Raw genomic sequence first — 288,358 nt, forward strand, 5'->3', positions numbered from 1 at the left:
GTCTTACCCCTCCATGTAGTTTTACCAGCAGCAGGATGACGCCCACCCAGGACCTTTCTCCCTGTGATCAAAGACTCTGGACCGCGAGCCAGTTGGTAAAAAAGAGGGGATGTGGCTAATTTAGAGTCTCATCAGATCCTTGTTATGCTGTGCCTTAGTAGGTACAACCCAGAGAGCTTCCTCCTTCCTCCTCAGAGAAGAGTGTTTGGCTAATGATGGAGGTTGTAGACGGGGAGACACTGAGAATTGCAGAGGGCTCTCGCTTCTTTGTCCAGAGCTCCTTTGCTAACCCAAAGCACATATGCTTAAATCCCCTGTCTACACAGGACACAGGGCTGCAGCCCGACTCAGTGCCTTAGTTGACCCCCCTCCCCTGGGTTGGAGGCTGGTTCTCTGCACTTTCCAGCGTCCCTGAAGCTGCGCAGTGTTTGCAAACTCCTCCCCACATCCTGACCTCATTCCCCGTTTCGCTGGCTGGCTTACCCCTTGTGTACCTGGGTGGATTCACCCCCACCTCCACCTCAGCAAGGCAAGTGTTAACAAGTTGCTGCCTGGCCCTCGGTGCAGATGCTGAACTGTGAGAGCTCAGGGCTCAGGGTCCGCCCCAAGGAGCCACCGGCACCATCTGGCTAGTAACAAGAGTTACTAAATCTTGTACAAATCTTCTACAAATCCAGTGTGCTCTCAGTCCCAGGGTCTACACTGGGCGCTGGGCAGGGGGCCTGGACTCCTCATGGGCACCTCTGAGAGCAAGCGAATGATATCCCCACTTTATAGGAGAGAGCACTGAGGCGCTGGAAGGTTAAGTGACTGGCCCACGGTCACACAGCCAGTTGCAACTCTCCCAGTCTGACTCCAGAGCAGGAGCTTCTCAGCCACTCTGGAGCTGGTGTTGCCGGTGAGAAAGGAGGCCCCAATTCATGGGCCCATGCTATCTGTTGCTGGATCCAAAAGGGGTACTTAAGGGTAGACAGATGCCTGGGGTGACATCCTCTCCAGTGATAATAATTAATGTCTTCAAGGCTAGCAGCAGTAATAATAATACTTACCTCATGGGGTTATTATGAAACTAGATTAGATAATGCAGGCAAAGCGCTTAGTATGAAGCCTGGTCCTTGGTGAGTGATCACTGTCAACTCTGATGTGAAGATGGGAAGGGGACTCGCAGCGCTTTGCAAAGGCTGCCACAGAACAAGTCAGACAGAATGTCCCATGCAGGCCCCGCATGAACTCAGAGGGTCAGCGGGATATGCTGACTCAGTCACCCCTGTCTGTGCTGACTGCTCTGGGCTGTCCCACGCACTGCCTTCCTTCTCAGGGGCAGGGGGCAGCAGCACTGGGAGGGAGGCGCTGGGCCGGGGGGCTTGCTGGGGGGGGTGGTGGAGCGCCTCTGCTTTGCTTCCCACCTACCATCTGCACGTCTCCGTTTCCCGGAGTATAAATGGGGAGGAGGACGGACACCTACCTCACAGGTCGGGGAGGATACGATGAGCAGACGTGTGTGGGCGCCTACCATGCAGACTGTTTTCCAAAGAGGGCACGGCAGTATTTCGGGTCCTTTATACTCTTCTAGAACCTTGTCATTTTCACATCAAGAGATGAAATCTATCCCCCAGGAACCCCACTTGACCCCAGGTAGGCCTTTGACAATAGGTGTGGGGGAAGGGAGGCTGCTTGGCTTTGGAGGCCAGGCCATGAAAGGACATCCACCTTCTGCCTGGCACTCTCTCTGTAAACATGTATTGTCAACACCAGGAGCCACCATGTGGCAGGTCCAGCTACCTGGCTGTACGCTAGAGAGACTGCCACAAAGAGATGGAATGCTCTGGGACTCCCCACTACTCCAGCCCCCAGGCTTTGCGTCACCCCTGTGTGGCCGAGCCGAGGTGAACTACCCCCACCGCACCTTGCCCAAATTGCAGTTATAAACAAGATAAAGGCCTCTGTACTGGCTGTTCCCTCTGCTCTCCAGGTTCAGCCCTGTTCCCCTTCTCACTCATCCAAGTTCAATTCAAAAGTTACCTGCTTTTCTATTTCCTCCCTCCGTTCAACCAACAGAACAATCCCTACAGCCTGTGGGTCTGCGCTCTGTATCGTGGATCTTCTGTTCTTTTCATCAAGCTTGGGGTGGGGGGAGGGTCAAGCACAGAATTTTATTCATCTTTGTACCCTTCATCTAACACAGCAAGAGGAGGCTGAACTAGCGTGTGTGTCTATGTTGCGTGAAGTGTTACTTGGTGGGGACTATTTATGTAGAAGTTATTTGTGATGCTGTGCACATTCTCAGATACCCTGAATCCTGAAGAACCAGCTGCTCCGTGTGGACTGGTCAGACTGTGGCAGGTGGTGTCTCTCCAACCTACATCTCAAAAACAGAAGGGACCCGCATCTGTCATCAGCTGTTACCCCTGGGGAAGGTCCCCTTGTCTGTTATCATCTGCCACCTTGCTGCCATGAACTTTATCATCTCAGTCCCATGGTAAGGTCAAAGGGTTTCAAAGGCTGTCAAAGAAAGAGTCTCCAAGCATTTTGCTGTGATCTCACAATACTGACTCTAACCCTCCTGGCACTACCACTGGGGAAAATCCCAACTCCCAGTTCTGAACAAAGGCTTTGTAGAAGCTATTGGCCCTTTAGACATACAAGTAAGAACATGAAGCTCTTCTGAGCTGACGTCCTGGCTGAACCAGACCAAGCCCATCATTTCTCAGCTTTACTGATCCACAAGAAGGGTAGGGTGCAGGGTGGGGTGAAAGGCCCAACACCCACATGGCATCAGCACAGAGGGCCTGCTCTGCCCAAAAAAGCCAGAGCTGCTGCCTCTGCTGACCTTTCACCATGACCTTGAGAAAGTACCCAAGTTCTGTTTACATTTCACCCAGCTGTGTAAAGAGGAATCATGACAGCCATCCCTAGCCATTTCTGCAGTGTTAGTAGCAAAAAGACATATTTAGGCTCTTTTGAAGAAGGGGATTCTGCACACAGGCCTCGGGAAGTGGCTGAGTAGACACTTCACATTTATTGGCCGTCCACTGAATGTCATGGCTACTCTACAGAAGACAGATGTGGAACATGGTCTTGTCTGCTTGCTAACAGAAGCCTTAATGCGGCAGGCTTTCACCTTCTCCTCCAGAACAAACAATCTGGTGGTCTTGACTGAGAGGAGACCTGAGAATTGGCCAGCTCTGCAGTCATGGCTCGTTGCTTTGTTCATTACTGATGAACATCAGCTGTACACGGCGGGCAGCTGTAATCTGTGCCGAGCCCAAGTGTGTTAATTCTACAGACAGGCGCAGTGATGTGACGGAGGGAAGAATCAGAAAAGCTATTTTTTTTTTTATCAAGGTATATGTAAAATATTGACACTAAATTTATTTTTGAAAATGTAAGCCTTAAAGAAAGATGGAGACTTTACCTCTTTCATGTTTACATGGATGGAGCTGGAACATATTGATGCATTTTTGAAAAGGTACAGGTATGGTTGCTGTCTCCAACTAATTACCTTCCAGGGGTTTAAAAATTCTTTTTTTTTTTTTTTAAATCATAGCTGTGTACATTAATGCAATTATGGGGTATAATGTGCTGGTTTATCTACAATTTGAAATACTTTCATCAAACTGGTTAACATAGCCTTCACTGCATTTTCTTAGTTATTGTGTTAAGACATTTATATTCTATACTTAGTAGATTTAACACAGAGGTCCTCAAACTTTTTAAACAGGGGCTAGTTCACTGTCCCTCAGACCGTTGGAGGGCCAGACTATAGTTTAAAAAAAAAAACTATGAACAAATTCTTATGCACACTGCACATACAATCACACGGCCTCATGTGGCCCGCAGGCCGTAGTTTGAGAACCCGATTTAACACGTATCCTTGTAAAATGCACCACAGGTGTGGTTCCAATGATTACTCTCCCTCCACCCATCCTCTTCCCTCCCTTCACCTCCCCCTCCTCTTTCCCCTTCATCATGGGCTGTAGTTGGAAGTGTGGGTGCTTATTCATAGTAGGGCTGAGTACACTGGATATTTTTCTTCCATTCTTGAGATACTTTACTAAGAAGAATATGTTCCAGCTCCATCCATGTAAACATGAAAGAGGTAAAGTCTCCATCTTTCTTTAAGGCTGCATAATATTCCATGGTGTACATATACCAAAATTTATTAATCCATTCATGGATCGATGAGCACTTGGGCTTCTTCCATGACTTAGCAATTATGAATTGGGCTGCAATAAACATTCTGGTGCAAATATCTTTGTTATAAAGTGACTTTTGGTCTTCTGGATATATACCTAGTAGAGGAATTGCAGGATTGAATGGCAGGTCTATTTTTAGATCCCTAAGTGATCTCCAAACTTCTTTCCAAAAGGAACGTATTAGTTTGCGTTCCCACCAGCAGTGCAGAAGTGTTCCCTTTGCTCCACATCCACGCCAACATCTATGGTTTGGGGATTTTGTGAAGTGAGCTAATCTTACTAGAGTTAGATGATATCTCAAAGTGGTTTTGATTTGCATTTCTCTGATGATTAAGGATAATGAGCATTTTTTCATGTGTCTGTAGGCTGTGCACCTGTCTTTTTCAGAGAAGTTTCTATTCAAGTCCCTTGCGCACCCTGAGATGCAAGGTGGAAAAGATGTTCTTTTCTTGCTAATGCGTTTGAATTCTCTGTGGATTCTGGTTAAGCCTTTGTCAGAGACATAACCTGCAAATATATTCTCCCATTCTGAGGGCTGTCTGTTTGCTTTTCTTACGGTGTTCTTGGCTGTGCAGCTTTTTAGTTTGATCAGGTCCCAGTAATGTATTTTTGGTGTTGCTTCAAAGGCTCAGGGGGTCCTCCTCATAAAGTATTCTCCCAGGCCGATTTCTTTCCTTTCTTTTCTTTTCTTTGTTCTTTCTTTCTTTATTTCTCTCTCTCTTTTTTCCTTCTTTCTTTCTTTCCTTCCTTTCTTCCTTCCTTCCATGCCCCCCTCTCTCTTTCCTTTCTTTCTTTTTTTTGTTTTGCAGTTTTGTGGCTGGGGCTGGGTTTGAACCTGCCACCTCTTGCATATGGGGCCGGTGCCTTACTTCTTGAGCCACAGGTGCCACCCCCAGGCCAATTTCTTCAAGTGTTTTCCCTGTGTTTTCTTCTAGTATTTTTATAGTTTCATGTCTTAAGTTTAAATTTTTTATCCAGTGAGAGTCTATCTTGTTAATGGTGAAAGGTGTGGGTCCAGTTTCAATCTTCTACAGGTTGCCAGCCAGTTCACCCAGCACCATTTGTTAAATAGGGAATCTTTTCCCCACTGAATGTTTTTGATTGGCTTATCAAAGATCGAATGATGGTAAGTAGCTGGGTTCATTTCTTGGTTCTCTATTCTGTTCCATACACCTCTCTGTTTTTGTGCCAGTATCATGCTATTTTGATCACTATTGATTTATAGTATAGTCTGAGGTCTGGTAGCATGATTCCTCCTGATTTGTTTTTATTTCTGAGTAATGTCTTGGCTAATTGAAGTTTTTTTTCTGATTCCATATAAAATGAAGTATTTTTGTGTGTGTGTGGTCTTTAAAGTCTGATAGGGTTTGCATTAAAATTGTGTGTGTGTGGTCTTTAAAGTATGATAGGGTTTGCATTAAAATTGTACATTGCTTTGGGTAGTATGGACATTTTAACAATGTTGATTCTTCCCAGCCATGAGCATGGTATGTTTTTCCATTTGTTGACGTTTTCAGCTATTTCTTTTCTCAGAGTTTCATAGTTCTCTTCATAGAGATCTTTCACATCCTTTGTTAGGTACATTCCCAAATATTTCATCTTCTTTGGCACTACTGTGAAAGGAAGAGAGTCCTTGACTATTTTTGCAGCTTGATTATTGTTGGTATATATAAAGGGTATAGATTTGTGAGTATTGGTTTTGTAACCTGAGACACTGCTGTGTTCCTTGATCTACTTCTAAGAATTTTGTAGTTGAGTCCCTTGGGTTTTCCAGATGTGCAATCATACCATCTGCAAAGAGTGAAAGTTTAATCTCCTCTGTTCTTATTTGGATACACTTGATTGCCTTTTCTTGTCTGATTGCGATGGCTAAAACTTCCATTACAATGTTAAAAAGCAGTGGCAACAATGGGCAACCTTGTCTGGTTCCTGATCTGAGTGGAAATGATTTCAATTTAACTCCATTCAATACGATATTGGCTGTGGGTTTGCTGGAGATGGGTTCTATCAGTTTAAGAAAAGTCCGTTCTATGCCTATTTTCTTAAGTATTATGATCATAAAAGGATGCTGGATATTATCAAAAGCTTTTTCTGCATTGATTGAGAGAATCATATGGTCTTTGTTTTTTGTTTATGTGATGTATTATGTTTATAGATTTATGTATATTGAACCATCCTTGAGACCCTGGGATAAAACCCGCTTGGTCATGGTGTATTTGTTTGATGTGTTGCTGGATTATGTTTGCTAGGATCTTATTGAATACTTTTGCATCTATATTCATTAAAGATATTAGTCTATAATTTTGTTTTCTTTTTGGGTCTTTTCCTGTTTAGGGATCAGGGTGATACTTGCTTCATAGAATGTGTTGGGAAGTATTCCTTCTTTTTCTATGCTTTGGAAAAGGTTATGTGATATAGGTACTAGTTCCTCTTTAAAGGTTTGGTAGAATTCTGATTTTGAAGCCTTCTGGTCCCAGACTCTTCTTTTGTGGGAGATTTGGTATAGTTGATGCTATTTCAGTGCTTGATATAGGCCTGTTCAACATTTCTAATTCTTTCTGGGTAAGTCTAGGAAGGTGGTGTGCTTCCAAGTATTGGTCAATTTCTTTCAGCTTTTTGTATTTCTGAGAATAGAGTTTTTTGTAGTATTCATTAAGAATTTTTTGATTTCTGAGGTATCTGTTGTCATTTCACCTTTGTCGGGGATTTTAATTTTCTATTTCTGGTTAGGCTAGCCAAGGGTTTATCGATTTTGTTAAACTTTTAAAAAAGAACAACTTTTTGATTCATTGACCTTTTGAATAAGTCTTCTGTTTTCCATTTCATTTACTTCAGCTCTAATTTTGGCTATTTCTTTTCTTCTGCTGGGTTTGGGGTTGGAGTGCTCTTCCCTTTCCAGTTGCTTGAGATGTCCCATTAAGTTGTTGACTTCCTCTCTTTCTGTTCTCTTAAGGAAGGCTTGCAGTGCTATAAATTTCCCTCTTAGGACTGCCTTTGCATTATACCAGAGGTTCTGATAATTTGTGTCTTCGTTATCATTCTGTTCCAAAAACTTGGTAATTTTCTTCTTAATCTCATCTTTGACACAGCTATCTTTCAGCATAAGGTTATTTTGTTTCCATGTCTTTGAATGAGTATGCAGATTCCTGTTATTGGTGAGTTCAACTTTTATTTCCTTGAGAAAATACAAGGAATAATTTCAAGTCTTTTAAATTTGCTGAGGTTAGCCTTGTGACCTAAGATGTGATAAATGTTGGAGGATGTTCCATGGGCTGTTAGGACGAAATGTTCTGTAGATGTCTATTATATTCAATTGTTGTATGGTGAAGTTTAAGTCCAAAATTTCTTTGCTTAGTTTCTTCTTGGAGGATCTATCCAATACTGCCAAAGGGGTGTTAAAATCTCTGACTATTATGGTGATGAAGATATTAAATTGCTCATGTCTTGGTTATAAATTGAGGAGCATTTTGGTTGGTGCATAAATGTTAATTGATATCTCATCATGTTCAGTGTTTCCCTTAACAAATATGAAGTGACCATCTTTGTCTTTCCTTACTTTTGTTGGTTTAAAGCCTCATGTATCTGCAAATAAAATTGCAAACCCTGCTTTTTTCTGTTTTCCATTTGCCTGGATTATAGATGTCCATTCCTTCACCCTGAGTCTACATTTATCCATTAAGATGAGATTCATGTATGCAGCAGATATCTGGCCTGAGTTTTTGTATCCAGTCAGCCAACCTATGCCTCTTTAAAGGACAATTTAAGCAATTCACATTAATTGAGACTATTGATAAGCCTGGTGGGTATTTTGAGTGGCAAGTTTTTCAAAAGACCAGTGGATGTTTTTAATCTTTTTGCCACTGTGGAAGCTGGGTTTTGATTAATAATTTCTGAGTGAGTTTACTTTGGTGGTAGAGCATTGCGGTGGTCATTATGGAGGATGGGTCTGAGAATATGCTGAAGAGCTGGTTTAGTTATGGCAAATTTCTTCAACATGTGAATGTCATTAAAGTATTTACTTCTGCATCATAAATGAAACTAAGTTTAGCTGGATACAGAATTCTGGGCTGAAAGTTGTTTTGTTTTAGGAGATTGAAGGTTGATGACCATCCTCTTCTGGCATGAAAAGTTTCAGCAGAAAGATCTGCAGTCATTCTAATATTCTTCCCCTTGTTAGGGTATAATTTTCTTACATCTGTCTGCTTGCAGGATTTTCTCTTTCATATTAACTTTGGTGAAGTTAATTACAATGTGTCTAGGGGATGTTTTATTTGGATTGAATCGTGCTGGGGTTCTGAAACTGTCTGCTATCTGAATTTCAGTATCTCTTGCCATGTTTGGAAAGTTTTCCTCTAAAATCTCTTGGAGTAGAGCATCTGTACCTTTCAGATCATTCTCATCACCTTCAGGAATTCCAATAAGGTGAATGTTTGCTTTTTTGGAGTGGTCCCACAACTCTCTCAGAGAATGATCTGTCTTTGCTCTCCATTTCTCTTCATCTTTGAGAGTTTGGGAGCATTCAAAAGCTTTGTCTTCAATGTCCGAGATCCTTTCTTCTGCTGGCTCCATCCTACCCTGTTTCCCCCAAAATAAGACATCCTCTGAAAATACGACCTACGTACAGGAAAGATAAGATGTCCCCTGAAAATAAGACCTAGTGCATCTTTGGGAGCACACCTTCTTATTTTTGGGGAAACAGGGCATTACTAAGGGATTCTACTGGATTTCTCAGGTCTTTGAGGGACACAACTTCCTGCCTCAATTTGTCAAAATCTTTGGTGATTTTATCTTTGAATTTAGTGAATTCTTGAGACAACTTTTGAATTGCTCCTTGAACTTCTAATTCCAGTTTTACTTCAATTCTGTTAATCTTATTTGCTATCCAAATTCTGAACTCAATTTCTGACATCTAAGCCATTTGTTTATGAATGGGATCTTCTGTTGTGTCTCCTTTGTCATATCCTGGAGGAGTTGATCTACTCTGGTTATTCAAGTTGCCTGAGTTTTTCCACTGATTCCACCCCATGGTTATTTTTTACCCTTTGTTTAGAGAGGCTGGTAAGGTAAAATTAAATTGAGGGCTCCTGGAGATGTAATTAACCAGCCCTTTACCAGAGTGCTGGGACTGGTGACTGCGGCTTTTCCCCTATCTCTTTACCAGGGTCCCATTCAGTACTACAGCCTGAGACTCTGGGGACCCACTTGGTATGATGGGGCTAGGTGGGTCTGTCTTGCTAGACTAGTCTAGCTAGACTCTGACCAATCCTGGTGGATCAGTGACTTTGGGTTGAAATCTCAGCTGTGGAGGAATACAAGCAATTAAGACACCCTGCCCCCCAATGGTAATAACTGGGAGAGGAGAATCAGACCCTCCTTCTACAACACAACCAGGGTATAACCTTGGAGAGTCCCTGGGTGATCTGCCCAGATCAAGAGTTCCAAACCAACTGTCCCAGTCAGCACAAACACAGATCAAGTGGGAGAGTTCAAAAGGTCTCCAGCAACTGGATGGCAGGGGTTTACTGGCAGCTCAAGTGTGACTTGCTCTGGTGATCCATGGAGTCATTATGGGCTGCCCAGCAAAATAATTATTCCAGGGGAGCTGGTGCCTCTTTTCCCACTTTGCAACACTGTCACCCCCAGTCACTGGTTACCCCGCAGGGCTGCAGCCCAGTTCTCTCTAATACTCAAGTATACTAGGGATTTGCACCTAAGTCAAGGAGGAGACAAAGCCTCCCTGACTGGGCTGTCTCACTGTGTGACCTGCAGGTGGGAGGAGTTCAGGTCTGATTTCCCTGGTGATCACTGGAAACTGGGGAGTGTTCCACCTGTATCTGCACCCAGCTGGGGGTTACCATGGAGTGTGGTTCTCTCCCTCAGGAGACCATGCCTCTGCCTTGGCCACACTTCACCTCTGGAACCCCTGTAAGTCAGGTCAGGTTCCCTCTCTTTTCCACAGAATTGGGGAGGTATCTCTCCCAAATTTGACCTCAGAGGGAGGAGCTATGGAGCCACCACCACTGTCAGGGGTGGTGTTGCCACTGTCGGGGGTGGTGCCACTGGTCTGGGGTACTGCTGTGCACAGGTTGCAGGAGCTGGGTGGGAAGCCAGATGGTGGAGCCATGGCCAGTGGGTTGGTGGGAGCCAGGCAGGAGTCACCTGTTGCAGGCCACAGGAGCCAGGCAGGAGTCACTGCCCTGGCCCGCTGGTTGCAGGAGCCCGGTGGGGAGCCCAGCTGCCCACCACGGGCTAATGAGCTGAGGAGCTGATGGGCCACAGTCCCCGGTGTTTGGTAGCATGGGTCCTGAGCTATGCTCTTTCCAACATGGGGCAAATCTCTCTCCCCTTTCCCCACCTCTATTAAAGTTATAGTTTCAGCATAACTGCCCCCAGCTCATGAGGTGCCCCGCCCTAGCAAAAATCTGCTAAATGCTCCAGATTTTGCAGGGGTAGTCTTCCAGACCACCAGGAGGGGGAGAGGGGTGGATTGGGAGTTCAGGAAGGTAGGGAGAATATTAGATCAACTTTTGGCTCAGGCAAGAGACTGCCTAGGCTTGCAGCAGTATCTCTCCGTGGAGGGAGTCCTCGGTGTTCTCTCCCCTTTGCTGAAACAAAAGGTCTTCTGTTCTCTACTTGCTTCAAGCTGCTCTTCTGAGGGGGAGGGGAGGGAAAGGATTCCTGTCCTCTTTGGGATGGGTTTTGTACCTGAAATTTGTTCTTTGGAGTCCCAGCTTGCCTCGCAAGGGTGATGCGAACCTATTGATCCTCTCTCTCAGCTCAGCTCCCAATCTTCCGCTTTATTGGGTTGGTTCTGCCCATTACTTCTCCCTCTGGATGGGAGCTCTGCTAAAAGCTGGCTTCAGTCGGCCATCTTGCCTCTTCCTCCTCCCCAGGGGTTAATTAAATGAGAGAAGGGCAGGGGATACCACTGGCTCCTTCCTGGAGGTCCTCTCCGTGGCTCTTCTGGAGGCTGGGACAGGACAGCAGACCGTCCCTGCTGATGGCAGTGAGCTCTCAGAGGTATCAGAAGAAGGAGAAAAATTGCCAGTGCTCTCTAGACATGCCCTAGTACTGACACTGCCACGTGCAAGCTCTGGTGGGGCCAGATGTGTATGCTGTCTCTCAGGCAGGCTGTCCTTACTGCTGCCTCTCAGGCAGGCTGTCCTTACTGCTGCCCCAGGCCTGGGACTGCTGCATGTGTACATGTTAACTGCTGAGGGTGGCTGGCTGGGTTTAATAGATCCATCGAAGGGCCCTGGATTACATTTCCCAATAAGGATGAACACGTAGCAAATTGGTTTCTGTATTTGTCTTGTGATGTCAATCAAACTTGAACATGGAGGCTACGTGATAGAGTGAGACAGTCTGTAACAGTCAAGGCTCAAATGCTACCCTGACATTTACTTGGGTAAGTGTGCACCTCAGTGATCTGCCTAACATCTCCAAATCTCTATCCCTGCTGTTGAGATGCCATGGTTGCCATACAATGCTTGGCACATGGTAGGGGATCAGTTCACTTCCCTGCACCTCCCCTCCCTCCAGGGTGGGATCAGCACAGCCATTGGGACCATGCCCCCCAACCCCAGGACCAGAAGCCTGGTGGGCAAGTAATTAATTTTCAGTAGTGATCTGATGACTGAATTATGAACTGGGCTTTTTAAATAGGCTATTCCTAAAGCAAAATATTTGTAAAAACTTTGATATACACCCTTAAAAACAAAAAGTTCTAGAAACAAGGGAAGGATGGATGTCACCAGACCACCGAGCACAGTTAGACAGGACTATGGCTGACTTGCATCATACTGGGAAAGTATATTCTTTTCTACGCCAAAGGGTAAGAGATTGGACGGAAAAGCAGCCCTCCAGTTACAGAGTTGACAGAGGTTTTTCTGGTAGAAGCAGGGCACGCCAGGCCAGACCGGGCTGGGCCGTCAGCTGGGGCCAGGGTGCTGTTAGTGCTTGGACGGGCAAATGGAAACATGATGCCTTAAAAGAACTTGGGGCCAGCATTTGGCTAGGCCTGACTTCTATTTTACAAGTTTGGCCTCTTAGTAGAGAAACAAAATGTTTCCCAGCTTCCCTGTACCCTTAGCTCTCCCTTCAGGGCCAGGGACATGCCGTGGGGAGCCAGGTGGCAGCAGAGAAGCACAGCGAACTCAGTAAGCTCCCCTCCCCCACACCGAAAAACACTGTATAGCAACCATCAGATCCGTCTATATACGCCATCAGGGAAATCTGCCTAGGATCTATTATTGAATGAAAAATGTATGACTAGCATGACCTTATTTATTTATTTTTTTTGGTTTTTGGCTGGGGCTAGGTTTGAACCCGCCACCTCCGGCATATGGGACCAGTGCCCTACTCCTTGAGCCACAGGCGCCACCCAGCATGACCTTATTTTAAATTCATATCCATTCATGCAAATCGACGTATCTATTTAGTGGCATGTATCTGTACAGAAGTCTAGAAGGAAATCTTCAGTCTGTTAACAATGGCTACAAACAGGGATTTAGAGGAGGGAGTAGCTTCTATTTTGTGTGTACTTGTGTATCATTTGGTCATTTTAAAAACAAATGTACTGGGGTGGCATCTGTGGCTCAAAGAAGTAGAGCGCCGGCCCCATAGGCTGGAGGTGGCAGGTTCAAACCCAGCCCCGGCCAGAAACTGCAAAAAAAAAACAAACCCCAAAACAAAAACAAATGTACTTTACCTGCATAATGATTTTTAAATACCACATTGCTTTAGGGTCCTCTTTCAATTACCCTGACCATGGCCACTGAACATATGGAATAAGCAGCCTGGGATGATTCACTGTCAGTTCTACTTTTAATGAGCATCTACTCTGGGTACCAGCCAGGGCTCCTACTCCTGATGACAGGCGAGCTGACACTGGTGGACACAATTCACTGCAACAGAAGGCAGCCTGGCGCCAGGGATGGCGTGGATGCTGTGAGGTACAGCACTGTCATTTGTGGAGGGCCTACTGTGTGCTGAGGACGTTACCACTGTCACTGAACCCTTAAGGTTGCCTCGTTCAGTGAACAGACACTCGAGCACCTATGGTGTGTTTGGAACCACGCTAGGTACCTACTTCACCTCAGTGAAGAAACAGACATGGCACCTGCTCCCTGTCACCTTACAAATGAGAAGTTTAGAGAAGTTGGACAACTTTCTCCAGGTGACTCGGCTAGTTAATGGAAGAGGAGCAATTAATTTCAACCCTGGTGACCTGAAATGCCTTCCTGAAGGGTCATTTGAGCCTCACCTTGAAGAATGAGAAATTTAAATGCAGAGGCAGGAGGGCATCCCAGGCCCAGAAATGGAAATGCACAAAGCAGGTTCTGGGCACAGTGAGGTTCCAGAGCAACTTAAGGGCAGGGATGGAAGGGGAAGTGGAGCCCGACCAGCCCAGGGAGGAGGCTGGGGTCAGACGTGGACAGGCAAGTGTGTCAGAGCTTTATCCTGAAGGCCACAGTGGCTGATAATTAGTTGTCATTTCCCTGAGGGAGTGGTGTCTTCAGGAGCCTGAGGGAAGAACAGTACGGTTGGTTAGAGACTCCGGTGCCAGCTGGCCTACACTCAGACCCCAGCTCTGCCCTGCACAAGCTCTAAGACTTTGGGCAAGAGACTCAACTTCTCTGTCTCTTAGTTTTTTCATCAGTACAAGGGGCTATAATAACATTGCTGGTCTCTGACAGTGATTATAAGAATTCCACATCCACTATCAGGAATTGAATTAAAACAATAAAAGAATTCCGTGTCCTGATACAGGAACAGTTCACATAAGTGTTGAGGGCTTAATGATAGTAAATAAACATCCTTATTATTCTTGTTTCTCTGGTGCTGGTGTCAAGGATAGAGTGGGATGAGACGGCAGGCAGGAGGCTATGGTAGTTGTCCAAGTGAAAGATGAGGTCTTGAGCTTTCATTCATTCATTCTTGAATGAAAGTATGCAAGCCACATGGCAGGGAGACATGGATGGGCACGGTGACTGGGTAGCCAAGTCACCTTGAGCCCCTGGCAGAGGTGACTGGATGGAACAGAGCAGAACCATGGCATGGCAGGGAGGGTAAGTGACTGGGAAACCCCCGTATAGATGCCCACTGGGTACCATCATGGATTTCATCTAATTGAGAAAAAGCCATTTCCATTTACACTCTGCATCTCTGGACCAAATGAGTTCTGTGGTCTTGTGAGGTGCCTGAGGAAAAGCAAGAGCAGGACCCCAGCTGCAGAGCAGAACTGAGACAGCTTTGCCCTCGGGCCAGTTCTCCCCTGTGCTGCCTCCCAGGGCGCCCTGTGTTAATGAACAAAGCACAGCAGGTATAAACTACATCTCCCAAATAGACCAGAGCATTCCAGCCTTCTGCTGGAAATATTACATTTCCAAAAAGAGCCTCAATAGTCTTTTTTCCTAATGAGTCATTTGTCTACTCATTAGAACAATTAAAACAAAAACAAGCAAACAAATCATTTTAAAGAAAACACCTAAAGCCAAAGGCTACTTACTGTGCACAGAGAGAAAAGCGACTTCAAAAGTGGGCTACAGAACCCAGGTGTGCACCCTGCTTCTGGGTAAGAATGTGTGACAAGACCTTCCTCTGGGATCTTAAGATGAAACACTATTGCAAAGCCAACTCAGTAAATGCTCCGTCCTGCCTCCCACAAACATTCAGAAGGGCAAAGCCAATCAGGACCTAAAGTAAGGCATTATTAGATTCTATCAATAGAACTATAATTCATGCTATTATGCTCCAAATTACTCAGTAATGTACTCTGTGATCCTTGTATTACCAGTATACACCTTACGAGTCTCTAGGAACTTGTGGATTCTCCCTTTGATAGAACTCCACACACATCAGACAGGGAGGGCCTCCTCTGGGCTCCCATAATAAGCTCCAGGTTCAGTTAAGAAAAACATATATATCCATATATGAGATTACATGTTGGGATATAGATATCATATATATATATATGTACATATATAATGATTCTATGTTGGGAGACATATATAGAGAAGCACTCTGAGGATAACAGACCCACCAACAGAGGACAGAGCTCTGGTCCCTGGATTCAGCCCTGGGACATCTGCCCAGCAGGAACAGGGGCAGATAAAGAGACATGCTGTCATCCTTGGTGAAAAGGTGGCAGAGGTAAAGTCTCCATCTTTCTTTAAAGCTGTGTAATATTCCATGGTGCACATTTACCTCTTTCATGTTTACATGGATGGAGCTGGAACATATTCTTCTTAGTAAAGTATCTCAAGAATGGGAAAAAAAGTATCCAACGTACTCAGCCCTACTATGAAACTAATTTATGGCTTTCACATGAAAGCTATAACCCAGTTATAACCTAAGAATATGGGGAAGTGGGAGAGGGAGGGGAGGGAGGGGGGAGGTTGGGCTGAGGGAGGGTGATTGGTGGGTTTACACCTGTGGTGCATCTTACAAGGGTACATGTGAAACTTAGTGAATGCAGAATATGATTGTCTTAACACAATAACTAAGAAAATGCCAGGAAGGCTATGTTAACCAGTGTGATGAAAATGTGTTGAACTGTTTATAAAACCAGTGTATGGTGCTCCATGATTGCATTAATGTACACAGCTATGATCTAATACTAATAAAAAAAAAAGGTGACAGAAACAATAAAATACAATGACATTCATTAATGACAGAAACTCCTTCCACTTTGACCATGTAGTCCTTTTTTAAAGAAAGCGATTTCTGGGCGGTGCTTGTGGCTCAAGGAGTAGGGTGCCGGCCCCATATACCAGAGCTGGCGGGTTCAAACCCAGCCCCGGCCAAAAACTGAAAAAAAAAAAAAAAGAAAGAAAGAAAGCGATTTCCCAGCTCCGGATTTGTTTCTCCTTGCCACCTACCTCCAATGGCGATAAGCCTGAGCAATCTTGTCTCCTGTGGTTCTCAAGGCCCCAGCCCAGGACTGAGGATGGAGACCAGCGTTCCCTCAGGACACAAAGATGTATACCGCTTGGAATGACCACAGAACTGCTGGGATTGAATTCTCTCCTGCGGTGTATGAGGGGCCAGGAGAAAAGCCAGCCCTCGGGGATGCCTCACACGAGCCGCGGTTGCTGGCTCAGTCCAGAGAGATGGTAGAGGCAGACGGGCATCTCGGCAGCACGCTCATCCCAGCCCTGACTACAAATGGGGCTTCCATTGTAACCTCAAGAGGTGGAGGCTGTGGAGCTGCAAAGGTTCACGCGCAGGCAGACAGGGCTCCCTGCAGAGGACGCCTGTGGGTACAGCACAGACCAGAAGCCGGGCAGACGGGGCCCGCGCTCGCCTCCCTCCCTGTGGCCACCCCTTTCACCTGCAACCACAGGCTCTGGGTCCAAGGCCCCAGCCCGCTATCTTTTGCAGGTTAACACAGGTAACTTGCCGACAGTTGTTCCTTGGACTTTGAAGTGGGACTGCTGACTAGGTTGTGAGGACTGAAGGAGGTAAGGGATGTCAATTCCAGCAGTGATGACTGGGGGCCTAGAGATGCAGCCTCCACTCTTGGTTCAGGAAGCTCTTCCCACGCTAGGGTTAGGGTGGGCGAGGAGCACTTCTGCTGGAAAAGGGATGGACAGAGGGCACCGTGCCCTTCTCAACAGTGAGCCCAGGTCACAGGCCCCACAGGAGGGGCATCGCTTGGGGACTTGGATTTATTCTGTTCTCCTTTATCACTCAGGCTCCTGCTCTGAATTTTCCAATTTACCATGTGACTCCCTTTTATGACAGCCCTCTTTTTTCTCCTGTGACCCCAAGACACTAACAAAGCAGCTCGTATCCCCTGTCCGTCCATCCCAGGGCGCAGAGGCATGTCTGACTCAGGGTCCAGGCCGCTCAGGCAAATTCCAGAGACAAGTTCAGTTTACAGTCTGAATGGAAGAGCCCTCAAAAGGGGACCCTCATCTGTGATTCAAGTGGACCCCGCTTTCCCAGGCCCACAGTGCCCCTGCGTTTCCTCCTCCCCTGCTTGTCTGGAGAAGCTGGGTGTGGGGGCTGCAGGCTGCAGCACTCTGGACGACTCGTCTCCTCCCGAGTCCAGGGGCGCGTGCTGGTGTGAGTGCGACGCCGAGGGGGGAGCCAGAGGCCTCTGGAAGCAGAACTTCATGCGAAGCTGCCTCAGTCATGAAGTCAAAGGGAATGAAATATTTCCTGAGTACCTGATATGTAATTTCTTCAGGGGAGAAAAGAGCAAGCGGAAGGGAAAGAGGACCGTTTTACCATTTTATCCATTTATTATATACAATATTAAGGCACAAGTTTAAGCAGCAAAGAATAGGAAAATCTTTGGCTGACCAACAGCATCCCTATCTGCTGCGGGGGACACGCCGTGTTCTTGAATTCCCCCACTCTGTACACAGACCCATCTGGCTGTACAGCTCTGTACACCACCCCTCAGTACAGCCGGCAACACGGAGACGCCAAAATGTTACACCCAGGTCCCGGAGTCGGCTTGGAAGGACACAGCACACTGCACACTGCCACCAAGCACAGTGACCAGCACAGACACAGAGCAGGCGAGGGGGCAGTGCCAAGCAGCTGGACAGAGTAGCTGTTGAGTTTCGGCTGAAATCAGAGGCCCACGCTTGCCCTCATTTCACAGAGTTGTACACCGATTCTGTAAGTGCCTCACTGAGGAGGCAGCTCCCTGTCCCTCCTCAAAAGGGGAAAACACCTTGATTCAAACAGAACCACGCTGTGGATGCATTTGCTTACTTTCTGTTTTGTAATAAATACTTACAGATGTCTATGTGTGAACAGAATCCTAGGCAGAATCACATGTAAACACAACACTGGGCGTCGAAGCTTCAGGAGCTACTAGAAGAAAATGCGGTATACGCACATCATTATACAGAGACCAGGGTCGCAGTTCTGTGAAGATGCCAAGTTTCATGGCAAAGAAACACCTCAGTCACAGCATGACGTGACAACGACACGCACCGCAAGAGAACAGTTTCACAGAATTCCCAGCAGATGCTCACATGGATGAATGTGCACCTATGTCTGTAGTGTACGCAGGGGTGTGCGTGCACACGAGGCATGGCCAGAGAGGAGAGCTTTGAAAACAAAGCCACTAGGAGTCACATGCACAAACGAACGAGTGGTCACTGGCAGAGGTTCTGAATCCAAAGACTCGTTCCCAGAAACCTCTTAGGAATTTGTTTTTTAGGAACACAAAATGATGGAACTTACCTTAATTGCCATCTTTATTCTTCAAACTGTGCTATAAAAGGACTTAAGATTATTTCCAGAACTTAAATCCATCCTCAACGGATGAAAAAAAGAAGAATCAACGGAACGTGCGGGGCCTGAAGGCCATTCTAACAAAGGAGTTCCCAAAATATTTTTCCTTGGGCAGCCCTTCTGTCAATCAATATATAATGTCCCAAAGGGATACACTGAAGGAAGGTGAAGTGGGATGAAACACGGGGATCTTCTGGATATTAAGAAAAGAAATCCCACACATGACCCTCTAAGTCACACCTCACATATGTGCACTTACACATACACACGACTTTATATACCATTAATTTATGAAATGGGAAAAAGGTATTCTAACTAAAAGAAAGAGAAAAAAATAGCTCATTCATTCCAGAAGAAAGTCACTTACTGAAATGCTAAGCTGTGGGTGCTCCCAGCTGACCGGTTTCTGCTAACTTCTTAATTACTCTGGCCATCTCCCATGGAGCCACACTTCAGAAGCAAACCCATTAAGCAATGCTCATGCTGAATGAAGACATTTTAAATATAATACTTAAATAACAAAGAAAAAAGAAAAGAAAACCAACATTTTATAAAGCACTTACCATGGCAGCCTCAGGTTTTGGGATGTGGAGATGCTATTGGTGAGCTGGCTACTGGCTACTTAAAGCCTTTCCCATTTAAGAACATTTATTGGATCCTGCTTACTAGGAACAAGGTAGACCTTTCCTTCAGAAGGTGCAAAATCATTCTGAGAATACCTAGAAACACTTTCCACTTGCCCCAGTGTGGACATGGTGTAAGACTTTGGCTTCAGAAAACACTTCTCTTTGCTCAGCAGTTTCCATCTGCTTCTAAACCTTTTTACCCCCAAATGTCTTCTTCATTTGCCTCTGGGCCCCTAGCCTCCCTTGAGTCTGTGCTCTCGGACTAAGAGGCTGCAAGAGAGGGAGGATTTCCCATTCTATCAGCACTTGGCATGAAGGTGGATGCAAACCCAGGTGAACAGGCAGGAGTGATGGCTGCTTAAGAGAGTTGAGATGGCAGAGGTGTAAGGAACATTCTGAACACCTCGTCCCTGAGCAAGAGAACTAGTGAATTTTCTGTTCCAAGTTCAGAATTTATTTGGTGCAACTATCTCAGTATCTACTGCAAGCCTGGTGGAGTCAAGCCCCTACATGAGTTCCCAAGAGCAACCCACGCGGGACTGAAGCAAGAAGGGCCCCATCACTCCCTGGCCCCCCAGCCGAAGCCCGGGGAGGGCTGTGCCTGCATGTGTGGTTAGAATATGCTCAACTCCACACTGTCACTGGCTGCCAGCCTCTGGGAAGCAGAAAACAACATTCATTGAAATAAGAAAAATGCTGCGTAGAAATCTTTAAAAAAAAAAAAAAAGAAGAAAAATGTGAAGGAAGTGTTACACACACACTCTGAGATTTTTGCAAAGTAATGTGTTTTTCCCGACAGCTTAGTTATATAGACCTGCAGACAGTAGTAGCTCTTCTGTACAGAACCATCTATTTAGTGAAACTCTAGCATCAGACTAGATTCCCATTTCTACAATTCCATGTACCAGCCAGGCGGCACACAGACGCTGGCAGACGACATGCTCAGGGATTCTCCAGCATCCCTTCACGCAGGACTAAAGCCTTTACCTTTCACCCTGAGACAAGACCCTCAAGTGCTACAATCAGAATCTACTGGGAAGGTCTGAAGAGGTCTAGGCCACCGGACAATTCAGAGGCATTCTTTAGGTATATTTTGCAGTAGGACACCACAATTTCCCTCTGGGCCGGTGTTTCTAGGCAATTCTATGAGTTCTGGGATTAGTCTATTTTCCAGGCCCTGAGAGGTGTGACAGCTCTGTGCGTGTGTGCACACTTCATAGAGGGCATCAGAGAGGGCCAGGACATGGTACCTCACGTCAGGGGCCCCTCTTCCAAGCCCTCGTATTAACTCCTAGTTCCTCCTGGGTGTGAAACTTCAGGAAGGGATTCAACCCCCCTTACCCCAGCTTCATCAGTGAAATCAGGGTAATACACTTGTCCCACCCCGCGACCCAAGAGGACTAATGAAACGGTATTTACCACAGGGCTTGTATACAGTTGGCACTAGGAAATATAGCTAGCATTAGTTTTCTGAAAGTCAAGTGTGATAAGGTATTGTGAATGGCCCAGAACTCAGAGCGGGCAGTCAGTATATGCCTGCCTTCCTCCTGTATACAAGCTGGGCTTCAGGGAAGCTCTGGTCATTACCAGAGGGCCCTGGCGTGGCAGGAAATCTCCTGTAAGAGAAGACTTTAAAACTATATATCTCTTTCTCAATGAAGGGTCTTGGTAGGTTAGGAGAAAAGAAATTGACAAAAGGCCAGAGCACAATTTAACTGCAGTCCTGAAAAATGTCCATTTGTATTGTGACAATTACAACATACGGCAGCTCAGAGGGGCCGAGAAGAATAAGCAAGCATGCGCCTGAGAGTGCCCAGCAGGCATCTGGGGCACGAGGAGCAGGCCTCAGGAGAAACTGGCTTGGGCTCTTGTTCTTACCCACGTCTGGGGAGACAGGCCCAGTTTGGGATGGCCCAGATGTTGTGGTGGGGGTGGCAGACTTGACTTACATTTCTGTCTCTCAACACTTTCTCTTTAGGTTCATTCCCAACATAAACTGGGTTGAAAATGTCCTTGGTTGCCATCGCTTGAGCCTTGTCCCCACAGTAAGTGATGGGGAGGAGAGGGTGGAATGGACCCCCTCTGCCCTCTCCCCTTCCACATCCACTCTCAGCCCTCCTCACTGGCGAGACCTCCTGTGCCCTCTTCCCACACTCCAGGGCATGGGGCAAACCCAGAGCTCAGCCTGTTGCAGCTGCCTCTGTTTCTGTCTGAGCGGCTTGTACTCTGACATGGGACATGAGACAGAGGCAGCGGCGCAGAGCACAGAGCCTGAGACGGTCGGTCCTGCTCGCTCTGCCAGCGCAGACGGCTCAGAGGCCCGCCTGGCTCCAGCCATCAGTTTCGTCCTCCTTCCTCCAGCCTTCTTCAACTGCCCACTTTTGTCCTTCCTCTACCACTTCAACCTGGGGAGGCTGCAAGTTTGCCCAGGTTCCACTCCAAAGACCAGTCCCAAAATAAGCTACGCAGGCAAAGACCCCCCCAGGGGCGCTGTCCTCAGCATCTCACTAGGAGGACTGGAGATCAAGTCTTAGACCCAGGGCTTCTTTTTCCTTCTTCTAAGAAAGCAAGAGCAAAGGAAAAAGAGATCTAGCTGAGCTGGTGGGAGAAACATCGGGGCCTGGAGGAGCGTCGATCTGCCCATCTCATCGGCTTTTCTCTTCTGACCTAGCACTGCCTAGAAGTGTAAAGGAAGCCAACGCCTTGTATGTGAAATGTCACAGCACAGGCACAGAGGCGCACTCCCTGACTCGCTCCCAGCTATTCTCCAGGGCGCTTCTGCCTCGCCTTGTACAAGTTGCTTCAAAACTGAAATCTTGAAAAACCCAACTATTGTATTTATACTGGCCCGTCAGGTTACAAAGCAAATTCACGACCAGACATACATTGGTGTCACTTGAGTCTGCTCACCAATGGTAGAATAAAGAATCTCCCCCACCTTGGAGAAAACAGAGGAGGGAGAGCAGCTGATGTGCTGGTGAGCTGCAAATACAAGAATGTGGTACACGGGTGCTGGGCAAGTGCTGGATGCCATAAGGCAACTGTTCTGTAAACTGTCATGTTCCTGGAGTGCTGTCCTGAAAATCTTCCTAAACAGAGCAACGGGCTGGAAACATCAAGCTCCTTGATAGAGAGCTGATGTGAGACAGAAAAAAGCCAGTGCCATGATCTTAATGCAAGATGGCACAGTGACCCATGGAATCTTCTGCCTCCTCAAAGCCTGCTGGGTTCACAGTCAGAATAAGATGAACAGCTGTGGCCTGACCACGCAAAGGCAGAAGTAGCCAGGAAGCCAGAGGGCGCTTTGTTCTACTGGGCGCTATTCAACACAGCAAGAACGCTGACCGCTCAGACATCGCCTTAATACATCCCACACCTGAGGAATACTGCCATGCCTATAAAAAGAAATAAATAGAAGGAAAAAAAGAAAATTTAAGCACATAAACGAGAACAGAGATAAACTCAGAAATTAGGGAGGATTAGGACAAAGATCCTAACACCTCCATCCTGTTTAGAAAGTAATGCAGAATCCAGAAAAGCCGAGAAGCCCCATAATCTCCTGAAAACCAAAACAGCAAATTAGGTGAAAACCACCTTTCAAATTTCCCATTGCCAATGGACGTTTCTTCTTGCTGCCACACACACACCCCTACACGACACCCCACGGATGGCGCAGGTTATATTGCATTATGCCAAGATGGGCTCTAAAGATTTCTAGGAGGTTCTTCTTAAAGCAAACATGCTAAGAGGTAAAGAGAAGGGGGTATTCCAAGAAGGTCCCTGTTGGATTTATCTGTTTATAACCAGAGCATGGGGGTACACAGAACCTCCCCCAAAGGATACACTTTCTGTACAATGAAAAATTCCATTTGCTATTTCTTCTTAACTTTGTTTCCAAACCTACATGCGCGTCTTATTTCTTCTCCCTTCCACCTCATGTAAGAAAAATCCAGAGAGTTCCCTTCTGTCTTCAGTCACGTAGGTCTCTGTAAAAAGTGTTCTCACTAATCTGAAATCTTTATCATTTCAAACCGTTCCTGATTTCTCGTCCACAACCTTCTTGATCTTTCTTTCCCGGTCTCTGCCACTTTGCTCTTTCATCAATGTTCTGCTGTGGAATTCCCCAGGGACAGCAGGTTAGATGAGAACTTCCATCATCTCTCCGTCAGGGAACTCAGGCTTGGGCAGCAAGCTGCTGACGCGGCCTCTGTGGTCAGGTGACTTTCCATGGCCGGGAGAGTTCTCTGCCAGATAAAGAGGAAACATGAGCATCCTGCTGTTTAGGAGGGTCACGGGCTTTACAAGCTCTCAGATGGGCCTATTTCAAATCCACCATGCTCACACCCCAGCATATGTACAGACAGCCAGACATTCCAGCCCCAGTGGGAGAACACTGAATGACTGGTATAGGATTCAGACACAGATAAAAACCAGGATGGCAATGGAAGGGGATTAAGTGGGTGAAGGTGACACTGGGACTTTGTGTGGGAACCCCTCATACCCATTTTCCCTCCACTCGAAAGTATCAAGTGCATGCTCCAAGCTGAGTACTTTTTACATGTTCTCTGCCCTACTTGGAAAAGCATATCCTAAGAATTACACCCCCCCAAATGATGAAATTGTATTTACTTGTCTATTTTGAAGAGTGAAAATAAAGAATCTCCCCCATCTTGGAAAAACAGTTAATCTATGCTCTAAATAGCCACCACCTCCTCTGAAGAATTCCTGTAGAGGGCTCTCTCCATGACTACGACCAGCCCAAGGCCAAGTCTATCTGTGCCCCAGACACTTCTGAACTCATGGCAAAGCTCCTATCTCTCAGGCTGCCTTCTCTTAAATACTTTAAACAACTCATTAGCCCTGGCCTGAGTGTTGCTCCATACGAGTTAACTGACCCTGCAGTTAAATCTACTTTCTATTTCAGTCCTCCATTGAGGCTCGAGTCCTTGGCAAGTCAGTGCCTTGAAGGCAGCAGCTATGAACTGGACGCCTGTGACATCCCTGGGGCCCCATCCCAGCTCCCAGACACGTGGGAGGGCACTAATGCCCTGGCATCCCTCAGAGGGTCCGGGTTAGTTATAAAGCATGCGTTACTAAGGTGGACTCAAGCTACGAACTCATTTTGAATAGTAATAAACGAGGGGTGTCTACAATGCTCACTCCCATAATAGCACAGCCCACACACAGCTGAAGTGCATTTGTACAGCCGTACTCTTTAAAATAAACTCGTTAAGGCGAGAGCTGACTGCTGCTCGTGCTCCTTCTTCAGCTCAACCAAAGACCCCCTCTCCCGGGCAGGCAGATCCATGGTTTTCAGGGGTGTAGAGGAGAAGGAATCACGCACCCAGTTTCTCTGCGGTCCCCTTGGCTGCTGGGTGTTTCAGGACAGGGCTGTTGGAAGGGGTCGTGCTCAGCCGGCCTCGGGTGGGCAGAGAGGCCACGCTGGGCCAGAAGAGCTCAGCGCCCTTGTCTGTCTGTGTGCTGCCGTCCTTGCTGCCTGTCTTGGCGTGGGCACTGCTGGCCGCTGTGGTGGAGGCTGCGGGGGACAGTGCTGAGCCGGGTGGTGGGGGCAGCACGGGTGCAGAGGCGTGGTCGTGGTGCTCCTTCCCCAGCAGCAGCCCTGAGGGCAGAGGACAGCTTTTCAGTGACCATTTTTTCTTTTTTAAAAAAACTAGTCTCGGAGACCACGTCCTTCTGGACTGAGGATTGCTTCATTCATTCATTCATTGACTCATTCCCTGAGCATTTAATAAGCACTTATTCTGTGCCTGATAAAAATGACACTCACTGAGAGAATAAAAAAATGAAAGACTTAGTCCTCTTCCTAAAAAACTGCAGTTTGGTTTTTCTTGGGGGGAGGGCAGGGTAGACAGGTTGTCAAGTAAACTGGTTATAATATAATAGACAATTGGATAACATTATTCACAGGTTGGTAGGAAAGAACAGAGAAGTGCCTAATAACTAGAGCAGAAGGGGGATCCCTGCAAGGCTCCCTAGAAACTACGCTTGTTGTCCTTGACATGGCCCAGGAGGGCTGTCCTGCAGCAGTGGTTGTGTGCTTAAGCAATGAAAGTAATTTTATAGTTGGGGGTCACCACAACATGAGGAACTGTATTAAATGGTCACGGTATTAGGAAGGTTGCGAACAACTGAAAGACAATCCACAGGCCTCCCTGTCCTGGACACGGTCCCATTCACCTGCGTCTCTTAGGAACCGCTCACCACCCCACCCACTCTTGGTAGCGAATGGACAGTCCTCCGCAGGCTCAAAGACAAACGCGCTTCCTGGCTGGAGCGCCCACTCAGCTGTACATATTAGCCCCTAAGGAAGTCTCTGCAGTGGAGACCCACAGCCCACAGGAGGCAGGATGCCAGCTGGCCTTGCGGGAAAGGCAGCTTAGCCCTCTCCCTCCCCTCATCCCCAAGAGGAGCAAGTCTGGGGTGCTGGCTACGGAAAAGGGCAGCATGTGTGCAAGTGTCCATTTTCTGCCAAGCCTTCCTGCAGAGCTGGACGGGAAGGTGCCTTTTTATTTCTAAGTACAGCACACATTCAGGGAAGGACTTGTTCACTGATGGTGTTAGCTATCACCATATCATGCATCCCCTCCAGGGCCCATTTATAACCCAGGGCAATTCGGCTCGTGTGGAGCAGCGCTTGTCAAAATGCAATGTGCGTATCAGTTACTCAGCTGTATTTTCCAAAGGCAGACTCGATTCAGTAGGCTGAGCCTGAGATCCTGCCTTTCCAACAAGCTCCCAGGTGAGGTGGTGCTGCTGGTCCAGCAACCACACTATGGTAGCAAAGGAATTTGCAGAGGTGCTTCACTATCATCTTACTTTGTACTTCCCAACATTCCCAGGAGGTAGGTCTTACCCTCTGTTATACAGGGGAGGAGAGAGAGTGTAGAGAAACTAACATCCCACAGCTGAGAAGTAGCACAAACAGGATTCAGACCCTGTCATGTCTGACTCGGAGTCCAGTCTCTGTTCTTTCCCCCTCATCAAGCTCTGCAGTCTGACAGGATGTCCCTGGAGGAGTTGGGGGACAGGCTGAATAACCCACTAGCCACCCCCCTCTCCTGGGAGCCCGTGGGCAGTCAGGAAGGTGTACCCGGTTACCTCCACATCCTTCCAGAGCCCACCAGGCAGACAGTGAGCACACAAACACACGCCTCCACCTGAGCCCTCCCTGTTCTTGTGACACGTGGTCATCAAGACAGTGTAAGGAGAAATACCGGCATAGAGAACTTGGCAACACTTCCCTGAGAGCACGGCCCTCAGGCTCCCAGGCCTGGTTCAGACATGCCAGATACTGGGGGATATGGACACAGACTCCGGAGAGTCACCTGCCAGCTAGATGTTACATCCCAGAGAGGTTGCCATCAGATCTGGCAAACTCCATGACCCTTACCCAGCCTGCCTGAGCTTTGCTCTCTAACTGCACTGGGAGATAAAGTCCTAGGACAGTCTTTGATGGTCTCAGCTGCTGTCCCACGCATGTCCTTCTTGAAGTACATTTCCTTTGTGCACAGGGGCTGCTGAAGCCACCAGCAGAGCGACTTCAAACGTCTGGCTGGGAGCCTCTGATCCCCTCGGCTCTGCTGGGTTCATATGGAAGCTCTTATCTCCTCTGGCACACAGCAGCCAGGCTCCCCTCTGAGGTCCAGAGCAGGAAAAGTGGCTCTTGGCCCCACAGAGAAACAAAAACACACGCTGACCCGGGGAAAGGCATCAAAGAAGGCCCAGACCCCTGGCACTGCCAGAGTACAGGGGAAGGGCGCAGAGGATGTGTGTGGGGTTGCTGCCTGCTTCCTCTCCAGCTCGGCCAGACCATCCAGGCAACAAACCAGACCTGCCCCCTCCCCAGGAAACCCACTCCTGGCTAAGACCACATTCGAAGAATGCTCTTAAGTCCTGCCTGTGCACCACCAGGACAGCAAACCCACCACCAACACCCCTTCTGCTGGAAAACACTTCTTCTAGCGGGCTCTCCCTTTATCTTATTTTGCCCCCCATGGCCCCATGGGGTAAAGCAGGCAGACATGGTCCCTCATTTCTAGACAAGGAAGCAGAGGTGGAGCTCATGTAACTAACAGGCCTGTGGCAGAGCCCAGTTCAGAGGTCTGGCGTCTCTAGGTTTGTTCATGAGACCATTCTGTGTTACAAGGGGCACCTCAAAGTTCAACAATAGATGCTGATTCTGAGGAGTCACCCCAGGGCTCACCGTGCCTGTGGTGGTATAGCCATCAGAATCTACAGTGTTTCTGCAGATCTAGGCTAATCCCCACCCCAAAGTGGGACTGACATCCCCCCACTTCACAGGTGAATGAACCGAGAGGAGAAGATGCTCAGTGACGCCGCTATGTCCCAGGCATGAGCGGCAGGGACGGGTGTGGCCTGGCTCCTCAGACCCCGGTCCCACGTGTGGGGCTCACCAATGCTCCCCTTCCATGTCTTCTCCTCCTTCCTCTCCTCGGCCAGCTGGCTGCTGGTGAGAGAGGTCTGGCGCGAGTGCGTCCCCGTGGCCGCGGTGATGGACGGGACGGAGCGGGCAGGCCGCAGGCTTGAGGCGTCGGCCTTCCCGGCATCCTTCCGGGCTCGCTGCTGAAGGACTTTGATCATGGCATCCTTCTCTATGATTTTGGCGTGTAGATTTTTAATACTGTAAAACCACACCAAAGCAAACATTTAATAAAAAGGCGTTTGGTTAGACAAACTTCAAACATTTTTCTCAGGCTGACCCCGGACTTTGATTGCTAAAGTCAGGAGGTTCAAGTGCTGCAAAGTCTTCAAACAATTATCATCTCTAAATTGCCTAAGATAGCCCTTCTGTAGTAGGTCACGGGCGGGGGGAAAGTGGGGTGTGTGCCTTCCTGGGCACCCCTGGAGACTCTGGACTCCAGGGAGGCAGTCAGAATGACTGTGGCTGTCTGGACTTCCTGGACCAAGGTGGGCTCAGAGATCCGCTGAGGTGGTCTAGTACTGGGGGGAGGGTGAGAGGGAATCATGTGGAAACAGGGTGATTTCAACGAAAGTCAATTTCTCTATTGTCTAAGAAAGATGAGCAGGTTCTCTGGAAGAAAATCCTGCTCCATCCCATCCCACCATGGCCAAAAATGAGAACCAGCCAACACCTCAGTCCTTTTCACAACTCTGAAAGTAACTCACTGAGCCCGTCCATGGTTCAGTTATACACTGTTTCCACATCTGCCAAACAAGAGGCTCAGGTCTCCCGGGACTCCACAGGCCCTCAGGGGTCAAGGGAGGCAGGCTAGTTGTACCATGTCAAAAAGCCAAAGGCATGTTCACTAAACAAGTTATTTCTGGCTAAAACATATAAACCTGGTTTAAAAACTCTGGAAGCTTTAGAATCTGATCTATTTCTCCTTTCTGGCTCATAACATCTGGAAGGTTGTAGGTACGGACAGCCAGGAATCACGTGGGCATCTAAATTCCTCTGTCACAGACTCAGCCTCCACCTTAAAACCTGCATCTGACATGCAATTTCCCACAGAGACCTCGGCACCTGTCCTACTGCGGAGTGGAACCACTTGCTGAGGTTTGAGACTTTCTCTTTTCTTCAGGGCAGAGTGTGGGGGAGGAGATTTTTGGGTGACCTCAAGTTCACAGCCATTTAGAGCAGGACAGTGACATGGTCCTCTCCAGACAGGTTGGAGTGTGAATGCAGTTGTGGGCTGGCAGGACCCTCAGGGGCTGGGGGCAGGTGGCCGCACGTGGCTGTCCCTTACGTGTACTCCATGTCCTGGCACCGTCTGTTGGCCTGTGCCACCTCCTCCTCCTCCTGCCAGATGTGGGCCTCCAGCGAGCTTTCCCCGTAGCTGCCATTCCGAGAGTGGGTGATGATCGTGGTGTCCCTGGCAACACAGGACACACACTGGACTGTGGGAACCTTCCTGTTTGATTTCATCACACACAGACTCGTAACAGGAAGGACGGTGCTCCTGCTGGAACGGACCTGCCCTGCACCTCCTTGGGGCTCCTGAACGCCCGCTCCCTGCCTCCCACTCAGTTATTGAGCTCGTCTGTGTGGACACAGAGCATGGTGCAAATGCTCCTGGAGAGGCTACCAGGCTACAGATACCCCCTCCACAGATGCCACATTTCTACCCCTAGATCCTGGCCAGTTCTCTTCCTAATCTTAACAGAGTTAAGATAGTATCTGAAGAAGACGAAATAAAATCTGAAAATCTAAATCCCCTGCCCCTCCTGCCGACAACCCTGTGTCTTAAGCTCTGGGGCCCATCGTGCGTGTAAGTCGGGCGCTCTAGATCTGATCTACCGACACACGGGTGCTGATACTATGAATGTGTGCGTCGGTGTCTCCGTGCTCGCGCTTGTGCTTTTCATACTTATCCTGTCTTGCTTTTCTAATCAGAGTTAAAGTTTTACTTCTATTTGTCAGCCCTAAAGCACCTATTCCAGTATCTTATAGTGCAGTGGGGGGTTGGAGCTGACATCCAGCCATACTGCTGGAAATTCTTCCCTATGTCAGTAATGAACCCGAGAGCCTGTAAACAGCTTATGAAGTATCCCCTCTCTGTCCCAACAGGCCTCCTTGTACTCAGTAAGAAATAACCCTTCCCAAGGCCACGTGGAATTGCTATAGAACTGGTGGCACCCTTGGCTCATTCTCCCCTTGCTTAGGTCATGTCCTACCATCCTCTAAATGGTATAACTATAACTCTTATTTTTTAAGTAGTCCAGTTTTCTCATTGCCCCTTTGAGATCTGAGAATCCTATCTGACCCTAAATTTTGTACCTCAGCTAAGACCCAGCAACCAAAGGTCAAGAGGAAATGACCTTGCTCATTCGGACAACAATATATCTTAACAGGATATTTGTGAGTTACTTTTGTGAATTACAGCACATTCTGAACTAATTTTTAGAGGAAGAATAAAGCTGTGCACCTATAAAAAGAAAGCAAAAAAGAGGTAAAAACTTTCACAACAGCATCTTAATGGTCACACACTATTCCACTGAATGGATGTGCTTTAAGTTGGATTTCTTTTTGTTGGACTCTGGGCTGTTTTAAGTGTATTAGTATTTTCAACAACTTCCAGACAAACATCCTCGAACATAAGTCTTCAGGCACCTATATAATGATTTCCTTAAGGTAAATGTCTAGAAGTAGAATTGTGGAACCAAAGGGAAGGTACGTATTGCGAATGCCCTCCAGAAATGCTGCCCCATCTTGCTCTCTGACTAGCCCATTTAGAAATCATCATTTTTCGCTGACCTTACTCCCCGGATGAGCCTCTGAATCTCCCTAGACAGCTTGTTTGTTTTGGTTTGATTCCTTTTTCAACTATGGCTTTGTGAACAGCAGGGCCCGCCAGTCTCACCTCTCGGCAGCAGCGGTGGCCGCGGCGTTCATGGCGAAGTGGCGAATGGTGCTTTCCTCCAGATATTTCTGCTCCCACTTGGTCATGTCGGCCTCCAGGGCCAGGATCCGCTCCTCCTTCTCCCTCACCAGCTCCATGAGGGCTGGGGCGTTGTACTCTGGCATGCTGGCTGCCTGGCCATTTCCGTGTTTCTAGGGAAGCAGGAACACTACTTAGTAGCATTTTGATGCTCAGAACCACACCCACCCTGTCGCCCGGCTCCCCCCATCCTGAGCCGTTCACACACCACTCTCATGCCCTTGCTCCCTCCCTGCAATGTGGGCAGCCCAAACTCCAAATTCCTCTATCACATTTAATTCTCACGGAGCTCTGAGAAACAGACACTTTCGCAGATGAGAAACTAAGTTCCTGAGAGACCAGGACCCTAAATTAAGGGGTCGATGTCCGCCAGCTCGTCAGCAGTAGGGGCAGGGTCCAAACCTGGTTCTGCTGCACTCCACGGCTCAAGGTGTTGGGATGACAAGTGGCTTGGCCAGTGTCTTGCCGTGAGTTTACAATAAAAGCAAGAATGGGAATTAAGTCTCGGTTCCTGATCTGGGATACTCTCCAGAATTCAGGGACTTTTGATTCCAGTTCTTTCCCCTGATGCTGGTGGGGGGAGGGTGTGTGTGTGAAATTTGGAGGCAAAAAAAGTGGGACATGCCCTAACTTGTATGTCCCTAGCTGGGAGGCTGGGAAAGGAGGTAATAACATACACCCCACTCTGGCCTGAGAAGGAAAATCAAATTTAATAATGCCTAAGAAAGCAGAAGACCTCTAATGCAAGATAAACTCATTTTTTCACACTGTTTATCAGTAACAGAAAAACAAACAAACTGCAGTTGTTAGCTGGACTGCTCACAAACTGAGGCTATTCCACACTTTAGATTTTTCCCTTTAACTCAGGAACCCTACTTCCTCTAAAAGCTCAGTGATAGAGCATGGTGGGGTTTTGACGAGGTGCTGACTGCAGACCAGCAGCAGAGACGGGTCACGCTGGGGCGTCAGGGCTGGGGGCCTGGCTCCTTCACACCTGGTGAAGGGATGTGAAGGAAGGGATGACTTTGTCCCAGCTATTCTTTGCTCCCTAGACACACATCCCCACGTTTTCCAGTGATTGCAAATTTAAAATGCAAAGCAGTGCACCCCCAAATGCAAAGCTGGGGGGTGCAAGATGACAGGTATGTCAACACTATACCCAGAACCACCTAATGCCCTAGATTAAGACAAGGATTGAGGAACTACCCAGAATGACAGCTGGGCATTTGAGCTACACCCGTGGAATCTAATCCTACCAGAGAGAAGAGAACAGCGGACCTATGGACTTTCATACATTTTTTAAGGGTACAAATATAAATTATTTTAGAAAGTGGCAGCTTGCCAGTGGCCAACATTTAAGCAAGAATAGTGTCGAGCACATCCCTGTCCTCACCTGACCTATTCAGGAAGCCAGTGACCCCATCTGGCCAGGCACCCAGACTCAAGCAGGAGGACAAATGAACCTGTCTACTGAGATGAGAAGTGCCCCTATTTTTAGAAACTTTCTAAGAAAAAGCTCCCATGGCATCACTAAGCTGCCATCTATGCTTGTCAGTTTCTATCTAAATTCCTTCTGTTACCATCTCAGCTGGCTCATTTTTACAGAATTCTCTTGACCTCAAATGAGATCATGACAATTCTTCACAGCTCCCCTCCCAATTCAGGTCATTAAGCATTATTTAAACAAATGCATGAACGGCGGTGTTCAAGGGTACAGAGGCAGCATGATCTAAAGGGTAAGTGTGCTAGCCAGACAAAACAGATGGGGGGGGGTGGGCAAGTGGGCCAGCTTCTGCCACCCCTCAGCTAGCGGGTCACCCAGTATTTACCAAGCGTGAACCCTGTGCCAAGCCTGCAGTAGTGAGCAACGCAGATGACATGTCTGCCCCCAGTGTGTTCACCTGGGAGAAATGCCCTAATTAGCTACATTGCTAGCCCTAAAACTTCCCTGTACCTCCTTTTTCTTTTCAAAAACATTGCTCAAGAACCTTCTCTCTTCTATGTTATAGGACTACTGTGGAAATAAGACATAAAAATTCCTTTGAGCTCTTTGTAAAGATGAACTTGTGAGCTCTTAAAAGTGTCAATTCCCCTCCCTCTTTATTCTTATTTCTTTCACTTCTCTCCCAGTTTCTAACGATGCTGAAGTTCTATTTCACCTCCCAGGGTGGAGGACAGATTATTTGTAATAACAGGAATTATTCACCAAGAGCTTCTCTTTTCTGCTAACTTCTATTGTTCTGACCTATCTTTCTCTTTCTGCAGCCCCCCTCTTTAATCAGCACACTTCTTTCAACACTCTTTTTCCAGATGGTCTGGAATAGTTGGGGTAAGGGAAAAATTTGGAAGTGGGTACCAAGAATGCCCTAAGCCAGCAGTTCTCAACCTGTGGGTCCGGACCCCTTTGTAACAATGAAAATACATCCTGCGCATCAGATATATACATGACAATTCATAACAGTAGCAAAATTACAGTTATGAAGTAGTAATGAAGATAATTTTATGGTTGGGGGTCACCACAACATGAGGAACTGTATTAAAGGGTCGTGGCATTAGGAGGCACTTAGGAAGGTTGAGAACCACTGCCCTAAGCCTTCCAATGACTCTGTGGGTAATGACAAGAATCAGAACAGCAGTGAGAGCTATTCTGTCTTTTTTTTTTTTGTAGAGACAGAGTCTCACTTTATGGCCCTCGGTAGAGTGCCGTGACATCACACAGCTCACAGCAACCTCCAACTCCTGGGCTTAAGCGATTCTCTTGCCTCAGCCTCCCGAGTAGCTGGGACTACAGGCGCCCGCCACAACGCCCGGCTATTTTTTGGTTGCAGTTCAGCCGGGGCCGGGTTTGAACCCGCCACCCTCGGTCTATGGGGCCGGCGCCTTACTGACAGCCACAGGCGCCGCCGAGCTATTCTGTCTTAATCTCTTGCTAAGTGTAAGGCATCCAATAAGCTCTTTGTATAGACTTTCTTGGTTGCAGTTACAAGTATGAAGCCAGTGTCTGCCTCACTTTACAGGTAAGAAGTAGAAGTTCAGAAAGCTTACTCACCTGCGGCTGCTTTTCTAGCAGGAGGCGGCAGGAGTCAGCCTGGAAGGTCTAACCCCAGAGCCCGTGCTCTAAATTAAGCACGACTCCACGCCACTCTGCTCATCCCAGTGTTCCCATCCTTGTGGAAAGGTCCACAGCACCTCACCTAGGGACTCTATGTTGTTAGAGGGGGCTAAATGTAGAAACTCAGCTGTGTCCTGCCCTCAGTCCGTGGGCAGAGCCTTTGTGTGGGGTGTTTCAACAAGTTGTCCAAGGTACTCTTTCAAAAGTCTCTTCAGAATAATACCCTATGGAAATGACGGGGCAAAGTGTTTGGTCTTATGTTTTGTTGAGGGTAGAGACAATCAGGGGCTTTGTGGTAGTGTGACCTCAGTGTACTTTCTAAAGGGGTCAGAGAAATGCTTCTTTGACACCGGGGCACGGTGTGTGGAAGCCTTTCCCAAGGCTGCCCACGTCTGTGCCAAGAAGGGACAAGCAGACACATGAGCTGCTGGAGGGTGATTGAGAAGGAGGAATCAGAGAGGACCTGGACACCCTTCCCCGAGTGGCCAAGTCCCTCAGATGACTCTGTGTTCTAGAGTGAACTCCGGGCCATCCTTGGTGAGGCAGGCAGAGCTGCCTTCCATACCAGCCCAAGGGCTCCAGACGTGAATCTGACCAGACTTTATCTTTTACAATATCTGTCACATGGAGGTAGTGAAAAACTCAAGATTTGGGGGTGGTGGTGCATTTTTTGGTAATAATGTGCTTTCCTTTTCTGTTTATAAGATCATATATGCTCATTGGTATAATTTGAAAATAAGCAAGTATTAAAGAAAAAAATTACAGGTTGAGGGTCCCATATACAAAAACTGAAATCCGAACATGTCTTCAGCATTTCGGATGAGGGATACTCAACCTGTACTTATTTATTTTTTTTTTTTGTACTTATCTTTTTAATGAGTACGTACAGCAACAGGAAAATGCCTGCATGTACTTCATATAGCAGGAGATGGATTAATATTCTCATTTTTCTCATGTTGAAAAAACCTCAAAGTGCAATACTGTTTTTAAGGAGCGGCTAAGCAGCACGGTTCTGTTTAACTCTAGAGACTGCTTCCGTCTCTTCAGTCTCACGTGAGCCATACACAGCAGGGTCTGCCATCAGCTTCCAAAGACAAATCCAAAATGCGAGCAGAGTAATTTCTCCAGAGAGCCCCAGTTCTGCAATTTCTGTCCTCCACTGGTGCACAGACATGTCAGCAGCCTTCATGCACAGCAAGATGTTGCTTTTGCCAGTCTAAGGAAACAATGCGGTGAGCGTGCACGGGCTCAATGTGCGTACAGTGAACTGGCCTCTATGGCAATTAAAACATTTTCCAAATAATTCTCAATTCACGTTTCTTCTTCTTGATATGCTGCAACATGGGTGATGGAGCTGAGTCTGGTTGCACAGCTCTCAGAACAGGTGAGGAAAGAAGTAGTAAGCTACCTGCAGGCTGCGGGGGGCTATTAACTGGAAAAGCATGTTCTTTTTGCTCTAAGAATTGAGACGTGTCCATCTGATCAGCCAAAGACTCGTTAAGCGTCTACCATTTACCAGCACTGTCCCTGGATCCAGGAAGCCCTGCCCACAAGCTGGGAAAGCTAAGCTCTCACGAACTGAGTGACAGAGAACAGCTGAAGGGTGTAACTCCAGTGCTAGTTTACGAGGCACAGGTTGTAACTAGGTGGTATCAGAAGTCCAGAGACAGCCTCACCCTTCCTTATGATCTATCAACTAAGCCCAGATAGTTGGCGGCTGGGGGTGGATTTCTTGGTTTTCTGGGCTATTGCACTAGTACCTCCTTCCCCAGCCAAGCACACACACCCACAGGGAGCTACACGGGCCTGCCCTGCACGAGGGCTGAGCTGGCCTCTGTGCATGCCTTCAAGTGTTTTCAAGTGTTTCATCCATAACCACTATGCCCCATCCAGTAGAAAATTCCTGGGAGCCCTGCCTAGCATTTCCCTGGTATCCTAATTTAGAGCACACCTTTCATCAGCTGCAGAAAGGGATCTGCCCATCACGCTGGCTGATGACAGACAGGCTGTCTGGAGCCAGAAGCCTTTGGCCAGTCTTCCCCCTGCTTGCTGTGGCACACACACTCCTGGGATAGGTGCTTTACTCCACACTTACAGCTAAGTTACATTCTCAGCAGAGAAAGAAAGGCAGAGAGATGGGAGCGCAGGACCAATATTATTCCCCAGGGAGGGTCCTGAACTCCTTCCTCTCCTTCACCTCTGAAAACCCACTGATCGTCATGCCCTGCTAGTTTCAACCCCTTATACTCCATGGGTTCCCAGGGTCACAGCACTGAGAGTCTCAGTCCGGTCTCTTACTTCAACCTCCACCCACCCACAGTGCTCTGACACCACCAAAGGATTCTTTCCCATCCCTGGCACTGTACTTCTCTCTAGCTGAAAAGCCTCCGAGCTGCTGTGCTCTGTGGACTACAGGAGAAAGCCTCATCTCTCAGCTTTATCAAAGGCCCTCCACAAACTGGCCTTTGCCCCCTCACTGGCCTCTTCCTTGGCATCCTCCGTCTGGCTGCACCCCACCATCCTGGGCTTGCCGTGCTGTCACACAGCCATCCTCCTCTGACGTCCTTGCTCCTGGCTATACAAGAAACACATCTTTCAAAATCCAGCTCAAATGGCCTCCTCTGTTGAGTGCCTAAAGCCACACTCCCCTATCTACAGCCCCAAGTCAGCAACTGCTTTCTGTCTGCGAGACATCCGTCACTCCACAGCAAGTGGATGGCCCAACTCCTGCACTGGTCACTGTGGGGTTAACTGAGGACAGGAGTCCCTGTTTCCCTCTACATCCTCTGCAGACCACAGTGCCCAGCCCATGTCTGCTGAATGACCGCGTCTGATCCCCTGCCACCTGTGCCCAGACCGCACCTGCTGGGCTCTCAGGGCGTCCAGCTCCCTCTCCAGCCAGGTCCGCAGCCGGCGCTCCATCTGCTCCCGCTTCTCACATGCAGACTGCAGCTGGGTCAGCGCCTGCTGCAGCTTCTCCACCTTCTCCACGTAGGCTTGCTTCTCTCGTAGCTGAGTTGGTAAGAGCAGAAAACAGCACGGACTGTACACCCGTCATTCTCAAAGCTGACGTGGAGGTGAGGCTTGGATTACCTGGCAATCCCATTTAAACTATGGGTGCATGTACCTTCCACCCCGCCACCCCCTACTTCGCAGGTGTGCTGGGATGAAAAGATTTGTATAGAGGCCATCAGTTAGGGCAGTGTCTGTGGCTCAACGGAGCAGGGGACAGGCCCCATATACTGGAGGTGGCGGGTTCAAACCCGGCCCCAGCTAGAAAAAAAAAAAACTGCAGAGGCCATCAGTTACACCTGAAATGGCTTGGATGTTTGGAATTGAAGACTCCACTATGCACCAGCTTTTGTTGAGCTGTACAGCTTTGAGCTCAATGCTTGGTTATAGCTTAACAATTACTGCATTTGTAGGCATTGGAAATGAGCTTAACAGAAAGTTTTTAATATCATAAAGAAATTCTTATTCTACAATGTTAAATGAAAAATCCAGAAGCAAAATGTATATACAATATTATCACAATTTCTGACTGCCTCCTATCTACCTTTTTATTCATGAATAAAAGACCGGAAGGATAAAGCCTTAACCATGTTTATCTGTATGACAAAATAGCGATTTCTTGTACTCTTTATTCTTTTCTGTATATTTCACATTTTCTATAATAAATATAAATTACTCTTATAATAAAGTACGTGTGAATGTATTATATCATGCATGCAGCCCCATTTATGTATGTTTGAATAAATACAAACACTTATTATTGTAAACATTTCTGATGTAACTTTCTCCTTAAAACCTCAGTCCTTTATAGATGAGGAGCTGACAGCCCTGAGGAGACAGGAAGGGCATAATGAATACTCAAACAACACAAAAACTGCGGCTGAAACGATTTATGTAAAGGTCCTATCAGGTGTGGACTTAGAATCATGAACAGCTTCAAACTCTTACCCTCAGACTCTGTTTTCTTCCAATTAAGAGCTTGGCCCATGTTCATAAATCCTGGGCACATTTCTAACTGTCTGGGAACTGCCTGGTGCCAAAAATCAGGCTGAGGTATTTACTTGATCTGGTCCTGGGTGAGAAGACACCAGATGCTGTCTCCTGTCATTCTGCACCTGGTGTGCAGACGCCTTCCAGGTGATTCCATCTTGAGTTCACCCTGACTGTGCTGGCAAGTTGGAACACGCCCGGGATTCAGGAGCTTGCTGCTGAGAGCAGCTTCTGGCTTAGCAGGTGGCGCTACTGTGGGTTGTGCCTATTTCCCGTCCTGCCTGAAGCCACCGGATAAAACACATGCTTCTGACCTCTCAAGAAGGAGGCAGTAATTTTTCAGACTTTTTAATAACTACCCTCAGAATTGAATTTCATCTGCCCCTTAGATTGCTCAATTCAATTTAACAGACTTGAGGACCTACTAAGTGCAGGTTTCTGTGCTACTTAGAAATGTCATCTGACCAAATATTTTGTCATACACTATTCATATACCACTTCCTACGTCCTCCACAGCATCTGGTTTTCTGAGTGTGTAGCTACCAGAACAAAGTGCCACAAAATCTGTCCGTTTTTCCCCCTGCTGGGAAGAGAGAACAGTGTGCCCCTGCTGCCTGGAACAGTGCTCAGCAGCTGGCAGGCATTCAAGACTTCGTAAAGTGAATGAATGAATATTATCCGTAGGTAACTGCAAGATCCTTAAAGGCCTGAATCTGTCTCCTTTACCTTTTATCAACCTTAAACCTAGCAAGGTGCACAGCATGATGAGGGAGACTGATAAGGGGACTTACACCTCGCACCAGCCAACACTTCCAGAGCACTACCCTGACAAGCATTGTGCTTTGTGCAAAGAATCTCATTTAATCCTCCCCGTAACAGTTAGAGGTAAAGCCCTGTAGTATCTTCGTTTAGGAAATGAAAAAAACTTTCAAGGTTAGGTGACTTGCTCAAGGTCACACAGGTGATAGGTCAGGCAGCCAGGATTCTCTTCGCTTACAGCAGTTGGGCTTTACAGACCACTCCTAACCACCGTGGTGACTTATGGCCTGCACTGAGTATCTGAACTGAATCAAGATCACTCAAAAGAAATTTCAATAAGAACAAGGACTGATACCGGAAGCCAGACCCTCAAGGCATTTTGGAGAAGCTACATTCAGCCAACCAAAGACTTCATATAAATGTAATGGCAAGAAAAGACCCCAAGATAGTGATTATAAAGAACCTATCTTCAAGGAGCTCACACAACTCTTATGATAATGGAAATATTAAAACTAAGATTTTTTTTAAAATGCTATTTCCCTTAGCCTCACACACGGAGATGGAAGCTGGAGAGTGGTCTCTGTGATGACAGCAAAGGAGCCCAGCCTCCCTTCCCCAGGACAGACCTCCTGGCTTTAGGGGCTGAGGTCACTTCTGCAGTGAACATTGTCACATTTAATGAATTCCCTCAGGTGACAAGGAAGGTGCTGTGGGCTGCTGCAGCATCCTCAAGCTGGCATCAACACTGCAATTCCTACACAGGACAGGTGGGGCTCAAAAGCCTTCTAATGGCCAAGATCTTTATTTACTGAACAACATTCCTCTTCAGCGGCTCTATCCCTGCAGCTGACGTCTGCTGAGACGTCTGAGTTACACGGCACCAGGACATGTTTTCTGAAGGGATGATGGTCAGCCTAAAAACAGCACTGCCTTCTGTGTGCTGATCACCAAACGAAGCCCGTTAGCTGGAGCACCTCAGTTAAGCTTCTTCAGCCCCCACAACTCATGGGCACCTGCTGCCACCAAGGAAGCTGGAGGAGCCGGGCAGAGGGCGCCTGTCCGCCTCTCCTCCTTGTCTCCCCGACACTCACAGTCTCCACCTCCTGGCCTGGTCCTCAGAATGGTCATTCTAACTCCTCGGTCAGGCCTACTGGGAAAGTCTACCCACAAATCTCAAGGTAAAGGGCTGATTTCATCAGAAACTACTAAACCCATACTGCTTGAGGGGAAATCTAAACTTCCTGGATTGAAAGGGTCGCTGCACAGCTATGACGACTTCTGGAAATTACAGACCGATCAGCTGAACATCACCTCCACCCTCCCCCCATCAGAAGACTTTTTGCCTTTTTCTATGCATTTGAGAATTCAAAGCCACAGCACTTAAACTATTTTTTAAAGATGGTCAGTCCCTTTGCTCTGCAGGCACCCGTGGTCTCTAGTCCTTCCCTGCATTTCCAGCCCTGGCCATCTGCCACCCAGTGAGCTGCAGGCGGGGCTTCAGAGAGAGGCCCAACCTCTCTGCTGATGGTGTTCACGTGTGCCCTTCCTGCTTTGCCTGGCCCTGGGACAGATAAACTCTGTTTTTATTCGTTTTTATTTGGGAGATTTCCCACATCCCTCCCCTGTTTCAACTCCCTGGAATTAGCTCTGAATAAAGCAGCGGGGTTAGGAAAAGCGTGTGGAGACTGTCTGGGGTCTGCACCCCCGCCCCGCCCTGCTCCAGTCCCCACTGTCAGGCCTCACCTCCTCTTCCAGCTTGATGACCCTGGCCTGGGCGTTGCTCAGAGCCTGGTCCAGGATCTCGATGTGTCTCCGATGATCCTCACTTGCGGTCCGCACTGCTGCTAACTCCATTTCTAACTTCTCCTTTTCCTTCAAAAATTCTTTGTCTAGAAGGGAGACAAGAACAAAACTACCTCTATCCAAAAGTGCTCACTCTCTGGGCTCACTGCCAGTCTACATCTGGCAAGGATTAAAAATAAAAAGCATGCAAATAGTAAAGAACTGAATTTCTGCTTTCTCTCCCACTTAACAATGGGGGTGGGTACAGTAAGGATTTTCTTAAAAACCCACTGTTGACTGTAGATACACTTCAGAGATGAGGAGTGACAAAGAACTGGTGACCCCATGTTCTCAACACCTCACTTCTCTACAACACTGACTTTCAAGCTTTCAATTCATCTTGTATCTATATTTCTTATTATGCTCACAACTTCCCCTGCTTCCACCTTCCAAATCTGTGATATTAATATCACTACTAATATTCCCACTCATAGGAAATAAACCAAGGTCCAGAGAGGTACGCTCTGTGCCTGGGGCCAGACAGCAGGGCTTCCACCTTGCCATCGACCTAAGCACAAAAGTTCTTCTTTTTGTTTGAGGGCAGCCAAGTACACGATGATTTTAATAAGAAACAATAAAATGATAGATTGAGCTCAAGAACAAAGCCACAACCACAAATGTCTTGTGTTTTGCAAATTGATAATGACCACATTGTTCTATTGCCATGTCACGACGACAGCTATTTAGGTAGAATTCTGAATGAACACATTCCCTCCAACACACACAGGCACACACAATCTCCGCATTTGCTATTTCCTAGATAGGCTGTATCATATTGAGGCTAAGATCACTTGAGCATCCCAAAGACCTAGATTCAAATTCTGCTTTCACCACTTTCCAGAGATGAGACCTGAAGCAAGGTAGGTAACCTCTCTGAAGCTCAGCTCCCTCATCTGTCAAATGGACATGGCATTGTCTACATGCAATATTGTTCTGATGACTCTTGCTAGTGGAGCTGATGCATGTAAAGTATAAAAGGACCCGAGCATTCAGGACTTAATGTTTTAGTCATTAGTGATGCCCTGGGCCTACAACAGTGCCTAGTTCAGAAACAGTGTCGAATGAAAGAATGAGTCTCTACCGCATGCCAAGTTCAATGCCAACTGAACAATACACCCCAGCTCTTGTTAGCTGTTAGGTATTCAGAATTCTTGTGATCACCTAACAGCCTTTGTTATATACCTGTTCGTCTGACCTGTGAACCAACTGCTCACCCAGAAGCCACTGCTTCATCAGGTGGCAGGTACTGACCATGGACACCCCTGCTCCTGCCTCTGCCCGTCTACTTGAATCACACAGTGCACACCACAGGCCAAGGATGCGGCTACTGGACGAGGGCTGCGTTAGTTCTGGAATGTTATGCAGATCTCTTGTCCTGAGTTTGATGACTTTAGGTTTCAGGCAATAGCCACATTATTTAGTATCCCTCACACTGGCTCAATAGCCCATGTCCACTGATAGGAAGGAGCGCTATCACTCATGAAGTTTTAAAAACAACATTCTTGACAATAGAAACAACAAGATTTGCTCATGTTTTTCAGATAAGTGCTGTGTTCCAGGAATGGTTACTTATATTAGTTCATTTATTCTAAGTTTACTATATGAGGTGGGTGCCATTATTATTCCTACTTTCCAGTTGAGAAAATGACACTAAGAAAGGGTTAGCGTCAGAAGTGACGCTCACCAGTGGCAGGGACAGATGTAGGAGACCAGATGATTCCAGGGAAGGAGAAGCCAGAGTGAAGCTTTGAATGCTCTGTAATTATAAGAAACACCTGTGATATAGCATCTCGCTAACACCATGGTGATAAGGGCATTGGGAAGGGACCCGGCTCTCCTTAACACGAGAGCACAAGTGTCAGGGCTTGACAGTCTCCACTAAACAGCCACAGGTGTGGTTAGTCCAGATCCGTTCATTCTCTCACGGACTCGCTCACTCTGACTCTTTTGCTCCTCCTGCTGGGAGGGCATCTGCTTGACGCCCTTCTATGAAGACTGCTAAGATTCACTTTCCTACTAAGAGTGTTTCTCTCTCACTCTCTCCTGCTAAGATGAATTGCCCCCTGGCACCTAAGGGGAGTTGATCATGAGTGAGGTAGCACAGCAGCCCGTGTCCAGACAGCTAGATAGGCCGGGGCTGGTGACCTGGCATCACGGGCCCTACAGCAAAGTTGCTTTTTTTCTTCTCTGGTGCCTGTTTACAAACATGGCCTGTGCTGCCTCTCCTGTGCAGTCATGGAGAGAGAGGAACCCAGCATGACGGAAGAGCCCCATCACCACTAGCTCATTACTGCACAGATCTAATGTGTCACTGGTCATGTCACACTTCTCAAAACACAGCAATCACATTCACATGTGTATCCATCTACAATTCTGAGTTAATGAAGCATCTACTCCATGGAGGCATCACAGAGTGGGTACTGGTCAAAAGTACAGTTCTAGACTCACACTGGCTGGGTTCACACCCAGCTCTACCACTGCAGTTCTGTGACTCTAGAAGCAAACTTCTTTGTGCTTTTGTTTTTTTGCCCTTAAAGTATCACAATACCACCTACTTCAAAAGGCATATAGTAAGTACTTAATTAATGTCGACTATGCTAATACTGTAGTTACTACCGTTGTTCCAGGGAGTACGATAAATTCTGGGGATAGAAGATGAGTGGGACGTAGCCTTCTGCACTTCCCCTGGTGGGAAGTCACGAGCACCGTCTACGTGACATGATGCTCTCTCAGAAGCTTGCTGGGGTACGCTGGGAACAAAGGGGGGAGATCTAATTCAGGCTAGGGGGCAGGCAAGAGGAGTGTCATGGCAGGGAGCCCATGATCCACTCCCCGACTCCCTGGAGACATGCAGACTCAGGGCAGCAGAATCATCTCCAAAAGTCATCCTTTGGGACATACAAAGGGCGTTCTCTGGATGAAAACACCTCACGGAAAGGTCCTGTAGTTTTTTATTAGCTAAGCCCCTCAGAGTGGATCTCAAGAAAGACAAGTCTCACACTGAATTTTTGGTTGGGCTCCAACATATATACTGAGAATTCCTAGAACAGGCAAGTTGACACAGGGAATTCTTGCCCAGAACGGTCTGTTTACTCAGTGGATATGAATTACCCTGGACCGTGTGGAGCGGGCAGTTGTTTAGCCCGATGGCTCTGATCCCATTTACACAGAAGGACGTCTGCTCACACATTGTTTGCTCTTGAAACCACAGCGATAGCGCAGGCTTTGCAGCCAGGCTGACCTGGTTTGATTCTGGCACCTTCATTCACATAGCAGGTCACCTTGGACATGAGACTTCACTTCTCTCAGATTCCATCTCCTCAAACCAAACTATCAAGATTGGTTTCTCAGGACCGTTGCTGAGGATGAGAACGACTGTTGGTAACATGCCTACCACGTGCTCTGGTACTTGATAGATACTTGATAAATGACAACAAAAGCTAACAGATATTCCTGGAGACTTAACATGTCCCAGCTGCTGTGCCAAGAAGTCTACAACAAAATCTCACTTAACACTCACATCAGCTCCACTTGACAAGTAAGAAAACAGAAGCAAAGCGAGCTATGACACTTGCATAAGTCAAATGGGAGCCCCACTTGTGCCTCCACCATGTGTCACCTCCCCTCGCTTAGAGAAAGAGCAGAAATGTATAGAAACCAGAGCTGGGCCCAATAATTCAAAGACGCTCCCTTTCCATCTTAACCCATCTCCTTTGCCAGTTCTGGGGAAGGCTCAAAGTGCACAGCCTGTTGCAACAGTTTCTGTGATTACTATCTGAGCACTAAGCTTAACTGCTGCCTGAACCAGAGGATGGTGGGCCCTGGAGACTTCTGTTATTGATTCTGAGGGTGGGTAAGTGCATGGGGTCAGCCAGTGGAAGCATTAAGGCACTAAGGGCTGTGTCCCACTTATGGCTGGAGCTCAAGACGACAGCAAACCTATATCACAGCCTTTCTTAGGTGGGAATTAATTTCTAGGGTTTTGATGAGGTTTCCCGTAAGTCCCAATTAACTGGGGAGACAGAGGAGTCCAAGTGCTGCCACTTGACCAAGAGGTGACGAGGCCACTGGGTGCTCAGTAGGTGAAAGATGAGTGGTCCCCCAAATTCCACGTGTGGAGACTCCCCACGTAACAGTAATAAAAGGTGGGGCCCTTAGATTAGACCATGAGGGCTCTGCCCTCATGAATGAATGAATGCTATTATCAAAGGAGAAGGTTAGTTATGGGGATGGGCTCTTGATAAAAGAACGCATTCCTTCTAAATCTCTGTCTCACGAGTTCACATCCACCTTCTGCCCTGCCACCAGGCAATAACGCAGCACAAGGCCCTGGCTAAACGCTGGTGTCATACTCTCGGACTTCCCAGCCTCCAGAGCCGTGAACCAAACTTCTATTTTTTTTTTTTTTTAACTCATAGCTCATCTTCCACAAACTTCTATAGCTCATAAATGACCTCTTTTGTGGTATTCTTCTCTTTCAGCTAGAACCAAGGTTTGACCCTAAACAGACTAGATTTGGGGGTTCGATCTATCCTGGGGGTATGTATGTATGTGTGTGTATGTGCATGTGGGTGCAGCATGAGGACATAAAAAATACATCAAGCTAAGTTTGTTCACACTCCAAATTCCAAATGCTCCTATAATGATGCCCAGCTAGCCCATTTAGGCACCTGCTTCTGGGGAGTCAGGTGTCCTCCTGGCACTTTTCAAGGAAGGGTCTTGTTGCCTTGGATGTGGGAAGAGGGGTTAGTGGCAACAAAGTTAAAGGAAGAGGAGGCAGGCACAATCCAACAAACCTTCAATGAAGGACTGACTTGAGGAGTACAGTCTTTGGAACTCTGAATAAAATGCGGTTAACAGACGTTACCAGAGAAAAGGTCAAAGAAAAGGAGAGGCTGGGTGGAGAGAAGGAGGGGAGACATGAGCAACAGTCCCCAGGCCCTCTGTGCACCTCGCCTGAGCCCCGTGCCCAGCACTGGATGTTCACTGGGAGGTGTGCAAGAGGTAGGTGCTTCCAAACCTGGAATTCTCCATAAAGTAGACAACTTCCATGGTATCTGTCCAGCCAAAGGCCCATTTCCACGATCTCCTCCTACAACCATCCATCCACAGGGCAGGTTCCACCAAGTAGTTGCATCTGCATTTAACAACCTTCCCATCCACCTCTCCTCACCATGCCTATTAGAGAGCTGGTGAGACCTGAAGGACCACTGGGCTGAAGCTAGTCCAGTCAGAGTAATGACAAGATCACTAGGGCACTCTCTCTTCTTTCTCTACACTTCTACTCCCTTTCTTCAGTTTAGGATAATGCTGACCAGCATTCCAATAGTGTCAATTCTGGTGACAATGAACTTCTCCAGAGTGCTGCTGAAATGCTGAAATGAACTCCTCTTTTTTTTTGAGACAGGGTCTCACTATGTCGCCCTTGGTAGAGCGCTGTGGTGTCAAAGTTCACAGCAACCTCAAACTCTTGGGCTTAAGCGATTCTCTTGCCTCAGCCTCCCGAGTAGCTGGGACTACAGGTGCCCACCCCAACACCTGTCTGTTTTTGTTGTTGTTATTGTAGTTGTCATTGTTTAGCAGGCCTCGGCTGGGTTCCAACCTGCCAGCCCCAGTGTATGTGGCCAGCACCAAGCCACTGAGCTACAGGCACCGAGCCTCAAAATGAACTCCTCCTATGGAAAGATGTCCAAATAACTGCCTGCCACACTGTCTTTCCCTAATATTTCCCCTCTTGGTTCTTATTTCTCAAAGATCCCTAAGCCTCAAGTTCCCCGGTATTGTATCTTACAAGATTTAACAGACACTGGGGAGAATTCTAGTCTCAGGGATACTAAAGTCCTTGTTGGCACCAAAAGTAATTTCTTAATTTCTTTGCTCTGAGGCTGTGGGAATGGAAAGACAACGGGAAGTGTTTCACTTACTTCTTCACCCACAGAACCATTTAGGTTCACTCTGCTTCCAAGATATTCCACACTAGGGGGCCCCTTCTTAACATCTGCCCACACATCCTTACCCCAGTTTAACAGTCAAACTGATGAACCCTGAAAGAGGCCACAAAAATACAATCCAAAGAGCACTGTTACATCACACAAGAGTGATTTATTCACATGAGGCTCATCTGATGCAAGACAACGCGGAGATGATCTAGTTTTTAAAGGTACACACTAATTCACAAATGGAAACGTGGTTCAGTACAGTGAAAAGATATAGCATTGCACTGTTCACCCAGCACTATACGCCACAGCCAGGATTGGGAATCAATGGATGAACGGCTGAATCAACTGCTGGTCATACACACAGTGGCATATTCTATAGCCACAAAAAAGAATGAAATCTGGCCATTTGTAGCAACATGGATGGAACTGGAGAACATTATGTTAACAGAAAAACAAATCTCACATGTTCTCATTCATACATGGGAGCTAAATATTAAAACAATTGACCTCAGGGAAACAGTGGATGATTGTTACAGAGGCTGGGACCGTTGTAGTCGGGGAGGAGAAGAGCAAGGGTTAATGGGAGAAAAATACAATTAGATAGTTACAACAACCACTGACAGCACAACAAAGTGACTACATTAAAAATAAGTTAAAGTATATATTAAAATGACTAAGAATGGAACTGGAATGGCCCTAACACACAAAAATGGTAATAGACATCTGAGATGATGGGTACCCCAATTCCTCTAAAATACAATTACAATGCAATTATAATGATTAATTCACATCATATGTCTGCATCAAAACATCCTATACACTCTATAAAAATACACAACCATTATGTACCCATAACCATTTTTAAAAAAGTAATAATATAATGCTGACCTTAATGCCCGCTAATTTGGTTTTCTGTTGACTTTTTACAATTTGCTGACAAGGTTTCTTGGGTAAGGAAAGAAATTTCCTTGTTACTCAGGGAAGGGCCTTCCGCTCTGTGCTGTCCCTGTGAAACAGTGCAGATTGCCACGGTTCCTTCAGGTGACCGGAGGCATAGGTGGTGCGTGGGCATTTAACTAGGTCTCTTAACAAACACAGGCTATTTTACATGGCTGAGAGAGTGCAGTGTTTTCAAATGACTTCTGTAATAAGGAAAATTAAGAACAGTAGTTCAAACCAAACTCCCAGAGCCCTGGGAAAGAGAGGAGGAAGGAGGAGGGGAGGAAAGGGATCCTGGGGCAAGTGGGAAGGAGGGGAGCTCTGAAGACCGGCCTGTCTCAGCCGGAAATCTCTTCAGCCGTTGTGTGTTTCACATATAGGGCTCCCAAGGAAACTTCCTTTTCGAACAAGAGTGCTGAGTTTGAAAGCCACTGGTTCAGTCATCACATCAAAAATTTACAGATTCCTGGAAATTCCTGGAAATGGCTGTTACTAAAATGTGGGGAAAAAATCTTTTGCAGAGATGGATCACTAAGGGGAAATGAGGTCAAGTGTGAAGTGCAACAGACTTACTGAAATGTTGTTCCTCAAGTTTAAAATAAAAATAAAAATTCCTCTAAAATACTAATTGATTTTCAAGGCTCATCCTAAAGGCTGCAGGCTTCCCTCCCCCCTGCCCTAAGCCCACCTTTTCTTCTGGGAGTGGAGGTGGTGAGTAACTAGCTCTCCAACCAGTCCTGACGTATCAGCCTTGTACTCCAGGTCCAGCGTCTGACGTGTGTCTGTCCCTCCTACTGGGCTCTCTTCCCAGGGAACTGAGTGTTCTTCCCAGTGTATCTAAACCCTTTAATCCTCGCAGGATTTTAAGGGTCTCAGATGACTGAAGTGTTTGATATGTGAAGAGATAGGACAAGTTTAGGCAATAGCTTATTGAATAAGAGGATCCTATCAATACATGATCAAATTCAGCCTCACTCTTTAAATACTTATCACTGTAAAATAATAAAGTCCAACCACAAAAATCTTCTACTGGTTCAATGTGGGAAAACAACACATTTTAGTCTTAACATGACCTATTCTATTTTTGTTACATAACTTAGCTATTGCTTTTTGTGAAACTCAAGTTTCACGAACAGTTTGAAGCATCAAAATATAAAAGATATTAGATGTTATTTGTTAAAACATTTATTTGAAAAGCTGTGAAAGTTCTCTTAAATATAATTTTCTCTAAACTAGTCATCGTAAAGATTGTATTCCCCTCTAGGAATTGTGCTTATTCATTTAGGCATAATTCACAGGTCTTTTTTACCCGCCTAAATTTATTACGTACATTGTTCGCAAACTTGATTGACTGCACAGACACCCATTCATCCAGTTCAGCTTTCAGATGTACTGTTCAACCTTCCACTTTATTTTGTTTTACTTGACATAAAAATGGAACTGCTACTTTTATATCACTGCCGATAGCGAAATGACAAACTAATAATGCCACATAAATACAAGATATACGGAAGATGGCTGACTGGTAGCAACCCTCGTCAGAGGCTTCTGAGCAGAGGAAGAAGAACTGGATGGAATCAGACTCTACGAAGACAGAGATGGGGAGATCAGCCAAGAAAGAAGTTCGGCAAGCTATAACTCCAAGGAAGAGCATTCAAGAAAACAAATTACAGGAGACGAGGCAAGATGGCGGCCGAGTAACAACTTTCTTGCAACTGGGCACCGCCTGGACCCCTGTAAGAGCTGCTATGAGATTGCGATTGGCGCCTGCCTGGACCTCAGTAAGAGCTGCACCAAGACCCCTGACCCACACCCGCCAGGCCTCCACACGCACTAACCAGGAACTGTGGGAGCTGCGCAACCCTCCGACCTCCCTCCTTCCACACCAGCCCACTCATCTAGCCAGGGACTCTGGTAGCCACCCTCCAGAGCCCTCACTGCCTCTGCACAGAGCCCTTCATGGCAAGAGACTGCTGGAGCCTTGGGCTCTCTGTGCCAAAGTCACTGGGCGCCAGGCACTCCCAGAACAGTGCTCACCACCCCCCACCCTGTTGCTGGATCTGGGTGTGTCACACTCCAGAGCTGCTCCCACAACCAGAACTCCCCGCTGGTGCAGCCGCAGAGGAATTACACAGGGTCACTCCCTACAAAGATCTAGCAACAATACAGTGATCCCACTGGGGTCTAATCTTGGAGACACACTCCCACAACTCTGAGGATGGCCAGAGGCAATGGTGAAAAACAATCATGAGGCGAAATCAACACAAAAACTCTGGCAATATGAATAATCAGAGTAGATCAACTCCCCCAAGGATCAATGGGGCAGACACAGCACAAGATCCCATGCACAAATAGCTGAGATGTCAGAAATCGAATTCAGAATCTGGATAGCAAATAAGATCGAATTAGAATTCCAAGCAGTAACCCAAAAGATATCTCAAGAATTCAACAAATTCAAAGACCAAATGATCAAAGATTTTGACACACTGAGACAAGAAGTTGCAGCCCTCAAAGATCTGAGAAACACAGTAGAATCCCTCAGTAACAAAATGGAGCAAGCAGAAGAAAGGATTTCTGACATTGAAGACAAAGCTTTCGAACGCTCCCAAACCCTCAAAGAGGAAGAGAAATGGAGGGCAAAAACAGATCACTCTCTCAGAGAGCTCTGGATAATTTGAAGAAAACTAATATTCATCTTATAGAGATCCCCGAAAGCAATGAAGTGGCTTCACAAGGCACAGAGTCTCTTCTCCATGAGATTATGAAGGAGAACTTTCCAGACATGCCAAGAGATTATGAAATTGAGATAGCAGACAGTTTCAGAACTCCAGCATGACTCAACCCAAATAAGACATCCCCCAGACACATCGTAATCAATTTCACTAAAATTAATATGAAGGAGAAAATTCCGAAGGCAGCCAGATGAAAAAAAACCATCACCACAAGGTGAAGAATATTAGAATAACTGCAGATCTCTCTGCTGAAAACTTTCAAGCTAGAAGAGGATGGTCACTGACTTTGAATCTCCTAAAACAAAATAACTTTCAACCTAGGATCCTGTACCCAGCTAAACTGAGTTTCATTTATGATGAAGAAATTAAATACTTTAATGACATTCACATGTTGAAGAAATTTGCCACAACTAAACGAGCTCTCCAGGATATTCTCAGACCTATCCTCCATAAAGACCAGTGTAATCCTCCACCACAAAAGTAAAACCACCCACAAAATTTTGATTAAATTCCAACTTCCACAGTCGAAAAAGGATTAAAAATGTCCACTGGACTCTCAAAAGGCTTATCAATATTCTCAATTAATGTGAATGATTTAAATTGTCCTCTAAAGAGGCACAGGTTGGCTGACTGGATACAAAAACTCAAGCCAGATATCTGCTGCATACAAGACTTACATTAAAAGACAAATACAGACTCAAGGTGAAGGAATGGTCATCTATACTTCAGGCAAATGGAAAGCAGAAAAAAGCAAGCGTTGCAATCCTATTCACAGACGCAGTAGGCTTTAAACCAACCAAAATAAGGAAGGATAAGGATGGACACTTCACATCTGTTAAAGGTAATACTCAATATGATGAGATTTCAATTATTAATATTTATTCACCCAACCAGAATGCACCTCAATTTATAAGAGAAACTCTAATAGACGTGAACAGCTTGATTTCCTCCAGTTCCATAGTAGTTGGAGATTTTAACACCTCTTTAGCACTGCTGGATAGATCCTCCAAAAAGAAGCTAAGCAAACAAATTTTAGATTTAAACTTAACCATTCAGCATCTGGACTTAACAGACATCTACAGAACATTTCATCCCAAAAAAACTGAATACACATTCTTCTCATCAGCCCACGGAACATACTCCAAAATCGACCACATCATAGGCCACAAATCTATCCTCAGCAAATTTAAAAAAAAATAGAAATTATTCCTTGCATCTTCTCAGACCACCATGGAATAAAAGTTGAACTCAAAACAACAGGAATCTGCATACCCATACAAAAACATGGAAGCTAAACAACCTAATGCTGAAGGACAGATGGGTTATAGACGAGATTGAGAAGGAAATCACAAAATTTTTGGAACAAAACAACAATCAAGACACCAATTACCAGAATCTCTGGGGGTACCGCAAAGGCAGTCCTAAGAGGGAAATTTATAGCACTGCAAGCCTTCCTCAAGAAAACGGAAAGAGAGAAAGTTAATAACTTAATGGGACATCTCAAGCAACTGGAGAAGGAAGAACATTCCAGCCCCAAACCCAGCAGAAGAAAAGAAATAACTAAAATCAGAGCAGAATTAAATGAAATTGAAAACAAAAGAACTATACAACAGATCAATAAATCCAAAAGTTGGTTTTTTGAAAAGATCAATAAAATAGATAAACCTTTGGCCAACCTAACCAGGAAAAAAAGGGTAAAATCTCTAATTTCATCAATCAGAAATGGTAAAGATGAAATCACAACAGACCCCTCAGAAATTCAAAAAATCCTTAACGAATACCACAAGAAACTCTACTCTCAGAAATATGAAAATCTGAAAGAAATTGACCAGTATCTGGAAGTACTCCACCTACCAAGACTCAGCCAGAACAAAGTGGAAATGTTGAACAGGCCTATATCAAGTTCTGAAATAGCATCAACTATACAAAATCTCCCTAAAAAGAAAAGACCAGGACCAGATGGCTTTACATCAGAATTCTACCAAACCTTTAAAGAAGAACTAGTACCTATATTACTAATCCTCTTCCAAAATATAGAAAAAGAAGGAAGATTACCCAACACATTCTACGAAGCAAACATCACCTTGATCCCCAAACCAGGGAAATTCCCAACAAGAAAAGAAAATCATAGACCAGTATCACTAATGAATATTGATGCTAAAATACTCAATAAGATCCTAACAAACAGAACCCAACAACACATCAAAAAAAATTATACACCATGACCAAGTGTGATTTATCCCAGGGTCTCAAGGCTGGTTCAATATACGTAAGTCTATAAATGTAATTCAGCACATAAACAAACTAAAAAATAAAGACCATATGATTCTCTCAATTGACACAGAAAAAGCTTTTTATAATATCCAGCATCCCTTCATGATCAGAACACTTAAGAAAATCAGTATAGAAGGGACATTTCTTAAACTGATAAGAGGTCATCTACAGCAAACCCACAGCCAATATCGTATTGAATGGAGTTAAATTGAAATCATTTCCACTCAGATCAGGAACCAGACAAGGCTGCCCATTGTCTCCATTGCTCTTTTAACATTGTAATGGAAGTTTTAGCCACTGCAATTAGGGAAGAAAAGGTGATCAAGGGTGTCCACATAGGGTCAGAAGAGATCAAACTTTCACTCTTCGCAGATGATATGATCGTATATCTGGAAAACACTAGGGACTCTACTACAAAACTTTTAGAAGACATAAAAGTAGGGGGCCACACCTACGTGCATCTTAGAATGGGTACAGGCGAAACTTACTAAAGGCAGAATACAAATGTCTACATACAATAACTAAGAAAATGCCATGAAAGCTACGTTGAACCGTTTGATGAGAATATTTCAGATTGTATATGAAACCAGCACAGTGTACCCCTTGATTGCACTAATGTACATAGCTATGATTTAACAATAAAAATAAATAAATAAATAAAAATACAAGATACACGGGGCATTTGGTTTTGACTATACACATATTTCTGAATCAATTATCCGCCAAACCTGAAGACTTAACCTTTCTACAACCACCACAGAAGTCTTTTTTTGCCTTCTCTCTTTTTTTAATATGAAAAGATAAACAACAGACACATCTAATTTCAGGTACGACAGAGTTAAGACTCTACCATTCAATTTGGTTCCTCCTAAAGAAAAGAACCATACAATTATGTATTATGTCTTATACATAATATAAGACAAACAGCAGCGTTGTGTTGTAATAAAATGTGCAGACAGATTCTGGCGGGGAGCGCCAGTTTACTCGGAGGAGAGAAAGAGCCATCCTAGCTCTATATAGTAAGTTTTAGGTCTTTACTGTGATGATTATTACATTTCATCAAACTGTACACATAAAAGTGTAAGTTTTATTATATATAAATAATATCTTAATTAAAACAAATACAGGTATATATTATGTGTCTCTCTATATTTTCATAAGGTATACACATATCATTTAGTAATTAAAGCATAAAAGGAAGCAGGAAAGAAGAGCAGAGAGAGGGAAGGAGAGAGGGGCTGGGGCCTCAGTGTGTGACACAGCTTGTACCCTCAATGAATCCCCAATTAAAAAAAAAAGAATAATTAAAGCATGAATTAAAACATTATTATGTGTATATAAAACACTTTTTTAAACGGCCCCTTTCAATGGGAGATATGGCTTAACATCAAAGCCTACACCAAAGATAGAAGTTTATACTAAATAAATAGTTATATCTGGGGGAAGAACTAGCTTATGCCAGGACTCATCGGGGAGGAGAAACGTGTTGCCTGCAATTCTGTTTTCCCCTTTCCTTTAACCTCTGGAGCCCTTCCCACTGTCATTTTTGTAACATGCTTTGAACAGATCCTTTTTTCCCCTCTTCTTTCTACCAAACCACAGACTTCGTAAGCAAAAAGACAATTAGTAACAGATGCAAGCTTATTTTTAGTGGTCTAAGACTAAATTTTCTGGATTTAAACACTTCATCCCCTCAAAGTTCTCTGATACCATTAAGATGCAGCTGTAGGCTCTCACTGTAATTTGTGAACTAAAAATAGTCTTAAAAACCAATTGTAAGAAACCATACCACATACTTATTAATTGTATTCTGCTTATTTTTTTTTTTATCTTCCAGAGACTAAAACGTTTGATTTCACGGATATTTTGAGAAAACTTTTTGCTTTATTTTAGACTGTAAGCTATATTCTGATCTCCATAAAATAAATGTGGGTGGTTGGTATGTGAAGAGGGTATACTGGATTATTAAACAAGAACTTTTATTATAACTGGCTCTAGTTCAAAGATAGGTGTAGAAGTCAGAAACAGAGAATGTTAATTCCTGTCATAGGAACTCATTTGAGAGGATCTGGATACGTTAATATGAACCCACAGTACTGGGCTAAATAATCTATAACCAAATAAGACTTCTAGTATAAGAATTATGTTCGTTTAACAACCAAGATTCTTCTCACGATAACAATGTGAGATCTCCAGCTGACCCCAGAGCAGACAGCCCCAACTCGAGCCACGGTTTGGCCAGGGAAGACACGGCCACTCTTGGCCTTCTCTGTGAAACGTGGAAGCTGCACTGACAAGCTCTGAGCCACTGGGAGTCCACCCACAACCTCTCACATTCCGGCACCTGCTCCTCTGGTCCACAGCAGGTGGCTTCCACATGGCAGTTTCACGTGAGTTTGGGCTCCAGGATCTATATGACATGAGTTTGAAACTTGTTTGCTCCACTACCCCATCCTATAACTTGACCATGGACCAGTGACTTTACCTCTTCTGTCTCAGTTTCTTCATCTGTAAAATAAGGGCAATGCCGACCTCAAGGGTGTTTGGAGGATGTAGAGACAAAGTCCCTGCAAAGCCAGCAGAGTGCTTAGCTCACAGTATTGGCAGCCGGTCCATCGTTAAATGACCACACCTGGACTGGCCTGAACAAGGCTGAAGGACAGAAACCTGGGGACACACTTTTAACCAGCTACAGCCTCGGAAGATGCGGTCACTCATAGCAGCCCTCAGAGGCTGGTTCAGAGAACATGTACACGCTGGTAATCAGACTTACATATAACCCTTAAGGTGCTCTCCAAGCCTGACATCCTGACATGCAGCTCCATCTGACAGCAGATGCTTAGTGGGAAGAACCAGCGGCACCACAAGGAAAGGCAGGCCTAAGAATGCGCCCTCCAGGCCATCAGCCACCACGGCTACCCACGTGGCTGGGCTGCCCAGCCCCACCTCCATCCTCAGCTAATTCTGAATCCTCGCTGAGTAATAAGGTTTGTGACTGCATTTCTATGTGTCTAAAATGACAATAATCATGCTCACTTGACATGGGATTAAGAAAGAAAATAACAATTATATCCTAATTTATAAACTAAAGCAATTCACAAAGTAAGATCTAGGGAATACTTTTTAAGTTCTTTATTTTCTATCCTCTTTCAAATTTTTCCTCTTTTGTTGTGGTTTCTTCTTTTTCTTTGTCTTCCATGACTACTGCCTGGAACTGAGGTCAGCAAAGTATGACCTATAGGCCAAATCCAGCCCACAGCCTGTTCTTGTAAATAAGGTTTTACTGGAACATAGCCATGCCCATTTTTTACGGATTATCTATGGTGGCTTGTGGACTACAGCGACAGCATTGAGTAAAGGAGGTCCTCAAAGCCTGAAATATTTACTATCTGGCCCTTAAAAGAGTTTGCTGACCTGTGGCCTAGAACATAGCTAGTTCATAGTAGGTAGCCTGTAACTGTTTGAATAAAGGATAATGATCTTTATTTCATTCGATGTCCAGCAAATATTTATTAAATGCCTCTATTTGCTAGGTACTATGCCAGATTCTGGAAATACACTGAGTTGGGACTACAATGACAGACAGAGCCTCTCCCCTTACTCTGTGTACAGTTTAGTGGGAGAAGATAGAAAATGATTATCCAAACTGTGATTATTTACAACTGTGATAAGCATTTACGAAAGAAAAAGCACATGATGCTTTATTTAAAGGATTGTTTGTGTAAAATTCGGATAATTTGTATTCCATCAAAAGATCATACACACTTAAGGATCCAGAAGGCTACATGTGGCCCCACACTGCCTGTTCCCCAAGCCCATCTCAGGAAGGCTTCCCTGAGCAACGACCATTGAAGTTGAGGCCTGAACATGGATAATTCTAAAATGTTGGGGGAAGTGAGGGTTCCCTGATGCCATATGAAATCCAAATGGATTTCAGTATGATTTTTAGTTTGCTTAATCCATTCATTTATCTAGCTATGTAGCACAAGGAACATGGACTGTAAAAAAGTTTAATGTGCTTGATTTTTCAGCCTTATAGCAGGAAAGCCAAGCAAATAAATAATTTTAAAAGCAACAATGTGAAAATCATAACCCAGGTTCAGTTGTTAGAGACCAGATATCAGCACATGACCAAGAGACAGTTCTTCAGTCAGCTCCATCTTCATGCATGGCAAATCGGAGCCTAATTTGAGCCTAAATTGAGTAACATTAATTTTCACACTTGGGGAGAAGATGTGATTGAACATAAACAGATGCCCTGCAGACAGTGTGTGCTTCTGGTTGTCATGTAGGTTTGGAGTTTCTCAGCATTGCCTGTCAAGATTGATCAAGTGAGCGTAAGCACTCACATGCTCTGCTTTCCAAATTCAGCCAGGCTCAGCAAACCACACAGGCATTCTTTGGGAACAGAGCCTATTCCCCTACCCTCCAAGCTGGTCAGTCCTCCCAGAGAAGGCGAGTGCTGAAATACAGGCAAGACGGTGGGGAGAAGTGTCCTGTCACTAGTTATCTCTCAGAGCTCTGGTTCAAGCGGGAGGTTTATTCCTTTATTTCTTTAAAGGATATGGAGGTGTGGGCAGATTAAGCATCAGACTTCAGGTCACTGAGCATCTTAGTGAGACATCAGGAATTAGAGGATGTTGCAGCTGACCCAGGACTGTTTACTGGAGCCTGTGCCTACTAAAACTATGACTTTCAGAATCGTGTAAAAATCCTATTAAATGTGAAGGTTACCTTTAAGAAGAATCAATTGAGAGCAAGACGATTTGTTTGATCAAAATGATGTCACCCTGGCCGGCTTCTTGAGTAACGTCTTCCCCTTTGCTCCTAGCCCTGATCTGTGGTATCCATCATGGTCTGTGGACTGGTCCATGTGAGCATCTGGACAGCAGCTACAGAAACCTTTATATACCACAGCCAATTCTCATCTCCAACGTACCACAGCAGAATCAACAAGAAGGAGCCAAGCAAACTACAGTAACTAATTAATGTCAACTTTCTTGAGAAATATTACTATTCCTAATAACAAAAGATTCTTTTTATCTGGATATTCTTCTACTTGAGAAAAAGGAAGAAGAGGACAAGAAAGGCAAAAAAATAAATTCAGGTTATATTTAAATTGCTTCAATTCTGATAGTAGCTCATTTAATAATTTCACCTAATAATGCCTTGATAACTTGGGGTATCTCAAAACATGAGATAGACACTAGACACTAGATTAACAAGAACATTTTAGTTGGGTATGGTGCCTCACACCTATAATTCTAGCACCCTAGGAGGCCAAGGCAGGTGGATTGCTTGAGTTCAGGAGTTTGAGACCAGCCTGAGCAAGAGCAAGACCTTATCTCTACTAAAAATAGAAAAACTAGCCAAGCATTGTGGCGGGCGCCTGTACTCCCAGTTACGTGGGAGGCTGAGGCAAGAGAATCACTTGAGCTCAAGAGTTTGAGGTTGCTGTGACGCCAGGGCACTCTACCCAGGGAAGAAAGTGAGACTCTGTCTCAAAGAAAAAAGAGAACATCTTGATACCAATGCCAAGTAAGGATAATTCCAAGCTCATTGTTCCTAGGATTTTCTACTTTTATTCATTCTCTTGATAAAAATTTATCGGGTGCCAAGGTCATAAAGATGTAAGGGCTTTTTTTGTGGGGGGGGATGGGGATGAACACCAGGAAAGAATGCCTATGATCCTCCCACCTCCAGGGGAGAGAGTCATGCAAACAATCGACCATATACAACTGCATGGTAAATGCGGGAAGGAGCCTGGTCAGGAGCAGCTGCGGGTGCTGCGAGGCCACAGGGGAAGGGTAAACCAGTGTATCCGCGATGACAGCGTGACAGCATCTAGCCTTCCTTCCTAATGACGCCTGACAGAAACCCACAACATTTGATATAATGAAACCCAATGATTCAGAATAATTTCCTTGTGCTCTAAGTGGGTCAACAGAATAAATGTTTATGTCATTATAATTTCCACTCTGTAGGTCACACAAGACCTTATAGAAATACAAAAACTGGACGAATTTTTCTTTTAGGAAATTATTTTGGTCTCCTTCATGTTTTGTAAGGGACAGAAAACTGAAGTATCTAAAGTAAGATTCCAGGGTAAAATGATGATTACAAGATACACGGAAAATGGCAAACTATTGCTATTTTAAAACAGTGTGCTCCCACATTTTTTTTTCTGTTAATTCTTAACCCTATAAGAATTTTGAGGGACCATCAAATCCATGTAGCTCTTACTACACAGTTCTTACTCATACCCATTACTCATCAATATGTTGTTTTGAACAAATCACTAAATACCCCAGAAACCTTTTTTTCTTAGACAGGCACACCATCTAACAGCCAGAATCCAACTTACATGAACTGAGACTGACCAGGTAGGCTGAGCCTGGAGTGCCCAGAAAATCCCAAACACAGGATGAGTTCTCGCCTCTCCTCTTCACGTGACCTGGTTTCATCCTGGACTAAGGCAGACGTGCCAGAGCTAATCAGGGCCCACTCGAGCCAGGAGCAAGGCCAGGTTCTGACACGTCTACTGAAAACTTCCAATGAGATGAAATTTCATCTATACCACTCTAGTCCCCTCATATCCAACTTTTTATTTTTGGCTTTCTGGCCTAAAGCTGATGTGAATTCTGCAGACTTAACAATTTTTAGAAAGAAATCGTTTTTAAAAGTTTCACTGATGGAGAAGTCGCAGCAAAGAATGATCAGAGACCCCCCCCAAGGCGCTCTCTGCCTTCAGCAGACAGTAACCTACCCTGGGTGTGTGTGTGCCAGATAAACAAATGAATGGGAAAAACAGCAACCTCAGTTAAGGGACAAAGAAGCCTCATTTTCTCACAGCCAGACCCACTAGAGGCCCCGTTTTTCAGGAGTAATTTGGATTTGACATCATATCCTACAATTCTTCCAAAGAGAATGTCATAAAACCATCAGGTGATGGGGCAAAACAAATTCCTCAAGGTCACCAAAACCCTAAGCAGTCAATTCTCCAAGAATTTTAACATACACAATACTCATGACTGTTTAATGTCCACTTCAATTTTCAGAACCAAATGCTAACTGCCTAGCCAGGCCATCAAGGCCTTCATCAGACTCCAACTTAAGAGCACAAGTTCACTACCCCAAGCAGAAGGGAAACATAAAAATGTAGCCAGAAAAGACCTCCTCCATCCCCTAACTGGGACATCTTTCAAGACGCACCTACCTGTTACACTGCTGAGTTGTCTCAGATGTGCACTCCACCTAGCAAGAAGGGTGAGTGCCATTCTCTACCTTCCTCTTCTCCTGGCCTTCGTGTTGGGTGAGTGCTGTTGTCCACCTTCCCCTGACCATGGTGAGTGCTAATCTCTACCTTCCCCTTCCCCTGACCATGCTGAGTGCTGTTCTCCACCTTCCCCTTCCCCTGACCATGGTGAGTGCTGTTCCCCACCTTCCCCTTCCCCTGACCATGGTGAGTGCTGTTCTCCACCTTCCCCTTCCCCTGACCATGGTGAGTGCTGTTCTCCACCTTCCCTTCCCCTGACCATGGTGAGTGCTGTTCCCCACCTTCCCCTTCCCCTGACCATGGTGAGTGCTGTTCTCCACCTTCCCCTTCCCCTGACCATGGTGAATGCTGTTCTCCACCTTCCCCTTCCCCTGACCATGCTGAGTGCTGTTCTCCACCGTCCCCTTCCCCTGACCATGGTGAGTGCTGTTCCCCACCGTCCCCTTCCCCTGACCATGGTGAGTGCTGTTCTCCACCTTCCCCTTCCCCTGACCATGGTGAGGGCTGTTCTCCACCTTCCCCTTCCCCTGACCATGGTGAGTGCTGTTCCCCACCTTCCCCTTCCCCAGACCATGGTGAGTGCTGTTCCCCACCTTCCCCTTCCCCTGACCATGCTGAGTGCTGTTCCCCACCTTCCCCTTCCCCTGACCATGGTGAGTGCTGTTCCCCACCTTCCCCTTCCCCTGACCATGCTGAGTGCTGTTCTCCACCTTCCCCTTCCCCTGACCATGGTGAGTGCTGTTCCCCACCTTCCCCTTCCCCTGACCATGCTGAGTGCTGTTCCCCACCTTCCCCTTCCCCTGACCATGCTGAGTGCTGTTCTCCACCTTCCCCTTCCCCTGACCATGGTGAGTGCTGTTCTCCACCTTCCCCTTCCCCTGACCATGGTGAGTGCTGTTCTCCACCTTCCCCTTCCCCTGACCATGGTGAGTGCTGTTCTCCACCTTCCCCTTCCCCTGACCATGGTGAGTGCTGTTCTCCACCTTCCCCTTCCCCTGACCATGCTGAGTGCTGTTCTCCACCTTCCCCTTCCCCTGACCATGGTGAGTGCTGTTCTCCAACTTCCCCTTCCCCTGACCATGGTGAGTGCTGTTCTCCACCTTCCCCTTCCCCTGACCATGGTGAGTGCTGTTCTCCACCTTCCCCTTCCCCTGACCATGGTGAGTGCTGTTCTCCACCTTCCCCTTCCCCTGACCATGGTGAGTGCTGTTCTCCACCTTCCCCTTCCCCTGACCATGGTGAGTGCTGTTCTCCACCTTCCCCTTCCCCTGACCATGGTGAGTGCTGTTCTCCACCTTCCCCTTCCCCTGACCATGGTGAGTGCTGTTCTCCACCTTCCCCTTCCCCTGACCATGGTGAGTGCTGTTCCCCACCTTCCCCTTCCCCTGACCATGGTGAGTGCTGTTCCCCACCTTCCCCTTCCCCTGACCATGCTGAGTGCTGTTCTCCACCTTCCCCTTCCCCTGACCATGGTGAGGGCTGTTCTCCACCTTCCCCTTCCCCTGACCATGGTGAGTGCTGTTCTCCACCTTCCCCTTCCCCTCACCATGCTGAGTGCTGTTCTCCACCTTCCCCTTCCCCTGACCATGGTGAGTGCTGTTCCCCACCTTCCCCTGACCATGGTGAGTGCTGTTCCCCACCTTCCCCTTCCCCTTCCCCTGACCATGGTGAGTGCTGTTCCCCACCTTCCCCTTCCCCTGACCATGGTGAGTGCTGTTCTCCACCTTCCCCTTCCCCTGACCATGGTGAGTGCTGTTCCCCACCTTCCCCTGACCATGGTGAGTGCTGTTCTCCACCTTCCCCTTCCCCTGACCATGGTGAGTGCTGTTCCCCACCTTCCCCTTCCCCTGACCATGGTGAGTGCTGTTCCCCACCTTCCCCTGACCATGGTGAGTGCTGTTCCCCACCTTCCCCTTCCCCTGACCATGGTGAGTGCTGTTCCCCACCTTCCCCTTCCCCTGACCATGGTGAGTGCTGTTCTCCACCTTCCCCTGACCATGGTGAGTGCTGTTCCCCACCTTCCCCTTCCCCTGACCATGGTGAGTGCTGTTCTCCACCTTCCCCTGACCATGGTGAGTGCTGTTCCCCACCTTCCCCTTCCCCTGACCATGGTGAGTGCTGTTCTCCACCTTCCCCTTCCCCTGACCATGGTGAGTGCTGTTCCCCACCTTCCCCTGACCATGGTGAGTGCTGTTCCACACCTTCCCCTGACCATGGTGAGTGCTGTTCCCCACCTTCCCCTGACCATGGTGAGTGCTGTTCTCCACCTTCCCCTTCCCCAGACCATGGTGAGTGCTGTTCCCCACCTTCCCCTGACCATGGTGAGTGCTGTTCTCCACCTTCCCCTTCCCCAGACCATGGTGAGTGCTGTTCCCCACCTTCCCCTTCCCCAGACCATGGTGAGTGCTGTTCCCCACCTTCCCCTGACCATGGTGAGTGCTGTTCTCCACCTTCCCCTGACCATGGTGAGTGCTGTTCCCCACCTTCCCCTTCCCCTGACCATGGTGAGTGCTGTTCCCCACCTTCCCCTGACCATGGTGAGTGCTGTTCTCCACCTTCCCCTTCCCCTGACCATGGTGAGTGCTGTTCCCCACCTTCCCCTTCCCCAGACCATGGTGAGTGCTGTTCCCCACCTTCCCCTGACCATGGTGAGTGCTGTTCTCCACCTTCCCCTTCCCCAGACCATGGTGAGTGCTGTTCCCCACCTTCCCCTTCCCCTGACCATGGTGAGTGCTGTTCCCCACCTTCCCCTTCCCCAGACCATGGTGAGTGCTGTTCTCCACCTTCCCCTTCCCCAGACCATGGTGAGTGCTGTTCCCCACCTTCCCCTTCCCCTGACCATGGTGAGTGCTGTTCTCCACCTTCCCCTGACCATGGTGAGTGCTGTTCCCCACCTTCCCCTTCCCCTGACCATGGTGAGTGCTGTTCCCCACCTTCCCCTTCCCCAGACCATGGTGAGTGCTGTTCCCCACCTTCCCCTTCCCCTGACCATGGTGAGTGCTGTTCTCCACCTTCCCCTTCCCCAGACCATGGTGAGTGCTGTTCTCCACCTTCCCCTTCCCCTGACCATGGTGAGTGCTGTTCCCCACCTTCCCCTTCCCCTGACCATGGTGAGTGCTGTTCTCGACCTTCCCCTTCCCCTGACCATGGTGAGTGCTGTTCCCCACCTTCCCCTTCCCCTGACCATGGTGAGTGCTGTTCTCCACCTTCCCCTGACCATGGTGAGTGCTGTTCCCCACCTTCCCCTTCCCCTGACCATGGTGAGTGCTGTTCTCCACCTTCCCCTGACCATGGTGAGTGCTGTTCCCCACCTTCCCCTGACCATGGTGAGTGCTGTTCTCCACCTTCCCCTTCCCCTTCCCCTGACCATGGTGAGTGCTGTTCCCCACCTTCCCCTTCCCCTTCCCCTGACCATGGTGAGTGCTGTTCTCCACCTTCCCCTTCCCCTTCCCCTGACCATGGTGAGTGCTGTTCCCCACCTTCCCCTGACCATGGTGAGTGCTGTTCTCCACCTTCCCCTTCCCCTGACCATGGTGAGTGCTGTTCCCCACCTTCCCCTTCCCCTGACCATGGTGAGTGCTGTTCCCCACCTTCCCCTGACCATGGTGAGTGCTGTTCCCCACCTTCCCCTGACCATGGTGAGTGCTGTTCCCCACCTTCCCCTTCCCCTGACCATGGTGAGTGCTGTTCCCCACCTTCCCCTTCCCCTGACCATGGTGAGTGCTGTTCTCCACCTTCCCCTTCCCCTGACCATGGTGAGTGCTGTTCTCCACCTTCCCCTTCCCCTGACCATGGTGAGTGCTGTTCCCCACCTTCCCCTTCCCCTGACCATGGTGAGTGCTGTTCCCCACCTTCCCCTTCCCCTGACCATGGTGAGTGCTGTTCCCCACCTTCCCCTGACCATGGTGAGTGCTGTTCCCCACCTTCCCCTTCCCCTGACCATGGTGAGTGCTGTTCTCCACCTTCCCCTTCCCCTGACCATGGTGAGTGCTGTTCCCCACCTTCCCCTTCCCCTGACCATGGTGAGTGCTGTTCTCCACCTTCCCCTTCCCCTGACCATGGTGAGTGCTGTTCCCCACCTTCCCCTTCCCCTGACCATGGTGAGTGCTGTTCTCCACCTTCCCCTTCCCCTGACCATGGTGAGTGCTGTTCCCCACCTTCCCCTTCCCCTGACCATGGTGAGTGCTGTTCCCCACCTTCCCCTGACCATGGTGAGTGCTGTTCTCCACCTTCCCCTTCCCCTTCCCCTGACCATGGTGAGTGCTGTTCCCCACCTTCCCCTTCCCCTGACCATGGTGAGTGCTGTTCCCCACCTTCCCCTGACCATGGTGAGTGCTGTTCCCCACCTTCCCCTTCCCCTGACCATGGTGAGTGCTGTTCCCCACCTTCCCCTTCCCCTGACCATGGTGAGTGCTGTTCCCCACCTTCCCCTGACCATGGTGAGTGCTGTTCTCCACCTTCCCCTTCCCCTTCCCCTGACCATGGTGAGTGCTGTTCCCCACCTTCCCCTGACCATGGTGAGGGCTGTTCCCCACCTTCCCCTTCCCCTGACCATGGTGAGTGCTGTTCCCCACCTTCCCCTGACCATGGTGAGTGCTGTTCTCCACCTTCCCCTTCCCCTTCCCCTGACCATGGTGAGTGCTGTTCCCCACCTTCCCCTGACCATGGTGAGGGCTGTTCCCCACCTTCCCCTTCCCCTGACCATGGTGAGTGCTGTTCCCCACCTTCCCCTGACCATGGTGAGTGCTGTTCTCCACCTTCCCCTTCCCCTTCCCCTGACCATGGTGAGTGCTGTTCCCCACCTTCCCCTTCCCCTGACCATGGTGAGTGCTGTTCCCCACCTTCCCCTTCCCCTGACCATGGTGAGTGCTGTTCCCCACCTTCCCCTGACCATGGTGAGTGCTGTTCCCCACCTTCCCCTGACCATGGTGAGTGCTGTTCTCCACCTTCCCCTTCCCCTTCCCCTGACCATGGTGAGTGCTGTTCCCCACCTTCCCCTTCCCCTTCCCCTGACCATGGTGAGTGCTGTTCCCCACCTTCCCCTTCCCCTGACCATGGTGAGGGCTGTTCCCCACCTTCCCCTTCCCCTGACCATGGTGAGTGCTGTTCCCCACCTTCCCCTGACCATGGTGAGTGCTGTTCTCCACCTTCCCCTTCCCCTTCCCCTGACCATGGTGAGTGCTGTTCCCCACCTTCCCCTGACCATGGTGAGGGCTGTTCTCCACCTTCCCCTTCCCCTGACCATGGTGAGTGCTGTTCCCCACCTTCCCCTGACCATGGTGAGTGCTGTTCTCCACCTTCCCCTTCCCCTTCCCCTGACCATGGTGAGTGCTGTTCCCCACCTTCCCCTGACCATGGTGAGGGCTGTTCTCCACCTTCCCCTTCCCCTGACCATGGTGAGTGCTGTTCCCCACCTTCCCCTGACCATGGTGAGTGCTGTTCCCCACCTTCCCCTGACCATGGTGAGTGCTGTTCTCCACCTTCCCCTTCCCCTTCCCCTGACCATGGTGAGTGCTGTTCCCCACCTTCCCCTGACCATGGTGAGGGCTGTTCTCCACCTTCCCCTTCCCCTGACCATGGTGAGTGCTGTTCCCCACCTTCCCCTGACCATGGTGAGTGCTGTTCCCCACCTTCCCCTTCCCCTGACCATGGTGAGTGCTGTTCCCCACCTTCCCCTTCCCCTGACCATGGTGAGTGCTGTTCCCCACCTTCCCCTTCCCCTGACCATGGTGAGTGCTGTTCCCCACCTTCCCCTTCCCCTGACCATGGTGAGTGCTGTTCCCCACCTTCCCCTTCCCCTGACCATGGTGAGTGCTGTTCCCCACCTTCCCCTTCCCCTGACCATGGTGAGTGCTGTTCCCCACCTTCCCCTTCCCCTGACCATGGTGAGTGCTGTTCCCCACCTTCCCCTTCCCCTGACCATGGTGAGTGCTGTTCCCCACCTTCCCCTGACCATGGTGAGTGCTGTTCCCCACCTTCCCCTGACCATGGTGAGTGCTGTTCCCCACCTTCCCCTTCCCCTGACCATGGTGAGTGCTGTTCCCCACCGTCCCCTGACCATGGTGAGTGCTGTTCCCCACCTTCCCCTGACCATGGTGAGTGCTGTTCCCCACCGTCCCCTGACCATGGTGAGTGCTGTTCCCCACCTTCCCCTGACCATGGTGAGTGCTGTTCCCCACCGTCCCCTGACCATGGTGAGTGCTGTTCCCCACCTTCCCCTGACCATGGTGAGTGCTGTTCTCCACCTTCCCCTTCCCCTGACCATGGTGAGTGCTGTTCTCCACCTTCCCCTTCCCCTGACCATGGTGAGTGCTGTTCCCCACCTTCCCCTGACCATGGTGAGTGCTGTTCCCCACCTTCCCCTGACCATGGTGAGTGCTGTTCCCCACCGTCCCCTGACCATGGTGAGTGCTGTTCCCCACCTTCCCCTGACCATGGTGAGTGCTGTTCCCCACCTTCCCCTGACCATGGTGAGTGCTGTTCTCCACCTTCCCCTTCCCCTGACCATGGTGAGTGCTGTTCTCCACCTTCCCCTTCCCCTGACCATGGTGAGTGCTGTTCCCCACCTTCCCCTGACCATGGTGAGTGCTGTTCCCCACCGTCCCCTGACCATGGTGAGTGCTGTTCCCCACCTTCCCCTTCCCCTGACCATGGTGAGTGCTGTTCCCCACCTTCCCCTTCCCCTGACCATGGTCAGTGCTGTTCTCCACCTTCCCCTTCCCCTGACCATGGTGAGTGCTGTTCCCCACCTTCCCCTGACCATGGTGAGTGCTGTTCTCCACCTTCCCCTTCCCCTGACCATGGTGAGTGCTGTTCCCCACCTTCCCCTGACCATGGTGAGTGCTGTTCTCCACCTTCCCCTTCCCCTGACCATGGTGAGTGCTGTTCTCCACCTTCCCCTTCCCCTGACCATGGTGAGTGCTGTTCTCCACCTTCCCCTGACCATGGTGAGTGCTGTTCCCCACCTTCCCCTGACCATGGTGAGTGCTGTTCCCCACCTTCCCCTTCCCCTGACCATGGTGAGTGCTGTTCTCCACCTTCCCCTTCCCCTTCCCCTGACCATGGTGAGTGCTGTTCTCCACCTTCCCCTTCCCCTGACCATGGTGAGTGCTGTTCCCCACCTTCCCCTGACCATGGTGAGTGCTGTTCTCCACCTTCCCCTTCCCCTGACCATGGTGAGTGCTGTTCCCCACCTTCCCCTTCCCCTGACCATGGTGAGTGCTGTTCTCCACCTTCCCCTTCCCCTGACCATGGTGAGTGCTGTTCTCCACCTTCCCCTGACCATGGTGAGTGCTGTTCCCCACCGTCCCCTGACCATGGTGAGTGCTGTTCCCCACCTTCCCCTTCCCCTGACCATGGTGAGTGCTGTTCTCCACCTTCCCCTTCCCCTGACCATGGTGAGTGCTGTTCTCCACCTTCCCCTTCCCCTGACCATGGTGAGTGCTGTTCCCCACCTTCCCCTTCCCCTGACCATGGTGAGTGCTGTTCTCCACCTTCCCCTTCCCCTTCCCCTGACCATGGTGAGTGCTGTTCTCCACCTTCCCCTTCCCCTGACCATGGTGAGTGCTGTTCCCCACCTTCCCCTGACCATGGTGAGTGCTGTTCCCCACCTTCCCCTGACCATGGTGAGTGCTGTTCCCCACCGTCCCCTGACCATGGTCAGTGCTGTTCTCCACCTTCCCCTTCCCCTGACCATGGTGAGTGCTGTTCTCCACCTTCCCCTTCCCCTTCCCCTGACCATGGTGAGTGCTGTTCCCCACCTTCCCCTTCCCCTGACCATGGTGAGTGCTGTTCTCCACCTTCCCCTTCCCCTGACCATGGTGAGTGCTGTTCCCCACCTTCCCCTTCTCCTGACCATGGTGAGTGCTGTTCTCCACCTTCCCCTTCCCCTGACCATGGTGAGTGCTGTTCCCCACCTTCCCCTTCCCCTGACCATGGTGAGTGCTGTTCCCCACCTTCCCCTTCCCCTGACCATGGTGAGTGCTGTTCTCCACCTTCCCCTTCCCCTGACCATGGTGAGTGCTGTTCTCCACCTTCCCCTTCCCCTGACCATGGTGAGTGCTGTTCCCCACCTTCCCCTTCCCCTGACCATGGTGAGTGCTGTTGTCCACCTTCCCCTTCCCCTGACCATGGTGAGTGCTGTTCTCCACCTTCCCCTTCCCCTGACCATGGTGAGTGCTGTTCTCCACCTTCCCCTTCCCCTGACCATGCTGAGTGCTGTTCTCCACCTTCCCCTTCCCCTGACCATGGTGAGTGCTGTTCTCCACCTTCCCCTTCCCCTGACCATGGTGAGTGCTGTTCTCCACCTTCCCCTTCCCCTGACCATGGTGAGTGCTGTTCCCCACCTTCCCCTTCCCCTGACCATGGTGAGTGCTGTTGTCCACCTTCCCCTTCCCCTGACCATGGTGAGTGCTGTTCTCCACCTTCCACCTTCCCCAGACCATGGTGAGTGCTGTTCTCCACCTTCCCCTTCCCCTGACCATGGTGAGTGCTGTTCCCCACCTTCCCCTTCCCCTGACCATGGTGAGTGCTGTTGTCCACCTTCCCCTTCCCCTGACCATGGTGAGTGCTGTTGTCCACCTTCCCCTTCCCCTGACCATGGTGAGTGCTGTTGTCCACCTTCCCCTTCCCCTGACCATGGTGAGTGCTGTTCTCCACCTTCCACCTTCCCCAGACCATGGTGAGTGCTGTTCTCCACCTTCCCCTTCCCCTGACCATGGTGAGTGCTGTTCCCCACCTTCCCCTTCCCCTGACCATGGTGAGTGCTGTTGTCCACCTTCCCCTTCCCCTGACCATGGTGAGTGCTGTTGTCCACCTTCCCCTTCCCCTGACCATGGTGAGTGCTGTTCTCCACCTTCCCCTTCTCCTGACCATGGTGAGTGCTGTTCTCCACCTTCCCCTTCCCCTGACCATGGTGAGTGCTGTTCTCCACCTTCCCCTTCCCCTGACCATGGTGAATGCTATTCTCTACCTTCTCCTTCCCCGACCTTCACTTTGCCAAGGTGGCTGGCAGGAGCCTCACAGCCTCCCTTAGCTCACTGGTATGTACCATCCAGAGAAGGCGCTACTATTTGCTGTGCTGTCTTGCCTTTCTCTTAACCAAGTGTTAGAATCCCCATAGACTCCTTTGAAAAGGATGGCTCCTTTTGGATGAGTAATTCATAATTATGATCACTAGCAGTTGAAATTTATTCTAATAATAGGGTTTCTGAATGAATATGTGATAATGGAATGCATTAATAACTATGAAGAGAGGCAGTAATTCCTGCCTGTCATCTGGATGCACGTGCTGAAGCGAAAGCCTGACAGAGAGAGACACCTGTCTGTTCTGTGGGAATCTCTGTGCTGGTGCTGCACCTGCTCCCTGAGCTATGGCCCCCAACGTGAGACGACACAGCACGCTCAAACTGAAACTTGCACAGTCCCGACCTGCTCCTCCTGCATTTTACCAGCAAAGGGTGACCATCCATCTAGCAGCTGTAACCACATCACTTTCTCTCACTGCCATTATTCAACTGGTCACCAAGTCCTAATAATTCATCCTCGCTACCGTCTTAGGGCAGGACGTCTACACCTCCTGCCCAGATACTGTAGTAAAATACCTGCTAACTAGTCTCCTCACCTCCAGGTTAGTGTCTTGTGAATTTCTCTTCACTCTGCCTCCTAAGCTAACTTCTAAAATATAAGCCTTGTAAACAATGAAATCATTCTCATAAAATATTGGTGACTAGCATTAATCTTGAGAACAAAAAGGGTTTCTAAGCAAGACATAAAACCTAGAAGGCATAAATACGATTACTTAAAAAAAAATCTTCTGTAAGATAAAAGACACATAATCAAAGACTAAAAACTGGAGAAATATCAGCAACACATACGGTGTGGGGCATAGAAATTTACTCAATATTCAAAGAATTCTTACAAATCACTAAGAAAAATGTCAATCTATAAATCTGAAATAACATCTTGATTCCGTCCCTTGGCTGCAGCAGGAGAGAAAAAATTAATGAAAATAATTACTAATATAAAGCTGTGAGGAAGGTGCAAGGTGTCCTGTAAAGATTAGGTGTGGGAAAACTGATTAGATATCACTATTACCAAACCTTCTCCAAATGCCCTGCCTAGCTTCAATGACATTAACACAACGATACTGAGATACCGTTAAGCAGCTGAAAAAAGCCTCTGGCCTGTCTTGTTTATGCCTTTGGAACACAGTGGAGCATGTTTGCAAAGAACAAATCATTCCCTGTAAAGCTAGGAGGGCCTTTTGCCTGATTATTGATGTTTCAGCTTTGGGCCAGAAGGTTAAAGTCTTCAGGAACATTTCTGAGCTCACACAACACTAAACCCTCTCATTCCATCAGCACCAGCCTCAGCTGGGAGGCCGGAATTAATGCGCTTCAGGTGAAACTGACTGGCCTTTCCATTTTACCCTGAACTAAATGATCAAATTACATCCCCTGACAAGAAGGCCGAGTATCAGCGCAGTGTACACACTGGCCTTGCTGACACAGCTGCTGAGGACACTCACTCCACCTGGGCATGTGGTCATCCGAAGGAATGTGTCATGACTCTATATGCAAAGAGTCTGAATGACTCCTCTGTCAGATGAAAGCTCAGAGGAGATGGCAAGTCTACTGTGCCCATAAGAAGAGATCTATTTTGTTAGAAAAGCAAGTAACTCAAAGTCCTGATACAGCTTTTTATGTGAATCTCAACAAATGCCAATCATAAGACTATAAAGGCATCTGAGACAAAAACGTTATAGATAGTATTAACGTCTGTTTGCCAAAAGGAGAATTTAAAAATTGAAGCTGGCGCGAAACCACAATGCAATTATGAGTGCCTTGAAAAGAAATGCAGGGGAACTAAACCTAACCAAACAGCACTGGAAACTAGAATATTAACCAGTCCTGTGCCAGTCCCTGAGACGCAGGGCTGTGCAGAGACCCACATGCTACGCACCACCATCCTAGGACAGACGGCTAGTGCATTTCATTACTTTTTGTTATTTTGACCTGTCTCTACTTTGTGAGCACTATTCATAATGTTTTTGAGAGTTTATGCTACAGACATGAATTCAATTTTCTAGACTGCTTATAAAAAGATTTTTTTGGGGGGGATTGGGTTTTCAAATTTCTATTTTGTGGAATGAATTTGTAGTAGAAATTCAAGTCTTCACCAGTGGTCTCTCAAAACCACAAACGATATCCAATGTACACAGCCCTACTATGAAACTAATTTGGGACTCTCACATGAAAGCTATAACCCAACTACAACTTAACAATAGGGGGAAGTGGGAAAGGGGGGGGTGGGTGGAGGGAGGGGAATCGGTGGGATCACACCTGTGGTGCATATTACAGGGGTATTTGCGAAACTTGGTAAATGTAGAATATAAATGTTTTGGCACAGTAACTGAGATAACGCCGGAAAGGCTATGTTAACCACTGGGATAAAAATGTGTCAAATGGTTTATGAAGTGAGTGTATGATGCCCCATAATCATATCATTGTATACACTTATGATTTAATAAAAAAATTAAAAAAAAAAAAAAAATAAAAAAAATAAAAAGTCAAAAAAAAAAAAAAAAAAAAAAACCACAAACGACTCTATCATTTGCCTCCAGTACAAAGGAATAAAACATCCTCTAGTAAGTTAAGGCTTCCAAAGCCACTGTTATTATTGCTGGCTGAAATGGACTTGGTGGTTTCTGGAAATGAGCATCACCCAGGGAGATACAGCATGCAACCGTTTAGATGGCTTACACACTGCCAAGAGGCAGCCAGTCTAGAATTCCACAACCTGTACAGCACAAAACCTGCCCAGAGAGAACCAAATCCTACCTTGAGGCCCCCCTTCCTTTCCTGGAGAAACAAGGAAGGTTGTCTGCTTTAGCTGTGCAGAAGCTTTTAGCCCATTTGTTTATTTTTGTTGTTGCAATTGCCGAGGGAATGTTCATAAAATCTTTCCCCAGGCTGACATGCTCAACAGTTTTTCCAGGATTTTTATAATTTCATGTCTTAAATTTAAATCTTTTATCCACAGTGTCAATTTTTGTTAAGTGGTGAGAGGTGTGGGTCCAGTTTTAGTCTTTTACATGTGGTTATCCAGTTCTCCCAGCACCATTTGTTGAATAGGGATTCTTTTCCCCAGTGTATGATTTTGTATGGCTGTTTGGTTTGGTTTGATTAAAAAGGTGGTGACTGTTTGAAGGAGTGAGCGGCAGGAAATGGTGTAATGCTGCAACTCCTTGGAAGATGTTATAGAGAGAAACAGGGAGAAACTGTAGGTCAGAAGAACAGAGTCAATATTATTTAAACAATATATATCAACTGCAGGTTGTCTCTGGCAGACCAGGAGAGCCTCCTCGGAGGCCAATAGGCTGTAAGCCAGTGGTTCTCAACCTTCCTAATACCATGGCCCTTTCATACAGTTCCTGTGGGCCACGACCCTCAGGTTGAGAACCACTGAAGCTAAATTAACAAATAAAAAGCAAACGGCACAGCACCTATTTAAAACTAATCCGATTCTTGCCCCAGGCCCGGGTTTTCAGACATACCCACTCTGGGATAAATAAGTGTGCAGACTCACTCTGGGGAGAATGATGCCCCTCGACAGCTTTGTCTTCATGCCCATCATAGGCCCTGCTGGACAGCTGCCTGTTGGCAGTCTCCAGTCGATCTACGAACAAAGAGGAAGAGATTAGGAAAAAAACGTATAAGGATTTAAGTCGCTATCCAACAAAAAATGGATTCAGCACCCAGGGGTCGGGATGAAGAGATGCTGAGGCAGAAGCCCAGAACCGAGCAGCTCGGGCACCGTTCTACACAGTTAAATAACCCAGCTAAACCAATATTGATTCGCCAGATCTGACACCCAGCACGAAAAGGTTTGTGGTAACAGGAAAAAGGAGATCTAGCTACTGGGACTGCCAGTACATTGAGTGTTTTGACATATGATGAAACTGAAAAATGGCCAGGCTAAAAGTGAAGTAAAATGTTACAGGCTCAATAATCACACACACTAGAGGTTGCCAAGCTACATACTCCGCAGAGTAGCAGCTGGCTCCTATCTTCCAGCAAGAATTTATGCCTACTCTCTTCACAACTGTGTTTTTACCCCCAAGAGGAACATTATGTCTAGCTCTGTCCTCTAGGTTACACCCAGCAAGTGCTGCCTTTCAAAGAGTGTTATGTTCAGCCTGACGTAGAAAGGGTTGTGCATCCAACATTGGTCTTTCCCAACAGTCAGGAGTTGCTGTTGAATACTTTTAAAGCAAGAATGAGCACATGAACTCCCTTCACAGACTCCTGTATACACGCTGTCACTTACAAAGCCGCAACCTGTGACCTACAGGACATAAAAGAGCAATTCTGCTCTTTGAGAGCCTCTCCCCTTCCCCAGATGGTTGGAATTCCCAAGATTAGATAACACAGGTAGAATAGCATCCTCAGCAAAGCAACCTGGCCCTGAAGTCATGCTGTTAGCTACAAGGAAATTTGGAGCAGAGGAAACATGAATAGAACTTGACATGCCTCGGAGGTCTCTGTTGAAATCGTGAAGTCTCCGAATCTCGCCTTCCAGTTTGTTTCTCATTGCTTTGTCCAGCGACTCGCGCTTGGTGGTGGACTTGACCAGACTCTCATAGGCTTCTGAAATTCTCTGAAGTTCTTTTTCAAACTAAAAGGAAGAACTGGCATTAAAGTGGAACTTTTGACATGCATACAGGTGTCTTAGTAAGACTGATTCACAGATGTTTCAAGTCCGCAAGCTGTATCTTCAATGCAACCTTTCTGCATCTCAAGTTTCATGTCTACCAAGTCACATAATCAACCAATTTCACTTCCTCATCTGCCCTCCATGGATGCATTAGGATCCAGAAAATGATAGGCTCATGAGTCCGCCAGACCATCGGACATCACCTTGCAAAAGTCCTTCTGTACCAATATATTAGAAAGGAGCGAATCTAAATGTAACTTAATTCTCTTATATGCCATTTATAGCTATTATGATTATTCTTGGTTAACATAAGAAAAATCTGAAAGTACAAAAAAACTAAAGGACTACAACTGGAACCCAAATCTCCAGAAGCTAACGTAATTTCCAGACAGCAAGTCCAGTGCTCTCTCTAGAGACCCGCTCTATCCCCAGAGGAACGTACAATCCACTCAAGGAAAAGCTTCATTATTCAGTGTTTTTACCCTTCTGTCTTTAAGTTATCTATATAAAGCATTAATAAATGTGTACCTAATTATAAACAAATGTATCACAGAAAATGTCCTTATCTGCAGGAATTGATATTTATGGAATTAAAACGATTATTTTTTTATTTCATTGAATCAAAAACTGTAAGTGGGAGAGCCTTTAATCTACAGCACACTCTAGCTGCTGTAACAGGAGTCTAACATTGCAGCGCGCCTTTGAAGCAGATGTCACAGATCCCACTGTACTGTCATGGAACACAAATCAGGAGAGAGAGTAAGACTGGGCCAGAGTGCCTACAAAAATGGACACTTGATGAGCTGCTCCTGGAAGTCAGAATCAGAAGCAGAGTTGAGGGGTTCAGAGCACCAGCACCTCACTAGGAACCAAGGGACCAGAACATTTCCAACATTCTCCACAGGAGAGTGATGTCACTAGGTGCCAGGCACCCTCCTTTGTGAATCCCAATTGCCCAGTCAGAAAATCCTTGACAAGATTCCTATAAAAGAACATCCTAAAAGATATTCATTGTTTACTTATGTGTCAGGTGCTCTTCTGGGTGCCAAGGAAACAGAAAGAGGGGTGGCAATTCCTGGCCTTCAGGAGCTGAGGGTCTAAGGCTGGCTCGCACCCAGACACTTACACACCATAATGTGGTAAGGGATATCATGGTGAAATGCAATGACAGCCTAGAGGTAAAGTAATTAATTTTGCAGGCGTGAGAAGAGTTTCTTTAAAAAGGAGTATAGAGAAAATACCATTTTAAAAGACTCTTGAAGGATGAACAGATATATGCCAGGCAGAAAAGGTCAACGCTTTGCAATTCTAGGCGGAAGGCAGAGCATGAGCCAAGACGCGAGGCCGTGAAGGTGAGTGTGTGCCTTTGACGGGACGGGGGTCCGGGCACCAGGGCAAGGCGGAAGTGGCAGGATCCAGAGTCAAGGACTTGACTCCACGGGCAGGCTTATGCGGGGTGGACAGTTCTGGGCAGGGGACACTCATAAGCAGAAGGGCAGCATGATCTTATCAGAGGTTTTAGAGATAAAACTAAAGGAGGAGGTTGGGAGGTAGGGATGTGGAGAGAAGGCGGCAGGCTGAGAATCCAGCCTAGAAGCTGATGTGAACAGCTCAGCAACAGATGACAAGGATATGAACTGCAACCGAAAGGACAAATCCCACAGACACTGAAGAGGGACCGAGAAGCCACAGCAACACTGACACTCAACAGCTTGCAGACGGGTGATGAGACTTAACCAAGATAAATGATTGTAAGAGAAACAGGTTTGGCCAAGTCTGACTTTGGAGATACCAAGTTTCAGGAGCCTGCAACACGTACTGGTAAAGACTTCTACTTAGCAGGGGAGACGCAGGTCTGAGAGTCAGGAAAGAAGCCACAGCGTCATCAGCACACAGAAAACAAGTCCACCTGGGGACGTCAGCAGAGGACAGGAGAGCCGGGGACGGAGGCATTCACTCATACCAAGGGGTGGTGGGGCACAAGAACCAAGGAGGAAACTGAACCCAGTGGAGCCACGGGGGCCGCGGAGCTCCTATGGAAGAGAGACACACTGTGGGCAGCAGCCCAGAGGTGATACTGCTGCCAGGGGTTAGGGTTAGGCTGGAGGAGGCGGTGGGAGGTGGGGCTGGAGAATGTTGGGTTTTCTGCTTAGCGGCAGCCACCCAGGCCACGCCAAGAACCCCACAAATTATGTTCCTTTGTTTTAATTTTATTTTCAAAGGAGACATCTCCAAAACCCACCACCACTTCTGTGGTAATTTTATCTACAAAAGGTAGCTTTTGTTCCCAGACAGGTAGGCATGCCACAGTCCCCTTCAAGATCCCAGGGCATCATCTAGTCAATACGGAAGCTGAATTACCACAGACCCTGGAGGTGTCCACCATGACAGTGGTGCCCGTCCGTAAGCCCAGGACCACTAGGGATCCTTCCTTAACTACACCGCCCACAGGAACCTTCCCTAGATCTGATTTTATGCTATTCTTTCTTTCTTTTCTTCTTTTTTTTTTAGAGACAAGAGTCTCACTTTATCACCCTCGGTAGAGTGGCGTGGCGTCACAGCTCACGGCAACCTCCAGCTCTTAGGCTTAGGTGATTCTCTTGCCTCAGCCTCCGAGTAGGTGGGACTACAGGCGCCTGCCACAACGTCCAGCTATTATTTTGTTGCAGTTTGGCCAGGGCTGGGTTCAAACGTGGTACCCTCAGTATATGGGGCCGGCACCCTACTCACTGAGCCACAGGCGCCGCCCCCTGATTTTATACTATTCTTATCTGTTTTATTTACCTCACTGGAATTATGATATGCACATTCCTTCCGCATTTGATTTGACTGTTAATTCCTTAAGGGCAAAAATAGCTCTTAACACCCTACAACTGTGCCCTAATTAATTAATCTTTAAATGTGTAACTCTTAAGCAGATGTGGACACTGACAAACTCCACCTGATCCTTACACTCTGCACACTGTAAAAGGCAACTTTAGGATCCCTGTCACAGCCTAGTTCACTTTCTCAAAGGTAGAACAATCTAGAATTGGCCCATGGCTATGTGCCCAGAAGGTAGGCCAGGGTTTTTGTTTAGAACAAGGTATTTCCTGTGAGACTGACAGCTGTAATGGTAAAGAAAGGTAAATGTGGCTGGGATGTGGGTTGTCCAAATCTCACGCTGAAATTTGATACTCAGGGGGGAGGCCAGAGGGGCAACCCCTTCCTGAATAGCCCAAGGGAGTTCTAGCTCTCTGGAGAGTGTAACAGGTTGGTTCAGAAGGAATGGATCAACTGCCCTGAGTGGGGTACTGTAAAGCAGGACACAGCCCCTGGGCTTCCTTCCTCACAGGCGTCCACTTCCCCCTCAACTCCCTGCCATGTTGAGACATGGAACAAAGACGGGCACTTGCTGGCCTCACGCTCTGGGGCCTCCCAGCCTGAAGAAACATGAGCTGTATGGACACCCTGTCCATACAAATCACTGGGTCTCAGACGTTTTGTTACAGCAACACAAAGTGGACAGTGTTAGGCAGGTCAAAGCCAGGACTAAATGTAGGGAGTGAAAGAGAAGCAGATTTTGATTCAACATAAGAAAAAAATCTCCTAAGTACATTTTCCAGGAGTATAGCACATCCTATAGTGAGCTTCTCTTCTCTGGAAGCATTCAAGTAAAAAAGAAACAACCTCCTTTCAGAGACATAAAGCAAGGATTCCTAAGGGATGGAAAGTTGGATTCGGCTTATTTAAAATTTTTAAGTTTAAAGCTCTTTCATCTCTGACTGCACACACCTTCAGAATGAGAACTACACCTTCTTCATAGCCTCTACGCGCAGCACACTGTACATACTCTCTGACATGTGTTAGAGATGAAGAGAAGGCTGGCTAGGCTGGCTTTGATAGGAATATCTTCGGCGCCAGTTCAGACTGTGAGTGTGGTGCAGAAAGGGAATACCGGGTTTGGTTCACAACTCCCGTTCTCCCTTCCAGCCCAGGGTCAGGAAGCTTTCCCTGCATCTCTCCCTGTGATCACAGAGGTGCACTCAGCACCTGGAAACAGAACTACGCCAGCAGAGCAAAACAGCCCCTGCTGCTTCCATTGGCAATGTTGACAGACAGCCGTGGAGCAGAGAAGGCCCTGAGGAATCTCAGCCTTTCCAAACAACAGATACGGCTTTTTTTTCTTGAACACCTTCAAATGCACAGCTCAGGACCAAAAAAGGCCTGCTGTCTAAGCCACAGACTGCCCAGTGAAAGCCACTGTTGTTTTACTCGCAAAGAGGGTCTTCACTAAAGCAAAGCCTGGGGTAACCACCAGGCTTGGCCTTTTCCCTCAAAATGTCCCTCTATTCCATGATGGCTTCTGAGGCCAACCCACTCAACAGCCCACTGTCTGGTCCTGGTGGAAGTTCCATCCACTAATTAAGTGTCAGGGAAACTGGGAGGAAAAAGAAGCAAAATGAGTAACCAAAAGGAAAGACTGAAAAACAACAGCTCTTTCTGGGGGTCCTGGACCATCATTCCAACGTTAACAGTGATAATCACTAGACTGTAATTCCCATCTAGGCTGGGACTTGGCAGTCTCTGAATTTAATTGTTCTTTTCTGCTGTGTTCCTGGCACAGTATGTGTAGGCTAAGCTCTGCAATTAAAAATTCATCTATTTTTGGTTCTGCCCTTACAGTGAATCTCTGCAAGGCCAAAGTGCTCTCGGTGTTCTGAGGACGCCGGATGGGACGATACTGTGGGCACAGTGTGGTCACACCCGACACTGTAGCATGGTAGGCCCACCCAAAGCAAGGATCGAACCCATGCCAGGGAACTGGCAACCACTGTCTCTGAGAAGCAAGGTTGTCACCTCGTCTAACCACCCTCTGCCCAGATCTAAAGTCCAATAGCTGCTGAGAACACCGAGCAGACAGGTCAGTGGTTAGGGAAGATCTGGAACCAGGAAGATCCTGGGAATGCCAGGCAGAAAATATCACACCACAAAGTCCATGCAATTCTTCTGTCTCTTGGTCCTAGTTGTTGGTGATTATGGCAAGTATCCATCAAAGGTTGAGATTTTAAATCGACAAATCTAGTTTGACATATATCACAGATCAGGGAAACGTAATACAGCAAGTCCTCATGTAATATCGTGGATAGTCTTTGAAACTTCAAGTGAAACAACATACAACTGGTCTTCTTCCAATGTCATTTTGTCATAACATTGATTTAAAAAATTGGTTTTGTTACAAGAATAACAATAGGTTTCCAAGAACCTGCTGATGACGTTAAGTAAGGATCTACTGTATTTGCAGAACCAATTTTGAGATTCAAGGGAGTGAAAAAGTTCTGGATTCCAGTAGGAAAACAGCTTTTGATTTGTTTCCTTTTCCAGAAACCATGACAATCTTTTTGGCCACAAATTTTAAGAATCAACTTCTGTACAGGGAGATCAAGTCACTGGGAGAGTAAGTCATTTGGCTTTTCAAAATGAAAATTTGCATCAAATCAAGAAAGAAAATGTATATCATAGGCCAATAAAAATATATATAAATAAAGAAATCAATGAAGAGTAACAAGAAGACCTCCCGATTTCTGCACTGTCCATGTAACTCTCCACCAGTGCCCACGGAAAAACACCTGGCACCACGCTCTGTCCTCAGGTGGATCTGCACAGCCCTGGGACATGTCTGCCCTAGAGCCTCACTGGAGAGAAGAAAGAAACACTTGTTTCCCACAAAGCGCTGAGTTGACTCTTCCCAATTTTTAGACTGTACCAAGGAAGCTGCCCCCGGGAGCGTCGGGAGCAAGCTTGGGCCTGTGAGCACATCACGGGCCTAAGGCCTGGAGACAGCACACCCACTTCCCAACTTGTAAGGGGGCGAGCAGGGCTGGAAGTGGGATGCAATCCTCAGGCAGGCCCTGTTTGCTTCTGGCTCTCCTTTTTCTCTCCAATAAAGGTAGCCAAGAAGTACCTAAGCCAAGTCTGCTCTTGACCCCAGGGGGCTCCAGACCCTTTCAATGGCAGATGCACGAAGAAGCTGGGGCAGATGTCTGTGAACATTCACACCCTCAGATCCACTGCTCTCTGCTTTTTACTGTCAGCCCTTGGAAGTGAGAGGGGCCAACTATTCTGAAACCCCAACTAGCACAAAGACCATCCACACCTACGAAATCAATACTAATCAATACTAAATAATGAACTCTAAGTAGGCCTGCCAGGGGCGCTACTTGCCATTATGGAGCCAGAACAACAATGCTCTTATAGCCGGGTAGGGGTCATATTCCTACTTTTTCTCTTTACAAAAACCACTTATTCCAAGAATAGAGGCAGGCATTTCAACACTTATAAGATCCCTACGACCACACGTGGCTCCTTGCCCCCATAAAGGAAACTTGAGCACACTATGGCTCTCCTGCCCTCTTCCAACCTACCTGCAGCACATCAGATGCTGACTCATGGGTCATCACGAGACCATTGGCTGGCAACAGTTTACTCCTCCTGAGTGTTCTCCTAGTCACTTTGGCTCTTAGCATAAATCTATAAGAATGCAGATGGCATACATTCCAGCATTCTCATGATCACCACACGGGCTGGAATTACACCTCCCGGTAAGTCACAAGTGTGCAGAGAACACATAATCACTTGTCCTCTTGACCCTCCATTGTGAGGCAACACTGCCTTCTGCAGCAACACACCTGTTTGAGAGTCTCAGATTTAAAGGAAAAATCGATAGCTGTCAATTAATTCCTCTGTGCTAACTCTCAATGCTCCGTCTTCCCCAAGGGAAATCCTACTCAGCCTCTGCGTCTCTGATCACAGCCCACTCCACGGCACCTCCTCGGCTCTTCACCCCCCACTGCAGGTGCTGGCTCATGCAACTCCAAGGCAGGCACTGGGTCGTGTTTGTTTCTGTCTCCCTAAGGCAGGGGTCCTCAGACTGTGGCCCGCGGGCCACATGAGGTGGTGTGATTATATTTGTTCCCATTTTGTTTTTTTACTTCAAAATATGTGCAGTGTGCATAGGAATTTGTTCATAGTTTTTTTTTTTTTAAACTATAGTCCGCCCCCCAACAGTCTGAGGGATGGTGAACTGGCCCCCCGTTTAAAAAGTTTGAGGACCCCTGCCCTAAAGCCTTGCACAGAGCCAACAGCCCAATGTTGGCAAGTAAGCCAACATGCAAATCACCCTCTGTGCCCAGGAAAATTCTGCTCCTTCCAGGGGACCGTCTCAGGCCCACTCCCCCATCCTGTGAGGTCACGCACCTTGTGGAGCTTGTCAGCATTGTCGTAATAACCCTGAAGCTCCTGGTGAAGCGCCCGGTTCTCCTCGGTTAGTATCTCCACCATTTGCTGGGCTCGCTCCACAATCGCAAAGGCATCCGGCCCAAGCTGCTGGCTGGGGGAGGCGGCTGGTGGGGGCTGCGTGGCCGCCAGTGTCATCGGGAGTGGGAGCGGCAAGGAGACAGAGTGCAGTGGCCCGCTGATGGAGGAGGTCTGGGAGGACACTGGGCTGTGCGGCTGCACCGTTGCTGGGAACGGAAGCTGGCATGGGCGGCTGCAAGGCGACAGAAGACCGGCAATCAGGCCCAGGGGAAGTGGTGGGCACAGCAAGGAAGCCCCAACAAGACTGGCACTGCCAATGGCTTTCGCGGCCAGCAGGCACTTCCCAGAGCGCAGTGTTCACTGTGCCCCCTGATTCAGCACCACTGTGGCTACAGTGAACAAGACAGATCGGGACCCTGCTCTGAGGTAACCTTTCAGGGGAGAGAAACAGGTGAGCCCTACGACAATGAACAAACAAAGCCAAGTTTCAAAAAGTAAGGAGTACTCTCCAAAGAATAAAGCAGAGTGAGGGGAAGGGGGGTGACGGGGTGGCTACTTCCTGCCCAGAGGTCAGGGGAGTCTCTGAGAAACCGAGGTTTAAGCTGGTGTCTGAAAGGCAGACGAGAAGGAGCCAGTGGTTTGGACAGAGGTTGGGGAAAGGCGTAATCCAGGGGAGGGAGGCAGCTGGCACACAGGGCCCACGGTGGGAATCAGCACTGGCCTGGGCAAGCTGGTATAAAGCACAGCCTGCACACAGCAGCCGTGAGGAGACTAGAGGGAGGGGATGCGTGAGGCCTGGACAGGAGGGTCCAGGTGTGGCTTAGGGGAGAGCAGACCAGGGCTCACAGGACAGCAGAAGAGAAACACTTGAGGATTTGGGATTTGTTCTGCATGTATCATGGAAGGGGAGGCAGGAAACAAGGAAAATAACAAAATTACTCCTAGATTTGGGGTTCTGCACAAATGGAGATGGGCACCACTTTACTCTTTGATGAAACAGAAAGTCTTAGGGGAGGAACTGACTTGTGCTTTGTTTTGCTGAGGTCAGGGAGCTCTAAGATCACAGGTCTCATTTTATTTGTGTTAAAAAGAAGACACAGAAATGTTCCTTGATGGCTCAAATTCCTGTTTTAGCTCTTTTCTCTGAAACCATGATTTTCCACCCCCAGGCCTCACTCCAAAGATTCCCTCCTCACTGTTCTGTTAACTTGTGTCCTAAGAATCACTGTATTTTCTGTCAACCTAAGTCAAGAGCTCCTAACAATAATGTTTATTGGTACAAAGAGCAAACACAGCCTTGGTGCTAGTTTTCCAACCACAGATGTCTCTCTTCTTCAGGGGCCTGGGAAACTAGTTTTCCTGATGGCCTCTTCAACCTTTAGGTCTCAGCCGAGGACCTGGAAGTTAGACGCTCAGAATTAGCTCCAACCCAGAATCCTCAACATTCTGTATCAATGGGCTGAGCCCTCTGGAGAGCCACCTACTTCTAATTAGTAACAGTTACATGTGTCACCTCCTTAACTTGTGGCTACTCATAGCCAGATCTCTCAGAGTTAGCCCTGTTTTTCTGGGTAGATTGCCTAGCCTTATGTTTTTAAGCATATCTGCTAAAATGTCTTTGAAGCTTGTCAGCCTCTTTATCTCTCATTTTGTAAGCATTTCTTCCAATCAGAATTCCTCTGAATGCCAATTCCTAGAAGCTAAATGTCAAACTCTACAAAAAAAATTGACAAGGGTCACCCCAGCCCTTCCTACATGGATATTCAGACCTTCATGAAGATGACCCTGTCAGACTAAGTCTAGCAGTTCCTAACAGAGTGAGTAATCTCACTCAGACTAAGCCCAGGACGAACACCAAGGCACTCCTGGGCTCAGGAGATACTTCCCACCAGGACTTCCTTAGGCCTTCAATCCAGGAGCTCCTTCCCTTTTATGTTAAAATAACTGGGATCTAAGTTCCCCAGGCCAGGTGAAAAACCGTGGAGCTCAACCCAATTCTTTATTCTGTGAGTTTTACCTTCCAATCATCCTAGATTTCAGAAAGGAGCCCCGTCAGTGGGGAGACACCGTCCCTCCTCCTTTTCTCCACACACCTTCTGCGTAACTCCCTAGCCATCTCTTCACACACAGAACATTTCTGCATTTTGATGAATCCGTGCCCCTTGCCCACTGAGGAGTGTGTGAACATTCGTGTCAACCTGTGTGCACAGGCAGTCCAACTCCACCACGAGAGTGAAATTCAGTGTCCAGCTTCCACCCCAAGTCATGGGAACCCCGGTCAGGTATGGATCCCCAACATCACAGGCTTGTCACTGCATCAGTACTTCCCACCAGCTGGCTAAGTCCTACAACACATTGTTCATGAAGGTTACCTTGGCAAGAGCCAAAACAACACAAATTACCCCATGCCTTCCAAAGGCAGACGCCCATTCCCACCTCTTGCGCATTCCCTTCCCACTTCACCCAATACAGGACACAGGCAGGCACAGATGAGCCTGCAGCTTTCCCTCCCCAAGGGCAGTTTCATGCTGGGGCTTCCTTCTTCTAACCTTTATTTAATTCTGGGATTTGTAAGTCACTTATGATCAATGATGGGCTTATCTTCTAGGTCATCTTTTCTGTAATATTACAAGAAAAACAGGACGCAGAGATCAGGTGACAGGGCTTTTCTGATGCCAGCCTAAGTCATCATTGATGGTGGCTCGTTACCTGAGTGAGACTGCAGGAAAAGTACGTTTGCCCTGAAGGACAAAAAAGGAAGGGCTTCTCAAAGTGGGAAGTCTGGAGCACTGGCCTCACGGACAACTCCGTCACACGTTCTTACTAATAAGCACCACGTTACGATGGATGATGTGCAGGAAGCACAGCAAACTTCTCAGCCCCACCACTCAGTCCGCTAGGGCGGGGAGGCTCAGAGATCTATACAAACAGATCGCTTAGTCTGAACAAGGGGGAAAGAGTTCCGGGAGAGAGCAGGGCAATTTCATTTAAAATCATACCAGAGCTATGCAACAGCCTAGCCCCAGCTTGCAAAGATAACGTACTGATGGGCCTCCCTTAGTAATGGGGGCACCAAGGAAAGGGAAGAAGAGGAGATGGGAGACGAGATTTATTAAGAAACTTATGAATAAATTCCATGCTACGATTGTCTCAATTGTCTGTGAGTCTACTTCCTCTACCAGGTCATGAAATCATACAGCAAGAAAGCATTCCATGTCTCACGATGCCACTTACACAGTTGTTACAAGATCTGAGGAGTCTGTATAAAGTACAAAGTACTTACATAGCAAGCACTGGGCAAATACTAGCTGTTACCATCATTAATATGATTACCATCATCGGATCCTACAGTCCCTCACATGGAGCCGAGTACTGTGCATTCAAAACAAGTCTGGAAAGTTTTTTCTGAGACGGCTAGCTAACATCTACTGGGCACTTCTCACACTCCAGCCACTACGGCGTCTGCTGCTGTGTGCATCATCTCATTTCGACCTTTAAAAAACAGGTGTCATGGTCAATCCATCTAGACAAGAAAAACAAGGCACAAAATAGTAACTTACAAAATACAGGCTGAGAGCAGTGATTCTCAACCTGTGTGCTACAGCACCTTGGTGTGCTGTGAGAGGATCTCAGGTGTGCCATGACAATTTTTTAATTTTAATAATTTTAAATAATAATTTTTAATAAATTTATTTATTTTAACATAACTGGGATTATTATTTAAATTATTTTCGAAAATAAATAAAATGTTCTAAAGAAGTTCAAAGTACAGTAGGTATATTCTCTTTTTTACTTTTTCTTTTTTTTTTTGATCAACATAATTGAAGTGTGCTGTGGAAGTTTCTATAGGTTCAAGTGTGCTGTAAGATTTTTAAAAGGTTAAAAAACACTGGCCTAGATAAAGACTAAAGGAACATAGAAGAAATTTGAGCCCAGACATTCCAATTCCAGAGTCCTTAGAGCTCAGTACTCCCCCACTGTGGTGAGAGCGGGAGGGGAGGCAGCGGCCTCTGGTCCTGTGCTCCTGGGCTTCTATTGGCTCAGTCTGAGCCACCATCATAGCCATGACCCACCCGGGGAACACAAAAACACCAGAACTTTCTGTATGTTCGAGCAGCCTCAGGGTAAGCAGGAGGGCCAGAAACCTGCCTCTGAGTTATTTTTCTTGCACTAAAACTTACGTCGACATTAACTTTTCGTAGGGTAATGTCTACAGGGAACACTCAAGTTACATTTTCCCAAGGGACTGTGCTCTCTGCCAGGCACTTTCATTACCTTGCTTAATCCTCACAAAAAACAGAGGCAGGCACTACTATCCCTATTTTCATGAGGAAAGGCAAGTTCCCAAGGTCAAATAACAGGTCCTATTCCTTTGAGAAAGGAAACACATGAGCCCTGGAATACACAGGAAGTGACCTTTTTCCACCTGCCACCAAACTGACCAGTAATTTAAACACATCTGTGCACAGCTGAAAGACCCTCTTCTCCATGAAAACCAGGAATTACAGGATTTAAAGAGCCACGTTGAAGAGACAAATAGCCCAGTGGGCTGGCCCCCCACTGTCAGTGACTGGGTCACCGTGTGCACAGCCCAGCTCCTAGCAGTGGAGCCTGCTTCTTTTCTCTTATAACCACCTGAATCGCCCTCCTGAGAACCTACCACCACTGGCTTTATGTCACGTTACTTGTTCTTCTGTCTTTGTATTTAAAGATAATATTACTTAATATTTCATACGTGTCTTTTTTCCCTAATGCAAGTTTTCTAAAGATAGAAAATTGTGATTTACACTAAGCTGGCACCCAATAAATTTTTATCCATCGATTTAGTACCTAAGCTCAAGAGTAAATTAAAACCGTATTTGCTTAGTGGATTTTCAAAGAATGGATCAACTTTCAACATTGTATTAAGGAAGTGATCTCTGATGTTTAGATTTGTTTTGCAAACACAGGCAGACTCTCAAACCATGAAGTTGCCAATATAGCTCCAAGCCACTGCCCTTCTCGTCATGTGATTTGGGGTCACATGGTGCAGCTCAAACTTGAGTCACCATTATCCGTATTGGAGAAACAAGGTCGTTAGTGGTAAGCAATCAACAGTCCATGTGCTCCTTGGCATACAGCAAGCCTTCATAAATAAATTTACTTAAATTTATGTTTTTACATTATGCCAGTGAATAAATGTGCCTTTAGCACTTTAGGTGGCGCCTGTAGCTCAGTGGGTAGGGCGCCGGCCACATACACCAAGCCTGGTGGGTTCGAACCCAGCCTGGGCCAGCTAAAACAACGGCAACTGCAATAAGAAAAATAGCCGGGTGCTGTGGCAGGCACCTGCAGTCCCATCTACTTGGGAGGCTGAGGCAAGAGAACCGCTTAAGCTCAACAGTTTGAGGTTACTGTGAGCTGTGATGCCACGGGACTCTACCTTGGGTGACAGCTTGACACTGTGTCTCAAAAAAAAATAAAAAAAATAAATAAATACTACTTTACACCCACTGTGTCATTTAATGCTCACAAGCTTGGACATTCACTGTTCTCATTCCACATATGGTATTATCCTATTTTACAAATAAGCAAATTAGGACTCAGAGGACACACATAACCAATGACAGATCTCAGATCTCACAGTCTATAAAAGTAAAGCAAAAAATTTTACAAAATATTCTCTACCTGTAAGCCACCTCTTTGTAAAATTTTGTAATGAATATTTTGTTAATAAAAATACATTTAGCAACAATTTCCCATTTTCCCCATGTATGGCAACTTTATCGGTGACTTTTGGGATATCTGCAGTTTTTAAATTGATTACCTATTGAAATGGTAATATTTTGGATATAATGGCCTAACTATGTTTTTAAAATGTATTAAAATGAATTAACTGAAATGTGCTTTAAAGTTGATTTCTATAGTTTCATGTCTTAAGTTTAAATCTTTCATCCAGCGAGAGTCTATCTTAGTTAATGGTGAAAGGCGTGGGTCCAGTTTCAATCTTCTACAGGTTGCCAGCCAGTTCACCCAGCACCATTTGTTAAATAGGGAATCTTTTCCCCACTGAATGTTTTTAATTGGCTTGTCAAAGATCAAATAATGGTAAGTAGCTGGATTCATCTCTTGGTTCTCTATTCTGTTCCAGACATCTACTTCTCTGTTTTTGTGCCAGTACCATGCTGTTTTGATCACTATCGATTTATAGTAGTCTCAGGTCTGGTAGCGTGATTCCTCCTGCTGTGTTTTTATTGCTGAGTAATGTTTTGGCTATTCGAGGTTTTTTTCTGATTCCATATAAAATGAAGTATTATTTTTTCAAGATCTTTAAAATATGACAATGGAGCTTTAATAGGAATTGCATTAAAATTATATATTGCTTTGGGTAGTATAGACATTTTAACAATGTTGATTCTTCCCAGCCATGAGCATGGTATGTTTTTCCATTTGTTAACATCTTCAGCTATTTCTTTTCTTAAAGTTTCATAGTTCTCTTTGTAGAGATCTTTGATGTCCTTTGTTAGGTATACTCCCAAATATTTCATTCTTTTTGGCACTACTGTGAAAGGAATAGAGTCCTTGACTGTTTTTTCGGCTTGGTTATTGTTGGTATATATAAAGGCTACAGATTCATGGGTGTTGATTTTGTAGCCTGAGACATTGCTGTATTCCATGATCACTTCTAAAAGTTTTGTAGTAGAATCCCTAGTGTTTTCCAGATATATGATCATATCATCTGGGAAGAGTGAATGAAAGGTTGATCTCTTCTGACTCTATGTGGATACCCCTGATCGCCTTTTCTTCCCTAATTACAATGGCTAAAACTTCCATTACAATGTTAAAGAGCAATGGAGACAATGGGCAACCTTGCCTGGCTCCTGATCTAAGTGGAAATGATTTCAATTTAACTCCATTCAATATGATATTGGGGAGTGGCGCCTGTGGCTCAAAGGGATAGGGCGCTGGTCCCATATGCTGGAGGTGGTGGGTTCAAACCCAGCTCTGGCCAAAAACTAAAAAAAAAAAAAAAAAGTTCAATATGATATTGGCTGTGGGTTTGCTGTAGATGGCCTCTATTAATAGTTTAAAAAATGTCCCTTCTATACCAATTTTCTTAAGTGTTCTGATCATGAAGGGATGCTGGATATTATCAAAAGCTTTTTCTGCATCAATTGAAAGAATCACATGGTCCTTATTTTTTAGTTTGTTTATTATGTGCTGAATTACATTATTTATAGATTTACATATACTGAACCAGCCTTGAGACCCTAGGATAAATCCCACTTGGTCACGGTGTGTAATTTTTTTGATGTGTTGTTGGATTCTGTTTGGTAGGATCTTATTGAGTATTTTAGCATCAATATTCATTAGTGATATTGGTCTGTAATTTTCTTTTCTTGTTGGGTCTTTCCCTGGTTTGGGTATCAAGGTGATGTTTGCTTCGTAGAATGTGTTGGGTACTATTCCTTCTTTTTTTATATTTTGGAAGAGGTTTAGTAATATAGGTACTAGTTCTTCTTTAAAGGTTTGGTAGAATTCTGACGTAAAGCCATCTGGTCCTGGGCTTGAAGAAAGTGCAGGGAAAACTCTTGAAGGAATCAGCCTGAATATTTTATGAGAAGGACTCTCCAGGCAATTGAAGCAGTATCAAAAATACACTACTGGGACCAGATCAAACTAAAAAGCTTTTGCACAGCCAAGAACATAGTAAGTAAAGCAAGCAGACAGCCCTCAGAGTGGGAGAAAATATTTGCAGCTTATACCTCCAATAAAGGTCTAATAACCAGAATCCACAGAGAACTCAAACATATTAGCAAGAAAAGAACACGTGATCCCATCTCAGGGTGGGCAAGGGACTTGAAGAGAAACTTCTCTAAAGACAGACGCACGATCTACAGACACATGAAAAAAAGCTCATCATCCTTAATCATCAGAGAAATGCAAATCAAAAGTACTTTGAGATATCACCTAACCCCAGTTAAGAGTAGCCCACATAACAAAATCCCAAAACCAGAGATGTTGGCATGGATGTGGAGAAAAGGGCACACTTCTACACTGCTGGTGGGAATGCACACTAATACGTTCCTTCTGGAAGGATGTTTGGAGAATACTTAGAGACCTAAAAATAGACCTGCCATTCGATCCTATAATTCCTTTACTAGGTTTATACCCAGAAGATCAAAAGTCACAATGTAACAAAGACATCTGTACCAGAATGTTTATTGCAGCCCAATTCATAATTGCTAAGTCATGGAAGAAACCCAAGTGCCCATCGACCCACGAATGGACTAGCAAATTGTGGTACATGTATACCATGGAATATTATGCAGCCTTAAAGAAAGATGGAGACTTTACCTCTTTCATGTTTACATGGATGGAGCTGGAACATATTCTTCTTAGCAAAGTATCTCAGGAATGGAAGAAAAAGTATCCAATGTACTCAGCCCTACTATGAAGCTAAATTATAGTTTTTACATGAAGGCTATAACCCAATTATAGCACAAGACTATGAGGAAAGGGCCAAGGAAGGGGGAGGTTAGGGTGGGTGAGGGTAATGGGTGGGGCCACACCTATGTTGCATCTTAGAATGGGTACAGGCGAAACTTACTAAAGGCAGAATACAAATGTCTACATACAATAACTAAGAAAATGCCATGAAGGCTACGTTGAACAGTTTTATGAGAATATTTCAGATTGTATATGAAACCAGCACATTGTACCCCTTGATTGCACTAATGTACACAGTTATGATTTAACAATAAAAAAATTTAAAAAAAAAGTTGATTTCATCTGTTTCTTTTAACTTTTTAAAATGTGGCAACTAGAAAATTTTAAATTAAGACATGTGGCTCGTATCATATTTCTGTCAGACAGTGCTGCACCAGATCACAGCACACAAGAACTCAAACCCCCTTGAAGGTTCTTTCCCCAAACCCATGGAACTTCCCATCTGGGCCCCTTTGGTCTCTCATCTGGACCCCTTTGGTCATATAGGTAAGCACAAGTCTCATAAGTGTTCAAATTAAGACTCAACTCTTGAGTAAACTAAGATCAAAATCATTGCTAGTCAAGGTTGATGTAGATCAGTGATTTTTAATCAGTGATAACAAGAGAGGATCTTAGGTGTGCTGCGAAAATTTTTAAAGATCATTAATTAAATGATTTCCAAAAGAAGGTCAAAGCACAGTAAGTATATTCCTTTTTTTACTCTTTATTTTTGATCAACATAATTTAAGTGAGCAGTGGAAGTTTAACTATAGGTTCAAGTGTGCAGGGAGATAAAAAAGGTTGAAAAACACTGACGTAGATAGTTCTCCTTTTAAGAAGTCACTCAGTTAATGCACTACCCCTGGGATTGTGTGAGGGTTCCTGAGAAAGTAACCTGAACTTGACCCTGGCTTCTTGAAATTCCCATACTGCAGAATATGTTCCAGCTCCAGGTCTTTGACTTGGCTCAACCAGCCATAATTCAGCCTAAAAACTATAAAAATTCCTGAGTTCCAATGCTGGCATTTAAAACACATGTTTAGCTAGTAGCATTTAAAGTTCTGTGACCTCATTTTTGTTAAGTGCAATGCATAGTTTTTAATCTAACAATGCTGGGTTTGGCTTACCTTTTGGTTGCACAAAGCAACTCATTTTACAACTGTACAAACTGCAAATCATAATTTCCCATTTTGGGAACATACACTTACTCCTCAAGTTCTCCTCCCTCGTCCAGCTGTTTCCAAGTCAACGTAAGATGGGACCACCAGTGCGCCCTTCTTGTATTACAGCACATTCCAAACACAGAGCCCACCGGGAGTAAGCCTGCTATTTAGCACGTTTCTTCAAGCTTGTTCACGCTTTAAACTGCACTCTAGCTGCACTGTGGGGCTGATGCGGCTGCCTTCAGGGAAGGTGTCAGCTTTCGTCTGCCAAATGTGTTCCTGGGCAATCAATCCCTCCTCCCTGCAGGTCAGCCAGCCCATTCCCAATGTTGGGATCTTGGACTCCGTCCTAAATAAAACAAAATCAACCAGGAGCTTTTCTGAAAAAAAAAATGTATAGGGCATTTTTTGGGGGGAAAAAAGGTAATTTGGGAAATAGGTCACACCACAGTTTCCCTCAATTAACACAGGACTTCCTGCCCTGATTAGAGGAAGGTCGTCCCGATGACAAGCCTGTGACAAGAAATGAGAAGTCTGCTCTTGGAGAGGAATCCCCATCACCTTATAAGAAAGACGTTTTTATCAGCCTAGGACCGAAGGGCTGGGCCAACCACTACCACCTACTACCATCTATCTATAGATATAAAAATATATCTCTACCCCCAGATCAGTATTTTTTGATAAAAACATATCTATACCCCAAAATCAAATTAATATATTTATACATGAACAAAATATTAACCAACAGTTGCCACTCTTCTCTCTGCTTTTAACAAGCTAGTAAGTAAATCAAACCCCTGTGCTGAACAGTTGAGACCAGCCGAGACAACAGGCCACGAAGGGAATGCCCAGGCTGAGACTCAGACACTGGTCCTCCCTCTTCTTCTGTTCCTAAGCTGATACTGCCCAAAACATGCTAACTGGATTTAAATGTGTATTTATCGTCTTCTGTAACTAAAACATCCTGCTAAAAATGTCTAAAAAAACACACACACCCTCCCCCCCGCCCCTCAGTCCTCACTTCCAGATGAAAGCAAAGCAAAAGACTGACTAAAGCCCACACCCCAGAGCTGTCAGCAAGGTTGAGTTTTGCTTCTACGGTCTTCCCGAGTATCCAGAGAAAAGGGTGCAGCCAGAGGGCTTTCCTCCTGGAGTCTGGAATATTTAATTAAAATCCCAGTCCTCCTGAGAAAAACTGGAGTGAGCAGAATACAGGCTGGACATCACAGGTGATACAATCTATTCATGTGACCAGAAATTCACCAGGTAAGTGACACCAAGTAAAACTTACATCTGTCTTCACTGCAGTGTACGGTGACAGCGGCTGAGTGTGTACCCTCATGGCAGGGGCAGTACTCCAGGTTTGCACCCTGGGTATTGCCACTTCCGAGCTGCTGGTGGAGACCAAGTTACTTTAACATTTGTCTAAGCCTGGGTTTTTGTCATATGTAAAAATAGGGATATTTGTATTACCTCCCACTTAGAATGACTGTAAATCCACACAAAGTGCCTGGCCCCCAGCAAGCACTTGGTGAAGGTTCAGACCCCCTGCCACTACCCCCATACCCACTGCTCCCCTGGTACCTGCGAAGGGTAGAACAGAGTTCTGAGAAAATGGAAAATCAGAGCAAGTGTTGGGGAAACCAGGTTAGTTTACATTTAATCCATTAAAATATATCAATCATGCAAACAAAAGACATGAGAGCCATTTTCAAGATCAAATAAATCTAACTAGCAAAACATACTTCCCCACCCCCCTGGTGGTGGCGCCTGTGGCTCAGTGGGTAGGGCGCCGGCCCCATATACAGAGGGTGGCGGGTTCAAACTCGGCTCCGGCCAAACTGCAACAAAAAAAGCCGGGCGTTGTGGCAGGCGCCTGTGGTCCCAGCTACTCAGGAGGCTGAGGCAGGAGAATCACCTAAGCCCAGGAGTTGGAGGTTGCTGTGAGTTGTGACGCCATAGCACTCTACCGAGGGTGACAAAGTGAGACACTATCTATAAAAAAACCCCCACAAAACTCCCCCTGCAAAAAACTAGGCTAGCTAGTAACTGCAAACTAAAATAGGAAGTTAATACTATTTTCCTATTAAATAAGCAAAGTTTTTGTAATTATAGTGACTAACATGGGTCAAAGTGCAGTAAAACAGGCACTGTACTATTTTTACATTGCTATCCGGCATTAGAAGCCATTCAGTGCTCACTGTACTTTACTTAATAGTTCTTTCTAAATATGGAGTCCTAAAGTAAACCAAAACATGGAAAATTTGATATGCGTGATAGTGTTCATCGCTATATTATTTATAGAGAAACCAGTATAATTTATATACTTTCTAAATATTATATAGCAATAAAAATGTTGGTTATGAAAATAACGAAGGTGACTCGGCGCCCGTGGCTCAGTGTTTAGGACACGGGCCACATACCCTGAGGCAGGAAGGTTTGAACCCGGCCCAGGCCCGCTACACAACGACAACTGCAACAAAAAAATAGCCAGGTGTTGTGGCAGGCACCTGTTGTCCCAGCTACTTAGGAGGTTGAAGCAAGAAAATCACTTAAGCCTAAGAGTTTGAGGTTGCTGTGTGCTATCAAACCACAGCACTCTACCCAGGGCAACATAGTAAAACTCTGTCTTAAATAAATAAATAAATAGGAAAAAAAATAACAAAGGAGAAGTGTGGAAAAAACTTGTGATTCAATGCTATCTAAAAAAAAAAAAGCTAAGATGCTAAACTGAATATATGATTGTAATGTGAAAAGTTAATTCGTACAGGGTAAATGTTAGTGATTATATTAGGAAAGGATATGCTAAGTAAATTTTTTAGCATCTCTAGTTTCCCAACTTTTGAAATATGGACAGATTTCTTTGGAAAACAAAAATGCATCTTGACTAATTTACTACAAATTGCTTTGATAAAAATCTGATCATCCACCAGCATTGAACATTATTCCTTCATTCCCATTAGTAGTGCAAACTGCGTAAGTCACTACTTCTAGACGTGCTCTGTTACCTCAAAGTGAAGCAGAATTAATATCCAAATGCTTGCTTTGGGGAGGTAGGGAAATTCTCCATAGTAACAATCTGTCTAATTCCTATATCTTGTCCTTATTCCTTTCCATTTCCCCTTTACAGCTGAGGAAAAAGTAAAATAGAGAAGAGGAAACCAGAGCCTCCATCCCTAGCCAGCACATGTCCCCTGCCGGCCCCTGGACAGCCATAGGAACCTGTGCACAACAGGGCCAAGGGGGTACAAGAAAACCCCGCCTTGGCTAGGGCCTCTCCAAGGGGTCCTATGAAAGGAGCCTTAAGCGCTTTACAAGCCCCTGCTGGACATCTCCTTCCATACACATCAGTGCCAGTGTGAGAAGTTGTACGCTACGTGAGTCAGGAATGATGGCAAGAAATCCCAATTCTTATTCTTCTCCTACGTTCTAACATTTGTCTTTTTGGACCCTTCTGTCTCTAGGCAAAAAGGAGGAAAGACCCAGCCATTACTCAATCACTGAACATTCATTACATACTAAGCCCACGTGTGCAGCACCAGCCAGGAAGCGGACTCTGATCTCTATCAGAAATCTCACCTTCGGCTCGGCGCCTATAGCACCTATAGTGGTTACGGTGCCAGCCACATACACAGAGGGTGGCAGGTTCAAATCTGGTCCAGGCCAGCTAAAACAACGATGACAACTGCAAAAAAAAGTCGCCAAGTGTTGTGGCAGGCGCCCGCAGTCCCAGCTACTTGGGAGGCTGAGGCAAGAGAATTGCTTAAGCCCAACAGTTGGAGGTTGCTGTGAGCTGTGATGCCATGCCACTCTATCAAGGGCGACATAGTGAGACTCTGTCTCAAAAAAAAAAAAAAAAGAAAAAAGAAAAGAAACCTCTCCTTCAAGCTGGAGTCTATGTGGTGGTATGTCTGTACCCACAGCCTGCAGCTTTCTAAATCATGACTATAAATGACAAACAGATAACCTTTTACACACAGGAGAATATATCTGTGAAATTAAAAGCAGCCCTGCTTGTCTCCTGGGTCACAGGTAAGTTGAACATCACATATTGTTGAATTTCAGGTCCAATCCTTGGACTTCAGGCTCCGTACATGAGTCTGAAGTAGGGCCAGTGTAGCCGCAATGTTGTTTCCCAGTTAGCCAAGGGCTGCACCACTAGAGCCATTCTAGCTAGCCATGGCCAGGCTCAGAAAGGGGCCTTGGCACTGGAGCCCAGCCTTAACAGCCTGTCTGTTACATCTCCTGAGACATTTGCTATGTCTTGTCAACCTGGCTGCCAAGCCTGGCTCAAATCCCTCACACATTCCTCATTCTTTCTAACATTGTAACTTTGAGACAAATGACACTTTCCACAAATAACTGGGGAGACCTCTAAAAAGTACTCCCTTCCTAAGCTGACCCCTTTCCCCACCCTCTACATGTATTACACCTATTGCCAAGTGACAAAAGGCAAACAGATCCACTGTATGCACTGTTGCTTCACAAAAGCAAAAAAGAGGACAGAGAGTTCATCCGGGGATAGTTTCCACTACCAAGCTCTAGAGGCCAAGTTAAGAAAAAACTGCAAAATAACATAAACCAAACTCCAGTGCAGTTCTGGAATAACATCATGGGTCATTACAAAGAGCTACAGTAAATGGCTGTGATGCCCATACCAGAGACTTGATGGTTTCTGAGCTGAAACCTCTCCTTTGACGTTAGGAACTATCTCAGTAGAAGAAGAGTCTGCCTGGCCTCCCAGTGGAGTCAGATTATGGTTGGGAAGAATGAGCTCTGCTCCCTGGCCGAGGTCTCACAGTAGGTTATGCCGCTTCAGAGCTGGCATTCCCAGCCCGGCGTGGGGAAGTGTGGCAGCTGCTGGGCAGTCAGGACCCATCAGCCAGCTCTCCCTCTGCCAAGGCCCCGTCACGCCCTCTGCAGATGTACAGCCAAGGTATGTCCTGCACACAACCTCTGGAGTGGCATGGGGAAGCCCTAGCTCATTCAGTAAAGCCCTTCGTGAAAAGGACGTAGCCAAACAGCAGGCAGTAGCCACCTGTCTTCTCGCTCCTGCTCCCTGCTCTTCCCACACAGGGCAGCAAAACACCGGTGGCTCCAAAGGTGATCTTCAGTCCCAGCTTCTCTCCTGAGAGCTTCGTTTTTAAGGGCATTGTTTCTAGGTGCCCCTCCTCAACTTCCATATCTAACCAATCCCTAAGTCCTGTCAATCCCCTTTGCCTGCCTCTCTGACCACGTCACGCACCTCGACTCTCACTGCCCATGTTTCACTGCTCGTCTGGACTACTGGGAGTGCCCCTGCGAGTCTTCATGGTCTCCAACTCGCTTCTCTCGAGTTCATCCTGCACTGCACTAAAGTCAGCCATTAGACATCAACGTTCAGTCCCTCCTCAAATGCTGCCTTTCCAAACACAACTTCTGCCACTTCCCAGCATAGCCTGGCACACCAGTGCCCCATGTCACTGCATCATTCCAGAAAAGCCTTTGTGGCCACACTGTCTAAGCAACAGTACATCTTGCTACTTCATCTCTACCCACAACTCTTACTTACCCTTTAAAAGGTCTTGAACTCAAACATCATCTCCTCTGGGAAGCTTTGCCCAGTCCCTCCAGCTGTGAGTCATGCCCTCCGGTCTGTTTCCCCATCACTCCGCACACTTCCACCCTTCCTCCCACCGCAAGGTCCCAAGGGCAGGAATTGCATCTTTATCTCTGCAGAGTGGAGTGTGCGCTCAGTAAGTGCTGCTGGATCCATCACTCGGCATGCACTTGAACACATCTGAAGGCCGTACAGGGAGTTAAGGAACGGGAAGGAAATTTTCTGATGGCCAGATACTTGCCTGGCCCCTTGCTGCCTCCGAGTTGTGTACTATGAAAATTTATTGTCTCCAGGCTTTAGCTACTCCTGTGCTGAATGGGGGCTGGGACCATGTGATTTCTGCAGTCCTAGCGTCCAGACTGTTTTTTCCTTTAAAATCTACAATGAAAAAGACTATAAAACCCCTTGGTAATAATATGTTCCAGGAGTTTGGATGCTCTCCACAAAGCCAGAGGAAAATTGCTACTTTGCCAGACCACTAGGCAGGGCTCCCACGGACAGCTAACAGCTAGGCTCCTCCCTCTCTCACGAATCCCCAACTGCCCTCTGTTACATCTGGGGGAAAATCCCGGGTTGTCCTCCACTCTGTTTCATCCCTGAATATTTTGGCTTCAAAAAGTGGCTTATTAAACATCACACACAAATCCATAGCCCTACTATGAAACTAATTTATGGCTTTCATGTGAAAGCTATAACCCAGTTATAACCTAAGAATACAGGGAAGGGGAAAGAGAGGGGAGGGGGGAGGATGGGCAGAGGGAGGGTGATTGGTGGGATCACACCTCTGGTGCATCTTACAAGGGTACACGTGAAACTTACTAAATGTAGAATATAAATGTCTTAACACAATAACTAAGAAAATGCCAGGAAGGCTATGTTAACCAGTGTGATGAAAATATGTCAAATGGTATACAAAACCAGTGTATGGTGCCCCATGATCACATTAATGTACACAGCTATGATTAAATTAAAAAATACATATATCACACACGTGAAAAAAAAGCAGCAGCATGACAAAAACCTAAAATGCCCTGAGAATAGTAAGTGCTAATAACATAACTGCTGCATTTTGAAAAGCCGAGTTGACCCTCTAGGCCTGATGCTAATCACCTTGTCACCCCGTACTCGGGGGGCGGCTGGTACCGCAGGACAGCCACTTCTGTTCTCGCAGGCTGAGGAGCAGGGTAAGGCTTGACCATCTCGTGCAGCATCCCCGAGTGCTGGTCACTGTAGAAAAGTCCGTGTTCCTGGGTCTTGCTGACCGGGGACATCATTTGCTTGGTCTTGAAGGGGTACTCGGGTGGAGGACCTCGAGGGTCCAGCACTTTACCTGCAGGCTGGGCCGGGGAGGGTCCCCCTCCTGCTTTGAAGCCCTTCCCATTCCCGGAGCCAGGGAGGTGTTGCTTGGCACCGTTCCTCTCCAGTGACAGCTGCATGATCCTCTCACTGAGCGAGCGGACGTGGCCCTGCTTCAGTTCTTTCAGCGCCTCGTCCTTGTGTGCCTGTCCGCTGTTGGCCCGATTCACTGTGGGCCTCCCCTCAGTGCGGGACTTCTGACTGGTCCCCCCAGCCAGGTAGTAGCCGTGGCCCACTGCCCCCGGCTGCTGCTGCTGCTGCCCCCTGAAGAACTGTGACTGGGCTTTGGCCTCCTCGTAAGTGGGCAGTTCCTCATTGTTCTGTGGAGGCTGCGTGGCCCGGACCTGTTTCTCCATCACCGTGTTGTCCACCTGGTGTTCCTGACCCTGCGGTTCCTGGCGTGCCGACTGGTAGACCATTTGTGGGTCTTCTTGAGTGAGGTTTTCCGTGGAAGAAAAGCTGTTTGTAGGGTGGGCTGGTCCTGCGCTCCCTGTGGCCTGGTGCTGAATGGCCAGCAAGTTCATGTTCTCAGTCGGGGTGCCATAGCGCAGTTGTTCCTGGATCAGCCGCTGCAATACTGTTCCAGCTGCCGCATCCTCGGAACCTCTCATTTCCACCTCTGAGAGCCTTGGGAAGTTTGGGGAGTGGAAGTTACGAAGAGGATCCTCAGCTAAAAGGCAAACACAGGGTAAGAGCTATTAGGCTGTTCCCCTGGAGATACATGTCTGACTATTCAAAGACTCCAAACACACCATCTCCTCGACTGACCAGGTGACATCTCCTGGAGAAGAATGACTCCCCACTCCTCCTGTCCCTTCTCCTGCATCTTCCCAAACCTTCCTCCAGCCTTCAACCCCTGCCTCTCCTTTACTCACTCCATTGGTCCCTTCGCTTTATCACATAAACATACCCAAGTCTTTCCCGTCTTAAAAAAAATACAGGTGAAAACCCAAATCCCCAAATCTAGTGAAAAGAAACCATCTTTTCCTGGCCATCCCACACAGCTCTAGTTCCCAGCCTGTATCTCTCCTTCCCCTTTCTTCCAGTTGTCTTCAGTAAGCACCCTATATCCGCTGTCTCTGCTTCCCAAAAGCTCTACTCACTGCCCTCCCCACTGCTCTGATCCAGGGAGATCAGAGTATGTAACAGCTCTCACGTTACATACCCAACCTTTCTGAAGCAACTGATGTGGCTGCGCACCCTCTTCTTGAGCTGCTGTCCTGCTGGGGCCTCCAGGTCACCCTTCCCTTCCTCCTAGTTAGGGCTCCTGCCTCTCTGTACGCTCCTTCTCTGACTCCCTTCTCTGCACCTGCCCCTTAAATCCTGGTGTTTCCACAGCTCTTTCCCGAGTGCTCTTCCACCCTCATGCAGCAGAATTTCCCTGTACCACCAACCCACCCATTGTCTTCAACTACTGCCTCACAGCCCCGAGTCCTTCTAACTTACCGTACATCTCTGCCCACCCCCCAGTGCTTCCCTACCTGTCCCAACACTAGTATCCCCCACCTCGTCCACTTTCTTTCAAGCCACAGACTTGGGAATTTTTCAAAGTTCCTTCTTCTTCCTTATCCTTAACATCCAGTCAGTCACTGCTTGTCAATTCTACCTTCCCAACATCTCTGCCAACCCACACCTTATTCCTGTGCCAATCTCCAAGTTCCTCGTTAATAATCATAATACGACAACCATAAGAACTCCCTAAAATGTGTACACAGATGAGCCAGGTAAATACATATGCTCTCCAGGTGTTATTTCATTTATTCCACACATAATCCTAAGAGGCAGATATTAGTTCCCCCAGTTTACAGATGGGAGAGAAGATCAGAGAAGGAAAATCACAGAAGTCACAGAGGAAGAAGATGCAGAGCCAGGGCCTAACACCGAATCTCTTCTCACTGCACAGTGTCACACGCCCTCGGCAGCCTCATCCCCAGACCATTCCAGTAGCCTGCTCATCTGTTTCCCTGACTCTGGTCCATTCCAACTTCCAAACACCCCCGTCAGACCCCGATCTATGTTCCACACTACCTTGCAAGATTGTTCCAAGAGGACAATCTAATCCTGTTGTGTCGCTCTTTTGCACAAAATTCCCCAGTGATCAATCACAGGATGACACTGACATTCCATCAGGTGGTACAGAGGTACTGCCTGCCTGTCTGGCAGCTTCCATGCCACCCCACTGGAGTTTAAGCTCCAGCAATACTGCATAAGCAGTACGTGAGAAATGCTCTCTCTCTCCAGCCTTTAAGCCTTTGCTGTGTTCTTCCCTCTGCCTAGAAAGATGCATCTCATCACGTCTCTGGGGACATTCTTACAGAAGAGCTTCAGTGATAGATCCAGAGCTGCCTCCTGAGTAAGGCGTCTCCTGCGCAGCCCAGCGGGCTTGAGTCCACCTTCTCCTACATCCCCACTCCATTTGTCTGCTGGAGCAACCAGCACAGTAGATGGCAATTATTTATTTACACAAGACTGGAAACTTCTTAACAGTAAAGATCATGTCTTCTCATCTGGGCCTCTCTAGCACACGGCCCAAGGCCTGCAAGCAACAGGGGCTCAGACATTTAAAAGTAAAAGAACGGCTACATGAGCTTCATGAAATGTAACACTTAGCCCATTCTACATTAGTAGTAAGTACTGAACTAAATTAAGGCTATTTCACAACTGCATTGTGAAAGTAGAAATTCTACCATTCACCATTTACTCTCTCTGAGCCTCAGTGTCCCACCTGTAAATTCAGGGAGCTGGACTAGATCATATCTAGGCAGCCTTCAGGTGGAAAGTTCCTTGCAGTGATGGCGCTGTGGTTTTATATACACACAGGAGCATATCATTTTCCAAAAAAATCTTTCTTCCCCAAGTACATCTTTTTTCCCTATAAATGGTATCCTCATCACATGAGTCATCCGGATAAAAATTTCATATTCACTTTTGACCTTTTCTCTCCTTCACGTGAAACTCCACATTTAATCAACTGCCAACGTAGGTTTTCTGAGTCCACAGTGAAATGAGAAAAATGAAGGTGATACGGTCTGCTTATAAGGTATACACATGTACGTACATTAACACATCTGCGTTGTGTGTACACAGACACGTGTTATTCATTAGAAGGTCTACAACCTTTTTTTTTAGGCAAGGTCTGTCAAGGATTACGTACCTCTTACTATTTTGGTATTAAAATATGAAAAAGGTTATAACAGCAGATGACGTTTTCAGTTCCTTGCAATAGCAAAAAACTGTAACTGTGTTGGTTCCCTAATTTTCATTAAGAAATTTCACATTTATGACAGTTAAAAATTGGATGCAAGCCCTCGTTCCCACATGAACACATGCACCATCCGGTCCATTCTCCGTGGTCGCTGTTTTCCTTGCTAGCTGCTTACATGTTCCCAATTGCCTCCCAGTATCTCCCGCCTCTGGCCTCTTCCACTTTCCATCTATACTGGACTGATTCTCTGCCTTCCTCTGTTCCCTTCAGCTTCAGGGGCACAGTGTCCTCTGTTATATCCATGTGCTGTCTACCCAGGCCTAGAACCTGCCCTGATACACAGAAGACATTCCAGACTCAATTGTTGAGAAAATTAAAATATTTGACAGACTGGTTCCTGAAAGTCAACTTTGATCATACCCATCTCCCTGTCACTCCGACCTCCCAAAATCTCGCCTCTGTGGCTTCTCTGTACCTCTGTTGAAAAATGAAGAGACTTTATCGCCACCTCATAGGAATGCATGCAAAATAAATCCACACGTAGCCTTTAACTTCAGAGAACACACACTACAGCTGAGATATAAACCCAAGCTTCACCAATAGGGAGCTGTAAACAGTGAAAACAGATCACTAACAGTCCACACAAGATCAACTGCCAAATAGCTGTAATAAACAATGAACCACAGGAGGATGGAGAGACCAATGTGGGTCAGACTATAGACTGGTCCACTCCTTCCTTCTACAAATATTTATTGTAAATAAATATTTACAATTATTTCAGGCACTGGGTTAGGTACAGGGGTTAACAGAATAAAGAAGACACAGTCTTTACCCTCAGAGTAACTGATCTGAAAGGCTTAAAAGAACAAGTGCATTCAAGTAAGAATTAATATTTTAAAATAATACTTGAATAAAAATTCAAATAAAAATATATTTGCAAAGGAAAATGATTTTTTTGGATGAATAATAAAGAAATGGGTCTCAACAAGGATGAAAACTATTGAATTCCTTTTTCACTGAAGAGAAAAATGAGTTATAAGTACATTTGGCAAGAACCATAACAGCCTTCCCTAAAGTGATTTTTAAAGATAACCTCATAGTTTTACCAGTCTCAAAAGCTCTCAAGAATATATAGGAAGTTTTGACAAAGGAGACAGTTCCTTCCCTACTTAACTTTTGCATTATTTCTTCTGAACCCCTGAATTCTTTGCCAAAAGAGATAAAAATAAAAGCAGAGAAGGAAAAAGGAAATGAAAGAATCTGAAAAAGGGTAGGAAAAAGAATTTAGGAATTAGGGAAAAATAGGGGGAAAATAGCTTACTTCTGAAGTTTGTCCACATTTAGGTGCAATTCTCTGAAAGTCACATATTAGAGTGAAACAGTCTATTATAACCATAGCAAAAAATAAAATTAGGCACCTACCAACAAAGAAACAACCAATAATCCAATGTGCTGATTTTTAAAACAACATCAGAGAATAAAGAGAAATTTGAATTACGTAAAAGAGCTAAAAACAGAGAAGTATAAGATCATTTGCTTTTCCAACACAAGTCAAGTGACTTACCAACTTGGTCCCTGACGTAGGTACTACTTGTCTCCACTGTCAAAGCAGATGCCTCATGCCTCCCAGGGTAGAGCTGGAAGTCTGGGGGAAAGTAGCTGGGGTCTTCTAGAGTCTGGCCGGGACCACTGGGGCTGTAACAAACAGGAGGACCTGCGGGAAAGAAAGCTGCGTGAACAGGACGCCCTGAAGCCCTCCCTCTTCCCTGTGTGATTCACAAGAGCCGTACTCTACTCTCACATTTCAACTCTCAGTGTGAGCGCCGTCTTTTTGATTCATAAAATTCCTAAGTTACTACTCAGAATTATCACACGTCCAGCCACCCACCAAAGTGACCCCTGAGGGCAACAGAACAAGCTTCAAGACATGCCCAGAGGAGGCAGCAAATGCTTTCCCACAACTCAGCCCTGGCAGCAGAGACACCACTAACAAAAGTCAAACCCTTTAGCTTGGCGCCTGCAGGGCAGTGGCTAGGGAGCTGGCCACAGACACCAGAGCTGGAGGGTTCGAACCCAGCCCAGGCCGGCTGGGAAAACACACACACACACACAAAATGACAACTACAATTAAAAAAAAAAAAAATAGCCAGGTGTTGTAGCAGGCGCCTGTAGTCCCAGCCACTTGGGAGGCTGAGGCAAGAAAATTGCTTAAGCCTAAGAGTTTGAGGTTGCTGTGCACTGTGATGTCACAGTACTTTACAGCGGGCAACAAAGTGAGACTCTGTCTAAAAAAAAAAAAAGTCAAGCCCTGTGTGGGACTGAATGCATCACAAATCAGGAACAGTCAGATGTGGTTAGAAAGGAGGGAGCGGGGAGGCCGGAGAAGGGAAACTAAAGAGGGAAGAGCAGCTGTCTCTAAAACATACAAGAGATGGAGGGAGGATCCTTTGGCCAGACCATGTGTTAGCAAGAGAATGTCCCAGCCCAGAGAGAGTGCTCTGCCCCCTCAAGGGCTGCAGAGTCTCGTGCTGCAGCGTGGAGCTGGGGCCGTGGGTCCTGGTCCTCTGCCAAGCACTGGCTTTTCAGCTCCAGTTCCTCTGCTCCACACACAAACTGGAGTGTGCTTCCTGTTCCAATTAAATGTGACCCCGTACTTGGTCCTTCAGTCACTAAACATGAGATACCACTACAGTGACACCGACATTGCACAGACAGCGTCCGTGGGATACTCAGCGGGATGGCCGGGCTGTTCTCCCTCTCTGTTCTCATGGGCACCACCTTTAAGGGTCTTGTCGGCAAAGGTAACTTAGTTTACTCTGGGAAAGAATCATACAATTTTTCTTTTTATTAAAATCCTTGCTCCAAAGATAAGTGCATTAGAAAAAAAAAATAGTATTTTTTCAGCAATCTCTTCAAACTGGTAATTTTAAGAGTTTCTTTCTATCCATATCCCACAAAGCCAAAGCTAGCAGTAAAGTGGCTAATTAATTAGACCATCAGGCCATAAGACGGGCATGTACCTCAGAACGTGAAATAGTATTTGTATGTGTGCTCACGTGTGTCATAGGCAAGTTTGGACCAGAGAGAATAAAGATTTGACAACTAGAATATTTATCTGTAAATGTAAAATGAATGTAGTTGTGACTCTGACCTTAAAGATGAACATAAACGAATGTGAATGATACATTTAGCGCTTACGACAGGATTAGTCAAGCCCTCTCTTTTTGGCCCCACTACAAGGACTATCCTGAAGGAAACTCGGCCCCTTTCTGGGCCTCACTCTCTAGATTTATGAATATGAATCTACAAGTCTAGCGCTAGGACTCATAGAAAGCCTCAATCCAAAGAGAAATCCTGACCTGGCTTCTCCTTTTAGGCAGGTGGAAACCGGCAGAAAACTAGAGGTACAAGGCGCGATCCTGGCCGCACACTAGAATCACCTGGAAACTTTTAAAATCCCAGGACTCAGGCCTCTCCTAGACTTACCTATTCAGTCAGAACCTTTGGGGATAGGACCAAGGGATGTGCATTTTATAAACCTGTAAGCGACTCAAATGTGCGGCCAAAGGTGCACCAAGCTAGAGGGAGACTAGCACAGAGGCAAAAGAAACTCTCTTAAAACCCTGTGTGTACCTTCACCTCCACCCCTCCCACCAAATCAGAATAAGAGAAGAGTTGAGAGCCTGTACAGGTCAATCAAAGAAAGTGCTGTGATTTCTTAAAATAGATACTGAGTCAGGAATGGCATGCGCCAGCATATGACAACTTTGGGCGATACCATCCAGCACATGACTAAAAATTGTAAATAAAACCCAAGCAAACTGTCAGGCAAATTGAGACCCAACTGAGAAAAGGTATGCATGCCTACATGTAAACGCACAGAAAGAAGAGGTAGGATGGGGCGCGAGAGCATGCACGCCTTCACCCCTGCACCACGCCATTCAGTCCCCCGACGTGGCAGGAGTTACTTTCCCAGGCCTCACCACATGGCCTGCCAACTGAGAGTAGGTTCAAGTGCCGGGACACAGAACATCACCTACAGAGAAGAGCCCTGGGTGCAGAGGACACCAAAGACGTGCCAACTTGCACCATTTTCCCTCAATGCTTTGGAAGAACTGAAGCGCTTCTCACACACACACACATACACGCAGCCTCATCTCGAGACAGGACAGGACGCCCAACTACGTGGCAAGGATCACTTGGGATTTCTGCTTTTTTTCATACACACTTGGGGACCCTCACACTCACTAGTCACATTCCCACTCCTCAGGACAGCTGAGCAGATGACAAGAACTGACCCTGCAGACAAGAGAGGCCCCAGAACCATTCACTCCACTCACGCTACGAGACAGCAGAGAGCAAGCCACAGGGACACAGCCTGAAGGAAGCAGTGGAGCTGCTGGTTTCTCACTCTGTGCTTCACGAGTCTGCGGGATTCCAGGCTGCACAGCAAGTCTCTAAGACAGGCCTGCTCATCCCAACCTCCTCCCTCCCCGCCTATTCAGGAAACTCCCACAGCACAAACTGAGTCTCTTTTCTAGGCACAGTGCCGGGCAGTGATCTAAGCCACAGAGTCAAGGACACCTGTGGGGGGTGGGGGGGAACGGGGGGGGGATGATGTTTCCCTTGTTAGCTGCTCCTCCCAGATCCCCACACCACCCAGAAAGCCCCCGCAGGCCTGGCTCGGGCCCTGGGGCTAATAAGTAACAGTACCAGTTTTCAGGGGAGTCCACAGTCTGCCAAGGGCTCTGCGGGCTCAGAAGTGTGTGATGTGTACAATGCAGCTGCCGTCAGGGGCTGGACTTGGCGGTAACCGAGTTTCCGTATTCTTTCAAATAGGAACCTCATCTAAGGATCACCACTCACACAGCTTTACTGTGTGGGGAAAGTGGCAAAGCAAACTACGGTCAGGGAAGGGGTCAGCTACCAGGAGGTCTTGCTCCGGGATGGGCAAACGCAGCCCCCAAGGGCGCTACCCGGAAGAAACAAAAAGATGCTGCCCCCAACCCAGAGTGGAGTTCTAAAATGCCAGTTAGCTGTTCACAGTTCTGCTTCCGGTATGACCCATTTCACCAAGAATGCTTCCTTCTTCTTTAGAGAATCTCCATGTCATCTGTCACTAGAAGACTCCTTTGCTTCGCTCTCTGGCCATCCTCTGGCTTCACATGCAGCCCCAACTACTTTAAAGTTCATCCCAATACATGTACCTACATTTTACATCCTCTAAAATGCGCGCCACACACACGTACACACTGGCCTCTCTTCCCTCAACTGTCCCCACAATTAGGATCTGGGCACACAAAACTTGGCACTTGAACTTCAACTGCCAAGTGTGTAATACAGTAGTTCTCACACAGGTACTGATATCGTTGCCTGGGTGAAGACACAGCCTGCTGAAGGCAAGTACCACGCTGTGTACCTGCTAACTTCTGCAGGTCTGCAGTGCGTGAGCATATGCCATCTTACTACTAACACTTGCTGACTGATGGCAAAAATATGGCATTATTGTCTGGAATGGTCTCACTATTAAGAGTTTCAAGAAAAGGTTAAAGATCCCTCCAAAGCCAATCTCTCAAAGTTTCACATACTTCCTGTACTTCTCAGTTTCCTAAGTGGAGGGAGCACTTACTTTGCAGCTAATACTGGTGCTTTGAGGTCTGTAGCCCAGAGACACCACTAACTGCAAAACAAGTCCCAGGTGTTATGTCACCCAAGTGCAAGACTTTCTGCCAGCTATGTGTAATCCAAAACCCCTTAATGCATTTAAAAACAATTTCACTGTCTAGATTAGAATAACTTCCTATAACTTAATAATAGAGAGTTTAACCACCACAGCAACAAACAATTCTGTGGTTTCTACCTTTCCTTTCTAAGACATAATGAATTTGCTGAGTGTGCCAGCAGCCTCAAAGTTATAAGTAAGCAGTCAAGCCTTTTGATTCTGGTAGAATTCCAAGTTTTTCTAGGGAGTGAAATACCATGCTCAGGGAGACAGATGCCCTGGAAACAACACTTGGAAGGGGCCTAGAAAGCATATGACCACTACCTGAAAAATAAGTGCTAGTCTGTTCACAAGTCCTCGTGTGAGAACAATCCAGCTCATTTGGATTAGCCAAATCACAGTCCTGGTACCCAAGAGCTGAGTAAAGCACAGCCAGGCAGTGATAGCCTTCCTCTACAAACACCTGCACAAAACACACATATTTCTTAAAAGGAAACCGGAATCTCTACCACTAAACAAAAGCATACATTGGAATATGTTCTCTCGCTCCCTTTTTCCCAAGGAGACATTATTTGAAACTGCAGATTTAAGGTAGAAATTTGGCAAGAGGGGCTTCCCAAATTCCCAACTGCAACCCCTATACACAAAGGTCTTCAAAATGGTCATCAACCTTGGATTTATCATCCCTGGACTAATCCATCTCTTCTAGAAAACAAGTGAAATCAATACACCATTATAAAAAAAAAAAATACACCATTATCTATTTAGTTTAGACTTTCTCAAAGTGGAAAGTGTGATAAATAACTCTGAACTTGTCTGATGTTTAACTTTGTAATGCTTACTTAGAAATATCTATGACATATTATCAGTGTAAGCCAAAATGCAGACTATATGGTTAAACCTTAAAATAACAATTGAGTTCAGGTGAACATAGTGACAGGAGCTATAAATACCAAGAAACGAGTCAGGTGACTAGTTTTCAGCCTTAGGATATTATGATTTAGTTCCAGAATCCAACATGAACACAGTTACCCAAATTCATTGCCACTGTTGAGCAAGTGTTCTCTTAGAGGGCCATAATGCTTTGGAGGCCCAGGAGTAATTCATTAGCACCTGTTGATGGCAGGAAGGGACACAGAGCTGCAGGGACAAGGAGAGACATGTGAGCTGCACTGGAGGTGGGGAGAGGATGACAGGAAGCGATCACCCCAGCCTGGGAAAGCGGAAGTACAGGACCGAGTCATGAACGTGTTTCATTCCTTTAAAGCACAGAGTTCAGTGCAGCCTAGTTATGGATGGGAAGGGTGAAGCTACATCCGCAGACACAGAATCCAGCTTTTATTGTGGGTGAGGGAGAAGTCAGAAGCATTAGTACATCGTTCTTGTAACACCATAGAAGTGAAAAATAAATGAGAGATGGGGTGGTTAATTTCTGATCACATGCCTTCCCTGCTATTCCATCACCCAGGTAAACACTTTTAGTGCGAGAGAACACGGAACACACTGTGTGAGTCTTGGGGCAGGTTCTTCCTTGCACTTCACAAGTCAGAGCATCCCTTCCCTGTTCTAGCAGTCAGGATGACTGGGGCTCAAACAACTGCATGTTGACTCAACCTTGAGGAAATGACATCAAGACAAAAGGAGATTGACAAATCGTGCGCAGTGGCATCATCACCAGGAGTCCAGGAGCAGCACTGCCTGTGTGGTCAATGTGGTGACCTCATCCCCAGGACAGGAGCAGCAGACCCATGGCTGTGTCCCCAGTGTATCTGTGCCTAGAATCCTGCCCACTGGCTGGAAAGCTTTAAAATAAACTCCCAGACATAAAACGATCATATGCCCGTGTAATTATGCTCCTCGAAGCTTTCTCATCTTCACTAAGAGGGGGCAGTTTAGATACGTCCTGCCGTCCACCATATTCCTCCAGCTTTCTGGTCCTGGTAGTGTGTTGCTGCAGCTGGGGACCCTGGGAAGTCTCACAGGCAGCCACATCCCGCCGCCTCTGGGACTCTCTCAGAAGGTAAGTATAGGGCTTCTAACCCAGCTCACTATGGACTCATGAATGAACTAAATAATTTAAAGCAATGAATATTCCCCAAACTAAACAGTCCTGCAGTAATAAAAGAATTTAACCAATAGTAGGAGCTACCATTTACTGAGAGCCTATTAGTGTGGGGATGTTATAACAATTACATTATTTTATTTATCGCCACCCTATTCCCATTCTGTTGATAGAGATACTGAGGTTCACAGAGGTTAAGGAATGCCTAGAGCAGTGGTTCTCAACCTTCCTAATGCCGCCACCCTTTAATACAGTTTCTCATGTTGTGGTGACCCTTAACCATAAAATTATTTTCATTGCTACTTCATAACTGTAATTTTGCTACTGTTATGAACTGTAATGTAAATATCTGATATGCAGGATGTATTTAGGTGACCCCTGTGAAAGGGTCCTTTGATCCCCAAAGGGATGGCGACACAGTTGAGAGCCACTGGCCTAGAGTCGCAAAACTGCAGCACTGTCCCTCCATAAGCAAAGCTCCTTTTTACTACACCATTCTGCCCTCCAAAGACTCCTCAAATGCAAACTAATTCTACATCCTATTTTCCTACCTAATTGCTTATACTTAAATTAGGAGAGTTTTGATAAAATGCTCTTGCTTGTGGATAAAGGGAAAAAAATACCGGGAAAGTTTCCTTCCTCACAAGTGTGAGGCCGAAAAGGAGCCAGAACTATTTTGTTTATCTCCTTTTCACAGAGGCTTAGAGGAACAAGAGAGTACTTGATCACCAGAGCACCAAGACACCCGATGAAACCACACTTCTTCATCTTTTCCATCTGGCCACGTATTTTCATGATAGCATTTCCACTTTCACAACAAATCCAAACCTGAAGTGGGTCAGACCCTCCATGGAGCTTGGTAAAAGCGTCACTTCCAAGTCCCCAGGTCAGATCTGCAACAATGGCCTAGCACAAGTATACACCAGAAATGAAGTTTTGGTTTCTTCTTACTATCCTTCACAGACAGTTTGAATGCAACAGGTTCAGAAAACTTGTACCCCTCTGCCATATAAGTCCATAATTACACAACCAACACACGCACTCCTGAAAAGTTGTGGTAAAACGAAACTTTGTAAATTAATCACATTTTAAGTAAAAAATGTGTTGGCTTTAATAAATCCAAATAATGATGAGTAAGTGAAGGAGACTTAGATCTACTAAAAAAAAAAACAAAAAAATGAACAATTGGCTTGGTGCCTGTAGCTCAAGCGGCTAAGGCGCCAGCCACATACACCAGAGCTGGCGGGTTTGAATCCAGCCTGGGTCCGACAAACAACGACGATGGCTGCAACCAAAAAGGAGCCAGGCATTGTGGTGGGCACCTGTAGTCCCACTTGGGAGGCGAAGGCAGGAGAATCGCTTGAGCCCAGGAATTGGAGGTTGCTGTGAGGTTACCACAGCACTCTACCCAGGGCAACAGCTTGAGGCTCTGTCTCAAAAACAAAACAAAGAAACAAACAAAAAAAATGAACAATCAACTTGCACTAACTTCTTAAGTGAAGTGAAGAATCCTTCATGTTATTTGTCACTTTCAACAAATTCAGATTTGAAGTCAATTATTTTAGTGCCATACATTCTATAACTGCTAACCTGAATGACCAGTTATGGGAATATAGCTATTTTCAGTTACATTTTAAATACTGTTATAAAGTTACAGTAACAAGGTGATTATTAAAAAAAAAAAAAACACACACACATCTAATTCAGTAACATGAAAAGATGAAGCCTGTGAAAATGCATAGCATACTATACATAAATGCTTAATAAGTCTGAAACTCAAAACTCCTCAGCTAAGAATAACGGCTAATCTTCTGGGTTATGAGGATTTAAGTAAGTTAATGTGAACTGCACATTAGTTGGTTACAGTGGCCAACTACAGCCAGGGAATCCCTGTAAAACAAGTAGCTATCTGGGGCGGCACCTGTGGCTCAAGGAGTAGGGCGCCAGTCCCATATGCCGGAGGTGGAGGGTTCAAACCCAGCCCCAGCCAAAAACCACACACACAAAAAAAGTAGCTATCTAATTACAGGGACAAGAGACATAGAAAGTAATGTTACCGAGCATGACATGATGTAAACGTTATCTCAGGTAATCCTCACATCCTGGAGAATTATCTCCTTTGTACTTAAACAAAAACAGGAATGGCGTGTCACACAGCTCACAGCCATAAGGCTGACAGGCAAACTCAATTTTGACTGCTCCAAAGCATTCCACAGGATTTAAATGAGATTTTAAAACGCTAAGGTACCTGCAATTGTATTTGGGTTCCTTATAACTCCTATGAATTACAAATGATCTTGGGTCTGTGAATTTGATTAATGGAAAAAAGTGGTGTTATTCACTAACTCCTAACTGTGTCCATTCATTCCACGATGATAAATGGCATCAAGCACCTGCCATGGTGGACAGTGCTAGGTATGAGACCCAGATCTGACAGGGTCACACATGGAAAGCAGACAATCGCCAACAGTGCAGAAATGCAGGGACACAGGCAGGCTCAAGGCAGCAGGGCTGGTGAGGGAGGTACCTGTGTCCACGTTCATTTCAAAGCACACATCCAGGATCTAGAACTATGTTTAGGGGCTACACTACTTTCCCTTCTTTGTCCTTCCTGTTTTAGATCATGGAAGCCTCTAAAAGAATTTGTCAAAAGCTACAAAACTTCTCCCTAGGTCTAGCAGAGTGCACACACACACAAATTTCATGTACGATGTCATCAAGTTCACTACACACCTCAGTCTAGGAAGCCCTCATGGACCGACGGCTGTGATGCTGATGGAAAAGAGCAAAATCATGCTGCAAAATAACACTTCCTGGGGCGGCGCCTGGGGCTCAAGGAGTAGGGCGCTGGCCCCTTATACCAGGGTTGGCAGGTTCAAATCCAGCCCCAGCCAAAAATAAAAAAAAATTAAAAAAAAATAACACTTCCTGGAGGCAAATCGACCACAGATAAATAGAAGTAACCAAACACTGCTGAGAATTTTGTATGTGAAGGGCACTGTTCTGTACTGAGCAATTCACTTCAACATACTTAATTGTTGCAACAACTCAAGGAGGATTATCACCATTTCTCAGATGAGGAAACTAAGGTATTAAAAATCACTTGACTAAAGTCACACAATTAGGGGCAAAACTAGGATTCGAGCCTGCCAGTGTGGCTCCAGAGTCTATGGCTTTGACCACTGTACCAGCAGCACTCAAACTCTTTGGTTTCAGACGCCTTTACATTTAAAAATTGAGAACCCAATGAGCTTTTGTTTGTGTAGACTCTCACTGCATGACGTGTTGGAAATTAAAACTGAGAAACATGTTAATTCATTTATAAATAACAAGCTCATTATGCATTAAAAATAACTCATTTCTAAAAAACAGAAAGGAGTGAGAAGATAGGTATTATTTCATAATTTTACAAATTTCTTCCATCTCTGCCTTAATAAAAGACAACCAGATTTGCTTATCTGCTTCTGCGTTCCGTCTGTTCCTGTAGGATATTTGGCTGAAGTAGATGAAGAAAATCTATAGCTGGCAAATATGTAGATGGCAAACTGAAGAGTCTTTTCAGATAACTGTGACTATTCTACGTTGATATTACCCTCAGCAAGTGGCAATTTCTTGAAGGTAACTACCATGGGAATTGTGGACCACCGGCCACCTCATGGAAACGCCTCTCTACTTAATTACATTATGTCTATTGGCCCATCTTTCACTTTGAACGGTGGTTATTTGCTTTTAAGACATGCAGGATTTTGTAAGATCATAATTGATCATTTGGAAAATAATGATTCATTAAATTATGCAGACCTTCCACACATTAAAACATGTCAAGTATATACTATCAACAAAATCACATTTAATATATCATACGTCTTGATCATCACGAAGTATTTTACGTATCTCTTGAGTCCATAATTTTGCAGCCATAGGTAAAAGTTTTCTAAAATTCTAAAATCCATTTTTCACTTGAAAGCTTGAGGTTTATCAAACTCAGCAGGTTAGTTGTTTTTCTTGAAGTGATAGGTTCCCTTTATTCATTTTGAGAAACCATCTACCAAATACCCAAGTCAGAATGACCAGCTTGTCAGTTGTTCTCTCAAGTAATGTGGCTTCATAAGTGACTTTCCTCGGTTCACAGTAGAAGCACTTTGTTATCTTCCCATTTCTTCACACAGGATATTAAAAAGACACACTCGGGCAGCACCTGTGGCTCAAGGAGTAGGGCTCCGGTCCCATATGCCGGAGGTGGCAGGTTCAAACCCAGCCCCGGCCAAAAACCACAAAAAAAAAAAAAAAAAGACACACTCAAGGTTTCAGATTTAATATAATTAATCATACTTACTCTGCTTCAATTAGAACATTAAGTGCCTCTTTTTTTCTTTTTTTAGACAGAGTCTCACTCTGTTGCCCTGGCTGGAGTACTGTGGTGTCATAGCTCACAGCAAAGTCCTGGGCTCAAGTGATCCTCTTGGCTCAGCCTCCCAAGTAGCTGGGAATACAGGTGTGTGCTGTCACAGCTGGCTAGTTTTTCTATTTTTAGTAGAGATAGGATCTCACTTTTGCTTAAGCTGGTCTTGAATTCCTGCCTTGGCCTCCCAAAGTGCTCCCACTGAGGCCTGCTAGGGCTTTCATTTTTTTTCTTTTTAATTGTGAATCTGTGAGTAATAGACTGACTTTTAACACAGCCTGATGTCATGGTCTTGATTCATGCTAAGGCACCCACGGTTTTACCTGTCATTGCTTCTGTTCCATTAGTGTAAATGTCAACATAGTGAAAGGTGTGCATCTTAGTATTATTTTGAAGACAGTCTTTAGGTCTCAAAGACTCCCCCCCACCTCCCCTCGGGTTTCACACGCCACGCTTTGAGAAACATGGTTCCTTCTACATCCACAGCCTCTTCCACAGGAGAAAAGTCCAAAGGATGGGAAACTTCAGAACTTTAAAATGAAAATGCTGAAAACAAGTCCTAACTGAGAGTGAGTCATCTCCCTGTACAGGCAAAGGAAGATGCCCCCAGACCCTAGAAGTCAGTGAAGCCTCAAGACCAGTCAGAGACCCTGTGCCGCAGAGCACAGCTGGAACTCTATGTGCCACGTGAACGGGCCCCTGTGGGTTCAAGAAAATGCACCCCAAGAGAGATGGGCAACCACCCAGAAAACACCCACATGTGAATGCACTTTTTTGCTCTTGAAGAATTTTTACAAGGAAGATAAGTTAACAATGATTATTTTACCAGGAAAAACAAAAAGGCCTCCATGAGATTACTGTTTAGGAGGTAAAGAGAAAAGAAACTGTAATAACTTGCCTGGCAGAAGTCAGGTGATCCTTGGACAAAGGGAAGGTAGGATGTTAAGACATGATTAAAGAGAATGATGCTGTCAAGCCAAAGACCAAAGTATTAGGAAGAATTAAAGAACAAAAGAGATGGAGGAGAAAAATATCCACTAAATGAGAATAAAGGATATGACATGCTTTCTGTTTGCGTTTGGCAAATCTGGTTTTTAAGCAGTGTAAGAATCCTGGCTCTGCCACTGATTAGCTATGTAAAATTGAGCAAATGGCTTAGTTACTTGGTGCTCATGACTGAACTGGTAAACGGAGATAGGAACTTGACTACTATATAGGGCTATTATGAAGATTAATTGATACAAGAGAAAAGGCTGTGATGAAAGTGTTTCAGCACATAGTAAGTGCTCATTAAATTTTAGTTTTAGGAAAACAAGAAAATGGAACAGGTATCAGCACTGTAAAGTTCACTTTCAAGAGACGATCAAATCAGCAAGCTTTTTAAAACAGCAAAATGGTCAAGCAGATGAGAGATGAAGGTTTTTAGAGTTTCTTTTAGGTCAGATAATCCAGATGACAAACTAGACTAAAATTACATTTTCAATTTCCAAGTACTTGGGATGAGATACATAATTACACTGAAAATAGCTTAATATTGCAGTTGTACTATAAAAGAAAAAATAGAAGACCACATGATACTACCTAACGGCTCCTCAAAGCCCCCTTATCTGGTCACTGTGGTGCGTGCTCAGGGGCTAGGCATCCTGGAGAGGTATCAGCTGGGTTCTAAGCTGAGTATCCCTCGCTGCCTAGGAGGCTTCACCTCAAAGAGCCACAGTAGTTACTGGGGCTGGTTTAGGGAAGGAAGCAGTTATGCCTTCTGCACTGAGAATTAATTATAAATAAGAAGAAAAGAATTTTCTTCTCCCTAGCACCTTCGTTCCTTTCTTCTTTCATTTAATATGTGATATAACAGGATGGAGGTCAAGGTGGAAACTTCAAATCTCTTCTTTCCATCTACAGCAGTGAGCTGTCTCCTTCACTGACAACATGGGGAAAACTGACTCCTTACCACCAAAACTGGGAGGCTATTCCTTCAGGATCATAATACACATGGTAAGTTAAAGCCAATTTTCATCTCCAAAACAGTGGGTCTTGCAGTGGTCTAGCCAAGAAGAGGATAAATAAAAAACAAAAAAGGCTGACCTCACATCAAGGTATATGATGTACCAATTTGACTAGAGACCCACTAAGTCTCTGTACTAAAGACCCACTATAACACTGTCTCCCATATCCTGTGGAACATATAACTGAAAATTTCTTCCAAGTCAAAGTTTTCAAAATGGATTTACAATAATTCTCTTTTAAAAAGTCTGAAATAAGCTTGGTGCCTGTAGCTCAGCGGCTAGCCACATACACCAAAGCTAGTGGGTTCAAACCCAGCCTGGGTCTGCCAAACAACAATGACAACTACAACCAAAAAATAGCCGGGTGTTTTGGAGGGTGCCTGTAGTCCCAGCTACTTGGAAAGCTGAGGCAAGAGAATCACTTAAGCCCAAGAGTTTGAGGTTGCTGTGAGCTGTGACACCACAACACTCTACTGAGGGCATCATAGTGAGACTGTCTCAAAAAAAAAAAATAAAGTCTGAAACAATCTGACCAGAACATAAGCAACATTCCTACAGATTCTATTTCATTTCATTCTGTGGGAGCTGACAAGCTCTCCCTGGCAAGTGCCCAGGGCTCTCAGAGGACTGTATCTTTAAGGAATAGAAACTGTCCTCAACAGGGGGCTTTCAAGTGTATCACCCATTAACACTTGCTCACAGAGCATATAAATTCATTTTTATCCTAATTCTGTTATCATTTTGTAGCTTCAGTTAGTCTACTTTAGAATCATAATCTTTTTTTTTTTTTTTTGCAGTTTTTGGCCGGGGCTGGGTTTGAACCCGCCACCTCCGGCATATGGGCGTATGGGGCTGGCAACCTACTCCTTTGAGCCACAGGCGCCGCCCTAGAATCATAATCTTAACTAAGGATAGCAAAGCATCTCTTGAAAGAGTCTAACTACGCTGCTTATATACTCGCAAGGAAGGAACTATGTGTTTTTTCTGTCTGCCCCTCCAGTACCCAGTATAAACAACATATCACATTAATTGATATTTATAATGATGATCTGAACCCATCAAGAAAAGGTTACAAAAGACAGAAGTGAGGGAGTGGAAATGGGATCAATCTTGCAGAAAAACTCCCACCAAAAATATTTACTTTCCATTATATAGAAAATTCTCTTCTGCAGAATAATGCAGTCTCCAGGAAGTCTAAATAGCTGAGGATTTACTCCATGGTAAATTGCTTACATTTTCTCTTTCCAATGATGATAATATGATGATGATAACTGTAGCAGTTTAATACATATCTGGAAATTCTTTTGAAAGACTATGGAAAGGAGGGTCCACATTCTTGAATTTAGACAGGCTTACAAAGTCTGTTGCCCAACAGAGAATGGTAGAAGTGACTCTGTGACTTCCAAGTCTGTCTTCCAAGTTGCTGTTCAGTTTGCTGAAATACTCCCTCCTGGGGCCCTGAGTTGTGGACTAGCCTGGTTCTGTGAGGAAGCCACACCAGTGGGAAGACAATTTGTTGGCACTCCCTGCAAGTGATTCCAGCCCAGGTACCAGAGATGTGAACCCAGTCCCAAATTACCCAGGTACCCCCCAGGCTTCTTCCACCCTAACTCCCTGGCAGAATGGAGCAGAGACAGGCCAATCCTGTGTGCCCTGCTTAGAGACCAGACCCAGGGAAATCTGTAAGCATACCGGAATGCTGCAACAGAAACTGCAACAACAACAGCTAACACATAACTCTCCAACGTGCCAGGTACTGCTCTTGTATCTCGTATGTAATCCTTTTAACAATCTTTTGAAGTGGTTATTATTATTATCTCTATTTGACATATGAGAAAACTATACTTAAGTGAGCGGGTAAGTAACTTACCCAAGGCCATAGTGCTAGTGAGATGTGAACACGTTTCCAGCTCTGAAGTCTTAACCATGAAGCTCCACAGATAATTACTGAAATTGGAAAATGGAATCCAAGGAGTAAACCACAGACAGCCCATCAGGCCCCTCCCACCATCAGACAGGACCACATACGTCATACTTAATTTTTTTTTTTTTTTTGGGGGGGGAGACAGAGTCTCACTATGTCACCCTCGGTAGAGTGCCGTGGAGTCACAGCTCACAGCAACCTCAAACTCTTGGGCTTAAATGATTCTCTTACCTCAGCCTCCTAAGTAGCTGGGACTACAGGCACCCGCCACAACACCTGGCCATTTTTTTGTTGCAGTTGTTATTGTTGTTTAGCAGGCCAGGCCAGGTTCGAACCCACCAGCCTGGGTGTACGTAGCCAGCACCACGACCACTGTGCTACAGACGCTGAGCCTGTCATACTTCATTTAAAGAGGTACAGAACAAGATGCTGCTCCATGCTACTATAAATTCCGTAGTTGCACCTACGCCCTCCATATCCTCCAATCAATACTCAGCCACCCTCCCCAACAGGGAACTCTTCCATGCTGTAGAAGTCATGATATCTGCAATTCAGACTGGACTCACTTGCAGATATCTTAATAACAAATATCACCATCATTTATCTTCAAAATGAAGATGAAATACTTGAAAGGCAATTATAAATCGTCTCTTGGACTTCTCGGAGTGTAATAAACCCAGTTCATTTGCCTTCTATTTTCTAGCATCTTACTACATTGTGTTTCTTTTAGAATATAAGTTCCTTGGGAGCAAAGGAAACATACCCCACGCCTAGTCCAGTTCTTAGTACATGACAGAGTCTTAAGCATCAGATGGCTGGACTATCTTTTCTATTGTACCCTCATCAAATTCTCCAACCCAGTATTGGCTTGGATAGTCCAGGGTTATTTAGTCAACAGATATTTATAGAGTGAGAGCTTATCCAAATTTTCCCTAGTGTATATTCTGTCCAAACAAGAAATGTCATCCTCCCTCATGTCTAGCATGTACCTTCCTCTGTAAGAGTAACTGAAAATGTCAAAATAAATTCAATTAGCATATTTGTGACTGCTACCTAAAATACTAAATCCTAGAATATCTGTTCATTGGATGAACAAACTTAATTGTATATAACCCATTTTGTGTTTCCAAACTAAAAAATGCCATTAAAATAGAAACATCTGTATTTACTTCCGTTTTTTTTCCTCCAAATTCCTGGAATTTATTTTGGAGAAAGCTGAAGGCAAGAAACTTCAAGAATTTGTGAAAATTTTATGCCTCAACATGGAGCAAAGGTAATATACGCTCTGAAGTGGAACTTTTAGACTTCTAGTCTTAGCATTTCAATAACATTCTGCAGGAACAAATCTACACGTCCGCTAAGGTGAATTTACTCACCACTTCTCACGCCACCAGCCAGCCAGTCGCCAACTGAGAAGACAAGCCTGAGTAGACTATGTCCTTCAACAACCCTGACACCCCTTCACCCTCAAGGTTTGTGTAAATGCTTTGTGATGCTTTTTAAATTACTTGCATCGTGTCTTAATTTAAGCTTATTGTGATTTCAGAAGGCATTTTCTTCGACTCAAGTAGAGAAAGGCCCATCAGACCATTTTTCTGTTCAGAAACTGGAGGGGTTTAGCAGCATCGAGTACTGTGTCCCCGGCTTCCATGAACCCTGAAAGAGCGCATTTCCTAGTCTCTTTGCCTGCTCTTCAAATTCCAGACTTTTCCCACATCACCAGGATGAGCCATCAGCCTGACTGCAGTGAGATTTAGGGGCCTGTCATTCAGGAAACAGGGCCCTGCCACAGAATTTCATATTCTTTCCTTTCCCCAACCCCCCCAGAGTAGAAGAATCTTGCTCACAGCTTGGTTCTCAGAGCCCTTTGCAATACAGGAAGGAAGAGACCTGCCTCGCACCAGCTTTCAGGAGTCACATTCCTGGGACACACCACCCAGAGGAGCCCTCACAGCTGAGAAGCAGCTGCTAAACTGAGATGCTGCCTTCCTCCCTGGCAGAGGCATGTGCGAAGCCCCACCTCAGACAGGGGAAGCTAAGGAAGCCTGGAGGACAAGATAGCTATCATCACTGCCTTGCTTGGCCTGTTCTGAGAAGGGTGGAGGGAAGGTGGAAGGAAGAAGGGAGAAAAGGAAGGACAGAACAGATGAGAAGAGGCGTGTGAGAACGGAAGTGGGAAGGCCGGTTACAGGGGTAGCTCTCACAGTAGTCCAGGGGACAGTAAAGAAAGGGAAGGTGTGCAAGGTCATCTGCAAGGACCTGGGGACTTACTGGATGGAAGATGGGCAAGGCAATGGACTTTACAGTTTACAGAATGCTTTCAAAAGAGACAACAACTGTTGTGCAAAATGGCATCTGAGCAAGCCCAAACCCTGGGGAGATGACAGCAGCCAGCGCCTGCCTCTCATTGACAAGAGCTGGCTCGAGGTGGAGGCTGGCCTTTGATGACCCTCTCTAGAAGGACCTCTTAGCCAACTCTACCCAAGCATTTATTTATACTTGCTTTTCTCAAGGACCAGATTGTTCAGAGAATCCCATGAACACCACATCTCTAGAAGGAGTAGAAACCTCTTTCTCGATAACAGCCTGGCAAGCTCTGCACCTGGCATAACCCAGATGCCAGGCCGACCCATCTTCCAAAGGAAACGAGCCTCCAAAAATAGAAGTGGCAAAATGAAGTTCAAGCTGTTATAACAGTGTTTCTCAGCCTTTTTAATTTCACAGCACACTTAAATTATGTTGATTTAAAAAAGCATAAAACTTGTGGTGGGTGCCTGTAGACCCAGCTACTCAGGAGGCTGAGGCAAGAGAATCACTTAAGCCCAGGAGTTTGAGGTTGCTGTGAGCTGTCACAGCAGAGCACTCTACTGAGGACGACAGTTTGAGAGTATGTCTCAAAAAAAAAAAAAAAGAAAAAGAAAAATTCATGGCACACTAAGATCGTCTCACAGCCATGACACACCCACTGAAAAATCACTGCATTATTGCAATCTCATTAAGTACACATCAGACTTTCAAGGGAGAAGTGGTAAATTTCATTCAAAATTGTGAATGTCTGTCCCATTGTCTGAAACCAAGTGGTATTATCACAAAACAGAGCTAATCTCACCGTAGAACACTGGACAACATATATTACAACAATGGAAAAGGCCTGTAAGCAAATGAACTGCGGCTAGTCGGACTGAAAACCAGAATTTGCAGTTTTACTCAATTTATTTAATTAATTTTAAATGGCCAGAGGTGGTTAGTGGTTACTATGAACAGTATAGGTCTGGAACTTTTAAGATCTAGATGGGGGCCAGATCACATCTCTCCTAAACTGGGGAAAAAAAATAATAATTTGTGGAATTATACTTATCTACTTCAAGAAAGCTTCTCAATTTTTCTCTTAACATTCCAGCATCTGCTCAAGCAATTGTTCAGCACTGAGCTGTCCTCTGGTAATTACCACAACTACATATCAATACCCCTCCGGAACCCCCCACTCAACCATCCACCCACGCAGGAAGCTTCCTCCCAACATCCCTCCGGAACCCCCCACTCAACCACCCACCCACGCAGGAAGCTTCCTCCCAACATCCCTCCGGAACCCCCCACTCAACCATCCACCCACGCAGGAAGCTTCCTCCCAACATCCCTCCGGAACCCCCACTCAACCACCCACCCACGCAGGAAGCTTCCTCCCAACATCCCTCCGGAACTCCCCACTCAACCACCCACCCACGCAGGAAGCTTCCTCCCAACATCCCTCCGGAACCCCCCACTCAACCATCCACCCACGCAGGAAGCTTCCTCCCAACATCCCTCCGGAACCCCCACTCAACCACCCACCCACGCAGGAAGCTTCCTCCCAACATCCCTCCGGAACCCCCCACTCAACCATCCACCCACGCAGGAAGCTTCCTCCCAACATCTCTGCAGATGTCCACGCAATTGTTCCCAATTTCTCCCAGTAGCAATGATACTTAGCATTAGGAGAGGCAGTTCACACCAAGTATCCCAAGAGGTATCAAGTGTGCACAAAATAATAAAAAACTATTTTGCACTGTCCCTTAGTTTTTATGCAGCCCTTTCACAGGCAGTATCTTGTTTATGCCCCACAATAATCTTAGAATGTATTTTGTCAATACACTTATTTTACTGAGGCTGAGTGACTTCTCCAAGGCAATATGACTTATATATTGGTAGCCACATACCCAAACCTGGCATGTTTTCCGAGTATCGATAGACAACCGAGAGAAAGAAAAGTCATGATCGGGAAGGAGTCAGGCACAGAAGAACAATTAGAGAATATAGTTACAGATATCAACAAATAACCTCAGAAACAATCTATTTCAAACTCAGTCATTTGAAGAGGAACAAACTCAGTTCTAAAGGGCAATAAGCATCTCAGATTAGGTTCAATTTAAAGAGGGATATGCTCAGGCTCAGCGCATGTGTGGGTAGGGCGCCAGCCACGTACACGGAAGCTGGTGGGTTCGCGCCCGCCAGGCCAGCTAAACAACAATGACAACTACAACCAAAAATAGCCAGGCGTTGTGGCAGGCGCCTGTAGTCCCAGCTACTCAGGAGGCTGAGGCAAGAGAATCACTTGAGCCCAAGAGTTTGAGGTTGCTGTGAGCTGTGAAACCATGGCACTCTAGCCAGGGCGACAAAGTGAGACTCTGTCTAAAAAATAAATACATAAAAATAAAGAGGAATATGCTCAAAGACAATGGTTCTCAAACTGTGATCCGTGGACCAACAGCATCAGCGTCACTTGTAACTTGTTAGAAATGCAAAATCCCAGGCCCCCACTAAGACCTACTAAAACAGAGATGAGGGTAGAGTGAGTGGGGTGGGGAGTGTGAGGAGGGTGAGATGCCCCTGCCCGGGGCAGGGGGTGCAATCTGCATTTTTAATAAGCTCTCCAGATGGTCCTGGTGCTCACTCACACCAGAGAGCCACTGTCCTAGAATTGTACATCTACGGTTTTATAAGTGAGAAAAGGGTATCATTTATAGACAGTACTAGACTGTGAATAGAGCATCCTAGCTTCTAACCGCATTCAATAATAATACTTGGTACATGTAGCCGTGCCCCCAGCTGTGAAAAGGTAAGCTTCTACAAGGAAGAACTGAGATTCCAAGTTCCCAGATGAAAGACAGGAGAAATGCACTCACGTTATTAAATGGTTTATGCTGCATGAGTTCATTTATGTAACATTCTCAAAATGACAAGATTATAGAGAGGGTGAACAGAGTGGTGGTGACTAGTGTTTGGGAACAAGGTAGAAGGTGAGGATGAAGGTGAACGCAACTACACAGGGGTGGCCCAAGAGGGGTCCGTGACATGCTGGCATACTTCTGTATCGTGACTGTGATGGTGGTTACATGAACCTACACGTGACAAAACTGCACGGAAGCATACATGTAGAAATACACGCTGCAGAGACAGACACGTGTCTGTCACACAAAAATTTTGTGTTTTCACAAAAATGGTGAAATGCCAGTGTGCTCTATGCTGTCCCTAAGGCACTTTCCTGGTTCTGCTATTGTACTGTGGTTACGCAAAATGTTAGCAATGGGGGAAATTGGGTGAAGGGTACACAGGACCTCTCTACCATTTTGCAAGTCTTATGAAGCGATGATAATTTCCAAATAAAAATTTCTTAAAACCTAATAAAAAAAAGAAGCAGATAGCTGCAACACTGGCCAACAGAGGTCCCAAATACAGATTTAAACATATACTATAGGACCATGACTTTGTTTTTAAAAAGTTAAATCTGGTTCTCTAGACTCTTAACAGGGATAGATTTCCAACGTACTCCCCTACACCCTCCTAAAAGGGTAAAAAAGTCTAATGTGTGAGCCCCTTTGGGAGTCCAGGAGCCCTATGCCAGGGTCCAAAATGAATATTCCTAAGGTTTCACAAGGCCTGGCCATGAGGGTGGAGCCCAGGGCCTGCCAAGTGAAGAGAACTCTGCCTGGCACCAACCCATAAGCCCAGGAGCAGGCATGACTTCCTTCCAGCAAAGGCTGAGTACTGACCTACTCCCAATGGCCAAGATTTACATTGTTTCTCTTCTCCAAGGCAAAACAAAGTCAAATCAGCAAAACAATTTTTTTTTTAAAAAGTCACCAGGCAAACAAAAATACCAAAAACAAAACAAAACAAAAAAAAAAAAACTTCAACAACCTCCGACTATTTCCAGCAAACCTTATAATCAACTATGTTGATTTACCTGACCCCACACTACCCTTTGCTTTTGCTTTTCAAGGATTCTATTACTAACTAAATTCTGGGTCATAAGAGCCTACCGATAGTAAGAAAAAAATAAGAAAAAGTTATTCAAAACACTGCAGAATTTCCTGACCTGAGCTGCTTTCATAGGCATTTAAAATGCAGATAGCCATGACAGAAAAAGGGGGTTGAGGGTAAGTGGAGGCACTGCATATCAGAAATATTAGCAGGTCTAGCAAAGTTACTTCTTTTCAATTTTCTGGCCAAAAAAATCTAATTTTTACAATTTTCACTAGCATTTGCCTTGTCTCATGTCATTATTTTTTTTAAGTCTTACCTAACATAGTGTTTTATCATTTTCAAAGTATTTTCACAAATTACTATGAAGATCCGTAGCACTGTACCTAGAGGCTATACTTCAACAGAACTCCCACCAGCCAGACTACCCTCTCCTTTCAATTAGTTCAGGCATCTTGCCCCTAGGCCCTGAGTCCACACTTCTCCACAGGGTAGACATCAAAAAAAAGCAGAACTCTTCCCACAGAAGCCTCCTCTATCTGGCCAAGGGCAGACATTCTCAAGTCCAATCAATAGAGTGCCTTCCTATAAAATCACTCACATTGTATGCTTTTCATAAAGACAGCACCTTAAAATCTCATCTAAACTGAAAGCCCTCTATTAGTTGAAAGATGTATTTCTAAATGCTTTGATCTCCACACGCCCTTCAGTACATTAGTATTCTTCACCCTCCACCATCTGCATGGAACCTAAAAGACAAGATTTCTGTGCATTTAAAAGAGGAGGAGGTTTACAAAGGTTTCCCTGTTTACCTTGAAAAGTGCAACACATAAAAGAAAAGTGTACCATCAAAGTGTACCATCTAAGAAGTAAATCTCCTCCTCCCTCCACCACCCCTCCTACCTTCACCAGGAAAAAAACAGCAGCTTGTCTAGAGCCTTTATCGCTGTGGTCACATCAGACCTAGCGTTCCTTCTGTTCAAATCCGTGCTTTTCCACCCCTTCAAAGCAGGTCAAAATGTATTTATAAGTGTTACTCCCACATTATTCTCATAGAGTTCATAGCAGATACAATATAACACGGAGCCCCTTGCTAGGAAGTAAATTTCACGTTGCTCTTAGACTCCCAAGAAGGTGCAATCTAGAAGAATCCTCAATCGTCCACCTGGGTCTGATTTCCAGCTGCTGGGCCCGATTTCCAGCTGCTGGGCCCTGGAGTGTCAGGCAGCCAGGGGAAATCTGAGCCAGTCTGGCAGTGACCCACAGGTCCCTTTCGGAAGAAAGGAGCCATGACTGTTTAAACGTTTCAAGTCCTCACTTTTTGCTTCCGGAAAAGGGAGGAAATTTTCTGGAATTGTAGCTATTAATATCTCTCTATTTTGGTTTTATTCGCTCACAGTGAGCAAGTTAACACGTTATTGTTTGGAGTTGCCAAAAGCATCTTTGAGGTATCTAAAACTCTGGTATGAGCTACCCTTCACCAATGCCAAGGAGTTTTACAAACAGTATATAACTTCGACTCTCCTAACATGTCTCAGAAGAAGAAAATGAGAAAATGGGCAACTAATACTGCACAACCAAGTGAGCTAAGAGACCCAGAGGGATAAAATGCTGGATGTGAACCGCAAAACTGCACGATCAGGGATCAGGGCCCCAGTTTACGAATGCACCAGTCCAAGTGATCCACTCACTAGACGGGCTAAAAAGCATTTGCCACTTGGAAACAGAAGCCGAAAGGCAAAAACCTTCGAACAAAATGGGAAAGTGAAGTGTTCCCAGTCACCAAGATTTGAAAAGACTAGGGCGGGGCGGGGCGGGGCGCCAGAGCTAAGCGCAAGGAACCGGGCGGATTCTCGGCCTGGAGTTCTAGGAGAGAACTTGGAAACGGCGCCGAGAGCTCTGTCCAGGTGGCCGAGGCCTCCGAGGTGCGCGCCCAGGCTCATCTGTTCTGCCGCCTCGCCCTCCAGCCGGCTGCCCAGGGGGCATGTTTGGCCCCTGCCCTGGCGCAGGGCCCGGGCTCCACTCGGCTGTCATCGGCCAAGGTGCCAATCTCCCTCCTGCCACAATTGTCACATTCCAAGAAAAACCAGTTCCACTTGGAAAGTTTAAATTTTTCCTCCCTGAAACCAGATTCTTTTAAAGGCAGCACTAACAGGCAAGGGAGAGCTGGATCTAACTCCCCGGTTTGTCAAAGAAACTTGTCTGGGGAGAACAAAGGAGCAGCAGCCACCGCGATCGGAGCCTCGGGGTCGGGGCGCACCCCCTCCGCCGACCCCACCCTCCAGAGCCGCGTCCGGCCGGCGAGCAGGAGGGGTCCGGCCGGTCAGCGAGCGCCCTTGTCCTTCCTGCGCCGAGGGACGCGGTCCCCGGACACCCCTTCCCGCCCTCCTCTCCGCCGAAGCCCCGCGCGCGGGCGCGTCCCGGAGAGCCCGGCCATATGGCAGCGCCCTCCGGAAAGGCCTGCCCCGCGCCCGCGCCGCGCACCTCGGGACCCGCACCCGGGAGCACGACTTCCCAGTCGCCGCTGGGGCGCGGGGCGGCGCAGGGACCCGCAGAGTGGCACGGAAGCCCACTTTTTTTTTTTGTTGTTGGGGATTCATTGAGGGTACAATAAGCCAGGTTACACTGATTGCCACTTTTTTTTTTTTTAACAATCTGAAAGTCAGCCCGAGGCCCCCAGGAGGTGCCCCCTGCCCAGACCAGTAGAGGACTGGGCAGCACCGGACAGCCGGGTCCGGTGGGAGCTGCCCTCCCTGCTCCCCCGACCCGGGCTGGTTACCTTTCACTTCAGGCTCACAAGTTCCCCGGCGCAACTTTGCCTTCCACATGAGGCGACCATGGCGCGTTCAGAGCCGCGGCTGGGGAAGGCGGTCGCCGAGCAGCGCGCTGGACACGGCGTGGGGGCAGCGAAGGGAAGTGGCGCCCGACCATCAGCCCCATTCACACAGGAAGGACAGAAATGCCAGGGCTACACCTCCAGCCCCAAACCGACCACCCTGCTGGGTCCTAGAGCGCCCCGCGCGCCCGGCTCCGCGCGCCGCCCGGGAGGGTCGCCGGGCTCGGCCCTGTAACCTCCCCTCCGCCCCGCGCCGCTGGGTCTTAGAGCCCGTCCGCAGGCTCCCCAGCCGGACCGCGGGCTGAGCTGCCCTGGGCTTGCGCTGACGTGTCTCCCTCCCTGAGACTCAGGAGGGCGACAGCCTCCTTTGCTTTGTCCCTGGCCGCGTTAAAATTTATTTCGGACTCACTAATTCTCCTTCCTTCGGCTTTGTCTTCCTTCCCACCATGCCAGTCATGGCTAAAATGTTTTAGGGTCTTCCTTAAATTCCAGGTTAGGTTCTGCTAAGGATGGCTTTATTTTTCTTAAGTGGAATTTCCAGGTGGAAAGTGGCCGCACTTTCTCAACATTCCCGAGGCCCCATGCACTGAGACTGGGCGACAAGCTGCTACTCTGAGGTCGGTTGACAAGCAGAAGGGCCAAAGCAAACCTTATAGCCTCAGATATTAAATGTGTTCGCAGAAACGTACATCCTCTGGCCACAAACCCTCAGGCCGTTATCTGGCCAGGTAGGGGCAAATAATAATAATAATACCAAGTGACTGGGGAAAGGTTGCTGATTCTACCCCACCTCTTTAATCTAAACACTCCTCTTCCACCCCGTCAGAGGTGGTTAAACTCACTGCTCCCTGGAGCCCTCTTTGCCTGGCTTTCTGGTGGGCTCTGCCACTCAGGACAGAAGGTTGCTACCCAAGATGTGAGTAGGAGAGAGAGCTCTAACCAAGCCTCTCCTCTTTACCTTCTCACTAGGCCAGGCCTTTCATGGACTCCTCCCTGGATTGTGGCAATTCCCTAACTAGTCTGCCAGCAGTTTTATCCCTCCAGACAATCCTGTCCTGACTGTCTATTCTAATTCCTTGATGGGCCCTGTGGTCTCAAGATAAAGGCCAAATCCAATCATTTAACAATTGCTTATAAAATACATACTCCACTTAAAGTCACCTACTCTATCTAGTACTTACCAGTACACAAAAGAAACTTAGAGCAGCTAACCGGCCCTCTAGGGATTTGTTATCTATCTAAGAAGACAAAAGGTATGAACAGAAAACAGGCAAGCAACAATTCAAGAGATCTAAGCACTGGAGATGCCTGGAGACAGGACTGACTTTACCAGGGAGACAGAGCCTAGCAGAAGGGGGTGTTCAGGCAGTGCTGACTAAGCAGTGGCAGAAGCCCAGAGGGAGAGGACGGGGCTGGGAGCTTGGGAAGAAGGTGTATTAGAAGGAAAGAGAAAACAAGGGAAGGCAGAAAACCAGCCATCTCAAAAACATAGGCCTGGAAAGAACTGGAGCGATTACCAACCAAACCTTTCACGTGGCAGAGGAGGAAACTCAGGCCTAGCTGTTGAATGATTCCAAATATTACAGAATATGTTTAGTAGCAAACCCAGGGGAGGCACCAACTTCTACTTCAGTGTGCTGTTTAACATGTTGTAAGCCCTGAATTCCAAATTAGGGGTTGAGATGGTAGCCTATCCACAGTGAGAGGACCACTGATTCACTGACTCACCTAGCAATTGCATAAATTTAGATTAGATTGGGGAAGATGTAAAGGATAGAAAAAGAGGGAAAGAAGAAAGGAAACTTACATTTACTAATTGTCCTAATTAAATACCATCCTATAATCTAAGGAGGCAGCAGAATTTACTGGTTATAAGCATCACATCTAGAACAAACAGGCATGGGCTGAGTCAGAACTCAGCCACTCACCGTGTGACTGTGGCCAAGTCACCCAACTTCTCTAGACTTTAGCATCTTCCTTTGCAAGATGATGAAAATGGCACCAAGCCTCAGGTGTAAGCATTGAACAAAGTAATAAACATAAATACTTAGCACAATGCATGTAAGTACTCAACATATATTTGCCATCATCAATTCAAGAGAAGATCTGGGATAGTTGTGGAAAGCAGTGACATACGAGGTTGGGATAAAGTGGACGGAAGGAAAGGGAGATACCATGTCTTTGAAAATACCAAACACCATGAAGAAAGACATCCATTCTCTGAAGCAAGATTTTACTCTTTCCACTGACTGGTTGGCTATCCTGGGGGTAAGAACAAAGTAGTCAAGTTAAGGCAGATTTTGAACCTGGTTCCTAGGAAGAATATGTCACTGAGCCAACTCAAGATGAAGCAGAGTTGAGAGGTGGGACTGGTTGGAGAAAGACGTTGGTTACACACAGATTTTCAATTGCATTGGGGTGGCAGAAAAATCCCACATTGTTTGAGGGTCAACTGTAGTTGTGTTTTTCCCTGCTTATTTCTAAATATAAAATCATGCCATCAATTAAGCTTTATCACATAGCACATGCCTCCTCGGGAGATTCTGACACACGCCCTGCCCCCACCTTGCAAACTGTTGGCAGGAGCACAATTCAGGGAATACCAAGAGTGCCTAAAGCAGAGGGTGCTAGAAGCACACAGCTATGGAGAGAGGAAGAGGCAAGGGAAGAGCCTGACTGAAGTGAAGAGTGAAAAAGAAGGGAAAAATGAGGAGGGCAAGAGGGAAGACACACAAGGTGGGACTCCTCTATAGTTCTCAAAATACCAGGTGCCTGTAGGTAAGGAAACTGCTCCTGAGAGAATTACATAATACACAGCACAATAGATCATTCTGCTCCATCTGAAGCTTACCCAAGGACTCAGTGTCCTTGATGAAAAAGTTTTCCAAGAAATATCACCACTAAGGGCCCTACTAAGGGCCAGGCTGTGTGCTACCACCCTGCCTACGTCGTTTGGCTCTACTGTGAAGTTACAGATCTGAGCCTGTTTGCTGGATGTTTAGCTTCGTACCCATAGTGACAATTGGTCTCTTGCTTCACAGCTTTCCCTGGGAGCCCATTACACAATATGCACTAAAGACACAACTGGATCCACATAAATCACAAGGAACAGAGGATGGATATGCTGCATCCAGATAAAATGTATCCAGGCTGAACAGGCAAGGAGAAAGAGCAGAGACACCGGCCCCAAACAAGCGTGGGGTGGGATCCTGGCTGAGACAGAGGAGCCCTGAGTATCACAGCCTGGCATATATAATAGATACTCCATAAATGACAATTATCTAATGATTACTTGTTACTATCACTGCAGAAACCTTGGGAGTATTGAAACTTATAATACTTTTTTGTTGATTGGTAATTTCAGTACTTCTTGACCTTGGGTCCTCTCGACATTTGGCTGATAATTTTTTGTTGTGAGGGACTGCCCTGCACCTTGTAGGATGGCCTCTACCCATTGCATGCCGGTAGCAACCACCCCCATCTACCGTCACTTACGAAACAAGCATCTCCAGACATCACCAGATATCCCCTAGAGCAGGCGTCCTCAAACTTTTTAAACAGGGGGCCAGTTCACTGTCCCTCAGACCGTTGGAGGGCCGGACTATAGTTTTAAAAAAAAAAAAACTATGAACAAATTCCTATGCACACTGCACATATCTTATTTTGAAGTAAAAAACAAAACAGGAACAAATACAATTCACACCGCCTCATGTGGCCCGTGGGCGTAGTTTGAGGAGGACCCCTGCAGGATAAAACTGCCCCTCACTGAAAAGCACCGAGTTGGCTGATGAACTGATATTGCCCAGGCTTCTAACCATTCTGATCATTCCACAGAGACTTTGAGTGACTCCAGTTGCACACTGATAGGAAGCAGTCTCAGTTCCGTTCACCCTGCAAAATAGTAATTGCTTCCTTTCCCTCTTTTCATGAACAAAAAACTAATCATGTTTCACTCTTATTTCTAGCAATGACACAGACATATCTTTGTTTCTAAAACTGGAATCATACTGAGTTTCTAAAACTACAGCAACGTGAAACCACTATTAAAAACAAGGATTTTCACAATAGCTGAAGACAACTAAGATCAAAATGTTTACACTGAAGATCTCTTGTGATCACCATTTTGAAAAGGATGCTCAGGCATTTTAGTTCAAAAACTTACGTTTTCAGTTCATAGCTAGAAAGAAGGATAGAAGAACGTCCTCTCTCACCTCTGGCCTCCTTATGGCATGCTAATAGATGTAGCCACAAGGTTATTTGAAGCACAACACCTGTGTCTCAGGTTAATTTACAAATCAATCTGTTTCCCTCCATCTACCCTCTCTCAGGTTAATTTACAAATCAATCTGTTTCCCTCCCTCTACCAGTCCCCCCCCTAGCAACACTTACTACACATAGACTTTCTAGTATCTCTCCCCCTCCCTTCTAAAAGGCATCTTTAAAAGCCACTGAGTATGGCTGAGACTTTGGGAAATCATTCTTGTGGTTTCCCCCATGTGCATGGTATTTTGAAATAAACCTTTCTCTTATTAATCTACCATAACTGTGAGTTGATCTTTTCAGTGAACCAAACTAGGGGAAAAGGGCAAGTTTCACCATGATCCCTTCAGTTCCCAACACAAAGGAATGACAAATGTTTGAGACGATGGATATGCCAATTACTCTGATCTGACCACTATCCATGACATGGATTGCAACACCCCCCCATAAATATGTACAATTATTAGGTGCCAACTGTTGAGTAGAAAAATTTTAATAACCGGCATGAAATAGAATTTTTTTTTTTTTTTTTTTTTTTTGAGACAGAGCCTCAAGCTGCCACTCTGGGTAGAGTGCGGTGGCATCACAGCTCACAGCAACTTCCAACTCCTGGGCTCAAGCAATTCTCCTGCTCCACCTCCCAAGTAGCTGGAACTACTGGTGCCCACCACACTGCCCGGCTGGCTATTTTTTGGTTACAGCCATCATTGTTGTTTGGCGGCCTGGACTGGATTTGAATCCGTCAGCTCAGGAGTATGTGGCTGACGCCTTAGCCGCTTGAGCCACAGGCGCTGAGCCATGAAATAGAATTTTAATAACCGGCATGAAATAGAACATAGTAGAAAATACTAGAAGCAGCCTATCTAATAAGGAAAATTGCTATTCCATGAAACTTCTGTTTAGTTTAGTTATATTTGCATTTGTATGTATGGGTCTAAATGTAAAATGTATCCTTGTGCTGGGTTACAGTTTAAAAAAAAAAAAATGTTTTGAGTGGTGCCTGTGGCTCAAAGGAGTAGGGCGCCAAGCCCATATGCCGGAGTTGGTGGGTTCAAACCCGGCTCTGGCCAAAAACTGCAAAAAAATGTTTCAAAATTCTAGACGGCAAAATGTGGACAACTGGGTAAAAGACAAGAAGTCAAGTTTCAGCTCCCTACAAAGATATCTTTATATGATGATCACTGCATAACAATAGACCAGGTTTTCTCAGGAAACAGGAACCCGCAAATGTCCTAGCCCAGGCCTAGAGATGACACACTGGGAGAATGGCTCTGCATGTTCACTCCCAAGAGACACTTAAGATGCTCTTCAAAGCAGCAGAATATGAGAGTGGGAAAAACAAAACCTTTGCTTCCAGCCCCCAGAAGCTATGTAACCAATCCGAGAGAAAGGACTGTTCCATGTTTACAGAGCATACAAAATGAAGCACACATTCAATCCTTGATGTTGTTTAGGATTTCTATTGGAGGAAGGGTCAATTTCCAGCATCCATTTTCTAACCGACGTGATAATATAATAAATCCTCCAGCAGTGAAGTCTCACTGATACAAGCACCTAAATGGAGTCAGGATCCCTGGTACATGGAACTGAGTCATATTGCACCAAACCTAGGAAAGCCATCTAAAATCCAGCAGAGACCAGAGCGTTCCTAGATGTTGCTCCTGCACCTAGGGCTGCCAGATAAAGCACATGACACCAGCTGGAACTGAATTTCCGATAAGTAACATTTTTTTCAATTTAGCATATTTATACTAAAAAATCATTTATCTGAAATTCAAATTTAACTGGGCATCCTGTGTTTTTATTCGCTGCATGTGGCAAATACCCCCCTCCCTCCCTAAAGCTGCTATAGAGGGTCCCTCAGTCTCTCATTTGGTAAACAGTGTGGAATGTCAGCTACAAGAAGTTGACAGCAGCAAAACATGATGATAGTAATGAGGGCAGGGGATAAAACGCAAATGAGCTTGGGCTCCCACTGAGACATATTTAAGGGGCTTTTAAGAGTAAGACAGAGGGTGGCGCCTGTGGCTCAGCGGGTAGGGCACCGGTCCCATATGCCGGAGGTGGCGGGTTCAAACCCAGCCCCGGCCAAATTTAAAAAAAAAAAAACAAGAGTAAGACAGACTCTGTGAGGCATCCTGGACACTTAAGGAAGGCGATCAGGAGGTTACAGGGCCTCTCTGTAGCATTTCCATGCTACATGGAGGGGAAGATCCAGCTTCACCAGTCCGCACGCTTGGTTGCAAGTCCCTAGAGGAGGGGCTCCTGACAGCTGCCGCCCGCTGCTCAGAAGAATGCATGATGCATTTCATACTCCATACCTTTGCTCTTTGAGCTTATCTGGGAAGCTCACTTGACCTCCCCGTGACCTCCATGACTGACTTAGGTTCCTCTTCTCTGGGGTCCCTTGCCCCCTGTGCAATTACCATAACATCAATAATTACAAGCACTCACACGGGGTGCCCACTATGAGCACTTTACATATGTTATCTCATTTAATCCTTCCCAAATAATCCTACGAATTAGGTATTTGCAGCCCATATCACAGATGAGGAAAGCCACCCAAGGTCACACAGCCAGTAAGTGTCCATTGGCCTGAAGGAGCCAGAACTCCATGTTGCAAAGCTTCCTGTTGGTGGGACTTTCTCTCCTAGCTGGGTCACCAGATCTTTGAGGAATGTACTATGTCTCTTTCCCCTGGGTCCCTGAGCCCAGCTTGCAGTGTATGGCAGGTCGTAGGCAGTATTATAAAGGGGTCAGGCTTTATAGTCATATAGTTTTTGCTGAAAAATTATGGTTCTGTCAGAAATCTGCTGCTGAGAAAAAGGAGTTTGGGTTCTAGTGACTTATTCTGGAATTAAGAATGGTTGTTAAGAATACTAGCAGTAGAGAAGAATAGAACTAGGTTCACGCCCAGGTTCAATCACTTACCAGGAGTGACTTGGCAAGTTACTGAACTTGTCTAAGCTTTAGTCCTCCATCGGTAAAATGAAAGAAATAATAGTACCAAAAATCTCAGCAAGATACACACTAAGTGGAAACCACTCAATCAATATTAGCACTTTTATGATAATGCATTCCATAATGCCATTTGAACTAAGGTAAATAAATTTTGGTTAATTACTGGCATAAATATTTAAAGTTTTAGACATAGTTTCTATTCAGGAGGTTAGAATTGTGGGGAAAACCGCATCATGCAAATAATTAGGGGAAATTCTATTTTAAAAGAACTATTCAAGGGAAAATTTAGTATTTTTATATCTATACAACACTGAAAGGGCTTCCAGAAAAGGGAAGAAGTATAGAAGAGAGGGTGGTGCTGGCCCCATGTACCGAGGGTGGTGGGTTCGAACCTGATCCCAGCCAAACTGCAACAAAGAAAAAAAAAAATAGCCAGGCATTGTGGAGGGCGCCTGTGGTTCCAGCTAACCCAGGAAGCTGAGGCAAGAGAATCAGCTAAGCCCAAGAGCTGGAGGTTGCTGTGAGCTGTAACACCACGGCACTCTACCAAGGGTGACAAAGTGAGACTCTGTCTCTAAAAAAAAAATGTTTTTTTATTTAAAAAAAGTATAGATGAGAAGGCCAGGAACTGGCATTCAGGGCTACCATGTTTAGTTGTGTAGCTTGTTCACTGCACAAGTGTTCTGGGCTGAGGGAATGAGCAAGGAAAGGTGAAGAGCTGAAGTGAGCCTGTATTCTAGTCACTAAGTTGAGAGCACTGTTTTTGCTCTTTGTCCAGTTGGAAAGGATGCATTTTTCTTTTCTTTTTTTTTTTTATTAAATCATAACTGTATACATTGATATGATCAGGGTGCATCATACACTCGCTTCATAAACCATTTGACACATTTTTATCACAGTGGTTAACATAGCCTTTCCGGCGTTATCTCAGTTACTGTGCCAAAACATTTACATTCTACATTTACCAAGTTTCGCAAATACCCCTGTAATATGCACCACAGGTGTGATCCCACCGATCCCCCTCCCTCTACCCACCCCCCCCTTTCCCACTTCCCCCTATTGTTAGGTTGTAACTGGGTTATAGCTTTCATGTGAGAGTCCCAAATTAGTTTCATAGTAGGGCTGTGTACATTGGGTACTCTTTTTTCCATTCCTGAGATACTTTACTAAGAAGAATATGTTCCAGCTCCATCCATGTAAACATGAAAGAGGTAAAGTCTCCATCTTTCTTTAAGGCTGCATAGTATTCCATGTTATACATGTACCACAATTTATTAATCCATTCGTGGATCGATGGGCACTTGGGCTTTTTCCATGACTTAGCTATTATGAACTGGGCTGCAATAAACATTCTGGCGTTTTTCTAATTGGCTCAATGGCTCTCACTAGGGCTTGTGGTGGCTCTCTGGCTTCACACTTTTGTAGGTGATTTCCTTTTTCCTTTTCTAGTCTTTCAACGTCTGCAGATGAGTGAGGAGAAACAGCATGGACTTCAGGGAAAGTAGCCGTTGACAGTGATGAGGGCAGTAGGGGAAGGGAGGCAGGATGAAAGGAAAGCGGCAGGACAAATCGACAACAGTATTTATTAAATGCTGGTTATTTGTCAGGCACTGTTCTAAATGCTGGAGATGTGCTAATTCCTCTCATCCTAATCACCCTTTTACAAGATGGCGGGCAGATCACCACAGGTGGAGGGAGCAGGTGGTCACCCAAGTTAACCCACAAGGGTCTAACAGGGACATAAAGTGCCTGCCATGCTCCTTAGTGCACTGCAAATATTTAGAATCTGAAGTTCCCCGTTGAGTCTGGGGAGAAAATGGCTTTTGAAGCCAAAGGGAAATCTTTTTTGAATAGGAGCCAAAAGTCTAAGTCCTCTGATTGGCCAACCACAAGAACAGCAATGAGGGACATTTATTTATGGTCAACAGTGAACAGCAAACCATCAGGAGGCAGATACTACGGAACCACGGCAGGTTGACAGATCTGAACAGCCGCCCATCACTCAATGCCACCTCCAAACCCGGTACTTTCCATAGGGTTCACTCCGACTGGGTCCCAGGACCCCTCCACATAAAATATTTACTGCCAGGGAGGCGGAGCAAGATGGCAACCGAGTAACAGCTTCCTTGCATCTGGGCACCGTGAGTCGGGGGAGATAGGACTCCAGGCATCTCTGGCTGGCGGGAACTGCCTATCATCACTCCTATGAGGCTACAGGGAGTCAGCGAGAGACTTCTGGACCCCAAGAGGAGGACTAAAACAGTGGAAAACCGGCAAGTGGTCGCGTGTGTTCAATCCGTCTAAACCCGCCCACAACTGTAAGTTCAGTAGCAGCGAGCAAACCAGAAAGGCCTTACCTGTGAACTGTTTTGATGTCCTTGGACTTGGCACGGAGTTGAACTGCCTTGGGGAAGGCCTGAGCGGGAGTGCGGAGAACTTTGGCCGTTGTCTAGGGCCCCAGTCTGAGCCGCTGAGCCAGACGGAGCCAATAGTGTTTGGCGGTGGGTCATACGGATCCATTGTCAGTGATCTGCCCCGGCAAGCTCCGCCCTCAGGGTCGCAGAGCTAGAAACGGGTGGGAGCTGGTAACCCAGCAACCAAGTAGCCTAAGGGTGGGGTCTGAGCCGCCTTGCAGCCCTAACCCTCAGGGGCAGAGTGAGACCGGTTTTGGCACCCTGGGTAAGTGGATAGCCACTTCAGCAGTGATTCCAGCAAGAAAGCTGGGAAAGCTTCTGCTCAGCAAGTTTACAAGTTCAAAGTGCCTTTTAAGTGGGCTGAAGAGAGATTTAGGGTGTCTACCTGCTGGGGTTTGAGAAATCAGCTGCCTCCAGTTGTATCAGAACTGTGACTAACATCTCATACACCATAAGACCACGTGTTGCCCAGACAATATTCAATAACATATACAAACTGCTTTGTTTTTGGTTGTGTATTATTTTTTTGTTTGTTTGTTTGTTTATTTTGACGTTGTTGATGTTCTTTTGTTTTTTAATTTCAATTTTTTCCATACAGATCCCTTTTTCTTTCTCAATTTTTCTAGTTTAATTATAATTTCCCATTGCCGCCTTTTTTAATAACTACAATTTCATTTTTGCTAGTGTTTCTACCGCTATCATTTGGTTTTTCACCCCATTGTATCCCCGTAAAGTTTTCTGTTTGCTTGTTTTGGTTTGATTTATAGCATTTTTGTCTTTCCTCTCTACTTGGTGGAGGTGGGGTACTGTGTCTGATCAGGTTAGCAAAGAGCTGCTGACCTCAAGGGAACCACCCAACTGGGGCACCCCCAGAAGGTGGGGTTTTTTAAGGTTGTGTCAAAGTACCCTACTGTACACCTATATTGCCCTGTCTCCCTCTTTCTGTGCCTCTCTTCTTTTTGTCAATATTCCTTATCCCCACCCCCTCTACTTTCTCTACCTTTCTTTTTTTTTTTTTCTTATCACTCGGTCCTCCTTTCTTTCCTCCCTTTTTTGCTCTTCAATCTTCTCACCCTTCTGGTCCTGTAACCCTTAGTCCACAGGCACAAGATCTTAAAGAGCAAGAGGAAGTGAAAGGAAAATTAGGGCAAGGAAACAGATAAAAGAAATCACTCATGAGGAAGAATCAGCAGAAAACTCCAGGCAACATGAAGAACCAGTCCAGAACGACCCCGCCAAGGGACCATGAGGTAGCTACTGCAGAGGATTCCACCTATACAGAAATGTTACGAATGACAGAAAGGGAATTTAGAATACACATGTTGAAAACAATGAAAGAAATGATGGAAACAATGAAGGAAACTGCTAATAAAGTGGAAAATAACCAAAAGGAAATCCAAAAACAGAATCAAATCAGAGATGAACGATATGAAGAATTTAAAAAGGATATAGCAGAGCGGAAGGAAATGAAACAGTCAATCAGGGAACTTAAAGATGCAATGGAAAGTATCAGCAACAGGTTAGACCATGCAGAAGAAAGAATTTCAGAGGTAGAAGACAAAGTTTTTGAGATAACTCAGATAGTAAAAGAGGCAAAAAAGAAGAGAGAGAAAGCAGAATGTTTACTGTCAGAATTATGGGACTTTATGAAGCGTTCCAACATACCAGTTATAGGAATTCCAGAAGGGGAAGAAGAATGCCCCAGAGGAATGGAAGCCATACTAGAGAATATTATAAAAGAAAATTTCCCAAACATCACCAAAGATTCTGACACACTGCTTTCAGAGGGATATCGGACCCCAGGTCGCCTCAACTCTAACCGAGCTTCTCCAAGACACATTGTGATGAACCTGTCCAAAGTCAAGACAAAAGAAAAGATTCTGCAAGCTGCCAGGAGTAAGCGCCAGTTGACCTACAGGGGCAAATCCATCAGAGTGACCGCAGACTTCTCTAATGAAACTTTCCAAGCAAGAAGACAATGGTCATCTACCTTTAATCTATTTAAACAGAACAATTTTCAGCCCAGAATTCTGTGCCCTGCTAAGCTAAGCTTCAAAATTGATGGAGAAATCAAATCATTTATGGATATACAAACATTGAGGAAATTCGCCACAACAAGACCAGCTCTACAGGAAATACTTCAACCTGTTCTGCACACTGACCACCACAATGGATCAGCAGCAAAGTAAGAACTCAGAAATCAAAGGACAGAGCCTAACCTCCACACTGATGCAAAAGATAAAACTAAGCAATGGACTCTCACCAAATAAGACGAATAGAATACTACCACACTTATCAATTATCTCAATAAATGTTAATGGCTTGAATTCCCCACTGAAGAGACATAGATTGGCTGACTGGATTAAAAAACACAAGCCATCCATTTGCTGTCTGCAAGAAACACACCTGGCTTCAAAAGACAAATTAAAGCTCCGAGTCAAGGGATGGAAGACAATTTTTCAGGCAAATGGAATTCAGAAGAAAAGAGGAGTTGCAATCTTATTTTCAGATACATGTGGATTTAAAGCAACTAAAGTCAAAAAAGACAAAGATGGTCACTTTATATTGGTCAAGGGAAAACTACAACAAGAAGACATTTCAATTCTAAATATTTATGCACCCAATTTAAATGCTCCCAGATTCTTGAAGCAGACCTTACTCAGTCTGAGCAATATGATATCTGATAATACCATCATAACAGGGGACTTTAACACACCTCTTACAGAGTTGGACAGATCCTCTAAACAGAAATTAAACAAAGATATAAGAGATTTAAATGAGACCCAAGAACAACTATGCTTGATAGACGCATATAGAACACTCCATCCCAAAGATAAAGAATATACATTCTTCTCATCACCCCATGGAACATTCTCCAAAATTGATCATATCCTGGGACACAAAACAAATATCAACAGAATCAAAAGAATTGAAATTTTACCTTGTATCTTTTCAGACCATAAGGCACTAAAGGTGGAACTCAACTCTAACAAAAATGCTCGACCCCACCCAAAGGCATGGAAATTAAACAATCTTCTGTTGAATAACAGATGGGTGCAGGAAGAAATAACACAGGAAATCATTCACTTCCTTGAGCATAACAACAGTGAAGACACAAGCTACCAAAACCTGTGGGATACTGCAAAAGCAGTTTTGAGAGGAAAATTCATCGCTTTAGATGCCTACATTCGAAAAACAGAAAGAGAGCACATCAACAGTCTCACAAGAGATCTTATGGAATTGGAAAAAGAAGAACAATCTAAGCCTAAACTCAGTAGAAGAAAAGAAATATCCAAAATCAAATCAGAGATCAATGAAATTGAAAACAAAAGAATCATTCAGAAAATTAATGAAACAAGGAGTTGGTTTTTTGAAAAAATAAATAAAATAGATAAACCATTGGCCAGACTTACTAGAAAAAGAAAAGTAAAATCTCTAGTAACCTCAATCAGAAACGATAAAGGGGAAACAACAACTGATCCCACAGAGATACAAGAGATCATCTCTGAATACTACCAGAAACTCTATGCCCAGAAATTTGACAATGTGAAGGAAATGGATCAATATTTGGAATCACACCCTCTCCCTAGACTTAGCCAGGAAGAAATAGACCTCCTGAACAGACCAATTTCAAGCACTGAGATCAAAGAAACAATAAAAAAGCTTCCAACTAAAAAATGCCCTGGTCCAGATGGCTTCACTCCAGAATTCTATCAAACCTTCAAGGAAGAGCTTATTCCTGTACTGCAGAAATTATTCCAAAAAATTGAGGAAGAAGGAATCTTCCCCAACACATTCTATGAAGCAAACATCACCCTGATACCAAAACCAGGAAAAGACCCAAACAAAAAGGAGAATTTCAGACCAATCTCACTCATGAATATAGATGGAAAAATTCTCAACAAAATCCTAGCCAATAGATTACAGCTTATCATCAAAAAAGTCATTCATCATGATCAAGTATGCTTCATCCCAGGGATGCAAGGCTGGTTTAACATACGCAAGTCCATAAACGTTATCCACCATATTAACAGAGGCAAAAATAAAGATCACATGATCCTCTCAATAGATGCAGAAAAAGCATTTGATAAAATCCAGCATCCTTTTCTAATTAGAACACTGAAGAGTATAGGCATAGGTGGCACATTTCTAAAACTGATTGAAGCTATCTATGACAAACCCACAGCCAATATTTTACTGAATGGAGTTAAACTGAAAGCTTTTCCTCTTAGAACTGGAACCAGACAAGGTTGTCCTCTGTCACCTTTACTATTCAACATAGTGCTGGAAGTTCTAGCCAATACAATTAGGCAAGACAAGGAAATAAAGGGAATCCAAATGGGAGCAGAGGAGGTCAAACTCTCCCTCTTTGCTGACGACATGATCTTATACTTAGAGAACCCCAAAGACTCAACCACAAGACTCCTAGAAGTCATCAAAAAATACAGTAATGTTTCAGGATATAAAATCAATGTCCACAACTCAGTAGCCTTTGTATACACCAATAATAGTCAAGATGAGAAGCTAATTAAGGACACAACTCCCTTCACCATAGTTTCAAAGAAAATGAAATACCTAGGAATATACCTAACGAAGGAGGTGAAGGACCTCTATAAAGAAAACTATGAACTCCTCAGAAAGGAAATAGCAGAGGATATTAACAAATGGAAGAACATACCATGCTCATGGATGGGAAAAATCAACATTGTTAAAATGTCTATACTTCCCAAAGCAATCTACCTATTCAATGCCATTCCCATCAAAGTACCTACATCGTACTTTCAAGATTTGGAAAAAATGATTCTGCGTTTTGTATGGAACCAGAAAAAACCCCGTATAGCTAAGACAGTTCTTAGTAACAAAAATAAAGCTGGGGGCATCAGCATACCAGATTTTAGTCTGTACTACAAAGCCATAGTGCTCAAGACAGCATGGTACTGGCACAAAAACAGAGACATAGACACTTGGAATCGAATTGAACACCAAGAAATGAAACTAACATCTTACAACCACCTAATCTTCGATAAACCAAACAAGAACTTACCTTGGGGGAAAAACTCCCTATTCAATAAATGGTGTTGGGAGAACTGGATGTCTACATGTAAAAGACTGAAACTGGACCCACACCTTTCCCCACTCACAAAAATTGATTCAAGATGGATAAAGGACTTAAATTTAAGGCATGAAACAATAAAAATCCTCCAAGAAAGCATAGGCAAAACACTGGACGATATTGGCCTGGGGGAAGACTTCATGAAGAGGACTGCCATGGCAATTGCAACAACAACAAAAATAAACAAATGGGACTTCATTAAACTGAAAAGCTTATGTACAGCTAAGGAGACAATAACCAAAGCAAAGAGACAACCCACACAATGGCAAAGGATATTTGCATATTTTCAATCAGACAAAAGCTTGATAACCAGGATCTATAGAGAACTCAAATTAATCCACATGAAAAAAGCCAACAATCCCTTATATCAATGGGCAAGAGACATGAATAGAACTTTCTCTAAAGACGACAGATGAATGGCTAACAAACACATGAAAAAATGTTCATCATCTCTATATATTAGAGAAATGCAAATCAAAACATCCCTGAGATATCATCTAACCCCAGTGAGAATGGCCCACATCACAAAATCTCAAAACTGCAGATGCTGGCGTGGATGTGGAGAGAAGGGAACACTTTTACATTGCTGGTGGGACTGCAAACTAGTACAACCTTTCTGGAAGGAAGTATGGAGAAACCTCAAAGCACTCAACCTAGACCTCCCATTCGATCCTGCAATCCCATTACTGGGCATCTACCCAGAAGGAAAGAAATCCTTTTATCATAAGGACACTTGTACTAGACTGTTTATTGCAGCTCAATTTACAATCGCCAAAATGTGGAAAGAGCCTAAATGCCCACCAACCCAGGAATGGATTAACAAGCTGTGGTATATGTATACCATGGAATACTATTCAGCCATTAAAAAAAATGGAGACTTTACATCCTTCGTATTAACCTGGATGGAAGTGGAAGACATTATTCTTAGTAAAGCATCACAAGAATGGAGAAGCATGAATCCTATGTACTCAATCTTGATATGAGGAAAATTAATGACAATTAAGGTCATGGGGGGGAAGCAGAAAGAGGGATGGAGGGAGGGGGGTGGTGCCTTAGTGTGTGTCACACTTTATGGGGGCAAGACATGATTGCAAGAGGGACTTTACCTAACAATTGTAATCAGTGTAACTGGCTTATTGTACCCTCAATGAATCCCCAACAATAAAAAAAAAAAAAAAAAAAAAAAATATTTACTGCCAGACAGTGACTTGAAAGCAGCCACGGAGTACGCTCTTCCAGGTAGACTTTTTAAAAACCCACTGAAAAGAAGCTGAAAATATTTATCAATGGTGTTACCAGCTGGTCGGTAGTCATGCCAACTTTGGATTTGGGGGTACAAAGATCATACAGAGAGGATAATTAAGCAAAAATAAATACATGTACATATTTGACATTAAAATCATCACACGTGCCAGTGATGAACGCTCATATCTAGCAGTCCAGAAAGGCCCCTGCAGGCAGCTGGTGGTGAGAATAGCAAACCATCCCTGAACATCTGCTTCCCCCATTTTGACAAGGAACATTCTTTTTTTAATCCCCGTTTATAATCTGACCTGTTCCATTTTCTGGCAGAGGGCCCTAAGAAGGCAAGCACTGCCTTTTCTGTACATATTCTAACTTAGGATGGAAAAGGAAGGAGGGAGCAAGGAGAGAAGGTGGGGAAGCCCCAGACCTAGGGCAACAGACATGGGCAGAGATGGGGAGGGAGAGGGACAGAAAAAAGAAAGGAAGAACAGGGAGACGGGGAGGGAGAGGGACAGCAAAAAGAGAGGAAGAACAGGGAGACGGGAGGGAGAGGGACAGCAAAAAGAGAGGAAGAACAGGGAGACGGAGAGAGAGGGACAGCAAAAAGAGAGGAAGAACAGGCAGATGGGAGAGAGAGGGACAGCAAAAAGAGAGGAAGAACAGGGAGACGGGAGAGAGAGGGACAGCAAAAAGAGAGGAAGAACAGGGAGACGGGAGAGAGAGTGACAGCAAAAAGAGAGGAAGAACAGGGAGACGGGAGGGAGAGGGACAGCAAAAAGAGAGGAAGAACAGGGAGACGGGAGAGAGAGGGACAGCAAAAAGAGAGGAAGAACAGGGAGACGGGAGAGAGAGGGACAGCAAAAAGAGAGGAAGAACAGGGAGACGGGAGAGGGAGGGACAGCAAAAAGAGAGGAAGAACAGGGAGACGGGAGAGAGAGGGACAGCAAAAAGAGAGGAAGAACAGGGAGACGGGAGAGAGAGGGACAGCAAAAAGAGAGGAAGAACAGGGAGACGGGGAGGGAGAGGGACAGCAAAAAGAGAGGAAGAACAGGGAGACGGGAGAGAGAGGGACAGCAAAAAGAGAGGAAGAACAGGGAGACAGGGAGGGAGAGGGACAGCAAAAAGAGAGGAAGAACAGGGAGACGAGAGAGAGTGACAGCAAAAAGAGAGGAAGAACAGGGAGACGGGAGAGAGAGGGACAGCAAAAAGAGAGGAAGAACAGGGAGACAGGAGGGAGAGGGACAGCAAAAAGAGAGGAAGAACAGGGAGACGGGAGGGAGAGGGACAGCAAAAAGAGGAAGAACAGGGAGACGGGAGAGAGAGGGACAGCAAAAAGAGAGGAAGATCAGGGAGACGGGAGGGAGAGGGACAGCAAAAAGAGAGGTAGAACAGGGAGACAGGGAGGGAGAGGGACAGCAAAAGGAGAGGAAGAACAGGAGACGGGAGAGAGAGGGACAGCAAAAAGAGAGGAAGAACAGGGAGACGGGAGGGAGAGGGACAGCAAAAAGAGAGAAAGAACAGGGAGACGGGAGGGAGAGTGACAGCAAAAAGAGAGGAAGAACAGGGAGACGGGAGGGAGAGGGACAGCAAAAAGAGAGGAAGAACAGGGAGACGGGAGGGAGAGGGACAGCAAAAAGAGAGAAAGAACAGGGAGACGGGAGGGAGAGTGACAGCAAAAAGAGAGGAAGAACAGGGAGACGGGAGAGAGAGGGACAGCAAAAAGAGAGGAAGAACAGGGAGACGGGGAGGGAGAGGGATAGCAAAAAGAGAGGAAGAACAGGGAGACGGGGAGGGAGAGGGATAGCAAAAAGAGAGGAAGAACAGGGAGACGGGGAGGGAGAGGGACAGCAAAAAGACAGGAAGAACAGGGAGACGGGAGGGAGAGGGACAGCAAAAAGAGAGGAAGAACAGGGAGACGGGAGGGAGAGGGACAGTAAAAGAGAGGAAGAACAGGGAGACGGGAGAGAGAGGGACAGCAAAAAGAGAGGAAGTACAGGGAGACGGGAGGGAGAGGGACAGCAAAAAGAGCGGAAGAACAGGGAGACGGGAGGGAGAGGGACAGCAAAAAGAGAGGAAGAACAGGCAGATGGGAGAGAGAGGGACAGCAAAAAGAGAGGAAGAACAGGGAGACGGGAGAGAGAGGGACAGCAAAAAGAGAGGAAGAACAGGGAGACGGGAGAGAGAGTGACAGCAAAAAGAGAGGAAGAACAGGGAGACGGGAGGGAGAGGGACAGCAAAAAGAGAGGAAGAACAGGGAGACGGGAGGGAGAGGGACAGCAAAAAGAGAGGAAGAACAGGGAGACGGGAGAGAGAGGGACAGCAAAAAGAGAGGAAGAACAGGGAGACGGGAGATAGAGGGACAGCAAAAAGAGAGGAAGAACAGGGAGACGGGAGAGAGAGGGACAGCAAAAAGAGAGGAAGAACAGGGAGACGGGAGAGAGAGGGACAGCAAAAAGAGAGGAAGAACAGGGAGACGGGAGGGAGAGAGACAGCAAAAAGAGAGGAAGAACAGGGAGACGGGAGAGAGAGGGACAGCAAAAAGAGAAGAAGAACAGGGAGACGGGAGGGAGAGGGACAGCTAAAAGAGAGGAAGAACAGGGAGACGGGAGGGAGAGGGACAGCAAAAAGAGAGGAAGAACAGGGAGACGGGAGGGAGAGGGACAGCAAAAAGAGAGGAAGAACAGGGAGACGGGAGAGAGAGGGACAGCAAAAAGAGAGGAAGAACAGGGAGACGGGAGAGAGAGGCACAGCAAAAAGAGAGGAAGAACAGGGAGACGGGAGAGAGAGGGACAGCAAAAAGAGAGGAAGAACAGGGAGACGGGAGAGAGAGGGACAGCAAAAAGAGAGGAAGAACAGGGAGACGGGAGGGAGAGGGACAGCAAAAAGAGAGGAAGAACAGGAAGACGGGAGAGAGAGGGACAGCAAAAAGAGAAGAAGAACAGGGAGACGGGAGGGAGAGGGACAGCAAAAATAGAGGAAGAACAGGGAGACGGGAGGGAGAGGGACAGCAAAAAGAGAGGAAGAACAGGGAGACGGGAGGGAGAGGGACAGCAAAAAGAGAGGAAGAACAGGGAGACAGGAGAGAGAGTGACAGCAAAAAGAGAGGAAGAACAGGGAGACGGGAGAGAGGGACAGCAAAAAGAGAGGAAGAACAGGGAGACGGGGAGGGAGAGGGACAGCAAAAAGAGAGGAAGAACAGGGAGACGGGAGAGAGAGTGACAGCCAAAAAGAGAGGAAGAACAGGGAGACGGGAGGGAGAGGGACAGCAAAAAGAGAGGAAGAACAGGGAGACGGGAGAGAGAGTGACAGCCAAAAAGAGAGGAAGAACAGGGAGACGGGAGGGAGAGGGACAGCAAAAAGAGAGGAAGAACAGGGAGACAGGGAGGGAGAGGGACAGCAAAAAGAGAGGAAGAACAGGGATACGGGGAGGGAGAGGGACAGCAAAAAGAGAGGAAGAACAGGGAGACAGGGAGGGAGAGGGACAGCAAAAAGAGAGGAAGAACAGGGAGACGGGAGAGAGAGTGACAGCAAAAAGAGAGGAAGAACAGGGAGACGGGAGAGAGAGGGACAGCAAAAAGAGAGGAAGAACAGGGAGACAGGGAGGGAGAGGGACAGCAAAAAGAGAGGAAGAACAGGGATACGGGGAGGGAGAGGGACAGCAAAAAGAGAGGAAGAACAGGGAGACAGGGAGGGAGAGGGACAGCAAAAAGAGAGGAAGAACAGGGAGACGGGAGAGAGAGTGACAGCAAAAAGAGAGGAAGAACAGGGAGACGGGAGAGAGAGGGACAGCAAAAAGAGAGGAAGAACAGGGAGACAGGAGGGAGAGGGACAGCAAAAAGAGAGGAAGAACAGGGAGACGGGAGGGAGAGGGACAGCAAAAAGAGAGGAAGAACAGGGAGACGGGAGAGAGAGGGACAGCAAAAAGAGAGGAAGATCAGGGAGACGGGAGGGAGAGGGACGGCAAAAAGAGAGGAAGAACAGGGAGACAGGGAGGGAGAGGGACGGCAAAAGGAGAGGAAGAACAGGAGACGGGAGAGAGAGGGACAGCAAAAAGAGAGGAAGAACAGGGAGACGGGAGGGAGAGGGACAGCAAAAAGAGAGAAAGAACAGGGAGACGGGAGGGAGAGTGACAGCAAAAAGAGAGGAAGAACAGGGAGACGGGAGGGAGAGGGACAGCAAAAAGAGAGGAAGAACAGGGAGACGGGAGGGAGAGTGACAGCAAAAAGAGAGGAAGAACAGGGAGACGGGAGAGAGAGGGACAGCAAAAAGAGAGGAAGAACAGGGAGACGGGAGGGAGAGGGACAGCAAAAAGAGAGGAAGAACAGGGAGACGGGAGAGAGAGTGACAGCCAAAAAGAGAGGAAGAACAGGGAGACGGGAGGGAGAGGGACAGCAAAAAGAGGAAGAACAGGGAGACGGGAGAGAGAGTGACAGCCAAAAAGAGAGGAAGAACAGGGAGACGGGAGGGAGAGGGACAGCAAAAAGAGAGGAAGAACAGGGAGACGGGAGAGAGAGGGACAGCAAAAAGAGAGGAAGAACAGGGAGACGGGAGAGAGAGTGACAGCAAAAAGAGAGGAAGAACAGGGAGACGGGAGAGAGAGGGACAGCAAAAAGAGAGGAAGAACAGGGAGACAGGAGGGAGAGGGACAGCAAAAAGAGAGGAAGAACAGGGAGACGGGAGGGAGAGGGACAGCAAAAAGAGAGGAAGAACAGGGAGACGGGAGAGAGAGGGACAGCAAAAAGAGAGGAAGATCAGGGAGACGGGAGGGAGAGGGACGGCAAAAAGAGAGGAAGAACAGGGAGACAGGGAGGGAGAGGGACGGCAAAAGGAGAGGAAGAACAGGAGACGGGAGAGAGAGGGACAGCAAAAAGACAGGAAGAACAGGGAGACGGGAGGGAGAGGGACAGCAAAAAGAGAGAAAGAACAGGGAGACGGGAGGGAGAGTGACAGCAAAAAGAGAGGAAGAACAGGGAGACGGGAGGGAGAGGGACAGCAAAAAGAGAGAAAGAACAAGGAGACGGGAGGGAGAGGGACAGCAAAAAGAGAGAAAGAACAAGGAGACGGGAGGGAGAGTGACAGCAAAAAGAGAGGAAGAACAGGGAGACGGGAGAGAGAGGGACAGCAAAAAGAGAGGAAGAACAGGGAGACGGGGAGGGAGAGGGATAGCAAAAAGAGAGGAAGAACAGGGAGACGGGGAGGGAGAGGGACAGCAAAAAGAGAGGAAGAACAGGAGACGGGAGGGAGAGGGACAGCAAAAAGAGAGAAAGAACAGGGAGACGGGAGGGAGAGGGACAGCAAAAAGAGAGGAAGAACAGGGAGACGGGGAGGGAGAGGGACAGCAAAAAGAGAGGAAGAACAGGGAGACGGGAGGGAGAGGGACAGCAAAAAGAGAGGAAGAACAGGGAGACGGGAGAGAGAGTGACAGCCAAAAAGAGAGGAAGAACAGGGAGACGGGAGGGAGAGGGACAGCAAAAAGAGAGGAAGAACAGGGAGACGGGAGAGAGAGTGACAGCCAAAAAGAGAGGAAGAACAGGGAGACGGGAGGGAGAGGGACAGCAAAAAGAGAGGAAGAACAGGGAGACGGGAGAGAGAGGGACAGCAAAAAGAGAGGAAGAACAGGGAGACAGGGAGGGACAGGGACAGCAAAAAGAGAGGAAGAACAGGGATACGGGGAGGGAGAGGGACAGCAAAAAGAGAGGAAGAACAGGGAGACAGGGAGGGAGAGGGACAGCAAAAAGAGAGGAAGAACAGGGAGACGGGGAGGGAGAGGGACAGCAAAAAGAGAGGAAGAACAGGAGACGGGAGGGAGAGGGACAGCAAAAAGAGAGAAAGAACAGGGAGACGGGAGGGAGAGGGACAGCAAAAAGAGAGGAAGAACAGGGAGACGGGGAGGGAGAGGGACAGCAAAAAGAGAGGAAGAACAGGGAGACGGGAGGGAGAGGGACAGCAAAAAGAGAGGAAGAACAGGGAGACGGGAGAGAGAGTGACAGCCAAAAAGAGAGGAAGAACAGGGAGACGGGAGGGAGAGGGACAGCAAAAAGAGAGGAAGAACAGGGAGACGGGAGAGAGAGTGACAGCCAAAAAGAGAGGAAGAACAGGGAGACGGGAGGGAGAGGGACAGCAAAAAGAGAGGAAGAACAGGGAGACGGGAGAGAGAGGGACAGCAAAAAGAGAGGAAGAACAGGGAGACAGGGAGGGAGAGGGACAGCAAAAAGAGAGGAAGAACAGGGATACGGGGAGGGAGAGGGACAGCAAAAAGAGAGGAAGAACAGGGAGACAGGGAGGGAGAGGGACAGCAAAAAGAGAGGAAGAACAGGGAGACGGGAGAGAGAGTGACAGCAAAAAGAGAGGAAGAACAGGGAGACGGGAGAGAGAGGGACAGCAAAAAGAGAGGAAGAACAGGGAGACAGGAGGGAGAGGGACAGCAAAAAGAGAGGAAGAACAGGGAGACGGGAGGGAGAGGGACAGCAAAAAGAGAGGAAGAACAGGGAGACGGGAGAGAGAGGGACAGCAAAAAGAGAGGAAGATCAGGGAGACGGGAGGGAGAGGGACGGCAAAAAGAGAGGAAGAACAGGGAGACAGGGAGGGAGAGGGACGGCAAAAGGAGAGGAAGAACAGGAGACGGGAGAGAGAGGGACAGCAAAAAGAGAGGAAGAACAGGGAGACGGGAGGGAGAGGGACAGCAAAAAGAGAGAAAGAACAGGGAGACGGGAGGGAGAGTGACAGCAAAAAGAGAGGAAGAACAGGGAGACGGGAGGGAGAGGGACAGCAAAAAGAGAGGAAGAACAGGGAGACGGGAGGGAGAGGGACAGCAAAAAGAGAGAAAGAACAAGGAGACGGGAGGGAGAGTGACAGCAAAAAGAGAGGAAGAACAGGGAGACGGGAGAGAGAGGGACAGCAAAAAGAGAGGAAGAACAGGGAGACGGGAGGGAGAGGGACAGCAAAAAGAGAGGAAGAACAGGGAGACGGGAGAGAGAGTGACAGCCAAAAAGAGAGGAAGAACAGGGAGACGGGAGGGAGAGGGACAGCAAAAAGAGAGGAAGAACAGGGAGACGGGAGAGAGAGTGACAGCCAAAAAGAGAGGAAGAACAGGGAGACGGGAGGGAGAGGGACAGCAAAAAGAGAGGAAGAACAGGGAGACGGGAGAGAGAGGGACAGCAAAAAGAGAGGAAGAACAGGGAGACAGGGAGGGAGAGGGACAGCAAAAAGAGAGGAAGAACAGGGATACGGGGAGGGAGAGGGACAGCAAAAAGAGAGGAAGAACAGGGAGACAGGGAGGGAGAGGGACAGCAAAAAGAGAGGAAGAACAGGGAGACGGGAGAGAGAGTGACAGCAAAAAGAGAGGAAGAACAGGGAGACGGGAGAGAGAGGGACAGCAAAAAGAGAGGAAGAACAGGGAGACAGGAGGGAGAGGGACAGCAAAAAGAGAGGAAGAACAGGGAGACGGGAGGGAGAGGGACAGCAAAAAGAGAGAAAGAACAGGGAGACGGGAGGGAGAGTGACAGCAAAAAGAGAGGAAGAACAGGGAGACGGGAGGGAGAGGGACAGCAAAAAGAGAGGAAGAACAGGGAGACGGGAGGGAGAGGGACAGCAAAAAGAGAGAAAGAACAGGGAGACGGGAGGGAGAGTGACAGCAAAAAGAGAGGAAGAACAGGGAGACGGGAGAGAGAGGGACAGCAAAAAGAGAGGAAGAACAGGGAGACGGGGAGGGAGAGGGATAGCAAAAAGAGAGGAAGAACAGGGAGACGGGGAGGGAGAGGGATAGCAAAAAGAGAGGAAGAACAGGGAGACGGGGAGGGAGAGGGACAGCAAAAAGACAGGAAGAACAGGGAGACGGGAGGGAGAGGGACAGCAAAAAGAGAGGAAGAACAGGGAGACGGGAGGGAGAGGGACAGTAAAAGAGAGGAAGAACAGGGAGACGGGAGAGAGAGGGACAGCAAAAAGAGAGGAAGTACAGGGAGACGGGAGGGAGAGGGACAGCAAAAAGAGCGGAAGAACAGGGAGACGGGAGGGAGAGGGACAGCAAAAAGAGAGGAAGAACAGGCAGATGGGAGAGAGAGGGACAGCAAAAAGAGAGGAAGAACAGGGAGACGGGAGAGAGAGGGACAGCAAAAAGAGAGGAAGAACAGGGAGACGGGAGAGAGAGTGACAGCAAAAAGAGAGGAAGAACAGGGAGACGGGAGGGAGAGGGACAGCAAAAAGAGAGGAAGAACAGGGAGACGGGAGGGAGAGGGACAGCAAAAAGAGAGGAAGAACAGGGAGACGGGAGAGAGAGGGACAGCAAAAAGAGAGGAAGAACAGGGAGACGGGAGATAGAGGGACAGCAAAAAGAGAGGAAGAACAGGGAGACGGGAGAGAGAGGGACAGCAAAAAGAGAGGAAGAACAGGGAGATGGGAGAGAGAGGGACAGCAAAAAGAGAGGAAGAACAGGGAGACGGGAGGGAGAGAGACAGCAAAAAGAGAGGAAGAACAGGGAGACGGGAGAGAGAGGGACAGCAAAAAGAGAAGAAGAACAGGGAGACGGGAGGGAGAGGGACAGCTAAAAGAGAGGAAGAACAGGGAGACGGGAGGGAGAGGGACAGCAAAAAGAGAGGAAGAACAGGGAGACGGGAGGGAGAGGGACAGCAAAAAGAGAGGAAGAACAGGGAGACGGGAGAGAGAGGGACAGCAAAAAGAGAGGAAGAACAGGGAGACGGGAGAGAGAGGCACAGCAAAAAGAGAGGAAGAACAGGGAGACGGGAGAGAGAGGGACAGCAAAAAGAGAGGAAGAACAGGGAGCCGGGAGAGAGAGGGACAGCAAAAAGAGAGGAAGAACAGGGAGACGGGAGGGAGAGGGACAGCAAAAAGAGAGGAAGAACAGGGAGACGGGAGAGAGAGGGACAGCAAAAAGAGAAGAAGAACAGGGAGACGGGAGGGAGAGGGACAGCAAAAATAGAGGAAGAACAGGGAGACGGGAGGGAGAGGGACAGCAAAAAGAGAGGAAGAACAGGGAGACGGGAGGGAGAGGGACAGCAAAAAGAGAGGAAGAACAGGGAGACAGGAGAGAGAGTGACAGCAAAAAGAGAGGAAGAACAGGGAGACGGGAGAGAGGGACAGCAAAAAGAGAGGAAGAACAGGGAGACGGGGAGGGAGAGGGACAGCAAAAAGAGAGGAAGAACAGGGAGACGGGAGAGAGAGTGACAGCCAAAAAGAGAGGAAGAACAGGGAGACGGGAGGGAGAGGGACAGCAAAAAGAGAGGAAGAACAGGGAGACGGGAGAGAGAGTGACAGCCAAAAAGAGAGGAAGAACAGGGAGACGGGAGGGAGAGGGACAGCAAAAAGAGAGGAAGAACAGGGAGACGGGAGAGAGAGGGACAGCAAAAAGAGAGGAAGAACAGGGAGACAGGGAGGGAGAGGGACAGCAAAAAGAGAGGAAGAACAGGGATACGGGGAGGGAGAGGGACAGCAAAAAGAGAGGAAGAACAGGGAGACAGGGAGGGAGAGGGACAGCAAAAAGAGAGGAAGAACAGGGAGACGGGAGAGAGAGTGACAGCAAAAAGAGAGGAAGAACAGGGAGACGGGAGAGAGAGGGACAGCAAAAAGAGAGGAAGAACAGGGAGACAGGAGGGAGAGGGACAGCAAAAAGAGAGGAAGAACAGGGAGACGGGAGGGAGAGGGACAGCAAAAAGAGAGGAAGAACAGGGAGACGGGAGAGAGAGGGACAGCAAAAAGAGAGGAAGATCAGGGAGACGGGAGGGAGAGGGACGGCAAAAAGAGAGGAAGAACAGGGAGACAGGGAGGGAGAGGGACGGCAAAAGGAGAGGAAGAACAGGAGACGGGAGAGAGAGGGACAGCAAAAAGAGAGGAAGAACAGGGAGACGGGAGGGAGAGGGACAGCAAAAAGAGAGAAAGAACAGGGAGACGGGAGGGAGAGTGACAGCAAAAAGAGAGGAAGAACAGGGAGACGGGAGGGAGAGGGACAGCAAAAAGAGAGAAAGAACAAGGAGACGGGAGGGAGAGGGACAGCAAAAAGAGAGAAAGAACAAGGAGACGGGAGGGAGAGTGACAGCAAAAAGAGAGGAAGAACAGGGAGACGGGAGAGAGAGGGACAGCAACAAGAGAGGAAGAACAGGGAGACGGGGAGGGAGAGGGATAGCAAAAAGAGAGGAAGAACAGGGAGACGGGGAGGGAGAGGGACAGCAAAAAGAGAGGAAGAACAGGAGACGGGAGGGAGAGGGACAGCAAAAAGAGAGAAAGAACAGGGAGACGGGAGGGAGAGGGACAGCAAAAAGAGAGGAAGAACAGGGAGACGGGGAGGGAGAGGGACAGCAAAAAGAGAGGAAGAACAGGGAGACGGGAGGGAGAGGGACAGCAAAAAGAGAGGAAGAACAGGGAGACGGGAGGGAGAGTGACAGCAAAAAGAGAGGAAGAACAGGGAGACGGGAGAGAGAGGGACAGCAAAAATACAGGAAGAACTGGGAGACGGGAGGGAGAGGGACAGCAAAAAGAGAGGAAGAACAGGGAGACGGGAGGGAGAGGGACAGCAAAAAGAGAGGAAGAACAGGGAGACGGGAGAGAGAGGGACAGCAAAAAGAGAGGAAGTACAGGGAGACGGGAGGGAGAGGGACAGCAAAAAGAGAGGAAGAACAGGGAGACGGGAGGGAAAGGGACTGCAAAAAGAGAGGAAGAACAGGGAGACGGGAGAGAGAGGGACAGCAAAAAGTGAGGAAGAACAGGGAGACGGGAGGGAGAGTGACAGCAAAAAGAGAGGAAGAACAGGGAGACGGGGAGGGAGAGGGATAGCAAAAAGAGAGGAAGAACAGGGAGACGGGGAGGGAGAGGGACAGCAAAAAGAGAGGAAGAACAGGGAGACGGGAGGGAGAGGGACAGCAAAAAGAGAGGAAGAACAGGAAGCCGGGAGGGAGAGGGACAGCAAAAAGAGAGGAAGAACAGGGAGACGGGAGGGAGAGGGACAGCAAAAAGAGAGGAAGAACAGGGAGACGGGAGAGAGAGTGACAGCAAAAAGAGAGGAAGAACAGGGAGACGGGAGGGAGAGGGACAGCAAAAAGAGAGGAAGAACAGGGAGACGGGAGAGAGAGGGACAGCAAAAAGACAGGAAGAACAAGGAGACGGGAGAGAGAGGGACAGCAAAAAGAGAGAAAGAACAGGGAGACGGGAGGGAGAGGGACAGCAAAAAGAGAGGAAGAACAGGGAGACGGGAGGGAGAGTGACAGCAAAAAGAGAGGAAGAACAGGGAGACGGGAGAGAGAGGGACAGCAAAAAGAGAGGAAGAACAGGGAGACGGGAGGGAGAGGGACAGCAAAAAGAGAGGAAGAACAGGGAGACGGGAGGGAGAGTGACAGCAAAAAGAGAGGAAGAACAGGGAGACAGGGAGGGAGAGGGACAGCAAAAAGAGAGGAAGAACAGGGAGACAGGGAGGGAGAGGGACAGCAAAAAGAGAGGAAGAACAGGGAGACGGGAGGGAGAGGGACAGCAAAAAGAGAGGAAGAACAGGGAGACGGGAGGGAGAGGGACAGCAAAAAGAGAGGAAGAACAGGGAGACAGGGAGGGAGAGGGACAGCAAAATGAGAGGAAGAACAGGGAGACGGTATGGAGAGGGACAGCAAAAAGAGAGGAAGAACAGGGAGACGGGAGGGAGAGGGACAGCAAAAAGAGAGGAAGAACAGGGAGACGGGAGGGAGAGGGACAGCAAAAAGAGAGGAAGAACAGGGAGACGGGAGGGAGAGGGACAGCAAAAAGAGAGGAAGAACAGGGAGACAGGGAGGGAGAGGGACAGCAAAAAGAGAGGAAGAACAGGGAGACAGGGAGGGAGAGGGACAGCAAAAAGAGAGGAAGAACAGGGAGACGGGAGGGAGAGGGACAGCAAAAAGAGAGGAAGAACAGGGAGACGGGAGGGAGAGGGACAGCAAAAAGAGAGGAAGAACAGGGAGACAGGGAGGGAGAGGGACAGCAAAATGAGAGGAAGAACAGGGAGACGGGAGGGAGAGGGACAGCTAAAAGAGAGGAAGAACAGGGAGACGGGAGGGAGAGGGACAGCAAAAAGAGAGGAAGAACAGGGAGACGGGAGGGAGAGGGACAGCAAAAAGAGAGGAAGAACAGGGAGACGGGAGGGAGAGGGACAGCAAAAAGAGAGGAAAACAGGGAGACAGGGAGGGAGAGGGACAGCAAAATGAGAGGAAGAACAGGGAGACGGGAGGGAGAGGGACAGCTAAAAGAGAGGAAGAACAGGGAGACGGGAGGGAGAGGGACAGCAAAAAGAGAGGAAGAACAGGGAGACGGGAGGGAGAGGGACAGCAAAAAGAGAGGAAGAACAGGGAGACGGGATGGAGAGGGACAGCAAAAAGAGAGGAAGAACAGGGAGATGGGAGGGAGAGGGACAGCAAAAAGAGAGGAAGAACAGGGAGACGGGACGGAGAGGGACAGCAAGAAGAGAGGATGAACAGGGAGACGGGAGGGAGACAGACAGCAAAAAGAGAGGAAGAACAGGGAGACGGGAGAGAGAGGGACAGCAAAAAGAGAGGAAGAACAGGGAGGTGGGAGGGTTCAGAGGGAAAAACAAGTAATTTGCCCACACTGGGAAAAACTGATTTGCGGAGTGTGAGAGAGAAAAACAAACAGGACATATTCTGGTAAGATCATCCAGTGAGACTCTTCCCAGAAAACACAGCCATCATAACCCTGAGCAGGTCACGCTATTTGGCTATTTAGACACTCTTTAGATGCCTGTTGTGCTCAACAATTGATGAAATACCACCGTTTCTAGCATGGAGTCATGCTTGTGTTTAATTCTGGGGAAAAACTAGCTATGGGTCCTATTTATTTCAAGTAGAAACTACTCTTTGGCAAGAAAATGCCCTTCTCATTTTTCTCTCTGTGTGTATTTTTATCCCATTATTTCTTAATTACTACATTGCTCTTTTTTATTTTTAAGCCGAAGTAGATAATCATTTATCCCTCAGAATTTTTTGTCATTTCTTCCCTGCCTACACCATTTTCTCTTTCAATTAGAATATCCTAAAATAAGACGTCACCTCCTGGGCAATGCATAGTACCACTTTGAAAACAAGTATTAAGGGAGCAGTGATCAATTTTGCATCCAAGTCTGAGTCCATCTGCCCTAAATTGTGCTTTCAGATTCTTCTCCAGGTTTCTACCACTTGGCCCTAAAGTGTGCTACTGCACGAAAGGTTTCGTTTCCTCCAGAAATAGGATCTACTCTGTTACAGAACCAAGCTCTCAGCTCAGCACCTGTAGCTCAGCAGCCTGGGGACCAGCCACATACAGCAAGAGCTGGTGGGTTCAAACCCAGCCCAGGCCTGCCAACTACAAGCAGAAAAAAATAGCCGGGCATTGTGGCAGGCGCCTGTAGTCCCAGCTACTCAGGAGGCAGAGGCAAGAGAATCGCTTAAACTCAAGAGCTGGGGGTTGCTGTGAACTGTGACGCCACAGCACTCTGCCAAGGGCGACATATTGAGACTCTGTGTCAAAAAAAAAGGAAAGAAAAGAAACCCAACTCTCATGTCTCAGGAACTCTGTGCCACAACAAAGAGCAGAAAGAGCAGGAAGTAAGTGAATGAAGCCAAGGGAAGCTTCTATGGTTGTTGTCTCAGACGTAATTAAGAAAAATTTCTCCGAAGCATATTGATCATTTGATGGTGTAAAGCAGTGATTTTCAACCAGTGTTGCCATGAGAGGATCTTGGGTGTGCCACAAACAATTTTAAAGATCATTAATTGAATTATTATTGAAATATGTTCAAAGCACAGTAATTATGTTCCATTCTTACTTTTTTTTGTTTGGTCAGCATAATTTAAGTGTGCTGTGGAAGTTTAACTATAGGTTCAAGTGTGCCATAACATAAAAAGGTTAGAAAAACACTGGTCTAAAGAAAAAATAAATACATATAGCTTTGAGCACCTACCATTATTTATTTGTTCCACAAATATGTACTGAATAGGCACGTGCTATACCACCAGCCCCGTGGAAGATACTTTCACATACGTTACTTTATTCAACCCACAAAGGAATCTCCTTAATAGGAGGGCAACTCCCCTTCCCAGGAAACTGAGACCAGCTCTGGAGCCAGAGATTATGTTGAATCTAAACTTTGCCCCTAACTGGCTGTGTGACATTGGACACATAGTCTAACCTCCATTAAAATGAAAATAATTCCATCTGCTTCACTGAGTTGCTCTGAGGATCAAATGAACCAATGTGCCCAAAAGGATGAATCATGGAAAAGAGTGAATTACCCAGATTTAGGGAACTAGAGGAAAGTGGATCTGCTCTGTGACTGTTTTGTTAGAGCAGGAGGCCAAACCACACCCCGCGGTAGGGTGAGGTTTCCTGTGAAGAGAATTGAATTTTCCACTATCAATCATCCTGAGAAAAAGTCAAACTGGGTTATGAAAACTCCCTCTCTCTCAGAAGCTGTGTTCAGGGCCTGGGGAGGAGGGTGGCAGGAAAGACAGGGTTCTAAGGGGTAGAGTGAAAGCCCTTGGCAGGTTGGAGGCTGGCTTGCAGCTAGGCAGGTAGCCAACCCAATCCCAGACCCTGGGGTGCATCTGGCCTGGTGTAGTAATGAGAGGGACCTGGGCCTGCTCTGAGGTTGCAGGAGTATACAGGAGAGAGTAGTGTCTTCATCCCTGCAAGCAGCAGAGGGTAGGACCCAGGGGAACAAGTCAGGCTCTCAGCAAGTGACAGCCAAGCCTCCAGGCTCTGGTAGGAGCAAGGGAAGCAGCAGCAGCGATGGCCAGTGTTGAATGGGTGGTTTCTGGAGACCAGGACATACAGCGGTTATCACAGTATCCACCAGCTTCAGTAAGACGGATTTGGATTCCAGGTCCCCTGACAACAGCCTGGAGCAGCCGGAACTGTGCATGCAGGTAAGTGCCACTCGAGAATTCCTGGACATAAAATCGGAGGGTAGCAGGCTGGAGGCTGTGGCTCACACTGTAATCCCAGCACTTTGGGAGGTCAAGGCAGGAAGATCACTTGAAGCCAGGAGTTCAAGACCAGCCTGAGCAACATAGTGAGACCCTGTTTTCACAAAAAACTAATTTAAAAAATTAATTTAAACTAATTTTAAAAATTAGTCAGGAATGGTAGTGTATACCTGTATTCCCAGCTACTTGGGAGGCTGAGGCAGGAGGATCACTTTAGCCCAGAAATTCAAAGCTACAGTGAGTTATGTTCACACTACTGTACTCTAGCGTAGGCAATAATGAGACCTATCTCAAAAAAAGAAAAAAAAAAAAGACTTCATTTCTTAGTAATACAAGCAGCAAATTCCTGGGAACAGTGTACCTTGCCTCCTTTGTTGAGTTTTAAATCACCTGTTTACATGTGTAAAGTGCCTGACACAGAAGAGGGGAACAACAGCCCAGTTCCTGTCTCTTTATTCACCTCCAAATAAATAAGAGGGCAGAAACTCTAGATGCAGGATACTTGTGACTCAAAATAGCTTTGTTCAAAAGTGTTGAGTCCTGATGCATTCCCCTGCCACAGGGTGAGGAGGAGGAGTTGGTGAGGGGCATATTTAACTTACGAGTCAAAAACTAAACCATCAGAAGGCGTGGACCATGCCTGAAGATATTAGCACTTGCCTGGGGACAAGAAGACATTTAATGGTGGTTACTACTTTGGGGTATCTCTCTGCAAAGACTTTAACCCTCAGCCCCATGGTCTGAGACAGAACCATCAGTCAAGCCCCCATCAGGAAATGGAGTGACTGAGGAGAGTGTGAGGCGGCCACTGCTCCCCTAGTGTGATGGGCAGGCCTACTGGAAAGCAACTTCTCAATGAGAAGCTGCTGCCACCCCTGTGGTGGGTAAGTTTAGGTGTTGCGTTGACTGGATGAAAGGATACCGAGCAAGCTGGTAAAGCGTTCCTTCTGGATGTGTCTGCAAGGGTGTTTCCAGAGAGAGGCATTTGAGTTGGTGGACTGAGTGGAGAGGACTAGCCCTCCATGTGAACAGGCACCCCCAATTGGCTGGGGCCTAGAGAACCAGAAAGGCAGAGCAAAGGCAAATTCTTGTTCTTTCTTCAAGAGCTGGGTGTCCTCTTCCCTTGCCTTTGAACATCAGAACTCCAGGTTTTCCAGCCTTCAGACTCCAAGACTCGCACCAGCAATCCCCCCAGGCTCTCACGCATTTGGCCTCATACCAAGAGTCACCGCATCAGCTCCCACAGGTCTGGAGCTTTCAGACCTGGACTTTTGACTAAACCAAGCTACTAGCTTCCAAGGTTCTCCAGCTAGCAGACAGCCCGTCATAGGACTTCTCAGCTTCCATTACCACGTGAGCCTACTCCCCATATGAATCCCTTATGATTTAACTATATCTATTTTATTGGATCTGTCTCTCTACAGAACCCTAACTAATGCAACCTCTAAGCCAGAGGGGAGGTTACCATTATCCAGCAAGACCAGATTCTGTAGGAGAGGGCCACACTGTGGCAGCTCTGGCCTTCAGGTGCAGTCATACGGCCATATTATCCCACAACCTGATGGGAAGGGGACAAGTACCCTGCCACCCTCTGTACCCTGCTAACCAGTGCCTCTCATTAAACAAGTACAACTGGAAGCCAGTGATAAATTCCAAAGGTAAGTTTTTCAGGACCCAGAGAAGATTGATAAAAGTGTGGTAACCTGGTGGCACATGATTTTACAGATTAGGACATGAAGTTACAGATTAAGTATCTTACCCGTGGTCATAAAGCAAGTAAGAGACAGAGCTAAATTTCAAACCCACACAGTACGACTCCAGTCCATGCTCCTAACCACTAAGACATGCATTCTATAAATAACCTGTTACACAGTTTACTAGTCATCCAGCAATTTTTCCTCCCTGTACCCTAATCAACCATTCTGCTGGTAACAGACTCCACCCTACCCTCACCCAAATTTCCCAGCCTTCTTGGAAAAACACATAGTCATGTGACTCAAGTTCAGGCCAAGGGAATGAATGTGAACAGCTGTCAGGTCATGCCCTCCACTCTCCTCTCTTTCCTATGGACTGGAATGTGGATATGATGGTGGAAACTGAAACAGCCACCTTAGACCATTGCACAGAAACTTCATTTGAAGATTCAGAGCACCAGGAAGCTACCAGATCAGCACTGAGTGCTGTGCTCTAAGTGAAAGAGAAATTAACTTCTGTGTTGTTTAGTAACTGTCATTTTGGCTTTTGGCATAACAGCCCAACCTGTATCCTGAGTAATATGAAGACCAACCGCTTACATTGCCAAAATAAGGCTCAGTCATGGTGGATTGGGCAAAAGAAAAACATGACTGGTGGAGACTGCTAGTGGTCATCAACATGCACACTTCCTCTTCTTCCCAGCACATAAACAGGCTGTATTGCCCAGGCCCCCTTTCATCTGGGTGAGGCTATGGGACTAGTTCTGACCTTTGGAATATGAGGGAAAGTGAGTATTTTTCCTCCAGGCTGACATAATCAAGGGTGAACATACTTTCTCTTTGCTCACCTGATTCATTTGTCTGCCAAAAGGATGCAAAGCACCATGTGGAAGAATCTGAGCCCCTAGAAGACGGTAAAGCCAGGGAATAGAAGCTTAGCATTCTCAATGACCACAAGAAGCAGCCTTCTGAAAACACAACACTAGATTATAACACAAGCAAGAAACACAAGCCTTCATTGTGTGAAGCTACTAACATTTGGATTTAGCCTATCCTGATTAAGGCATAAACATTACTATCCAGAGCTGCAATCTCCTCCCATATTTTAGGAGCCAGGACTGGCAAACATTTATTATTTTAAAGAAGTTACAAAATTGTTATCATTTGTTCTAATAGGACCCATGCATCCTGCCTGAATGAAGAAGGCAAAAATAGCACAAGAAAACCCTTTCTCATCATATATTGTCCCTCAGGGAAAGTTGGCCATTCCAAGAATGCTATTTTCAGGAAGGCCTCTTCCGGGCCCCAGAGGGCAGTTCACAGGGTCTGAGCAGATAGTCAGCAATCAAGTTCATAGAGGCATTCCAGAGGGTCAAGCAACCTCCAAGGGCAACAACTTAGGAAAAGTTAAAGAAACAAGGAACCAGCTTGCTTGTGGATGATGAGAATGGATTTCCCCCATTCTTTCTAATGTCCAGATTTTCTAAAATAAGCACATATAATTTTTATACTAAAATACTAAAGTGAAGAAAATGAAGTTTTAAAATTCCAGTTCTTAAAAGAGATAGAAAATAAAGGCACAAGGAATGGGAAAAGGAGAGAAATACAGGTCATAGATCAAAAGACCCAGTCCCCCGCCACTGTTAAAACAAGCAGAGAGGCCAATCTTAGAGAAATACAACTGTGAAAAACGAAGGTCCTTAGGGGTGAACCCCTCAGTCACTCATTCAACAAGCATTTGCTGAGGACTTGTGTGTACTGGGCACCATGCTAGCTGCTAGATTTACAAAGAAGAATGAGCTGGCCACAATCCAGTGCAGGGGTTCGCAATCTTGGCTGGACAGTCGAATCGTTTGAAATGTAGTTTTAAAAAACACCGATGTATGAGTCCACATTGCAGGGATTCTGCTGTAATTGTCAGGATTGGGATCTGGTCTCAGGACTTTTAAAGACCCCTCCCCATACTAATGTGCAGCCAAGGCTGAAAACAACTAGGACGACATGACACACGTCCTTCAGGCCAGGGGAGAAAGGGCGAGGGAGGAGGAAGGGCATGCAAGCAGAGGACCAGAGCTGAATTTAGAAATATAAGAGAACTAGAAGGTCTTAGAGGGTGGGAGTGGCACAGGTCACGGACGTCCTCCTCTGTCAAACCAAATATGCTAGAAGCTCCACAGATGACCTCCCCTCCCCTCTACAGCGCCCACCTCTTTAAGTTGACCTAATCTTCACATACCAGACATGCACCCATGTACGTGTCAGTTCAGCCGGCCCACTTCCTTCTGCTGATCACCTCCATGTGCTGGTCAGTTTGTTCCAGTCCCTTGGGTGGTCATCTTACAGAGGTTCTACTGTTTCTATCCTCCAGATAGAGGAGAGGCAGGAATGGTTATTACACAGAGGCAAACATGGCCACATCTGGGTTCAAGCAGCTCCCTATGCCCTCCTTGCCACTCCTTCAGAGAGCTATAACTTCTACTCAGGGATAGAACCCCAGAAAGGATATAGAAAGGTATGAGCTTTGCTTCTCGGGACATGCTCCCAGCACCCCAGGAAGAAGGCATATGTTTTCTTTCACCATAGACATCTTCACAACAGCCTTCAGCCAGAGACACATCCTTTTCCACTGCCTTTTCAAAAATCCCTCTTTTGGACTTAATTCCATTATATGAGCTTACTGTAATGCTGAGAATAAATTCTCCAAGAAGCCAGTCACAATTTATTTGGAACTGATATGAAAATTCAGAGATAGAATAGACTGCCAATTGTGAGGCAAGAAAACAGTGGGACCATCATCAAAAACCTCAGATGGAAAACAATTCCATATGCTGTTTCAGAGACAAATCACTAAATAATTCAATAACCTGATTACTATCCCTGACTACCTGTTTTTGAATACTAGAAAAGCTGTAGAAAAGTTTTCAGAAATAAAAATAATTTTATGTTGGCTTGGCGCCTGTGGCTCAAGTGGCTAAGGTGTCAGCCACATACACCAGAGCTGGTGGGTTCGAATCCAGCCTGGGCCTGCCAAACAATGACGGCTGCAACCAAAAAATAGCCAGGCGTTGTGGCGGACGCCTGTAGTCCCAGCTACTTGGGAGGCGGAGGCAGGAGAATCGCTTGAGCCCAGGAGTTGGAGGTTCCTGTGAGCTGTGATGCCATGGCATTCTACCCAGAGCAATAGCTTGAGGCTCTGTCTCCAAAAATAATAATAATAATGATAATAATTTTAGGTTACTAGGAGAGACAATTGATAAACTATACTCCATCCTTCAAGCATGGGGAATCAATGTTTTCCAAATGGATAATAATAAAAGAAGCACACTTCTTGAGTCAAGCACATTCAACACGTAGTGCCAGGACTTTACATAGACCATTTATTGTATCTGTGCAAGGTCTCAATTGGGTTGACGAAGTAACAGAGGCTTGGAGCAGGTTAATCACCTGCCCAAGGTCACAAGTATATGCAGTGATAGAATTCAAACCAAGTTTTTAGGACTTCTGTGATAAGATAAAGAATATACATTTGGTCTTCAACCCTGCTTCCTAGCACAAAGCTCCTAAATTCTTGGAATTTCTGGAGAGACAGAAACAACAGGATCATCCTTCTTTAGTCATAACAAGTCCTTTTCAACTATACCTGAATTTACGTCTGCCTGGTGGCTGAAAGTCCTTAGCTTCAGGATGACAGGCGGTTGCCAGAGGAACCAACCATGTTATCAAAGGATCAGAACTTTCAGACCCTGCCTCTGCCCTCCACTGTGCCATCTGACCTCTGGCGAGAAGAAAGGGATTAGAGATTGAGTTAATCACCAATGGCCAATGAGTCAATCAATCATGCCTTCTAATGGAACATCCATAAAAATCTTAAATGAGCGACTATGGAGAGTTTCTAGGTTTGGGAACTCGTCCAAATGCCAGGAGGGTGGTATACCCCAACTCCACAAGGACAGAAGCTCCTGTGCCTGGGACTCCTCCAGACCTCACCTTGTATATATGTTCACCTGGCTGTTTATTTGTATTCTTTATAATGTCATTTGCAATAAGCTAATAAACATAAGTGTTTCCCTGATCTCTATGCGCCATTCTAGCAATTACAGAAACCAAGAGGAGGTTGTGGGAAACCTTGATTTGTAGCCAAGTCAGACAGAATGGTGAGCACTTGGGGACCTACTACTGGCAACTGGCATGGCAAGTGGTGAGTAGTCTTAGGGGACAAGCCCTTAAGCTGTGGGGTCTGCATTAACTCTGAGTAGTGTGAGAACTTAATTAAACTGTAAGACACCCAGTTAGCATCTGCAAAGAACTAAAGAATCTCTTGGTGTGGAAAACTGACACATTGGATGTGGGAAGTGTTATAAGTAGAGAAACAGTTTTCCTTTCGCTTCCCTCTATCTCCTCTTATAGGAATCTCCCCTCATCTGTGCTCTAGAAAGAATGGCTATTTGACAAGCTCATCCACTGCTGTCAGAGGCATTTTTCCTGCTGTTTGTCTAGGAAAAGTACCCAAAACCATCACAACTCTTTCCAAGGGTGAAAAGACAGTTCTCTCTTTGACCTGAATAGCATGGAAGCAATGCTGTCTGATCCAAAGAGCTGCTCTGTCAGGAAGAGAAAAACCCTTTGGCAACACCAGGTACACAAAACGCATGGTGCGAGAACATAAACAATGTATACCCAAAGTCTATGGGCCTTTTTTGGCTTATAGTCCCTCACAGCATCTTAGGGAGTGAGCCAGAACTGGAGGACACTGTAAGAGTCACCTGCCACAAGCCCACCTTTTTGCTGGCAAGAAAACTGAGGCTAATTAACATGTCTACTAAAAAAGCTGGAGCAGAATAAGGGCTAGACCCTGGTCGCTGACCCGCAGGCTTCTGTTTTATTTTCTCTATCACCCTGCAAGCCCTGAGCCCAGGAAGGAGCCCCACAGTTGTGATTATACTGCTAGAGACTGAGTATCTATCTCCCCACCTAAATTCATATGTTGAAACCTAATCTTCAATCTGATAATATTTGGAGGGGCCTGATAATATTTGGGAGGTGATTAGGTCATAAACATAATCTCTTTCATAATCACACTCGTGATATTAGGATCAATGCCCTTAGAAAAGAGACCCCGGAAAGCTGCCTTGCCCCTTCCGCCATGTGAGGACAAAGTGAGAAGGCAGCTGTTTACAAAGCAGGAGGCAGGCACTCGCCAGACCCTGAATCTGCTGGTGTCTTGATTTTGGACTCCTTAGCCTCCAGAATTTGTGAGAAATAAACGTCTTTTGTTTATAAACAACCCAGCTACGGTGTTTTTGTTATAGCAGCCCAAGACACACATTCTAATCTCCTCATGAGAAACTGCGCTTTTCCCCTAGGAGAGCCAAAGAGAAGAAGATTGTTTTTCTTATCCCCCACTGCTAGTTTGAAGGGATCCCTCTATTTATCAGTGCCTCAGCTGGGCAGTCCAGAGGGAGATACAGAGATCAAAGATAGCCAACACCTGAGCCCTTCTGGTACATAAATAATTGGGTGAATGCTAATGATTTAGTATTTATACAGCTGGGTTTCTTAGACCAAGCAATGATCACCTTGCCATTGCTCATCCACATTAAGAGGACCAAACAGCTTCTGTCACACTGTGGAGTGTCAATGCCAATGGCATTAATACACAATTTTACATGCATGGAACAGATCATGAACTACTTGCCCTCTTAATAAATCACATCAAGCAAAGCGATGGTTTAGATGTCATTTTCATTTCATAAAAATTATTCACCACAGTATTCCTTTAAAAGCTAGTTTTGCTCATGCATTTAATCTACGATTCCATTTATAGAGATGTAATTGCGTCACAACATGTCAGAAATCCATCCTCTGATTAAAACGGGTATTCTTCCCCATCTCAGAGTGCTAACTTTGATCTATTTGGGGTGCCTGGCTCCTAGAAATGAATTAGAGTCAACTTTGGAGGTGGAGGGAGAATTTTACCTCAGGTCCTGTGGAACTTGATGGGGACATATATCCCAGGACAAGAGGCTGATCAGAAAAAGGTGCCCAAGGCTGAATGTTACTGTGGATAAATAATTTCAAACTGCTATAAGTGGACAGTTTTCCCTTCTCCTTCACTGTCACATTACCGTTCATGATAAGAAGGCAAGATTTTCAGGCTGGTGATAAAAGAACAGCTCAGATTGCTATGAAACTAACCCTCTGTCAGGAAAAAAAAAAAGGAAGAAAGGAAGGAAAGAATCCAATCACGAAGCCACCACAAGAGAAGGGGTCATTAGAAGAGTCCCGATGACTCGACTTCCCTCTCTTTACACGAGGAAGTCTGTCTCTGACAAGTTTCAGCGTCCACCCACCACGGTTCCCCCCTTCATAGCCACAGGCAGAAGGATGAAATGTCACACTCTGGGGCACCTCCAGGCCAAATGAGGAATGGACATCAAGGACAGAATCTGCTCCCACGACCTGTAGTTTAATGATAATACCAGGAGGTCTGGCCCTTGACTTCATTAAATGCAGGTTAAGGACTGGCCACATGACATCTGGCAAGGTACCTGGCAAGACAGGGCCAGCCACCTCTATGTCCTTCCAGGCAACATCAGTTCAAGTCTGGAAGTTTGTTGTGCCACGCTGCTGACCAGCATCCCTGACCGCAACACACACTCAGCTGACACGTTCACCACCACCCCCGAAGCACAGGTGCCAGTCCCCCCTTGCTGGGAGCTCGCGTGCCGCTGGGCAGTGTCCCCGGCCCTTTCTCTCTGGACCTCTTTGGCTGATTTCCTCCTGGACCGTTGAGCCGAATTCCGACCCTCCCCACCCCCCCAAAAATGCAAACGGGGCAGACTTACCTAACTCCTCTGGGCTGTATGATGCGGGAGAGGCGTCCACAAACTCACTACCTGGGAGACGAAGAAAAGGAGAAAACAAAAATAGAATCGCAACCATCCAGGGAGCATCGACTAAGCAGCCACTGAAGCGCCGGGCCCCTAGAAAAGCGCGGGTTTCTCTCTACCAGCGACCGGAATCCGTGATCCGGGGGCCACACGAGATTCAGACCGCCTGATCCACTGGGCGGAAGAAACTGCCAGAGAAACCCGAGGGGCCACTGGGCCCAGGGACCGAGCGCCTTCCCGGAGCCATCAAGGGCGCGCCAACTTTCCCCGCCGGCGACCCCGCGGCTCCTCAGGCGGGGCGCGCCGGGAGGCGACGGCAGGGTCAGCCCGCGGGGCGCATGGCGGTGTCTGCCGGGCCTTGAGCCGACGCCCCGGCTCCGACCAGCGGCAAAGTTTTCCCGCGGTCCGGGAGGCCCGAGGGCGCGCGGCGGCGGCGGCGGCGGCGACGAGCTCCCGGCGCCCACCCGCCCCGCGCCCCGCGCCCCGCGCGCTTCCCCGCCCGTTGCTAGGCGACCGCGGCCGTCACGCTCCGCAGCGGCGCGCGCACCGCCCCCCAGCGGCCGGCGCCAGCGTGCCCGTCCTCGCGCTCCCACAGTCCCTTTGCTCGTTTATTAAAAATTAGAGCATAACCAGTTCTAAAACCGTTCCCTGCCCGCCTCAGATTCTTGGGAAATCGTTTGCCGGGCGGCTTCTTGGCAGGAGATTTTTTCAGAGCTTGAATTGCAGTAGAGGAGGAGGAGCTTCGAATGCCCCTCCATCCTCTCCATCTTTGGGAACCTGAATTATAACTCCAGTCCAAACACTATTTCCTCCCAAGAGGCCACCTGGTTCAAGTAGACAGGGTGATAAGATCTCCATTTCACCCATAGGGAAACTGAGACTTGGAAGTTAAGTCATTCATGCATGACTGCTCAGCATTGAGATGAGAGTGTGGGGAGAAACGCAGTGCATCTTGCACACTAGGAAAAATGGGCTGCTTGCAAGAGTGTAGAAACAATAGTTATGTTCTGAGAGCTGCAAATCGCTTTGTGGGAATCTCCCTCTCTGGGTCAGTGGCCTGAATAACTTGGGCAGATGCTGTATGTATTTTACCCCCAGGACTGACTTGGACGCTCTGCCTGGCAGGGCCCTGAGGTTTGGGGATGTGCTCCAGGGAGTAAGCCCCAGAGCTGCCGACCCAGGGAGGAGTCAGGGTAAGAAAGTAGCAAACACGGAAATGGTTGTCCCTTCTTCATCTTTGGAGGACTGACTGTTGGAGGGTCACCAGTCTGGAGAGCCTCCTGGGGACCTTCTAGTCTCAAAGTGATCAGAGCACCAGCTGCAGCAGCCTAAGGCCCTCGACCTGTGCCAGTGTGCTCTCACCCTGTAAACACTCAGTCATCTCTGGCTTTTCCACTGTTGGTTTACAGATCACCCTGGAGGGCGGAAAGAAGCCACTTTAGCCAGCATTGCTTACAGAGCCCAGGGAAGCAGGGGTGGGGCTGTCCTTCTCCACCAACGCAGCCATTCTTAAACTGCTTAACCACTCTGTCCATCCTCTTCTTTCATCCTGCTTCTGATAATCTGAGCTTCCAAATGGGTTAATGTTTGCACACATCATCCACCCCACACCCACCTTCTAGAATCTTCCCACTTGTCCTCTGGCTCATCACTAGCAAAATCCTCTATATCCTCAGCTTCCTCTCTGAATATATCAATTTCTTGCTCTGACCAAAACCTGGCTTTCCTTGAAAATAACAGCCCGTATCACTCGCCACTTCTACTTACTTCAGCCATCTACAGACCCCTGGGTTATAGCACCTCATTCCTTGAAGAAAATGGCATCTGACCACTGCCATTTTCCCCAGTGTCATTCCTGGGATATTTCTCAATTTTTCTCTATCGATAAAGGGGATTCTTCTAACACTCTGGTCTCAACTCTTCCACATCCTCTCCCTTCCTTGACCTACTCCAGCCATTCCAGGCCCTGCTCTTCCAGTGACAACGCCCATAAAGTCAATGTCATTCCACATTGCAACCACCAGCTCCTACTTTCCCAGCCTAGTCCCTGTGTTATTTTAATCCAAGGTCTCCTGGATCCTAATAGCATGTATAACTTACCTATCCTGACCTTTTCCCTGACTCTCACTCTCCATTCCTTTCTTATGCATCTTGGTTTCCAGGTTCATTATCATTTCTTTCTTACATATACCCTCAAACCATGTCCCATGCTGTTTCCAACATATTTAGCTGTAAAATCTAATTCTTCATCTTCTTTCTGCCTGCACCCAGCTAACATGATTGGAAAAGCACAAAATTATGCTGTTTGGTTGAATTTTAAATTTATGACCACTAAAATTGAGTGGACCTTAGGGCAGTTCAGGAATTACATTTGCCTGGCTTGTTTATTTTCCTGCTCTAAGGACAAGCCATCTGTACTCTATCTAAGGTCATTAGGGCTTGCATTATGGATCAGATTTCATTTATGTGGCTTTATTTCTTTCCCACCTAGATAAATATTTTTCCATCCTACATCATTCCCAGCAGTACACAGACAAACTACCATGTTCTTTGACTTTTTAAAAATCCTTCCTTGGCTCTACATCTCTCCAGCCATTATGCCAATCCTCAACCGCCTGTTATGATAAATTCCATAGAAAGACTTGTCTACATTGTCACTGCCCATTCTCCATCTTGCTCTTAAAAGCAGTCCACACAGGTTTCTACCTCATAGAGTATTATAGCTCTTGTCAAGATCAAAAATGGCCTTGCCATTGTGAATTGTGAATTCTTGGTCTTGACGCAGTTTTTGACCCCTGATTCTATGAGGAGATGGGCTCAGATGGATGGTCTGAAAAATGTCTCCTCCAGTTCCCCAAATGGCCTTTGTGTTCTAAGAGAGACAGTGTAGAGTGCTTTGGGATCAGCCAGACCTGGGTTCTAACACCAGCTCCAATCCAACTTTACCTAGTATCTTTTGTGTGTGTGTGTGTGTGTGTGTGTGTGTGTGTGTGTGTGTGTGTGTGTGTGTGTGTGTGTGGTTTTTGGCCTGGGCTGGGCTTGAACTTGCCACCTCCAGCATATGGGGCTGGCACCCTACTCCTTTGAGCCACAGGCGCTGCCCTACCTAGTATCTTAATTTCTGACAGCTTTGGTTAAGAATGGAAGTAATAGTCATATATAACATAAGGTTGTGGCCAGAGTGCAATAAACTAATGTAGAGCCCCTAGAAAAGAGATTGTCCTGTTGTAAAAATCAAATAAATGTTAATTATTTTTGGATTGATCCTTTACAGCTGACACAAATGGGCTTTTTTTCTTTCCTTTAACAACTTGGAGTTACTGAAAGAAAATACTAACCACAGAACAGGACTAGATTAGGGGAACGTTCAGGGTCTCTGGCATTTAGCTTGTGTTATAAAATCTGGCTTGAAAGTTGGTTATATAGAACTGGCAATAGGTTTACCCTTATGGCAGGTGTTGCCAGTGTTCCATGGGGGCAATTAGGCTCCAGAGCCTGCCAAACTGTTTTAACTCATGATGACCACTCTTCAATTTATTTATACAAATGGATGACTTGTGAGCCAGGAACTTTCTTACAACACGTTAGGTGTTTGAACTTCCTAATCAACTGAGGGTTAATGGGAAAACATTTCTCTTATTTTAACATTTGCTGTTAGAAACTTTCTAAAATATGTGATTCCAATTTTCTATCCTAGGAAATAGAGCAGAGCAGACAATAAGGTTTCCCATCGATCAAACATATATTGGGAATTGAGCATATTTCTGGCGCTATGTGGGCACTGCAGATAGAGAGGTAACCAGTGCCCTCATGACACTTGCCTTCTAATAAGGGATTCCATGACACAAGACCATATGGAAGCTCAGGGCAATGTCCAAAGCGCCTATCTACACTTGACTTTTAGAGGCCTCTTACACAGAAATGGTTCTGCTGGAGAGTCACTGAGTTACAGTGCACAAGTTTATAAGTTAGCATGTCAGCTTTGCCAGTTAGTATGTGGGCAAACACTCCTGGACGTTACTAAACCTCTCAGAGCCTCTGTTTCCTGACACTAATACTAATCTCATTGGAATGTAGGGAGAAAGAAATCGGCAAGGCATGAGACAGACTGGGCATGGGGTCTGTAACACAGTAGGTACTTAATAAAGGCTCATTTTCTCCCACATAAAGGGCAGGTGCATGCCAGAGTGCTCTCTTTTTACTGCCCCAGGCAGAGAGTGGGCATCCTGCTGTTATGACCCCTGCAGACAGCAAGAGGGAGTCCCTGCTCCTATTTCTAGGGCTGCTTATTTAGTAGAGGGTGGGAGGAAGGAAGCAGCAAAGAGGAAATATTACCGGGCTCAAGGTAAGATTTTCCACAAAACAGATGACACAGGTGGCTGGTGTCTAAAGCCAACGTTACTATGGCCATAATACATCATAAGATGAATGGGCTTTTGGAAGCTAGCCTGGGAATCCAACTCCTAACTTTAGTATTCTTTCTTTTTTATATTCTAAATGTTTTACATTTATTTTTATCATACAAGATAACATACACTTCAAGTAAAGGAAAAAACAGGACAGATGGATAAAAACTGAAAAATAAGTTTCCTTTCCTGTCTTACCCTAATCATCATTCCCAAACTAAAACACCTTTCACAACTTCTTACGTGTTTTAGTAGAGATTTAGATTCTTTTAGGCATATTTAAATGTGTATATGAATTGTTTAAACAAGTTGGATCTACTGTTATGGATTCCAAATCAAAGGCAAAAAAATTCTAAATGAAATTCCGCTCTACTCCCAATCATAAGCTGAAGCATGAATATTTTCTATTCAGTAGAGCAAGAGAGTAGATTAAAAAGTCACAGGAAAAAAAAAGTTCTGATCTACGACTGGAAAACAGTAAAATTTTAAACAAAATTTACATGTTTAAATGGTTATGCTTCAGTTACCTGGAAAACTCAATCAGAACCTTCATTTATCTGTACATGATAGTTATATAGCAACACTCGACAAAACTCTTGAGATCAAAGGAATTCTTAGTTGCATTTCTAGAGTTAATAGTACACTCTAAATGGTTTTGGGGGTAGTTAGAAGAAACATCCTTAGCATAATGTCCATCACCAGTGTCCTGCTTCTTGTGCAGGGACCCCAGTTGGCAACTAGGAACATGCCCTGCCACTATCGGGGAATGCCAGCAGCCCCAGGCCAGCCTCTGCTGCAGAAATAGCCCAGTCTGCCTTGACTTGGATTCTACTCGGAGGAAAACCCTTTTTAGGCTGCTTTGACTCTGGGCTCCAACAGGGGTTACACAGCCAATACTTGGTCAGGTGGAGAGGAGGAGATAGAGTCCCACACAGATAGGCTTCTTCCTGCTAGAGATGGGTCAGGGGCTACATGCCCCATGGGGAGAAGGTTTTCAAGCTAAGGAATGCTATCAATTCTCTTTGCAAGAAAGAGCTACACAAATGCCATGAAAACAAGTTAGGATGGTAGCCAGAGCCCACTGGAATTTGTGTATGGCCGTCCTGCCAAGTTGGGGAGGTCACCAACTTCCAGCATGAAAGACAGAAAGAAGTTGGCTGAGTCATCCCTCTGCCTTCCTCTCTTGCCTGGTATTGTCCTTTGCTCATCATCTCTGCAGGTAGCCTTCTGTCTGCTGGAGGCCCTCTGCTAGTTAACAAAAGAGCAGAGCAGAGAAGCAAAGTCCACCCCACCTCCCCTCCTCTCGCTGGGGAGTGTGGGCCGGACTGATGTAGAAGGTAAGAGTGGGGCCAAGGCTGCCTGAGCTCAGCAGGACTCCGTCCTGCTATCCTTGTTTCTTATCTGTACCTCTTAACGATGACACCAAGGACAAATGCATGCCCACCAGTTAGTTTCATCAAAAAGAAATATACATTAATAATTAATTGGCCGCAACATTAACTCCCAGGCCAAATTGGCCCAAACAATGTTTCCCATTCTCTCAGGATTAATAGTCTTTCCTTTAAGCACAACCCTGCTTCCTTCTAATCCTTAATAAAAGGGAAAAAGAAAACACAGTTGCTTTATTTTCCTTAATGAAAATTAAGCCTCAGATAACTCCTTTGTTTTATAACTTCTAGATGAATGAAGTAAGTAGACAACACTGGAAGATTAGTTCACCGTATCTCACCTGAAAAAAGTCATTATCATTAGCAGAAACAATACAACCCAAGAGATGAAATGACAGAAATTGTGACAGGAAGCCAAGAGATAAAAAATCTAAATACCCATGCAGAGATGCTATTAGCAAAAGCAAAGTGTTTTTTGAAATATATAAATAAATTGGATTCATCCCCCTTCTCCCTGATTCCTTTTACCAAATATGGTACAGAGATGAAGATTTGAAAGAATCCTCACCCAACATTATATCAAAAGAAGTGAACTCTGGCTGAGCCGAGAAGCTTCTAGAAGGTGTACATGGACATGAATCAGAATAAAGAATGATTCCAAAAATACACACAGGAACAGGTCCCTGCAGAGGAAAATCATACATTTCCCTTAGACTCTGTTGGATCTATTGAGTGAAATCAAACAAAATACCGTGTTAAGATTAAGGACAAAAACACTTGCTGCAATTGAAATCTATGACTAAACTATTAAAAAACAAAATCCATAGGATGAATGTGAGCTTCCGCTGGAATACAGGGACCATCCTGATCTTACATTTTCTACCCCAGCAACCTGGATGGAGACAGGGAATTGCTTCTTTAGAGCTGCAAATAGAGTCTTTTTACACCGCAGAGGGGGCTTGCTTCTTTCCCTTTAAAGTCATGCTCTGAAGAAGCTACTGCGTCAGCATGAATAAGATGGTGGGAGGAGAGGCAGAGACGGGGTTCTAGCCCTAGTTTCGCCACCCATCTCAGGTAAGTCTCCACACCTGCCTCCACCATGCCCTTCTCTGTAACATGAAAGGGACAAATGACAGCCTTTATGAAACTTACTAAAGAAAGCACCATTAAGAGATCACGGCTAGGGTGGCGCCTGTGGCTCAGTGAGTAGGGCGCCGGCCCCATATGCCGAGGGTGGCGGGTTCGGACCCAGCCCTGGCCAAACTGCAACAAAAAATAGCCGGGCGTTGTGGCGGGCGCCTGTAGTCCCAGCTGCTTGGGAGGCTGAGGCAAGAGAATCGCGTAAGCCCAAGAGTTAGAGGTTGCTGTGAGCTGTGTGATGCCACGGCACTCTACCTGAGGGCGGTACAGTTAGACTCTGTCTCTACAAAAAAAAAAAAAAAAAGAGAGATCACGGCTAACACATTGTGTCATCTTTTGACCACACAGTAGGCAAGAGAAATAGACAAAAAAGGATCAAACTTCACAGAAAGGAGGCAAGGCAGAAGAATGTGGCCCTTTGAAACAGACACAGCAATGGACAGATTGCGGCTCTGGAACCTGAGCTTGAATGTGTGAGCTGTGCTGCCATTGGCTATGTGAACTTGGCTTAGTGAGCATGCCTTTCCAAGACTCAGTTTCCTCTTATCTCTGAAAAATGGAGATAAGAATAATTACTTCACATGATTTCAAAGAGGGTTTGAATAAAATGAAGGCATATACACTGCTTGGCAAGCAGATTCCACCCAGAGAAAGTTGCCTCCATCCTTCTTGCCTGGTATAAAAACTCTCCCTGACCCTTAGAGGCACCAAGGAAATCTATTCCTTCCTGTTTTTTGGGGTTTTTTTTGTTTTGTTTTTTTTTGTTTTGAGACAGAGCCTCAAATTGTAGCCCTGGGTAGAGTGCTGTGGCATTACAGCTCACAGCAACCTCCAACTCCTGGGCTTAAGCAATTCTCTTGCCTCAGCCTCCCAAGTAGCTGGGACTACAGACACCTACCACAACACCTGGCTAATTTTGGTTGTAGTTGTCATTGTTGTTTGGCAGGCCCGGGATGGATTTGAACCCACCAGCTCTGGTGTATGTGGCTGGAGCCTTAGCCGCTTGAGCCACCAGGCTGAGCCTTGTTCCTGTTTTCATAACCACAGTGGGAACAGTGCCACTGCACTTCTGCAATGTGCTGGCCCACACTGCCAGGTGACGTTTTTCAGGCTTCCTGCCTCTTCCCCAACGAGGAGGTTACGCAGGTAGAGTCCCCTGGGAAAAGTGTATGACAGCAGGGTTCCCAAACAGCTGAATGAGAACATCCATAACAAGAAGAAAGAGTATTTTATGGATTTGCTGAGAAGGTGTTCTTATCCTGTGCCAAATCCCACCCATAAGACACGGCGCCTGGCCAATCAGAGGGACTGTGACAGTCAGAAAAGGACTCTGGCCAAACACTGGTTTATATGTCAGGGACTATTTCATCTGGAAAATGTGCTGCAGACCTTTTTATCGTATTACATTTGAAAACCTAGGTCCTTGGGGTTATTTTTAGGAGAGTAGGAAGCAGGAGTAGCAGAGGGACTTTGCTTCAGAAACTTCTTGTCACTCCCAGACATCCTAGGTTCTGCCTAGCCAGCTTCCTGGAAGCTGTTTAACCCCAGTTGCAGCCTCCGGACACTGAGGATAACACAAGGGCAGATGTTGTGGACACTCTGAGGATAACACAAGGGCGGATGTTGTATGGATCTGCCTCAACGCCTATGACTCAGGATGACTGAGGCTCCCTGGCAGAGGATGCAATCCTCTGAGGACTGCCTGAAGCCAAGAACAAAACCCCCAGGCCTGGCCACTTCTAGGACTTTCCCTGGGACTCCATGAGAACTGCGCACTATCTCATGGCTGGCCCCAGAGCAGCTGGTAGTAGCCAGCTGTGGGGAAGAGGTGGGTTAGGGAAATGGGGTGCCAGGGAAAGATGCGAGCAGGTGGGTCGAGGCCTTGGCAGCACGTTAGCTGAGCAGCTATGGAGAGAGTCCGGCATGGGTTTGGATGATAATCAACATGTGCGACAGCACTGTTTATTTTCTGGCCATTCTCAGAGCTAGCTCTCTTTTCTCTTGTGACGAACAACCAGCCATAAAAGTCTGTGATGGTATCAGCACAGCCTTAAAGTGTAAAAACAGAGTAGGGAGTTCAGGAGAGTGAAGTGAGGGACAGTAGCCTCGGGAGGCTGGAGTTAGAGGCATCTAATTCAAACCCCACTCTGCCACTGATGAGCTGGTGACCTTGCACAAGTTTCTCAGCCTCTGAAGGCACGGTTTCTTCATTCACAAAATGAGAACGAAGATGTTGTGAGAACTAATTGAGATGGTCTATATACGTATCTATACCCAAAAGGCTTCGTGTAGTATCTGGCAATAGTGTACATCTAATAAATGGTTTTAAATATTCCTTTGTAGTTTGTCCCTTCCTGACTTAGCCCTGGCACAGCAGGGTCAGTGCCCTTTCTTTCTGAGTGTTAGTTTCCTCATCCTACTTCCAGATTCACTGGGTTCCCAGTCTGGCTACCTACTCAGTCCTGTACCTTTCCTGAATCTCAGCCCAGACCTTTGAGAACTCGCCTAGTACCAGCCACCCACAAGGATTTTCAAATTTCAGCCACAATGGTTCTTTGTGACTGTGCTTTCACCCACATTCTTTTTTTTCTTTTTAATTTTTTTTTAATTTAATTTAAATTTTTTTTGGTTTTTTAATTTTATTTCGTTGCTTATTTTTTATTTCTTTACTTTTTTTTGTTGTTGTTGTTGAGACAGGGTCCCACCCTATGCCCCTGAGCAGAGTGCAGTGGGCGTGGTAGCTCACCACAACCTCAGACTCGGCTGTAGGCACCCCGCTGCCTCAGCCTCCGGAAGCCGCTGGGATTACAGGCGCTCGCCGTGGCGCCCGGCCGGGTTTTTCCATTTTTTTCATGAGTCGGGGTCTCACTGTCACTCAGGCGAGTCTCGAACTCCTGAGCTCAAGCGATTCTCCCTCCTCTGCCTCCCACAGTGCTGGGATTACAGGCGTGAGCCACCGCACCCGGCCCCACATTCTGTAACACCATCACACTCTGTACTTGCAGACTGTTATGTGGACTGGGACCAGATGTCACAGAATCGGTTACCCACCCAAACGACGTTCCTCAGAAGCTCATCACTTACCCAAGAGCAGTACCACCCCTTCAAGCAGATCTAGACACAGGCCTGGTTCCCCGGCCTGTTGAGCAGCCTTGTCCAAAGATTGTAGAAACATGACATGGTGAGCGTGCAAAGGGATGTGGTAGTGCTTGGAGCTGGTCATCACGCGCACTTCGTAGCTACCCCTTTGTTACGGTGATCCCCAAGGCTATTTCCAGTTCTACGATTCTACCATGGATGATTCTATTGCCTAGGTGACAAAAACTACAAACACCAACAGGCAAGCCACACCCACTTCCAACTCCTGGCTCTCCTCTGCCTTCAATCCTTGGTGAACAAGCCTTGGGTCACTGAATGAAATGCTACAAGTGAACTAAAAGCAAGGAGAGGCGATGTGGTGGTGCCAGAGATTTTCAAATTTCAATCTTGTGGTGTGCAACTGGGTAGCACACCAAAAAAAGCTGTCAATGAAGGCAGAGATATGCAAAGGGATGTGGTCCTGACTATCATTCATTCATTCATCCAGCCCCCCATCAAGTATTTGCCACATTGCAGGAAAGGGAGGTAAAGATGAATAAGGCAAGATGTCTACCTTAAGAAGCTTGCACGCTGCTGAGGATATAGACCATCACAACACAGTGTGATTATGTGCTGTGGCACAGGAATCTGTAGGTGCCACGGCAGCATTGAGGAAGGCCTCTCATTCAGACCAGCGTGGGGGTGGGTAGGAGGCAGTGCCAAGAAGAGATCTTAGAACAGATGATTTAAGCCGAAGCTTCAAAATCGAGAGGGAACTGGCCAAGGAGAAGGCAAATACTAATAACAGCCTTTTCAAAGGCTCACAGGTATATGAGAGCATTATGTGTTTAAGGATTTAGAGGGAGGTCAACACAGCCTGAGGGATGGGGGTTGCTATTTAGGGACAGGCAGTAGGGGATGAGTCTAGAGAGGCAGGGCAGAAGTCAGATTGGGAAGGGCTGTGTGTTGGGCAAAGGATGTTCACCTTTATTCCATGGGATGGGAGGACTTCTGAAATGTGGCTAGCATAGCAGTGTAACAGTGCACAAGACCAAACAAACAGCAGTAGGTTTGGGGGTAAAATGCATCCAAATTTCCCCCCTTGGAGCATCTATTCTGTAGCCAATCTTCCCTTGGAAGTCTGCCATTGTGTGTGGCAGTCTTGGTTGGAAGGTGCAGAGCAGAGCACAGGCTCTGTAAATATTTGTTGCTGTATAAGTTACCCCATTTAAGAGTTGGAGCACACCAGGGAGTGTCTTGAGTCATTGAATGAAACGTTACAGGTGTGCTGAAAGCCAGCTTCTGTCACCAAAGTGTATCTCCATCAGATTTGGGGATGGGATGGAAGTAGACTTTTATACCCGACAGAGGATAGCAGCTCTGTATCAGGGTATGGTTCTTATATTTGTATGCTTCATTCCAAGAAAGTAAAAACATCCCCATCATCTAAAGCTGAGTCACAATAATCAGGTGATCTAACCAAAAAGGGGGGGGGAGCACTGACCTACTCTGGTTATGCTGATTGCTTTATCCTTGGAAGCTGGCAGGGTTGCTGAGCACGGAGGAGATAAGCAAAGCAGAAATATAGTGCCTGACATGTTAGCTGCTTAAAGATGTTTGACTGACTTCCCAGGGCAAGGGCTTAGTAAATGACAGCTGAGGGTACTTATCTCAACCCTGCAAAGGGGGCATCCTTCCTCCTGTGTTAGAGCCCAAGAAACAACAAACTTTCTCCAGGCCACATAGCTTATAACTGGCCAATTCAGGATCTCAAACCAGTTCTGTCTGACTTCAAAGTCCACGCCCTCTCTTCTCCACCTGGCTGCTTTTAAAGGACAAACAGCACTGGGCACGTACTGAGTAGATAGCTGGGTTGACATAGAGAGTCATTTTAGGAGTTGAAGAGTACCGCGTGTGTCAGGGACATCAAAAGCGGCCGTACCCCCTCTGCTGCTGGCAAAATGATGGATTCCAGCATGGGACAACCAGGTTCCTTCCTCCAAAGTCCATTTTTCACTGAGGTCCATGCTTCCCGCAAGGCCCTTATATGTACAGCTCTCAGATCAAGTGAAATCTCCTGAAATACATAATGAGCACAAAAAAATGGATATAAATTACTACTGATGCTCTCTTGGGAAAGGGAAGCTTCCTTGAAGGAAGTGGTCAGTTTCTAGTTCATTATGCTCCTTTGGCATGGGAATCTTGCCAAGATTTGGGCGTGGTCAGAGTGGGTATGAGTTTGCTCCAGCCCACAAACCAGGTTCTCTCTCCATTCAGTTAACACATATTTATGAAGCAACTTTCAAATTCTTTGCCAGGCTTTGGGCAAGGAACTTACTATTGAGCTTTGCATGTGTTACAGACCTAGAATCTCAGGGGGCAGAATACAGTGGGATCTTAATTTTATTTAAAAAAAAAAAAACAATGCTCTTCTATATATACCTAAAAAGCAAATTGCAAACATTTGTTTTCTTTTTCTTTTTTTTTTTTTTTTGGCCGGGGCTGGGTTTGAACCCACCACCTCTGGCATATGGGACCGGCGCCCTACTCCTTGAGCCACAGGCGCTGCCCAGCAAATTGCAAACATCTGAACTAAAAATTTGGAAGTAGCTACCATGATATTAGTATTATGACTACTTATTTTCTTTGTCATTTTCTGCAATGGCTCCAATGAGCATATATCACTTTTGTAATCTGAAAAAATACACAATAAATATTATTTTAAAAGAAAAGCCAAGAGCCAAGGGAGGCCACAGGGATCAATATTCTATTTCCTCTTGAAAACAATGAGAGAAAGGCCCATGTCAGGAGGGCCCTTGGCTCTCATTCACTCCACTGGCTGCCTCAGAGAAGCCAAGCCCGGGGAGTCTCTGTGTATAAACTGTATCTCGGCTAGTTACAATACATGGCCAAACTTTTGCTCTTATTATAAAGAGATCTTAATAACACTCTTCATGTACCAGATCCTCAAATGAAAGTGTTTGAATAATTGAACATGTCTGATTCACCACGTCTGTGAAGGCAGGGAGTGGGACATCCAGCATGGCGGAAATCCTGCCAGCCTAATTAGGATGGACACCAATTACCATTAGCGGTAATCAGACCGGCTGGCTCGATTTGGTCTCTGGAATGCTGTTCACAGTTGCCCTGCAGGTTCTCCTACTCCTGCAGCCCTGCAGACATGGCCAATTGACATGTTGCTTTTTGGCTGTCTGTCTAGAGAAGTGCGGTACTCACTCGATTGCAACACACAAAAATCTCTGATAAAATACCAGGAGCTACCAAAGATGGTGGTGCAGGCCTTGGGTACTAGCTCACTAGGGATTTGGGTTCAATCCAAAAACTTTAGAAGGGAATCCTAGACCAGACTGACGGTCACAATGTGATAGTGGGAACATTGGATTTATGGATCAACAAATCCAGATTTTGACCCTGACTCTGGTGCTAAGTGGGTGACTTGGGGCAAGGAGCTTACTTTCTCTGAGCTTCATTTTCTCAACTTTAGATGAAAGAATTAGGACTAGATGTCAAAGGCCTATTTAGGCTTCTAAAACGTGCAGCCTATGATACTATGCTTTTACTTACAAAAGCATCCGACGCAGCCATGTCAGTGGAGCGAGGAAGCTGCTTTTTCATTGTCTGTTAGTCATCTGAGACATCAGCCTCAGGATGTACACAGTGGCTGATTGGGGCAAGAGATAGCCTGCCATCGAACCAGGCACATTTCTCTGTGCAAAACTAAAAATATATCTGAAGTAGAAATTTAACTGGGCCATAAGCACACTGGTATCCTCATTTAATCAACTAAGCTAAAGCCAACATTTTGTATCCTCACTGATTATGAAATAACATTAACATTCATAGTACACCCTTAAAAAGCAACATTTATTTACAACAAACTGATAATTAAAAATCACTTCATTAGTCTTTGCCATATCCTTGAGGAGTAAGTTAGATATTTGTTTAACAAAAATAGGCTTTACTGATTAACTGAAGGGTGATTTTCAAAGTAGATTCCCCATGCTTCTTGGCCCAATGGCCCAGGTACCACCTGGCTCCCCAGGAAACAGATTTGCAAGATGACTATCTTCTTGATATATGAGTTTTGGCTTTTATATCCATCCATTCTATTCTATTAATCTGAACTACATTGGCTCTTGTTGACTGTTTTATTAACTTCAACCTGCAACCCCTGCTGGTTTCTGCAATGCTTGAATTTCACACCCCACACTGCCAAACGTGAAATGAAATTGCATCAAACACAAGTATTGCAAGAAAGACTTTGATCAATCACATCTGTTACTGAAACCATCACTTGAGTCACAGGAAGGCCCAGAGTTGCGCATGAAACTCTGGTGCCTAGAAAATGTTTTTCAGGCCTCGGGCCATATAAAACAATTTATTCAGGGTTTTCTATAAAGTCTTAACCTCACTCCAAGTCAAAACACTATCAAAAACTAAGCCCGAGAAAGGAAACTAAAATTTGATGCAACCATGGGAATTTAATGGAGAAAAGAAAAAATATTGCAACTATGGGAACAAGAAGTGTGGAAATACTTTCCTCTAAAGCAGTTCATGACAGCACAAACAGTAACGTGCATGACAAGTTGGGCTGAGCTGAGTAGGAAAGATTATTGAAAATTACAGTTACAATTCTGACTCTGAGAATCACTTTTTTAGAACTAAGCCACCTGGACATATGGCCACGGGCGTCTATGGAATACTGGGATTTATGAATATATAATTGGCATGTAATACATATTGGTTGATTGAATGAATGAAGAAATGATAATGGCCAGTGTAGACCCTAGCCAGAGTTGTAGGATTAGATCTCGTTAAGCTCTCAAAGGAGACTTGCCTACCCCATTATAGTGGTGTGAGACAGTCAGAGAATAGACGTTTGGACTCAGGGAAGTTCAGCTCTCTGGCTCCCCCAGGCCAGCCCACTCTTGAATTGGACACATCCTCTTCTCTGGCCAGTCTCCCACTAGAGCAGTGGTTCTCAACCTGTGGGTCACGACCCACAGGAACTGTATTAAAGGGCCTCGGCATTAGGAAGGTTGAGAACCACTGCCCTAGAGTGAAGCTTCTAGGCAGCGCCTGTGGCTTTGTGGGTAGGGCGCCAGCCCCATATACCAAGGGTGGTGGGTTTGAACCTGGCCCCTGCCAAACTGCAACAAAAAAAATAGCGGGGGCATTGTGGCAAGCGCCTGTCGTCCCAGCTACTTGGGAGGCTGAGGCAAGAGAATCGCCTAAGCCCAAGGGCTGGAGGTTGTTGTGAGCTGTGAGGGCAACAAAGTGAGAGTCTGTCTCTAAAAGAAAATAACAATAAAATAATAAAATAAAATAGAAAATCCAGGCTCGGTGCCCCGTAGTACAGTGTTTCAGCATCGGTCACATACACTGACGCTGGCAGGTTCAAACCTGGCCTGGGCCAACTAAACAACAATGGCAACTGCAACAACAACAAAAAAAATAGAGTGAGCCTTCTACCTAGCTGCTCAAGCCAGGAACCTGGCCATCCTTGAAGGATTACCTCTCACCTCTAATTGATCTAAGCTCTGTCCATTCTAACTTGCAAATAATATAGATTTGTTAAGTGTCTGGCACAAGCACCACGTGTATCTCAACAAGTCCCTTTGAAAAGTATTCTGTTTACAACCTCACCCATCTCCCGTGCTTCTTTGACAATGTCTCCAGCCCCAAACCACACCCTATCTGCCCGCGCTTCCTGGCCCAGTTCTGACCTGCTCATGTAATCTAACTCACTGAGATTCCCCCACCTACCCTCCCACCTCAGCTTGCACACCTGCCTCCCTGCCCACCATGCCACTGGAGTTCCCCACGCACACCTGCCTCCAGCCCAAGCTTTGGGTGAAACTGTACTCCCGACTATCCACAGAAAACACCTGCCAAATTACTTCTGGATCTCTAACTGCCACTTCCAGGGCCATTTCTGGCACTAGGGACTTGATCTAGAAATATAAATTCAGATAAACTCTGGTCATATATTGACTCTGCCATTATATGGCCCTATCTTTAGAGAAGGAATTAATTAAGCATAGGTGCTGTGTTTGGGGAATCAGGTGGAACATTCCAGCATTCAGGTATTAAAGCAATCCTTGGTTCTAAAGAATATGAACACCATCACAGTAAGCAAGTTTACTTGCTGTAACTTATACTGTAATCAGGATATATAGAGATATATAAAATATCACTCATTCATTTAATCAATATCTCCTATGCCTAGCCACTGTGCTAATTTCTTGGGATAGAAAAGGATAAATGTGTCTCTCCCTTTCTTCAAGGGGTTTTCAAACTTTTGGGGGAGACACATATCTGAACATATCATTATTGAACAATATGCTAATGGAAAGCCTAGTGACATGCACAAGATAGACCAAGGATCTGCAAAGAATAAAATCTAAAAGCTGGTAGGGATCTTAGGGCCTTTAGTCCAACTCTGGCCTTATACATGATCCCCCGTATTTGCCTGACATGCTTATACTCAAACCCTACCAGTGATAAGGAGCTCACGTCCTCACCAGGTAGCGCATTATATTCATGAACGCCTCTGTCAAGCAAATCATTTTTAGCTTCTTAACAAAATACTGATATTTAAAAATAAATAAATAAATAAAATAAAAACAAAATAGTGATATTCACCAATAATCCTCAGTGTTGCTGAGATGTTCCAGGACCTCCTGCCCCTTGTTCTGTCCTTTAAAGACTGCTTGAGGGAAAGATGCTTTTCCAGGTACTTCAAGATTTTATTTCAGTTCCGATGCTCTCCAAGCCCTGCAGATCTGGACCTTCTTCAATGAGTTAGGAATCCGAAGGAACGAACATTCCATTTTGGCTAAATGTGGAGGGTGTAACTCTATCTGGTCACTCCCAAAAGCAAACCAAACAACTCACTGAGGCATAAAAGGGAAGAGGACCTGGAATAGGATCTTTCTTCTCAGCCAGAAATGCCTAACATCTCCATGATCTAGCATCTAGGTCTAGCCTGGTATTGGCCATCCAAAAAGCCCAATCCAATATATTCAATTCTAATATGACGGCAGATATGACCTAATACACGGTGGGGAGTAGGGGAATGAGGGAGCCGGGAGAGGGGAGGAGGCGGGGTTTTTTTTGGGGGGGTCCACAGTGTATGGCACACCTCTTGGGCATGGGACACAATTAGAAGAGGGAATTTACCTAACAAATGCAATCAGCACAATCTAATTCTTTGTACCCTCAATGAATCCCAATAATAATAATTACAATACTAATAATTTTAAAAAAAGCAAAAGACCCAATCACAGGTAGAATGAAGGCATTCTCCTCTTGGGCTGCCTCAATGGTTTGGCTCTGATGAGTTTTAATTTATAAACTTGGAAGTTTCTTTTTCTTCTACCTCCAAATACTCCAGACCTATCAGAGCATACATCTGAGTTCTTGATATTCAATTCATAAAATTCAGTGGCACCAAAAATAATTTTATACTTGTTTGGAAGAGAAAAATACTCTAAGTATCCACCTCTTTGCATGACTCAAAGGACATGAAATGCTAGAGAGAGTTCTCCTCTGTCTGAAATGGCTGATGTTTAGAGAGCTGAATGATTATTCGGAGCTTCTTATTTGTTTCCAAGAATTATCACCAGCTTTGTAGACTTGGAAGGTTGGAGTAACTTGAAAACCATTATTTTAAATTGATTTATTCATCTGGGCAGAATATTTGTGAAGCTACTATAGAATGTATTGATGTTAATATTTTAAGTATCCCAATAAATAGTTTATGCTACAACTTTCTTTGGAGCTTTGGCTTTAAGCACAGTTTTAGAAAATCTAATAAGTTAACACATCATGAGATCCTTTGTAGAACTCTCAGTGACTCAGGCTTTCTATCTCTAAACTCGTCCGTTGAGACCAAGCTCAAAAGTCCCCTTCACCATGAAACCTTCCCAGGCAGACTGACTTATTTCCTTCCTCCTTTGCGCTTCTCACAGCTTTTTATACACTGATAGGACAATGCTTTTCCACAAGATGATAGTACTCTCCCATTAGAGGGTGGTCTCCTCAGGACAAAGTCCTGCCTTCCCCACCCTTCCATTCCCATTGTTAGCACAGCGCTTGACCAGACTTGGCGCAGGTAATGTTTGTTGGATGAAAGAGACAGACATGCCTACAGCGGAGACACTCAAGTCAGCCAATACAGGCAAACTCCTCACATAATGCAAGGTTAAATCAGCAATCAGGACAAAAGATTTTTCACAAATTTCTACCATCCAGACAGTGCAATGCCCAAGGAACACACTGATGAGCCCAGAAAAAAAGAAAGTAAGCATTTCACCAGCACTAGGTTCTCATCTGGTTTGGGATCTTAACAGTGACCTTGGACAAACCACCTTCTCTCCCTGGAGACCAGTTTTTCTAGTATGTGAGACAGGGCCCGTAAAGTCCATTCTTTCATCTTTAACAATGTTTTGTGAAAATCAGGTGTCAACTGGAGAATCATCAAAACAGGACACAAATGGGTAGTATCGTCACCATTTCAGCAAATTTGCTTATAGACCTCACTTGCTATGCAGCATTGAATTCCGACTTGGCTACCCAACTAGGGAGGTATGTGGGAAACAGAATACACACAGCGAGTAAGAACAAGGACTTTGGGGACAGATCCACCATTTAATAGTAGTGATCTGTGAGCAAGGCATATGATGTCATTGAGCATAATTTTTCCATCTATCATAGGGGATCATAGCACATGGCTGGTTCAGTTATTGTAAGGATTAAATGAAAAATATCTATAATGCACCTTAGTATAGATCCTGACAATCAATGACAATAGTAGTTGTTTTTATTATTATCATTAACACTTAAAGTAGATACACTTCTGGACGTGGCTTAGCCTCACCTGCAAACTTCATTCCTTGGGGAAACAGTGAACTACAAAGAGGGTTTGGGAAGCAGTCACTTACCTCAAGGGAAGGGCTGCTGACTACAACAGGCTCTCTGAAATAGTGGATAAGAGAGCACCTGTGAACCTGTTGCTGTATGCCAGTTATAGAGAGGGAGGAGGAAAACTTGCCAGGAAAGGGCAACAGAGGTGAAGAGGCAGAGGAAAGCTCTGTAAGTTCCTGCTGAGGCAAAGCCACAAACAATCCCAACTGGGTATATGATGTTGGGAACCACAGGAGAAGATTAAGAAGTGCTATTTGAGAAAAGGAATCGGGCTGACATCTATGAAGCACCAAGACCAAGAGCCAGAATAAGATAAACCGTCACAGCTCTGGTTACAAACCCAGGATAGGATATTGACATAGTCCCCACGGCAAAGAGCTGTTTTTCATACCCAGACCTTAACAGCCATACTTGAGCAGGGGGAAATGTCAGAGTTGACAGCCAGTCCAGCATTGCTCATTAGAAAGATGATGTGAGCCACATATATAATTGTAAATATTCTACGAGCCACATGTGCTAGTCAATTCAGGCTACCGTAACAAAATACTACAGACTGAGTGACTTCAACGATACATTTCTTTTTTGAGACAGAGGCTTGCTCAGTCTCAAGCCTACACCCTGCTTACAGTGCTGTAGCATAAGCTTAGCTCACAGCAACCTCAAACTCTTGGGTTCAAGTGATCCTCCCATTTCAGCCTCCCAAGTAGCTGGGACTACAGGTGCCCACCACAATGCATGGTTAACAGGATGGCTTCAATGATACATTTATTTCTCATAGTTCTGGAAGTTGAGGAATCCCAGATCAAGGTGCTAGCCAGTTCTGTTCCCTAGCCAGGACTTTTTTTCTGGGTTGCAGGCAGCCACCTTCTCCTTGTATCCTCACATGATTGGACAAAGAGAGCTCTGATCTGTCTTTCTCTTCTGATAAAGACACTAATCTCGTCACAGGAGCACCACCTTCCATACCTCATCTAAATCTCATCGCTTCCCAAAGGCCCCATGTTCAAATACCATGGCTTTGGGGGTTAAGACTTTCACATATGAATTTGTGGCAACACAAACATTAAATCCATAGCATCACATTTGTAAAAAGTAATAGAGGTAAAATTAATTTTAATAATCTATTCACCCCCTATAGTCAAAATAATATTTCAATATGCAATCAATATTAAAAACTTGTGATTACAAATGTTAGGGTTTTTTTCAAACGAAGTCTTTGATACATGTGGGTTTTCACTTACACCACATGTCAGTTTGGACTAGCCGAACTTTGAGTACGTAAGAGCACAGATCTCATCCCAACCTGGCACAGACCCCAACCCCAGGGAAAATGAATTTAATTCTCCTAACTTTCTAGGTTGTTAATACCCCTTGAAAGCCTATGTTCTTAGAGCCAGAAAAGACCTCTGGAGACATTCAGAGTGTAGGGACCTCTACGTGTTCACGAAAGCTCTCCCCTTAGCAGCCTTACTTGGATTTAAGCAGTTTCACTTCCACTGAAATCCACCCTCCAGTTTAGCATTCATGAGGGCTGACTTAATGGTTGACCCACACAGGTTAATCATAGCGCATAATTAACCTATCCACTCTCTCATTCTGAGGGAAACCACCTCCTTCACTGTCTTTATCTTCAATTCAAGACACCCCACATCTCTTCTTATGCCCCCCAACCTCTCCAGCCCCAGGGACCAGGACACATGACTCCCACTTGTGTAGTCATCTGCTGCAGAAAATCTTGCTCAACCTGGTACAGACCATCGTGGGCCAGCTGGGCCAGGCAGACCCCCTGGCAAATTAACTGATGGGAGACACACGGGGGAAGGCACACGGAACAGGAAACAGAGGCAGAGAGCTGCAACACTGGGCTTCCAGCTACTCCATGCGTTTCTTTAGGCAGGTAGTTTTGTGGGGAGTGGAGGGAGGTAAGTGTGTCAGAATAGTTCTTCAATCTATTTTCCAGATCACACTTCCAAAAGCCATTTCGTGTTAACAAAGTGATTCTCCAGATGAAGGAAGTTTGAAAGCCTCCTGTGGGAGCATCTCAAAATACCTCTGTTCCTGCAGCTCTGTTGGAAACTTCCAGTACCAACCACAGTCAGGGCTCCTGAGGAGCAGCTAGGTTGCTGTTCCTGGTTTTCTTTGGACTCCTGGATCTTTCCAGCAATGACTCATTACAAGACTCCCCTGCGTGTTGAGGGAGCCTTAGTGACTCCACCTTCCAGTATAAAGGCCTCCCACAGAGAGGGATACTTTTACTCATATTGAGCGAAGTTCTTTTCCACATCTCCCCTTGGACTTTCTGAGTGCAGTCTCATGCCAGCCCTTAGCCTGACAAAGAATTGATGGATTACTAGGGATTGCATCCTCAAGTAATTATATATTCTGAAAATGCCTCATCTGTGTGGTCTTTTGGGGACCTTTTCGAGCTTCACATCATCTCAGCAATGGTTCTCAGCCAGGGCAGAACATTAGAACCACCTGGAAACTTCTAAAGTACACTGATGTCCTGGGCCCTCCCCCAGACTATGGAAATCAGAATCTCTGGGGGCAAGTCCCTGCACAGCCACATTTCTTTGTTAAAAGCTCCCCCAAATAATTTAATGTGGGGCCACAGTTGAGAAATACTGATAAACAAGATATGCCCTCAGAACAGGCTTGGGTTTCTGACACATAAGCCAGACACTATTTTTAATTATTAAAAATGTATATATATATATTTTGTAGTGTTGTTGTTTTAGAGACAGAGTCGCACTTTGTCACTCTTCGTAGAGTGTTGTGGTGTCACAGCTCAGAGCAACCTCCAGCTACTGTGCTTAGATTATTCTCTTGCCTCAGCCTCCTGAGCAGCTGGGACTATAGGCGCCCGCCACAACGCCGGGCTATTTTTTGCTTGCAGTTTGGCCGGGACCGGGTTTGAACCCACCACCTTCAGTATATGGGGCCGGTGACCTGCCCACTGAGCCACAGGCTCTGCCCTGTATATTTATTTTTTAAAGAATACATAAATAGTGAGGAATGATCCAAAGTGAAGTCTCACTCCTAGTAGTATTTCCAACATCTACTCCCTAGAGGTAGTTACTGTAGTTTCTTGTGTGCCCTTCAAAAATTGCCTATCCCTGATTAAATAAGTAATTATGCAAATATATACACACCCACATGTACTAACACATTTTTCTCCCTGTAAGAGACTTTTTTCTCTTACTAATATATTTGGTCACTAGCCTGGAAATTTTTGTTAAAGAAAAACAATGGCAGGGTTTGACTACTTAACTTTCTCAGATAATAAAACAAACCACTATATGAAGCAAAAGTAATTAAAGCAGTATAATCCTATTGGAATAAACAAATTATTTGTTAGACTAGAATTAAAAGTCTAAAAAATAATGAAATTTATTTGGCATATAAAAAATTGGCATTTGGCGTTTCAAATCAGTGAGGAAAAGATAGATTATTCATAGCAGTGGGATAGTTGACTATTCGTTTTTTAGAAAAGTAGATTCATATTTTACAGTATTCAAAAATTAATTAAAGATAAATAAAACCTACAGCAATATAATTCAGCATGTTGGGAGACATAATTTTATAATTCTGGAGTGTGAAAAACTTTACCAAATAAGAAACCTAGCTTGGAGGCAGTAGCTGATGCCTGTAATCCTAGCATTCCGGGATGCCAGGGCAGGAGAATTTTTTTTTTTTTTTTTATTGTTCAGAAGCTTTATGCAAAGCAGTTAAGCAAGAAAAAGAAAATACAAGTATACAAATTGGAAAGAAGGAGGTGAAATTATAATTGTAAACAGATTATTTTGCTTTTATCTCTCCAGAACCAAAAGCAATCTGACTAAAATATAACTACAATTAATAAAATAATTCAGTACATGAAATTAATCAAAAAATTAACAGCGTGTGTACACTAATAGAATTAAAAAGTACAAAGACTGAAAATCTCCTTTTATGATAGCAATAAATATAATAAAATATTTAGGCATATAATCAATAAGAATTGAGCAAGTTTTATATGTAGAAAAGCTTCCCTATGCTAGAGCAATTGGCAGCACCATAGTTTAACATGAGAAGATTCAACATCATAATGACTTCAAATCTCTTTAAGTTAACCTAGCGGTTTCATAAGATCTAAATACAAACATTAAGATTATTTTAGGAATCAGAACAAGGGATTCTAAATTTTCTGTGGAAAAATAAGCAAGCAATAGTTGCCAAGAATTCTCTCAGAATGAAAAGTAATGAGAGACATCTCATCGTTTGAGACAAATGGGGACTTGGTGCAAATGAAAGGTAAAGGGCAAAGTCACTGGAGGATTTCTTTTTTTTCTGAAGTCAGGGCAAGAGCATTTCTTGAGCTCAGGAGTTTGAGACTGGCCTGAGCAAGAGCACAACCCTGTCTCTACTGAAAATAGGAAAAATTAGCCGGGCATGGTGGCAGGCACCTGTAGTCCCAGCTGCTTGGGAGGCTGAGGCAGGACAATGACTTGAGCCCGGGCCAGGAGTTTGAGGTTGCTGTGAGCTAGGCTGACACCATGGCACATGGGACTCTAGCCTGGGCAACAGAATGAGACTCTGTCTAAAAATAAAACTAAAAAAAAAAGAAACCTAGAAGTCATTGGAAAGACAGAATGAACAACATCAAATTTAGAACTTCTCTAAAAAAGGGACAAAATAAAGATAAATAAAATAAAAATGAAAGAATAAAAGGCAATATTTATAATGTGTATAAAAAGATTAATATTCATACCAGAAAATGTTTTCATATATCAATGAGAAACTGACAATCAACAGAAATCTAAACAAGGCTATGAATTGGTAATTAACAAATAAACACAAACTATAAATGTATGGAAAAATGTTCAACTCAATACTTAGAGAATGCAGATTAAAACATATCTTGTTCACTCATCACATTCGCAGAATCTTTTAAAAGATTGATTAATATCAAGAGATGGTTACTATTTGAAGAAACAGATATTCTCATACTTTGGTAAAAAAAAAAATATTGATAAAAAGTTCCTAAAATGGCAATTTGGCATATCCTCTAAGGTACAAATTCATATATCCTTTGATCCAGCAATTTGACTTCTAAGCATCTATCCTACAGAAAGCAATTATAAAACAAGTGACCACAAAGATATATGTAATGCTGCCATTCTTTCCAATGAAAGAAAAGGAAAGAGTTGAATGTCCTTCAATAATTGATTAAATAAAATAAGGTGTAGTTACACTGTAAATCCTATGTAGCCATGAAAACAAATGAGGTGACTCTGGAAACTGATATAAAAAACCATGATGATATCTAAATTACAAAAAGCCCAGTGCAGAGCAATTTATAAATAGGATCCAATTTGTGGTAAAGAAACATACACACACACACTCTCTGTCTCTCTCTCTCTTAATCACATAGAGAAAAAGCTAAAACAGTAGTAAATTTTTAATAGAGATAATTCTAAGGAAGGAAGTGAAATTTCAAGCTTGGGAGTATGGAGTTTCAAAGGAAGTGTTCTAACACCACGTATGTCTTTTTTTTTTTACTTTTTAATAATGTATAGTTATTCATTTTATAATTTGGAAAATAATGAAAAAGAAAGTTTTCTCACTGTTTTAGCTGTGCTTTTTAAATTGTGAGTTTATCTTTCTTTACTGACCAACTGTAGTTTCTTTTCTTCTGAACAGCCTGTTTATACTTTCTGCCCATGCTTACTCAATTTCTTTTTTTTTTTTGAATGTACTGTTCAAATTTTGATAAAAATACATTTTTCTCTGTTGTATAAATGTTGCATATGACTTTTCCATCTTTTATATTTGTATTTTATTAATACTATTTTCATGACATGTTTTAACATTTATATAATTAAATATATTAATCGTTTTCTGTATAGCTTTTGGGGTCAGTGCCATGCTTAAGAAGTCTTCCCTACTTCAAAATTATTAAATAATTTACCGATTTAAAAATTATTTTTATTGTTTAATATTTAATATGTTTCTGTGTATCTGGAATTTATTTAAATATAAGAATCCAGTTTTATTTTTTCTTTCTAAATAATAGTCATTTCTCCCAATACCAGTAGATGGAAAAGTCAAATTGCAATTTTTGCTGGGTTTATCTCTTGACTCTTTATTCTTTTCTATTTATTTCTCTAGTGTTGTACCAGTATTTTAATTATTATATTTTGTAAAACAATGTCTAATGTGGCTAGATTTTTTTTCTCCAACATCATTACCTCCCCACACCTGAAACTGCCCAGCTATTTCTCTCTCTCTCTTTTTTTTTTTTTTTTTGAGACAGATCCTCAAGCTGTCACTCTGGGTAGAGTGCCGTGACATCACAACTCACAGCAACCTCCAATTCCTGGGCTCAAGTGATTCTCCTGCCTCCACCTCCCAAGTAGCTGGGACTACAGCTGCCCACCACAATGCCCAGCTATTTTTTTGTTGCACCTGTCATTGTTTGGCAGCCTGGGCTGGATTCGAACCTACCAGCTCAGGGATATATAGCTGGCGCCTTAGCCGCTTGAGCCACAGGCGCTGAGCCAGCTAGTCTCATTTTTTAATTTTAAAAGTTGATGATGGGACAGGATGCTAAACACTCACTTCATCATCATCCTCTCCTCTGAATATAACTAAATACTCTGGAAATAACTCAACAGACAATCATAAAAAAACTCTGAAATATAAAAAGAAGGCTGACCGGCTGGGAGCTTCGGGACTTGAGACACTATGGCATGCTCTCCAGGTTTTCTGTTTTATATCCCATATCTCACAGGGACACAGAAAGGCCAAAACCACCAACAGACACAGAGTTGGAAACAAACAAGAAAAGCCCACTCTCTCAAAGGTCAGAAGGGTGAGCCCAGAAGAGCCCTAGCAGGAAGATAATCCCTGATGCCCACACAGGACCATGGCACAACCAAGAGAAGAACCAAGAAATGATCGTACAACTGACTAAAAGTTGGTGCACTTAGGGACTCGGGACCACCACACCAACAGTACTGCACCAACACTGTCCCTGCTGCTGCTGTTGGCTGCTATTTATTCATATAACACGTATGTATTGCACACTGTGCTGAGGCCTCTACAAATGTCCTCTGGTCATCACCAGAACTTTGTGAGATGGCATTATTATCCAGATTTGAAAGCTAAGGAAACCGAGGAGGGATGTAGCTAGATACTTTCCAAGATCAGCCAACTAGAAAATGTCAGCGTCCAAATGGAAACCCAGCTCATATGACTTCCAAATACACACTTGTGACCACCAGTCCATGTGCTCTCCCGGAAGCCTGTTTTAAACCCCGCTCTTTGCTGCTCTTTTCTGAGTCTCAGCTACTCTCTGCCAGATCTCAGGGCTCTGGGCAGCTCCCTCTCTTCTTGCCCCTAATAAATTCCATGTGGAGGACGGGGCAGCACCAAGGAAGCTGGCAAGGTCGATCTGCAGCAGGACGTGTGCAGGAGCGAAGCAGAGGTAGACAGATGTCGGAGACGGACCGTGAGGGAAGAGAGTGTGAGCGCGTGTGGGAGAGCTGATTTTTTCACTGATTTTGTTATAATGGTAAAAGTAGTTAGCAAAATAACCGAGTCTCTTTGCTTCTTTAGTGGTGTATGGTATAAGACCAGAGATATGCAAGGGCAAAGCACTCTCTAGATAGGTTACTCCTGACAGCACCGCAGGGCCTTGATGGTGACCACCTTGTTCTTGTCATCTAGTTCTGCATAAAAACTACCCCCAAACTTAGGTAATTCTAACTGCTCTTATCTCTCAGGTTCTGTGGGTTGACTGGGCTGAGCTGAGCAGTTCTCACTGTGGGGCTCTCCTACAGTGGCAGGAAGATAGCAGCTGGTTATGGATCCTCTGAAGCTTTCTTTCCTTGCCTGTCTAGAGCCAAAGTTTGAATGGGTGGAAAACCTGAGAGCCAGTTGGGCTTCAGTCCTTGTAGCCTCTCCACATGGCTAGCTTGGACTTTCTCACTGTCCAGAGTAATTGGCAGTCACGGGCTGGGACCAGCTCGCACCACCTTGTAAGAGCTTATCCTGTGTCTCTCTTTCCAACTCTGTGTTAAGTGCTGTCATTTTGGTAGCTTAAAATTCCAAGGTGAGAATATTTACATCATGAGCCAGTTTACCAGCTCATGACTTCACGTGTGATGGGCTTCCCTGGGAGGGGGCCAAGAAACCCAGGGGAAGCTGCAAACCTTCTTAGAACCCAGCTACGTTTGTCCCCAAAATGTTCCCTTCTTCTTGTTTTATGGGTCAAGCAAGTCCCTAAGGCTAGTCCAGAATTTAAGAGGCAGAGAATAGCATCAATCCCCCATGAGAAGAGCAACAAAGAATTCTCACAGGATAGGACCCAGCACGGAGTAGGGGCTCCATAAATTATTAATGAGTGAATAAGTGAAGTCATTTTAAATACGAATCTGTACGTTTTTAAGTCACTCTAAAAGTATAAAAGCATCTGGGAAGTTTTACTTCAACATTGGAGAGGCCAGTGATTTTTTAAATCTCCAGGGAACCTAAACCTAAAACTGCTTGATGGAGATGGATTTACGCTCTACCCACAGGTATTCAGACTGTTTACTCAGGCCCTTTCTAGCTATGTATTCAATTGGTACTGGACACGTTACAATCGCAGATTGCTTGTTTTATAGATGTTTTGTAAAGTCTACCTAAGGTTGGCTTTATCACCCTAAGTAAACTGCAAGTTCCTTAAAGAGTTCTCATGTATTTTTTTTTACCACTTCTCTTTTCTACTGTGCCAAATACAGATAATTATACATGCATACACACAAATACTTACAAGATACATGAACGCCTGGAGATCACTAGCCTCGAAAGAAAGGAAAGAAGAAAAAAAACTAAAAATTTCTTTTTTTTTTTTTTTTTTTTGCAGTTTTTTGACCGGGGCCAGGTTTGAACCTACCACCTCCGGTATATGGGGCCGGCGCCCTACTCCTTTGAGCCACAGGTGCCGCCCTGACTAAAAATGCTTAATTGCTATGCTTTAGAGCCTTCCATAAATGTTCTCATTTAACTCTTCTATTTACCTATGGAAGTAGGTACCATTTCCATTTCACAGTTGAAGAATGGAAGTTTCAAAAGGGGTTAACCATTTGGTCAAGGCCACACTAGGAAATGGAGGTATTGGGATTTAAATGAAGTCTACCTGGTTCTGAGGGCAGAGCTGTCTGCATTCTCCAGCCTGTCTTCCCACCACGACCTACATCCCCCATCCCTCCCCACTCTGACCTCTCTCCATAAAGCATCTATTGGAGTCATAAAAATGCTAATGCTTCTGAACCCCAAATAGGGTAAGAAGTGTTTCAAGTCCTGCTCTGCTAAAAATGTCCTTTAAAAGCTTGAAAAACTTTTTAAGCTTCTTGAAAACAAGAAGCTTAAAACATCTTACTCCAGGAGAGGAGTGAGCCTGGTACCAGAAGACCAGCTAAGTGGCCTTTGCAATAACTCGGGAAAAGAGAGTTGGTGGGTTGAACCAGTAAAGGTGAGACGTGAAAATTGTCCAGGGATGTTTTAAGAAGATAGAATCAACAGACAATAGGTAGTTGATTGGATTGTCTGGGCGCTGATCAGTGACTTTAGAACCATCACTCTGGCTGCTGCCGGGAAAGTGAGATGGGGATGAGGAAACCCAGATGGAAAGTTTCAATATTTCTGGGAGATCATGGGGGCTTAAACTAGGATAATGTCCATGTGGTGGGCGAACTGGATAATACGGAATTTAAAATTGCTGGATGTGTTGCCAAACTGGATGAGAAAATGTGAGGAAGAGGGAAAGGGCGAGGGTGAAATCCAGAAATTCATCATGGACCAGGTTCTTTTCCCTGAGCTTGGGGCCACAGAGGAGGAGCATATTTTAGGTGAGGATGAATTCTGGGCATAGTTTGAGGCAAATGTGTAACCAGGCAGCAGCGGCCACTGTGCAGCTACATTTAAAACAAAACAAACAGGTAGTGCCTGTGGCTCAAAGGGGTAGGGCACCAGCCCCATATGCCAGAGGTGACGGGTTCAAACCCAGCCCTGGCCAAAAACCACAAAAAAAAAACACTGTTATCTAAATGACATGCTTTACTCCCTTTGTAGCTCATAGATGCTTGTGCCAAATACTATATGTGGCAGGATTCTGTGTCAAGAAATAAAGAGCTCTGCAGTTCCCAGTGTTTTCACTGGACGGTTGTTCAACTCTCTCTCCAAAAGTCATTTATCATCCTGTAGGCACATCTTTCATAATTAAGATGTCTTCATTGAGCCTTCCAAATCTAATAAGAGCTGCATGATTCAGTCAGTGACAGCAACTCACATAACTCATAGAATGTATTGCAGGGAGAGTTCAGGGGTCTCTAGAATCACAGGGTCTGCCTGCACCAAAAAAAAAAAAAAAAAAAAACCATCTCCATCTCACGCACATTTTCTTGGAAGAACTTGTATGGACAGGCACTAAGATGTGTTTGAACCCTGCCTCGGCACATGCTGAGGCAGGCAGCACAGCCATTGTCTGTGCCAGGTGTCTGCATGTCAGGACAGAGGTCCTGGGCCCCTTTGTCTCTTGCTACACTCCTGAGGAAGGCGGGAGGCATTCAAGCTAGCAAAGGAGCAAATCGGGGCTTTCCAGATAGCAGCTTTTCTGTACACCAACTGTTATAAGAGCTGACCCTTCTAAGGGCCTATCTGAACATAAAGCCCGTAGGTAGGAAGGGAAAGAGGCTGTGAATGGTCCTAGTCCCATTGGATAACACTTATGGCTGCTTCAGCAACACGCTCATTACACGGCCATTAAACAGGCACTTAACACCAAGCCCAGATTAGATTTCAATGCCCACCACTGCAGCTCAGAGCTGAGTTCAGCCAGCCAGGGTCCAGCAGCCCACCAGAGGAGGACCAGCTGCCACGGAGCCATTCATCTTCCTCACCCAGTCGAGTACCTCTGTTCTCAGATCTCTTGATCTGCCCTCTTTGTAGATTCCTTCCAAATTCCCCCTCACATCAAGTTTCCCTGGGGGAAAACCCACTGAAAAAGCTTATCCTTACCTGAGAGAAGGTCCCAGGGACGGGCAGTGGAAAAAACACTAAGTTCTAACAGAAGCAGCAGGAACTCACAGGCCAAATCTGTTCTGTTTTAAAAGAAGAAAGGTGACTTCATCCTTGGTGCCGTGGAGTTTAAAAAGAGCATCGAGGGCTCCCCAGCTGCACCAACTCTGCCTCATCCCCGATGACTTCATCTAAATCACACAGCCATTGCCCAGACACGCTCAGCCCGCAGAAGGTGAATTGCTGGAATTTGACTCGCCCTGTTATTTTCAAAGAGCTTCAGAAAGTCCTAAAGCATCAATTGTCTTAACTGGCACCACAGAGGAAAATCTATGCACTTATTTCCTCGAATCATATTATTATCTCCCAAGAATTCAACTCTCTGAAAAACAACGCTCTAAGGGAGGAAAACAGATATTTAGATTTCTGAAAGGTAAAAATTCAGGAGGGAAGAAGTGAAGACATTTTAGTCAGGAGGAGGGGCAGTAAGAAGCTGGAAATGATAATCTTGCTAAGACGTTTTCAGAACTGGTGGACTTGTCAGCATACAAAGGGGGAAAATAGGTTGGGAATTTGCACATGGAAAAGTATTCAATTCAGCAAAGGGGGTGAGTAATTGTAGAAAAGAAAGTCTGACAGCTTTTCTAATGAAGGCAACTGATCTTTATTTTCTTTTTGTTGAAGGCAATACCACTCACCCAATTTGGGGTCATTTGTAATATTAATATATCAACTCAAGCCTGGCTACGTGCTACTACAGAGACTTGGGAAAAGAGACATTTAAGTAAGGAATTTTCTTTTTTGTATGTTAAAGGTGAGGTTGATGCAATTGAATTTGGGATTCAATTAATGTGGGATTCAAGGTCATTTCAGGTTACCTGGTAAGCCAAGGACCTCCTCTTGCTGCCAAGTAACTTTGAGCAAAGATTTCTGGCTGGACAACCAGGGCAAGGAATGGTGACCTCTGTTGGAAGTAGGGCAGAGGGCTGAGCTTAGCAGCTGACTGCTATTTCTCCTCTACTTGGGAAGAGTGTAAGGTGAGTCTGGGTCACTGGGCATGCACCCCATTTCTTACCGAGCTATTTTGAGGCTTTGAGATCTTCTTGTGTCAAGTTTCACTCCAGAGAAACAAAAAAATCCCTTTTCATCAGATAGACGTATTCAGATCTAACTTTAGAAAGGGTTTTTCAACTAGGAGATTGAAGAAATATCAATTGGCTTACAAAAGGAACTTGCAAGCCTTTTGTTTGGGTGTGAATAAAGACAGAAGTAGAAGAGGGACCAAGTTTCATCAGTGGTAAGCTCCATGGAGATGCAGTCATTTTTATTTGGTTCATCTTAATATCCTCAAAGTCTAGCACAGGGAGTAGCACACAGTAGATGTTCAGTAGACAGTGAATGGTGCTAGACAGCCCCTTTCCAATTTAGATTTCTAGAATAGATCCACTGAGAATGCTTAAAGTCAGCAAAGCAATTAGAGCACAAGCCAGTGGTTCTTGTGGAATGCAAGAGAAACTTGATGCTTTGCTTTGTCTCAGCCCCCAGTTTCATTGTCAAAGTTAGAATGGAGCTAAAAAGGCCAATTTCTGGACCCAGGAGACGTCTTGTTCCTCTCTGTACCAGATAGACTCTTACCTCTTTTCCCAGGGCCAGGACTCCGTTTAATAGGCAAACTGCCAATTATATGCAATTATTTTTTTATTCTCAACAGTCTACTTAAATTTTTAAGCTTAGAGAAAAGTTAAAAGAATTCTGCAGTGTACTACTATATACTTACCATCTAGTTTCTTCAATTAGCATCTTGCCTTATTTGCTTTATCATATATTGATTCTCTACCGATTTCTCTGTCCTTCCAGCAACTCACTTAATTATTTTTGTTATTGTTTTTCAAAGTGAGTTGCAGATACTGGTACATTCTCCTAACATACTTCAAGATTAGTAAACAGTTCTATCAACTATGCACAATTCCTTTATTTCTTTTCAGATAACATTTGCATATGATGGAAGTTTTTTTTTTTTCAATGTAACTTTTTTTTTTTCTTTATTGTTGGGGATTCATTGAGGGTACAATAAGCCAGGTTACACTGATTGCAATTGTTAGGTAAAGTCCCTCTTGCAATCATGTCTTGCCCCCAGAAAGTGTGACACACACCAAGGCCCCACCCCCACCTCCGTCCCTCTTTCTGCTTTTCCTCCCCCCCATAACCTTAATTGTCATTAATTGTCCTCATATCAAAATTAAGTACATAGGATTTATGCTTCTCCAGTCTTGTGATGCTTCACTAAGAATAATGTCTTCCACTTCCATCCAGGTTAATACGAAGGATGTAGAGTCTCCATTTTTTTTTAATAGCTGAATAGTATTCCATGGTATACATATACCACAGCTTGTTAATCCATTCCTGGGTTGGTGGGCATTTAGGCTGTTTCCACATTTTGGCGATTGTAAATTGAGCTGCAATAAACAGTCTAGTACAAGTGTCCTTATGATAAAAGGATTTTTTTCCTTCTGGATAGATGCCCAGTAATGGGATTGCAGGATCAAATGGGAGGTCTAGCTTGAGTGCTTTGAGGTTTCTCTATACTTCCTTCCAGAAAGGTTGTACTAGTTTGCAGTCCCACCAGCAGTGTAAAAGTGTTCCCTTCTCTCCACATCCACGCCAGCATCTGCAGTTTTGAGATTTTGTGATGTGGGCCATTCTCACTGGGGTTAGATGGTATCTCAGGGTGGTTTTGATTTGCATTTCTCTAATATATAGAGATGATGAACATTTTTTCATGTGTTTGTTAGCCATTCGTCTGTCATCTTTAGAAAAGTTTCTATTCATGTCTCTTGCTCATCGATATATGGGATTGTTGGCTTTTTTCATGTGGATTAATTTGAGTTCTCTATAGATCCTAGTTATCAAGCTTTTGTCTGATTGAAAATATGCAAATATCCTTTCCCATTGTGTAGGTTGTCTCTTTGCTTTGGTTATTGTCTCCTTAGCTGTACAGAAGCTTTACAGTTTAATGAAGTCCCATTTGTTTATTTTTGTTGTTGTTGCAATTGCCATGGCAGTCTTCTTCATGAAGTCATTCCCCAGGCCAATATCTTCCAGTGTTTTTCCTATGCTTTCTTTGAGGATTTTTATTGTTTCATGCCTTAAATTTAAGTCCTTTATCCATTTTGAATTAATTTTTGTGAGTGGGGAAAGGTGTGGGTCCAGTTTCAGTCTTTTACATGTAGACATCCAGTTCTCCTGAAAGGAACAAGCTAACTTCATTTTGTTAAAACTAACTCCATTTTGTCTCACAGCCTTCACTGACCCCACTTTGCCCCACAGCCTTCAATTTACAGCTGCATACCAAAAATGATAGGCAACCTGCTTCCCCCCCACCCTGGCTCCAGTGTGTTTGCCCCCAGTGATAACGGCACCCACCCTCAGCCCCAGTAGTAGTTAATCTTTCCCCTAAGCCCCTATTCCTCCCCCCCTTTTCTTTTCTGTATCCTTAAAACTGCTCTTCCCTCTGCGGTAGGGGCTTCTTTGCCCTCCTGCTGCGGCAAGAACAAGAAGCCCAGATTCGAATCTGTGAATAAACGGCTCTATTGTTTTTGCATCGGACTCAGCTCCTTAGTGGTCTTTGTGGGGGGATTTCAAGATCTGGGTACAACACTCCCAACACTATTTATTGAATAGGGAGTCTTTCCCCCAAGGTATGTTCTTGTTTGGTTTATCGAAGATTAGGTGGTTGTAAGATGTTAGTTTCATTTCTTGGTTTTCAATTCGATTCCAAGTGTCTATGTCTCTGTTTTTGTGCCAGTACCATGCTGTCTTGACCACTATGGCTTTTGTAGTACAGCCTAAAATCTGGTATGCTGATGCCCCCAGCTTTATTTTTATTACTAAGAACTGCCTTAGCTGTACGGGGTTTTTTCTGGTTCCATACAAAACACAGAATCATTTTTTCCGAATCTTGAAAGTATGATGTTGGTATTTTGATAGGAATGGCATTGAATAGATTGCTTTGGGAAGTATAGACATTTTAACAGTGTTGATCTTCCCGTTATGAGCATGGTATGTTCTTCCATTTGTTAATATCCTCTGCTATTTCCTTTCTGAGGATTTCATAATTTTCTTTATAGAGGTCCTTCACCTCCTTTGTTAGGTACACTCCTAGGTATTTCATTTTCTTTGAAACTATGGTGAAGGGAGTTGTGTCCTTAATTAGCTTCTCATCTTGACTGTTATTGGCGTATACAAAGGCTACTGACTTGTGGACATTGATTTTATATCCTGAAACATTACTGTATTTTTTGATGACTTCTAGGAGTCTTGTGGTTGAGTCTGGATTCTCTAAGTATAAGATCATGTCGTCAGCAAAGAGGGGAGTTTGACCTCCTCTGCTCCCATTTGGATTCCCCTTATTTCCTTGTTTTGCCTAATTGTATTGGCTAGAACTTCCAGCACTATGTTGAATAGTAAAGGTGACAGAGGACAACCTTGTCTGGTTCCAGTTCTAAGAGGAAAAGTTTTCAGTTTTACTCCATTCAGTAAAATATTGGCTGTGGGTTTGTCATAGATAGCTTCAATCAGTTTTAGAAATGTGCCACCTATGCCTATACTCTTCAGTGTTCTAATTAGAAAAGGATGCTGGATTTTATCAAATGCTTTTTCTGCATCTATTGAGAGGATCATGTGGTCTTTATTTTTGCCTCTGTTAATATGGTGGATAACGTTTATAGACTTGCATATGTTAAACCAGCCTTGCATCCCTGGGATGAAACCTACTTGATCATGATGAATGACTTTTTTGATGATAAGCTGTAATCTATTGGCTAGGATTTTGTTGAGAATTTTTGCGTCTATATTGATGAGTGAGATTGGTCTGAAATTCTCCTTTTTGTTTGGGTCTTTTCCTGGTTTTGGTATCAGGGTGATGTTTGCTTCATAGAATGTGTTGGGGAAGATTCCTTCTTCCTCAATTTTTTGGAATAATTTTTGCAGTACAGGAAGAAGCTCTGATGGAAGTTGTTTTTTTTTTGTAGAGACAGTCTCACTGTACCACCCTTGGGTAGAGTGCCGTGACGTCACACAGCTCACAGCAACCTCCAACTCTTGGGCCTATGCGATTCTCTTGTCTCAGCCTCCCAAGCAGCTGGGACTACAGGCACCCACCACAAAGCTCGGCTATTTTTTTGTTGCAGTTTGGCCGGGGTTGGGTTTGAACCCGCCACCCTCAGCATATGGGGCCGGTGCCCTACTCACTGAGCCACAGTTTTAAGTGCACAATCTTAATTATATTATTCATGAATTCCTGACTTGGTGCCTGTAGCTCAAGTGGCTAAGGCACCAACCACATACACCAAAGCTGGCGTGTTCGAATCTAGCCCAGGCATGCCAAACAACAATGACAACTAGAACTAAAGAATAGCCGATGGTTGTGGAGGAGCCTGCAGTCCCAGCTCCTTGGGAGGCTGAGGCAAGAGAATAGCTTAAGCCCAGGAGTTGGAGGTTGCTGTGAGCTGTGATGCCATAGCACTCTACCAAGGTCCACAGCTTGAGGCTCTGTCTCAAAAAAAAAAAAAGAATTCCTCTAAATCAGTGGTTCTCAACCTTCCTAATGCTGCAACCCTTTAATATAGACGATGTCATCATGCCAGGTACTGGTATGTGGGCGTATCTGCATGTGGTGGACCTGCCTGGAGACAGACAGAGGAGCCGTGTCTCGGTTCCTAAGACCATGGGAAATGTGTGTTTTCTGACCCCCAAAGGGGTCGCAACCCACAGGTTGAGAACCGCTGCTCTGAATGCACATACCTGCGCAATCCAAACTTCTATCAAGGTACAGACCATGTCCACCACTCTGAAAAGCTTCTTCATGTTCCTTCTCAACAAAACTCGGCTTCGGTTTCCCTAGAGATAAATTGTCCATGATTTTCACCATAGATTCATTTTGCCTATTTTGGTATTTCATATAAAGGGAATCATACAATTTGTACTTTTTCTATGGACATGTTTATTTACTCAGAATGTTTTTGGGGTTCATCCATCCATATTAGTGCTTATATCAGAAGTTTGTTCTTTTTCATTACTAAATAAGTATTGTACTGTGTATATATGCTAGTTTCCACCTTCCAGATTAAGGTTTATTATGAATAAGGATGATAAAAACATTTTTGCACATGACCTTTTATGGACATTGTTTTTAGATCTCTTGGGTAAAATATCTGGGAAGACAATTTTGGGGTCTTAGAGTAGGTATATCTTTAATTTTATGAGAAATTGCAGATCTTTTGCAATGTCCTTGTCCACATTCCCCTCCTGCCAACAGTGTATAAGAGCTTTGATTGCCCCACATTCTCACCAACTTTTGGTGATGTCAGTCTTTCATTTTAGCCATAGTGATAGACGTGGACTGTTAGCTCATTGTGGTTCTAATGTGCTTTTCCCTGTTCACTAAAGGTATTACATGTTCTTACATGTGTTTATTGTCCACACATGATCTTTCGTAATGTGTAAAGTATCCAAATTTTTGATCATTAAAAATGCCTATTATTATTGTATTATTAAGTTTTAGGAGTTCTTAGTATATCCCAGGTATCAGTACTTTTTCAGATGTTTTCCAAATAGTTTCTTCTACCCTGCGGTTTGACTATATAAATTTTCTTGATGAGGCTTCCAAGCAGAAGTTTTAATTTTGATTAAGTCTTATTTATTCTTTCCTTAGTTTTTTGGTTTTTGTCTTCCTCCAAGTCATAAGGACATTCTCATATGTTTTCTTATGTTAAGTTTTTTAGTTTTTACCTTTTTATTTTATTTTATTTATTTATTTATTTTATTATTTTTTTTTTGCAGTTTTTGGCTGGGGCAGGGTTTGAACCTGCCACCTCCGGTATATGGGGCTGGTGCCCTACTCCTTTGAGCCACAAGGCACCACCCTTTAGTTTTAGCTTTTATGTTTTGGTCTATAGTCCATCAGAAATTAGTTTCTGTGAATGGTATGAGTTAAAACAAGGTTAATTTTTTACATGTGAGTATGTAGTTATTCCAACATCATTTGTTTTTTGTTTTTGTTTTTTTGAGACAGAGTCTCACTGTGTCACCTTTGGTAGAGTGTCGTGGCATCACAGCTCACAGCAACCTCAAACTCTTGGGATCAAGTGATTCTCTTGCCTCAGCCTCCCAAGTAGCTGGGACTACAGGCACCTGCCACAATGCTCAGCTATTTTTTTGTTGCAGTTGTCATTGTTGTTCAGCAGGCCCAGGCCGGGCTCAAACCTGCCAGCCTCGGTGCATGAGGCAGTCACGGTAACCACTGCTAACCAACATAATTTGTTGAAAACACTTTTCTTCCTAATTCCGTTGCTTTGGCACCTTTTTTGAAAATAAAATAAACATATAAGTATTGATCTGTTTCTATTTCTAAATCCCTTACTCTGTTCTATCAATCTGTTTGTTGATATTTGTGCCAGTTACTCACTGTTCTGATTACTGTAACTTTAGGGTAAGTCTTAAAGTCAAATAGTATAAACCTTCCAATACTAATTTTAATTTCTTTTTTTTTTTGCAGTTTTTGGCCAGGGTTGGATTTGAACCGGCCACCTCTGGTATATGGAGCCAGTGCCCCACTCCTTTGAGCCACAGGCACCACCCTTCAATTTTCTGTTTTGTTTGTTTATTTTTTGTTTTGTTTTTTTTTTTTGCAGTTTCTGGCCAGGGCTGGGTTTGAACCTGCCACCTCTGGCATATGAGACTTGGCACCCTACTCCTTTGAGCCACAGGCGCCACCCTCCAATTTCTTTTTTGAAGACTTCTTTGAATATTCTAGGTTCTTAGTATTTCTACAAAAATTTAGAATCATTTTGTCAGTTTTGAAAAAACCAATGACAGAATTATGTTTATGATTATACTTAGAGCAATTTGGAAATAATTGCCATCTAATTTATCTCTTCAAATATGTACATCTTTAATTTCAATAATATTTTTTATTGTTTTAGTATATAACTCTTACATGTCTTTTGTTAAATTTATTCCCAAATATTTTGCCTTTGATGCTATGCCTTTAATGTTTTTAAATATAATTGTCCAATTTTTTGCTGCTACTATATAAAAAAAAGCAAAAAATATACTTTTGTATATTAGGCTGGTATTCCAGCTTATTACTTATACTTTGCTAAATTCATTTAATAGTTTCAATAATTGTTTTGTAAATATCTTGGGAATTTCTATGTAAGTACTCTGGTTTTAAATTTACTTCTTTCATTCTTAAGTTTATTCCTTTTTCTCCTTACATAATTAGTCTTATATCTTCCTGCCTAAATGTTGAATTGAAGTGTAAAAAATGGGTATCCTGGCCATGCCTCTGCTTTTAGAGAAATAGTGTTTAATATTTTGCAATTAAGAATGTTGTTAGTAGCTTGGCACGTGTAGTACAGTGGTTAGGGCTCAAGTCACATACACCCAGGCTGGTGGGTTCAAACCTGGCCCAGGCCAGCTAAACAACAATGACAACTACAACCAAAAAAATAGCCAGGTGTTGTGGTAGGTGCCTGTAGCCCTAGCTACTTGAGAGACTGAGATAAGAGAATGGCTTAAGCCCAAGAGTTTAAGGTTGCTGTGAGTTGTGACATTACAGCAATCTAACAAGGGCGACATAGTGAAACTCTGTATCAAAAAAAAAAAAAAAACAGAATGTTGTGAGTAGAAGGACCTTTGTAATTGACATTTGCCTAAATAAGGAAATTACCTTATGTTTCAAGTTTGATAACAGTATTTTTAAATCATAAATAGGTATTTATCAAACACTTTTACTGCATCTATTGAAATGACTATAGAATCTTCCTTTAGAATTCTTGGGTGTTAATAACATTTATTTTTGAATGTTAAATTTCTCCCTCATTTCTGATCTTAATAATTTGTATTTTCTCTCCCTTTTCCTTGATCAGTCTACCTAGGGATTGATCAACTTTGTTAACTTCTCAAAGATCTAACCTTTATCTTTTTAAATATATATATATATATATTTATTAAATCATAGCTGTGTACATTTATGCGATCATGGGGCACCATACACTGGTTTTATAGACCGTTTGACACATTTTCATCACACTAGTTAACATAGCCTTCCTGGCATTTTCTTAGTTATTGTGTTAAGACATTTATATTCTACATTTACTAAGTTTCACATATACCCTTGTAAGATGCACCGCAGGTATAATCCCACCAATCACCCTCTCTCCACCCAAACTCCCCCCTCCCTCCCCTCCCCCCATTCTTAGGTTATAACTGGGTTATGGCTTTCACATGAAATTAGTTTCACAGTAGGGCTGAGTACATTGGATATTTTTCTTCCATTCTTGAGATACTTTACTAAGAAGAATATGTACCAGCTCCATCCATGTAAACATGAAAGAGGTAAAGTCTCCATCTTTCTTCAAGGCTGCATAATATTCCATGGTGTACATATACCACATTTATTAATCCATTCATGGATCGATGGACACTTGGGCTTTTTCCATGACTTAGCAATTATGAATTGGGCTGCAATAAACATTCTGATACAAATATCTTTGTTATGATGTGATTTTGGTCTTCTGGGTACCTAGTAGAGGAATTACAAGGTTGAATGGCAGATCTATTTTTAGATCTGTAAGTGTTCTCCAAACATCTTTCCAAAAGGAAAGTATTAATTTGCATTCCCACCAGCAGTGTAGAATTGTTCCCTTTTCTCCACATCCACGCCAACATCTCTGGTCTTGGGATTTTGTGATATAGGCTAATCTCACTGGAGTTAGATGATATCTCAAAGTAGTTTTGATTTGCGTTTCTCTGATGATTAAAGGTGATGAGCATTTTTTCATATGTCGGTAGGCCGTGCACCTGTCTTCTTCAGAGAAGTTTCTCTTTAAGTCCCTTGCTCAGCCTGCGATGGGATCACTTGTTCTTTTCTTGCTTATACGTGTGAGTTCTCTGTGGATTCTGGTTATTTAACTTTGTTGGAGACATAACCTGCAAATATCTTCTCCCATTCTGAGGGCTGTTTGCTTGCTTTACTTCCTGTGTTCTTGGCTGTGCAGAAGCTTTTTAGTTTGATCAGGTCCCAGCAGTGTATTTTTGAAGCTGCTTCAATTGCCGGGGAGGGGGTCCTCTTCATAAAATACTCACCGAGACTGATTTCTTCAAGGGTTTTCCCTGCACTTTCTTCAAGTATTTTTATACTTTCATGTCTTAAGTTTAAATCTTTAATCCAGTGAGAGTCTATCTTAGTTAATGGTGAAAGGTGTGGGTCCAGTTTCAGCCTTCTACAGGTTGCCAGCCAGTTCACCCAGTACCATTTGTTAAATAGGGAATCATTTCCCCACTGAATGTTTTTAATTGGCTTGTCAAAGATCAAATAACGGTAAGTAGCTGGATTCATCTCTTGGTTCTCTATTCTGTTCCAGACATCTACTTCTCTGTTTTTGTGCCAGTACCATGCTGTTTTGATCACTATCAATTTATGCAATAGTCTGAGGTCTGGTAGTGTGATTCCTCCAGCTTTGTTTTTATTTCTGAGTAATGTCTTGGCTATTCAAGGTTTCATCTGATTCCATATAAAACGAAGTATTGTTTTTTCAAGATCTTTAAAGTATGACAGTGGAGCTTTAATAGGGATTGCATTAAAATTGTATATTGCTCTGGGTAGTATGGACATTTTAACAATGTTGATTCTTCCCAGCCATGAGCATGGTATGTTTTTCCATTTGTTAACATTTTCAGCTGTTTCTTTTCTTAGAGTTTCACAGTTCTCTTTATAGAGATCTTTCATGTCCTCTGTTAGATAAACTCCCAAATATTTCATCTTCTTTGGCACTACTGTGAATGGAATAGAGTCCTTAACTGTTTTTTCAGCTTGACTATTGTTGGTATATATAAAGGCTACTGATTTATGAATGTTGATTTTGTAACCTGAGATGCTGCTGTATTCCTTGATCAGTTCTAAGAGTTTTGTAGTAGAATCCCTGGTATTTTCCAGGTATATAATCATATCATCTGCGAAGAGCGAAAGTTTGATCTCTTCTGACCCTGTATGGATACCCTTGATCACCTTTTCTTCCCTAATTGCAATGGCTAAAACTTCCATTACAATGTTAAAGAGCAGTGAAGACAATGGGCAGCCTTGTCTGGTTCCTGATCTGAGTAGGATCTCCATTCAATATGATATTGGTTGTGGGTTTGCTGTAGATGGCCTCTATCAGTTTAAGAAATGTCCCTTCTATACCAATTTTCTTAAGTGTTCTGATCATGAAGGGATGCTGGATATTATCAAAAGGTTTTTCTGCATCAATTGAGAATATCATATGGTCTTTGGTTTTTAATTTGTTTATGTGCTGAATTAAACTTATAGATTTACATATATTGAACCAGGCTTGAGACCCTGGAATAAAATTGACTTAGTCATGATGTATAATTTGTTTGATGTGTTGCTGGATTCTGTTTGTTAGGATCTTGTTGAATATTTTTGCATCTATATTCATTAGTGATATTGGTCTATAATTTTCTTTTCTTGTTGGGTCTTTTCCTGGTTTGAGGATCAGGTTGATGTTTGCTTCATAGAACATGTTGGGTAGTCTTCCTTCTTTTTCTACATTTTGGAACAGGTTGAGTAGTATAGGTACTAATTCCTCTTTAAAGGTTTGGTAGAATTCTGACATGAAGCCATGTGATCCCGGGCTTTTCTTTTTAGGGAGATTTTGTATGGTTGATGATGTTTCAGAACTTAATATGGGCCTGTTCAACATTTCCACTTGATTCTGGCTAAGTCTTGGAAGGTGACGTGCTTCCAAGTATTGGTCAATTTCCTTCAGATTTTCATATTTCCGAGAATAAAGTTTCTTGTAATATTCATTAAGGATTTTTTGAATTTCTGAGGAGTCTGTTGTTATTTCGTCTTTGTCGTTTCTGATTGATGAGATTAGAGAGTTTACTCTTTTTTTCCTGGTTAGGTTAGCCAAAGATTTATCTATTTTATTGACCTTTTCGTAAAACCAACTTTTTGATTTATTGATCTGTTGTATAATTCTTTTGTTTTCAATTTCATTTAACTCTGCTCTAATTTTGGTTATTTCTTTTCTTCTACTGGGTTTGGGGTTGGAATGTTCTTCCTTTTCCAGTTGCTTGAGATGTTCCAGTAAGTTGTTAACTTCCTCTCTTTCCATTCTCTTGAGGAAGGCTTGCAGTGCTATAAATTTCCCTCTTAGGACTGCCTTTGCAATATCCCAGAGGTTCTGATAATTTGTGTCTTCATTGTCATTTTGTTCCAAAAATTTGGCAATTTCCTTCTTAATCTCATCTCTGACCCAGCTATCATTCAGCATAAGGTTATTTAACTTCCATGTTTTTGTATGAGTATGCATATTCCTGTTGTTACTGAGTTCAACTTTTATTCCATGGTGGTCCGAGAAGATGCAAGGAATAATTTCTATTCCTTTAAATTTACTGAGGTTAGACTCGTGACCTAAGATGTGATCGATTTTGGAATATGTTCCTTTGGCTGATGTGTATTCAGTAGGTGTATTCAGTTTTGTTGGGATAAAATGTTCTGTAGATGTCTGCTAAATCCAAATGTTGGATGGTTAGGTTTAAATCTAAAATTTTATTGTTCAGCTTCTTTTTGGAGGATCGATCCAACACTGCCAAAGGAGTGTTGAAATCTCCAACTATTATGGAGCTGGAGGAAATCAAGTTGCTCATGCCTGTTAGAGTTTCTCTTATAAACTGAGGTGCATTCTGGTTGGGTGCATAGATATTAATAATTGAAATCTCATCATATTCAGTATTACCCTTAACAAATATGAAGTGACCATTCTTATCCTTACTTACTTTTGTTGGTTTAAAGCCTATTGTATCTGCAAATAGAATTGCAACACCTGCTTTTTTCTGATTACCATTTTCCTGAAACATGGATGACCATCTTTTCACCCTGAGTCTATATTTGTCTTTTAAGGTAAGATGTGACTCTTGTATGCAGCAAATATGTGGCCTGAGTTTTTGTATCCAGTCAACTAACCTGTGCCTCTTTAGAGGACAGTTTAAGCCGTTCATGTTAATGGAGAACATTGATAAGTCTGGTAAAATTTTGGGTATAGAGTTTTTCGAAAGTCCAGTGGACATTTTTAATCCTTTCACCACTGTGAAAGTTGGAGTTTGATCAAAAGTTTATGAGTGAGTTTACTTTTGTGGTAGAGGATTGGGCTGGTCATTATGGAGGATAAGTCTGAGAATATCCTGAAGAGCTAGTTTGGTTATGGCAAATTTCTTTAACATATGAATGTCATTAAAGTATTTAATTTCTCCATCATAAATGAAACTCAGTTTACTTGGATACAGGCCGGGGTTGAACGTTATTTTGCTTTAGGAGATTAAAAGTCAATGATCACTCTATTCTGGCTTGAAAAGTTTTAGTAGAGAGATCTGCAGTCATTCTAATAATCTTCCCTTTGTAGGTACGTCTGGCTGCTTTCAGAATTTTCTCCTTCATATTAACTTTAGTGAAGTTAATTATGATATGCCTGGGGGATGTCTTATTGGGATTGAGTCATGCTGGGGTTCTGAAACTGCTATCTGAATTTCAGAATCTCTTGACATGTCTGGAAAATTCTCTTTCATAATTTCATGGAGAAGGGCCTCTGTGCCTTGTGAGGCCATTCCATCAGTTTCAGGGATTCCAATGAGGCAGATATTAGCCTTCTTTGAATTATCCCACTGCTCTCTGAGAGAATGATTCGTTTTTGCTCTCCATTTCTTTTCCTCTTTGAGAGTTTGGGAGCATTCAAAGGCTTTGTCTTCAATGTCAGAAATCCTTTCTTCTGCTTGCTCAACTCTGTTACTGAGGGATTCTACTGTATTTTTCAGATCTTTGAGGGCTGCAAATTCTTGCTTCAGTGCATCAAAATCTTTGGTGTTTTTGTCTTTAAATTCGTTAAATTCTTGAGACAACTTTTGAATTTCTCCTTGAATTTCTAAGTCTGACATTTGAATTGCTCCTCGAATTTCTAATTCCAAATTTCCCTCCATTTTATGAATCTTGTTTGCAATCCAAATTCTGAATTCGATTTCTGACATCTTGGCCTGCTGTTTATGAAAGGGATCTTCAGTTACATCTGCTATATCTTTCCTTGGGGGCATTGCTCTATTCTGGTTATTCACGTTACCAGAGTTTTTCTGCTGATTCCTCCCCATGATTGTCTTACATCATTTGATATTTTTTCCCTGGAGCTTTGTCGAGGACCTGTACAGTGCTATGGCCTGAGAAACTGGGGACCTATTTGGTTGGTGAGGCTAAGTGGTTCTGTCTTGTTTTCAGCTGGTCTCTGTTCGACACTAGTGAAACAGTTACTCTGGGTTGAAGTCTCAGCTGTGGAGAAATACCAGCAATTAAGTCACCCCACCCCCCACAGGCAACAATTGGAAAAGGAAAATCAAACCTTCCTACAACCACACACCCAGGGCACCACCTGAATAGTCCTCGGGCGATTGGCTCAGTTCAAAGGGTCCAAATCCATTGTCTCAGTCAGCACCTGTCTCAAGTGGGAGAGTTTAAAAGGTTTCTGGCAACTGGATCACAGGGGTCTGGTGACTACTCAGATATGGCTTGCTCCAGTGCTCCATGGAGTCAGGAGGACCCACCCAGCAAATAGATCAGTCTGGGAAGGTCAATGCCTCCTTCCCCACCTTGCACCTCTGTCACACGCAGTCACTGATAGTCCTGCAGGGCTTTGACCCAGTTGCCTGTAGTGAACAGATACTCCAGAGGTTTGCACCTGCCTGAATCACAAGGAAATCTATTTCTGCTCAGCCAGGCTGCTGAGCTCTGCCTCTATCTAGCAGGGGAATGTGAGGCCTGACAACCTCGGGCACTTGATGGAGGCTGGGGGGTGTTCACTCAGTTCCAGCCCCGCCCCTGTTTGGTGTTACTGACGGAACAGAATGGAACAGAACAGAGCAACTTTGTGGGAATTTGTTTCTGTCCCTGCTAAATTCCCCCGCAGAAGAGAAGCTGTTTTGAGTTCCCAGAGCCTGCGCCTCAGGCCCTGTCTTTGCTCCTGCAGGTTTGTATTTGGTTTCCTGTCTGTTCTAGCCTCCTGCCTTCCTTTGTCTATAGGCTGACGATCCCCTGAGGGCCAGCTGTGTCTTAGGCTCAGTAAAGCGGTCCTCTGGGTCAGCCCCGCCCTGGGAACTTCCCGGCTCTACACATGCGTTTGTAGTCCCTGCACTCCACCCAGGCCAGTACTGCCTCAGGCAAACCCTTTACTCACGGGGCCTGTGTTTCCATCCCTGTTCTGTGGTGGTTGCCACCTCAGTAGATGCCCAGCCTCCTCTGGTTTCCCAGGGAGACAGGGGGTGTGGCTTTGGAATATCCAGGAGTGAGCCCTATTGTTGCCAAAAGATGGTTGCTGCTCTGCACCTCAGGGCACCGCAACTCGGGTGTGGTTCCTTCTCAGCTGACTGTCCTTTCCTCACTCCCATGCCCCAGAGTCTGCACTGACCAGCTGCAGTTTAGGCCCTGTCTAAACCCCTCGAGAAATCACCCAAGAATCTGGACTCCTGGAGGACAGGCCTCCAGACCTCAGAGTGAGAGTGGAGGGGAGTGCTGAGAGCTCAGAGTTGCAGGTAGAGAATATATACAGTTTATACAGTTTTATGCCTGGCAGGAGAATGCCGTGGCACCCTAGTAGGGGAGGTAGGTCCAGGTTTTAGAGGGTCTCTCCTGTGGGGTGTTTTGGGAGGAACTTTGAACTCTGCTTGTTTGTTTGTGGGGCACTCTGAGCCGTTCTCATTGGGGAGGGGACTCCTGTCCACTTGGCGATAGATTTTGTACCTTTTGTTTGTATCATTGGGGTTGCAGCTCACCTCAGCAGGGTTGATGTGTGTTCTTCAACCTTCTCTCTTGGTGCAGCTTTAATCCACCAGCTTACTTGCTAAATTTCTGTCCTTTAATTCTCCTTCTGGACGGGATCTGTTGCATGACCGGAGACGCGAACGAACAGCAGCTTTGCCGTGGGTGTAAACTCACTCCTATAATTATTAAGTCAAGAAACAGACTACACGAAATGAGATGAGATGGCATGTAGCAAAATTCTTTATTCCAAGTTTTAGTTTTATACTCTTCCAGTCACGTACACACCTAATCTATTATCTATTAGTTTCATCATCTTATCTTTTTTGCATATCTGTAATTTAACTTGAAAGGAAATATTTATCATATCAATGCAATCGCTTGTGTAGTAAATCTCTTCTTCTAAACAGTGACTAATTTCCGAGCAGGTCACAAAGATGAAAGTAGCCACAGGGGAATTGAATATCTTCAAGCATTCACTCAGTTTATTCAGTATGAAGTAATGACTGTGTCTTTCCTTCAGGGCAGAGCACCTGTAGACCTCTGACAATATGTTGTTAACATATGTCAACCCTCTGGCCCATATCTCTGAGGAAGGGCGGCATGCCCTTGGATCTCAGGCTTCACGTGGTATAGAGCTTCAGAGAAAAGGCCTAAGGAATTTTCCAACTCCAAAAAAGCCTAGCTCTGCGAGTAACCCAGGGGGGTCCAGGTCTCTTAAGCCTCTGGAAGAAAAGCAAGTCATTTTAAACTAACACTGAATTTACTTTGTGTGCTTGATGTAGGATATGTTTATTTCTAAATATTATCCTACAGGATCCAGTTATAACTCCCCATACTATGTTGAGTAACAGTGGTGGAAGAGGGCATCCTTGTCTTATTTTCAGATCTTAGAGAAAAGGCTTTCACTTTCTCCTCATTCTGTAAGCTATCAGCTGTGGGTCTGTCATATATGGCTTTTATTGTGTGAGGTAAGTTCTTTCTATATCCAGTTTTGGGGAGTTTTTATCATAAAGGGATGTTGAATTTTATTGAATGCTTTTTCAGTATCAATTGAAAGGATTACATGTTTTCATGGTTTCAATTTCATTTATTTCTGCTTAGTCTTTATTATTTCTTTTCTCCTACTAATTTAGGGTTTGGTTTGCTCTTGTTTTTTTAATTCTTTGGGATGTATCATTAAGTTGTTTATTTGAAACTCTTTTGCTTTTTTGATGTAGGCACTTATTGTTATGAACTTTCATCTCATTATTGCTTTTGCTATATCCCATAGGTTTTAATATGTTGTGTTTTTATTTTCATTTGTTTTGAGAAATTGTTAATTTTTTTTCTTAATCTCTTCATGGACTCACTGGTCATTTACGTGCATATTGTTTATTCTCCATGTGTTTGTATAGTTTCAAATGTTCTCCTTGTTATTGTTTTCTAATTTTAGTCTATTGTGGGCATTTGATATAATTTCATTTTATTTTTGAATTTTTTAAGACTTGTTTTGTGGCCTAACATATGGTCTCTATCCTTGAGAATGATCCACGAGCTGAAGAGAAGAATGTGTATTCTGCAGGTATTGAATGAAATGTTCTATAAATATTTATTAGGTCCTTGCTCTATAGCAGCGATTTTTCAACTAGTGTGCCGTCAGAAGATTTAGGTGTGCCACAAAAACTTTTAAAGATCATTAACTAAATTATTTTCAAAAGTTCAAAGCATAGTAAGTATATTCTTTTTTTTTTTTTTTTTGATCAACATAATTTAACTGTGCCATGGAAGTTTAACTGTAGATTCAAGTATGCCCTGAGATAACAAAGGTTGAAAAACACTGGTTTATAGTGCAAATTAAGTCAAATCTTTCTTTGTTGATTTTCTGTCTTCGTGATCTTTCTAATGCTAAAAGGAAAGTATCGATGTCTCCAACAATTGTTGCGTTGCTGTCTGTCTCTTTAGTTCTGATAATAATTGCTTCATATGCCTAGGTGCTCCTGTTGTTTGGGTGCATAAATAGTATTTAAAATTGTTAGATCCTCTTGCTGAATTATTTCCTTTGTATTGTATAATGACCTTTTTGGTCTCTTTTTACAGTTTTTGTCTTGAAATCTATTTTATTTGATAAAAGTGTAGGTACTCCTACTTTTTTGGTTTCCATTTGCATGGAATATCTTTTTCTATCCCTTTATTTTTGGTCTACGAGTCTTTACTAGACGAAGAATGTTTCTTGCAGACAACACATCATTGGGTCTTATGTTTTTATCCATTTAGCCATTCTGTCTTTTGTTTGTTTGGTTTTTGAGACAGAGTCTCACTCTGTGCCCTGGGTAGAGGGCTGGGTTAGTCCTAGCTCACAGGAACCTCAAACTCCTGGGCTTGAGCAATCTTCTTGCCTCAGCCTCCCAAGTAGCTGAGCCTACAGGTGTGTTCCACTACACCTAGCTAGTTTTTTCCTTTTTTCTTTTCTTTTTTTTTTTTTTAGTAGAGATGGTGTCTTGTTCATGCTCAGACTGGTCCCAAACTCTTGAGTTCAAACAACCCACTCACCTCAGCCTCCCAGAGTGCTAGGATTACAGGCATGAGAGGCCACGCCTGGCCCTTTCTTGGTCTTTTGATTGGAGAGTTTACTCTGTCTCATTCAGTGTGGGTATTGATAGATAAGGTCACGCAACTGTTGTTATTTGATTTTTCATTGTTTTGTAGTCCTCTCTTTTTTCCTTCTTTCCTTCTTGTTTTCCTTTGCAAAAGGAGATTTTCTCTGGCCTAGGAGCACCTAGGCATATGTGTTAAAAACGGTATGTTTTAATTTCTTCCTTTTTATTTTTCTGGATATGTTGCTTTTTTTTTTTTTTTTTACTTGAGGTTACCATGAGGCTTGCAAAAAAGCATATTATTAGTATAACCAATCATTTTAAACAAATGACATCTCTGCTTACAAACAAACAAGCAAAGAGAACTCTAAAATAAATTCTATAGTATCCTCTCCCCCAAGTTTTAATTCTTTTATTGTTTCCAGTATACTCTCTCTCAAAAAGTTGTAGTTATTTTGGAATCTTTATCTTTTAGGATTCCTACTGAAAATATAAGGGGTTTAGACACCACCAATATAGCAACAGAATATTCTGTATTTATGTCCTTATTATTGAGTTTTGTATCTTCAGATGATTTCTTCTTTTTCGTTAATGTCTTTTTCTTCCATATGCATTTTTTATAGGACAGGTCTCATGTTGATGAACTCTTCTTTCTGTGGGAGAACCTTTATTTCTTCTTCATGTGTAAAGGATATTTTTGCAGGATATAATATTCTAGCATTAAGGTTTTTTCCGTCAGCATTTTGAATATGTCAAGCTGCTCTCTCCTGGCCTGTAAGGTTTCTGCTGAGAAGTCTGCTGCCAGATGTCTTAAAGCTCCTTTATGTGTTATTTTTTCTTGCTTCTCTTAGGGTCTTTACTTTATCCATGATAATTGGGAGTTTGATTATTAAATGTCTTGAGGTAGTCTTGCTGTGTTTTATGACCTTCTTGTACTTGAATATTGCTCTATTTCACTAGGTTTGAAAAGTTCTGTTATTATTTCTTTGTGTAAATTTTCTGCCCCAACGTCCCTCTCTACCTCATCTATAAGGCCAATAACTCTCAGATTTGCCTTTTAGAGACTGGTTTACAGATATTATAGGTGTGATTCATTCTTTATTCTTTCCTTACTGTGTATTTTTAAATAGGCAGTCTTCAAGCTCACAAATTCTTTCTTCTGCTTGATCAATTCTGCTAGTAAAGGATTCTATGCATTTCTCAGCTTGTCATTTGAGTTTGTCAGAGCAAAGAGAAATCTAAAAGAAATTCTATCCTTTAACTCCAGAATTTCTACTGGAATTTTTTATTATTATTTCAATCTCTTTGTTACATTCCTTTGACAGCCTTCTGAATTCCTTTTCTGTGTTGTCTTATAGTGTGTTGAGCTTCTTTAATTTAGTTATTTTTAATTATTTGTCTGAAGATTTTTATATCTCCATTATAGCTCCAGGATTGATCACTGGTAGCTTGTTTAGTTCATTTTGTGAGGCCACATTTTCCTGGATATTCTTGATGCTTGTGGATGTTCACTGATGTCTGGGTACTGAAGAATTGGGTATTTACTTCTGTCTTCACAGTCTGGGCTTGTTTGAGCCCCTCTTTCTTGAGAAAGATTTCTAGATATCCTAAGGGAACTGAGTGTTGTGATCTAAGTCTTTGACTTATGACTGCACCACTATTGGCACTGGGGCTCCTGCAGCCTAGTAATATGACTCTTGCAAACTCCTGGTATTACCGCCTTGGTGGTACAGGAGAACTCTGTGGATTACCAGACAACATCTCTCACTCTCTTCCCTCACTCTCTGTGCTGGGCTGCTGGAGGTAGCATAAAAGAGCATGAAGTTCCAGGCTTTATATTAAATGACTAAGGTTTGAATCCTTGTTTGGCAATGTATCGGCTGTGTGACATTGGCTAAGTTGCTGAACATCTCTGATATTCTTTTTAGCTAACAGTAAAAAGGCATAATAATCATACCTAGCAATGAGATTCAGTGAGATTTCAACTGGCCCGCAGTGTGTACCTAATAAACCTCTGCTCCCTTCCCTGCCTGCATGCGTACACCTGTCAGCATTATAATCAGAGCTTTGGGCAGTTCGGGTTTGGCTCTGAATAATTTCTCCTTGACCGACCATGACCATTATATGTTAGCTTGTATTTGCAGCCCTGGCCCCCAGATCTGGCATTCTGATTCCAGCTTCTAAACTTAATCTGGCTCTTCTTTCTGGGCCAAATTTCCATCACCTGTTTCTGTTGCTCAGCACAAAGCCATAAAGGGATGGTTTCTAAAAGTAGCCGGCCCCATGCTGCCACTGCTCCAGTTGAGTTTTAGTACTAGGAGGGGTGTGGCTAATTTTAGACTTGTCCTGGATTAACATCTAAGATAAGACAAGGTCAGGCAAGTCCAACTGCCATCTCAGTATCTTTGCGTGGAATTGGCAGAGAAAAGTGGGGAGATTTTGCCACAGGGCTTAAGTGTCTATATCATGCCAGGCACCTTATATGAAAACTTAATATATTAAACCGTTTGCCTCAACATCTGTTTGGATTTGAGCATCAGGTGTAATGTTGAGTGGGAGTAACCACAGTGTAACCTGGAGTTTTTGATATGCTAATGCTTGTACTGAGCTGGAGTGGATTGTTTTCTGTCTACTCAAGGGACAAGATGAGCAGGTGTGAGCAGGAGCCTGGGCCTAAGACTCAGCAAGAAAGGACTGATAAGAACAAAGATAGAAAAGGTTATTGATTTATTTGTGTTGAGAAAAACTGAAAAGGAAATACAAAGGAGCGATGCAGTGACAGAGAGCCTCCTTGAGAGAAGGGGGGGATGGCACCTCTGCTCCTAGAACAAGGCTGGCCCAGGAGAAGTGTTTTGTGATTGTACCTGGGTGTGGAATGAAAGCTTTGCAAGGTAGGGATGAAGAGATGCTTTGGAGCCGCCCTGTGAGCATCTTGAGTTTTGGAAGGAAGGGCAACTGGCTTACAGCGAATTGGGTATGAAAGGGCTGACCAGGAGATGCCCAACACCAGAAGGGATTGGTGTCCTCTGGGTCAGGGAAATTAACTCTTTTGTGGACAAGCCCATAGAATGAGGACACCTAACCACAAAAAAAGGGTTGAGCACTTTCAGGATTTAGAGATCAGCAAGGCAGAGAGGAATGGTAAGAAGAGTAGGGGTTTGGAGTGAGTTAAACTAGTTTCTCCATTCCACCACTGAAAGGGGGGTAGGATTTCTAAGATGACTGCCCAGAGACACCAGCTGCCAGATTATCTCAGAAAGAAAGAAAAGTTTTAGAAAAAAAAAAAAAAAGAAACAAACAAATAATCCTACATTGGGTATAATTCTGAGATAAAAGTACCAGCAGCTTACAAATATTTCAAGGGAAGTTATGGAGCAGAACAAGAAGAAACAAGGTTTCTGCAGAGGTCAACCTCTGTGGGGCTTGGAGTCCAGTAAAAAGGGTACGTGGAGCGGCTAGCTTCTCCCTCCCTCCCATCTCTGGCAGTCAGCAGGCTCCTAAGCTTCTGTAGAGCCTTTCTGGCCTTACAAGCCCAAAAGCTGCTGCTGCCAGTGCACTGGAAGCTTATAGAGGACAGAGCAACCTTGGGCACTTCCCAACACCACAGACCTGAGCCAAGACAGCAGGTGCCATATTGCTTCCACAACCACTGTGAACCTTTGTCCTCCCCACGGGACTTCAGCCCCTCAGTTTTCATATTGTTCATTTCCACACAAACATTTCCCAACTCCGGCCCAGAGTGCAGGAGACACCGGGGGCCAGTGAGTTCCAGGGGCTCTGCATGATCCCAGGGCCTGGACATTCCGGGTGGTGGGCTGCCTTCCAGAGAGAGGGACAGAGATGACCACCGTGCTAGATTTCCTCCATTCAGCCTCTTTTCTTCTCCTTCCTCTCATGCAACCATAGCTGTTGAGAAAGACGCTTGAGATGGGGCTCTCAGAAGCTTCTCCTTCCCCTCTGTTGAGGCTCCCTCAAGAGTAGGACTCACACCTTTCCCTGCAGAGGACTAAGCAGTGTGTGGACTATGAGCTCCCTGCTTGCTGGGCCTTCCTGGTGCTGCTTGCCCAGCTGCTCCAACAGAGCAGGGCACACCCCAAAGCAGAAGGACATCAAACCTACTTGAACACCCCATCACACTTCTGCCTGGCATGGTCAGAACACAGGTCCACAGGCCAGATCTCATACCCCCAGGACTCAGTCGTGTTGCTGGGGGGCATGGAGGAGAAATTTCTGAACTCATCTTGAGCAAGAGAGCCCACGTGGGCAGAACTGAAAAGAGAATGCAGTGCGGGTCCCAGCCAAAACACACCCAGGGAGCAGCTGTGGGCAGGATCCTACTCCACAGCACCATCGTGGGGAGCTCAGCCAGTTTGAGGTCCTGCCTGCTGGCAGATGCTGGAGGAATACCACTGAGCAGGAGAGGCAAAAAAGGAGCAAAACCCACTCCAGATTGTGGATCTCAGCCAAATTGTGGATCCCAGACAGCCCAACCTCCACAAGCAGATTTTCTGGCTGGTAGGGGCCAATTCAGCCCCTACCTGTGGCTTTTCCCAGAAAGCTAGGACTGGACCTTTGACCGCAGCTGAGAATACCTTAGCAGCTTTTGGGAGTGGAAAGGAAAGCTCATCCAACCAAGCCCTACCCAGCCTCACTTTCCCCCTGCCTCTGCTGTAGTGGAGCATAAGGACTCACCCAGAAGTTCCAGGGCCCCAGCTCCCACCTGAGACATTTGAGTGCTTCTCTTGAGGGGACACCTCGGCCTTGTTGCAAATCACATTCTTTTGCAGAGCCAGTTTTCTTGTGGCACCATGATATAAATCTTCTAAGGTAAGTGAGAGCTGATGTACAACATTTTTACCCCTCCTTTCTCTATGCATCCTTCCTCCTCCTCCAAAAAATATATCAAAGACATCCAGGGGAGCCAAAACCGCCATCTGCTTCACCCTCCTGAATTGCCTGTTCTCTTCCTTTGTCATATAATTCCCTTTTCTTCACATCAGAGAGAATTTCATAAGCTTGAGAAATCTGCTTAAAACTTGTTGGCCTTCATTTGGATTCTTATCAGGGTGGTACTTCGAGGTCAGTTTCCTATATGCCTTCTTCGGTTCTTCATGAGGGGCCCTGGGTTTGACTCCCAAAACATCATAGTAAGTTGTTTCTTTCACCATTTTCTATAGCGGATGAACAGGTTGAGGCCGATGCGGGGGAGCAGGAAGGAGCAGAGTTGAGTGGGGTTGGGTCTGAGTCATGTGACTAATGGGGGTTCCACACTGGAGACTATACTTGGTGGGGCTATTCTCAGGGGCTCTAGTGGGAAGGGATCCTCTTTGGTTCCTAGGTGGACTAGACTTTCTCCAGGACCTTGGTCTGTGGGGCTAGCTCTGAGATGAGGGGATACTTCAGAGTTCATAGACAGTGGGCCTGTTATCAGGTACTCTAATGAGTGAAGCTTCTTACAGTGATCTTTGCGGACCCAGGCACAGGTCTTACAGATCTCTGGGAATGCTCCTATTGGATCAGTGGGTGGGTCTTTGGCTGTGCTGCCCCAGTCCCTGGGTGAGATGGGCTGTTGTTCCCTCAGTCAGCTTCATGGTGAGCTACTTGCCATACAGAATATTAGAGAACAAGGTTCCCCCAACATTGTCCCTAAAAGCCACCTAGCTCTTCTGTGTTTTATTTCTGTATAATTTGTAACTGTTGGGTTGAACTCAATGAAAAATGATATTTCAGTCTCCAAGATAATTTATAGAAGCTATACAAAAGATTTTCTATGCTATTTTGAATTCTATGCAAATTTTCACCTTGCCTGCTAATTCTCAATGTCTATGTGTCAATATAATTCTACCCATGAGACACCCATCTTTCTGCTCTAATTACCTTACAGTCCCTCTGATGAGGAAAAGAACCTTTATGGGAGAAGGGTCATTATATCCTTCTAAGAAGTGTGTTAGATGAGAGCCACCCTCAGGAGTAAAAGGAGAGGACAAAGTCCACAGGCACTTTCTGTCCCCATGTCAACATGGAGCCGGGGCTGAGAATAGCAACTGAAAGAAACCTAATCTTTGTTGATTCCTCACATTGATCTTTTTGATAGCTTTTGCATGTTTTCATCTGGTGATTAAAATAAATAAAATCTCTTTGGATTAAAGGAGAGCCTTGAGGGTTGAGTAGTAGAAGTTCTGAAGAGCATCAGGGTCAACCTGAGTGTCTGAGGCCAGTGAGCGGGTGGGGAGGGGAAGAAAATCTCACCAGCAAGGCTGGGCTTCATCAAGTTGTACTTTAAGACCAGTGTACATATGTAATATTCTATAAATATGTAGTTAACAATAAAAGTTGGCCAGACGCAGGGGTTTACACATGTAATCCTAGCACTTAGGTAGGCTGAGGCAAGAAGACTGCTGGAGCCAAAAGTCTGAGCAAGAGTGAGATCCAGTCTTTACAAAAAATACAAAAGTTATCCAGGCATGGTGGTGCACACCTGTAGTCCCAGTTACTTGGGAGGCAGAGGCAGTAGGATTGCCTGAGCCCAGGAGTTTGAGGTTGCAGTGAGCTGTGATGATGCTATACTCCAGCTCAGGTGACAGAGTGAGACCTTGTCTCAAATTATCAAAAAAAAAAAAAATCAATTAGCTCTTTTAGATAGGAGCAAGACCTTTACGTGTGATATAAGAAGGGAAATTTACATTTCTCTTGAAAGGGAGACAGGAGAAGAATGAAGAGAGGTAGAAGATGGGGAGGGAAGATGGGACGGGGGGAAGAGCCAGCAGGGAGCAGAGGAGCTCAGCCAAGGTAGGTTGAAATACCTGTGCCCCAAAGACATGAATAGAATCTTCTCTAAAGATGACAGATGAATGGCTAACAAACACATGAAAAAATGTTCATCATCTCTATATATTAGAGAAATGCAAATCAAAACGACCCTGAGACATCATCTAACCCCAGTGAGAATGGCCCACATCACAAAATCTCAAAACTGCAGATGCTGGCGTGGATGTGGAGAGAAGGGAACACTTTTACACTGCTGGTGGGACTGCAAACTAGTACAACCTTTCTGGAAGGAAGTATGGAGAAACCTCAAAGCACTCAAGCTAGACCTCCCATGATCCTGCAATCCCATGACTGGGCATCTACCCAGAAGGAAAAAAATCCTTTTATCATAAGGACACTTGTACTAGACTGTTTATTGCAGCTCAATTTACAATCACCAAAATGTGGAAACAGCCTAAATGCCCACCAACCCAGGAATGGATTAACAAGCTGTGGTATATGTACACCATGGAATACTATTCAGCTATTAAAAAAAATGGAGACTCTACATCCTTCGTATTAGTCTGGATGGACGTGGAAGACATTATTCTTAGTAAAGCATCACAAGAATGGAGAAGCATGAATCCTATGTACTCAATTTTGATATGAGGACAATTAATGACAATTAAGTTTATGGGGGGCGAGGAAAAGCAGAAAGAGGGAAGGAGGGAGGGGGGTGGGACCTTGGTGTGTGTCACACTTTATGGGGGCAAGACATGATTGCAAGAGGGACTTTACCTAACAATTGCAATCAGCGTAACCTGGCTTATTGTACCCTCAATGAATCCCCAACAATAAAAAAAAAAAAGAAAGAAAGAAAGACCTGTGCCCCACTCCATGCTGGGGATTCCTGAAGGAGGATCTAAGAATCATGTTTGGTAGTGATCCCTTTAAACATCTTGTATTAGTTTTCTAGGGCTGATGTAACAGATTATCATAAACTGGGTAGTCTATATAAAAGAAATTTATTGTCAGGAGGCGATATGAGCAGAATAAAAAACTGAGAGGTCACCTGCTCATATTCCCCAACAACAACTGCATCCATCTATAGAAAACAATCTTGGAGCCTTGGAATTCAGTTACAGCCCATCTCACCCAGGGACTGGGGCAGCACAGCCAAAGACCCACCCACTGATCCAATAGGAGCATTCCCAGAGATCTGTAAGACCTGTGCCTGGGTCCGCAAAGATCACTATAAGAAGCTTCACTCATTAGAGTACCTGATAACAGGCCCACTGTCTATGAACTCTGAAGTATCCCCTCATCTCAGAGCTAGCCCCACAGACCAAGGTCCTGGAGAAAGTCTAGTCCACCTAGGAACCAAAGAGGATCCCTTCCCACTAGAGCCCCTGAGAATAGCCCCACCAAGTATAGTCTCCAGTGTGGAACCCCCATTAGTCACATGACTCAGACCCAACCCCACTCAACTCTGCTCCTTCCTGCTCCCCCGCATCGGCCTCAACCTGTTCATCCGCTATAGAAAATGGTGAAAGAAACAACTTACTATGATGTTTTGGGAGTCAAACCCAGGGCCCCTCATGAAGAACCGAAGAAGGCATATAGGAAACTGACCTCGAAGTACCACCCTGATAAGAATCCAAATGAAGGCCAACAAGTTTTAAGCAGATTTCTCAAGCTTATGAAATTCTCTCTGATGTGAAGAAAAGGGAATTATATGACAAAGGAAGAGAACAGGCAATTCAGGAGGGTGAAGCAGATGGCGGTTTTGGCTCCCCTGGATGTCTTTGATATATTTTTTGGAGGAGGAGGAAGGATGCATAGAGAAAGGAGGGGTAAAAATGTTGTACATCAGCTCTCACTTACCTTAGAAGATTTATATCATGGTGCCACAAGAAAACTGGCTCTTTTCTGTTTGTTTCTTAGTGGGAGATTTGGCTTGTTACAAATTAGTCTGGTGCAGGGGGACACAGCAGAAAGTGAAGTTGCTTATTTCTCCTTTATAAAAGAATCCACTTAAAGGTTTTCACTTAAAGAGAAATTCTGGATAGGCTTTAAGATGATAAAATTTTATCTGAATCATATAGTAAAGGTTCATTATGAAGCAAATTCTACCATATATACATGGGGTTAGAGGGACAGAATAACCATTTAAATAATGCGGACAATTCTTCTAACCACTCTATTTAAGGAGGGTGTGTTCCAGACCGAACATGAGATGGGAGAAATTACAGTGGCACTCCCATTACACCCCTTTTCCTCCAGAAAGAGGCTGCGGAAATGCTATATTGCATACCTCCCTGAGAATAAAGCAGCCCCCTTCACAAAATGTCAGTACATTGAAATCAGCACAGCCCCATGACCATCTGGATTATTTCCTGCAAATTGTCCCCAGACTCTACCCAGATTTGCACCCTGGGTCTCCTGCCCAGACTAGACAGTGACTATATTAAGATGATAATAATCGTCAGCACGATAGTAGCTTAGAATCTGCGAGACACTTTTACTCAGATGATCTCATTTCATCCTGAGGGTGCACGGGGCAGGTTTTATCAGAGTGGGAACCTGAGGAGAGAGCTGGGAAGTGCTCAGCGGCTACATCAGGGCTACTCTGCTATCACTGAGAACCAAGTGTGGACAAAGGCAGGGCATGCTGACCCGTGCAAGCCCAGGGACCTGCTGGTAGGGTAGGGTTGTTCTCAGAGTGCTGCATGGGGTTGGGCATGTGGGAAGGGGCTGGTGCTCAGGGCAGTGCTCTGGAGAGTCCTGGAAAGGGAGAAACCCTGAGCTTTTTCCTCCTGCTGGTGCCTAGGCCTCATGCTCAGAGCTGTCGAGCTACCTCCATCTGTCTGCACAGGCCTATCCAAGTCCCTTCTGCAGGACAGAGGCCCATGGATCTTCACCCATAGCTGCCAGGATAGGTCTAGATTCCTCCTAGTTGGCCTAAAAGGGGTCATCTTTCATCACCATGCCACAGACCACTCTTCAAAACAGCCTTCAGGGAGAGGACTGCAAGCAGGGCCCTCCCTGTCTTTCCCGTCCCGGGGAGCTTTCCGCTCGGGGTTTGAATAGTTTGGTGCCAACAGGCAGATCGGAGCACATCCTCCTTCCCAGGTGAGACCTCTTCCCCTCCCCTGAGCTGACAGGTGTAATGCCCACTTGGATAAAGCTCAGAAATGCACATTTCTATCTCCCAGCTTCTTTACCCTGGGCCCCCAAAGCTCCTTGTGGGGTCTGCGTCTCCGTCAAAGACAGCTTTCATCACCTTGGATTAAGTCCCATGCACCCGAGCCTGCCTTTGTAGTCCCAAAATTCCAGTAAATAGAAATAAAGTAAGGAGGAAAGGAAGCAGTAAAGGAGTGAGGGCCCTGTCAGAGGCATCACCTCCTCTGCGGGCCAAGAGTCTTACGCTCCAGAAACCTGGCATTGAATCCCGTTCTATGATTGTGAACAAGTATTTCCACATTTTTTGCTCTGGTTTCCTTAGCTGTAGAATGGAGGCATTAAGACCTGCCCTACCCAACTGTTAAAGATGTTGCCAAGATCACGTAAGATAAAACAAGGTGAAATGCCTTATTGTGAGCCTAGGACAGTCTTGTCGCTGGAATTTTCTTTATCGGTAGGAGGGTTGCATTACCAGCTCTGGTTTAGTGTGGGCACTTGGGAAAGGCAGAGTGAAGCAGAGAGTTGGTCTTTAATTCAGGATAACCAGCAGGCCTGGTGGATCAGGATAGAGAGAAGCCTTGTAGGAAAAGCCACTGTCTCAGCTTTGCTCTTGACCTTGAGCTTTTACAGAAAGGGTTGTCATGACTATGATTTGCTGGGTCCCATACCAGCTCTGGGAGGAGACAGCATTCATCCCCTGGGCTCCACGGGAACTGCAGGACAGGGCTGGGACTGAAACCTGTGCCTCCTGATGCCTGTCCCTTCACCCTTCCTCCATATCAGCCACCTGGTGGAAGGGGGTGGATTTTGATCTGGGGATAGAGAAAGGAAAGATGAGATTACTTTAGTGCACAGGTCACTTTTGGGGGATCGGTGTGGAGTGAGGGAGGGACTGCAGGAAGACATGTCTAAGAATCACAGCCTAGGGTGAGAGTCCTGGGTGCTTGAGTAGGAAGTAGGAGAGAAAGTGCAGAGATTCATTCATTCATTCGGACAGCCCTTCCAGACAAGGGGGAGCTGAAATGATCACAGCCAGACTGGTAACTCAAGGGCTGAGCTCCCAGAGTGGGGTGGAGATGGAGGTAGAGAGGGGGCTGCTATAGGAACAACCCACAGGGGCTATCAGAGGCACCAGGGTGAGTCTGAAACAAGGAAAGCCGGGCAGGTGGGCACCAGTCCCTCACCCAAAGGGACTAGTCAGAGAGATGGAGTCCCAGGCCTCGAGACTGAGACCGGGGCTCCGGAGCAGGTTGAGAGGGTTTTAAAGGCAGGAGTTCCCAAGGGGAGGCAGCTCCCCGGGTTAGGGGTTGATGTTGAAAAGGAAGCTGGGGAAGCAGGGAGTCAGCCTGGGTTGGCATTTTAGAAAGATCGCTGTGGTTGTAGCAGGGAGGGTCATGGCTGGGGGTGGAGTGAGAGGTTAGAAGGCTGCTGAGACCCTCATTCAGTGACCACAGAGAGAGAGAAAAATGAGCAGGATAAAGGACCCAGAATCCATAAATTTAGTAATAAATTGAACAGGAGATGACTCCTGAGGGGAAAGGAGATATTGCAAATGATTCAGATTTACTAAACTTGAGGTAGGGACACTTAACTCAGGCCTGCCATTATTTTCAAGCTTTCAGACCATAGGTGACCGTCCCCTTCTAGGTTTCAGTATCTACTTCTCAGAATAGGAGAGTTGCTCTAGAGCAGCATTGCCCTAATCACGTTCCTGGGCCATCCTGCTGGCATTGCTGAGGCCTCCGGGCAGGAGTGCCGGGCCAGAGTCAGCAGACCCAACTCTGTGGCTGTGGGGAAGACAGAGTATTTTTGAGTGTAGGTCTTCATTTGGATAAGAGGAGATAATTATTCACTGGTTCAAGAAATCAACATGTGGGACAAAAAATAAAAAGAATGAAACATGGTCTGTGCCTCACTGGAGTTCACAGGTGAGAGAGAGAAATAAACCTATAGACACGTGGTTGGGAAGGAGCTGGGTAAGTATCGTGATGAGATTAACATACAGAGGGAGGTGGCCCAGAGGGAGGAGGGGCCAACAAGTGTAGGAGCTGCATCCCAGGACAGGCCAAGGGTGGCCAGGAGGACCAGGGGAGGGCAGACTCTGAATTGAGAGAGTTAGGTTGGGTCTTCCTTGATTCTCACCTTTGAGGGCCCTTCCTCGAGCTCCTCCCTGTCCCCCCTCTTCTAAACAGTGGTCCTCTGCCATACCTGCAGGTGCAGCCACGTGGGACTCTTCAGAAAGCATGACTTTGGTCCCCTCCATGTTGTTAGTGCTAAGCCTGCAAAGAGATTGGCCAACTCAAGATCATGAATGAATGCACTGATGCTGGACTTCCAGGTACCAGAGAAGGGCCTTCCTTCTCCTTCTATAAGCATGTGTCTACCTAGGCAGACCAGGTATCACATGTCCTGGAGAGCAGGGGCTCTGTCCTGATGCCTCACACCAAGCCCAGCATGTGGCTGTAACTATTGTGCGCTAAATGACTAAAGCTCCGAGGAGTCTTCAAATTTCAAAGAGTCACTGCTTCACTTCCCGGCCTTCAGGCAGGATTGCAGCTCCACCGCCAAATCTGGAGCATGTTCAGACTGCAACAGATTTAATGGCAAGCACCCCAGAGGCTGGCAGAGAAGAGACAACATGGTGTGCACTTTAACTTTCGCTTACTAGACAAGTGCACGTGCAGTGGCGCCTTGGGGCTGGCCTCTGGACACAGGTGAACACGGCCTCAAGAACGTCACAGCCTCATCAGGGGACAGATACTGCATTCACAACTGCCACACAGTGAAGTGCATGGTGGGCACAATCAGTTCTGCTGCAGGGATAATGTGTGGGGGATGCCTGGCTGTGTCTTGAAAAATGAGTAAGGGTTGGACAGGTGACTAGGCTGGGGGACAGGGCAGGGGAGGACCGAGGACAAGGGAAGTCAGAACAAGAGATGTCCATGTGTATTGCGACCACAGCAGTGCTATTCAAGGTGCAGATCCCAGCGCTGCTTCCTTCAACCAGAAAGTCTTGGTATAAAAGGCTGTCTCTGAACCAACGTGTGTTTGATGACCACTGATTTACATTCTGGCCCAGTTTTCTCTGTGGGATTGGTAATCTGGTTTGCAGACAGGCAAGTGGTTCTGGGACGACATCCCTGTTTTATGATTAACCATGTGCTCTCACACTAGTTGGAGTCTTTTACTCCTGAAAAACTCCTGAGGTTGTCTGGGCAGGTTTTGTAATCCTCACTTTACAGGAATTGAAACCCAGAGAGGTTTAGCATCATGGCATAGCGCTGGGAGGCCAGCAGGGAGGCCAGGACTGGAAGCCTGGCTCGCCCCCCTAGCCCTTTACTCTTCCCAGTCATTTAATGGCTGGTGAAGGAGAAGGAGGCTGTGTGGGGAAGCACTGCAGGCCTGTGAGAGGACTTCCTGGCCAGCGTGTCCCTAGGAACAGGTTTCAGAGAGGAGTCTGGTGTATGTCACATGCATGACCCCCGTGGCATTTCTCATGTTCCTCCATCTCATATTGCTGTCACGTCCTAAATGGAGACAGGATGACTCTCCCTTCCATCCGCCCACTCTGGAGCCACCTCCACCTGCCACCCCGGGGGAACTTCCTCCAACCCAGCTCCCTGCTCCACATTCCACCACCTGAAAGGACTTGGCCCTGGCCCATGCAGGGAGATGGCCGCCTGCCTTCACAGGGACAGCAGGGTTCTACTCAAAATAGATCTAACTTTCTGCAGATGCCACTCAGGGCAGTGTTGCTCTTATCGTGGCCAGATGGGACCACGATGCTGTCCTGTCTATTTTCTTGGAACACAGCTCCCCAGGTTGGCCTTTTTTTTTCTTTTTCTTTCTTTTTTTTTTTTTTTAGGTAAAGAAGCCAAGAGCAAGTGGAGGCAGGGAAGGTTGCATGGGCCGGAGAAAAGGGAGCCTCCTGGCCTCCAGAACCGTGAATCTTCAGTTATGATATGGACATTTCTCCAAGCAGTGAGCTAGTGGGGAAAGCTTGGGGGTCTCAGCTCTGTGATGGCCATGGGTCTGACTGTGGGCACATTCTGTGAAAATGAGGTGAGCTGCAGATGGTCACCGGCTCTAACAGCTAGCCTCCTGGACCATAGCTGTGCTGCCCATCAGCATCCTGGAAAGGGGCTCAGGCAGGGGTCCTCACATCTGTAGACCTTCAGCTGGGAAGCGATCTGGGTTTCCAGCCTTTTAAAAGCTGAATCTTGGAAAAGGCAGTGTAGGCTCCCAATCCCAGGGAGGGTAAGGAAATATGAGAGGGGTTCTTGCTAAGTGTCTTTCCTTTGCCGGGGCCTGGGGTCAGGATGGAGGAGTAGTGGAAGAGCGCTGGGCAGCTGTCAGCATACTGTCCTGGCCTCAGTGCCAACTCCCCTGCGGCCAGGCAAAAATCCTTGCCCACGCTGGGCCTCGGAATAAAACAGAGAACCTGGGAAACTGCCATATAAAACAGGGTAGCATTGACTGTCCCAGCAGCCCCAATGTGGGGCCAAGACTCCACTTGGCCACCTCCATGGCCACGCTGCCTGCTGTACTATTTACCACTCTATTCTCAGCCTCATTGGCCCAATATACTTCTCTGATTCTCCCTCTCCCACTTTTCTTTAGAACAGTTTTATAAGATCTTCCCAGGCTGAGAAATTTCTATCTTCATTCAACTGTGGGCATCTTGAAGTCAGAGTCCTCACCCTATTCGTATTTATAGAACCTAGCATGGTGCCTACCTGACCCGGCAAATGTCTGCTGAATAAAGATTGCTGTTTTCCCTCAAAAGAACCCCCATGACTCCAAAATATTTCTTTCTTTTTTTTTGAGACAGAGTCTAACTATGTCACCCTCGGTAGAGTACTGTGGCATCACAGCTCACAGCAACCTCAAACTCTTGGGGTTAAGCAATTCTCTTGCCTCAATCTCCTGAGTAGTTGAGACTACAGGCACCTGCCACAAACACCCAGCTATTATTTTCTTGCAGTTGTCATTGTTGTTTTAGCCGGCCCAGGCCAAGTTCAAACCCTCCACCTTTGGTGCATGTGGCTGGCACCATAACCACTGTTCTAAGCATCAAAGTAACTCATTTAGTAGGTATGATCGTCACACTAGTTTCATACATTAACCTCTGTGTCTGATCATTTAATAGCTGGGTCTTCTGTCGTTTCTCTTGTCTATTTTTCTCTGGATTTTAATCCTTCATTCTTGACTCCTGGTATGTGTGATGATTTGGGATTTCGAATGCCTGTAATTGTATATGAAAAATGGTAGAGATTTTTCAAGGCTCTGGATGATGTTACCTTTCTCCGGAGAAAATTTCTCTCTGCGTCTGAAGGCAGTTAGGATGGAGTCAGTTCTGGGGTGGGGCTGACTCAAAGTAGTGCTTCTTAGCCTTTGTAATGAATGGCCTGTTCCAAGTTCACCTTGGCTCCTGGGGTGCTGCCCTTCTCTGTGTTTACCAATATCTCTCCACTAGGTGGGCCCTTAATCCCAATTTTTGACTTCCCAAACATGAGTAAATAGGGAAAGCCCAGCTCAGCCGTCAACCCCTTCACCCCCATTTGCTGTTCAACTTCTTGGTCTCTTGGCTGCTGCTTACAAGTTCAGAAACACCTTCAGGGGGAAACTGCCTCTAAATGTTGAGCTAACATTTTTTTTTCTCCTTTTGACCATTCACGTCCTCACTGCCTTATCTTGCCAATAGCCTTTAAAAATAAAATATATCTATATTATTTTTAAGCATATACAGATTTATTTTTTACATATTTACTTTTAGAGTTCTCAACAACATGGTTCTTCGGATACAAATTAGCACACCAGCATTGGAAAATAAAATACTTATTTCATAGATGAAGACACTGAGGCATAAGAATGCTAAATACCTTGTTCAATTATTATTTTAAGTGAGATGTTTACTTATTTATTAAAAAATATCGACTAGGTACCATCCTCCATGTATTAGAAACGGCCCTGGGCATTGTGGACATGCAAATTGAAAAGCCAGCCTTTGTCATCCAAGATCTGTGTCAAGTGACGTCACTGGTAACTGAAGGTAGTTGGTGCAATTCCTGAGGAAGGTTCAGGTGCTCCAGGAGCTCGGGTGGGGGGACCAGCCTGGGTTTACCAAGATGACTGGGGCTTCTTTCTCTACATAAATGTCTCCCCTGGGACAAAGTGGATTTCTTGAGGTCAGAGGGGATGGCTCTTCCTTCCTCCATCTCTAGGGGGGAGCACATACCTGGAACAAGGAACAAGACAGGGGCCCATAGAGACCTGTTGAGTTGAGTTGCATTAATTCCTGAACAGGGAAGAAGAAAACTATAATAGGGTGAAAGTGGCAAGTCAGGAATCCCTGGTGCTCCCCTCTGCCAGCAATTCACTGTGTCAATAAGACAAGTCACCTCCCCTGTCTGGGCCTCAGTTTTCTCATCTGCAAATTGTGAATGTTACTGGGAATATTTGACTGTGTAATGCCTAAGTTCCCTTTAAGATCTGTGTTCCTGAAGCTAAGTGTGACCCCACAGGGGATGAATGACCACAGCCCACCCTGATGTGTCCCCACATTCCCTCTCTGGGCCACAGTTGCGAATCAGATGGTTGTCAGACAAAACCAGGATGGCTGTCCCATGTCTGTCTCTGTCCTGTTTTCTTCCATAGAAAAATGTAAAGTGAAAAGGTCTTCTCTGGCAAATGCCAGAAATCTTGTGAAGTATCCTTCCTGAGGCAGGAGGAGTGTGGAGAGACATTTTCCAGGTCCTCTTTCTCTGGAACTGGCTCCAGCCAGCCAGCTCTGTCTCTCTTTTCTCAGTGCAGAATTTACTTTCCTGTTTGAGAAAACAGTGTTGTCTCTAAGGCAAGCACAATGCTTAGGCAGGAAGCCAGTTCCCTCCCCTACTTTGGGTAAGGGGCATGTCTCCATCTCCCTGGGATCTGGACATTCTCACAAAGGCAGCAACAGAGACAAGTGGACACGGATTCATGCTCGGCTGAGTCACAGGAGGGGCCTGCACCCCTTCTCCCCCCAGAGAGAGCACCTGCCTTGGAAAGGCTCTGTGGAAGCAGAGAAATGTTGGCATTAGTGCAGTGAGGGGCAGCATAAGGTCCAGATAGCTCATCTCCTTTTATGGATGAAATTTTGGGCCCCAAGAGGACCAGTGGTTCTCCTGAGGACACACAGTAGATTTACAGGGTGGGGCATAGAGTTTGATGCCACAAGGAGACAGACAGCCCAGCTGGCTTCATTTTATTCTTGAATCACATAATCTATGTTCAGTCCTTTTCTCGTCACAGGTGCCATTAGCCTCCCAGCACTCCTGGCTCAAATTTTCACCCAAACCACTGCAGCCTGCTGGGAGAAGCAATCAGACCAGTGTGTATTTCCAAACATGTGACTCTGGAGGTGGGAGGAGGGAGTGGTGGGAGCCAGAGTTGTTTTTGTGGATTATGTGTTTACTGACCTAAATTTCATATTGAGGGGGGAAAAAAGAAAGAAGTGCCGCAGGTAACTGACATATTGGAGACAGTGCTGAGGAGATGAAATGCCAACTGGGTTCTTTGAAAATGTTGTCGGTTTTAATTGGCTGTGTCTCTGCAGAGCAAGCTGGTGGCAGGCCCATCACAGGCTCCTTTTAATCAGTGGAATCCACATTTCTCCATGGCAGCTTCGAACAGAAGAAAGAGCAAGGGGGCAGAGGCCGGGGGTGGGGGGTGGGGGGAGAATGGTGGGAGGATGGGCTTCCAATTTGAAATACAGTAATTTGGGAAGAGGATACTATTGCAAATGAACTTTCAAGCTCCTTCTGCTTTATGCCTTAGTGGGTAGGTTTTTCGAAGGAAAAAGAACCTGTTCTTTTAGAGCAGGAGCCTGGAGTCATCTTCCGGCCCATTTTCTCTTCTTTTTCTGGAAGGTGCATGTATGTCTGGATGCTCTTTCACGGGGTTTCCAACAACAGTACTCACTGTCCCCCAACCTAAAGGGCAGCACAGAGAGAAGACAGGTGGGTCCCTGTGGCAATGGGTTGGGAGGGAGAAGGAAGGGGAGGGGACAGGCAGGAGCTGGAGTAGCCAGAAGCCTGGGACCTCACCCCAGAGGTCAGAGGAGAGACTCTCTGGCCAGGGTGACACTGGGATTGTCCCCAGCACTCATTCATTCCCTTGGTTCGCTCTGGCTGAGCAGAGCTACTCACTCTTAGGCACCAAAACTCTCACTTTATAAGCCTTAAGGGTCCCATTTCTGGCCTAAGTCAGGAGCCTACATCCCAGGTTCATGTTGGGACTAGCCTGGAGCAGCTCCAAACACTTGGAAAGGTCCAAGACCAACAAAGGTGCCCAAAGCCTGTGGAGACCCCTATCACAGGAAAGTATCAGAGCCCTGGGGACCGTTCCAGCACTGCAGACAGGCTCTGGGGTAGTGCCAGTGTCTCATTCCACACAGGTTGCTATAGCAGAATATCATACACTGGGTGGTTCATAAACAACAGAAATTTGTTTCTTATAGTTCTGGGTGCTGGGAAGTCCACGATCCAGGCACTGGCCAGCTTGGTATCTGGTGAGGGCCTCCTCCTGTTTACACCACCATCTTCCAGCTGTGTCCTCACGTGACAGAAGGTGTAAGGGTCCTCACTGGGACCTCTCGGGTACTTACCCACTCACAAGGGGTCCACCCTCCTGACCTCATCACTGCACAAAGGCCCTATTAATACCATCACATTAGGCCTTAGAATTCCAACATATGAATTTTAGGGGGCCATAAGCATTCAATCTAAAGCACCCATATCCTCAGGACAGCCTCAGAGCCAACTGAGGCTTAGAGACAGAGGTAGGAGGAAATAAAAAGGAAGAGAGTTTGGGGTGGACCACCAAAACAGATGGGAAGGCAACAGAACAAGGGTCAGCAACTTTCTCTGTAAAGGGCCAGATAGCAAACATCAGGGCTTTGCTTCTCATACAAACTCTGTGGAAACTACTCAATTTATTGTTGTATTCAAAAAGCAGCCATAGACCATACATAAACAACTGGACGTGGCTGTGTTCCAATGAAACTTTATTTATAAAAACACGAGGCAGGCCAGACTCAGCCCACACACATAGTGTAGTTTGCCACCTGCAATGGAGGGTCTGAAGCAGTGGAGTGATACGCTCCCATTCAGACCTACAGAGCCCTTCTGACAGCCACGTGGAGGACGGGCTAGAGAGGGACAAAGCTGAGGTCAGGCTGTCATCGGGTGAGAGACAATGACTAGAAGTGGAATGAAGTGGATTGGCAGGATTACACCAATTGATCTTTGCCTTGGGAGAAGAGTGCAAAAGGAAGCTGTGTGACCTCAGGGAGGGCAGCCAGGTTGTTGAGGTCAGGGAAGGCTTCCTGGAAGACGCAACAGCTGAGTAAGGACTAGCCAGGGGAGACTGGAAGAATGATTTTCCAGGTAAGCCATGTAGTAGCAGTTCCCAGTGGCTAAGCTTGGAAGAGCCAGGAGTGCCAAAAATAGGAGGTGATAGACGGTAGAGATTCCAGAGAGGGGGCAAGGGCCAGATCTTGAGAGAACAAGAGACCATCCCCTACAAGATCAAAGACAGACCAGCTTGCTGAGAGTCCCAGGGCTTCCCACCGTGAGTCCTGAAGCTGCCCCTTACAAAGGAGCTCGGATTTGTCACAAGGAGTCCTGGGTGCATGTGAAAGCCCTGTCGGGGGCACTTGAGAGATCTGGGACATATCACAGGTCCCTCCGAGCCTCGGTTTCCTAATCAGTAAAATGATGATGATGACTTCACAGAGTGCTTGGGAGGACGAAGTTGGAAAGTGTATATGAGAATGCTTTGTAAACACCACAGAAATGCCGGGGTTTGTTAGGGTGACAATGCTGGGTATTAAAACTCAGCATCCTGCCTCTCCTACAGGTTTGTTGTTTTTGTCACCGCACACCCTTATAGCTCCTTCTCCTAATGGTTTTACTGAATCATGGGGAGAGCACTTTGTTCCTTGCTCTGAAGTTCCATGGGGACATGGTCACTCCTCCCCTGCTGGAAAGAAAGCTCTGTCAGCTTTGTTCACTTTCCCAAGACATCCAGGAATGGGCTTGGATATTTCCCAAGCAGACCTTGACTCAACCTTGGAGTCATCTGCTGCAAGCTGGCCAGCCCAAGGAGCAATCCTGCAAAGTTTTCCTCACCTTACATCCAGCCTGCTGACAACTCCCCTCCTCTTGTTTTGCTTTACAGAGAATACACTTTTCCCTGAGATGAGTAAATGGACTTGACTAGTTCTGCAGAGCTTACTATCCAGCCCTCTCCCTCTGGTTCTGTTTCACTCACAGCATTTCAGAGAGCTATTTGGAAGGCATTTTGTTACGGGACTCCTTGTAACAAACTGGAGCTCCTTGTAAGGGGCAGCTTCAGGACTCACGGTGGAAAGATAGGCCAGGGAAGCCCTGGGACTCTCAGCAAGTTCAGTGGCTTAGTGCACAGTGTGGCTGGACTGCCTACCTCAGGCAATTTCACCCTCAATGTTGCTTCATGACCTGCAGGTGTTCCAAGCTCAGGTCAGGGACCTGGCCCTGGGCTCTCTGCAGAACCCCACCTCTGAGTCCATGGCACCGCACCATCCCTGGGGCAGCTGTTCTTGTGGATTGCAATGTGAATGATGCCTCCTGAGGTTTCCAGTGCACCACCTGTGCAGCTGTCCGGCAGCCCTGCTTACTCTTTCTTAATGATGTGCTTTATGGTGATTAGCAGAGCTCAGAGTCTCACTTCTCTTGAACTGACTAGGCCTTCACAGCTTGGAAATTTAACAGTTGTCCGTTGTAAAGGAGAAAGCATGAGCTTTAAATCAGCCTGACCTAGGTGCTAATCTCAATACCACAGCACCTAGAAGCTAAAAAACTTGGCCAATCTCTTTTTGCTCTTGAGGGACTACTACTACTTTATGGGCTTATTGGGAGAATCTCAAATGTGGAGCACATTTTACAAATAAAGAAAGTGAAGTCGCAGAGGCCGAGAGCTAGCTTGAACCCAGGTGTTCTGAGGTTGATAGGTGCTCAATAAATGTTTGATCAGTTGGGGAATCAGAATTGCCTATAGGGGGCAATTCTGTAGGAATTTTATTTATCTGTGTAATTGTGGATGTTTTCCAAAATTTTTCAATCATGAGTATGAATTACTTTTAAAATCATAGAAAATCTAATAAATATTATTAAATAAATGCAAGTAAAAAGCTAGAAAATCTAATAATGGGCAGAAATGAATTTGACAATATGAATTACAGATGAATTAGGAAACTGCAAGTGATATGGAGCCCTTGTTTGTTAAACTTCAGAAGTTCTCATGATTTTCCCCACCTGGTTATTCCCTACCCTCAAAGGTGCTTACAGTCTAGTACAGCCCCAACAATTTTGGCACCAAGGACCGGTTTCATGGAAGACAATTTTTCCACTACTTGGGGTGGGATGGGTGGGATGGTTTGGGGATGATTCAAGCACATTAGATTTATTGTGAGCTTTATTTCTATTACTACTACATGGTCATATATAATGAAATAATTATACAACACACCATAATGCAGAATCGGTGGGAGCCCTGAGCTTGTTTTCTGCAATTAGACAGCCCCATCCTGTATTTGTAGCCTCTCCCCAGAGCTAGCATCACACCTCAGCTCCACCTCAAATCACTAGGCATTAGATTCTCATGAGAAGCGTGTGCAAGCCAGGTCCCTCGTATGTGCGGTTTACAGGAGGGTTTGTGCTCCCCCAAGAAGCTTCCGCTGCTGATGATCTGGCAGGAGATGGGGCTCACGCGGTGATGTGAGCCATGGGGAGCAGCTAAAAATGCAGATGAAGCTTCCTTCACAAACTCACTTGCTGACCCTCACCTCCTGCTGTGCAGCCCAGTTCCCAACAGACCAGTACCAGTCCCCACCCCTGAGGTTGGGGACCACAGGTCTAGTGGACAGAAAGCCTGAAAACTCAATCTGTGTGCTAAGGGCAGTCATCAGAGAACACAAACGCATCAGCAAGAAAAAAACAAGGGATCCCATCGCAGGCTGGGCAAGGGATTTGAAGAGAAACTTCTCTGAAGAAGACAGGCACACGGCCTTCAGACATATGAAAAAATGCTCATCATCTTTAATCATCAGAGAAGTGCAAATCAAAACTACTTTGAGATATCATCTAACTCCAGTGAGACTAGCCTATATCACAAGATCTCAAGACCAGAGATGTTGGCACGGATGTGGAGAAAAGGGAACACTTCTACACTGCTGGTGGGAATGCAAATTAATACATTCCTTTTGGAAAGAGATATGGAGAACACTCAGAGATCTAAAAATAGATCTGCCATTCAATCCTGTAATTCCTCTGCTGGGCATATACCCAGAAGACCAAAAATCACAACATAACAAAGATATTTGTACCAGAATGTTTATTGCAGCCCAATTCATAATTGCTAAGTCATGGAAAAAGCCCAAGTGCCCATCGATCCACGAATGGATTAATAAATTGTGGCATATGTACACCATGGAATATTATGCAGCCTTAAAGAAAGATGGAGACTTTACCTCTTTCATGTTTACATGGATGGAGCTGGAACATATTCTTCTTAGTAAAGTATCTCAAGAATGGAAGAAAAAGTACCCAATGTACTCAGCCCTACTATGAAACTTATTTGAGGCTCTCACATGAAAGCTATAACCCAGTTACAACCTAACAATAGGGGGAAGTGGGAAAGGGAGGGGAGGGAGGGGGGTGGTGGGTAGAGGGAGAGGGATCGGTGGGATCACACCTGTGGTGCATCTTATAGGGGTATTTGCGAAACTTGGTAAATGTAGAATGTAAATGTTTTGGCACAGTAACTGAGATAATGCCAGGAAGGCTATGTTAACCATTGTGATGAAAATGTGTCAAATGGTCTATGAAGCGAATGTATGATGCCCCATGATCATATCAATGTATACAGTTATGATTTAATTTAAAAAAATAAAAATGCAGATGAAGCTTCCTTCACAAACTCACTTGCTGACCCTCACCTCCTGCTGTGCAGCCCAGTTCCCAACAGACCAGTACCAGTCCCCAGCCCTGAGGTTGGGGACCACAGGTCTAGTGGACAGAAAGCCTGAAAACTCAATCTGTGTGCTAAGGGCAGTCATTATGAAATCTAAAGGTACAGAGGCAAAGCTGCAACCTGGCCTGGGAGGCAACAGGCTGGTGGGTCAGAAAAGGCCTCGAGTGGACAGGTGAGCTAACACGAGCTGAGTGGCCAGGAATTGTCCACGTGAAGGAGGGGCAGGGTGCTACAGCATCAGGGGCATCAGGATGGCAGGTGCAGTGGCTAGGAGCTTGGCTGTTTCTTCTGGGCAAGCAACTAACCTCCCTCGGCCTCCACATCCTCTTCTGTAAAATGACAGCATCGGTCCTGCTCTCTGGTTTTCAATCCTGGTTACATGATATAAGCATCTGCAGCACTTTAAAAAAAATACCAAAGCCCAAGTCCCACCTTGTATCAATTCAATCAGAATCACTGGAGGTGGGTGATGGTATTTTAAAGAGCCCAGGTGATTATAATGTGCAGCCAGGATGTCAATCACTGGACCAAAGTTTGCCTAAGTTGCTTTCTTTTTTTCTGAAAGTATGCCTTTCAGGCTGAGATAAGCATCTTTAATTTTTTTCACTAATAGAAATTTAGCATCATAAATCAAATTTTTAAAAATGCTGCAAATTGTGGGCGGTGCCTGTGGCTCAGTGAGCAGGGCGCCGGCCCCATATACCAATGGTGGTGGATTCAAACCCAGCCCCAGCCAAACTGCAACAACAACAAAAAAAAATAGCCGGGCGTTGTGGCAGGTGCCTGTAGTCCCAGCTACTGGGGAGGCTGAGGCAAGAGAATCGCTTAAACCCAGGAGATGGAGGTTGCTGTGAGCTGTGATTTCATAGCACTCTCTACCAAGGGTGATAAAGTGAGACTCTGTCTCTAAAAAAAAAAAATGCTGCAAATTGCTTCTATGAACCATTCACAATTAGCGTGTAAAGAAAGTAGTGGGAGAAAAGGACAATGAAAGAATTAGGAGAGCAAGGCAGAAATGACTTGTTTCCAGACTAGTAGGAAACTGCTGCCCTCAGAATATGGAAACCAGCTCATTGAGGAACATACATGAGTGGGGCATATATGCTCAGACCACTTATTTCAGAGCTACATTGGTCTTTTACCAGTTCTGTGGACTCAGCAGCTCACTGAACAAACTTAGAGAGACAATCCCTGGTCCCCACTGAATAAACCAGACCTGCCTTTGACTGCTGTGGGTAACCAGGTATGCTGGTTTGCACAAGCTGCCATGACAAAGTATCACAAACGTGGTGACTTAACACGGAAATGTGTTCTTTCACTTCTGGAGGCTAGAACTCCAAGATCAAGATGTGGGCCGGGCCAGCCCCTTTAAGAAAGCTCTACGGGAACACCTGTTCCATGACCTTCTCTCAGCTTCTGGTGTTCCCAGTCCTTGGCATCCCTTGACTGTGGACACGTCACTCTCATCTCTGTCTCTGTGTGTCTTCACGTCATCTCCTCCTGTGCATGTTGGTGTCTCCACTTCTGTTAAAGACGCCATATTGGTTAAGGACCCACCCTAATGATCTCAACTTGGTCGTATCTGCAGAGACCCTATTTCCAAATAAGGTCACAAACACAGGTACAAAGGGTTGAGACTTCAACCTAGTTTTGAGGGGGACACAGTTCAACCTGTAACACTGACAAACATGAGCAATTTGGTGAAGGCCTTGGGAAATTCAGAAAATTATCAGACAAAGCAGTCGTTGACCTGAGATATCTGGTTCTTTCAATAAACCGATGAAGGAAAATGATCCAATGACTAGGCACAATTTTAATTTTCATAGCTGAAAGGATAATGAAAGAACAAAAATGCAACAACAACAAAAATAGGAGCCCGGTTGGCATGTGAACATCTGAACTTAGAAGGTGGAAGAACTCTGGGAGGATCACGTCCATCACAGAGGAGCACTTTGATTTATGAAAACGTTTTTCTTCTTAGTTATAGACCAATATTTCGATGTCACTTTATACATCACTTTCATATATATTGATTATTTCAGATAATCTTCAGAGACTATGAACCCATTTTATAGAGCGGGGTGGGAGGTCCCTTGGAAATGGTAGAACTGGGGCTCCTCAGAGCCTGGCATTCAGCAGGAGCTCTTTCTTTTTCTTTCTTTTTTTTTTTTTTAAAGCAATGAAAACAGATTTTATTCAGTAACAACTGACAGTAGAGGAAAAAAGCTGAGATCCATTCTGATTGGTGTAGAGGTGACTGGGTTTTTCTTTTTTTTCTTTCTTTTTTTTTTTTTATTAAATCATAGCTGTGTACATTGATATGATCATGGGGCATCATTCACTAGCTTCACAGACCGTTTACCAAGTTTCACATATACCCTTGTAAGATGCACGGCTGGTGTAATCCCACCACAGCAGGAGCTCTTTCAACCCCAAAAACCCCTCCCAGGGAGAGTATGTCTTCCTCATGCATTTTACACCAGGGAATTTATGGAATGTTGATCTGCAGCTTTGGGGGAACATATTTCTTATGTAAAACAAAACTTGCCTCTACTTGTAGTTAACTCTAAAGCACTATAAAGAATTGGATTCTTTTGAGGAAAAAAAAAAAAGCTTAAAAGTGTTTACTCAGCATTTGATGAATTTAGCCCATTCTCCATTAACAGAGTTGGTGATGGACAGGCAATGTCTGTCTTCACTACCATCTAATGCTGGTTCCTCGGTGCCTGGGCAATCACCAACTCCTGCTATTATACAAAGCATCAGGACAGTGATTTTTCTTTCTTTTTTTTTTTTTTGTAGAGACAGAGTCTCACTTTATGGCCCTCGGTAGAGTGCCGTGACCTCACACAGCTCACAGCAACCTCCAACTCCTGGGCTTCAGCGATTCTCTTGCCTCAGCCTCCCGAGTAGCTGGGACTACAGGCGCCCGCCACAATGCCCAGCTATTTTTTCGTTGCAGTTTGGCCGGGGCTGGGTTTGAACCCGCCACCCTCGGTATATGGGGCCGGCACCCTGCTCACTGAGCCACAGGCGCCGCCCAGGACAGTGATTTTTCTATTGACATTTGACGGTAACATTGGCATTGGGCTGGTTTGTTTGCTGTAATTTAGAAAGATGTCGCATTTGAGAAAAGAATTTCATTAAAAATGCCATCTCCAGTATCACAAACAAGAACCTGCGACGATTTTCCATGTTAACTTGGCCCTTGCCCTCTTCCCTGGGGGTATTCACTCCACACATGACAGAGGCCCAGAATCCCAGACACATTCTAAGGACCAGGCATCAGGGAGACCTGCTGGCATTATCAGGCAAATACTTTTTGAACACCCAATGTCTCCACCTGTCTCCCAGTGTTTCCTAGGTGAGAGACACATAGTAAATAAAACAGCAAAAGCCTTGTTGTTTGGTGAAGGGGAATAGAGATGATGAGCTTACTAAATAAATAATACACAATATATTAGTAGGTAATGAGGTGAGGGGGTGAAGGTCACATGGGGCCTTAGAGGCCAATGGGAGGACTTTGGCTTCCACTGTGAAACATTTGGGTGGGAGGGTATTAAACAGGTCTAAAGAAGTTTTTGAACAAAGAAGTGACATGTTCTTATTTATATGTTGAAAGCATCACTCTACTGTTTCGAGAATAGACAGTGGGGGCTGTGGGGTCTTGGCAAGGATAGAAGAGAGAAAATCAGTTAGGAGGGTCTCATATAATCCACGAGAGAGCCCTTGGCTTGGGTGGGCGTAGCAATGGCGGGAAGTGGCCGTGTCCCAGGTAGATGGTGAAGTTAGATCTAACCGAAGCTTCCTGGTAGACGGGATGGAGACATAAGGGAAAGTCAGAAGTTGAGGATGACTCCAAGGTTCTCCTGAGCAGAAGGATGGGGTTGTCATCAATTAAACTGTGCAGGCTTTGAAGGAAAAGATAGACATTGGGAATCATTTCACATTTGAGATGTCTACCTCTGGCAGGCAGTTATATTTCTGCCTGGAGGGAGTTGTCAGCACGTAGGGGAAATGTGAGCCTGGAGACAGGATGAGGGATGATTAGGAGTGGAGAACAAAGAGTAGGGCCCAGGGGTCCCCTGGGCTCTCTGACATTCAGAGACTAAAGAGATGAGGCGAAACCAGCAAAGGAAACAGAGGGGGACTTACCAGTGAGGCGGGAGGAAAACAAAGCAACCGTGGTGGTCCAGAAACATGAGAAGAAAATGCTTCCAGAAAAAACTGGGACCCACTCTGCCCAATCTTGTGGTGTCTATGGATTGTTTTTGGCATTTAGTGATGTGCAGGCTGTAGCAGAACAGATTGTTAACAGTTAGGCTGTCCAGAAACTTGTCATGAGGACTTCAAGACTTCTAGAACTTGCAAATTCTTCTCTAACATAATTTTCCTCAGTGCTTAGTTTATTCGGCACCTTTTAAAACCTACACAGAATCACATTCTTTAAATTTCTCATAGTCTTTATCCCTTTTTATCAGCTTCAGAACTCACGGGTGCTAGCTGAGTTCTCTGTCCTCTGAGCATTCTGTTGGCTTAGAATCTGTGTTTGGTACCCGATTTCACTTGCTAGCTGGGTAAATATGGGCAAATTATACCTGTCAAGTCTCAATTTCCTTATCTGTAAAATGAGAATTTTCCTAAGCACTCGTGGGAATTTTATGAGGGTTAAATGAGAAGATATTTGCATGGCATTGATTAGGTGATGTTGTTATTGTGGGTAATCCAGATGCTTCATCTCTCCATGAGATTACGCCCACATGACCTTGAGTTTGGGGCACAAATCACCTTGAGAGGCAGGTGCTTGATTAGGACCCCTCAGTAGCTATCGACCTCCTAGAAACCTGCCTCCCAGCACATGTAATCCGTATTGGAGCCTCACAAAATTAGCAAATTTTTGTATGCCATAGATGTTCTAGTTGCTTGAGAATATAAACCCATGGAATTTAAGCCTGCAAATACTAAGGGTCACCCATAGTGAGTGTAGTGATTACAGAGCAGAGCAGACAGGCAAAGGGATATAGTAACTAAATCTGCTTGAGTGGATCTTCCCAGATGACCCTTGAATTTAGTCTTGATGACTTAAACTAACAAAGTCTTCCAGCACAGGCGAATGTACAGAGTTATTATTATTTTTTTTTAAGAATATGGCTTTTGTAGGCAAATAGTTCAGTAAGACCACAGCAAAGGGTAGAGGTGTCAGGGAGGGAGTTGGGGAGTGGGTGACGAGCAGCAGTGGAGGCTGAAGAAGGACGCCAGGATCCCACAGGTGAGGGTCCATGGCTTATGCTGAGGGCTGGACACTTTCCTGAATGGAAGTCACTAGAGCCTCTGAATGGCTCTTTTAGGAAGTGGCATGGTCAGGTCTGAATTTTAGGGCTATCGCTTGCAGAACAGAATGGAAGGTGGTCTATACAGGAGCGGACAGAGGGACCAAAGGCTGCCGACATCATTGCTAGTTCCCTCCGATTGACACATTCCGTTTTCTTCAATCTCCACAGACACTGCAGATACCCTTTTAGTACATTACATACTTGAAAAACATTCCAGTTTCAAGTGTAATTACTCTATTGCCTTTCCACTGTGTTATTTCTGCTCTTCCCAGCACCTCTGAAATTAGCCTGAGGAATGTCCTTGACTTTCTTTATTAGTATTCCAATGAGGTCCCCTTAAAGAATAACGGTGGCCATTTCTCCATCGAAGTAGTCGATGACATGATGGGTGCCTTCTCCCAACCAGCTCCCCACCTCTGGGCATGTCTACCTGTCACCGAGGATCCCTTGATGAACACAGGCCACAAGAGTGCTAGATTGCACAATAAATCTCTTCCCCCATACCATAGAGGAGACCAAGGGTTCCAAAGAAACTCTTTTTGGAGTTCAAAGAGTATAAGTATCTTGAGATAATTCCCCTTAGAATGAGCTTCTTCCTGTGAGATGTAAACATCAACAGCTTTGGAGTCAGGTGTATGGCTGCTCACAGGCCTGCCCCACATTCTGGTGCCTTCTCTGGGCTCCGGAGAGAGGCAAAGCTGCTTCTCCCAGCTGCTCCCACTGCCTCTTCCTCTGCCGAGAACAGAGGCGTATTGTCCTGGCCTTGCTAAATACCTTTAGAGAATCTCCTTTCATTCTCTCCCTCACATTCTTCCTACCAAGTATCATGCATATTATGCTTTTTTTTATAATTAGCCAAATGTGTGGTCTTTTTCAGAGACACCTAAACCAAACCACAGTCCCTTCTCTGGGGCTCTCGGAAGCTTGCAACATCACTAATGGCCACTTCTCAGACATGGTTGAGTCTGATGAGATTGGGGACTTCTCAAGGCTCATTTCTCCCAAGAATTTCAATATTTAGTTTCCACTGAATATCTTATGGAAATGCTACCTTCCTTATGTACTTTTCTAACTCCCAGAACCTTCCACAATTACCCAGAGTAACAGAATCGCCAGATTGACTTCTAGAGGTCCTTCGGTTCTTTTTGCCTCTGGGCAGGAGAGTAAAGCTACCAAGTATTTTGCCAAGAACAAGAACACACGTACCTGGCAAAGCATAAAATGTGTATTTGCATGGCTGAGAGAACAGCTTGGAAACCGACACGTAAACAATTAATAGACACAGGCACACGATCTCCTTTGAGGACCTCTGGCTCAGTCATGGGAGGAACTGGGGCATAATGTTTCCATTTCCAGGCAAATTTAATTTTTAAAAAAAGGAAGAAAGAAGACACAGTCATTTTTTTTATTATTATTGCTCTCAGAATGCTGTATATGAGAGGAAAGAAAGAGATTACAGTATAGTTAAAGGTCAGCTTCTAGAAAATATTAACATTAGCTGATTCTTCTCAATATATACCAGAAGTTCTTACTAATGTATCCTAGCAAAATAAAATATAACTGACGGCACAGAGTGAAGTTAGCACCCTTAGAAACCAGTGGATTTGTAAATTTTCAGATGTATACGCGATTAGTGGCTGGCCTACTGACTCTGGGCCTCAGACTGTCTTGCTCTTTAAATATCTAAAACCTGATAAAGCACATAGAATTTATCCTCATTTAAGGACAAATGAAGAGCAATGACCTAAAATAAATATCTGTTTTTGAACAAGGATCAAAACTAGCTAAAAGTAGACACACTGAATAATGGCGAGGAGGTATTTGGGACAGAATATGCCTCGTGCTCTGTAAATCAGATAGCATGAAAGGTTGGCCGCAGTTCTCTCCACCTGTGAGCTGGGGAGGCAAGGCCTGTTTAGAGTACCTCACTGCTCACAATTCCCTGAACAATGCTTCCCACTTCCATGTTCCCTCATCCTTCTGTTGAATCCTACTATTCCCCCTTCAAATCCAGCTCAGATATTTCCTACCTCCCTGGTTTCCCTGGTTTGGTTAATCAGTCACCCCTCCTCTGTGTGACCCTCTGACTCTAGAACACATCTCTGCTGCTGTACTCTGTGTGCTGATTCATAATCTGTCTGCTCACATACCTGTTCCTTCCACTAGCCCAGGAGATCGTCGGAAGGAGCTTCGGATCCCAAAAGAGTAGCCCAGGGTAGATGTTCAGAAAATACCTGTGACCTTGAATTGAATCAAAACTTGGTGGAGCCCTCAAGTCATTCATGGCGGGGTCTACTCAGGCTGAGTTTCTCTGGCAGCAATTTCTAAAGCAGATTTGTTGTTGTTGAAAGCTTATTAATTCATTTTCAATACAGGACAAATGACTCCTGCTTTGCACAGCCATAAGAGCTAAGTGCTGATTAGATGATAAGGAAAGTAAAGGCAGAGGAGTAATCTCACCATCCTGAAGCTGCTGTGCTTTTTTCTGACCCATTTCAAAACCACTCTTAATTGCTCTGAAAAAATTTTTCTTCCATATTTTTTTCTGAACTGGCTTTTAGGGATTGCATACAGACGGGGGAAGAGTGAGTCTTATCATTTAGAGCTTGCTAACTGCTATGCCAGTGAACAATTCTCCTTTGTGAGAATACACGCTCGCTGCCTTCCTTTGCAACTCAGCCTGGCGATACCTAATGAGAATTCTCCCACAGGCCTTTGCTTTGTATCTAACCCACTTTGGTCTGTACATTTGCTCTTCTGCCTAGTTAACTCCCCCACTTGCAAATGATTAGTATATTGTAGGTACTCAATATTTCTTGATTTTTTTTTAAAAATCAAGCTACTTGTTTTATGAGCACTTAATTTCAAATTGAAATTATTTTCTCCAGAATTGCTAATGAAAGTGAAGAATTTTCCATTGAGCACAAAAGAATAAAAAATACCTAGAAGACATTTTTTCCTTTGCATAGGAACAGATTGACAACAGCTGATACCTGTTGAGTGTTTACACCACACCAGGTACTCACTAGGTTTGATTGAACGACCCATGAAACAGAGGGTTTTAAATCCATTTTCAGTGTGATTTGCGACACAGAAGAGGTGATTCAGACACTCAGCTTCATGCAGCTAAGTAGTGAGAGAAGCAGGATCGGAGCCTGAAGCTTGGAGTCGGAAGCCCGGGTATTTTCTACACCACTCCGCAACAGACGTGAACTAAATACCACCTGACTCTTCCCTTTCCAGTCTGTCACTCTCAAGTTGTGCACAACTCCGTGTCCTCCAAACTCTCCTCCAGAATTTTGAGGAGAAAAGTTAAGAACGATTTTTTTTTTATTAAATCATAGCTGTGTACATTAATACAATTATGGGCTACAATGTGCTGGTTTTATATACAATTTGGAATACTTTCACCAAACTGGTTAACATAGCCTTCACCGCATTTTCTTAGTTATTGTGTTAAGACATTTATAGTCTACACTTAGTAGATTTAACTTGTACCTTTGTAAAATGCACCATAGGTGTGGTCCCACCAATCACCCATCCTCTCCCGTCCCCTTTCTCCTTCTTGTTGGACTATAATTGGGTTATAGCTTTCAGAGTACACTGAATACTTTTTCTTCCATTCTTGAGATACTTTGCTAAGAAGAATATGTTCCAGCTCCATCCATGTAAACATAAAAGAGGTAAAGTCTCCATCTTTTTTAAGGCTGCATGATATTCCATGGTGTACATAAACCATAATTTATTGATCCATTCATGGGTCGATGGGCACTTGGGCTTCTTCCATGACTTAGCCATTATGAATTGGGCTGCAATAATAAACAGTCTGGAGCAAATATCTTTGTTATAAAGTGATTTTTGGTCTTCTGGATATATACCTAGTAGAGGAAATGAAGGATCAAATGACAGGTCTATTTTTAGATCCCTAAGTGATCTCCAAACATCTGTAAGAACGATTATTTTTTAATTGTAAATAATTCTCTTGTCATTGTCAAAGCAGCAGTCTGGAATTGCAGGAGCTTTGGAAAGACCAGTGGGCTTGGCTGGGTGAGATGGCTCACCCCTGTAATCCCAGGCCAGGGTGGGTGGATTGCCTCAGCTCAGGAGTTCGAGACCAGCCTAAGAGTGAGACCTCATCTTTACTAAAAATAGGAAAAAACGACATGAGCATTGTGGTGGGAGCCTTTAAATCCCAGCTACATAGGAGGCTGAGGCAAGGGTATCACTTGAGCCCAAGAGTTTGAGGTTGCTGTGAGCTGTGACACCCTGGCACTCTACCCAGGGCAACAGAGTGAGACTCCATATGCAAAAAAGAAAGACCAGTGGGCTTAACACCAAGATAGTAGTTTGAGCATTTTATTTTTTATTTTATTTATTTATTTTTTTGTAGAGACAGAGTCTTAACTTTATCGCCCTTGGTAGAGTGCCATGGCATCACAACTCAGAGCAACCTCTAGCTCTTGGGCTTAGGCAATTTTCTTGCCTCAGCCTCCCGAATAGCTGGGACTACAGGTGCTCCCCCACAATGCCCAGCTATTTTTTTGTTGTTGTTGCAATTTGGCCCGGGCTGGATTTGAACCCGCCACCTTTGGTATATGGGGCAGGCGCCCTACCCACTGAGCCATAGGCACTGCCACTTTGAGCATTTTATGTAACATGATGATTTATATAACATGACCCTTTTGTATAGTCTAAGTTATTTATTTTTCTTCCCTGGGGAGAAGTTTGATGTCTTCCTCAAAGAGTCTAACCATCAAGGTGAAACATTTTACCTACTTTCCTTATACTGTGTGAATCTATAACAATGGGATGTTTGAAGAGCTCTTCTGAGAGCATGTGGAAGCCTGATTGTTTCTTCTTTGTGTTCCAGCTGCTGTGTAGAAAGACCTGGTTTTTTCTTTATTCTGTGAAAAGAAAAGCAACACAGGAAGCCCACTCTGGGAGACAATCAATACTCATGGGAAAGAAAGAAGTCGTTGATCCCTCTGTCTCCCTCACCATCACCATACACAGCCAGCTATGAGGCCAGGAGGCTCCCTGCACCCCCGCTGCCTCTATGCTCATCACTATCCTTTGCTTGGACTGGTGCAGTAGCTCATTGATTCGCCTTCCCATTTCTACCCATGTTCTCCAGCATCTTTCTTACAAACCTAAGTATGTAACTTCTGGATAAAAACCTTCAAGGATCCTATAAAGATATACAACTATTATGTACCCACAATATTTAAAAAGGAACTAAAAAGAACTCATGAAGCTTCTCATTGCTGTTCAAATCTCTGCAAAAATCTTTAAGCAGAACCTTGTGGCACCTGTGTGGTCTGGACCCTGCCTATGGCCCTGGCCTTGCCTGCCCTACTTCTCCCTTTTCATACCCTCCAGCCTTAGTCACAGGATTTTCTCCTCTGCTGGGGAAATGCCAAGCTATTCCCAGCCTCTGGAATGCTGTCCCTGCTGCCAATCTGCTGGCTAACAGCTTTTGGCTTTTAGAGCTTAGCTTACATTGCCTCAGAAGACAGTTCTCCAACTCCCGAAACTAGGTTAGCGATCCCTTGACTGAACTCTCGTACGGCCTGTGTACGTCCATCACAGTCACAGTTTATTTCGGTGGCTGTCTATTTCATGGTTCAGGGCCAGGGCTGGCCTGCTGACTGCCGCACGCCCAGGAGGCAGCACAGAGCCTGCCATCTGGGAGGCCCTCGGCTATTCTTCTGCTGTGTAATCTCGGGCAGTTCATTTAACTTCTCTGGACCCCAATTTCCTCATCTATAAATCAGAGATGATGATGATTGCTTTGCTTCCAGGGACATTGAGAGAACCAAATGATAAATACAGCTTAAAGCAACTCGGAAGCTGCAGAGCACACAGCAGATGCCACATGTGACGGCTCCTGCATATCGGGGCTGGTTGCTGGAGGACTCGCCAGCTCTACCACCCGCATCTCACACCTCTCGGCCTTCATGCTGTGCAGAGTTCTGAGCAGCCAGGGGCTTGCTGGTGCCTGTAACTCAGTGGACTCCAGCCAATGGGGAAGTGAGCTGGGGGAAGACAGGTAGGCAGGAGGCCCATGGTGCCTCCCCCCAAAGCAGAATCTTTGCCCTATGTCCCCATAAAAGCCTTAAGTCCACGAAGAGATGAAGAGAATCCCATCAGAAAGGCTTGCCCTTGCGTTGTGTGTCAGAGTCAGTGTGGTTTCAGATCTGCTTCCATCCTCACAGCCGGCATCCTATACACGTCTCTCCTCCACGTCTCACCACTGCCAGGGCCTAAGGAGTTCTCTGCAACAAGCCATTAGCCTGAGATTGCATGTCACTTAGCTGAGGAATGATTCTCATAAGATTTCAGCGAGGAAAAAGGCTTAGGCTACTGCTGACGGGTGAGAGGGAAAAGGTAGAAACAGCTGAGCTGGCCTCTTAAAGTCCCTCTTAAAAAGCAGCTTGAAGTATGACAGTCAGATCTGAAAGACGGCCGTGGTTGTTACTCAGAGAAGAACGGTGGAGAGGGGAGGTTTGGACTGAGAGAAACACATTCATTGCTGCATAACCGATCACCACCAGCTTAGCAGCTTAAAACTCACGACAGTTTCTGTGCATCACCAGGGTGTCAACACCCTCAGGGTGTCAGCAGGGCCTGAGTCTATCTGAGGCTCCTGTGGCTGTTGGCAGAATTCACCTTCTCACACCTGTGGAACTCCAGCATCTCATTTCTTCAAGGCCCACAGGACAGAATGAGTCTCTGACTCTCCACTTCCTACTTGACTTACTTCAAGGGCTCCCCTGATTGTGTGAGGCCCACCCAGGGTCATCACCCTGTTAATTAACTTGACGCCAACGGCGTAGGGATGTCAAGATCCCTTCACCTGTACTGTATCAGGAGCAAGTTCCAGGTCCCTCCTATAACTGAAGGGCAGGGGATTGTGCAAAAGGGTGGACACCAGGGATAGAAATGGCAGAGGCCATTCAAAACTTCTATGTGCCACACTTTCCATTTGCTAAACTGTGTGTATGTGTAACAGAAATCAACTTGCTCCAACCCACCTTAGCCAAATCAGGGAATTTGTTTTAAGGAAACAAGGATGTCTTGTGGACAAGGGTAGTGATGTCGCTTGGCCTGAGGAAGGACAGGAATTAGGGTGTGGAATGCCATAGGGAGATCAGCGTCCCTGTGTGCGTCTGTTCCGTCATTGTCTCTCTCCACGGATTGCTCTCCAATGCATGCGGTGCCAGCCATGCTCCCAACAACACCCGAGCCTTCTTGTCTCAGTGTCTCAGGTAAAATCAGTCTCTCTCTCTCTCTTCTCCTTCTCCCTTCCCAGTTCCAAATCCTCTGAGGAGGAATCTTGGACCACCTGCTCATCTCCAGTGTGATCATCTGTGACCAGCGTGGACAGAACACATACTGCAAGGACAGCCGCTGGGTGACGGTCATCTGTGGTGACCATGCAAAGGGGGGCCGTGAGGCAGGCCCCAGAGAAAGAGACTCAGGCCCCACGAGACGGGCCACTGCACGGTGTCAGGCACTGTCTTCAGGGGCCAATATGTGCACACTCCACATCATCCGGTACTTAATTTAGCAGCAAGACCCTTTGGTCAGCAGGGAAGGAAGCAGAACAGGAGATGTCCTGTGGTGCCCACAGATAGTACCATGTGCTGCACAAACCATGACTTGTATTCCAGCTGGAAGTGACTTTTCCTGCCAAAAGGAGTTTGCAACGATGTTCCCATCGGCCCAGCATGTAAAAGAAGGCTGAGCCTAGGGAAAGGGTTCAGCAGCTGCAGAGAATGAGGATGCAGGCGCAGAGGGCCCAATTTAGACACAGGGCCCAGCAGCATCTTTCAAATCATTTTTAGAAATGACTGCAAAAGAGCTGCTTTTGAGCAAGTACCAAAAGCCGAGGACTGGGTAATCAAAAGCCCTGAGGGAGGAAGGGAATGTTCCGGCACAGACTGTACTGCTCATGTTCTGAAAAAAGAAAAAAGTGAAACACACAAAAGATAATCCAGACAGGGCCAGTGCTGTAACCTCAGACCACGGCTTCTTACCAGAAAGAAGAAAGAGCTCTTACCAGATCTTTCTTCTGAGGACCAGGCATCAGAACCCTTCATGTGTCTGTATAGAGTGTGGACGGTGGGGTGTACACTGAGTGTGCTTCTCACCCCAGCGTGTGGGTGCTCGCCAGCAAATCCCTCAGGGGCCTCCATGTAGTTCAACGCTAACGGGTGACAAGTTTGCACAAATACGCACACCTGGACCCGGTGGTCTTTGCTGATGACCATAGTCCAGACTGTGATTTTTAGAGCTGGTCAGACTAGGTAGATACTCCCAGCCCCCTGCACTTAAAGATTTTGGTTTCCTGGAGCCTTATTTATGTCTGGGTATTCTACATGTTACAAAAGTGTTCTCAAAAGGGGGAATATGCCCTGGCTAGTGTTACAACCCACTAGATTGTGGGTCCCTGGATGACAGGGGCCAGGGTCTAGGCACCTCTGTATCACGGTGCCAATACAGATTAGGTCTTCAAAATACATTTAGTGAGTGTAAAAAATGTAACATAATTTTCCATATTGTATAATTGCTGTAATTATAATAGCTGTCTGTCTCAGTAGATTGTGACCACCTAAAAACTGCACAATACGGTCCCTATTAACCACATGTAGCTTTTTAAATTTAAATAATTCAAATTAAATAAAATTAAAAACCCAGTTTCAGTTTCTTTGTTACCATAGATACATCTCAAGTGCCCGATATGCACAGGTGGCTAATGGTACCAAATAGAACATTCCTGTCATCACAGTAAGTTCTGTCGGACAACACTGCTCTAGAATGTGGAAGCTTTGTCAGTGCTCGCCACAGAGCCTATGTACGGATATATAACATTCTGTCCAAAGATCACTGATTGAGCTAATGACAGGTACTCTCTCCTGGTGGAGCTCAGCAGAAACCTTGCTCCTGAGACTTGGGCAAACATCTGTTTTTCTAGATTCTGCTTCATCACTGAAATGGCCGGTTGTGCAGCCGATGTCCTACGCCAGGCAGCAAAGCCTCTTCAGGATATTCTCAGACCTATCCTCCATAATGACCAACCCAATCCTATACCACAATAGTAAACTCACTCAGAAACTTCAGATCAAACTCCAATTTCCACACTGGCGAAAGGATTAAAAATGCCCACTGGACTTTTGAAAAACTCGATATCCAAAACTTCACCAGACTTATCAATATTCTCCATTAATGTGAACGGCTTAAACTGTCCTCTAAAGAGGCATAGGTTAGCTGACTGGATACAAAAACTCAGGCCAGATATCTGTTGCATACAAGAGTCACATCTCAACTTAAAAGACAAATACAGACTCAGGGTGAAAGGATGGTCGTCCATATTTCAGGCAAATGGTAATCAGAAAAAAGCAGGTGTTGCAATTTTATTTGCAGATACAATAGGCTTTAAACCAACAAAAGTAAGGAAGGACAAGAATGTTCGTATTTGTTAAGGGTAATACTCAATATGATGAGATCTCAATTATTAATATCTATGCACCCAACCAGAATGCACCTCAATTTATAAGAGAAACTCTAACAGACATGAGCAACTTGATTTCCTCCAGCTCCATAATCGTCGGAGATTTCAACACTCCTTTGGCAGTGTTGGATCCATCCTCCAACAAGAAGCTGAGCAAAGAAATCCTAGATTTAAACCTAACCGTCCAACATTTGGATTTAGCAGACATCTACAGAACATTTCATCCCAATAAAACTGAATACATATACTTCTCATCAGCCCATGGAACTTACTCCAAAATCGATCACATCTTAGGTCACAAGTCTAACCTCAGTAAATTTAAAGGAATAGAAATTATTCCATGCATCTTCTCGGACCACCATGGAATAAAACTTGAACTGAGTAACAACAGGAATCTGCATACTCATACAAAACATGGAAGTTAAATAACCTTATGCTGAATGATAGCTGGGTCAGAGATGAGATTAAGAAAGAAATCGCCAGGGCGGTGCCTGTGGCTCAAGGAGTAGGGCGCCGGTCCCATATGCCAGAGGTGGCGGGTTCAAACCCAGCCCTGGCCAAAAACCAAAAAAAAAAAAAGAAAGAAATCGCCAACTTTTTGGAACAAAACAACAATGAAAACACGAACTATTAGAACCTCTGGGACACTGCAAAGGCAGTTCTAAGAGGGAAATTTATAGCACTGCAAGCCTTCCTCAAGAGAACGGAAAGAGAGGAAGTTAACAACTTAATGGGACATCTCAAGCAACTGGAAAAGGAAGAACATTCCAACCCCAAACCCAGTAGAAGAAAAGAAATAACCAAAATTAGAGCAGAATTAAATGAAATTGAAAACAAAACAATAATACAACAGATCAATAAATCAAAAAGTTGGTTTTTTGAAAAGCTCAATAAAATAGATAAACCTTTGGCCATCCTGATCAGGAAAAAAAGAGTAAAATCTCTAATCTCATCAATCAGAAACAACAAAGATGAAATAACAACAGACTTCTCAGAAATCAAAAAAATCCTTAATGAATATTACAAGAAACTTTATTCTTGGAAATATGAAAATCTGAAGGAAATTGACCAATACTTGGAAGCACATCACCTTCCAAGACTTAGCCAGAATCAAGTGGAAATGTTGAACAGCCCCATATTAAGTTCTGAAATAGCATCAACCATACAAAACCTCCCTAAAAAGAAAAGCCCGGGACCAGATGGTTTCACGTCTGAATTCTACCAAACCTTTAAAGAGGAATTAGTACCTATATTACTCAACCTGTTCCAAAAGGTAGAAAAAGAAGGAAGACTACCCAACACGTTCTATGAAGCAAACATCACCCTGATCCCCAAACCAGGAAAAGACCCAACAAGAAAAGAAAATTATAGACCGATATCACTAATGAATATAGATGCAAAAATATTCAAAAAGATCCTAACAAACAAAATCCAGCAACACATCAAACAAATTATGCATCATGACCAAGTCGGTTTTATCCCAGGATCTCAAGGCTGGTTCAATATACGTAAATCTATAAATGTAATCCAGCACATAAACAAATTAAAAAACAAAGACCATATGATTCTCTCAATCGATGCAGAAAAAGCTTTTGATAATATCCAGCATCCCTTCATGATCAGAACACTTAAGAAAATTGGTATAGAAAGGACATTTCTTAAACTGATAAGAGGCCATCTACAGCAAACCCACAGCCAATATCATATTGAATGGAGTTAAATTGGAATCATTTCCACTTAGATCAGGAACCAGACAAGGCTGCCCATTGTCTCCATTGCTTTTTAACATTGTAATGGAAGTTTTAGCCACTGCAATTAGGGAAGAAAAGGCGATCAAGGGTATCCATATAGGGTCAGAAGAGATCAAACTTTCGCTCTTCACGGATGATATGATAGTATATCTGGAAAACACTAGGGACTCTCCTACAAAACTTTTAGAAGTGATCAAGGAATACAGCAGCGTCTCAGGTTACAAAATCAACGTTCATAAATCGGTAGCCTTTATATATACCAACAACAGTCAAGTTGAAAAAACAGTTAAGGACTCTATCCCATTCACAGTAGTGTCAAAGAAGATGAAATATTTGGGAATTTATCTAACAAAGGACGTGAAAGATCTCTATAAAGAGAACTATGAAACTCTAAGAAAAGAAATAGCTGAAAATATTAACAAATGGAAAAACATACCATGCTCATGGCTGGGAAGAATCAATATTGTTAAAATGTCTATACTACCCAAAGCAATATATAATTTCAATGCAATCCCTATTAAAGTTCCACTGTTATACTTTAAAGACCTTGAAAAAACAATACTTCGTTTTATATAGAATCAGAAAAAACCTTGAATAGCCAAGACATTACTCAGAAATAAAAACGAAGCAGGAGGAATTACGCTACCAGACCTCAGACTATACTACAAATCAATGGTGATCAAAACAGCATGGTATTGGCACAAAAACAGAGAAGTAGATGTCTGGAACAGAATAGAGAACCAAGAGATGAATCCAGCTACTTCCCATTATTTAATCTTTGATAAGCCAATTAAAAACATTCAGTGGGGAAAAGATTCCCTATTTAACAAATGGTACTGGGTGAATTGGCTGGCAACCTGTAGAAGACTGAAAGTGGACCCACCATTTCACCATTTCTTTCACCATTAACTAAGATAGACTCTCACTGGATAAAAGATTTAAACTTAAGACATGAAACTATAAAAATACTAGAGGAGAGTGCAGGGAAAACCCTTGAAGAAATCAGGCTGGGCGAGTATTTTATGAGGAGGACCCCCCGGGCAATTGAAGCAGCTTCAAAAATACACTACTGGGACTTGATCAAACTAAAAAGCTTCTGTACAGCCAAGAACACAGTAAGTAAAGCAAGCAAACAACCCTCAGAATGGGAGAAGATATTTGCAGGTTATGTCTCTGACAAAGGTTTAATAACCAGAATCCACAGAGAACTCAAACGCATTAGCAAGAAAAGAACAAGGGATCCCATCGCAGGCTGGGCAAGGGATTTGAAGAGAAACTTCTCTGAAGAAGACAGGCGCACAGCCTACAGACATATGAAAAAATGCTCATCATCTTTAATCATCAGAGAAATGCAAATCAAAACTACTTTGAGATACCATCTAACTCCAGTGAGACTAGCCTATATCACAAAATCCCAAGACCAGAGATGTTGGCACGGATGTGGAGAAAAGGGAACACTTTTGCACTGCTGGTGGGAATGCAAATTAATACATTCCTTTTGGAAAGAGATATGGAGAAAACTTAGAGATCTAAAAATAGATCTGCCATTCAATCCTGTAATCCCTCTACTGGGCATATACCCAGAAGACCAAAAAGCACATAATAACAAAGATATTTGTACCAGAATGTTTATTGCAGCTCAATTCATAGTTGCTAAGTCATGGAAGAAGCCCAGGTGCCCATCGATCCACGAATGGATTAATGAATTGTGGTACATGTACACCATGGAATATTATGCAGCCTTAAAGAAATATGGAGACTTTACCTCTTTCATGTTTACATGGATGGAGCTGGAACATATTCTTCTTAGTAAAGTATCTCAAGAATGGAAGAAAAAGTACCCAATGTACTCAGCCGTACTATGAAACTAATTTAGGGTTTTCACATGAAAGCTATAACCCAGTTACAACCTAACAATAGGGGGAATGGGGAAAGGAGGGGAGGGAGGGGGAGGGGGTAGAGGGAAGGGGATTGGTGGGATTACACCAGGGGTGCATCTTACAAGGGTATATGTGAAACTTGGTAAACGGTCTGTAAAGCTAGTGAATGATGCCCCATGATCATATCAATGTACATAGCTATGATTTAATAAAAAAATAAAATAAAATAATAAAAAGTGTGAGGACCCCTGTCCTAGACTAACGTGTGTTTGTGTCTCCATTTTTAATAAAATAGATTTTCAATTTAAGTTTTAAAATTAAAAATATTTTAAATAGAAAAAGCCTTATAGAATAAGGATACAAAGAAAAAAATATTTTTGTACAGCTGTTGATGTGTTTCTCTTTTCCCTTATGATTTGTTAGTCTTTCTATATTCTGGACATTCACTCTATGTAAAATGTGGTTTGCAACTCAAGACTCTTTAGCTAGCTGAGAAGGAGGTTTTGCAAATGTTTGAGTCAAGAACCTAAGAGGTACAAATGTCCTCAAGGGAAAGGAAAAGGTCAACGAAAGGCAAAGTGGTATTGGCTCCTATGACTGAAGGAATTTCCCCCCAAATACTGGAGATGAACAGGTAAAAATGAATTCTTGAGCTTCTTCCCTGAAAACTCCTGGCAGAACTGTAGAGTTTTGCAGTTTTAGCAAGCAAGCTTCTTGGGCAAATATTGACAATGGGTGGTGGTGGGTGGCGCCTGTGGCTCAAAGGAGTAGGGTGCTGGCCCCATATGCCGAAGGTGGTGGGTTCAAACCCAGCCCTGGCCAAAACTGCAAAAAAAAAAAAAAAAGGGTGGTGGGAGGAGAAGCCAATTATTCTTGCATGCTAATAGGAACAATATCAAAGTCTTAATAATGTTTCTGATAGCTGAAATGTATCAATCACACTTGCTATTTATTTATTATATGGCAGCAGTTTGAAAAATTAAAGAATGAAAGAGAAAAGATAGCAGGCTGGGTACCGTGGTTCACGCTTGTGATTCCCGCACTCTGGGAGGCCAAGGTGGGTGGACAGCTTGAGCTCACCAGTTCGAGACCAGCCTCAGCAAAAGCGAGACCCTGTCTCTACTAAAAATAGAAAACCTGAGATAAGAGGATCGCTTGAGCCCGAGTTGGAGGTTGCTGTGAGCTATGATGCCATAGCACTCTAACCAGGGCCACAGCTTGAGACAATGTCTCAAAATAAAAAAGAGAGACTAGACAACCATCGGGTGTACTCAGTACTAAATTGAAACTAGTAGATTAACAACTACAGGCTCACAAGAGAGAAATACTCAGTTAAATTCCAGGGGGTTGGGTGGGAAGGAATTTGGCAGGCTCCCATCCAGCAGGTGCAATGCAGAGGTACAAGGTACACTTCCTGGGTGACGGATACTGCTACAACTCAGCCTTCAACCTTACAAATGCAAACGGTGTAACCTAATCATATGTGCCCTCACACTCATCTGAATTTAAAAAAAAAAAAGAATGAAAGAGAAATGAAAGCAATTCATACACACACCATTGAGACATAATCATTGCCTGGTGTTTTTGGTATATAATCCACTCATCCACGCACACAAATTGAAATAACACTGTACCTATTCTGTTTTTTTAATAAACTTTTTTTTATTTTAGAATAATTTGAGATTTAAAGAAAAGTTGCAAAGATAGGACAAAGAGTTCTCATTTACCCGAAACCCAGTTTCCCTCATTATTTACTTATATTAGTTTCCCTCCTTATTATCTTATATTAGTACAGCCTATTTGTCACAATTAATGTAGTGATACTAATACATTATTGTTAATAAAAATTAATTCTTTATCCAGATTTCCTTAGTTATTACCTAATATTCTTTTTCTGTTCCAAGATCAGATGTAGGACACCATATTATATTTAATTACCACCTGTCCTCAGGCTTCTCTTGGTTGTGACGGTTTCTCAGTCACTTACTGTTTTTAATGACCTTGACATTTCAAGGGAGTACTGGCCAGACATTTTTCAGAATTTCCTTCAATTGAGATTTTCCTGATGGTTCTCTTGTTATTAGACTTGGGGTTCTCTGTTTTGGTTTGAATTACAATCTTAATTTTGATGAAATTTTAAATTACAGAAAAAACAAAAAATTATGAATAAATATGCACATATCCTCCACCAAGAACTGACAGTTTTTATCATTTTTGTGATGTTCTAAAACCTATAGAATTGAAATAAAATTGCCTTTACTTAGTTATATCGTATCCCTTCTGACCTCATAGAGGCAACCTCTGTCTTGAATTCAGTATGCAATTTTCCATTTCTGCTTTTTATTTTCATTTGTGTGTACATGCACATCTATAAAACCAAGAACATATATGATATTTATGTACATTTTAAGTTTTCTTCCCACGAATGGCATTATATGTATATCCATCATTCTGAACTTGATTTTTTTTTCACTCAGTGTTGTTTTTGAGACCAATTCATGCAGACCTACATTGTTCTAGCTACTTTATTTATTTATTTTATCGTTATTATTTATTTTATTTATTTATTTTTTTTTTTGAGACAGAGTTGCACTATATCACCCTTGGCAGAGTGCCGGGGCGTCACAGCTCACAGCAACCTCCAACACTTGGATTTAAGTGATTCTCTTGCCTCAGCCTCCCAAGTAGCTGCGACTACAGGCGCCCACCACAATGCCTGGCTATTTTGTCGGGGAGGGAGTTGTAGTTGTCATTGTTGTTTGGCAGGCCCAGGTTGGATTTGAACTGGCCAGCTCTAGTGTATGTGGCCTCGAGCTACAGGTGCCGAGCCTACTTTATTTATTTTGATTGCTATATAGTATTCTACAATATTATATAACTACAGTGTAATTTAGTCATTCCCTTCATGTACACAAGTGCAAGAGATTCCCTAAATTATAAGGGTAAAATTGCTGGTTTCTAGGGAGATAGGCTTCCCAACATGATTGAACCAGTTCATTATCCTAGGAATATTTAAGAGTTTATTTCTCTACATTCTCAACATTAATTGGCATTAATGACTGTTTAATTTTATCCAAACATGTAAGAGTGAAATTAAGTCTCGTAAGTACTTTATTTTGAATTTCCCTATTAGTGGTGAACTTGAGCATCGTCTCACATATTTATTAGTTATTTGGTTTTCTTTATTGTGAATTGTTCACTTTTTGCCCATTTTTTAATTGAGTGTTTTTATCTTTTTTTCTCATTAATTTAAAAAATGCTTTTTAAAAAGATGCATCTTGGGTAATAATCCTTTTCCGGTTGTGTTACGAATACACTGACCTAGTTGACAGTTTGTCTTTCTGCATTACTATTGTTTACATTTATTTATTTATTTATTTTTATTGTTAACATCATAGCTGTGTACATTAGTGCAATCAAGGGGTACAATGTGCTGGTTTCATATACAATCTGAAATATTCTCATCAAACTGTTTAACGTAGCCTTCATGGCATTTTCTTAGTTATTGTATGTAGACATTTGTATTCTGCCTTTAGTAAGTTTTGCCTGTACCCATTCTAAGATGCACTGTAGATGTGGCCCCACCCATTACCCTCCCTCCACCCTAACCTCCCCACTCCCTTCCCCTTCCTTGGCCCTTTCCCCATAGTCTTGTGCTATAGTTGGGTTATAGTCTTCATGTGAAAGCTATAATTTAGCTTCATAGTAGGGCTGAGTACATTGGATACTTTTTCTTTCATTTCTGAGATACTTTGCTAAGAAGAATATGTTCCAGCTCCATCCATGTAAACAACATTTTGAGAGAGCTAAAGTTATCAGTCTTTTCCTGTATAATTTATGCACTTTGGCAAATTGCTAGAAAAGTTTTTTCTCTACTTTAATATCGTAAAGATAGCCCCTGTATTTTCTCCTATAATGTTTGTTACTTTTTTTTATATTTAAATCTTTAATCTACATGAACTCCTTCTGTTTTTCAGGTCAGATAGGGATCTTGTCTTCTTTCAGCAAGAAGCCTAACTCTCCCAACAGGACACGTGTTACTGACTAGTCATCCTCTCTTCTCTGATCTGTAATGCTGGTTCCATTCCATGACGTGTCTCCATGTGCTGTGACTTGTTCCTGGGGTTTCTAATCTGATCAACTGATCTTTTATCTATGGCTCAACCAAAACCACACTGTTTTACTTAATTAGCTGTGTAATACACTTTGATGCCTGGTAGAATAAACAATCCTTGCTTGTTATTCTTTTTCAGAGCTGCATCAGATATTTTTGGACTTTTTTCAGCCACAGACATTTCAAAACAAGTTTGTAAAGTTTAATGGGAAAGTATGTTAGGATTTATAATGAAATTGCATTGAAATTACAAATGCACTTGGGGGAGGATTACCATCTTTACCCTATTGAGTCTTCCTACTCATGAGCGCAGTTTATCTATTTAGTAAGCCCTTCTTATATGTTCAATAGAGTTTTGAATTTTTCTTAGCAAAATATTTATAATTTTTTTATTAACTCTTAGATTCAAATTATTCTTTTTCTTTTTTTTGTGGTTTTTGGCTGAGGCTGGGTTTGAACCCCCACCTCCAGCATATGGGACTGGCGCCCTATCCCTTTGAGCCACAGGCTCCGCCCCTCAAATTATTCTTATTGCTAAATGAGATAACTTTTTTCCGATTTCTTTATGTAAATACTGGCTTGTGGGAAGGCTATTTTTTTAAGGTAGTTTTATATGATATGTCTGTTGAATAATTTTATTAGATCTGTAGGACCTTTTAGATTTCATAGACCACAAGACCATGAAGAAATAATGACAATTTTATCTCCACTTTCTTGATCCCCATATCTCCATTGCTTTATTGATTAGAACCTATAGCACAATATTGATAATAGCTGTGGTAATAGATATCTTTATCCAGTTCCTGACTTTAATGAAAACATTTCTAAATACTTATTTTATAATATATGATAAAATTTATTATATAAGATAGGTTTCTGCCAAATGCCTTTTTTACACTAAGAATATTCGAGTTTCCTTTTCTTTATACTTTGTTAGGAATTGTCTTTTTAAATCATAAACTTCACCAAAACTTTTCTGAAGGCCAGTCCATACCTTTTACAGTGATCATGTGGACTGTCTTTAATCTGCTATGTGGTAAATTACATAAAAAGATTTTCTAAAGTTAAGCCTTCTGTGCATTCCAAAGATAAATCATGTTTGGTCTTATTTTTAAAACATATTCTTCTCTACTGCTAAACTGGATTTGCTAATATTTTACTTAGATTTTTTTAATATCTGTGTTTACGAGTTAGGTTGGCATGCAGTTTTTTTATACTGTCTTTGGTTTTGGAATCAAATTATATTGTCTCATAAAATAAGTTAAATGGCTTTGTCTTTGTCTATTATCTGGAACAGTCTGTGTAAGATGGGAATTATTTGTTCTTTGACTATGCTAAAACTCGGCTGTAAATCTTTCTGGCTCTGCTTCCTTTCTGGGGAGGAAATTTTTAACTACTGATGTAGTCTCTTATTTTGTTATTACCATATTCACAGCAGGTAACACTTATACAGTGTGTTACATTCACTTGTAAGCATTTCAACAATTAATACTCATTTCATCAACATAGCAATCTTATGAGCTAAGTGAAATTATTACCATTTGTCTGAGGAAACTGAGGCATTAGGTATTAGGTAGCTTGTTCCAGCTCACTGTGAGCAGCAGAACCAAAATCTAACCCAGGCAATCAGAGTTCTGGCTATAGAATCTATGCTATTAACCACCACATTATAGTGTTTTATTTATTTATTCTTTTGTCCTTTTTTTTGGTAAATTTTATTTTATTTTATTTTATTTTTATTAAATCATAGCTGTGTACATTAATGCAATCATGGGGCACCATACACTGGTTTTATATACAACTCGACATATTTTCATCACACTGGTTAACATAGCCTTCCTGGCATTTTCTTAGGTATTGTGTTAAGACATTTATATTCTACATTTAGTAAGTTTCACATGTATCCTTGTAAGTTGCACTGTAGGTGTGGTCTGGTAAATTTTATTAATTTACATAGTCTCTAGAAAAGTATACCATTGTTTCCATTTTTTTTATTATTGGCATAGGGTATTATAATAGTCATGTGATTTCAAATCCCATACTGAACCTTTTTTATTCCTAATATTGTTTTATTCGTGCCTTGTATTTTAAAATTCATGAGTCTTGCTAAAACTTTGTTCTACTAGTTTCTCACCCTCAAAAAGTCAGATTTTTATGTGTGGGATTTGCTTTAAAATAATGAAGAAGTAGAAGAGTGACCAGGCGTGCTTATGAAGTGAGAATGGCCACAGTATTGTAGCTACTGAAGTGAGATGTACAAACGTTCATTATACCATTCTCTACTTTTTTCCACTTTTGGAAATTCCCACAATAATCAGATGTTGTTCTTTTTTATAATCGTGTTTGGATTTTAAAATACGTGTTATTATTCACTAATATCTGATTGTATCTTTATTTTCTAACACTTTCATCAGATGTTTATTGTACTTCAGCTTCTTTTAGTTAAGTCCTTGGATAATTTTCAGCCTTATTTTCTAGTACGCTACGTTAACACTACAAATTTAACTTGACCCTACAAGTTTCTTTATTATACTATATTGCTCTTCTCTAATTTTCAAAAATTTTCCAGGGCGATTTCCTTTAAGCCCTAAACTATTTACGACACTTTCTATCTACGACTTGCTTTGCGCCTACTATTAAGTCATGTTTACTAACTACTTTTTCAAATAATCTCTATCATTAATTTCTAATGATGCTTTCTTTTCGATAAGTTGTTAAGAGACACATTAAAGTCTCCTTGTTGTAGATGTAAAAAGTTGGTAAATTTTTTGTAATCCTTCTAGTTCCACTTTTGCATTTCAAAACTATGTTACTCTAGGTGCACTTATTGATGATTGCTGTGTCTTTTGGGGATTTTTCTTTTGCTGCTTTCATAAATATGATACCCTTACTTTGAGCCTTAAGTTCTATTTTGTCAGATATCAATATTGGTTTATTTGGGCTATTAATTCAAACAGTCTTCCTCAATATCACAGGGGGAATTGGTTCCAAGACCCCCTACTACATCGAAATCTGCACGTACTCAAGTCCTGCAGTTGTCTCTGCAGATCGGGAAGATATGAAATGTCAACCTTCCAGATATGCGGGTTTCACATCCCACAAATAGTGTATTATGGATTAATGTTTGGGTGGAAAAAATTCTGGTCTTAAGTGGACCTGCGCAGTTAAAACACATATTGTTCAAGGGTCAAGGCATAGCTTTTCCTTTTTTTTAAACTTACAAATTTCCTATGTTTTTCACTTTAGCTGTGTCTCATAAATATAATAAATAGAATTATTAACCCAAAATTCATAGTCTCCAATAAGTGAAATAAATTTTTGTATTTATTAGGATTCATTATATTTGGGGGCATGTACCTACCATCGTATTTGATATTTTATGTTTACATTTTTCTCCTTTGCTCCCTGTCTTCCTTTTTCTTGTCATCTATTGGATTGATAGTATGCTTTTACATTAAATTAGCATCAGGCCGTTAACCTGAGGCTGTCTTTGTCGTTCAAGTTTCTGTGTAACAAACTATAACCTAGCTTAGTATACAAACTGCAACCTAACTAGGAGTACAAGCAACACTGGAACAACAAGGGTTGGACCACTCAGATCTATTTCATGTGGGTTTTCTTCTGCCTGTGCCATCCCTGTGGCAGCAAGACCCTCCTCTTCTTCCTCAGCCTACTCAACGTCAAGGATAAAGACTTTATGAAGATCCACTTCCACTTACTTAATAGTAAACGTATTTTGTTTTCCTTATGATGTCTTTAATGACATTTTCTTTCTCTAGCTTACTTTATTGTAAGAGTACAAGTTATAATATATACCACATAAAAATGTCAATCAACTGTTTATGCTATCAGTAAGTCTTGTCATCAACAGGCTATTAGTAACATTTGGGGGAGTTGAAAGTTACACGAGAATTTTTATCTGTGCAGGTGTTGGGTGCCCCTAGTTGCCACATTATTCGAGGATCAATTGTGTATTATTTAAATAATAGCCATTTTAGCCAATCACAAACAGCCTTGGGCCAGCCAATCATGGCTTGCCATTGAAATCTAATCATGACCAAATAAGGCAAAAGCCAAGCTGTAGCCAGTCAGGTGATTTCTCCACTTCAGCCTTTGGCCTATAAAAGCTTGCTGTTCACTGAAGGGGTTGGGGAGACTTCTGGGAACCACACGTGGCTCTGAGGGCTGCCCTATTCATTCTTTGTTCAAATAAGCTTTGTTAAATTTGATTCGTCGAAATTCTTCCTTTAGCCATCTTTTCTATTAAATTCAATTATAAATGGTGTTTTCATTCTTTTAGGAAATAATTATACACATTTTGACTTTATTATCTTCTAATCAAATGTAAAGTTAATATCTCTAACCTCCTGCCAAAAGACTTAAGTCCACTTTTGCCTCCGTCTAAAAACTTATTTCATCTTGCTTATATTACTTGCGTATGTTGCCCACGTTGATCTATAACCTTTTATTAAAAGGAAAAAAATCTTAATAGACAGTATAATTTATTTTGCACCATTGACCATGATGACAGACAATGCAATTTAGATTTACAACATATTTTACTGATTTATTTGCTCAACCTTCCTTTATTCGATGGATTTATTTTCTGTCTTGCTAAAGTATATTCTTTTGTAGTTCTTTCATCAAGGCCTGTGGGCAATAAACTCTTATTTGGATTTTTAAATTTATCCCTCACTTCTGAAGGATCATTTAGTTTCACATAGTTCTAGTTTCATTATTCTTCTCTCTGGACTTTAAAGATACAGTCCCACTTTTTTCCTCATCTATTCTGATAATGTTAAGCTTATAGTCACTGTAATTTTTTGAAGCAGTCTGCAAATTTCCTTTTTGAAGTCTTAAGATTTTCCCTTTGTACTTGGTAAATGGTCTGTGAAGCTAGTGAATGATGCCCCATGATTATATCAATGTACACAGCTATGATTTAATAAAAAAAAAGATTTTCCCTTTGTATTTGATGTTCTGCAATTTTAACAAATGTATTAAATATAAAACTTTCTTATTTATCCTACTTATGATTTTGTTTATTCTGAGAATAATGTTTCAATGTTGGAATATATTTAAGCATTAGTTCTTCAAAAATTGCTTCCTACCTCATTCTCTGTACTTCATCTGGAACATCTACCAGATGTGTGGTGGACTTTGTACTGCAGCCTAAGTGATTTCCTAAAGTCTGCCTTCCAATTTACTAATTTTCTGGTCATTTTTTTTTAACTTACTGTTTAACAAACTATTGAAATTTTTATTTCTATCATTTACCTTTTTATTTTTAGGATTTCTACTGGAGTTTTTGTTTTTTTAGTCTACCAATTCTTTTTCATTATTACTTTGAAAAAAATTGGTTAGATCCTCACTTTACACCAAAATATGACATAAATGGATTTGCAAAGTTAAATCAAAGGAAATTAAAATCAAAAGAAGTAATACTTCTCGAATCTCTGCTGAGGATGCATTATGTTTCAAATTCCATAATTTCAAAGCAATAGTCATAATTTGAATGTATCAACTCTAAATGTCTATGTCTAAAAAAAAAAATTTTTTTTAAATTACAAGCCCGTAGTAAATTGGGAGACATAGCCACAGAAGGAAAACAAAGTTAACTATTTTTAAAATGGAAAGACTTCACAGAAGTTTATTTAAAAACATAAACAGAAATACAAATGAGTACTAAACATTATCAAATTATTTTTCTTTACTAAGAAATAAATACTAATAAGAACATAAGGCTTGTCATTATAGCAGCAGTTCTCAACCTGTGGGTCGCAACCCCATTGGCGGTCAAACAACTCTTTCATAGGGGTCACCTAAGACATCCTGCATATCAGATATTTACATTATGATGCATAACAGTAGCAAAATTACAGTTATGAAGAAGTAGCAACGAAAATAATTTTGTGGTTCGGCGTCACCACAACATCAACATGAAGAACTGTATTAAAGGGTTATGGTGTTAGGAAAGTTGAGAACCACTTATCTATAGCCAAGTTTTTTTTTTTATTTTAATGGGAATATGCAGTTTGCTACTGTGAAATCCTAAAACGAGATTTTTTTAAAATTAGCAATATATATTCCATGTACCTTAAAATTATTTTAACTTTTTGCCTCAGTAATTTCACTTTTAAGAATCTATTCTGAGAGAGAGAGCAAGATGGCGGCCAAGTAACAGCTTCCTTAAATCTGGGCACCGTGAGTCTGGGGAGATAGGACTCCAGGCATCTCTGGCCGGTGGGATCTGCCTATAATCATCCCTGTGAGGATACAGGGAGTCAGCAAGAGACTTCTGGATCCCAAGAGGAGGACTAAAACAGTGGAAAACCGGCAAGTGGTTGCGTGTGTTCAATCAGTCCAAACCCGCTGGCAACTGTAAGTTCAGTAGCAGCAAGACTGCAAACCAGAAAGGCCTTACCTGTGAACTGTTTTGGTGTCTTTGGACTTGGCACTCAGTTGAACTGCCTTGGGGAGAGCCTGAGCAGGAGTGTGGAGAACTCTGGCCATTGTCTAGAGCCCCAGTCTGAGCCGCTGAGCCAGACGGAGCTAATAGTGTTTGGCTGTGGGCCACAGGGAGCCATTGTGAGTGATCTGCCCCAGCAAGCTCCACCCTCAGGGTTGCAGAGCAAGAATCGGGTGGGAGCTGGTAACCAAGCCACTGAGTAGCCTAAGGGCGGGGTCTGAGCCGCCTTGCAGCCCTAACCCTCAGGGGCAGAGTGAGACTGATTTTGGCACACTGGGTAAGTGGATGGCCACTTTAGCAGTGATTCCAGCGATAAGCACTTTCCTGGGAAAACTTCTGCTCAGCAAGTTTACAAGTTCAAAGTGCCTTTTAAGAAGGCTGAAGAGAGATTTAGGGTGTCTACCTGCTGGGATTTGAGAAATCAGCAGCCTCCAGTCATATCAGCACTGTGATTAACATCTCCTACCCCAGAAGACCACATATTGCCCAGACAATATTCAACAACATATACATACTGCTTTGGTTTTGGTTGTGGGTTTTTTTGTTGTTGTTGTTTGGTTGGTTGTTTTTTTGTTTATTTTGATGTTGTTGATGTTTTGTTTTCCAATTTTAACCTTTTCCGTACAGATTTTTTTCTTTCTCAATTTTTCTAGTTGAATTATAATTTCCCATTGCTGCCTTTTTCAATAACCAGAACTTCATTTTTGCTAGTGTTTCTACTGCTATTATTTGGTTTTTCACCCAATTTTATCCCGTAAAGTTTTCTGTTTGCTTGTTTTGGTTTGATTTATAGCATTTTTGTCTTTCCTCTTTACATGGTGAAGGTGGGGAACTGTGTCTGATCATGTTAGCAAAGAGCTGCTGACCTCAAGGGAACCACCCAACTGGGCACCCCCAGAAGCTGGGTTTTTTTTTTTTTCTTTTTTTTTCTTTTTTTTATTGTTGGGGATTCATTGAGGGTACAATAAGCCAGTTACACTGATTGCAATTGTTAGGTAAATTCCCTCTTGCAATCATGTTTTGCCCCCATAAAGTGTGACACACACTAAGGCCCCACCCCCCTCCCTCCATCCCTCTTTCTGCTTCCCCCACCATAACCTTAATTGTCCTCATATCAAGATTGAGTACATAGGATTCATGCTTCTCCATTCTTGTGATGCTTTACTAAGAATAATGTCCTCCACTTCCATCCAGGTTAATACGAAGGATACAAAGTCTCCATTTTTTTTAATGGCTGAATAGTATTCCATGGTATACATATACCACAGCTTGTTAATCCATTCCTGGGTTGGTGGGCATTTAGGCTGTTTCCACATTTTGGCAATTGTAAATTGAGCTGCAATAAACAGTCTAGTACAAGTGTCCTTATGATAAAAGGATTTTTTTCCTTCTGGGTAGATGCCCAGTAATGGGATTGCAGGATCGAATGGGAGGTCTAGCTTGAGTGCTTTGAGGTTTCTCCATACTTCCTTCCAGAAAGGTTGTACTACTTTGCAGTCCCACCAGCAGTGTAAAAGTGTTCCCTTCTCTCCACATCCACGCCAGCATCTGCAGTTTTGAGATTTTGTGATGTGGGCCATTCTCACTGGGGTTAGATGATATCTCAGGGATGTTTTGATTTGCATTTCTCTAATATATAGAGATGATGAACATTTTTTCATGTGTTTGTTAGCCATTCGTCTGTCGTCTTTAGAGAAAGTTCTATTCATGTCTCTTGCCCATTGATATACGGGATTGTTGGCTTTTTTCATGTGGATTAATTTGAGTTCTCTATAGATCCTGGTTATCAAGCTTTTGTCTGATTGAAAATATGCAAATATCCTTTCCCATTGTGTGGGTTGTCTCTTTGCTTTGGTTATTGTCTCCTTAGCTGTACAGAAGCTTTTCAGTTTAATGAAGTCCCATTTGTTTACTTTTGTTGTTGTTGCAATTGCCATGGCAGTCTTCTTCATGAAGTCTTCCCCCAGGCCAATATCTTCCAGTGTTTTTCCTATGCTTTCTTTGAGGATTTTTATTGTTTCATGTCTTAAATTTAAGTCCTTTATCCATCTTGAATCAATTTTTGTGAGTGGGGAAAGGTGTGGGTCCAGTTTCAGTCTTTTACATGTAGACATCCAGTTCTCCCAACACCATTTATTGAATAGGGAGTCTTTCCCCCAAGGTAAGTTCTTGTTTGGTTTATCTAAGATTAGGTGGTTGTAAGATGTTAGTTTCATTTCTTGGTGTTCAATTCGATTCCAAGTGTCTATGTCTCTGTTTTTGTGCCAGTACCATGCTGTCTTGAGCACTATGGCTTTGTAGTACAGACTAAAATCTGGTATGCTGATGCCCCCAGCTTTATTTTTGTTACTAAGAACTGCCTTAGCTATATGGGGTTTTTTCCGGCTCCATACAAAACACAGAATCATTTTTTCCAAATCTTGAAAGTATGATGTAGGTACTTTGATAGGAATGGCATTGAATAGGTAGATTGCTTTGGGAAGTATAGACATTTTAACAATGTTGATTCTTCCAATCCATGAGCATGGTATGTTCTTCCATTTGTTAATATCCTCTACTATTTCCTTTCTGAGGAGTTCATAGTTTTCTTTATAGAGGTCCTTCACCTTCTTCGTTAGGTATATTCCTAGGTATTTCATTTTCTTTGAAACTATGGTGAAGGGAGTTGTGTCCTTAATTAGCTTGTCATCTTGACTGTTATTGGTGTATACAAAGGCTACTGACTTGTGGACATTGATTTTATATCCTGAAACATTACTGTATTTTTTGATGACTTCTAGGAGTCTTGTGGTTGAGTCTTTGGGGTTCTCTAAGTATAAGATCATGTCGTCAGCAAAGAGGGAGAGTTTGACCTCCTCTGCTCCCATTTGGATTCCCTTTATTTCCTTGTCTTGCCTAATTGTATTGGCTAGAACTTCCAGCACTATGTTGAATAGTAAAGGTGACAGAGGACAACCTTGTCTGGTTCCAGTTCTAAGAGGAAAAGCTTTCAGTTTTAGTCCATTCAGTAAAATATTGGCTGTGGGTTTGTCATAGATAGCTTCAATCAGTTTTAGAAATGTGCCACCTATGCCTATACTCTTCAGTGTTCTAATTAGAAAAGGATGCTGGATTTTATCAAATGCTTTTTCTGCATCTATTGAGAGGATCATGTGATCTTTATTTTTGCCTCTGTTAATATGGTGGATAACGTTTATGGACTTGCGTATGTTAAACCAGCCTTGCATCTCTGGGATGAATAAGGTGGGTTTTTTTTAAGGTTGTGTCAAGGTACCCTACTGTACACCTATATCACTCCGCCTACCTCTTTCTGTGCCTCTCTTCCTTTCGTCAATATTCCTTTTACCCACACCCTCTCCTTTCTCTATTTTTTTTTCTTTTCACTCGTTCCTCCTTTCTTTAATCCCTTTCTTGCTCTTCCACCTTCTCATCCTTCTGGTGCTGTACTAAAAGAACTCATCAAAACCTTAGTCCACAGGCACAGGAACTTAAAGAGCAAGATGAAGTGAAAGGAAAATTAGGGCAAGGAAACAGATAAAAGAAATCACTCATGAGGAAGAATCAGCAGAAAACTACAGGCAACATGAAGAACCATTCCAGAACAACCCCGCCAAGGGACCATGAGGTAGCTACTGCAGATGATTCCACGTATAAAGAAATGTTAGGAATGACAGAAAGGGAATTTAGAATACACATGATGCAAACAATGAAAGAAATGATGGAAACAATGAAGGAAACTGCTAATAAAGTGGAAAATAACCAAAAGGGAATCCAAAAACAGAATCAAATAAGAGATGAATGATATGAAGAATATAGAAAGGATATAGCAGAGCTGAAGGAACTGAAATAGTCAATTAGTGAACTTAAAGATGCAAGGGAAAGTATCAGCAACAGGTCAGTCCATGCGGAAGAAAGAATTTCAGAGGTAGAAGACAAAGTTCTTGAGATAACTCAGATAGTAAAAGAGGCAGAAAAGAAGACAGAGAAAGCAGCACATTCACTGTCAGAATTATAGAACTTTATGAAGCATTCCAATGTATGAGTTATAGGAATGCCAGAAGGGGAAGAAGAATGCCCCAGAGAAATGGAAGCCATACTAGAGAATATTATAAAGAAAATTTACCAAATATCACCAAAGATTCTGACACACTGCTTTCAGAGGGATATCGGACCCCAGGTCGCCTCAACTCTAACAAGCTTCTCCAAGACACATTGTGATGAACCTGTCCAAAGTCAAGACAAAAGAAAAGATTCTGCAAGCTGCCAGAAGTAAGAGCCAGTTGACCTACAGGGGCAAATCCATCAGAGTGACTGCAGACTTCTCTAATGAAAGTTTCCAAGCAAGAAGACAATGGTCATCTACCTTTAATCTACTTAAACAGAACAAATTCCAGCCCAGAATTCTGTACTCTGCTAAGCTAAGCTTAAAAATTGATGGAGAAATCAAATCATATACGGATATACAAACATTGAGGAAATTTGCCACAGGACTACCTCTCCAGGAAATACTTCAACCTGTTCTACACGCTGACCATCACAACGGATCAGCAGCAAAGTGAGAACTCAGAAATTAAAGGACAGAACCTAACCTCCACACTGATGCAAAAGATAAAACTAAGCAATGGACTCTCACAAAATAAGACGAATAGAATACTACCACACTTATCAATTATCTCAATAAATGTTAATGGCTTGAATTCCTCACTGAAGAGACATAGATTGGCTGACTGGATTAAAAAACACAAGCCATCCATTTGCTGTCTACAAGAAACACACCTGGCTTCAAAAGACAAATTAAAACTCTGAGTCAAGGGTTGGAGGACAATTTTTCAGGGAAATGTAATTCAGAAGAAAAGAGGAGTTGCAATCTTATTTTCAGATACATGTGGATTTAAAGCAACTAAAGTCAAAAAATACAAAGATGGTCACATTATATTGGTCAAGGGAAAAATACAACAAGATGTTTCAATTCTAAATATTTATGCACCCAACTTAAATGATCCCAGATTCTTGAAACAGATCTTACTCAGTCTGAGCAATATGATATCTGATAATACCATAAGGACAGGGGACTTTAACACTCCTCTTACAGAGCTGGACAGATCCTCTAAACAGAAATTAAACAAAGATGTAAGAGATTTATTTTTTTTTTTAATTTTTTTATTAAATCATAACTGTATACAATGATATGATTATGGGGCATCATACACTCACTTCATAAACCATTTGACACATTTTTATCCCAGTGGTTAACATAGCCTTTCTGGCGTTATCTCAGTTACTGTGCCAAAACATTTATATTCTACATTTACCAAGTTTCGCAAATACCCCTGTAATATGCACCACAGGTGTGATCCCACCGATTCCCCTCCCTCTACCCACCCCCCCCTTTCCCACTTCCCCCTATTGTTAAGTTGTAGCTGGGTTATAGCTTTCATGTGAGAGTCTCAAATTAGTTTCATAGTAGGGCTGTGTACATTGGGTATTTTTTCTTCCATTCTTGGGATACTTTACTAAGAAGAATATGTTCCAGCTCCATCCATGTCAACATGAAAGAGGTAAAGTCTCCATCTTTCTTTAAGGCTGCATAGTATTCCATGGTATACATATACCACAATTTATTAATCCATTCGTGGATCGATGGGCACTTCGGCTTTTTCCATGACTTAGCAATTATGAATTGGGCTGCAATAAACATTCTGGTACAAATATCTTTGTTATGTTGTGATTTTTGGTCTTCTGGGTATATGCCCAGCAGAGGAATTACAGGATTGAATGGCAGATCTATTTTTAGATCTCTGAGTGTTCTCCATATATCTTTCCAAAAGGAATGTATTAATTTGCATTCCCACCAGCAGTGCAAAAGTGTTCCCTTTTCTCCGCATCCACGCCAACATCTCTGGTCTTGAGATTTTGTGATATAGGCTAGTCTCATTGGAGTTAGATGATATCTCAAAGTAGTTTTGATTTGCATTTCTCTGATGATTAAAGATGATGAGCATTTTTTCATATGTCTGAAGGCCGTGCGCCTGTCTTCTTCAGAGAAGTTTCTCTTCAAATCCCTTGCCCAGCCTGCGATGGGATCCCTTGTTTTTTTCTTGCTGATGCGTTTGAGTTCTCTGTGGATTCTGGTTATTAAACCTTTGTCAGAGTTATACCCTGCAAATATCTTCTCCCATTCTGAGGGCTGTCTGCTTGCTCTGCTTACTGTGTTCTTAGCTGTGCAGAAGCTTTTTAGTTTGATCAAGTCCCAGTAGTGTATTTTTGAAGCTGCTTCAATTGCCCGGGAGGTTCTCCTCATGAAATACTCACCCAGACCAATTTCTTCAAGGGTTTTCCCTGCATTCTCCTCTAGTATTTTTATAGTTTCATGTCTTAAGTTTAAATCTTTAATCCAATGAGAATCTATCTTAGTTAATGGTGAAAGGTGTGGGTCCAATTTCAGTCTTCTGCAGGTTGCCAGCCAGTTCACCCAGCACCATTTGTTAAATAGGGAATCTTTTCCCCACTGAATGTTTTTAATTGGCTTGTCAAAAATCAAATAGCGGTAAGTAGCTGGATTCATCTCTTGGTTCTCTATTCTATTCCAGATATCTACTTCTCTGTTTTTGTGCCAATACCATGCTGTTTTGATCACTATCGATTTGTAGTAAAGTCTGAGGTCTGGTAGTGTGATTCCTCCTGTTTTGTTTTTATTTCTGAGTAATGTCTTGGCTATTCGAGGTTTTTTCTGATTCCATATAAAACGAAGTAATGTTTTTTCAAGATCTTTAAAATATGACAGTGGAGCTTTAATAGGGAGTGCGTTGAAATTATATATTGCTTTGGGTAGTATGGACATTTTGATAATGTTGATTCTTCCTAGCCATGAGCATGGTATGTTTTTCCATTTGTTAACATTTTCAGCTATTTATTTTCTTAGAGTTTCATAGTTCTCTTTATAGAGATCTTTCACGTCTTTTGTTAGGTAAATTCCCAAATATTTCATCTTCTTTGGCACTACTGTGAATGGGATAGAGTCCTTAACTGCTTTTTCAATTTGACTGTTGTTGGTGTATATAAAGGCTACCGATTTATGAATGTTGATTTTGTAACCTGAGACGCTGCTGTATTCCTTGATCACTTCTAGGAGTTTTGTAGTAGAGTCCCTAGTGTTTTCCAGATACACAATCATATCATCTGCGAAGAGCGAGAGTTTGATCTCTTCTGACCCTATATGGATACCCTTGATCGCCTTTTCTTCCCTAATTGCGGTGGCTAAAACTTCCATTACAATGTTGAAAAGCAATGGAGACAATGGGCAGCCTTGTCTGGTTCCTGATCTGAGTGGAAATGATTCCAATTTAACTCCATTCAATATGATATTGGCTGTGGGTTTGCTGTAGATAGCCTCTATCAGTTTAAGAAAAGTCCCTTCTAGACCAATTTTCTTGAGTGTTCTGATCATGAAGGGATGCTGGATATTATCAAAAGCTTTTTCTGCATCAATTGAGAGAATCATATGGTCTTTGTTTTTTAATTTGTTTATGTGCTGAATTACATTTATAGATTTACGTATATTGAACCAGCCTTGAGACCCTGGGATAAAACCAACTTGGTCATGATGTATAATTTGTTTGATGTGTTGCTGGATTCTGTTTGTTAGGATCTTGTTGAATATTTTTGCATCTATATTCATTAGTGATATTGGTCTATAATTTTCTTTTCTTGTTGGGTCTTTTCCTGGTTTGGGGATCAGGGTGATATTTGCTTCATAGAACGTGTTGGGTAGTCTTCCTTCTTTTTCTACATTTTGGAACAGGTTGAGTAATATAGGTACTAATTCCTCTTTAAAGGTTTGGTAGAATTCTGACGTGAACCATCTGGTCCCGGGCTTTTCTTTTTAGGGAGGTTTTGTATAGTTGATGCTATTTCTGAACTTGATATGGGTCTGTTCAACATTTCCACTTGATTCTGGTTAAGTCTTGGAAGGTGGCGTGCTTCCAAGTATCGGTCTATTTCCTTCAGATTTTCATATTTCTGAGAATAAAGTTTCTTGTAATATTCATTAAGGATTTTTTGGATTTCTGATGAGTCTGTGGTTATTTTGTCTTTGTTGTTTCTGATTGATGATAGTAGAGATTTTACTCTTTTTTTCCTGATTAGGTTGGCCAGAGGTTTATCTATTTTATTGACCTTTTCAAAAAACCAGCTTTTTGATTTATTGATCTGTTGTATTATTCTTTTGTTTTCAATTTCATTTAATTCTGCTCTAATTTTGGTTATTTCTTTTCTTCTACTGGGTTTGGGGTTGGAATGTTCTTCCTTTTCCAGTTGCGTGAGATGTCCCATTAAGTTGTTAACTTCCTCTCTTTCCGTTCTCTTGAGGAAGGCTTGCAGTGCTATAAATTTCCCTCTTAGAACTGCCTTTGCAGTGTCCCAGAGGTTCTGATAGCTTGTGTCTTCATTGTCATTTTGTTCCAAAAAATTGGTGATTTCTTTCTTAATCTCATCTCTGACCCAGCTATCATTCAGCATAAGGTTATTTAACTTCCATGTTTTTGTATGGGTATGCAGATTCCTGTTGTTACTCAATTCAAGTTTTATTCCATGATGGTCCGAGAAGATGCATGGAATAATTTCTATTCCTTTAAATTTACTGAGGTTAGACTTGTGACCTAAAATGTGATCAATTTTGGAGTAAGTTCCGTGGGCTGATGAGAAGTATGTGTATTCAGTTTTGTTGGGATGAAATGTTCTGTAGATGTCTGCTAAATCTAAATATTGGATGGTTAGGTTTAAATCTAAGATTTCTTTGCTCAGCTTCTTTCTGGAGGAAATCAAGTTACTCATGTCTGTTAGAGTTTCTCTTATAAATTGAGGTGCATTCTGGTTGGGTGCATAGATATTAATAATTGAGATCTCATCATATTGAGTATTACCCTTAACAAATATGAAGTGACCATTCTTGTCCTTCCTTACTTTTGTTGGTTTAAAGCCTATGGTATCTGCAAATAAAATTGCAACACCTGCTTTTTTCTGATTACCATTTGCCTGAAATATGGATGACCATCCTTTCACCCTGAGTCTGTATTTGTCTTTTAAGTTGAGATGTGACTCTTGTATGCAACAAATATCTGGCTTGAGTTTTTGTATCCAGTCAGCTAACCTATGCCTCTTTAGAGGACAGTTTAAGCCATTCACATTGATGGAGAGTAAGGATAAGTCTGGTGGAATTTTGGGTATCGAGTTTTTCAAAGGTCCAGTGGACATTTTTAATCCTTTCGCCAGTGTGGAAGTTGGAGTTTGATCCGAAGTTTCTGAGTGAGTTTACTTTTGTGGTATAGGATTGGGTTGGTCATTGTGGAAGATAGGTCTGAGAACATCCTGAAGAGCTGGTTTACTTATGGCAAATTTTTTCAACATATGAATGTCATTGAAGTATTTAATTTCTCCATCATAGATGAAACTCAGTTTAGCTGGATACAAGATCCTGGGTTGAAAGTTTTTTTGCTTTAGGAGATTAAAAGTTGATGACCAGCCTCTTCTTGCTTGAAAAGTTTCAGCAGAGAGATCTGCAGTTATTCTAATATTCTTACCTTTGTACGTTATAGTTTTCTTTCGCCGGGCTGCTTTGAGAATCTTCTCTTTCATGTTAACTTTAGTGAAGCTAATTATGATATGTCTGGGAGATGGCTTATTGGGGTTGAATCGTGCTGGGGTTCTGAAGCTGTCTGCTATCTGAATTTCAGATTCTCTAGGCATGTCTGGAAAATTTTCTTTCATAATTTCATGTAGAAGGGCCTCTGTGCCCTTGGCTGCCACGTCATCAGTCTCCAAAATTCCTATAACCCTTATGTTATTTTTTTTCGAATTATCTGAGAGCTCTCTGAGTGAGTGATCCGTTTTTGCTCTCCATTTCTCTTCCTCTTTGAGAGATTGGGAGCGTTCGAAGACTTTATCTTCAATGTCAGAAATCCTTTCTTCTGCTTGCTCCATTCTGTTACTGAGGGATTCTACTGTATTTTTCATATCTTTGAGGGCTGTAAGTTCTTGTTTCAGTGTGTCTAAGTCTTTGGTGGTTTTGTCTTTAAATTCGTTAAATTCTTGAGACAGTTTTTGAATTTCTCCTCGAATTCCTAATTCCATTTTATTAATCTTGTCTGCAAACCAAATTCTGAATTCGACTTCTGACATCTCAGCCAGTTGTTTATGAATGGGATCTTCAATCACATCTGCCGTATCTTTTCTTGGGGGGGTTGATCTATTCTGGTTATTCATGTTACCAGAGTTTTTCCGCTGATTCCGCCCCATGGTTTACTCCCTTTGGTTTTTCCCCTGGGGTTTTATCGAGGGCCCGTACAGTGTTGTGGCCTGAGAAACTGGGGCCCTGTCTGGTGTGGTGGAGCAAAGTGGTTCTGTCTTGTTTTCAGCTGGTTTCTGTTCGATCCTATTGCAACTTCTACTCTGGCTTGAAGTCTCAGCTGTGTGGAAAAATCAGCAATTAAGTCACCCCGCCTGCCCACCTCTGGCCCCAGTTGGAAAAGGAGAATCAAACCTTCCTACAATCGCACACCCAGGGCACCACCTGAAAAGTCCTCAGTCTATTAGCCCAGTTCAAAAGGTCCGAATCAACTGTCTCAATCGGCACTTGTCTCAGGTGGAAGGGTTCAAGAGGTCTCTGGGAACTGGATCACAGGGGCCTGGTGACTCCTCTGAGACAGCTCACCCCAGTGCAGCGTGGAGTCAGGAGGAGCCACCCCGCAAACAGAGCAGTCTGGGAAGGTTGACGTCTCCTTCCCCACTTTGCCCCTCCGTCGGACCCAGTCACTGGTATCTCTGCAGATGGCTAACCCAGTTGCCTGCAGTGAACAGACACTCCAGGGGTTTGCACCTGCCTGAATCGCGAGGAAGTCTGCCAGGCCCCCGCAGACTGCCGCTATCTAGCAGGAGGAGATGGGGCCTGACATCTTTGAGTGTTTGATGCAGGTGATGGGAAGGAGGTGTTCACTCAGGCTTAGCCCCGTCCCTGATGGATGCTGCTAACAGAACAGAACAGAACAGACAACTTTGTGAGGTTCTGTCTCTGTTCCTGTCGTCGCCTACAGGAGACGGGCTGTTTTGAGTTCAAACGTCTTTGCTGCTGGAGAATTGCGTCTGAATACCTCTCTGGGTCGGCCCCGCCCTGGACGCTTCTGGGTTTGTGAGCCGTGTCACCGGTGGCCTCCTCTGGTTGCCCAGGGAGACAGGGGGTGTGGCCTCAGAATATCCAGAAGTGAGCGTTCTTTTGTTTGCGTCCTTGTGATCACAACTTGCCTCAGCGGTGTTGATGTGCGTTCTTCAGCCTTCTCTCTTGGTGAGGCTCAAGTCCACCAGGATACTTACTAAATTCCTGTCCCTTAACTCTCCTTCTGGACGGGAGCCTTTGTTGAAAGCTGGCTTCAGTCCGCCATCTTGTCTCCCCCCGATATAAGAGATTTAAATGAGACCCTAGAACAACTGTGCTTGATAGATGCATATAGAACACTCCATCCCAAAGATAAAGAATATACATTCTTCTCATCACCCCATGGAACATTCTCCAAAATTGATCATATCCTGGGACACAAAAGAAATATCAACAGAATCAAAAGAATTAAAATTTTACCTTGTATCTTCTCAGACCATAAGGCACTAAAGGTGGAACTCAACTCTAACAAAAACGCTTGACCCCACACAAAGGCATGGAAATTAAACAATCTTCTGTTGAATAACAGATGGGTGCAGGAAGAAATAAAACAGGAAATCATTAACTTCCTTGAGCATAACAACAATGAAGGCACAAGCTACCAAAACCTGTGGGATACTGCAAAAGCAGTTTTGAGAGGAAAATTAATTGCTTTAGATGCCTACATTCGAAAAACATAAAGAGAGCACATCAACAATCTCACAAGAGATCTTATGGAATTGGAAAAAGAATAACAATCTAAGCCTAAACTCAGTAGAAGAAAGAAATATCCAAAATCAAATCAGAGATCAATGAAATTGAAAACAAAAGAATCATTCAGAAAATTAATGAAACAAGGAGTTGGTTTTTTGAAAAAATAAATAAAATAGATAAACCATTGGCCAGACTAACGAGAAAGAGAAAAGTAAAATCTCTAGTAACCTCAATCAGAAATGATAAAGGGGAAATAACAACTGATCCCAGAGAGATAAAAAGATCATCTCTGAATACTACCAGAAACTCTATGCCCAGAAATTTGACAATGTGAAAGAAATAGATCAATATTTGGAATCACACCCTGTCCCTAGACTTAGCCAGGAAGAAATAGAGCTCCTGAACAGACCAATTTCAAGCACTGAGATTAAAGAAACAATAAAAGAGCTTCCAACCAAAAAATGCCCTAGTCCAGATGGCTTCACACCAGAATTCTATCAAACCTTCAAGGAAGAGCTTATTCCTGTACTGCAGAAATTATTCCAAAAAATTGAGGAAGAAGGAATCTTCCCCAACACATTCTATGAAGCAAACATCACCCTGATACCAAAACCAGGAAAAGACCCAAACAAAAAGGAGAATTTCAGACCAATCTCACTCATCAATATAGATGCAAAAATTCTCAACAAAATCCTAGCCAATAGATTACAGCTTATCATCAAAAAAGTCATTCATCATGATCAAGTAGGTTTCATCCCAGGGATGAAAGGCTGGTTTAACATACACAAGTGCATAAACGTTATCCACCATATTAACAGAGGCAAAAATAAAGATCACATGATCCTCTCAATAGATGCAGAAAAAGCATTTTATAAAATCCAGCATCCTTTTCTAATTAGAACACTGAAGAGTATAGGCATAGGTGGCACATTTCTAAAACTGATTGAAGCTATCTATGACAAACCCACAGCTAATATTTTACTGAATGGAGTAATACTGAAATCTTTTCCTCTTAGAACTGGAACCAGACAAGGTTGTCCTCTGTCACCTTTGCTATTCAACATAGTGCTGGAAGTTCTAGCCAATACAATTAGGCAAGACAAGGAAATAAAGGGAATCCAAATGGGAGCAGAGGAGGTCAAACTCCCTTTTTGCTGATCACATGATCTTATACTTACAGAACCCCAAAGACTCAACCACAAGACTCCTAGAAGTCATCAAAAAATACAGTAATGTTTCAGGATATAAAATCAATGTCCACAAGTCAGTAGCCTTTTTATATGCCAATAACAGTCAAGATGAGAAGCTAATTAAGGACACAACTCCTTTCACCATAGTTTCAAAGAAAATGAAATACCTAGGAATATACCTAACGAAGAAGGTGAAGGACCTCTATAAAGAAAATTATGAAATCCTCAGAAAGGAAATAGCAGAGGATATTAACAAATGGAAGAACATACCATGCTCATGGATGGGAAGAATGAACATTGTTAAAAGGTCTATACTTCCCAAAGCAATCTACCTATTCAATGCCATTTCTTTCAAAATACCAACATCGTACTTTCAAGATTTGAAAAAAATGATTCTGCGTTTTGTATGGAACCGGAAAAAAACCCATAAAGCTAAAGCAGTTATTAGTAATAAAAATAAAGCTGGGGGCATCAGCATACCAGATTTTAGTCTGTACTACAAAGCCATTGTGGTCAAGACAGCATGGTACTGGCACAAAAATACAGACATAGACACTTGGAATCAAATAGAAAACCAAGAAATGAAACTAACATCTTATAACCACCTAATCTTCGATAAACCAAACAAGAACATACCTTGGGGGAAAGACTCCCTGTTCAATAAATGGTGTTGGGAGAACTGGATGTCTACATGTAAAAGACTGAAACTGGACCCACACCTTTCCCCACTCACAAAAATTGATTCAAGATGGATAAAGGACTTAAATGTAAGGCATGAAAGAATAAAAATCCTCAAAGAAAGCATAGGAAAAACACTGGAAGATATTGGTCTGGGGAAAGACTTCATGAAGAAGACTTCCATGGCAATTGCAACAACAACAAAAATAAACAAATGGGACTTCATTAAATTGAAAAGCTTCTGTACAGCTAAGGAGACAATAACCAAAGCAAAGAGACAACCTACATAATGGGAAAGGATATTTGCGTATTTTCAATCAGACAAAAGCTTGATAACTAGGATCTATAGAGAACTCAAATTAATCCACATGAAAAAAGCCAACAATCCCATATATCAATGGGCAAGAGACATGAACAGAACCTTCTCTAAAGATGACAGACGAATGGCTAACAAACATGAAAAAATGTTCATCATCTCTATATATTAGAGAAATGCAAATCAAAACAACCCTGAGATATCATCTAACCCCAGTGAGAATGGCCCACATCACAAAATCTCAAAACTGCAGATGCTGGTGTGGATGTGGAGAGAAGGGATCACTTTTACACCGCTGGTGGGACTGCAAAGTAGTACAACCTTTCTGGAAGGAAGTATGGAGAAACCTCAAAGCACTCAAGCTAGACCTCCCATTCGATCCTGCAATCCCATTACTGGGCATCTACCCAGAAGGAAAAAAATCCTTTTATCATAAGGACACTTGTACTAGACTGTTTATTGCAGCTCAATTTACAATTGCCAAAATGTGGAAACAGCCTAAATGCCCACCAACCCAGGAATGGATTAACAAGCTGTGGTATATGTATACCATGGAATACTATTCAGCCATTAAAAAAAATGGAGACTTTACATCCTTTGCATTAACCTGGCTGGAAGTGGAAGACATTATTCTTAATAAAGCATCACAAGAATGGAGAAGCATGAATCCTATGTACTCAATTTTGATGTGAGGACAATTAATGACAATTAAGGTTGGTGGGGAGGAAAAGCAGAAAGAGGGACGGAGGGAGGGGGGTGGGGCCTTGGTGTGTGTCACACTTTATGGGGGCAAGACACGATTGCAAGAGGGACTTTGCCTAACAATTGCAATCAGTGTAACCTGGCTTATTGTACCCTCAATGAATCCCCAACAATAAAAAAAAAAAAAAAGAATCTATTCCAAGGAATCAATCCCAAAACTTGGGGGAGAAAACCATGTGCCATATTTTTATAGCACAAATTAAGGTCGGAAGAGCCTAGCAATACAATAGAGAGGGAAGAAAATAATTTGTTAAGTCTGCACAGTAAAATATTCAGCCACTAAAACATACTAACGTGTTTTCATAAAATAAAAAATATATATGCCATAATCATGAAAATAAATTATATTCATATGGTACAACTAAAATTCTATACTATATAAAAACTATCTACATATGGTACATCTAAAGGGCTAAAAGAAAAATATGTATCAAAGTGTTAACAGTACATACTTCTGTGTAGTAGCTATATTGGTGAATTTTTTCTACCTCTTATACTTTTCTGTACCTTCCAAATATTCCAAAATGTATCAGTTATTTTTATAATTTTAAAATTAATGATTTAAAAAAATTCTCAATAAATTGGAAGGACCTTGATTAATTAAGGTCATTAATTCCTCAGTCCTCTTTATTCTCTTTGCCTTCAAAATAAGTGCTTTCCTTATCTCCTTGCTAGAGGCTGTTAGATTATTCCTGACCAGTGGGCACTGAGTCAGATGAAAGCACCAACTACAGGTTAATCTGAGCAACAAATTGCAGGCATTTGACAACAGCTCTCTGAAGCAGTCTACATTTCTCCTCTGAGATCTTGAAGTGTATTAGAAAAGTTTAAAAGTAAAATTTTCCATGGGAAATTGCTAACTCAAAACCCAATATTTATGTCATCTCTAGGTAAATAGTTTTTCAAATTTTATGTGTTGGTCAATGGAAAACTTAAGACTTAAAAATAAACTTATTTTTATCAAAACAATCAAAGAATGACTTCATGGTGAAGGAAATTGTGTCAATTTGAGTCCTCCAGAAGCAGACAAGACAGAATTACAAAGATTTACTGGGAGAAACCCGTGTGAAGGACACAGGTGAGAGGGAGTAGGAGTAAATAGGGAGAGCCTTCAGTCTTGAGTAAATAGGGAGAGCCTTCAGACTGGTCTTGAAGCCAGTCTGTTAACCATGAAAGGAGAGAGGAAAGGAAGAACGGTTGGTACAAAAGTAGTCTGGTCCCGTCTGATCTAGTCTGGTCTGGTTCAGTCCAGGTTGGTCTGGTGTGGTCTGGTCTGGTCTGGTGAGGTCTGGTCCAGGCCATTCCGGTCTGCTCTAGTCTATTCTGGTCTGGCTCATCTGGTCTGCTCCAGTCAACTCTGGTCTTGTCCATTTGGGTCTGGTCTGGTCCTGTCCTGTCCTGTCCAGTCTGGTATGGTCTGGTCCAATCTGGTCTGGTCTGGTCTGATCTGGTCTGGTCCAGATTGTTCTGATCCAGTGTGGTCTGGTCTGGTCTGGTCTAGTCTGATCTGTTCTGGTCTGGTCTACCTGATCCAATCCGATCTGGTCTGTTTGGTCTGGTCTAGTCCAGTCTGGTCCAGTCCTGTCCTATTCTGTCTGGTCTGGTCTGGTCCAGTCTGGTCTGCTCTGGTCCAGTCTGGTTTGGTCTGCTCTGGCCTTCTCTTGTCTGGTCTTTTCAGGTCTAGTCTGGTCCAGTCTGGTCTGGTCTGCTCTGGCCTGGTCTGGTTATGTCTGGAGCTTGGCCTGAACATCATATTTCTTGTTTTTAGCCAACATTTTCAGAGGCACACGAGATTGTCCACCAAAAAGTGAGACCTTTTTAAAAAAATTTATTTTATTTATTATTTTTTTATTAAATCATAACTTTGTACATTAATGCATTTATGGGGTTCAAGGTACTGCTTCAATATACAGTGTGAAATGCTTACATTGAACTAAGTAACACCTCCATCACAATTATACTCATTTCTTAATAGTTTTGAAATGAACCATTGCATCATGCACATTAGGTGAGGTCCCCCCAAATACCCTCCCTCCTCCCATATCCTCCCTTCCCTCCCCTCTCTCTCCTCTTCCCTTCTACTTTCTGGACTATAGTTATGTTTTGCCATTCAAATGAGTATGTAGGTGATTATATATTGATTTCATAGTAGTTTTGAGTACACTGGATACTTTTTTCCCCATTCTTGAGATACTTTACTAAGAAGAATATGTTCCAGTTCCATCCAGGTAAACATAAAAGATGTGAAGTCTCTATCTCTTTTATGGCTGCATAGTATTCCATGGTGTACATACACCACAATTTGTTAATCCATTCATGGGTTGATGGGCACTTGGGCTGGTTTCCATGTCTTGGCTATTATGAATTGGGCTGCAATAAACATTCTGGTGCAAATGTCTTTGTTGTAAAATAATTTTTGATCATCTGTGTATATACCTAGTAGAGGAATTGCAGGATCAAACTATAGGTCTACTTGTAGTTCCTTCAGTGCTCTCCAAACTTCTTTCCAAAAAGGTCGTATTAGCTTGCATTCCCACCAGTAGAGCAGAAGCGTTCCTTTCTCTCTGCATCCACACCAAAATCTGTGGTTTGGGGATTTTGTGACGTGGCTAATCTTACTGGAGTTAGATGATATCTCAAAGTGGTTTTAATTTACATTTCTCTGATGATTAAGGATGATGAGCATTTCTTCATGTATTTGTAGGCCATGTGCCTGTCTTCATCAGAGAAGTTTCTGTTCAAGTCTCTTGCCTACATAGAAATGGGGTTATTTATTCTTTTCTTATTGATTAGAGTTCTCTGTACATTCTACTTATCAGATCTTTGTTGGAAGCATAGCCTGCAAAAGTCTTCTCCCATTCTGAAGTTTGTCTGTTTGCTTTACTTACTGTGCTCTTGGCTGTACAAAAGCTTTTTAGTTTGATCAGATCCCAGTAATGTATTTTTAGTGTTGCTTCCATTGTCCGGGGGAGGGGGGTCCTACTTATAAAATATTCTCCCAGGCCAATTTCTTCAAGTGTTTTCCCTGCACTCTCTTCTAGTATTTTTATAGTTTCATGTCATAAGTTTAAATCTTTTATCCAGTGAGAATCAATTTTTCTTAATAGTGAAAGGCGGGGGAGCGGCGCCTGTGGCTCAGTGAGTAGGGCACCGGCCCCATATACCGAGGGTAGCGGGTTCAAACCCGGCCCTGGCCAAACTGCAACCAAAAAGTAGCCAAGCATTGTGGCAGGCGCCTGTAGTCCCAGCTGCTCGGGAGGCTGAGGCAAGAGAATTGCGTAAGCCCAAAAGCTTGGAGGTTGCTGTGAGCCGTGTGACGTCATGGCACTCTACCCAGGGTGGTAAAGTGAGACTCTGTCTCTACAAAAAAAAAAAAAAAAAAAAAGAAAGGCGGGGGTCCAGTTTCAGTCTTCTACAGGTTGCCAGCCAGGTCACCCAGCACCATTTGTTAAATAGGGAGTCTTTTCCCCACTGAGTATTTTTGATAGGCTTGTGGAAGTTCAAATGATGATAAGTAGCTGGGGTCATCTCTTGGTTCTCTATTCTGTTCCATAAATCTACCACTCTGTATTTGTGCCAGTACCATGCTGTTTTGATCACTATAGATTTGTACTATAGCCTGGAGTCTGGGAATACGATATCTCCTGATTTGTTCTTATTTCTGAGTAATATATTTTATATTTAAGGTTTTTTCTGATTCCGTATAAAATGAAGTACTATATTTTCAAGCTCTTTAAAGTAAGACAATGGTGCTTTAATAGGGATTGCATTAAATCTGTAGATTGCTTTGGGTAGTATGGACATTTTAACAATTTTTTTTTTTCTGGTTTTTGACTGGGGCTGGGTTTGAACCCACCACCTGTGGCATATGGGACCGGCGCCCTACTCCTTGAGCCACAGGTGCTGCCCCCATTTTAACAATGTTGATTCTTCCCAGCCATGAGCATGGTATGTTTTTCCATTTGTTAACATCTTCAGCTATTTCTTTTCTCAGCGTTTCATGGTTCTCTTTATAGAGATCTTTCATGTCCTTTGTTAGATAAATTCTCAGATATTTCATCTTCTTGGCACTATGGTAAAAGGAATAGAGTCCTTGATTGTTTTTTTCAGCTTGACTATTATTGGCATATATAAAAGCTACTGACTTGTAAGTATTGATTTTGTACCCTGAGACACTGCTGTATTCCTTGATCACTTCTAAGAGTTTTGAATTTAAGTCCCTGGGATTTTCGAGGTATAGGATCACATTATCAGTGAAGAATGAGAATTTTATCTCCTCTGACCCTATTTGGATACCCTTGATCACCTTCCCTTGCCTGATTGCAATGGCTAAGACTTCCATTACTATGTTGAATAGTAATGGAGACAGTGGGCATCCTTGCCTCGTTCCTGATCTGAGTGGAAATGTTTTCAATTTTATACCATTCAATATGATATTGGCTGTGGGTTTGCTGTAGATGGCTCTATCAGTTTAAGAAATGTCTCTTCTATGCCTATTTTCTTAAGTATTCTGATCATGAAAAGATGCTGGATATTATCAAAGGCTTTTTCTGTGTCAATTGAGAGAATCATATGGTCTTTGTTTATTCTTTTATTGATGTGATGTATTATATTTATAGATTTGCCTATGTTGAACCAACCCTGTAACTCTGGAATAAAACCGACTTGATCATGGTGTATAATTTTTTAGATGTGTTGCTGAATTCTGTTTGCTAAGATCTTATTGAATATTTTTGCATTGATATTCATTAATGATATTGGTCTATAATTTTCTTTCTTTGTTGGATCCTCCTGGTTTGGGTATCAGGGTTATATTTGCTTCATAGGATGTATTGGGAAGTATTCTTTCTTTTTCTATGCTTTGGAAAACGTTGTATAATATAGGTACTCATTCCTCTTGAAAGTTTTGATAGAATTCGGATGTGAAGCCATCTGGTCCTGGACTTTTCTTTTTTGGGAGTTTTGTATTGTTGATGCTATTTCAGGGATTGATATGGGTCTATTTAAGATTTCTAATTCTTTCTGATTGAGTCTAGGAAGGTGGCGTGCTTCCAGGTATTGGTCCATTTCCTTCAGATTTTCATATTTCTGGGAATAGAAATTTTTGTAGTAATCATTGAGGATTTTTTTTAATTTATGAAGTGTCTGTTGTTATTTCTCCTTTATCATTTCTGATAGACGATATTAGAGATTTCACTTTTCTGTTTCTGGTTAGGTTGGCCAAAGGTTTATCAATTTTGTTACTCTTTTCAAAAAACCAACTTTTTGTTTCATTGATCTTCTGAATGATTCTTTTGTTTTCAATTTCATTTAATCCTGCCATCATTTTGGTTATTTCTTTTCTTCTGCTGGGTTTGGGGTTGGAATGTTTTTCCTTTTCCAGTTGCTTGAGATGATCCATTAAATTGTTGTCTTCCTCCCTTTCTGTTTTCTTGATGAAGGCTTCCAATGCTATAAATTTCCCTCTTAGGATTGCCTTTGCAACATCCCACAGGTTTTGATATTTTGTGTCTTTGTTATCATTTTGTTCCAAAAATTTGGTGATTTCCTTCTTAATCTCATCTTTGACCCAGTTATCATTCAGCCTAAGATTATTTAGTTTCCATGACTTTGTCTGAGTATGAAGATTCCTGTTGCTGTTGACTTCAACTTTTATTCCATGGTGGTCTGAGAACATACAAGGAATAATGTCTACACTTTTAAATTTGCTGAGGTTAGACTTGTGTCCCAGGATAGGATCTATTTTGGAGGATGACATGTGGGCTGATGAGAAGAATGTATATTCAGTTTTATTAGGGTGAAATGTTCTGTAGAGGTCTATAAAGTCCATTTGTTCTAGGGTCAGGTTTAAGTCTAATATTTTTTGTTTAGTTTCTTCTTGGAGGATCTATCCAAAACTGTCAAAGGGATGTCAAAATCTCCAGCTATTATACTGTAGGAAGACAATAAGTTGTTCATATCCATTAGGGTCTGCTTTATGAATTGAGGAGCATTCTGGTAGGGTGCATAAATGTTAATTATTGAAATCTCTTCATGTTGGGTGTTTCCATTGGCAAATCGTAGTGACCTTCCTTATCTTTATCTTTGTTGGTTTAAAGCCAATTGTATCTGCTACTAAAATTGCAACTCCTGCTTTTTTCTGATTTCCATCTGCCTGTGTTATACAAGTCCTTTCCTTCACCCTGAGTCTATTTTTATCCTTTAAGGTAAGATGAGATTCTTGTATACAGCAGATATCTGGTCTGAGTTTATGTATCCAGTCAGCCAGCCTGTGCCTCTTTAGAGGATAATTTAAACCATTCACATTAATTGAGATAATTGATAAGCCTGGTTGTGTTTTGGGTGTCATGATTCTCAGATGTCCAGTGGACATTTTTAATACTTTCACCACTATGGAGGTTGGGTTTTGTACAAAAATTTCTGGGTGAGTTTACTTTGGAGGTAGAGCATTGTCCTGGTCATCGTGGAGGATGGGTCTGAGAATCCTGTAGAGCTGGTTCAGTTATGGCAAATTTCTTCAATATGTCTATGTCATTAAAGTATTTGATTTCTCCATCACAAATGAAACTCAGTTTAGCTGGATACAGGATCCTGGGCTGGAAGTTGTTTTGTTTTTGAAGATTGAAGGTCAATGACCATCTTCTCCTGGCTTGAAACATTTCAGCTAAGAGATCTGTAGTCATTCTGATATCTCTCCCTTTGTAGGTTATGCTTTTCTTATATTTGTCTGTTTGTAGAATTTTCTCCTTCATCTTAACTTTGGCAAAGTTAATCACAATGTGTCTAGGAGATGCTTTATTTGGATTGAGTCTTGCTGGGGTTCTGAAACTGCTATCTAAAGTTCTATATCTCTTGCAATGCTTGGGAAATTCTCCTCCTAAATCTCTTGGAGTAGAGCATCTGTACCTTGGGAATTCCTATAAGATGAATGTTTGATCTTTTGGAGTGATCCCACAACTCTCTCAGGGAATGATCAGTTTTTGCTATCCATTTGTCTGCCTCTTTGAGTGTTTGGGAATGTTCACAAGCTTTGTCTTCTGTTTCAGAGATGCTTTCTTCTGCCTGTTCAACTCTATTACTGAGGAATTCTACTGTATTTTGGAGGTCCTCAACTAACTTTTTCATTTCCTTGAGCTCTGCCATCTCTTTTCTCATTATGTCCATATCTTTGGTGATTGGGCTTTGAATTCATTAATTTCTTGAGACAACTTTAGAACTACTCTTTGGAATTCAATTCCTATCTTTTCTTCCACTTATCCTATTTGCAATCTATATTCTGAATTTGATTTCTGACATTGCTGCCATTTGTCTATGCATGACATCTTCAGTTGTATCTCCTTTGTCATTTCTTGGGCGGGGCAGGGAGGGTTGATCTACTCTAGTTGTTCATGTTGCCAGAGTTCTTCTGTTGGGTCCACACCATGTTTGTTTTCCACTGTTTAACTGGTAGGGTGAGATTGAATTGGGGTTCCCAGGTAGTAGAGATAGCCCCTTACCAAAGCACTAGGCTTTGTAATTGTGGCTTTTCTCCTACAACCTTACAAAGGTCCCTTTCAGAGTTTTGGCCAGAGACTCTGAGGACCTACTTGGTGAGACAGCTCAAGCTAGCTCTGTTTTGATATCAGCTAACTCTATCCTATCCTAAGAAACCACAGTATTAGGTTTTATAATAGGTAGAGGGTTGCTACATGTCGGCCATCTTCCCACATCTTCGACTGTGAAGAGATACAAACATCTGTGGAGCCCAGCCCCCACCCTTCAGTTCTTTTCACTACAGAACTTTGAAGGTCAACCTCAGTATGTCCTGAAATGGACAGCCCAGACATGGATTCCAATTAAATGATTTCAGGTAGTGCAAACCCTGCTCAACAGAGAGGGATTCAAGGGTCTCCAACAGCACAATTGGAGCCAGGCATCCACACTCTCAACCACCAGACTGAGTCCACACTGTTGTCTGCTTCTCTTCTCACAGGCCCAGTTGGAGCCAGGGGCCATGCCCCCACCCACCAGTCTCAGTCCACTGCCTCTGCTTGCCAAACCAGTTGGAGCCAAGGGGCCACACCCCCACCTGCCAGTCTCAGTCCACTGCCTGGCAAGCCTCTGTTCACAGGCTCT

The 288,358-nt window shown here is 44.4% G+C and overlaps 1 protein-coding gene across 2 annotated transcripts; it reads right to left on the reverse strand.

The window, feature by feature from the left end:
• Nucleotides 1–17,426: 17,426 nt before the first annotated feature.
• Nucleotides 17,427–195,091, reverse strand: AMOTL1 (angiomotin like 1). 2 transcript variants are annotated; one of them, XM_053562830.1, is made up of 16 exons: nt 194,920–195,091; nt 192,674–192,703; nt 176,837–177,004; nt 164,871–164,921; nt 101,766–101,915; nt 96,751–97,666; nt 80,350–80,641; nt 72,930–73,074; nt 71,986–72,075; nt 40,139–40,284; nt 36,497–36,646; nt 30,445–30,635; nt 28,831–28,956; nt 27,517–27,743; nt 24,426–24,701; nt 17,427–23,325 (listed from the first exon to the last, which is right to left on the reverse strand). In XM_053562830.1, the coding sequence occupies exons 3-16, from the start codon at nt 176,952–176,954 to the stop codon at nt 23,219–23,221; spliced, it is 2,985 nt and encodes a 994-aa protein (XP_053418805.1). In that variant the 5' UTR covers nt 176,955–177,004; nt 192,674–192,703; nt 194,920–195,091; the 3' UTR covers nt 17,427–23,218. The 2 variants fall into 2 exon arrangements, with proteins under 2 accessions (XP_053418805.1, XP_053418806.1); XM_053562831.1 differs by lacking the exons at nt 164,871–164,921; nt 176,837–177,004; nt 192,674–192,703; nt 194,920–195,091 and adding an exon at nt 125,337–125,576.
• Nucleotides 195,092–288,358: the final 93,267 nt, after the last annotated feature.

Source organism: Nycticebus coucang, chromosome 14 (genome assembly GCF_027406575.1).
Source record: "Nycticebus coucang isolate mNycCou1 chromosome 14, mNycCou1.pri, whole genome shotgun sequence".
In the NCBI taxonomy this organism is placed as follows: Eukaryota; Metazoa; Chordata; class Mammalia; order Primates; family Lorisidae; genus Nycticebus; species Nycticebus coucang.

Coding starts and splice junctions, on each gene's coding strand:
- AMOTL1 (XM_053562830.1), bottom strand. CDS start 176,954: ATGGACCTCAGTGAAAAATGGACTTTGGAGGAAGGAACCTGGTTGTCC. Junction 164,922..176,836: donor TGATGTCCCTGACACACGCG/GTACTCTTCAAC, acceptor TTCGTCTCCCAG/GTAGTGAGTTTGTGGACGCC. Junction 24,702..27,516: donor GACATGGAAGGGGAGCATTG/GTGAGCCCCACA, acceptor CTCTGCCCTCAG/GGCTGCTGCTGGGGAAGGAG.